The 240,925-nt window shown below is 38.7% G+C and overlaps 1 protein-coding gene and 2 pseudogenes across 2 annotated transcripts; 2 read left to right on the top strand and 1 right to left on the bottom strand.

The window, feature by feature from the left end:
• Nucleotides 1-36,641: 36,641 nt before the first annotated feature.
• LOC123583108 lies at nucleotides 36,642-37,424 on the bottom strand (annotated as a pseudogene).
• Nucleotides 37,425-50,369: 12,945 nt separating this feature from the next.
• On the top strand, nucleotides 50,370-230,264 carry SYNPO2 (synaptopodin 2). 2 transcript variants are annotated; one of them, XM_045468969.1, is made up of 5 exons: nucleotides 50,385-50,667; nucleotides 191,790-191,941; nucleotides 195,378-196,189; nucleotides 198,635-200,817; nucleotides 226,654-230,264. In XM_045468969.1, the coding sequence occupies exons 1-5, from the start codon at nucleotides 50,563-50,565 to the stop codon at nucleotides 227,188-227,190; spliced, it is 3,789 nt and encodes a 1,262-aa protein (XP_045324925.1). In that variant the 5' UTR covers nucleotides 50,385-50,562; the 3' UTR covers nucleotides 227,191-230,264. The 2 variants fall into 2 exon arrangements, with proteins under 2 accessions (XP_045324928.1, XP_045324925.1); XM_045468972.1 differs by lacking the exons at nucleotides 195,378-196,189; nucleotides 198,635-200,817 and having other exon boundaries at nucleotides 50,370-50,667; nucleotides 226,654-226,884.
• LOC123593313 lies at nucleotides 118,833-126,959 on the top strand (annotated as a pseudogene).
• Nucleotides 230,265-240,925: the final 10,661 nt, after the last annotated feature.

The following is a 240,925-nucleotide window of genomic DNA, read 5'->3' as shown; positions in this document are numbered from 1 at the left end:
AGTACTTGGTACAGTGTTTGGCACATAATACATGCTCAATAATGTTGTTATGGCACCATCAAAATAATTATCATTATTAACAGCATATCTGGGACAATGGAATTAAGGAGATAAAGTCTAAGGATGAAACCCTGGGGAATCCTGTAATGAATGCACATTCTAAGCTTACTAACCTTGGTGTACTCGTAAATTTGGGATATTACATTCTTCTCATTGTTATCATGAACATTTAATGATATGAAACAAAGTGTTATGGAACAAAGTAAAAGTAGAGCAGGGTGAGGGGGATTGGGAATGCCAAGTGGGTGATGGGTTGTTTTATGTGGGATAATTAATGATTGTAGTATTTCATAGAGTACTTAGGGTAGGGGTCTGTGGTGCCTGAAGGCATGCCACTCAGAGCTCCCTCCAAGATTACCTACTCCCAGGCATGTAAATGGATGACATCCTTCAGCTGTTATGCCTTTCACAACACCATTCATCCCAAAGCAAATATTCTTCTCAGCAGTTCAAGCCAATGACTGAGCATAGTAAGCCTACTGAAGTCAGACTACTTTTTCCCAGCATGGGACCCCCCTAGTAAGAAATCTTTCCTCCGGGGTGCCTGAGTGGCTCAGTCGATTAAGTGGTCGACTCTTGATATTGGCTCAGGTCATGATCTCATGATTCATGAGTTCGAGCCCCACCTCAGGCTCTGCACACTGACAGCGCAGACCCTGCTTTGGATTCTCTGTCTCCCTCTTTCTCTTCCTCTCCCCTGCTTACTCTCTGTCTCTGTCTCAAAATAAATAAATAAACTTTTAAAAAAAGGAATCTTTCCTGTGGGGTTTCCATTGTCCTGGCTGAGGTTTTCTCAGAACTGCACCGCAATACGAGGCTCATCCTACCCAGACCTCCTACCTCCTTCTCCTCTTTTCACAGGTGTTGGATCTGCATGGTACCAGAAGCCCTTTTCCCTTTTTCTCCTGCTCTTGTTCCCTCTCTTCTACTCTTCATAGGTGGTTTCCCCAGTCACCCTGTTGTGTGTCTAATTCCATGTTGGCATCTGCTTTTTGGGAGACCTGGATTGACACACCTGACAGAGGTGAGATTTGAACAATACCTTAACGGAGGTAATAGAGTTAGCCACGCAGATCACCTGGGGGCAGAGTATTTCAGGCAGAAGAGCCCCCAAAAGTCCCTAAGTCAGAAAGGAGGGTGCCTGGCATGTTCCAGGAACAGGAGTCCAGCAAAGCTGGGGTGGAGGAAATGAGGGGAAAGTTGTAGGAGAGGAGAGACAAAAGGTTAAAAAGGGAAGTGAATGGTGTAGGGTCCTTTAGTCCATTTTAAAGAGTTTTGAGGGTGCCCAGGTGACTCGGTTAGGCATCTGACTCTTGATTTTGGCTCAGGTCATGATCTCATGGTCTATGAGTTTGAACCCCGTATAGAACTTTGTGCTAACAGTGTGGAACCTACTTAGGATTCTCTTTCTCCTTCTCTCTGCCCTTCCCCCCCAGCTCGCTCGCTCTCTCTCTCTCTCTCTCTCTCCCTCCCTCTCTCAAAAATAAGTAAAAATAAACTTAAAAAAATAAAGTTTTGTTTTTTCTCTGATTTAAAAAGGAGTCATTTCAGTTTTTAAAGTGATGAATGAGGGAGCACCTGGGTGGCTCAGTCAGATAAGCCTCTGACTTCAACTCAGGTCATGATCTCATGGCTCATGAGTTCAAGCCCCATGTAGGGCTCCATGCTGACAGCTCAGAGCCTGGAGCCTGTTTTAGAGTCTGTGTCTCCCTCTCTCTCTCTCTCTCCCTCCCCCACTTGTGCTCTGTATCTCTCTCTCTCAAAAATAAATAAACACTAAAAAAAATTTAAAGTGAAGAATGACATGATCTGACTTACTTGCCTCTGTGTGTGTGTGCGTGCGCGCGCATGTGTGTATTTGCTAATATGGGAAGCAGCATCTCTTTATAAAGAATATGGTGTTCAGAAAACATTTATTTTACAAAGTCTCAGTGAGATTTTAGGCCTCAGAAATTTATCCTTTAATCATTTGGTTTCTCACAGGTTTTCTTGATGGTGGCTAAGATTTGAGGAGGAATAGTAAATGTAGTTTTATAACCTGCTTTAAAAGCTGGTGGAAAATTGAGTCGTGCCTGCTGCACAGCCATAGTTCTATATTCATAGCTCACCCCTTACTTGGACCACATTTCTGACTTCAAAGATTTTCCAATTGATGAAGTCAATGATATATGTCTCAGTATTTTCACTGCACTGATTTTCTTGATCAAAGAAGGAGAGCAGACACTTAAGACATGGATGAAACCCAACTTTTGTTTAACAGAATGCTTACAAGAAAGGTACTCTCACCTTTCTAATATTGAAAGCTTGGGGTGTAGCAGGTTTCTCACACAGAGAGTTATGACACCGAGGCTTTTCTTTCCAGGAAGCAACTTTATTTGTGCCGGTATGCGCTCAGTTGGTTTGTACCCAAAAAACTGAGCCCCGAACACCAGGTGACATAGTCTTTTATACATTTTCTACTTCTTTGTTTTCCAAATATGGATAATGTATAGGCATACACTCTGATGTTACAGGCTCATGAGGGAAGTCACACTAGCCAGGTTGCCTTCCCTTAACGTGAGGTCTATTTCTTTAGGGAGGGGACTCTACCACAGGGGCACCTGGCTGGCTCAGTTGGTAGAGAGTGCAACTCTTGATCTCAGGGTCCCGAGTTCAAGGCCACATTGGGAATGGGGCCTACTTGAAAGAAAGAGAGAGAGAGAGAGAGAGAGAGAGAGAGAAATAGGCACTCAAAGTGCCCTGTCTACCGATTTGAAAGCTTATTATGTGCTATTCTGTAACAAATATTTCCCTTTTTGCTATCAGGATTGAACTGAGAAATAAAAAGGACCAGATAACTCATTGAATAATGGTCAGAAGAAGTAGCAATGGTACTAGCTATTTGAAGTCACTGCTTCGATATATGCTTATTAACAAGAAATTATTTTCTTTTGATTCCTTCCACAAATCCTCTTACTTGATTATCTAGAAGTATAATGCAATTCTGTATTGTTATTCTGCAATTCTATATTGTCATTGTAAATAACAATATAGAGGGGCGCCTGGGTGGCGCAGTCGGTTAAGCGTCCGACTTCAGCCAGGTCACGATCTCGCGGTCCGTGGGTTCGAGCCCCGCGTCGGGCTCTGGGCTGATGGCTCAGAGCCTGGAGCCTGTTTCCGATTCTGTGTCTCCCTCTCTCTCTGCCCCTCCCCCGTTCATGCTCTGTCTCTCTCTGTCCCAAAAATAAATAAACGTTGAAAAAAAAAATAAAAAAAAAATATATATAAAATTGCATTATATAGTGTTAGAAATTTAAATTACCAGAAATTTAGATTTTGGAATATCACATTGTGGCAGAAACTGCTAATATTTCTGGAGTACCCATCCTTCTTCTGAGTTTTAGCTGATGTGGGGCTGCGCAGCCAGGAGACTGCGGCTCCAGCCTTCCTTACAGCTGGTTGTAGCTCTGGGACTCACTGACCAGAGTGGAAATTATATGCAACTTCTTTGTTTCATCCTTAAAATTTTCAGCCTGATGAATTTTCTCTCACTTTCCTGCAGGCTGTAATGTAGATGGTAGTGGTCAAGCCAAATGAACCCTTGGGATAAGGACAGTTCTCTGGGATTGGTGGAAAGAATGTGAAGGAAACTTTGGTGCCTAGGTAGCTTCATGAACCAGAGTCACCAACTCACCTTGAGCCCCATGTCTGCTTCTGAGCTGTTACATGAGAGAAAAATAACTGTATGAAGGTTGAGCCACTGGTTTTGTGTGGGGAGGGGGACCTCTTAAATAAATAATCATATTCTTACAATTATATTAAAAAAATTTTTTTGATGTTTATTTATTTTTGAGAGACAGAGAGTGGGTGGGGGAGGGGCAAAGAGAAAGAAGGAGACACAGAAGCCAAAGCAGGCTCCAGGCTCTGAGCTGTCAGCACAGGGCCCAATGCGGGACTCGAACTCACAAGCCGTGAGATCATGATCTGAGCCAAAGCCTGATGCTTAACCGACTGAGCCACTCAGGGGCCCAAAATTAGTGTATTTAAAAATTAAATAAGACACTTTAAAATTTTACTTATCAGAGTAAATCTACCATAAACCAACATACAGAACAGCATATAGACTAGAATCACAAAAGAACTGTCGATTAGAGTGAATTAACCACAGAGGAGCAAATGAGTGGACAGTTTGGCAATTCTATTGTTTTAATGGAGTCTCATGTTGAAAACATACCCTAATGGGTAAGGGTGGAGTTTTCTTTTGAAAGGAGCTGATGTTTCTATTTTTCACAGTTCACTAGCCAAGAACTAAAGGTGACTTTTTGGACTTTCTCCTTTCCCCTAGATCTAAGAGTTGATTCTAAATGCAAGAGACACAAAGAAGACTCCAAATATACTGATCAAACTGGGAGTAGGTCTGGAGAGCTCATCCTGACCTCAGAAAGGTTCTGTGTTGGCAGCAGTGAGAGTGGGAGTCTGTTTCCTCTGGTGAACCCTTCAGCCTCCCAGGAGCCCCATCTCCGTGACCACGAGCCAAGAGCAACTGTTTAGAAGTGAGAAGGCCAGGCAGGGTTCTCTTTACGATCTGAGGAGTGGAGAAGTCATAGGTGACTGAACATGGTGGCAAGACCCAGTCAGAATGGAAGAATCTGAGGACTGTATTCAGAAGTGTATGGAATTCAGCACCCAGAGGAGCCTTCAGAAACAGCTGCATCGCCCTGAATGGGGACGGAATTTAGTGAACGGGTGGCTTATCCCATAATAATTTGGGCTATTTTTAATTTTTTTATGTTTACTTATTTTTTTTTGAGAGAGAGACAGAGACAGAGAGACAGAGGGAGACACAGAATCTGACACAGGCTGCAGGCTCTGAGCTGTCAGCACAGAGCCCCATTCAGGGCTGGAACTCACAATCCTGGAGATCATGACCTGAGCCAAAGTTAGACACTAAACAGACTGGAGCCACCCAGACGCTGCATGGGTTATTTTTTAAAGTGTAACTTTATATTACAATCACAGGCATCTAAGATTTTTATAGATACATATACAATTGTGTTGGAGAAGGTCATCCAGAGGACATGACCGCCAGTTGACCCTAGAGCTGAATCCGGGCAATCAGAAGCTCCTCTTCCCAGCCCCTGTCCTTGCAAGTATGTTCTGCCCACAAGGGCAGATGGGACCAATTTTCAAGGATACAGCCTTTAGAAATGTTGTTGTTGAACTATCTGGACAGTGTATGTGATCAAATCCCATGAAGGCCTCTATATAAACTTTAAAGATTCTGTCAGCAGGTGCAGAAATCTACTCCTCTAGCGGCAGCTGAAGACAAGCCTCCTAAGTAAGTTCCCTTACTTTTTCTTTTTTTCTTTTAATGTTTACTTTTGAGAGAGAGTGTGAGCAGGGGAGGGGCAGAAAGAGAGGGAGACACAGAATCTGAAGTAGGCTCCAGGCTCTGGGCTGTCAGCACAGAGCCCAACTTACGCAGGACAGAACCCATGAACCGTAGGATCATGACCTGAGCTGAAGTGGGACCCTTAATCCTTAACTGACTGAGCCACCCAGGTGCCCCAGTTCCCTTGCTTATTAAAACCGCTACCTTGCTATCTGGAGCGGCCGCTCAGTCTCTCCTTGCCCTCTGTGTACTCCACCAGTTTGTGGACCAACAACTATGTGTTTACTTCACTAACAAGTGGTATTTTATTGCCTCCTAAGGAAACGCCTTCTTTTTAGAGCTAGGTTTTCAAGACTTGTTTAAAAGTTGAGAGTTTTCTCATCTGGTGCAACTGTAGGTTCAAACTTTGTTCTAACTATTAAAAGGAAAATGGAATGGGGGTTGTGAATTGCCTCAGAAATTGGGAAAAGTTGAATTGTTTTTAAATGGTTAAAGATGCTGAACAAATATCTTTGTTGAAGAACTAATAAAATGTGAATATAAATTCATGTTCATTGCCTTTAACAGACATATAGGAACATAATAATTAATTACTTATTATCTTTCTTTGGACCTTCTGTCTAACTGTTCAGGATTTATAGGCAACTGGTTTGAACAATAGTACACTTTACTGAGGCGGAGAAGACTATGTGAGGAGGGATGAAGGTGGGGAATAGGGTTCAGGTTAGGACATGTTATATTTGAGATTTATATGAGACATCAAATATTAATATTAGGTATGAATTGCAATATTTCAACCTGAGGTCAGAGAAGTCTGGTCTGGAAATACCAAATGTAAGAATAATCATCTTGGATAAGAAGTTCTGACTGTAATATTTAACAAACTTAGTTTAGGTTCATGGAATGTCTAGTTTTATTTCACATTTATTTATTTATTTTTGTATTCTTTTTTTTTAAATTTTTTTTAACATTTACTTATTTTTGAGACAGAGAGAGACAGAGTATGAACAGGGGAGGGGCAGAGAGAGAGAGAGAGAGAGAGAGACAGAATCAGAAGCAGGCTCCAGGCTCTGAGCCATCAGCCTAGAGCCCGACGCGGGGCTCGAACTCACAGACCTTGAGATCGTGACCTGAGCTGAAGTCGGGCGCTTAACCGACTGAGCCACCCAGGCGCCCCTTATTTCACATTTAAATGACTAACAGATTTGGAGTTCAGGAAAGAATTGAATAGAAGATAAAGAATGCAGCCCTATGTACATCACCAGAGCCCTATGTACATCAAAACAGAGCCAGCTGAGTGGATGCATAAAAGATGTTCTAAGACCATGTCATTTCAATAAAGCAAAAGCAAAAGTTGTTTTCTGAAGGCAACAAGTTAGATTTAGTTTGCATTCTTCCATTGCTTTTTTTGAATTCTTGGCTTTTAAAGTGCACTCATATTTAATTTTTATTGCTAATTAATATTAATATTTAGTTAATTGAAAATTTCATTATTTGAAGAGTGTTTCAAGGTGATATAAAATGCATACATCTTAATTTAACTTGAATAAAGGTTTAGGCTTCAATGCAGCGTAGAAAAAAGTAGGAAGGAAATGAAACAGTTCTAAGTTGAAATAATTCACTCAATAGTTTATTTTTTAACTGGTTATAATTTTAGACGTATTATGTAAATATCAGTGAAACGCAAATATACATTTTAAAATATTTTATGTCTTGTATTTCACATCAGAAAACCAATTTTTAAAAAAAATTTTCAACATTTATTTATTTTTGAGAGAGAGAGAGAGACAGAGACAGAGACAGAGATAGAGGCAGAGACAGATCACAAGCAGGGGAGGGGCAGAGAAAGAAGGAAACAGAGAATCTGAAGCAGGCTCCAGGCTCTAAGCTGTCAGCACAGAGCCCAACACAGGGCTTGACCCCACAAACCGTGAAATTATGACCTGAGCCAAAGTCGAACGCTTTACCAACTGAGCCCACCTAGTCGCCCCCAGAAAACGAATTTTAATGAATGCTTTCATATAAAAAAGCCATTGTTCAAAAAAAATAAAGTTTTAATTAAACTAATATATTCTCTGGAATTGAAACAAAACCTAAAGGATGATTTATGAAATAATAAATATTAAATTCATGTTGCTAGTATTGAACTTTAGTTATAGCTTCTATATTATTTTTTAACATCTTCATTGACATATAACTGACATACAACAAGCTGCACATACTTAAAGTGTTCGATTTGATGTTTTTGACATATGTACATGCCAGTGAAATCATAATTAAAGTAACAAATCCACCACCCCTAAAAGCTTCCTTGTACTCCTTTGTAATCACTTCTTCCTTATTCTCTCTACCCTTCAGCTCCCAAGAAACCATTGATCTGCTTTCTGTCAAAGATTTGTTTGTGTTTTCTAGAATTTTATACAGGTAGAATCATATTGTATATGCCTTGGGGGTGGGTGGGATGACTTTCTTTACTTAATTATGTTGAGATTTATCTATTTGTGTATGTGCACTGGTAGGTCATTCCTCTTTATTGTTAAGTAGGTTGCCATTGAATGGATGTATCACAGTTTGTTTATCTATATTGGCTGATGGACATTGGATTATCCACTTTGGGGCTTTTCCAAATGAAGCTGATATAACCATTTATGTACACATCCTTGTATGGACATATCCTTTCATTTCTTTCAGAGAAATGCCTAGGAGTAGAATAGTTGGGTCACAATAGTTGGGTTGATGTACGTTTAATTTTTTAAGATATTGCTAGACTCTTTTCCAAAGTGGTGTGGCATTCATGTTATCACCAACAGTAAGTGAGAATTATAGGTGCTCCATATCCTCTCCAGAACTTGGTATGGTCAGTGTTTTTGATTTTAGAAGTTCTCATAGTTGTTTAGTGGCATCTCACGGTAGTTTTAATTTGCATTTCTCCAATGCCTAAGGTTGTCAAGCATATTTTCATGTGTTTATTTGCCATCTATACATCATACTTGGTAAAGTGTTCAAATATTTTGCTCATTTTCATTTGGTTGTTTTATTTCTTACTATTGAATTTTTGGGATTTCTTCACAAGTCCTTTATTAGACATACTATTTGCAAATATTTTCACTCAGACTGTGGCTTGGTTTTTCATTCCTTTTTTTTTTTTAAGTTTGTTTATTTATTTATTTATTTATTTAGAGACCGAGAGAGCATGAGCAGGGGAGGGGTAGAGAGAATGGGAGAGAGAGAGAGAATCCCAAGCAGGTTTGGCACTCACAGAGCAGGGATTGACTCATAAAACTGTGAGATCATGACTTAAGCCAAAATCAAGAGTTGGACACTTAACCAACAGAGCAACTCAGGCACCCCAGTTTTTCATTCTTTAATAGTGTCTTTTGAAGAGAATTTCTTAATTTTGATGAAATTCAATTTACTAATTTTTCTTTTATATAAATCATGCTTTTGGCATTATATCTAAGAAATCTTTAACTCAATCACAAAGACATCTATGTTTTCTTCTAGACCTTTTATAATTTTAGGTTTTTCAGTTTTGTCTGTGATTTATTTAGAGTTAATTTATGAAGATAGATCATTCTAAGTCATGAAATAAATCTCAATAAATTTAAAAGGATTTAGGTCATACAAAATTTATTCTCTGACTGTAATTGAATTAAATTAGAAATCAGTTACAATGATCTGGAACAATCCCAGATATTTGGAAACTAAATATTATATTTCTGTGTACCCACTGGTCAGTAAGATCAAAAGGGAAATTAAAAATGATTTTGAGGTAAATGAAAGTATGGCATGTCAAACTTTGTGGGATGTAGCAGAAGCATTATTTAGGGGAAAAATCTAAAGCACTAAAATGCTTATTAGAAAAGAAGAAAGACCATTACATTAATGATGCCAGTTTATATCATAAGGCACTAGAAAAAGAAGAACAAATGAGACCTAAAGTAAACTGTAAAAAGGAAACAATAAAGATCAGAGTTGGGAAACCCGTCAAATAGAGAACAGAAAGATAATAGATAAAAGCAGTGAAAATCAAATGATGGCTCTTCAAGACAGTAAAATTGACAATCTTCTAGCCAGACAGATCAGGAAGGAGAGAGATGGAGTGGGAGAGAGACAGGACTAGAGAGACAACACAAATTACCATATCAAGAATGAGACATAACATCACTATAAATTATACCAATATTAAAAAATAATAAGAGAATATTATGAATAACTTTATGCCAATGAATTTTATAGTTTAATTAACAAAGTTCACTGAAAAAGAAACAGATAACCTGAATAGTCTTACATCTATTAAGCTGAAATTGTAATTTAAAACTTTCTGAGAGATATATTCTAGGCTCAGATGTCCTCATTACTAAATTCTACCAAACATTTAAGGAAGAAAAAAACCCAATTCTATAAAAATTATTCAAAAAATTGAGTAAGATATGATAACTCCCAAATAATTTTGTAATGCTCCATTACCTAATACCAATATCAGATAAAGTCATTAAAAGGGAAAAATATACAAATTAATATTGCTCATAAGTATAGGTACAAAGATGAACAAAATTTTAGCATGTCAAATGAAAAAAATATGTAAAAAGGATAAATATATTTTGACCAAGTGGAGTTTCTTCCAGGAATGCAAAACTAGTTTAGCATTCAAAAAAGCAATGTACTTTACCATATAAAGAGATTAAAAAGAAAAAAAAAACATATGATTATCTCAGCAAACACAGAAAAAGGCATGTGACAAAATCCAGCATCCATACTGATAAAAATTCTCAGTGAACTAGGAAAAAAAAATGAACTTCTTAAACCTTATAATAGGTATTTTCAAAAATTTTTCAATGATGAAAAATTGAATTACTTTCACCAAAGATGAAAAATGATACTAGAATGATTGCTCTTATCTCCTCTATTCAACACTGTACTAGAGGTTCTAGACAGTGCAATATGGCAAGGGGAAAAAGAGCCATCTTTTTTAGAAAAAAATAAAATAAAAACCCTTATTTGCACACAGTGTAATAGTTTATATAAAAATTCATTGGATTCTATAAAAAAAGCTGCTAGAACTGATACACAAATTTTGCCAGGTTGAAGAATATATGATCAATATTTGAAAATCAATGGTATTTCTATATATAGTAGCCACAATTAGAAATTAAAGTTTTAACAAATTTTAATGAAGCAATGCCATTTATATTAGAATCAAAATATGAAACATTAGGGTTAAGTCTGACAAAAGATGTGTAGGCCCTATACATAGAAAAGTTCAAAACATTGCTGAGAGAAATATAGAAGATCTGAAATTTTCTAATAATTTAAATAAATGAAATATACTGTATTGATGAATTGGAAGCTTAGTATTTTTAAGAAGTCAACTCTTTCCTAATTGATTTATAGATTCCATACAACTTCAGTCACAATGCCAGCAAGAGTTGTTTTGAAACAATCACTAGCTATTCAAAAATAAACATGGAAATACAAAGACCTACATGAGTTAAAACAACTTTGAAGAAGAACAAAGTTGAGGGTTTTATACTACCTGACTTTAAGACTTATTGCAAAGCTACAATAATCAGATCAGTATGTTATTATCATCAAAATAGACAAAAACATTAAGGAAACAGATTGGTAGATTTCAGAAATAAATCAACAAAAATATATAGTCAATTGATTTTCAACACAGGTATAAATAAAGGAGGACAAATACTCTTTTTGTCTTTTTTTTTTTTTTTTTTTTTTTTAATTTTTTTTTTTTTTTTCCAACGTTTATTTATTTTTGGGACAGAGAGAGACAGAGCATGAACGGGGGAGGGGCAGAGAGAGAGGGAGACACAGAATCGGAAACAGGCTCCAGGCTCTGAGCCATCAGCCCAGAGCCTGACGCGGGGCTCGAACTCACGGACCGCGAGATCGTGACCTGGCTGAAGTCGGACGCTTAACCGACTGCGCCACCCAGGCGCCCCTCTTTTTGTCTTTTTGACAAATGGCGCTGGAACAATTTGATATCCACATACAAAAAATGAACTTTAATTCCTACTTCCTACCTCACACCATATAAAAGAATTAATTCAACATAGAACATAAACTAAATGAAAAACTCAAAACTTAAAAGTCAAGATCACAAAGATTTTTCTGCTATTTTCTTCTGGAGACTTTTAAATTCTGAAAACAAAAACATGTCCATACAAATATTCATACACAAATGTTCCTAACAGCTTTATATGTAAAAGCTCAAAACTGAAATTAACCCAGATTTCTATGAACAGGCGAGTAGATTGACAAATTGTGGTATATCCATATAAGGATAACTCTCAAAACAATTATGTTGAGTGAAAGAAGCCAAACCAAAAGGAGAATATAAGATTTCATTTAAATAAATATTGGGAAAATGCAAACTAATTTATCATAACAGAAATTAGATCTGTAAGTGGCTGGAAATGGGGAAGGAGGAGAGAGAAGTGAGGGGGAGACATTACCAAGGTGCAAGAGTTATACTTCTAAGGGTGATAGATATGTTCATTATCCCAAGATAAGATACATCTTATAGATGTATGTGCATGTGTTGTATCTCAAATTTCATATTTAAATATGTACAGTTTACAGTCTTTCAATTATACCTCTATAAAGCTGTTAATATTCTTTCATTGAATTTATTATTTTTCCCAGAGGCTTGATATTTTTGTGATGTTAAGGTTTCCCAACCCAAAACATGCTCTGTTATTTGCTTTGTCTTTGGGCCCTTCAATAAGTTAGTATAGACTTATGGGGTTTTGTTTTTTTCAACATATAGGTTTTATATTTTTCTGTTTAACTTAATTCTTTATTGTTATCTGTTTTATGTGGTTTGCTTTTTTCCATTTCTATGTCTCTTGATTGCCAGTAAAGAAAAAACTATAGATTTTTTTTTAATTATATGAAATTTATTGTCAAATTGGTTTCCATACAACACCCCGTGCTCATCCCAAAAGGTGCCCTCCTCAATACCCATCACCCACCCTCTCCTCCCTCCCACCCCCCATCAACCCTCAGTTTGTTCTCAGTTTTTAACAGTCTCTTATGCTTTGGCTCTCTCCCACTCTAACCTCTTTTTTTTTTTTTTTTTCCTTTTTTTTTTTTTTTCTTTTTTCCTCCCCCTCCCCCATGGGTTCCTGTTAAGTTTCTCAGGATCCACATAAGAGTGAAAACATTTGGTATCTGTCTTTCTCTGTATGGCTTATTTCACTTAGCATCACACTCTCCAGTTCCATCCACGTTGCTACAAAAGGCCATATTTCATTTTTTCTCATTGCCACGTAGTATTCCATTGTGTATATAAACCACAATTTCTTTATCCATTCATCAATTGATGGACATTTAGGCTCTTTCCATAATTTGGCTATTGTTGAGAGTGCTGCTATGAACATTGGGGTACAAGTGCCCCTATGCATCAGTACTCCTGTATCCCTTGGATAAATTCCTAGCAGTGCTATTGCTGGGTCATAGGGTAGGTCTATTTTTAATTTTCTGAGGAACCTCCACACTGCTTTCCAGAGCGGCTGCACCAATTTGCATTCCCACCAACAGTGCAAGAGGGTTCCCGTTTCTCCACATCCTCTCCAGCATCTAGAGTCTCCTGATTTGTTCATTTTGGCCACTCTGACTGGCGTGAGGTGATACCTGAGTGTGGTTTTGATTTGTATTTCCCTGATAAGGAGCGACGCTGAACATCTTTTCATGTGCCTGTTGGCCATCCGGATGTCTTCTTTAGAGAAGTGTCTATTCATGTTTTCTGCCCATTTCTTCACTGGGTTATTTGTTTTTCAGGTGTGGAGTTTGGTGAGCTCTTTATAGATTTTGGATACTAGCCCTTTGTCCAATATGTCATTTGCAAATATCTTTTCCCATTCCGTTGGTTGCCTTTTAGTTTTGTTGGTTGTTTCCTTTGCTGTGCAGAAGCTTTTTATCTTCATAAGGTCCCAGTAATTCACTTTTGCTTTTAATTCCCTTGCCTTTGGGGATGTGTCGAGTAAGAGATTGCTACGGCTGAGGTCAGAGAGGTCTTTTCCTGCTTTCTCCTCTAAGGTTTTGATGGTTTCCTGTCTCACATTCAGGTCCTTTATCCATTTTGAGTTTATTTTTGTGAATGGTGTGAGAAAGTGGTCTAGTTTCAACCTTCTGCATGTTGCTGTCCAGTTCTCCCAGCACCATTTGTTAAAGAGACAGTCTTTTTTCCATTGGATGTTCTTTCCTGCTTTGTCAAAGATGAGTTGGCCATACGTTTGTGGGTCTAGTTCTGGGGTTTCTATTCTATTCCATTGGTCTATGTGTCTGTTTTTGTGCCAATACCATGCTGTCTTGATGATGACAGCTTTGTAGTAGAGGCTAAAGTCTGGGATTGTGATGCCTCCTGCTTTGGTCTTCTTCTTCAAAATTCCTTTGGCTATTCGGGGCCTTTTGTGGTTCCATATGAATTTTAGGATTGCTTGTTCTAGTTTCGAGAAGAATGCTGGTGCAATTTTGATTGGGATTGCATTGAATGTGTAGATAGCTTTGGGTAGTATTGACATTTTGACAATATTTATTTTTCCAATCCATGAGCAGGCAATGTCTTTCCATTTCTTTAAATCTTCTTCAATTACCTTCATAAGCTTTCTATAGTTTTCAGCATACAGATCCTTTACATCTTTGGTTAGATTTATTCCTAGGTATTTTATGCTTCTTGGTGCAATTGTGAATGGGATCAGTTTCTTTATTTGTCTTTCTGTTGCTTCATTGTTAGTGTATAAGAATGCAACTGATTTCTGTACATTGATTTTGTATCCTGCAACTTTGCTGAATTCATGTATCAATTCTAGCAGACTTTTGGTGGAGTCTATCGGATTTTCCATGTATAATATCATGTCATCTGCAAAAAGCGAAAGCTTGATTTCATCTTTGCCAATTTTGATGCCTTCGATTTCCTTTTGTTGTCTGATTGCTGATGCTAGAACTTCCAGCACTATGTTAAACAACAGCGGTGAGAGTGGGCATCCCTGTCGGGTTCCTGATCTCAGGGAAAAAGCTCTCAGTTTTTCCCCGTTGAGGATGTTAGCTGTGGGCTTTTCATAAATGGCTTTTATGATCTTTAAGTATGTTCCTTCTATCCCGACTTTCTCAAGGGTTTTTATTAAGAAAGGGTGCTGGATTTTGTCAAAGGCCTTTTCTGCATCGATTGACAGGATCATATGGTTCTTCTCTTTTTTTTCGTTAATGTGATGTATCACGTTGATTGATTTGCGAATGTTGAACCAGCCCTGCATCCCAGGAATGAATCCCACTTGATCATGGTGAATAATTCTTTTTATATGCCGTTGAATTCGATTTGCTAGTATCTTATTGAGAATTTTTGCATCCATATTCATCAGGGATATTGGCCGGTAGTTCTCTTTTTTTACTGGGTCTCTGTCTGGTTTAGGAATCAAAGTAATACTGGCTTCATAGAATGAGTCTGGAAGTTTTCCTTCCCTTTCTATTTCTTGGAATAGCTTGAGAAGGATAGGTATTATCTCTGCTTTAAACGTCTGGTAGAACTCCCCTGGGAAGCCATCTGGTCCTGGACTCTTATTTGTTGGGAGATTTTTGATAACCGATTCAATTTCTTCGCTGGTTATGGGTCTGTTCAAGCTTTCTATTTCCTCCTGATTGAGTTTTGGAAGAGTGTGGGTGTTCAGGAATTTGTCCATTTCTTCCAGGTTGTCCAATTTGTTGGCATATAATTTTTCATAGTATTCCCTGATAATTGTTTGTATCTCTGAGGGATTGGTTGTAATAATTCCATTTTCATTCATGATTTTATCTATTTGGGTCATCTCCCTTTTCTTTTTGAGAAGCCTGGCTAGAGGTTTGTCAATTTTGGTTATTTTTTCAAAAAACCAACTCTTGGTTTCGTTGATCTGCTCTACAGTTTTTTTAGACTCTATACTGTTTATTTCTGCTCTGATCTTTATTATTTCTCTTCTTCTGCTGGGTTTGGGGTGTCTTTGCTGTTCTGCTTCTATTTCCTTTAGGTGTGCTGTTAGATTTTGTATTTGGGATTTTTCTTGTTTCTTGAGATAGGCCTGGATTGCGATGTATTTTCCTCTCAGGACTGCCTTCGCTGCATCCCAAAGCGTTTGGATTGTTGTATTTTCATTTTCGTTTGTTTCCATATATTTTTTAATTTCTTCTCTAATTGCCTGGTTGACCCACTCATTCGTTAGTAGGGTGTTCTTTCACCTCCATGCTTTTGGAGGTTTTCCAGACTTTTTTCTGTGGTAGATTTCAAGCTTCATAGCATTGTGGTCTGAAAGTATGCATGGTATAATTTCAATTCTGGTAAACTTATGAAGGGCTGTTTTGTGACCCAGTATATGATCTATCTTGGAGAATGTTCCATGTGCACTCGAGAAGAAAGTATATTCTGTTGCTTTGGGATGCAGAGTTCTAAATATATCTGTCAAGTCCATCTGATCCAATGTCTCATTCAGGGCCCTTGTTTCTTTATTGACCGTGTGTCTAGATGATCTATCCATTTCTGTAAGTGGGGTGTTAAAGTCCCCTGCAATTACCACATTCTTATCAATAAGGTTGCTTATGTTTATGAGTAGTTGTTTTATATATTTGGGGGCTCCGGTATTCGGCGCATAGACATTTATAATTGTTAGCTCTTCCTGATGGATAGACCCTGTAACTATTATATAATGTCCTTCTTCATCTCTTGTTACAGCCTTTAATTTAAAGTCTAGTTTGTCTGATATAAGAATGGCTACTCCAGCTTTCTTTTGGCTTCCAGTAGCATGATAAATAGTTCTCCATCCCCTCACTCTCAATCTAAAGGTGTCTTCAGGTCTAAAATGAGTCTCTTGTAGACAGCAAATAGATGGGTCTTGTTTTTTTTTTTTTTATTTGTTTTATTTTATTTTATTTTTTTAATTTTTTTTTCAACGTTTATTTATTTTTGGGACAGAGAGAGACAGAGCATGAACGGGGGAGGGGCAGAGAGAGAGGGAGACATAGAATCGGAAACAGCCTCCAGGCTCTGAGCCATCAGCCCAGAGCCTGACGCGGGGCTCGAACTCACGGACCACGAGATCATGACCTAGCTGAAGTCGGATGCTTAACCGACTGCGCCACCCAGGCGCCCCAGGGTCTTGTTTTTTTATCCATTCTGATACCCTATGTCTTTTGGTTGGCGCATTTAATCCATTTACATTCAGTGTTATTATAGAAAGATACAGGTTTAGAGTCATTGTGATGTCTGTATGTTTTATGCTTGTAGTGTTGTCTCTGGTACTTTGTCTCACAGGGTCCCCCTTAGGATCTCTTGTAGGGCTGGTTTAGTGGTGACAAATTCCTTCAGTTTTTGTTTGTTTGGGAAGACCTTTATCTCTCCTTCTATTCTAAATGACAGACTTGCTGGATAAAGGATTCTCGGCTGCATATTTTTTCTGTCTAGCACACTGAAAATCTCGTGCCAATTCTTTCTGGCCTGCCAAGTTTCAAAAGAGAGATCAGTCACGAGTCTTATAGGTCTCCCTTTATATGTGAGGGCACGTTTACCCCTTGCTGCTTTCAGAATTTTCTCTTTATCCTTGTATTTTGCCAGTTTCACTATGATATGTCGTGCAGAGGATCGATTCAAGTTACGTCTGAAGGGAGTTCTCTGTGCCTCTTGGATTTCAATGCCTTTTTCCTTCCCCAGTTCAGGGAAGTTCTCAGCTATTATTTCTTCAAGTACCCCTTCAGCACCTTTCCCTCTCTCTTCCTCCTCTGGGATACCAATTATGCGTATATTATTTCTTTTTAGTGTATCACTTAGTTCTCTAATTTTCCCCTCATACTCCTGGATTTTTTTATCTCTCTTTTTCTCAGCTTCCTCTTTTTCCATAACTTTATCTTCTAGTTCACCTATTCTCTCCTCTGCCTCTTCAATCCGAGCCGTGGTGGTTTCCATTTTGTTTTGCATTTCATTTAAAGCGTTTTTCAGCTCCTCGTGACTGTTCCTTAGTCCCTTGATCTCTGTAGCAAGAGATTCTCTGCTGTCCTCTATACTGTTTTCAAGCCCAGCGATTAATTTTATGACTATTATTCTAAATTCACTTTCTGTTATATTATTTAAATCCTTTTTGATCAGCTCATTAGCTGTTGTTATTTCCTGGAGATTCTTCTGAGGGGAATTCTTCCGCTTGGTCATTTTGGATAGTCCCTGGCATGGTGAGGACCTGCAGGGCACTTCCCCTGTGCTGTGGTGTATAACTGGAGTTGGTGGGCGGAGTCGCAGTCAGACCTGATGTCTGCCCCCGGCCCACCGCTGGGGCCACAGTCAGACTGGTGTGTGCCTTCTCTTCCCCTCTCCTAGGGGCGGGATTCACTGTGGGGTGGCGTGGCCCGTCTGGGCTACTTGCACACTGCCAGGCTTGTGATGCTGGGGATCTGGCGTATTAGCTGGGGTGGGTAGGCAAGGTGTACAGGGGCAGGAGGGGCAGGCTTAGCTCGCTTCTCCTTAGGTGATCCACTTCAGGAGGGGCCCTGTGGCAGTGGGAGGGAGTCAGATCCGCTGCCGGAGGTTTGGCTCCTCCGCAGAAGCACAGAGTTGGGTGTTTGCACGGAGCGAGGAAGTTCCCTGGCAGGAACTGGTTCTCTTTGGGATTTTGGCTGGGGGATGGGCGGGGGAGATGGCGCTGGCGAGCGCCTTTGTTCCCCACCAAACTGAGCTCTGTCGCCCGGGGGCTCAGCAGCTCTCCCTCCCTTTGTCCTCCAGCCTTCCCGCTTTCCGAGCAGAGCTGTTAACTTATGACCTCCCAGACGCTAAGTCACGCTTGCTGTCGGAACACAGTCCGTCAGGCCCCTCCGCTTTTGCCCGCCAGACTCAGGGGCTCTGCTTGGCCGGCGAGCCGCCCCTCCGCCCGGGCTCCCTCCCGCCAGTCCGTGGAGCGCGCACTGCCTTGCCGCCCTTCCTACCCTCTTCCGTGGGCCTCTCGTCTGCGCTTGGCTCCGGCGACTCCGTTCTGCTAATCCTCTGGCGGTTTTCTGTGTTATTTAGGCAGGTGTAGGTGGAATCTAAGTGATCAGCAGGACGCACGATGAGCCCAGCGTCCTCCTACGCCGCCATCTTCCCTCCGGACCAAAAACTATAGATTTTAAAATATATATTTATATGAGTAACTGATCAAATTATCAAATTATTTGTTTTTATTTTATTACTTTAAAACTGTAATTTTGGGGGGTTTTAGATGCACCGCTGTATCAACAGCCTACATTTTTTTTGTATTCCAGTGGTGTTATAAATAATCATTTAAATTTTTTTATTGCATTTAGTGGAACTCCCAAAATAATATTGATTAATAAACATGATGGTGAATATTTCTGTCTGCTTGTGCTCTTAAAGGAAATGTCTTTAGCACCTGTGTTTAGAATGATGTTTTAGGTAAAGGTGATAAGCATGCCAAATACAGATGCACCAGTTCTGGTTTGTTTTCCTTTGCTCAAAAGTCAGAAAGCTAAAACTAAATTTTCCAGAATTCTGCGCATTAAGGCTTTTTCCCATACCTTGACATTTTCCTATATTTTCCAAGTTTTCCAGAATAAACACATAGTTAATGTGCCCATGTACACAGTGCCAGTAAGTGATAAGCTAAGTAAATAGACGTAAGCAGATCTGTCAAAATGCTGTTCTATTAAGTGTTTGCTTCTCACTAGATTACTATTTTATAATTGCATTATTTGATATGTAAATTTTATATGGATTATCTATTTTACTTGAAAGATTTAATAGGGGCAGCCTTGCATACCTGTTGGGATTTGTCTTTTGGTGACCTTAGGTATGTGTTCTTTGGCTTTACTATTTTTAGCCCTGTTCACTTGTAAAATATACTACAAGTGTCTATTAATTGATGCTTTTGTTCCTGTTACAAAGCAAGCCACTCATTTGAAGTGAAGGGGAAATTTCAATATTTCGGAAGTTGATTTTGTTCCTTCCTCCTCTTACACTTTAGGGATGCCTCTACCAGGTAATGATGTGCTACACGAAAGGTGCCTCTCTGCTTAACCAATTTCACAGAGCTGGAAGAAGCCCTAGAAATGATTCTAGTCCAATACTTTCATTCCCCAGATGAGAAACCTGAGGTTCAGGTAGTCAAGCCAACAGTCACATGGATTTTGAAAAGTTGGGACTAGAACCCAGATCTTTTGACCTGCACTCCAGTGTCTTTTCCATGACTGCAAACTCTCTCCACATTTTCCAAACTTTCATTATAAAGGCTATTTTAAGAGTTATGCAAACTGAAGTATAATTGCATGTCAAGAGGATACTTTGAAGCAAACTTTTTAAAAAAGGAATCAGCTCCTAAAATACATATACATTAAGATGTATGTATGCGTGCAGACACGTGCTCCTCATCCCCACCTCCACATACAAGTCAGAGAGAGGGGAGGGGCGCAGGAGGGAGGGATAGGAAAGTCTTCCATTTATGGCTCACTTTAACCCAACACCGTACACAGTCCTTGATTTCCTGGAATTTGGCTCTCAGCTTCTGTCTTTCTAGGCGCTATGCCTTCTTTCCGTGGCTTGCATAGACAGTTTCCAAGCCATGCAAAAGAAGGTGTAAATCCACTTTTGTAGCATGGTGCTTTAATTATAAAAGTCAATTCTTCTGCCTCCAAATTTCAACTTTAAGATGTCATCTTTACATAAAGCAGGCACAAAGCGTCTCTAAGGGAGTAGCAGAAGGTAGAAAACCAAAATCTTCTTGGGATGGTCCTGCAGCTACTCTCACAGAGAGATGGGACAGCCTCCTCCTTTTTATTTCTGAGGTTGAGAGCTTTCTGTCCTATTTAAAAGCACAGTGGTCCCCACCCCCCTTCAACGCCCACCACCCTTATCTACGTTTCACTTTCCGTGGTTTCAATTATCTGCAGTTACCCACAGCCAACCACAGTCCCGAAGCAGATTATCCTCCTTCTGACATATGGGCAGAAAGTCAGTAGCAGCCTAACACTACATCACACTGTCTGCATCATTCACCTCACTTTATCTCATCACGTAGGCATTTTATCATCTCATATCGTAAGAAGGGTGAGTACAGTATAGTAAGATATTTTGAGAGAGAACATTCACACAAATTTTATTACAGTATATTGTCGTAATTGCTCTATTTTATTATGAGTTATTATTGTTAATCTCTTCCTGTGCTTAATTTATAAACTAAACTTTATCACAGGCAGGTATGTATAGGAAAAAACAGTTATATAGGGTCCAGTGCTCTCTGCAGTTTCAGGAATCCCCTGGGGGTCTTGGAACGTGTCCTCCATGGATAAGGGGGGACTACTGGGTTACCATTACCATTTGTACCATCTTCCCTACCATCGTTTCAAAATGTGGTGCCCTAATAAAGTGACCAGGCAGCTTCAATGGAACAGAAACTTTTAAACAGAAGTTGGAGAAAAATCCAATTTGTCAGAGATCTCATCACTCTGTCATTAAACTTTTGCTTCATTAAATCTTGATTATTGTCATTCTCAACATTAAAGGCCCTAACTTCTAGAATCCTATGTTCTTTCCACAAATGCTGGATAATTTCTTAGTCAGTTTTCACATCTTTTATTCTTTCCTAATTCCTAACTGTCTTCACTCCATTACTTATTTCTTGCCTCCCTCCATAAACCCTTAAAAAAAAAAAACACTCCCCTGCTTTCATGCATAAGATACTTACAAGGCACTGAAAAGCATCACCAGCATTATAAACATATGAAAAATCTCATGTCAGCAAATCACCTGAATAACAAATAAGTGATGCTTCCCCTGCCCTTATGATGATTATTTCTACTCTTAAAATGAATGTGATGGCCCTGAAGTCTGTATCAGTGAATAAATGTGTGACCTGTCATTTCTATAACTGGGATAACGTCTTCTTGACATAATTGAGTATAAGAGCTGTGAACATTCAGCATCTCCTCAGTAATTTATATATATTTATATATTTCCATTCAAATTTGTTTTACTAAAGGCAAGACAATAGGCTCAAAATGGAGTTGCTCATGCTAAGCTCCATGACACCAAACAGATGTAATTTAGTTTTAGGTTTCCCTAAAATGGAATCTTAAACCAGTCAATCAGAAGTTGCCTGATCATCATTAGTTAGGTAGTCTGCCTGATGGACCCCCACCATCTCCTAAAGGAAAGGAACCTTGCAATAAGCCAATCCACTTTTGCCCTACTATAACTTCCTTCCTTCCTTCTTTCTTTCTTTCTTTCTTTCTTTCTTTTTTTTTTTTTTTTTTTTTTTTTTTTGCCTATAAAAGTCTTTCATTATGTTCAGCTCTTTGGAGCTGTTTGTATCTGCTAGATTGGATTCTGCCTGACTCACAAATCACTGAATAAAGCCAGGAAGATCTTTAACATTTATTCAGTTGAATTTTGTTTTTCTAAGTCTTCAACAAGTCATTTCTAGCTCTCTGTTTAGGCAATTTTTAAATTGATAGAGTCTCCAGGCATCTTATTAAGAACATTGTGCCAGCATTCTGCCTTTAAGACCAAGAAAACAAAAGACAACAAGGATATGAGACTAACATCCTTGCTGGTATCACTATTAGCAATCTTTTTTAAAACAGAATTCCTATTAGTTGTGTGTGTGTGCGTGTGTGTGTGTGTGGTAGAACTAGAAATGCCTTCAGGAAGTTCAAATTATTAGGAGTTCATATTCAATGTTAGATATAAGTGAACCATTTAACTGAAGATACTGTATGAAACTAAGCATGTTTCATTTTTTTCAAATTGACTTCATAAAACACAGTTTCAAGTTTTTATATTTTTCACAGAAAGCTACAAGGGCTCACTGCTTTTGGGGACTGGAGCCCAATGATGAAGTGAGTCTCTGGCAGGCTTATCTGTACCTCTGATATCACTTGAATTCAGGCGATGGGCAAATACAGCTATGATGTTGCTGCTTAAGAATTTTAATCCTTTTTAAAGTGAGCTGTGAATGAATAGCTATGTTAATATGAAAGACTAGAAATTTAGCTCCGCTTGAGAATAAAAATCTCTCAAAACAAAATATCTTCTGTGATATAAAAGAAGATCTTCTGTCAAATCTATTAAAAATTAAATTTGCATATTTAAGGAACTCCAGCAATACAAAATCATTTGTGAAATACGTTTTCAAGGGACACGATACATATTTAGATATTGCACATGTAGTCTATAAATCTTAGCTCTTTGTTTACCAGTTTATATGTTGGAATGTTAGAATAAAAAGCCTATTTGGCTTCTTTCCCCTAGATAATGAAATTTTCTTTGCTTCTTATTTAAAATGACATGAGGTTATGTAAAGTGCTTCATATGGTAGAATTTTGTGCTGTGGAGAGGGGGAAATCAATAAGAATCCTTTCAGAAACAGATTTTAAATTTTCATAATCACTTTAAAAATGTTATAATTAAAAGAGGATTAAATATATTCTTTTGCTCAGTGTAAAGAAAATGATTCTTAAAGGAAATCATGAGAATGATCATAAATTGGTAGTCTTTGTTAATGGAGCAGGGAAGGGCATTCCTGGAAGAGAAAGTACAGGAACGAGTACATGGCAAAGTAAAACAACCTGGAGACATTTGGAGGACGGCCTCAAGCTCTTTGATATGGCAGAAGCAAGGGATATGTTATGGGTTGAGGAGGGTCCTGGCCAAGCATAAAGAATGGAAAAGTAATCAATGCCAGATAAGGGTTGGCATTTTATGTTCCACTAAGATGCTAAGAATTCCTGGAGGGGGCCACAAAAGGGTTTCAAATTAGGGAAACAACAATATTATATTTTATGTGTTGCTCTCATACTATTGGCTTTGCCAGCAATATGGAGGATGGAATTAAAGATTGTAAGACTAGTGGCAGAAAGAACTAAGAAAATAGTCAAAAGTTACAAACTTCTTTTTTTAAATATTTATTTCTTTTGAGAGAGAGAGACAGACAGACAGAGAGCACGAACAGGAAGAAGGGCAGACAGAGAAGGAAAGAGAGAATCCCAAACAGGCTCTACGCTGTCAGGGCAGAGCCTGACGCAGCTCTCAAACTCAGGAACCATAAGATCATGATCGGAGCTGAAACCAAGAGCTGGACACTCAAACAACTGAGCAACCCAGGCACCCCAAAAAGTACAAACTTCTAGTTATAAAATAGATAAGTCACAGGAGTGTAATGTACAGCATGGTGACTGTAGTTAACAATACTGTATTGTATATTTGAAAGTTGCTAAGAGAGTAGATCTTAAAAGTTCTTATCACTAAAAAATATCTGTAATTATGTGTGGTATTGAATGTTAAGTAGATTTATTGAGGTGGTTATTTCATAATATATACAAATATCAAATCACTATGATCACCTGAATTAATATAATACTATGTCAATTATATCTTACTATAAACAATAGTATATTGTTTATACAATAGTCCAATAGTATTATAGTATTATAATACTAATAATAGTATTATAATAATAATAATAATTATATATATATATTATACATATATATATGAGAATAACGGCACAACAGTGGGATGGAATTGAATGAATATGGCGGAGGAAGGTGAGAGTGGAGACTAGGGGGATTCTGCTGTTTTGACCTGAGTGACTCCTGAATGGAACATGCCAAGAAAAGGGATGTAGGAGAGACAGTGTTTTCCAGGAAGACCTTTATTCCACATGAGTTTTGTTGTGTTTAAGAGGTTCAGAACATATAGTTCTGGAGCTCAGGAGGGAAGGTAAAATGAGTATCTAGGATTTGAAGCCAAGGAGTGAAGTTCCAGTTTTGAAGATGGATGTGATTGGTGAGGGACACTGTTAGAGTGAGAAGAGAGATCCAAGGACAAAGCCATTGGAAGCATCAATATTTATGGAGTGAGAAGGGAGAAAAGCCAAAAAAGAGACAAAAAGAATGGTTGGAAGGTAAGAAAAGAAGCAGGAAAGAATGGTGTCTTCCTTATATTTTAGCAAATGGAGCTCATCACTCATTATTACCTGAGAATATCATGTGCTTTTCTGTTTCTATGCCTTTACTTGTGACCTCTCATTCTTTTAAAAATAGTTCCTATTAAGATCCTAGCACTTCTCAGAGTCTAATTGGCAGACTAGGTCTTTTGTGAAAAACTTTCCTGATCATTACTGCTATAATCTTTCACCTGTTTTCTCAAAAGCCCCAGTGTTATGAAATTGGATTCAGTTGTATTATTTAAGGCAAACTTTATTTATTAATTCACTTAAAAACAGCAATAATAAAGCCATTACCTGTCAATATAAATAAAATTTTAATGAAAAAAAATATAAAATAGAACAATTTGTGAGAAAAATGGCATTGTCTTACATTTTTGCAAATCTCTTTAATGGCTGGTTTAAGAGAAGATAGCTGGATTATTGTAAACTTTTCTGTGTTCAGTCTGTCATGATTAGCTATTTTGGTTAAAGCACAGGAAGAAAATTCAGCCTTACACAGAAATGTCGTTGGAAAAAGAAAGCTATGTTGTAACAGTCTTTTCAGAAAACACTGAATATTCTTTATTTTTTTTTTTTTTTTGGATACTAAATCAAAACTTAGCAAGGTGCTGTGTATTAAAGTTTAGTCATAATGTGTAATGGGAAACTATATCAATAAAATATTCAAATTGTTATATTAAAATCCGTTGGTCTGTCTTGCGATTTGAATGGCCATGCATGATTTTGTAACATTACTTACAAATTTGTCATTTAGAAAACAATGATTCACTGAGTTATGCAAGTCTTTGGAGTATTGACATATTTTATGATCACATTTGTTACTATTACATCAGTCTCATCAGAAAAACCTTTAAATATCGGGAAACTGTCAAACTCACAGTAGTGAATATAACTTTTCCAAATTCCCATTTTTACTTGAAAGCTCAAGTTTTATCATTGAAAACAAATACCATCAGTTACTTTCTTCAATGTAGGAGGCTCACTTCCTTAATTTTCCAGAAAATGTCATGCCATTCTACTCTGAATGTGAACACTTGAATATATTTCCTTTCTAGAGGTAAGAGGAAGGAACTAGCTTAATTCCTAATTGTCTTTCTTTTCAGCTTGTAGCAAAGGTCATTGGGATTAGTAGGTCCTGAACAAAAACCTGGGAATTTGAATTAAATTTATTTCCGCCATGAATTTAGACTGCTGTATGGTTTCCATATGTCCCAGTTTACCTGAGGCAATCCCCATTTATGCCTATTCCTCAATGTACCATCCAGTTTAAATTATTTTTTCCTGATTTAGGCAAGTAGTATTCAGTATTATATTAAAATAAGTGAGGATCAATTTGATGGGCCTTTATTTTGTACTTGCAATTTCTACAATAGTTTCATCTAGAAGTGTGAGACTAGTATGCAGGAACAAGAATTCTCACCTTAGCACATACAAAAACAACCAGAGATAACTTATCTTTCTATTTCAGAACGTTTTAAAATGCAAAATAACAATTGCTGTTCAGGATAGTGTGCAGAGTCTTCACGATAAAATGATACGTGCTTGCACTTGAACTCAAGTGGCTAGGAACAGTTAAATCCTTCTAGTCTTGGGGGTGGAGGAAGAAGCATTCAGCACAGTTGCCCCTACAGTCTATTTGGTGTTCTAGCCAGTTATGCCATGACCCATGCTACAGGTTTCAAGCTGTAACAAACTTCCAGGCTGCTAATCAGAAGGATCTTAAGGAAATGTGGATAATTATAGAGTAGGTGTCCATGAAATACCTGCAGGAAATAGAAGCTGGTTACCATAATGTAAAAATACTGAAATGATTGAATGCTCTTGTTCCTGCCGTTTTCTCAGTATCCTATGGTATAAATCTTCAAAATTCTGTTTATTTTGTTATCAGTACTTTTTTTAAAAAAATTGCAATAAACTCTATGGGCAGTAATGAGTTAAAAGCCAAGACTATTTAATGATAAACTAAGTACTAACTTTCTGTTTCTCAAGAAAGCTTTTGCAAGTGTTAAAACTCCCTATCCAACTAGAGGGCCCTAATGACTGACCACCTGAAAACTGAAAGAATCCACTTCAAAACTTAATATTATTTTAAGATGATTATGAGTGTAGCTCATGATTTAATGTGCAGTTGCAGAAGGTGTATTTACAGTGTCACTCTGTGAAGCATGACTTTTCATTTGGATCAAATGATTTAATTTTAGATTCCAAATTTTCTTATGACCATACTTTTTTTTGTATTACTATTGTATTTTGTATTACTATTTGTAGCTATTACTTTATTGGTTCCTTTAACAGAATAACTTCATGGATAATTAAATGATGCAAGTCTTATAACAACACATCAGGTGTTACAAATAGGACACCAACCAGTTTAAAATGGTTCAGTTCCCCCCCGCCCATACAAATCATGGAATAAAAGTAAAACAATTTAAAGTTCATTTTGTTAAGACAAAACATCTGACAATATTGTTAAAGCCATTATAAATTTAATTTAAAAGTTCAACCTTGAGATAAAATTATTTGTTTTATATATTAATAAAATGAATTTAAATTGTGATGGAGAACCTTGTAAAAACATGGTAAAAATAATGTTCCACTAAATTAAGAAATATACATTGAATAAAAGTGATTTTGTATTGGTTGTGGTACCTACAAAATTCATAAATGCATCTTAAAAAGGCTATGATAATCTAATAACTGAAATAGAAGCTATAGTTATCGAATTTCATAAATATTTTGTACATACGTGCATTTAGAGTAACTGAACTTTACACACACACACACACATAAATAAAATAACATATGTTTATATATTATATATATATAATAACACATATATGTTATTTTATTTGAGAGAGAGAGAAAAAGAATAAGTGGGGGAGGGGCAGAGAGAGAGGGAGGCAGAGGATCCCAGTTGGGCTCTGTGCTGTCAGCACAGAGTCCAAGGTGGGGCTCAAACTAACAAATTGTGAGATCATGACCTGAAGCTGAAGTCAGACGTTTAACCAACTCAGCCACCCAAATGCCTCAATGTATATTTTTTACAAGCTTGATGTTGAAATAAAAAATAATTCAGATTCAGTGTAGAAGTAGGTGCTTTTTCTCTTTGCTACTCATTATTAATCAAAGTTTAGAAATGTTTGAACCTTTAAAGACGTTCTTTGTAAATCAGTATAAGTGTAGTACAATAATATTGAACTCACTTGTAAGTGTTTAAAATTACTTGGAAATGTGAAAATAAAGTACTCAATACATCAAATCCCCAGAAGTTCAACTTTTGAAATGGTTAGCAAGCAGCAGTTCCTAAAATCAACACAGTTGATACTTGAAAAATTGGGTTTAAACTGCATAGGTCCACTTATATGCAGGTGTTTTTCAATAAATCAGTTCAGCACTGTTAAATGTATTTTCTCTTCCTCATGATTTTCTTAATAACATTTTCCTTTCTCTAGCTTACTTTATTGTAAAAGTAAAGTGTCTAATACAGCATACAAAGTATGTGTTAATCAACTATTTATGTTATCACTAAGGATTCTGGTCAACAGTAGGATATTAGGAGTTAATTTTGCAGGAAGTCAAAAGATACAGATTTTTTACTGTGCAGGGGTGTTGGGACACTTTAACCCTACATTGTTCAATGGTCAACTGTACTTGCCTGTAGATGACTTTGCAATTTATTTTTACTAAAACAAAAGAAGAATTAAACATATTAAATAAAAGCTCAAATGGTGCAAAAGATTTGATTTTCAAATTAGATAATAGATCTTTGGGCTGTCTTGAATGTCTTTTGATTATGCTCTTACTTTTATTTGGAGAAAGTAATTCTCTCTGCCAAAATAGAGTGAAATTTGAAAGAATTTAAATTTGGCAAAACATTCAAAGGAATCACAGAGAGAGATAATTTGATGAATTTTGTTTGGGAAAACATTTATTGAAGCAAATATACTCTGAATGAAGGCAAAAGATATTGAGGTTGTTTCCAGTAACTGTGCTTATTAATCCTAACAATTAGTTCATACATTCATTTGGGTTTTTTACATACATAATCATGTTATCTGAAAATAATGACAACTTTACTTTTTCTTTTCTAAAAGAAGTATTTTTGTTTTTTCTTCCACCTTTTGTTTCCTTTATTTTTCTTGCCTTATAGCACTGATTCACTAATTCCTCTAGTACAATGTAGAACGGAAATGGTAAATAGTGATCACTCCTGTTTTAATTCCAACTCAAGAGGCAAATATTCAAAATTCACTACTAAGTAAAATGTAGTTGCTGATTTTTAGAAAAGATACTCTTGATGAAATTAAGGTAGTTCCTTTCTTACAGATGACCTTTTACTTACATGGGTATGAACTGCATGGGTCCACTTACACACAGATTTTTTTTTCTTTTATAAATGAAGTGCAGTACTATAAGTGTATTTTCTATTCCTTGTTACTTTCTTTTTTTTTTTAATTTTTAATGTTTTATTATTTATTTTTGAGAGAGAGAGACAGAGCGTGAGCAAGGGAAGGGCAGAGAGAGGGGAGGTACAGAATCTGAAGCAGGCTCCAGGCTCCAAGCTGTCAGCACAGAGCCTGATGTGGGGCTCCAACTCATTACTGTGAGTTCAACCAACTAAGCCACCCGGGCACCCTGCTTCCTTATTATTTTCTTAATAACGTTTTCTTTTCAGGGCATCTGGGTGTCTCAGTCAGTTGAGTGTCTGACTTAGGCTCACATCACGATCTCACAGTTGGTGAGTTCAAATAACCCCTCAATCTGGCTAGGTACTGTGAATTTGGGATTCTCTCTCTCTCCCTCTCTCTCTGTCCCTTCCCTGCTTAAGTGCATGCTCCCTTTCTCTCTCAAAATAAACAAATGTACTTAAAAACAAGGGTAAAAAAAATTCTTTGCTCTAAATTACTTTATTGAAAGAATACAGTATATAATGCATATAATATACAAAATATGTGTTAATCAACTATACGTTATTGGGAAGGCTTCTGGTCAATAGTAGGCTATTAGTAGTTAAGTTAATGGGGAGCCAAAAGTTATATGAAGAATTTTGAACGCACAAGAAGTTAGTTCCACTAACTGCTACATTGTACAGAGGTCAACTGTAGTTAGTTGATATATTTTTTTCTTGATCATACTTTCTCTGCATCTATTGATATAATGGTATATTCTTTTCCTTTATTCCATTAATGAAATGAGTTACAATGATTAAATTTTAAATGTTCAACCAGTCTTGCATTTCTGAAATAAACCCCACTTGGTCTTGATGTATTATCCTTTTTATATGTCCTGTATTAGATTTGCTCATATCTTATAGAGGACTTTTGCATCTATGCTCATGGGGATATTAATCTATAATTTTATTTTCTTATAATCGCACTTAAGTCATTTTTAAATGTTCAGATAATCAATATAAAAAGTTTTGAATTTCCTTTAATGTATAGATACATATTCGTTTTTTCCTGGAAAGACTTATATTTGAAAACAATTTTTGAATAAAGCACTTTTTGGTGAATACATAAATATTTAAAGTATTAAAAATATTAAAATAAATATTAATGTATTTTATTTTCATCAGTTTTACTTTTCTTTTAGTTCTCATAGGTGTCACGGATGAATGATAAATTTTTATGGTCCTTTACTAATACATAGAGAAACTGTTGAGTAAGGGGCAAAGCTGGTTCTTCCTTGCTTTTAGGCTCTTTGAAGAGCCTAAAAATAACTTTTTTCTGTTGAAGCATGACCCTCTGAACGTTTTGCTGGAACCTGAACATATATCCTTTCTGAGTCTTTGCTCTTGCTATTTCCTCCACTGGGAGTACCCTCTGAACTCTTACAGTCTTTGCATTTTGGCATTTTTCCTACACTTTACATTTCAAATTAAATGCTCTCTTTTTCCTCCATTCCAAAAGTATGAGATTTACTTCTCCTCTGAATAGACAATATTAATAATTGAATGTTTACATGACAATCACTATGTGTCATGTACTGTATATTCTAAGTGCTTTAAATATATTAACTCATTGGGGCACCTGGGTGGCTCACTTGGTTGAGCTTCCACCTGTTGATTTCAGTTCAGGTCATGATCTCAGCATTTGTGAGATCAAGCCCCACATTGGGATCTGTGCTGACAGCACGGAGCCTGCTTGGGATTCTCTCTCTCCTCTCTCTCTCTGCCCCTCCCCCTGCTTTCTCAAAGTAAACATTTAAAAAAATAAAAAATAAATATGTTAATTTGTTTAATCCCCTTAACAACCTTATGGGTAGATATTATTTTTATTACTCTTTTACAGAAACTGAGTTATAGAGAAGTTAAATAACTGGCAAAACTTTATGCCATTAACAACTGGAAATCAAAGAATCCAACCTAAGCTGCTTGTCCCAGAGCCTGCCATCACACTACATCACCCCTCAAAGCAATAGCTGGTAAGTATTTTCCATTTCTGTTGTCATTGATGTAGTTTGTTTGTTTGTTTGTTTAATTTTAGAGAGACAGTGTGCTCAAGCTCGGCAATTCTTAGACATTTAATTTGGGGGGCGGAGGGGGCTAAGGGAGAGAGAGAGAGAGAGAGAGAGAGAGGATCCTAAGTAGTCTCCATGCTTAGCATGGATCCCACACCTCTGGGATCATTCCCTGAGCCAAAATCAAGAGTTGGAAGCTCAACCAATTGAGCCACCCAGGCACCCCTCACTGATACAGTTTAAATCCTCTCCTCTGTCAGTAGCTACTTTTCAATATCCAATTCATTGCTATTAGTAGCAGAAGCAGTATAGAACATACTCTCCCTCCCATACTATTCCCAGAGTAACTTTCTAAAACATGCATCTAAACAGCAGCATCTGGGACACCGGGGTGGCTCAGTCAGTTAAGCAGCTGACTTTGGCTCAGGTCATGATCTCACGGTTTGTGAGCCTGAAGCCTGCTTAGGATTCTGTGTCTCCCTCTCTCTCTGCCCCAATCCCTGCTCGTGCTCTGTCTCTCAAAAAATGAATAAACATTAAAAAAAAATTAAACAGCAGCTTCCAAAACATAACAAAACAAAACATATAAAAACATTAAACACATAAAAAACATTAAAAAATCCCTCAATGTATTATTTATTTGTTTAAAAAAAATTTGTTAGCTCTTCATTGCTTTAAGATAAAGTCTAAAATCGAGGGGGCACTTTAATCTTATCCCAGTCAACTCTTCCAACTAGCCTCTAGCACTTGGGACACCCCTCACTGTCCAGCTTTTATTCTCTAGCTGCACCTGTCAGTTAGTCCTTAAATGTTCATGCCTACTTGTGTCCCCGTGTTCTTGTTAAGATCTCTCTGCCTGCAGTATCCTTCATTCTTCCTCTCTCTTTCCTTCTCTTGCTTTCTGCTTTCCCCCTTGCCTACCTCCTTACCTTTTACCTCCCTTCTACTCTCTCTTTCTCCCCCCTTCCTTTCCCATCTCTTTCTGTCTACAAAAGCCCAGCTCAAATATCAGATTTTCTTTTGGCAGTGTCCCATAACCACTCCTTTCATCACCAGCAAATTTTTTTATTCTCTTCTGAGATACCATAACATAGCAAACCTCTACTGTCGCACATATCCTATTGTATATTGTGATTTGCATTTCTTCCTAGACCCAAAGATTTCTTTCTCTATAAAGGCTTGCTTTCCCAGTTACATAGGCTTTTAGATGCAAAAACAGAAGGTATATGTCCAAATCAGTTTTAGGATACCTGGTTCAGGGCCTTCCAGTATTGACTCCCTTCTCAGTGGCTTCGCAAGTCAACATAGAGCATGTACCCCTTGTGATGTTACCACATCTACAACCTTTCTTTGAATAGTCATGATTCCTGCAGTCTTGAAATTATACAATAAATAAGCCCGAGTGAGGCATGTGTTTCAGATGTCCATAATTTAGCCCAAAGGTGCTTGTTCTATCAAGGTTTATAGTCACCAAAAAAAACCAAAAACCAAAAAACAAAAAACAAAAAACCACCCTCCGTCATTCAACCTTTCAAACTTCCAGTTTTAGGTCCACACGCTGCCTACACTATAACCACCCTCATCCAATAACAAGTAATGGAGGTCTTATCTGGAGGCTCTATGAAAGGGTGAACTTGGCTGTGAGTTAAGCCTCAAGAGGCCAAACCTTTTCCCATGATTAATATCAATTTCAATGAACATCAAAATTTTATATATCCCTCATGTCAGTTAGGGGAAAAATACATTCAAAATGTTTCAAGATAAATGCAGTTACATCACTCTCCGGTTGAATAAACAAGACGATCATGGCTATAATAATGCCAATTCTCTGTATTTACTGGATCTACTAAGTAACTGAAAAGACAAGTAAGAACACCTGGGCATTATGGAGTTAGCAAGTGCAAGAAGGCAACTCTGTCCCTGTCCACCAGATAGGTCTAGGGGAACAAAGGGAAGAAGGTGGAATTACTAAAACATGGAAGTTTGAAAGTGGGACTAAGTGGGGCTGGCCCAGACCTCTGAGGGGGGGTTGCCGTTTGCCTGGTGCTGGTGTTTCTGAAGGGAGTCATAAGACTGTTTCTGCAAGTGTTTGAATAGGTACAAACTGGAATTAATGGCTGCTACTGGAACTTACTGCTGTAGGAACAGGAAACAATCTGATAGGAGCAAGCTGCTTCTCTCTTATCTGGCTTTGCACTCTCCCTCTAGCGCCCCCTATTGGCAGACTTAATAAGGAGCTGCAGGCAAAGCCAAAATGCAGTTTGAGAGTCCTAACCCAAGCTCAAGATCCTACCCAAGAATGGGTGGATTTGAAGCCAAGAAGCACAGTATGATAATTGGTATACTGAACATAGAAACTTGAGGGGTGTATTTAGTGGGTGGGGTGGTGAAGGGGGAAAAAAGATTATGGAAGGAGAATCAGCTTAGTAAATGTAGAGAAGGACATAGGAGGCTTTTAGCAGCACTAAGTACTGTGGCTAAAGGGAGACCATTGGTTTCACAATTGAGATTTGGCTAAGAAGGCACTTGTAGAGTCACTGAAACTGACATTAGATTATAATAAAGTGGACAAAGTACATGTTGACTCTTTTTTCAATAACTGCAAAAGGAAGGAGATAGGAGAATAATCTAAAAAGAAGAAAGACTATTAAAGATGGAAAAAAATGAGTGAAGTTATAGAAAAAAACTATGTGGAAAGGAAAGAAGTAGAGCCATTTGTACGATGATTTTAACCTCATCATTAAGGTAAGTGATAAGGTGTTTTGCTGAGAACGAATGTATCTGTAATGGGATTGGGACCTAGAGGAATGAAGATGTGGAATTTAATAAGGGCAGGAATATTCCAGACCTGAGACTGTAAGAATATAACACAGTGATTTCTAGAAAATGTCTAACCCAATTCAGGATTAAGAATTGTATATACTTGGGGGGTATGTGTGTGTAAGATTCTAAGCCTCTAATTTGTTCCCATAGCCCAGGTTTTTCAAATTAGGTATTGTTGGCATTTGGGGCCACGTAATTTTTATTGGGAATGGGGGTTCTGTGCTTTTTAGGGTATTTAGCTGCATCCCTGGCTGTTACTCACTAGATGCCCAAAGCAAACCATCCCCTCCCCCACACCATGATAATCAAAAATGTCCCCAGACATTGTCAGATGTCCCCTGGAGGCAAAATTACCCCTGGCTGAGGATCACCGAGGTAGCTCCAGGAGGTCAACAAAGGTTCTGCTGATTTGCTGGTTCCCAGCTGTAGTGCCCCCTTGGCAAGTCCATATTCTCAGCTTCTCATCTTCTCTGGAACCTCCTTATCCTGATTGGTTCAGCACTTCTGATGTCTTTAAATGGATGTTTAAAAAATTTGGCTTGTCTGGTAGGCTCTGTGACCATTTTGTTCTGCTGAAAGAAAGATATTCTGCTAATATTTAGAAACACAATTCCAAGGAAATATCTTTTAATATTATTATTTTGCTAGTTAGTTATATTATTTTTCCTTTATTCTAACTACTGATCATCAAGCTTCAGCTCATAGGCCAAATACAGCTCTTGCCTGTTTTGGAAATAAAGTTTTATTACAACACAGGCACACTATCACTTACAGATTATCTGTGGCTGCTTTTGTACTAAGACTGCAGAGTAGTCACCACAGAGAGCTAAGGCCCTCACTTCACAGTTTGCCAATGCTTGCTTGAATACCTTGAAGGTAAGAACCAAGAGCTTGTGTCTCTAGTGTCTAATATATTGTAGCCAAATGACTGCAGTTTTGAATTTTCTTAAATTTATCCAAAAATATACATGAACTCAATAATTTTCTTCTAAATGTCTAAAGGCAATGAAAGATGTCACCATATTTGTCTACATTATTATGTGTTGAAATCAAATGACATGATTGGTTAAAGAATAATGCCAAAGTTTTATTTTAAGAGTAGAGACCCAATTCCTGGATGTGCCCATTGTTTTATTTTTTTGTTTTCAGTCATAGACCACCCTTTTCACTATCTATGTTACAAAAAATATATATATTATTTGTGGAGTGCCTGGGTGGCTCAGTCGGTTAAGCATTCAACTCAATTTCCCCTGAGGTCATGATCTCATGGTGTGTGAATTCAAGCCCTTGCTGATAATGCAGGACCTGCTCACGATTCTCTCTCTCCCTCTCTCTCTGCCCCTCCCCCACTTGTGCTTTCACTCTCTCTCAAAATAAATAAATAAACATTACAAACAAAGGAAAACAGTTTCATCAAAAATAAATATATTATTTGTTACAAGGAGAATAGGACAAAGTGAATAAATTCTTCAGTATGAATCAATCATTTCTACAGAATTTTTAAAAACTGTATTTATCAAAGGTGGTCATTTACTTCCTTCTTCAATTAACAGAACAGTTCCACATGCATCTTTTATATGATGCATGCACTTATCACACGTTTTCTCTGAAATTCTTCTGAACAATATAATAATTTATATTTGATATATTTGATAATGTATTACTTAATAAGAATGTCTTCTATGTAGTTTCCTTCAAGAGTAGATAGCCTTTGAAACAGCTACCTTTTTCTTTCCTTCTTTCACAGAAAAATGAAATAAAGGTAATTAGTATAATAGTAGCTCACAAATGGACTCACGAACCAAAGAAAGGAAATTATTTACTAAGATTTACAAGGTTGCTGAGATTAGTTGCCCTTGGACCAAAATATTAGTGTTGTTGTATATACATTTGTTACCTGTATGGTTCCACTTAAAAATCTTATAATTCTTATTAATGATTTCTTCTACTAATTTTTAGTGATGAATATTATTAGTTGGATGTTATCCTAAATTCATTTTGCATCTTGAATATTAACATTTGTGCATTTGTCATTCCATTAATTCTGTGAGAAAAAAGCACATTTGCCATACTATAAATCTTATCAGTCTTTGAGCAAAAGTTACTTAAAACTCTGAGACAGTGTTATTTATGATTTTGGGTTGTACCTGGGTAGTATCTATTATTTATTTACTCATCTCCTGAGTGCTATTGGTAACCCTTAATGATTTACATCCCAGAGTTTCCTTAGCTAAAGCAATTTTATAAAGAAACTAAAGAGTTTGTTTTTGAAATCGATGGTTATACTAACTAGAAAGCATGCCTCTGCTTTACAGGGCTTAAAACAAAGTGTCTTGCATCATTCCAACATCTGGATTTCATTTCTTGTTAAAGCAGTATAAGATGGATTTGGAAAGAATGAAGTGAAATCAGTTCTAATGATCATTATCTTAATTTTGGACTGAAAATTTCCCTGCAAGTCAGGCTCTGTCATGTTTAACTTTGAATGTGCACTTCATAGGAATAAAAGTTGCAGTGACCTAATCCACTCCAATGCTCCCTCTGACTTTAAAAAACTACTTAATGAAACATTTTGGAGTAAGAGACATAATCTTACTTGAAATTTCTGTGCAATGGCTCTGTTGGATTTCACATTTATATTTTTCATTGCCTGTACTTGCTAAAAATACTTTATTCCTCCAAAAGTACAGTACACTTGCTCTAGATTTTATAGCTTTTTAAATTGATTATCTAAATTTGGGTAATTCTTGGATTTTTAAAAAGCATTAATAAATGAGATACCTCAGAAAGAATGTGTTTGAGGTATCTCATGTGTGCATTAAATTTTCCTGTAATGATAACATAACATTTTTAAACCATCAATCTATGCAAATGTTCATGCATGTTTATGCATGCCTTTCAAAAATTTTTTCCTTTCTTAATTTTATTTTTGATGTCTGATCTTATTTATTTGTTACTCTTTAAAAAAAATCTCATTTTTTTTTATTGGACTCAGACTTAGAGGTGGAAGCTCTCAGAGAAGACAGCCTCTGTCTCTTGGCAATCTGTTCCTGGCATTTTTCTTCGGCCTCCTTCATTCTCCTGGCCAAAAGTTTGGCATATTCTGCAACCTCGTCCTTATTTTTCTTAGTACGCTGTTTCTTTAGAGGAATACACCAACATTTATGCTGGAGGACACGTGGAGTAACAAGATGTTGAATCTTGGGTGCTTTGGTTCTAGGTTTCCTGCCTTCTTTGTTTAGGGACTTTTCACAACATACTGGTGAATATCATCTTTAGAAAGACTGAAAAGGTTGTGGATTCTGCTAGCTCTTTTGGGCCCCATGAGACAAGGCATAGTAGTATCAGTAAACCCAGAAATATCCTTCTCCCCCTTTTTTTTCTTTTTACAACGACCAAGTTGAGCACAGTGAGATTGGCATCCACAATGCAACCCCAAAGAGATTCATGCTTTCTTTCCCAAATGCCCCCCATCCCCGCCCAGTCCTCCTTGGTCTGTAGCAGGAATGCCTCTTACTCAGCAGTAGTCAGACAGGGCCATGGGTCACAACTCCCTGCTTCATGGGGAAGCCTTGTTTATCATTGCCACCACAGATTCAGCCCACAAAACCCTTCCAGTCTTCACCTAGAGCATCAGCAGCCATGGCCGTTCACTTCTCATGAAAGATATGAAGTTTGTGTTCCTTGTCCACTTCAATGAGTTTTGGGCAGCCAGTAGCTGGGAAAGAGATATTCTGCTTCATCCTGAAGCAGCCTACTGCCTCTGAGGTGCCATGAAAAAGAGCTCAAAAAAACTTTCCTTACATTTTTTTGAAATTCTATAAATGCTTGACAGGTGACTTTCTCAAACATGACTTTAAAGTTTTTATTTTTGGGGTGCCTGGGTGGCTCAGTCTGTTACACTTCTGTTCAGGTCATGATCTCACAGCTCATGAGTTCAAACCTGGCATCGGGCTCTGTGATGACAGCTCAGAACGTGGAGCCTGCTTCAGATTCTGGGTTTCCATCTCTCTGCCCTCTCCTGCTCACACTCTGTCTCTCTGTCTCTCTCTCTAAAGAATAAATAAGCATTTAAACATTTTTAAGATTTTCTTTTCTTTTTTTCTTTTCTTTTTTTAAAGTAGGCTTCACACCTAACTTGGGGCTTAAACTCACGACCGTGAGATCAAGAGTTGGATGCTCTACTGAGGCACCCAGGTTCCCCAAAAAGTTATTTTAAAAACTACTTTTTAATTAAAAATGGAAAGAAAGACTTTTCAAAGGCATTTAAAATTGTTGCAGAGAAGGAATTTTTCATATATGATGGTCCTATTCCCAGTAATCCTAACCATTACTAGTATCAGCACTAAAAGGGAAGAAAAAGATAGGAAGAGTAGAACTAGAGATATGATAAGAGACCTGGAATTTTTATTTCAAATGACAAACTGCTCCTGGAAGTCAGAGCTCTTAGATGCTGGCATAATTACACAGATTGAAAAGAAGGAAAATGGAAGGAATTGCTATCCTTAGATATAGTTAAGGCCAGATCTGGCAAAGCGCTGGAAAACAAAATTCAGGAAAATACCCAGAATGTGTTGTCAGGGCAATGGCCTAAGTAACTTCCATATAATTTCTCTCTGTGTACCACTGATGTGAGAAGAGGGCTCTGGAGTTTGGTTTGCTCTCTCACTGATTTCAGTGTGACCTTAGGCAATTTATTTGATCTGACTGCCAGCTTTCCCTCTCTCCAGAGAGTTTAGAAAATGACACATACTTGGTGGGGCTTAATGTTTGTAACCACTTCAAGATTTCAAAGAGAATATTTTCATGATGGAAAAAGTATTGTTCTTTGTCACTCTATGTGTTGGTTTACGAAAGTTGAAACCTGGAATTAAAGTCCAAACCAGGTTTAATATGTTAGTTTAAGACTGCATTTACTGTGTTTCCATTGCATTCAATGTATTTCTATGCAATTTCATTGCATGTGTATTTACTGAGGAGCCACTGTTGCTTTCCAAAAACTCAAAATCTTGGGCCCATAGAAATTGGTTCATTGACCATGTTGGAAGTCCACAGGGTTCCCTTGCTTGCAGAGCAGAAAAAGAATCCCCCAAGTCCCTATCTGGTTTAGCAATTTCATTAAATCTGGATGTGATGCACAGTGGAAGATAGTATAGTCGCCCCATCAGCAAATATATACTATTTGAGATGCTAGAGAATTAGGAGAACCGAAATGAAATCCCAGTCATGGATGAAACCAGGTTCTCTCTCAGGAGCTCATTTCACAGTTCTGCTGAAGAGTATAATAATATTTCTACTACTTCATGTTCTTCTGAGAAACCTGAAAGATAATGAATTGGGAAAATGTCCTTAATCAAAAAATTAATGAATCCTACTAATTATAATAACAACCAAAATACCGAGTGCCTCCTGTATTCCAGTACAGTGCTAAGCATCAATTTGCCTCATCATTTCTTACAGTGCATGTAATTTTTTCTACACATGAGGAAACAGAGGCCGAGGAGCCACAGTAACCAGCTAGTGAGGGTGGGGTGTGGTGGGGGCAGAGCCAGGACACAAACCCAGGCCTATCTAAGTCCAAAGAGGTATGAAAAGTCATGAATTCCGGTCAACTGAACATATGGTCCTCAAACACAGTAGTGGCCATTTTACTTTCTCTTTCCTCAGTTATTGCTAGCTGCCTTGTAAGTAATTATCAATTTTCTAGGAAATTCCTCACTTTTGTGGGAAGCCTATTGCACTGACCTGCAATGGAAAGCTATTTCCTTCCAAAACCTGTCAGCTAAGGCATCTGTGTTCCCATCCAGAAAGATCCACCTTAGGTAGCCAAGGGAGATGTTAAAGGAAAGGTTTAGGAAGCAGTTACTATACGCCAGGCACTTGTTTAAAAAATAGATGTTTAAAAATATTTCACTCATTGCTAGAATGACTTTGAAAGAGAATACCAAGGTTCAGGAGAGAAAATGATGCATCCAAGGCTGGGCAGTAAATAGCAGCAAAGCTGGGGTTTAAAGTCACATCAAGCCCCTGACTCTTCATCGCCTCCTCATGACAAAAAGCTTTCTGCTGAATTAGCCAACCCCATGCCCACAACTTTATTGTTCTTCATAGCACTTGTCCCCATCTGACAGAATATAGGTTGTCTTTATTGTCTGCCCTACCTACTGCAATATGAGCTTCTAGAGGGCATGGGCCTTGTCTGACTTGTTAATTTCCATGTCCCTCCTGCCTAGAACAGTGACTTAAATAAATAATAAACATTTTTTATGTGAATAAATAAATTAAGGCAGGTTTTAGAAACCAGGGTAGATACCAAGCTTGTGACAGGTTGATAGCAGAGTATGGTTTAGTCTGGAAAGCCTTACTTTGATACAAGAAAATGCAGCAATTTCAATCTATTTTTGCTTAATAGGTTAAAAGTGATTCCTAACTTAAACTACGACCCATATTTAAAATTTGTCTTCAATATAAAGTTTCACTTAGGAACCCCCTTAGTATTATTTATTTATTAGGCATTATTAATACTACTATTGAAACTTCTAGGCGTTTTGACATTATAAATGTAAGCGTATCCATTTTTAATAATATTAATTTCCAGAAGCCTAAGGGAAAAGCAGATATTTTAATTCATTTTGTGAAGCTTTGAAGTAAAAGAGGAGATGGAAAAATTGATGAAAAATGAAAAGATCAGAAGAGGGACAACTAAGTTATGAAAATCAAAAAATGTTTTTTTTATCTATTTAAAAAAGCCCCACACAAATTAGCTAACTCCCACAAACATATCAAAATTCAGATAAATAATATATATATATTTAATATGAAATTTATTGTCAAATTGGTTTCCATACAACACCAGTGCTCATCCCAAAATGTGCCCTCCGCAATACCCATCACCCACCCTCCCTCCCTCTCACCCCCTCATCAGCCCTCAGTTTGTTCTTAGTTTTTTAAGAGTCTGTTATGCTTTGGCTCTCTCCCTCTCATAAATAATATTTTTATTAACTATGACACACCTCTTTTTCCCCTACTTTTCTTCCTTGAATGTTCTTTGATCTCCTCTCTGTATGACAAAAATTTCATGATACCATTTTTTTCTATTAACATGTAGCATAGTTAACTGATAGCAGTTTTTATTATTGGTAATTGGGTTGCACACAACATGGGACTTCTCATACAGAACTAAGCACTGTAATATGGCTACAAGTTTGTGCCCATAAACATAAGAGTTCTAATAAATTCTGTTTTTTATAATAGCCGTGGAGAATGTATGGTGCATTTATAATGTGTGTGCTGCATTATCTGGCATATTTCTGGAAGGGGCACCTTTGCATTTGAGTAGGCATCAATAAGAAATGAATTCTTCCCTGGCAATTCTTATATTTAGCTATGGGAAGAGTCTTCCACAGACTAGTTTGTGGCGCTGTACATTTCAACCTGTTTTCCTCTACTACACAAATACATAGTGTCAGCACCCTAGTATGGGCTGATGCTATGATAGGACCCCTGGCCCTGCCCTTTAATGTTGTCACACCAGGCGAATGGACACAGCACATGGTGGGACTATGCCTGGAAGCTATTCATTCCTATGCTGGGCAGCTGGCAATAAATTCACATGAATGTGGTTGTGAAGCACATGAACATATTTCATGAAACCCAAGCTCAACAAATCCCCACCTCGTCTTCCCTTTAGCTGGATTCCAGAAAGGCTCATGGCTCCTCCACCATTACTTGCAGGGGAAGTTGGAGCGAAAAAGACAACCATCTTAACCGAATTTGGTTGAAGTATTTTACCTTGGCAAATTTTACAGCCGCATATGAACATGTAAACACATTGCTGGTGTTCCTTCCAGAGACTTGGAAAGGATCCCAGAAGGGAGGGGTCATGAGCTTGAGGTTCACTAACTTCATATTACATTCTCCAGTAATGGGCACACACCTACTACAGTTCAGCTACACTAACCTTCATCTCTTTTTTGTACAAAAAGCATATTCTGCCCTTCCTGCCTCTCTTCCAATCAAATCCTTATTTGTGTCTCAGCTCTGGGAGGTTTTTCTGATCTCCTGTGTGTATTACTCCCCTTACTCTCTGCTGAATCATCCCGTTCTCTCTTTTTAGCCTCTATTTCCCTCTGAAGCTATTTTGTTTACGTACTTATTATCTGGCTTCTCTGGTAAAATGTGGGCTCCGTGAGAGCAGGAATGTTGTCTGGGATGCTCACAAAAAATCATTTGAATGAATGAACTATAAGCTTAAAAATGTGTATCTTTTAAATTAGCTCAAGACTATTATTTTATCATTTTAATGAATTTACTCCAACTCTGGTCCCCATCTCACTGAATTGGCCACGTCCTTCCCGGGGTTTGCAAAGTTGTTGGGATTCAGCAGAGCAACTGGTCATCAATCATTTTCCTTCACTGGTCACTGAACTGTCCATGGTCTTGGCCAGCAGTCAGGTACCTAACTGCAGTTTCTTGACATGTATGTGGCTGAAGAACGTTGGCAAAGGTTGGGAGCCCTCCTCTTGGTGTCTGGCCTCCCTCCAGAGACCCTATAGCTGTTGCCCTCTTGCCGTTAGTTCCCTGGCAGCAGCATGGTGATCAGCATTACTGGAGAGACACACAGACAGTTAGACAATCCTAGCTAGGACTAAAGCCCTGCCTTGCTTTTCTCAAGGGAACTTTCTTTGCTTTTCTCCCCTCTTGGGATCTCTTGGAAAGTCATTTCATGGAGGTTAGGCCTTACAAAACAGGGAATCACTAGTGTTACCTTCTATTCTCCCTCAGCAAAAGTCCCTGAGTTAAGGAAATTGTAAGGGTCTGACTACTTTCTTAGAAGAGGAAGAAGGGGGAAATCTGAAGAACAAAATTATCAAAATCTCAAAAATTATTCTGTCACATACCTTTTGTATATCGCAAAGGAAACTAACTGGTACTTAGTTACGTACTCTCTGTAGGCTCTGCCTCCCTGTTATGGGCTGAAATTTATCCCCCAAATTCATATGTTGAAGTTCTACTCTCCAATATCTCAGAATGTGACTGTATTTAGACAAAAGGTCTTTAAAGGTAATTAAGTTAAAATTAGGTCACTAGAGCAGGCCTTAATCCAATATAACTGATTCTATATAAAAAAGAGGGGGTTGGAATGTACAGGTACAGAGAAAAGATGATGTGAAGGCATTTGGAGAAGACAGCCATCTAAAAGCCAAGGAAACAGACTTCAAAAGACTCTGTGGACACCTTTATCTCAGACTTCTCATCTTCAGAATTGTGAGACAATGCATTTCTTTTCAAGCCACCTTGTCTGTAGTACTTTGTAAAGTACTTTGTAGTACTTAGCATCCGCCTAGCAAATGAATATACTACCTCATGCTGCGAGGTTGGGTAAGGCAGTGTCTCCGGGCTCCACGTAAAAGTAGGAGTTGCCGGTGTATCTCCTTAGCTCTGCAAGCCTCAGTGTTGGGACTTTGAGTCACCACCAGCAGCAGTGGTAGTTTCTCCTGAAACCACATTCAGTCTCCAAGCAAGAGAGGGCATGTAGATGAGCAGGGAAAATGCTGTTGGACTGTTGGAGGGTGTCTTCTTTCACACTGCCCCTTCTCTCTTGCACTGGAATGCGGCAAAGCAGCATCACCACCTGCTCAGATGGCATTTCATGCACGTGCATTCCAGGAAACAGCACAGATACTCGAGTCACAGCAGGCCCTAGTGGGGTCAGCAGATAATGGATTAGTGATTCTCCAATAGTCGGAAAGTTTCATAACTGCTTAATAGGAGTTCGCAAATATTTGTCATCATGTTGATTATCTGCGTATGTATTTTTTAACACTTAGGATAAAATTCTGTTATCTGTAATTAATTCCAACTATCATGTTTCATCCAAATGTTAAGAATGATCATTTGAAAAGATCTTGTTGTCTTTGTCTGGGATATGAATTTCTTCCCACATATGCAATTTCATGCCTAATTGCTCTCAGTCCCTTTTTGCAGAAGGAAAAATTAAAACAAAACAACAATAACAAAATACATTGTTTCAAAGCTCCAAATTTTAATCCTGATTTTGGAGGTTAAAATTTAGTGACAGTTCCAAATATTGATTATAACCCATGGAAAAAATGATTTTGTTTGTTTAAAAATATAGATGCTATCATTTAAATTTTATCTTTAATAGTTCATTGACTTTACATTTTACTTAAAAATTATCTTTACTCCTTCTTATGTTTCAGATAATACTATCCGAAATACAAAACATGCATTATTTACTAGCAAAGTAGAAAAACGGTATAGTCAGTAGACATCATGAGTCACATTTTCAGTTCATTTTTTGAACTGAATGCCCTCCAGTCTTTTGGAGAAAACAGATGTCTGAAACTATTTTTCTAATATATTTATTTAACCCCATCTTCATTGTCCTAAAATGTACACACACACGCACGCACACACATTGCACGTTTATAAAATATGCTTTTGAAACTAAAACTTTTAATGTGTATGTATCCCATAGGGACTTTAATCCGCGTGGTTTCATTTGGTGATTTATTCAGATTTAACTCACATAAATACATTAGCTAATGTTGTAAGATACCTGCTAGGTTTCTGTTTTGTTTTTTTAAAGCCCCTTTAAAAACAAATGTTTAATAAGTTCTTTGAGAGAGAGAGGGAGGAGGGTTGGGGGGGTAGGGCAGAGAAAGAGGGTGAGAGAGAATTCCAAGCAGGCTCCATGCTATCAGTGCAGAGACCAGAGCCCAATGTGGGGCTCAGTCTGTTAGTTCATTAGATCATGACCTGAGCCAAAATCAAGAGTTGGATGCTTAACCACCTGAGCCATCCAAGCACCCCAAACTCTTATAATTTTCTAAGTGATAAGAACACTAGGAGTGCCTCTTGTTTTTATATTGGTCTTTGACCTTTGTTCCTGATACAGAATTCCTGAAATCCTTGTAATTTCTGGGGTGGTGAGAGTGTCTTTTGTTCTTATGAGGTGATTCTGGGTGGACTTCTGGATGAGAGCTGGTCATTGGAAAGATCAAGCCATGATTAGAAACTTGAATTTTCAGCCCTGCCACCCATTTTCTTGAGAAGGGAAAAGAGCTGAAAATAGAGCTAATGATCCATCATGCCTACGTGATGAAGTCTGTATAAAATTCCATAAGTACCGGGCTTGGAGAGCTTCTGTATTGGTGAACACATGGAGGTGTTGGGAGAGTGGTGTGTCTGGAGAGGGCATGGGAATTCTTCATCCCTTCTCATATACCTTGCCCTACCTATCTCTTCCATCTGGATGGACATCTGTATCCTTTATTATATTGTTTAATAATCAATAATCATTAATTAATCAAATCCAAGGAGGGGATCTTTGGAACCTCTGATATATAGCTGGTTGATCAGAAGCAAAGGTGATAATCTGGACTTGTGACTGGTGTCTGAAGTGTGTGTGTTGGGGGAGCATGTCATGTGGGACTGAGCCCTTACCTATGGAATCTGATGCTATCTCCAGGTAGATAGTGTCGAATTGAGTTGAATTCTTAGATATTTTGCTGGTGTACTGAGAATTGCTTGCCGGTGGTGTGGGGTACACTACCCACTCCCACCTCCACATATTTTTGAGTAAAATATTGAATTAGAAAGAAAACAAAGAGGCATGAGCCAGCATAGGTAGCCAATGTGAAATTATTGTAGAATAAGTCATTCCTAATGCAAGATTTTTGTTTTATAATGTGGCTTCGCAATTCATGTTAGGCTCAATAATCTTACTGTGTTGTCAACATTGGGAAGGATAATATAGGTATTATTTGCTGAATGAAGAATTAGTGGATGGTAGTATAAAACAACAGATGATATATTGTTAAATTCTTTAAATGGCATTGAAGTAGAGTTAGTCTAAGAAGGTAATTTTTTAGTTGAAGTATAATTGACACATGTTACATTAGTTTCAGGTGTACAACAAAGTGATTTGAAAAATCTATGTTATGCTATGCTCACCATAAGTGTAGCTACCATCAAAGAAGATCGTTTTCAAAAGCACTTGTCACTTTTTTTTCCCTTAAGAAAAAGGGTTTTTACACTTGCCTTGATTCTTATATCCCAAATAAAATAAAGAGCAGGCTGTGTGCTGTTTGACCAGGGCTCTACTTCCATTTCTCCACTAACGTCTTGTTTACTTTGTTGGGTCTGGGACTTGATTTCACCCTCCTTGCAGATGACTAAGTTAGCTTGTTAGTGTTTCATGGATGCTGGAAGAAGAAATGAGATTCTTCAGTCAGAGACAAAGAGCTTTCTTACTCGATATAACAAGCAGCATGAACATCACCATATTTACAAGCTTATATTGCCTCAAATTCCATTTATAGGAAATGATCCAGATGCATGCTACACACACACAAAGGATTTCCATATCAGCTAAGGTACACTAAGCCTGTTGAATCCATTGCTTTTATTTTACTTTTTGTTTGCAATCAGCTTGCTCTTTGATCCACCTTGAGATATTACCACATCCTGCTACAAACATAACCCTGAGAAATAGCTCAGGAAGAGAAGCATTAGGACCTTGAATTCTGACACATCCAGAAAGACCTTCAGGAGCACTGAAGAACCAAGGAAGATTCTCTCTCCCAACATATCTTGTGGTAGTTTCACCTTCACATTGACTTCTCCCATTGGATGTTATCAATATCTATGGGGGGTAATGATATTGCCCCTGACAGCTTTCTGGAAGGCTCTTAAGCTTCCCTGTGGTTGGACCGTATACAAATTAATCACTAGAGCTGGGGGAATGTCCTTGACTCAAGCCTAGGTTTTGTACCCATTCCTGATCTAAGCTCTGTGTTACAGAGAAAAGATTACTCTGACTGTCTTAGATCAACCAGCTTATCTGTGCTGCTGGGGTGGAAGGATCAATCTTACTGAATCTGGTAGGGGGGACAGGCAAGATGTTAGGGAGACAGGCACGAAATATTCCATATGGTCTCTAAGTGGTAGAATTCAAGAATTTTGCTCTCTTCCAGATTTTTTTCCAAGTCAAATGAAGTAAGAAAAAAAGAAAAGAAATGAGAACTCTTTGACTCTCTCTTCTACACCTTTATTCTGGGAAATCATGTCTAGTCTTTCATTCTACTCATAATGAGCACCAGTTTGGCATCAAGAATTGTATTAGACCTGGGGATACAATTTCCAATAAATTGGGGACATCTGCTAATCTCACAGGGTTAATAACCTAGTGTTGGGTTCAGACAATTTAAGAGACCATTCGAATGAGAGGGAAAGTGCAGAGTGATGGCAGCACATGGAAGGAATACCTGTGGGGGAGGAGGGTTAGGAAAGGCTTCCTGGAGAATGTGACCTGTAATCTGAGGCCAGAAGGATGAGTAGGACTTATCAGGTGATCTATGTGTAGGGTGGACTAGATAGCTTAGAAGAATGACTTAGCAGATGGAACCAAAAAAGCAGGTTATAGAAAGGAAAAATAGTTCTGTGTGTCTGAGTCATAAAATTCAAGGTGAGAGATGAGGTGGGAGAAGAAGTGAGGAATGGGGGGCAGAATGTGTTCTCTATGCAAAGGAGTTTGGGCTATTCTGAAAGTCCTTGAAGACTTTATTATTATTTTTTTAAACTTTTTTTTCATGTTTATTTTTGAGAGAGAGAGAGAAGGAGAGGGAGAGAGAAAACAGGGGAGGGGCCAAAAGAGAGGGAGACACAGAATCCAGAGCAGGCTCCAGGCTCTGAGCTGTCAGCACAGAGCCTGATGTGGGGCTCGAACTCCCAAACCACGAGATCATGATCTGAGCCAAAGTCAGAAGCTTAAGGGACTGAGCCACCCAGGTGCCCCAGCCCTTGAAGACTTTAAACAGAGGGATAAAACAAGATAAACGTTGCATTTTAGAAATTTCACCCTTGCTGTAAAGTCAAAAATGAATTGAGGGTGAAACAAAGCTGGGACATATTAGTTAGGAGATTGCTGAAACCAGGGCCAGAGATGGAAATAACCACAGTAGTGGGAATGGAGGGAAGGGGCGGATTTACATTCTACTTATAAGTTGGATCCATAGGTCTTAATGAGCAGTTGGATATAGGAGATGTGCATTAGGGAATACACAAATCGTGGAGATAGGATGGCAATGATAAGAAGAGGCATTTTAAATTCAGGCAGGCAAAGGTTCAAATCTCTACCATGTAGAATCTAAGACTGAGTTAATTACCAGTAAAAGGGAGACACTGGTAACTACCTAGCATGGTTACTTTTTTTTTTTTTTTTAATTTTTTTTTTCAATGTTTATTTATTTTTGGGACAGAGAGAGACAGAGCATGAATGGGGGAGGGGCAGAGAGAGAGGGAGACACAGAATCGGAAACAGGCTCCAGGCTCTGAGCCATCAGCCCAGAGCCTGACGCGGGGCTCGAACTCCCGGACCGCGAGATCCTGACCTGGCTGAAGTCGGACGCTTAACCGACTGCGCCACCCAGGCGCCCCCCTAGCATGGTTACTTTGAAGATAAATAAAATACTCTATGTCAAGGTCCTGACCCAGATTAAATCTTCACATTAAAGCAATATTTGAGCCCCCGGTTGTCCGGAGGAACTGGTTGGTTGGATGGAGAAGCTATTCCTCCAGTTAGCAGATAGGAGTGTACCTGCTGCAAGTAGGGATGAACTGGACCTACAGCAGGTTAAACAAATAGGGTCATTTTTCTTGCACAGTAAGGAAACTGGAGGTGCACAACTATTGGCATTAATTTTATCAGCACTGGAGTCTTCACAGTTTTCTTCAGCTTTACCTCATGGTCACAATATGGCTACCCCCGTTCCAGCCTCCAGCATCACATTTACATTTAAGTCAGGGTTGAGGGGAACCAGACATAAGAGAAAGGTAAGTTTGCCGATTATCCTGAGATGGGAAACACAGGAGGAAAAGCAGAATTTGGAGGAAAAAAAAGAAACTTGATTTTGAGTATACAGAGTTTTAGGTTTCTGTGATAGGTTCACATAGAAACAGGTTTAATGAGCAGTTGCATATATTGGCCTGGAGTTGAGGAATTGTATCTGAGATTGAGGGGGAAGGTTAAATTCTATGGGGTGAATGAAAGAAGCCATAGAAAGGAAGTAAAGTGAGAAAAGTAGACCGGGACATAGGCCTGGAAGAGAACACACACATTTAATGAATTAGTAGAGGCTGAGGACTACCCAAGGCCAGAGAAGAGTGGCTAGAGATGCAAGAGGAAAGAGCGTGTTGTGTCCTCGAATCGAAGCCCAAGAGAGAAGACAATCTAAGGGGGACATGGTTAATAATCTCAAGCGCTCACAAAAGCAAGGAGGTAGTAAGTGACCTTGCCGAGAGTTTTCCCTCTTGTGGGGATAGAAGCTAGACTGAACTGGGTTGAGGAACAGGAGGGACACGAGAAGGTGGAAAAAGAACATGTAAAAAGTTCTTTTTCTTTTGTTCTCAGAAGTCATACTTTAGGATGTCACTTATAAAATTATATTTTTTCAAAGAAAGACTTTGGGGAAGCCAATTCACCTCTCTGAAGAGAATCAAACTTGAGATGCCTGTCTGGTCCTCATGCCCTCAAAGGGTCTCTTTGAGAGCCAACAGTCTCTGGTTATGTTGTCTTCCTTTACCCCAGTGAGAAAGCACAAACAAAATCACTTGACACGTTTGGCTTCTGGGGAACAAGGCTGTATGGATGTTCACTGCACAGTGCTTCCTAGTACTGAAACAGGCAGAGCGTCTGGAAGTCAATTTTGTTTGGTACCACATGTAACACAAATTACCGTTCCCTACAGGGATGAATGTCATGGAAAATAAAAACATTATGGGAAAATAAAAATGTTCCATTTGTACGATTTTTGGTAGATTGTATTCAGATTTTAAAACATTGAAATCAACTTTTATTTTGGACCACCCAGACTCAGAAGAAGTGATGAGGGATTATAAAAATAAGAAACTTGTAGGTGACATTGTATGTAGTTGGCTATTTTGGTTTAAGAAGTTTCCTTCCTGCTGAACAGGGAAGAAAATGAAACGCTTATTTAAATTTAAAGCAATCCAAACCATTCAAGAGCGCTGTTAAAAGAATATAATTTCCAGGGGGAAATCCTTCCCCTCACCTTTTCTTCTCCTCCTTCTCCCTCTCCTCCCCCACCCCCCAACCACATCCTCCGGCTCTAAAATGTATATACCTATCTGGTAGTTCAAAAAAAGCACTTTTCAGAGTAGGAGGTTTTGAGGGAAAAACTCAAATGTTTTGCTTTCTTTTATTTCCTCTTATGGGATTAGTTCTGCAGGCCGTAGACAGTAAAAACTTAGAAAAATAATAATTTCACCCACTTTCACTCCCTTTTGTCTGTTTCAAACGTCAATGTGGTTCTTCTTAAAACATTTATTTGAGAGAATGGAATTGTCTAGTAGTTGAGTTCTCAGAGCTCATATTGGGAGATGACACTCGTGGCCTGGAGATTAAAACCTTCACGTGTTCTTTACTACTTATATGATTATTTAATGAAAGTTTTTCAGTCATTCTTTAAGTGCTGGCATTAAATGTGAGTGCTAGGGAACTCTTGCTCCACCGCCCCAAACCCGCCCCAAAAGAGGACCTTCTGCGGTGAGCGAGTCTCCTTCCCTTGCTTGAAGTGGGCTGAACAAAGGAGCGTGACGCAAAAGTGGGCGGTGTCCTCGATGCCAGGGAGCGCTTCTGCCTCCTTGTGAATGATCCTATTAGCTGCGCTATTTCGCGGCAGCGGCGGCCGGGACGGCGGCTGCAGCAAGAGCTCTGCTTCTGCGCTCCTCAGCCCTGCCTCCTTGGAGGCGCCTGGGGCTAAGCACACATCTCAACCGCACAGAAGCCTCGTCTGTCTTTTCAGGCTCTTCATGCTACCCAACTAAAAGGAGAAAATGGGCACGGGGGATTTTATCTGCATTTCCATGACCGGAGGGGCGCCCTGGGGGTTCAGATTGCAAGGTGGCAAGGAGCAGAAGCAGCCCTTACAAGTTGCTAAGGTAGGACCTCCGAAGAGATGTTATCACCGCTCTGTCCTGGGAGGGAATGAAAGCAACCTGTTGATGGTTTTTTCAAGTGCTGATTCAGAAGGTTATGTATTGGTCTGATTTTGGCGCTGATGCTAACTTTTCCCAGGATGCGGGTTTGTTCGTGTTTCGAAAAAACTTTCGAGTAACATATAGCATATATACAATTAACCAGTAATTGAAAGAAAAAAAAAAAAAAAGCACAAGAGGGCCATATTTATCAGCTGAAGAAAAGTCTAGTTAATCAGCTTCTCTGACAACCGGCAAGACACTTGGGAAGTTTCTTCTAGGCAATATAGAATATGCAGTTGCGTTATTGTTTCATGTTACTTTACTTGGTTCTGGCAGAAGAGAAATGCTCAGCTCAGCATAACCAATTAGCTTGGCTTTGGGGGACTCTTACAAAGAAGCGTTGGTAGTGACATTTACAATACAGCATCTCTTAAAAGGCCGATTTGGGGCAATAATTTTAAATATATGATGAAATGTCATAAAATCTATTTGAAAGAATATTCTCTTAAGGGTTTTACAAATAAATCTACCATCATGTGTACTCACCTAGTTAAGTGCTCAAAATAAAATTCAAAGACATTAGAAATATATTGTAAGTAACTTATAGGAAACTTTGAAATGCATGTAAAAATGATTTTAAATGTTTTAGATGTTTTTGTTTCCATCATATTGATTGTTTCTTGCTACCAGTTTGCTGGAAGGGATCCGATATAGTTTACATTGGGATTCAGATAAAATAAACTAAAATGCATGAAATTAATGCAGACTTTTACCTGATTTGGATACCAAATTGTAGTATTGTATGAAAAACATGTTTGATTAATTCCCTCTTTATAATTATATTAAAAATGGATCTAGAACTTTATGAAATATGTGGACTACTGGCCTTTGTAGTTATTCTTTCTCTTGGCTTTGGCTTTTTTTTTTGCTTTTTTTTTTTTTTTATGTTCACTCTGAGGAAAGGAGTTTCTTTGAAATTTTCTGCTCCCAGGCTTCCATCGAAAAATCCTTTTGTAATGTGATGGTGGAATCCTGCCACCTAGTGAAAATTTCAAACATCAAGAATGAAGCATAAGACAGAGGGTGAAAAGCAGAATTTTTAGAACTGGAAAGTTTCTCAGAGACTTCCAGTTCAACCTGCGGAGTTTAGATAAGAGCCCAGAAAGTTTAAGTAACTTTCCTCTGCTTTAGACTAGCAGTGATCGAAGAATACGGAAAGGAGGTTTCATTGTGTTGCTTTAGGAGTATGGCAGGAAGCATCAGACAAAACAGTAATGACAAATTTGGAGTATGCAGAATTCATGACACTGAACTGGAGTTGTTCTGAGTCTAGAATAGCAGTTGGCTGGCTCCAGTTACTGAGATTTGGGTTCTAATTCCAGCTCTGATCTAACTTGTAGCGGGCCTGTGACAAATCTCTCACCCTTCCTGACTCATCTGTTGTGAGGTGTTGGGGGGTGGGGGGAGAAAGAGGCAAAAATTTTGAGTGCTGTACAAAAAGAGAGAAGTAAAGAGGAAATTGTACTCTACCATCAGTGAGGTTCTAATATTGCTCTAGTTTCACTGTCCTAATAGTATGCAACTTTAGAATCACTTGCCTCCCAGTTAAAATGTAGGGACAAAGGTGGCTAGATGCTGTTATTCCAGTAGTTCTTCTGTGGCCAGATCTTAAGAATGGGTTGGGTATTGGGCTTCTCCTGACTCCGAGATGTGCTTGTTTCAAAGTGGACCTATTGTCCCTCTCTCTCTGCCCCTCCCCTGCTCACACTCTGTCTCTCTTTCTCAAAAATAAATAAACATTAAAAAAAATTATTAAAAAGGGAGGTTACCTGAGTGGCTCAGGCGCTTAAGTGTCTGACTTCAGCTCATGTCACGATCTCATGGTTCCTCTGTTAGAGCCCCGCATCGGGCTCTGTGCTGACATCTCAGAGCCTAGAGCCTGCTTCGGATTCTGTGTCTCCCTCTCTCTTTCTGCCCCTCTACTGCTCACACTCTGTCTCATTCCCTCTCAAAAATAAATAAGCATTAAAAAAATTCAAAGTGGAACTATTGTGTGATTTTTTTTTTAAGAACTGATTTTGTTTTTGAAGAATTGCTAGTGAACAGTGATTTGGGAGCATTTCTCTGCCGGTGATGTCTCTATTGACAGGATTCAGAGAGGATATTACATGTCTGAGTGTAAAAAAATTCGATCCTTCTCTTCCCCCCAAGTCAACTTTCCTAAAATATCATGGCAATATATTTGTGGTTTTAAAAAGACCATTACTAAAGCATTTGAATGTTTGCTTTAGTTTTCTAGTTTGTGATAGAATAGTGAATTGTTGATTTAAAAGTATTATGAAGTCGTCTGGATGTTTGCCTTAATTCTTGTGTGTGTGTGTGTGTGTGTGTGTGTGTGTGTGTGTGTGTATGTGTGTGTGTGTGAGAGAGAGAGAGAGATACACTACAGACTACAGTGTACTTTTCCCCATATGTAAAAAGTGACTAGAAAGCCTTCAAAAGAAGAAAAATTTCTAAGTTACTATGGCAATACCTACTTTTGTTGGTCTATTTTTTCCACTTAACTCAAACTCACATTTAATTTCTTATGCTAGCATTATTTGTTCTAGAAAACTCTTGGAGCAAAGTGCTTGTCACTTTGTATGTTATCAAGCTTATGACCTCACTGGGATTACTGTTTTTCATTTAAAACATCGAGTCCACTTAGTTCCAGGAATGGTCCCTGGGCTCAAGGTGAAATGAACATGGCATGGACTTCCTCCTCTTCTGAGTTACCTACAAGAAGGAGGATGGAGAGGAATGGGGTAGAAAGGCTGGGTAGGGATGGTTGCTAACAAACACAATGCTCACAGTTTTGAAGAACATGCAAAGGATGAATTTGGAATTGAAGAAAATATACATTAACAAAGAAAAGGAAATTCCGGACAGTGCTTGAATCATGCTCCCTTAAAATGGGGACACTACAAAGCAGTTCTATAGATAACAAATTTTTGGCTTGTTTTAAAATATCTAGTGTTCAGATTTTTTATAATTCTGTATAAAATGAAAATCTAACAAGCTGAAATAATGAAAAAAAGCTAATCTAATGTTATTAACAATGAGTAGAAGTTAAGTAGATTATAATTCCCTATAAATTATAAATTTATAAATATGTATATATAAATATATAAATTATAAATATCCTTCTAGTGACACATTTAGTCACTTTTGAGAGATGTTCAAACATTTTTAGTACTTGACTGGCTGACTGAACTGTAGGCAAACTCCAACTTTTAAAGATCACTAACAGAAATATTAATAATCAAATTTTTATAACATTGAAGCTCAAAGCCATAAAATTTGGATTTGTTTCAAGAATAAATTGAACTTTGAGGTCTCCTGGGTGGCTCAGTCGGTTGAGTGTCTGACTCTTGATTTTGGCTCAGGTCATGATCTCCTGGTTTGTGAGATCAAGTCCCTTGTCAAGCTCTGCACTGATAGCACGGAGCCTGCTTGGGATTCTTTCTCTCCCATTCTCTCGGCTCCTTCCCCACTCATGCTCTCTCTCTCTTTCTCTCTCAAAATAAATAAATAAACATAAAAAAAGAATAAATTGAATTTGTACAAGGCCCAAATAATCAGTAACAGTTGTCTGGTTTTTAAATGTTTATATATCTTTTAACTTATGTTCTAAATAGATGTTATAGAAAACAAATATCTCTAATACAGAATCATAGGACAATATTCTGTAAGGTATACTTTGAGAATATCATTCATAGAAGTAAATTTATTGAGACCTATTTATAACATAAAACTCCATTGTATGTGTGCAAACATTCTTAGAAAAACTATGTTAGCACTTTTACTTGACAAAACTCTTTTTTGGAATATGTACTTACGTGGCTATGTCTCTGGGTATGCTCTTGACAATTTGGGAAATCTTCATATAAAGAAGTGGTGAGAAATTTTTGTTTTACAAACAAATCTTATGAGCAATTCAGAAATAACTCACATTTTAAATATAATAAAGAAAGAAATGTGCACACTGTATCCTTTATATGTTAGAATGTTTAGCACTTTAAGCTTTCTTTAAAACGTATAGACACTATGGTACTTATAATTCTCTTATTGAATTTCAATTCAAAGTTTCAAGTAGCTTTTATTAAAATTGAGATGACAGATTACAGTCATCTATTTTATGGGCAGAAGTGGATTTAATGATTCTGTATGTCCTCTCTGTAAAACTTTAAATAAAGATGTGGTATTTAGGTAAGGCACAATCAAGTAACATCATCTTACCCATTAGTACCATCAGTGAGGTCTCTAAAATGTTTCAAATAAAATAATTCCAGAAGCATAGCTACTTCTAAAGGGAAAAAGAAATATTTTAATGTGTTTGAATATGTGTATTTGAGGATAAATGCTCTTTACTACATATGGAAAGCTAGTAACATCTTTATCACTTCATTTTGTTAAGTTTTTGAGAGCTTTCTAGAAATTCTAATAGCAGGTATGTTTACAGAAGTCAATGCATGCTAGGTAAATCTATTAAGCATATGTTATTTAAATCTTTGTTTTGGAATTGTGGGTTTTAAGACAGAACATTGTTGAAAGACAATGAGCTAAAATAATGACTATGCATGAACTTTACCATTATCGGGACACGGCATATATGTAACCAACATTTATCAAGCTCTTTTCAGGGAAATGTTCTTTGTAATATTTTCTTTGCAGGTATTTTCAAATGACCCCCAAAACCCAAGAAATAGTATGAAAAATATCTTCATTTTAGAGATGAAGGAATTCAGGCACAGAAAGGCTATGTTACTTGCCAAAGGTGAAGCTGTAAAAAATGGTGGGATTTGATTGCAAATCTGACTTCTCCTGAACTGATAGAAACAGGTACCTGAGAGAATGAAAGTAGGCTAAGATGGTGCCCCAAAGGAAGTTTATAGAAAAACAAAAAACAGTGTGGTCTTCATCCAAATCCGATTTAATTGGCCAAGGGAGCCCCAGGTATCAAGATTTATAAACACGCTAAAGACAATTCTAATGTGTGGTCAAGATTCAGAACCGCTGCTGTAGAAAGTTGAGGCCAGATATGTCAGTCACCACAGGGCTTACTGAAGGGTGGCATGAGACATTCTTCTGGCACTTTCCCACTGCCTCTTTCCCAGCTGATACAAGAGAAGGACCAGAGAGACTCAAGAATTGTCTGGGTCTTTAGCATGGTGATTAAGTCATCATTAGTAGTGGGAAGATTTTCCCTTTCTGAAGCCAAGATCTATGAATTGCAGGGAGGCAAGGAAGTGCTGGGAAGCTTAAAAATGATCATTGTAAAGACTGGAGGTGCCTGCAAGAGGGGAACCTGGCAAGCTATTCCCTAGCAGGACGTCTTCTTTGTCAATAGAATTGCTGGCTTTCCTAGTGCCATGTGAACGGTGGAATAAGAAGTAGGGAGTGGTGGGTGGGGAGAATAAAACTGGATAAAGATGTAAGAAGAAGGAGAGAAAAAGAAAGACAGAGATAGAGACAGAGAGGGAGAATGAGAGAGAACAAGTAGGAGCTTAACTGTTTGGTAAGGCAAGGATTCTTGCATTTCCCAGGTGTGAAAGACTGTCACTGAAGTGATGGGATTTGAACTGCCATGCCAGTACCCTACCCAGATGGGCCAAGCTCTTAGCTAGGGATCGGCAGGTGCAAGCTGGCATCCTGAGGGACTGTTAGAGGGCTTGGAAGGGAGCCTAGCAGGAGCCCTATTTCCCAAGTTAGGGAACTGTGGCAAAGTTCTCCATGGCTCTTTGAAGAAACTACACAAGTGCCCTAGCATCTGGACGCTGGCCACAGAGTGGACAGAGATGGCCACTCAATAATTAACCAGAGAGAAGTGCAACAACCAGGGAGAAATGCCACCTCATTCAGTTATGAATAAATATATCTACCATCCCCCCTTTCTCCAATCTTCCTGCCTTCAACTTGGGAGGAGTTCTAGAGAGGCAGAAAAAGAACAGACAACACCCTCCTGCCCACACCAAGCCCTGGAGCCACAAACCGGCCATGGTGCTTAGGGACAGAGCCTAGAGACAGACATTAGGCTGAAGCTGTAATTCAGCTAGACTGTTTTAATAACCAATAGCCAACAGAAATGCGTGGGATTTCTGACCAAAGTATTATTAAGGGAGGGATTTGGTTTTATCATAGTTGAAAGCAGTTACTGGAAGACATGAAAATTTCCTGTTTATAACTGAATGAGTTGATACTCCTCAAAGACATCAGTTCCGTAGGTTCATATTATCAATTACATGCATTTCATGTATGTTAGCTTGAAAATTTACTATCTTCATCACCCATAGAAGGAAGGTGCCTACTTTCAGTTAGTCTAAAAAAGTGTTTCTCGAACATTACTGTCGGAGTCCAGAACTCTCAATTTAAAAGTAAGTACTCTTGGGGTGCCTGGGTAACTAGTGGGTTGAGTGTCCAACTCTTGATTTTGGCTCAGGTCGTGATCCCAGAGTCGTGGGATTGAGCCCTACGTTGGGCTCTGTGCTGAGCATGGAGCCTGCTTATTAAGATTCTCCCTCTCTCTCTCTCTCTCAACCCCCTACCCTGCCCCCCAAAATTGAAAGTAAATACTCTGAAATTTTATTGGATATTAATCAAGGTGATTGTTGTTCTTTTTAAATTTTTTTTTCAACGTTTATTTATTTTTTTTGGGACAGAGAGAGACAGAGCATGAACGGGGGAGGGGCAGAGAGAGAGGGAGACACAGAATCGGAAACAGGCTCCAGGCTCTGAGCCATCAGCCCAGAGCCTGACGCGGGGCTCGAACTCACGGACCGCGAGATCGTGACCTGGCTGAAGTCGGACGCTTAACCGACTGTGCCACGCAGGCGCCCCATGGTGATTGTTGTTCTTAATGAAAGTTTTTGCAAGTCCAAAAGTCAGTATGTAATGTCATTGTGACATACATATTATACCTATCTAAATAATATTTGTATGTTTCTCATGGCAATGGTTTTAAAATATGAGCTTCCAAAATAATTTAAACTTCTTCTATCAGTTAATAAGTGTTCAAGAGTAGAAGCTAATTTATACATTTAGCTAAAAATACTTCACATGTGTATATCTTACAATCGTCCAAGTGTGTTAACATGTGTTATCTCATTTGATGCCACGTGAATAGACAAAGTTTTATTATCCTCAGTTTTTGGATGAAAAAACTGATTCTGAAAAAATAAATTATTTGCAAAAAAATTATATAAAGCAGTTCAAAGTCAAATGTAATTCTTTCCCTATGGCAGGGGCATCATGCCTCTCTCTGTATCACTATGGATAAAGCGAATGGGCTATCATTTAGTAATGCTGAAAACTGCCATAACTTTGACTTGGAGTTTTTTTTTTAAATTTTTTTAATGTTTATTTATTATTGAGAGACAGAGAGAGACAGACCGTGAGCAGAGGAGGAGCAGAGAGAGAGGGAGACACAGAATCTGAAGCAGGCCCCAGGCTCCAAGCTGTCAACACAGAGCCCGACGTGGGGCTCGAACCCACGAACTGCGAGATCATGACCTGAGCTGAAATCGGATGCTTAAACGATTGAACCACTCAGGCGCCCCTGATTTGGAGTTTGTATGAAATAGTATGTCACCATCTAAGACTTAACTCTTAAAAACATTTATAACAATTTTTTCTTTTAATAGGCTCAGGGAGAAGGATTATGGGAAGTGTATCTCCAAGATCATGTGCATTGAGAGACAAGACTGGAAAGCAAACCAGTTTAATTATAAATAAACCTAAAAAATACATGGATTCCAAAAATTTTATTGTATCTATTCTAACAGATTAATGATGAATGCCATGAGATTTTTGTAAAAGGAAATGGGGGGATGCCTGGGTGGTTCTGTTAGTTGGTTAAGAGTTCGACTCTTGATTTTGGCTCAGGTCATGATCTCATGGTTTGTGAGTTCAAGCTCTGCACTGGCAGAGCTTGTTTGGGATTTTCTTTCTCTCCTTCTCTTTGCCCCTCCCCTGCTTGTGTTCTCTCTCTCTCTCTCTCTCTCTCTCTGTCTCTTAAAATGAATAAACTTAAAAAAAAAAAAAAGAAAGAAAAGGAAATGGAGAACTCCCACATTAGCCTCATTAAAGAATCCTTAAGAAGGGCTCCTGGGTGGTTCGGTCGGTTAAGCGTCTGATTTAGGCTCAGGGCATGATCTCGCGGCTCATGAGTTCGAGCCCCACATCAGGCTCTGTGCTGGCAGTGCAGAGCCTGGAGCCTGCCTCGGATTCTGTGTCTTCCTCTTTCTCTGCCTGTGCCCTACTCGCTCTCTGGCTCTCTCTCAAAAATAAATAAGGATTAAAAAAAAAAGAAAGAAAAGAGTCCTTAAGAATAAATAGCTTCATGAAGTTAAAAGCCTTGTATGAGAAACGAAATATATTTGATGTTTGTTGGATATTTCATTGTTTGACCACCTCAATGAGAACATATTTATAGTATTGAATTACCTTAGGCATTTTTTTTTTAATTATTTACCATTCTTTGTCATTATGAAAAAGTATAGTTGGCTAGGTTCTCAACAAATTGTCTTCAGTGTCTTGTGAAATCCATGGATATGTAGCAGATCTTTGGTGATAGTGGGTATAGTTTGGTGTTATGACAGTCTGGATGTAGTTTTCCTTAACTGGGTTTTATTTTTTTTTTTAATTTTTTAATTTAATTTTGAAAAAGAGAGCCAGAGTGCCAGACACAGAATATGAAGCAGGTTACAGGCTCTGAGCTGTCAGCACAGAGCCAGACGTGGGGCTCAAACTCACAAACTGTAAGATCGTGACCTGAGCGGAAGTTGGACACTTAACCAACTGAGCCACCCAGGCTCCCTGACCTTAACTGGCTTTTAAATCCAGTGTGTTTCAGACAAATATACTAAAAAATATCATAGGTTTGCCATTTGAAACATTGGTGAAAGCTCCTGTGAGTTAATTATGTAACAAATAGTTTTCCTAATCTTGGTCTTGGGTGTTTAGAATCTGCTCATCCATGACTAGCTTTTCCACTTTTATTTGAAAGTAGTGTGGGTACTGGATTGATAAAACAATGGGGTGGGTGAGTTTTCCTGAAAATAAATATAGGTTTATATTCTGTCTAATTCTGTCTAGGCAACATTTCTTCTTTTACTGCTCTTCTTTCATTCCTTTAAATTTTTTTTAAAAAAATTTATTTATTTTGATATAGAGAGCTTCAGTATGAGCAGGAGAGGCGGGGAGAGAGACAGGGAGACAGAATCCCAAGCAGTCTCCAAACTGCAGAGGCCGACATGGGGCTCAATCTACTGAACTGTGAGACCATGATCTGAGCTGAAATCAAGGGTCAGATGCTTAACCGACTGAGCCACCCAGGCATCCCTCTCATTCCCTTTATCAAAATTTACCTGGCTTGAATTTCACCATTTTAGGATACAGATTATTTTTTCCCTAAGAAATTTATAACAATAGTCAATGTGTATCATTTTCCCCAAACATCTTACTACCTTTAACAGTATTTTCTGGAGATAATTTTTATTTAAGAAACTCATTCATATATAATGTCTACTGGATGCCAGTCACTTCTTTAATCACGTTTTAAACATGATGAGATAATTCTATGAGGTTATCTCTGTTTGAGATCCCCATTACAGAAGCACGAGGTTAAGTGACTTCCCCAGATCACATATGTAGTTAGGGTAAACCTGGGATCCACACCTGGAGACTTTGACTCCAGGATTTGTATTCCACACACACAACTTTCGTGGGTCTAGTGTAGTTTACTTTAATCATTTTCACAAAGGGGTATAAACACAATGGATTTAGGCGGTACTGACTATGTCCTCCATGGCTCTTATTCTGTTTCCTGCTCTATGTGTCTATGCTTACTACTTCAGCCCAGGCCCTTATTCTTTGTCCTCTAGCTAACTATAAGCCTTTTAACTGTCTCCCTGCTCTAGGTTTCACATTCCTCAGATTTGTGCTACAGAGAGCTGCCAGAGAGATTTTTCTAAATCACCTGTTATATCACTGCTTGAATTACTTCAAAGTCTCCCCATCATAGTCATCAAAAGAACCATAACATTTAAAAAAAATCTTATTATGTACAGACAAGTAAGCACTTTATGACTTCTATCATTCACAATAGCTTTACTGTCTCCACTTCCCACCCCCCCCCCCCTCCACACACACACACAGATGAGGAAGCTGAGACTTAGAGAAGTTAACTAAGTAATTTAAGATCACATAGCTGGTAAATGGCAGATCCAGGACCGAGGCCAGTTGGATGCTCCCTGCTCTATGGCTTGTTCACTGGCTCATGGCTCCACTGGCTCATGGCTCCACTGTAGCACCCATAACCCTCCATGATCTGGTCCCTGCCATACTGTCCAGCCCCATCACCTGGAACTCCCCTAAATGTGCACTTAGCTATTTGAAAATATGACAGTTCTGTCGGAATGCTCTGCCTTTCTTGCTACCAAGATTCATCCCTGCTGTGTCCTTGGCTGGAGGGCTTGTCCACCCCTTCCTCTGGCAACCACCCTAATACCTTGGAGACATTTTACTCATTCTGGACGACTCTGTTCAGAGTCAGTTCTCTAAGAGATTTGACTCAGTTTTCTGGTTGTAAGTAAGCACTTGCTCTGCTGTGTTGCCTTTGTCACACATACCTTTCACCTCATGCTTCCATACCCTTCGCTGCCTGTGGCTGTAATTTTTGCTCACATGTCTGTTTCTTCCATTAGACCAGAGGTGTTCAAAATGTTTTGATTGTGCCTCTTTAAGTAAAAGAATTTTCAGCATATCCCATTTATATATCACGTACATATAAATGATGTGTATATATATATATATATATATGGAATGTATAAATGAGATGTTATTGACATACATATGTAATGCTGTGCTAATATTTTAGGTATAGTTTCCAATATATAAAAAAAATTTAAAGAACAAAATAAAGATGAAATCAGCAATATTTTAAAAACTGATTTTATTTTACTTTGACAACACAAAAAATCTTCTTACTCTTACAGAATGAGAAGCAGAATGTTGTTGTTGTTGTTGTTGTTGTTGTTTTGTTTGGTGAGAACAATGTGATTGACAGACTCTATGATTCTGAAAATTGTAGTGTGACCCCATGCGGTGTAATTCAGAGGTCTAGTAAAATTTTAGTTTATTTCAACACTTGAATCTAAAGACTGTCATGACTGAAAAAGATAACCTTTTAACATAGGTAGATCCATATTAAAGAAATTAAACACTAACTGAAAATTAGTTTTCATTCCCAACTGATAATGCAAATGTTTTTGTTGTAATATGATGAGTAGATCTCCATCTTCCCTACTAACCATGACTTGTTCTCACAAACTAATGAGAATAGGGTACATTTTAATATTTTAGTGTTACAATCTCACTGATATTTTTTATTTGAAAGATTGAAAGCCTGTTAGAAATTCTTTTTTTTTTTCCTAGTTAAGTGTGCAGATATGAAATTTTAAAGAGTAACAAACACACTTAAATAATTTTCAACTAGAAAAGTCACATAGTGATAGAAACATTATAACAGTTGTTCAAAATCTTCTCCTCTCTGTTTCTTCTATTTCTTTTTTTTTGGAAAGTTGCTTTCAAAGCAATTAATTGTAAGCCGGACATACTGTATTTATTATTCTAAAATACAGGCCAGGTAACCGACAACTAAGAGCCACTTATTATTCCAGAAAAGATCAACGAATTTGGAGTATTCATTTCTGTGATGAATAAAACTCTGGGACATCTTTAGCTTCTACAACTCTTACAAAAATTTGCAAGGTTACCACTTGAACCTCAGTGATACAAATTTCTATGACACAAAACTTTCCTGGTCACTCCCTGTATCACTGCAACATGTTTTAAGGATTCTAGTATATTTTACATGTGAGTTTTTATAAAATTAATCATATTGATGACATCTGTAGCACTTTTACACTCTGTCTTCAGTTTATTTTGCTGTACGAGCTTGCCTTCAAATTATGCACTGAATGAATTTTATGGGAGGCACCTCCATAACCTTACTCTAGAATCTTTTCTTTGTTAAAGACTGTTAAAACTGCTACTTTCTCAGTGGTTTTATGTACATTTTTTTCCATAAGACATTGATTCTTTAAAAATTAAATAATTCATTAATTTCTGAGAGCTTCTCTCCATTTTCTTCCTTGTTGGTTCTCCAAAAGAATAGTTCTTCATCTGTGAAAGTATTGAAATAGAATCTAGAAAATACCATAGGCTGGGAAACACCAGAAACATGCTCTTTTATTTAACTTAACAATAAACCTTCAACATGTAGTTTGTTCTAATATTATTTGTACCAATTTCTTGGGTTGTTTTTTTTTTTGCATCTTCAACAATATTTGCTAACAAAAAATACATCTCAGTTTGTTGCCAATTGTACTGTTTAGCCATTTTTAATTGCATCCATGAAGAACTTTCTAAATATTATCATTTGATTTAAATTCTGTAAAGCTTTAAGTTGAATATTGTCTGACTTCAACCATTGTTGAAAAAATAAGTCTAGAATGTTTTTATGTTATGGATGCTTAGTTATTAAATATCTTCTTAGTTGACTACTTGACACTAACACTGGCTGCCATAATTGAGGACAGTGAGGTAAAGCTCCTCTCCAACAACAGTGAATATAAATCCATATTCCAAATAGTCTTCTTGGTAATTTGGCATATTTTACCTACCTGTCATATGATTAGGCAGTGATGGTTTTTAATCTCACAATATGGCTGATGAAGAGTAGGATTATAAAGAAGGGTTAACTCTTCAATACTCTTGTTCTCTCACGCTTGAAATAGAAGTGTTATCTTTGTTAATAGCTTCCTTTCAAGACTATTTTAAAACTTTTCTCATTTTGTGAGTGTGGAAACTGGATAGTAACACGGGGATTCACTTCATCAAGCACTGTAAAACATGATATATTATACTATGCTAGAGAAAATGAGCATGTGAGGAAGCACATTTCCTTGCTGCTGTGTTGGGAGGTCCTCAGTTCAGTGAGGTCACCTCAGGTACTGTATGAAATTCATAACTGCTTGGACCAGACTAGACCAGGGTACCTATGTCAGCCTTTACAATAACGTAAATTAAACATTAGTTAGCACTCATTTCCTTCTCATTTCTTAGATGAAAATAAATGTCCATAGGCATTCCAGTTGGCTTGGCAGATATGTGGGGGAAGCCTTCCAGGTGCAGTACCCTACAAGTACAAAAGGACCCTGGGACAGAAACATGCTTGGCAAGATCAAGGAATCCCAAAATGCCAATGTAGCTGGCACATATTTCCATGAGAAATTGCTATAAGAAGTCCAGTGATAAAAATGAAAAACTCTCTCTCCCGGGAACCCTGACCATGTGGTTATTTTCCCATGGTGAAATGATTAACATAGTATCCTACTAGAACAACTTGGAACTGTCCTCTTCCTGTTTCCTCCTCATCCATTTCAGCTTTTCATAATGCAGCAGCCTACTGACCAGTGTCTGGAACACTTTATTTAAATGAATAATTGCCATTGCCTCTTATGTAGAAGTTTGGTTAAAAATTATATTAAAGTAATCTTTCTCTGCCTCTGAAATTGATTCTCCCAGTGTGAGGAGAAGAATTTAAGGAGTGTCAAGGAGAATTTGATACATAGATCCTGTTTATTTTGACCTTGATGTCAGGGTAAAGAAAAGTTTTATTATATTTTCTAATGTGTCTTAATTTCCTTTCTTCTTCAAAAAAGAGGTCATCTTATTTAGATATTGTTTGAGAACTGACCCATTGAAAGGACGAAAGCATTTGTTTTCATTTGTTTTTATTTTTTTAATTTTATTCTTTTTTTTTATTTTTTAATGTTTATTTCTGACAGAGAGAGAGAGAGAGAGAGAGAGAGAGAGAGACAGAGCATGAACGGGGGAGGGGCAGAGAGAGAGGGAGACACAGAATTGGAAGCAGGCTCCAGGCTCTTAGCTGTCAGCACAGAGCCGGACGTGGGGCTCAAACTCACAGACCGTGAGATCATGACCTGAGCTGAAGTCAGACGCTCAACCGACTGAGCCACCCAGGCACCCCTTAATTTTATTCTTAAAAATTTTTTCTTTTAATGTTTATTTTTGAAAGAGAGAGAGAGAGAGAGAGAGAGACAGAGAGAGAGAGAGAAAGGGGGGTAGGGGCAGAGAGAGACACACACACACACACACACACACACACACACACACACAGAATCCGAAGCAAGCTCCAGACTCAGAGCTGTCAACACGGAGCCCAAAGTGGGTCTAGAACCCAGGAACCATGAGGTCATGACTTGAGCCTAAGTCTGAAACTTAACTGACCGAGCCACCCAGGCGTCCCTATTTTTTAATTTTTTTTTTTAAGTATTTTTTTTTCAACGTTTTATTTTATATTTGGGACAGAGAGAGACAGAGCATGAACGGGGGAGGGGCAGAGAGAGAGGGAGACACAGAATCGGAAACAGGCTCAGCCCAGTGCCTGACGCGGGGCTCGAACTCACGGACCGCGAGATCGTGACCTGGCTGAAGTCGGACGCTTAACCGACTGCGCCACCCAGGCGCCCCTTATTTTTTTAATTTTTAAAAAATTTTTATTTTTATTTTTGAGATAGAACGTGAGCGGGGTTGGGGCGGAAAAAGAGGGAGACAGAGGATCCAGGGCAGGCTCTGCACGCTGACAGCAGTGAGCCTGATGTGACACTCGAACTCAGGAACTGCAAGATCATGACCTGAGCCGAAGTCCAAGGGACAGAAGCATTTTAATACTGGCTACCATTTCTATGTATCCTTAAGCACATTTTTTCTGAGACTTAGTTTCTTCATCTGTAAAATGGGGTGCTATGTAATGGAATTGCTGTTTTTGTAGATAAAAAGTGTCACCAATTTGACAGGATGAATCTGAGATCCAAAGAACTGATTAATAATATCTTTTTTTTTAATATTCATTTTTGAGAGAGAGAGAGAGAGAGGGTACATGAGTGCCTGCATGTGAACAGGGGAGGGAGGTAGAGGATCCAAAGCGGGCTCTGCACTGACAGGAGAGAGCTCAACACAGGGCTCAAACTCCCAAACCATGAGATCATGAGCTGAGCCAAAGTCAGACACCCAACGGACTGAGCCACCCAGGCACCCCAATAATGTATCTTACCATGCTTTGTAAGTATTGTGTATTCAGATATCACCTGGCACATAGTAATCATGCAGTAAAGGACTCTGTTATCATCATCATTATTCTAATTAGAGGAAGAAGTAACTGTCTTCTATACAAGTTTATTTTTTCTTCATAAATTAATAAAGCACTCAACCAATTCTTTGTACTCCCAGTATACAAATGGAAGAGCACAAAAGGCACATAGAATGATGTGTGATGTTTCTTTCACTGAGTGCCAATTTTCTTTTTTGATAAAATGCAACATTTCACAAAATGTTTGCGGTATCAATTACTAACCAAGATTTCTTTGTTCTGCAGTTTAACCAGTTTAAGGCAATGTGTCCTGAAGTTGTACATTTTATATAGGCCAAATAAAATTAAATGATTGTCTCACTTAAAAATAGTACAGATTTTTTAAAAGGAAAATACCCGACAATATAAAGAATTGCATGAAGTTATGCTGAGCTCTAGACTCTGGCTGGTTCAATCATACTAGACTCTGTGCCTTGGTTTCTTCCTTTGTAAAATGGGGATAGTGTTAGGACCTATGTCTAAGGATTATTTTCAGTGATAGAAAAGTAAATATAAATTATTTCACAGAGAGGGAACATTCAATGGTTTTAAAAAATTACAAGTATCACCTTTGTGGTTTTTAAATTTTTATTTAAACAACTTTTGTGAAGTTGAAGGAATAGCTGCTGTCTTCCATGCCATGCCTTTTGAGATCTGGATCTCAATGTCATTGGAAGGGCCCCTGCAGTCCTTGGGATCCCTCCCTGTGAGATGGCATTTAATGGTTTCAGAATGTGGCCTTATACTGACTGAGTAAGCCATGCCCCTTTCCTTGGAAACAGCATATGGAAATCATCACAAAGAAAAGGAATCATTTCAAGTGCTTTGAAAATATAAAAGAAAATAAATTGTCCCTGGTAAGTAAATATAGGACACTGATCTCTGAATAGTTAGGAAAATTCTGTGCCAAAGCCTTTGGCAAAGGCTAATGAGCATTTCATTCCCTCCCCCACTCACCCCCGCACTCTTGTCTTCTAAATTAGAAGAAGTTATTACTATATAAGGCTGTTTTTTCTAAGTAAATGATAATACATTAAGCTCTTGGTGTTTTTAGCTTTCCAAACAGTGGTGAGTTATTTTCATCAGTCAAGCTCAAGCTGAAATGAAAAACAAAATTTGTGAAAGGCTCAGGCCTTGGGAATCAGATACTACCTTAGAAGTCCCCTTTATTTGTATTTCTTTTGTGAAAAATATAACATTTCCCATCAGATGGTGCTTAGCATGACTGATATTAGATTGAATTGTGTAAATATTATATTACATTTATTGGCTGCTGCAGGGAGTCCAAAAGCAGTGATCCATTTTTGGGTCTCCAATCTTCTGGCTGCCTGCCTGCCAGATGGAAAAATGTGGATCAGAACGATTTCATCCTGAGGCAGAGCTGCTGCGATCTGGAAAGGAAGCATCTCACTGGATGCTTCCTCTGTGCCTAGATGACCCTGTGGCTTCATGTTGAGTGAGTTACCAAGGTTCCTTCAGGGCTGAGAGTAGGCACAAATTCAATTAAAGATCCCATTATGATGTTTATTCCTTCCTGTTCTTTACCACCTTCACGGCCCTGACTCTCTGCTCCTCTTTCTTATTTGAGAAGGAAAATTCCTTCTTCTCAGTCCTAACTGTGCCCATTATCTTAATTCCTATTTTTCAGTCTAGTTCTTTTTATGCTTCTCATTTCTCACATAGCTTCCTAAGCAAATTAAAACATCAAATCTGATGTTGCTTTATCTGCAGAATACACAGGATATACTGTGTGTGTGTGTGTGTGTGTGTGTGTGTGTGTGTGAGAGAGAGAGAGAGAGAGAGAGAGACAGAGAGAGAGATTGAGAATAAACAGGAAGTTATGCATAAGTCATGGAAAGGTAACAACATACTGGATTTTTTGATTCAGGCATAAGATGAAGTAGTATGGAGAATTATTTTGTCTTTGTAAGCATTTTCCAGGAGTGTGTTTTCAATAGTCATAGAAACTCTTTTTTAAGTTTTTAAGACCCGTTACCTCCTTTCACTGTTTCTGGTCTGAGCAGCTTTCTTCCTCCTGTGAGGCTGTTCTCATTTTCTCCCAACACAACATGCTTATTCTTTCCCCAGTCCTCTGTAACTTTGCCCATGATCTTTTCTGAAGTAGGATGTTCTATTTATTTCTCCCAGGGACATGGTAGGTATGCAATAAAGACTATTACTTTTTAATTGATCAGTTAATACTGACTCCTATTTTTAATTTACCAAGTGATAAAATTACATTCAGGCAAAAATAAATACATGTTATTTGAGGAAGTTTATAAACTTCATCAGAATCTTTAAGGATGAAAACAGGAGTTGAAGTTCACAGTCTGCATCAAAGGCAAGTGGGAGCCTGAAGACACTTATGCTTCAGGATTGAAGAAAAGGGTAGAGAGCAGGGAGAAGGGTACAGGGATGGCAGGGACAGGGGTCTGTAGCACAGCATGAAACAAGGACCTCCTTGCTTTAGGTTTTCACAATACTACTAAACTGGAACTCTTACTCAGGTCCCGGTGTCCTGGAGCCAAGGTGGCAGAGGGTGACGTCAGGGCATGATAAACCTTCCTATTTTGCACTCAAACAAGCAAATATTACTGTTCTGATGGGGACATTTTCATTAGTATTTCTAGTTAAAATATTTTCATTTTTCCACATTTATATTGGCACCTTACTCTTTGAAAGCAAGACCATAGTCATTGGCATCTTCTAAAATAGCGCTCTTCAAGGTAGATGATGTACATATATGTTACATAGATGTGTAACTAGGTACTTAGGTCAGGCTTATATAATCATTGAAAGGTTGTTGTGTAAATAAGTGAATGACTGGATGCACATTTGTTATTCTTTAGTGTGAGAATGGCAACCACTGAAGAGCCTGGTTTTGCTGAAGCTTTGTCTGATGCTTTTTAAATGAGCAATTTATTTAAAGGGTAATTAGAGTAATAATATATATGTTTTATATGTATGTGTTCATATTTTTATTTGATATTATGTAGTAACAAGATACCAGTCCAAAGGGTGCAGTGAAAAGACTGAACTGAACAGGAAATCAGGAGGCCTGAATTCTCGGCATGGGTCTAACTTGACTTTACTCTGTGACCTTTAAGTATGATGTCACTAAAACTATCTGGCTCTCAATTTCTCTATTTATAAAATGAAACATTTAGAATAGATGATTTTAAGGTTCATTTCAGCTAGAATCTATTTTAAATCAAGAAGATAATAGGTGAAAGAAACTGCCCATGAATGGTCATATTTTCTCCATTAATTTGAAAAATAAAGCAGTATTGTTTTTGGATAGGGCAGTTCTTTTTTTAATGTTTATTTATTTTTTTTTTTTTTTTGAGAGAGAGAGAGAGAGAGAAAGAGAGAGAGAGACAAAGCCGGGGAGGGGCAAAGAGAGAGGGAGAAAGAAGAAATCCCAAGCAGGCTCTGCGCTGTCAGTGCAGAGCCTGATGTGGGGCTCGAACTCATGAACTTGGAATTTATGACCTGAGCTGAAACCAAGAGTTGGATGCTCAACCAACTGAACCACGCAGGGACCCAGAAAGGGCAATTCTTTATACAGCATTTTATGGGAATTTGATTTGCCTTTCTCCAAATTACAATTTACCAGACATTTTGTAAAAAAAACCAAAAAAAACAAAAAAAACAAAAACAAGATAAAACAAACACTTTCAAAATTATATCAATTTAATGTGTTCTTTCACTAGATTTTTTTTATGCTTAAAATTGTATTTCAGTGAATTACCATTGAACTCTGCATTTCTTATGCTTCTTTATTTTGGGGAAATATTTGATTCTTTCTTTTTCTTTATATTTTTCTAAATAATGAGAGTTCCTTAGCATATGCTAATATAACCAATATATTTTTAAAATATCATTAAGAATTTGTTGATTTAAACACAATTGATGTTTTTAGAAATGTAACTTCTTTACTCAGACTGTGGATATGACATGATTTATAACTTTAAGTTTTGTTCTCTTTACCTTACTAGAAACCGCAAAGAGACAGTGGATGTGAACCATCTCAAGTAAAACCACTCATTCTGACCTAGCTCTTAACTTCTATGAAGTATTTTAATTAGATGGGGAAGAGGGAATGTATTTGATATTCCTCATCTATTCCTTAAACCTCTCTCATTTGGGGGGCGCCTGGGTGGCTCAGTCAGTTGAGCGTCCGACTTCAGCTCAGGTCATGATCTCGTGGTTCACGAGTTCGAGCCATGTGTCAGGCTCTGGGCTGACAGCTCAGAGCCTGGAGCCTGCTTCAGATTCTGTGTCTCCCTCTATCTGTGCCCCTCCCCCGCTCATGCTCTGTCTCTCTCTCTCTCTCTGTCAAAAATAAATAAAACATTAAAAAAAAATTTAAACCTCTCTCATTTGGGAAAAATGTGTCAGAAAGAAAAAGGAGAAAGTTTTTAGCATAGCTGGACTTCATTAGTTTAGTTCTCCACCTCAAAGTGCAGGATTTTGAATCAAATCATGTCTCCATCCTACAAGTGGATTACTCATGGTTTATGTTTTTTATATAAAAGGAAAATAGCTAGAATTCAAGCCGGCTTTTATTTTTGGATTATAAAAGATGACACATTGTTATTGTTAAAGAAAAAGGATTCATTTACAGAAAAGGATAAAAATAAAGTAAAAATATTACAACCCCCAAATGACACATTATTAACATTTCAGTGAACAATTTTTTAGACCCCTCTCCCAGTTCATGAACTACTACCTTAAATCACACTTACATTCAATTCTGTGTGAAATGAATGGTACAATGTACTTCCTTATTAAACAATACAAAATGAATACCATGCTGTGTCAATGAATATTGGTTTATATCGTAATTAAAAAAAATTTTTTTCAACATTTATTCCTTTTTGAGAGACAAAGAGAGACAGAGCACAAGCGGAGGAGGGGCAGAAAGAGAGGAGACATAGAATCCAAAGCAGGCTCCAGGCTCCGAGCTGTCAGCACAGAGCCCGATGTGGGGCTCAAACTCACAGACCGCAAGATCATGACCTCAGCCAAAGTGGGACACTTAACTGATTGAGCCACTCAGGCACCCCCTACATCATAATTTTTAATGGCTGCATTATATGGACTCACCATAGTGTTTATGTAATGCATTCCCTATTGAACATGGAGGTAATGTCTAACTTTTTGCCATTAAAATTAGTGCTTATATCTATAAAATATATTTGTGCACTCTTCTGATCATTCATATGAAATGGATCCCTAAACGTAGAATTCTAAGTCTGAAGGCATGCTATATTTTAGTTTTGGTGAAAATGAAGACTACCTGAATAAATTTGAGGGCAACTATTATACATAAAGAGAAATTTTCTTATTGTGCATATGCTACTCATTATTATACTGGGTATAATTATATACTGGGTATATACTTATATACTGGGTATAATTATTATGCTGAGTGTAATGTTTTTTAGCTGATAAAATAAGTAAACATAAAGGTCAAATAATCTATGTAACATATTTTCATTTTCATATCTAATCTTTTAAAAATACTGGTACTGATTTGAAACTTAAAACATGTCTTGAAAGAAAAATTTTTGATAGAAAAAATATCCCACTTGTTTCAGTTATATTAAATATCTGGATAGTTTCAGGATAAAGGATAAAAATTTTCAAAAAAGATGATGAGGGTCTTAAAAGTAATGGACAAAAGGTATTAATGCCTATATTTATGATATCTCAATAAGGCTATTTAAAAGACCAAAAAAAAAAAAAAAAAAGAGGGGGTGAGAAACAAGAGAATTTATTGGAATTATACCAGTAACCACCACCCTTATCCACCATTCTCATTGAAGGGCACTCAGTAATACAGTATTCTTCCAGGCAAAGCCCAAGGTATCTTTTCTCTAAAGACATTAAAAAAAAATGTGTGAGGGGGCACCTGGGTGGCTCAGTTGGTTGAGCATCCAACTTCTGCTCAGGTCATGATCTCATAGTCCGTGAGTTCAAGCCTGCGTCGAACTCTGAGCCGTCAGCTCAGAGCCTGGAGCCTGCTTCGGATTCTGTGTCTCCCTCTCTCTCTGCCCCTCCCCTGCTCATGCTCTGTCTCTCTCTCCCTCAAAAATGAATAAAAACATTAAAAAAAAAATGTGTGAGGAACATGAAGGCATTTCGTGTGGATAATAGTGCCCCAGAATGAAGACTTTCTCATTCAGGCGCAGGAAGAAATGGCTTGTGGTCTGAAGCCTGACACTGTGCTGTTCCTCAAACACACAAAGCTTCTAGTTAAAAATTGTACAAATGGGAGGCTACCCAAGGATTACCAAGCATGTGAAGAGAGTCAGCAAGATGGAAGGGAAAGACATAAATATGTAAATGGTAAACATGACCCTAGAGGAAACAGACAATTTTGGGAATAGAAACATTAAGAAAAAAAAAAGAAAGAAAGAAAATGCCTAGTGTAGTCAACAAGATTCAATAAGATTTATAACCATAAAAGAAAAAGGATGATTTACATTGATCAATTAAATACAAATAACATGAAAGAATAGAAATACGGAAAGCAAAGTTGAGATAATCTTCCAGAATGCAGATAAAAAGACAAAAAAGTATACAAAAACCATCCAGAAGATGCCATACCTAATAGAAGCCCCAAAAGAAGAGAACAGAATATGGATGGGAGGAAATGATCAAGAACTGGAAAAGACTTTCTTAGGCTTCCAGAAGGACAAAAATAAATTCATCTATGAAGAACGAGAATGAAAAAGAAATAATATTTCTCATGATTAACCTTGGATATTAGAAAACTAAAAGCAAAAAACAAAACAGTAAACCAGAATATATTTTGAAAGAATGTATGGAGATAAAGTAGTTATACTTAAAAAAAAAAAAAAAGTGTTAATGCCTAGGGTATCAGGGTTTGCAGCTTTCCATGGAGTTATCAAGAGAGGATAATCAGATAAATCAGATTTCAAAAATCCTATTCTAAAGGAGCACCTGGGTGGCTCAGTCCACTGAGCATCTGACTCTGGATGTCAGCTCAGGTCATGATCCCGGCAGGGGTTGTGGGTTCGAGCCTTGCATTGAGCTCTGTGCTGGACGTGGAGTCTGCTTGAGATTCCCCCTCTCTCCCTCTCCCCTGTTCGTGCTCTGTCTCTAATTAAACAACATATTGCAAAACCTCTATTTAATTTGTTTAATTTTTAATATAGTTTATGTATTTTTGTGTTAATATAGTTTAAAGGTCTTTTTTTGTTCTTAGAAAAGGAAACTTTATTTTGTAAAAGATCAGGCCTGTGTAATACAAAGCATGGAGGAATGACCCCCCTCTAGTCCACTGTTCAGTTCTCTGGCACAACAGAGAACTAGACACAACAGCAGCCTAGCCTGGAACCCGCGTCTCCAGGAATGACTTTGCACTGAGATATGAGTGCACGGCTTATATGTACTCTCAAAAGTACTAGCGATTGTAAATTCACTCTGAGGGAAACATAATATGAAAGACAAATCTCCTTTCATGGAAACATGGAAAGGATGGGAACTTATATACATGTGGACCATCTAGTCCATTTACATGGCCGTTAGTTAGTTAAGTTAGTTAGTTAGTTTGTTTGTTTATTTATTTATTTATTTATTTATTTATTTATTTATTTATTTATTTATTTATGTTGACGCTTGGTTTATTTCTGTGGCGGTAGCGGAGCTGGTCCTGAGGTAGCCCAAGCTAAAAACGTATCCGTGCGGGGCTTGACCTGCAGGCCTGTAGGAGTGGACATGTTTGGGTGTGTGGGAGAGGAGCAGAGCCTGTCGGAAACGGAGATGCCTGTTTCCTGGTCTTGCCCAGGGACAACATCTGGCAGTTGCAGGAAGAGATTAGGTGGCAGCAATAGGAACTATTTTCTGTGAAACTCGGGGCCTTAGCTCTACCGGAGTCCAGATGACAGTGTGTGACACAGCACTGTGGAGGGGGGTGTTCCCGCCATTCCTTCTCATGGGCAGTGAGGCTAGGGCAGAAGGAGGGGTGACAAGGGCGGAAGACACTGCAGTGTAACCCCTTGAGGGCTTTGCAGCTGTACAGCTTTGTACACGGGAGACACAACTCTTCTGACAGAGAGGCAGTTTTGTCTTGGGGGCCTCTGCAAAGAGTGGTGGATAGGGGCGTCCAGGGATGGATGGGGGGCTACGCCTATCCGCGGGAAGGTGGGAGCTCAAGAATGTGAATTAACTCTACCTGAGCATGGAGGAGGTTGCAAATTTCCAGTTATTGGCGTCCCCGGAGGCATTGTGATTATACTTATATCTGTGTGATTCCCAGAGTACCAACGGCCTGGGTCCATATCTCTGACTCCTCCCACAAGTTGGTATCCACATACCGAAAGCTATCTGTAAACTAAAATAACTCCAAATGAAATGAGACAGCAATTGCACGATGGCATTTACTGATCACTCACAGCGAGTTCTGGGTCTCACCCATGTGTTGAAAACAGATGAACTGAAGATGATGCCCCACCCCGGTTTTTTTTCCATTTTCAGAGTCTGTGTTCTGCAGTGACCCCCAAATCATTAATCTAGCTAAAGTATTGAAGGTTCACCAGTTCTGTGTTGCTGCCTTTAATCTTAGATTCTGTCTTTGCAGCAACACATGTTGCTGTTTCTCACTCTTGATTTAGCTGTAAAGGTTGCTCCAGGTGCAGAGAGAAACCCTGACATTGTAACTGCAAAGGCTTCCTTTGAACCCATTCCTCCTTTGGATAGGATGGCATTATGAAAAAGGATGTCAGTGTAGAATGCAGACGATATCACTCAACCTTTCCTTTTCTGTGTTGCCTTCTGTCCCTTAATTTGCTTTTGACCTTGCCTACACTCATATCTAAAAGAGGAGCCTTGCACTGGGGATTTCCAGTTTCACAGCATTCAAAATCAATCTTCATGAGCACAAATGCTTAGAAATGACTTTAATTTGGTGTATGTGCATGTGTTTATGGGAAATATGGTGTTTTTAAGACTTGCCAGTCTCAGTTAATTGATAAGAAGGGGAAACTTGTGCATGGGTGTCCAAAAAAAGAGAAGAGTGCTTTTAGGGATTAAGTGACTTTAGAGGACTTCAACTGACTACCTGTAAACATTTCATAAAAGGAGTTACATTGTTTAAAAGCTTAGTGTGTGGGTGAATGGGTTGTAGGGGTGGGGAGACCCCTATAGGATAGTTTAAGATAAATTAAAGAGCACAGCACAAGAACAAATCTTTCTTTCTTGTTCTATGCAGCCATTTCCCCCCTAATAATCTTTTAAAGTCATCCCAGTTGTTTTAGTGAATCCTTCCAAACAAAATCTGAGTACTTTATTTTCTAAAACTGTCAATACCTCATATTGTCAGTGGGTCTGCATTTGGTATTTGATCATATCCTGTTAATTTATTTGATTTTTCACAAGTGTGTAGTTTCTTCCCCCAAAATGCTAAGTCACTTAAAAGACAGGGAGTATATTTTACGTTTCTTTTTTCTCATGGTTTCTTACACGTAGAAGACCCTCAATAAACACCCAAGAAATCTATTCTGGATTTTTCTATTCATCATCTGTCTTTTAGTTCTTTCATTACTGGGTACCACCGTTACTGTCATATGGATAGAGATAAGAAAATATTTTCATTTAGGAAAGTCTGATGGAAACATAGGTGGAATTTTGAAGCAAATTTCTTTGAATTATTGAGATTGCTATCATTTTATGCTATCCTTGGTTCCAATATCATGGATAATTGGAAATCGCATGTGTTATACCTCCATGAACTTTCTTGGGTATCCATTAATATGGATCAGTCACATAGACTTCTCTGCTTCTCTCTTATAAACTCCAGATGTATGTCTGAGATTAATTCAATCTTTGTTTTTCCCCCTTCACCATTTGTTTTTCTATTGAATCTAGTCACCTTTCAAGCAGCTGGAGTGGAAATATCAATATGTTCTTTTGCCTAATCCTTTGTTCTTTCTTTCATTGTTTTATTTTCTTCGTGCATGCATAAAAGTTTCTTGGCATGCTCCTAAGATAACATTAAAAACTCTACACTCTGTCTCTATAGTTTGCAGGATATGTCTGTGTCAAGAGTCAAAGGAATACTTTTTGCGTGAGAGGGCATAATGAAGGTCTTGCCATTTCACCATTGTGGGAAGAGTTAAGAAATACTAACATTTAGAGGCTCTGTAGATCATTAATTCTAGGAGTTGAGATGAGACATGTACTGAAAATCATTTTATTTACAAGTCTCATTTTTAGCCAGAGATCTTTTTTCTCCCTTTATAATAGATGTGTATACAATGAGAACACAGGCTTATTTCATAAAGAGAAATTTCCCTTGAGGCACAGGCATGAATTAACAGGTTACACCAATTGCCAGGATTAAGTCTACATGTGAAATAAGATTGATTGCAGAATGCAACAACTGAAAAATAAGGAAAGTATTAATGGGATTATAAAAATTTAGAGTTGAAAGAGACCTCTCATTTGATGCAACTGGTCTGTAGATAGAGGACTTCTTTTTACAACATCCCTGGTAGATAAACAACCAGCCTTTTAAAAAATAGTTCTGGTAGGGGCGCCTCGGTGGCTCAGTTGGTTAAGCGTCCGACTTCAGCTCAGGTCATGATCTCACAGTCTGTGAGTTTGAGCCCCGCATCGGGCTCTGTGCTGACAGCCCAGAGCCTGGAGCCTGCTTCAGATTCTGTGTCTCCCTCTCTCTCTGCCCCTCCCCTGCTCATGCTCTGTCTCTCTCTGTCTCAAAACTAAATAAAAATCATTAAAAAAAAATAGTTCTGGTAATGGGACCCAATGAAATCTAAATAATTTATTGTTGGTCACCATTACTCAAAGAAAAATTTTCTTTATATTTAGATGAATTCTTTTTCCTTATAATTCTTGCTCATTGGTTCAAAGTCGCCATCAGTGAAATATAGAATAAATGTAATCCTTCCTATGACAGCTGTTCAGATAAAGACTTCTAGGAATGTCAATTGTTCTTTCCCTATAACTTATCCTTATAGTGGAACACATATACTTCAAAGCTTTAGCTGTACCGGGGATTTATTTAGTTGGCTAAGCTCACTAATTAACACTGAGATTCAGCAGTTATAAAATAGTCCCAGGCATCATTAATAAAGAAAGTGTTGAGCTAAGTGCATGGTTATCGTTTATAGTTTCAACTTCATACTAAGAATTTTTTTCATGTGATTTTCCAAATTGTGCCCACTATCATTAGGGTTGCTATTTCAGGGTAAAATCAACCTACTTCCCAGATTTATGGATTCCGTATAATTTTTAGCTTCTGCTTCTGCTATTCATTTTAATCCGACAAGCATATTCACCATTTGCTTTATGAAAAGTACTATTTCAATGTGTTTTTCCAATACCATGAAGCATTTATCCATATCTCAGCAGACACTGAGTATCCTACAAATTTGACTCAGTTTTGAACTGTCTACCTGGAATAGCATCAGACCCCACAGGCTGAGGGCTCTGTCCTATGAGACTGCCACCTCTTTAGGCAATCACAAGTCCAGATTGTTTTCTATGCTTCTGACCAAATGGCTACAAATTAGAGGCTCTCAAGCCCCCCTCCTTGGTTTGGGTTAATTTGCAGAGGGCTCACAGAACTCAGAAACATTTACTTACACTTATCAGTTTATTATAAAAGACATTATAAAGGGTACAGATGAACAGTCAGATGAAGAGGTACACAGCGTGAGGTCAGCAAGGGTCCTGAGTGCAGAAGCTTCTCTGTAGCCATGGAACTGGGGTATACCACCCTCCCGGCAAGTGGATGGATCACCAACCTGGAAGTTCATCAAATCTTATTGTGCATGAGTTTTTATAGAGCTTAATCTGCAGTGCTCCCCTTTTCCTTCCCAGGGGTCGGTGGGTGGGGTTGAAATTTCCAATCCTCAAATCACTTGGTCTTTTCTGGTGACCACCCCTGAGGCTATCTAGGTATCCCACCCTAAGTCACTTCATTAAATAAACTCAGGTGTGCTCACAAAGGCTCCTTGTGAGTAACTAAAAACATTCCTATCACTCAGGAAATTCCAAGTGTTTAGGAGCTTCATGCCAGGTGTCAAGGACAAAGGCTAACTATATTTCTGATTATACCACAACTATGCTAGATTTGAGGTGAATAAGACATTGTCCTTGGTTTTTAGAAACTTAAACATCCATGGAAGAGGCAGATTTATAATTATTATACAAGATACCCAGGCTTTAAGGATAAATATGTATAATATAAAATAAAAGTCATGAATAACCCAATTCTGTATGGTAGCATCATGGAGCACTACAGTGGAATCACTATTCAAACTAGACCCTGAATTGGACAAAGCCATTCCAGGCCTAGGGAGCCTGGAGTCCATTGAACAAGGACACAAGAGCTGGTAAGAATAAGGCATGTTTGGTGAATGATAAGCAGCTGCAGAAACCAGAACTGAGACATTGTTCATTTCTGGTGTTATGGTGATCTCTTTTATGAGTATTCGATAAATCTTTGTGAATTATATATAATACAGAATGCAATCAGATCGGATTCAGAATGTTCCTCTTTGATACCTGAGCCTTCTTTCCTTTATTGTTTTGTTTTCTTTGTACATGCATAAAGGCTTGTTGGCATGTTCCTGTGATAACATTCAAAAAAATCTACACTCATTTTCCATAGTGTGCATGAAGTCTAGTTGTCACAGTCAATAGGAAACTCTTCATGAGAAAGACTGTAATGAAAATCTTCCCAGCTCACCACCATGGAAAGAGTTAAAAGAGACTGAATTTAGAATCTCTTAAATTTATTGTCTGAGAAGTTGAGAAGAACAAGAGATTAAAAGTCACTGTCTTCTTCCTTTCAACTCATCATCTTATTTGCTACAAAGTCTTCCTCTCAAATTCATATTAAAGATTTTTAAACAGGGGCATCACAAGATCTCCTGTGTGCTCAGAAAGATGACCTAATGGCAGCATGGAGATGGCTTGAAGGGTGGAGCTTGGAGGATAGAGAACAGCTAAGCAGAGTTTATAATACTCCAGTGACAGATAATGAAACTAGACTAGACTATAGCACTGGGCTGGAAAAGAAGAAGCAGACAAATTAGAAAGATACAGGATGTGGATGGCAGGAATAGTGGGCAATAATTTGGAGGATGGATGTGGCATTTATTGAAATGTATAGTAGGAAAAGTTATGAGGAAACATTTATGAGGAGCAGTTATGAGGAAAATAAAATCAATTTAATTTGAATAAATTGAAGTTGAGTTATCTGTGGGACACCCAGAAGAAACTATATAACAAAGAGCTAAGAGAGTCAATTTGGGCTCAGGAGAGTGGCCAGTGCTAGAGGAAATGTAGGGTTACTAGTTGAAATGGATGAAGCAACAAGCAGAGAACAAAGGATGGAAATGTGAAAAGACCAATATATAAAGTATGGACAGAGAAAGAGGAGACAATGAAAGAAGTTAAAGGAGGTCACTGGAGAGCTAGAACACAAGCATTTCTGATAAGTTAAGAAAGGAGAATATTTCAAAGAATGGGTTATCAGTTACAAAGGAAGAAGACTGTAAGACCATACCATACATACCTGGGAGGTTGTTGGTGATTGTTTCTCTCTGTAATGATAGAGACTGAAGTCATGTTGAAGGTGGCTGGGAAGTGGATGGGAACCAGAGGAGAGCACATGGAGAGCATGTGCATAGACAGCTGTGTTTAAAATTAGCAGTGAAGGAAGGATAGCAAATAAGATATGACTGGTGAGAAGACAGGAGTAAAGATTACATCTATTTGAAGGAGAAGATGGTCCAGGACAGTGTTTTTTCTGGAAAGAGAAAGAAAAAGGTGTAAGTAAGAAAAAGCAGTTACTCTTACAGCAAAATCAGAGGAGTTGGGAAGGATTAAATCCATTGAACTTAGTGCTAAATGTGTTGGTATTTTATATATTTCATTTTGATAGTTGGAAGTGTTTTTTATATAATGAGAAATATTAAATGTTAAAAAGTCCTATAAAAGAAAAGAAAAACGAATAAGATCATTATCTGAAAGCTTGCTAAAGCATTTGAGTTGTGGACTGTGGAATTAATTAATTAATTAATTCATTCATTCATTCATTTAAATTAAACTTTTTTTATACTTCGGACAACATGAGCCCAGAATTGGAATAATTATACTCCTCAGTTCATAGCATATTTCTTAAGTTATTTTTAATAATATCATAAGCACAGACGACCCCAACTCTCGAAACAAAAACTAAAAAAATGGCCTACATCTAACATTATGCCCCCCTCCATAAATCACTCTACCTCTCCCCACCTGAGATGGTCATCATCTTGAAATATGTATTCATCATTACTTACCTTTGTTTTTATGGAATATTTATGCATACTTAAGAAGTAGATGTTTTAATTTTTGTTGTTTTTAACTTTAAAAAAAGGTATGTTTTATGTAGTCTTTGGAGACTTTTTTTTTTTCTCACTTAAGGTATTGTCAGTAGGATATATGTGTATGGCTGCAATTCTGGTTCATTGGTTTTGCAGAATTCCATTGTGTTAATAAGCCATAATTTACTCACCATTTTGTTTTGTCAATGGGCATGTGGGTTGCTTCAGGTTTTTGCTATTGTGAATAGTACTAATAGAACGTATCTCTGTTGCACATGGGCCAGGGTTTTTTTTTTTTTTTTTTTTTTAGTTGTATATCCAGGAGTGGAATTGCTGGGTCATATTTGTGAAAGATCAGGTTTAGAAAATGCCAAATTCTTTTTCAAACAATGCATGAGTTTACAATTTTATCAGTAATGTATAAGGCATCTTGTGGCTATACATTTTTTCCAACACTTGCTATGTTCAGAGTTTTTAATTTTGTCATTCTTCTGGTTGTAAAATGGTATCTTGTTATGGTGTTCATTTGTATTTCTTTGACCATCATGCAAGTTGAATATCTCTTCATACGTTTACTGGCTATATGTGTTTTCTCTTCTGTGAATTGCCTGTTAGTATCTTTAGGATATTTTTTATTAGGTTATTTGTGTTCTTCATATTGACTGGTATAAGTACTTTACATTTCCTTTATATGAAACCTTGTCAGTTGTATGCACAGTGAATGACCTCCAATTTTACAACCTGTCTTTTCATGTTATTTAAGGTTTCTGTTGATGAATAGAAATTTTAATATAATCAAACATAAACATAAATATTTTTCTCTTATACTTAATGTTTTTGGGTCTTGTTAAAGAAATCTTTTATGTATGCCATGCTCTAAGAAATATGCATTTATATTTTCTATAAGATCTTAGTTTTTAAACTATTATTTTAGAATTTTTTTCCCCAAGATGTTTTACCGGATATGTTTTTTAAATAAACTTTTTATTTCTCTTAGATAATGCTGTTCTTTAGATTACAGAGCATTTTGGTTGCTTAAAACTATTTTGTTTCAGTCATCTTGGAGGTTGAAAGTAATTTGGTTAAAAACAAACAAAAAAGGGGTGCCTGAGTGGCTCAGTTGGTTAAGCATTCACCATCAGCTCAGGTCATGATCTCACAGCTCATGACTTCAAGCCCCGTGTTGGGTTGTGTGCTGACAGCTCAGAGCCTGGAGCCTGCTTCAGATTCTGTGTCTCCCTCTCTCTCCTCCCCTACCCTGCTCATTCTCTCTCCCTCTCTCTCCCTCTCTCTCTCTCTCTCCCTCTCTCTCCCTCTCTCTCTCTCTCTCTCTCTCTCCTTCGGTCTCTCAAAAATAAATAAACATTTAAAAACATTAAAAAACAAACAAACAAAAAACCCCCTTAGATTCAGAGAATTCTATCATTGCAATTCCCTGACTGAATAATGGTATCAGGATGTTTTGACTTAGCAGATGGGAATCAAGTGTTTTAATTTTTGATTTCTTTTCAGGTATAGTTTTGTTGCTCAGCTGAGAGTAGAAAGAAAGAATTTAGTCAAAAACAAAACCTATTTTTAGCTACGTAGATATGTGTGCATATATGTATATGAGTGTCTCATATTATATATGACTTCTAGGCAGCAACACTAATAAAATATTTCAATCTGTAAGAATGATTTTGTGTTACTGAATAAACGTTAATTACTTGTGCTTTTAAAAGAAGAATTTCCTTATGTCAGGAGTCACTTTCTAGATCATTCTAAGACACTGACAAAAAAGATTAGTGTTGGAAACATTTTGATACAGTGTAAGGAGAAGAAAATGATTACAAAATTTTGGAAACATAGGTAAATATCCAGCCACCATGTACTAAAATTTTATATTCTCTCATTTCAAATTCAGAGAATGAGAAGAGTTACAGAAAAGTTCAAACTGAAGTGACAGTTTTCCCATCAAATTGTTGAGTCAAAGAAGAGGTTAGTTGAATGGTGCCTGCTACATGACCCTTCTTTTAATAATCTTTCCCATTTAGCTTTCTATACAAACTCTTTGCAAAACCAATTCCTTTATAAATTTCCTAGAAACTGCAGGTTCTCTTTTTTCACTTAAAAAAACAAACAAACAAACTTCTTTAACAAAGTAGCCAAAATAAATAATTCCAAACTGCAATCAGATGTTTTAATGTTTACAGAAACAAAGCCATCCTTTTATTTTACCATTTTACATTATAGCCAGGTGCATATATTTATGTAATGTGTTTATATAATAGAGTATGGTATAGGAAAAGCATTAAACAAACCTACAGATGTATTTGGCTGGGCGGCTCATCCGATAGGTCATGTATTTTGTAGTATTCTCGTTTTCAGTTGTTGAGACTATGTTCAAACAGAAACAGAAAGAGGTTTATCTCTAGAAACAGGTTTGATTTCCTTAAAAGGCAGTTGTTTCTTTTTTCCTTTGCTTCTCTGGAGAATTGGCTACAAACTGGGAATAGTTATCCTATGACTCATTTGTAGAGCTGCACTACAGCATATAGAGTTCAGATAAAATTATAATGAAATAGACCGTCGTAAGACTATGTGGAACAAGAGAGTAATTTTTAAAAGGAAATTTTTAAGATTGTATATTCTTAAATCTACTTTGTAGATAAAATAAGTTGTTCCTATTTTAAAAATGACTTAATCTAAACATTGGAATAACATTTTCTTTTGCCTTTTTAACTCAATACCTAGTTTTTGTATTTGACAAAAGGCATGACACACACAGTTATATTAGGTAACGATAACTTAATTCTTACTCAAGTATTTTAGAGGTAGTGCAATGACTATTTTAGATTTCCTAGTCCATCAAATTACATTTTATTAAAAAAAATTTTTTTTTCAACGTTTATTTATTTTTGGGGGGACAGAGAGAGACAGAGCATGAACGGGGGAGGAGCAGAGAGAGAGGGAGACACAGAATCAGAAACAGGCTCCAGGCTCTGAGCCATCAGCCCAGAGCCCGACGCAGGGCTCGAACTCATGGACCGCGAGATCGTGACCTGGCTGAAGTCGGACGCTTAACCGACTGCGCCACCCAGGTGCCCCATACATTTTAAAAAATAATTGTACCAATCAGACTTCATTGGCTAAAATTAAGGCTATTATAAAATTAAATATACACTTAATATAGCAGTATCAAACATTAGTATCAATTAGCCAGTTTTAGCACAGTGCTTCCAATGTGCTGTGTACTCTTAGAATGCAGACACTCCCTTACCCTTGTGCACAAAGTGAGATCTTTAAAAATATTTCCTGAATACTTATTCAAAAAGGCTTGCTTATTGGACACTTGCATTAAGTGAAGAAGAGCAAATATAAGGCACAACCATGACAGAAAGTACTAATCATTGTACTCATTCTTCAGTGCCTTGATTGGACACTCTGTGTTCCTCAAGCTTGTACTCTACCAGCCATTTGCAATTGATTAAGGTTGGACTTTGAGCCAAAAATCTCTTCGCAATCACCATACTTAGCCATTTCCCCCTCATAGTTTGTATATTTTTATATACCAAAGCGATTCAATTAGAAAAGAAAAATGCACTCATTTAAATATCAATTTTAAAGCTGTTTTGATGTGTTTTGATGTCAATAAACATCAATTACGGGGTCACCATGAACCAAACTAGGTCCCAGGAACACAAAGATGAGTATTATAAGGTTCATTTCTTGAAAAAGCTTGCACTACAGTAGTGGGAGTCACATATGGGATGCAATCAGTGTAATAAGATTTGCAAGTGTTATTGTAGAAGGGGGTATAGAGAACAGTGGAGGCAGGAAGGGAGATAGAGAGATGATCAGAACATTAGAAGATGGAATACACAAGCTTCAGCTTGAAATACAAGATGTCTATGAGGACGGAGAAGGATTACAGAAAGTATTCTAGAAACAGGCTTGAGGCATTAAGCCAGCATGGCCTGTAAAGAGCCTCTGACTGCAAGAGCTGGCTACAACCAGGGCTTTGGTGTGTAACTAAATCTGTGGCACCGGCTGAGGGTGAAGTTCAGCAGACAAAGCATATAGCTGGGGAATTAGGCAGAAGGCACATCATGGAGGGACTCGTGGCCCCTAAAGGCAATGGGAATCCCATTAGAAATATTTTATGCATTTAAAGAATAATATGATTGACCCATGGAGAGAGGACAGGTTGGGTGAGAGACTGAAGGCTGGGTGAGCAGTATAAGATTATTGTCCTAGTAATAGGGGACAGGAGATGAGGAGTAGAAAAGAGGAGATGGATATCACTGATCAAAATCATTAATTTTGTAAGATAATGTGGTTGAAGGGATGTAGAATGTAGTGAAGGAGAAAGGAATCTGAGATGACTTAGGTAATTGAGCAAATTTTAGCATCATTCTTGGAGACCGTAACTGTAGGAGAAGGAACAGGTATACAAGAAAGATAACGAGTTTACTTTCATGCATTTGAAATGTGAGGTTCCTGGAAGCCATCCACAGTGCCTTGTCAATATTTGTGCATAAGGATCCAGAGCTCAGGAGAAAGGGAAGGACTTGGAATTCATCTGTGTACAGCTGGTGGTTGAAGTCACTGGAGTGGGTGAGATCACCCACATCATGAAAAACAACTTTTATCTAAGTAATCCAGCTTCACACATATTAAAGTAGATACAGCAATACTTGGCACCTACAGTGGGCACACCACCAGGTATTTGTTCTGTCTTGGACCATGGACTCTAAGAATAAAATAATCCACCATGGAAAAAAGGAAAAGCAATCACTTCCTTAGGCATTCTCTCTCAAAACTGAGAAGTAATTTAAGTATCAAAAAACCTCTTTGTAGTATTAGTGTGATATAATAAGAAATATGTATTTCATATTCCGACTTTATTTAGATTGCATACTGAAACAATTTTGCTGCGGGTGCAATAAATCTTCAATCAAATGAACATTTTCACAGTACACATATGAAACCATTTCTTTTCTGGACACCAGTCTAATCATGAAATAACCAGGCAGAATGTGGGCAAAATGGCCTGATCAAGAATAAGCTCTTCTGGCCAGGGAAGATTGTTATTAACATCCACCTAGTTTCTTACCTAGCCTTTAAATGTTGGGTTTTTCTAGGGCTTCACAGTTAGCCCCCTGACTTCTCCCTCTGGGCACTCTCCCTTGCAGATTATGTCATTTCAGAGGTTCTACTATCATCGTTATGTTTATGATGCCCACATCTGTGTTTCTAGCACACATCTTACCTTCAAACCTGTCCTCTACAGGGTTGCCTGTGTGGCTCAGTTTGTTAAGTGTGTGACTCTTGATTTCAGCTCAGGTCATGATCTCATGGTCGTGAGATCAAGCCCCACATGAGGCTCTGTGCTGACAGTCTGGAGCCTGTTTGGGATTCTCTGTGTCTCTCCCTCTCTCTCTGCCCCTGTCCCCCCCAAATAAATAAATAAACTTAAAAAAAAATCTGCCCTCTACACAACTGCCAGGCTGATGTATCTAAAACACATATGGCCCATGTCACTTCCTTGATTAAAACCCTTCCCTTCCAGGCTAAAGCCATAGCTCTTCAATTTGGGAAGATAGATCTTTTGTTAATGATGTTCTAAATCTTCAGCCTTATCTTTTTTTTTTTTTTTAACTATTTGAGCTTTGAACTCCAGAAATACCAATTGCGTCTACTTATTTTTCATATGATTTTATTTATTTATTTATTTATTTATTTATTTATTTATTTATAATACACTTTTTTGCCATCTTGTCTTCATTCTTGCTTCTGGCTCAATATGCAGTTCTCTCCTCCACCTGGCTAACTTCTGTCACCTCCCTAATGTAGCCTGTATTGACTCTGAATTAATGACCTCATCCATGTGTCTTCATAATACTCTGTGTATCTTTGTCACTTAACACATTGTTTCACAGTTATCTGTTTCTTTGACTTTTTCCTTCAGTACCCTGGGAGCACCTTGAGGGTGGGGAGTATATCCTATTCATCTTGCATCCTTGGAGTCTACCATATACTTATAGAATGGTTAAATAAATGAGGAAGGAGTGAAGGTCAAAGGCAAACTCACATGGGAAGTGTGTCTTTGTACTTCAGTGTAATGTTTTAGCCACTGAGTAGTTCCAGTTAACCATGTGAAGATTTGTTTACTGTCAAAGGCACGAGTTCTAATAATTGGATCCTAATTAGAGATACTGCCTGAGGTAGACATACCTCTGTCTCATAGACAAAGCTGTTTCATTCCCTCAAGAAATCTTTCTGTTTTAGAGAAAAAAGATTGGCTTTCTTCTCCAAGACCTATAAATGATCCTTCTGGAAGTAAAAACATGCTGTATTTGTGGTGCTCCTTATTTTATCCTCTAAAGAATTCCCTATAGAAACTCCAAACTTGACTGACAGGATGGTCAGCAGGCTTTGCTCTTAATTCTTTTTGATGTACATATTCATGGAACGTACATATTTTTTAAACTATATATTCTGTGGGGACCTACATATTCATACAAAGAGACACATGCCATATTTATTTATGAAACCAGAGAAGGTTAACAGACTTTTTCTTGTACATTAACTCCTGGCATTTTAAAATTTCCTTCAGTTATGAATATAAGACTACTATTATAATGGGACAGAGAGACATACTGTTGTCTTACATTTTAAAATTCCAAGGAAAAATGTCCTGTAAGAATCACAGTATATTTAGGGATCTCGGACAACTAATAAGCTCAGCCTGTCAGGAAGAAATAAGGTGTGTGTGTGTGTGTGTGTGTGTGTGTGTGTGTGTGTGTGTTTAACTAGAAGTATCATCCACATAGTGTAGTTTAGCCATATTTGGATTGGCTGGCCTCATCTATGCATATATCTTTAATTATATACCTGTGCTAATAATAGCACAGAGTAAATCTTTTAAATAAAACAAGAAATTCCCTGGAGATATATATATATATATACACAATTATTATTATATATAATATTATATATAACAATATATATAATGTTATATATAACTATCTATAACTATATCTATAATTATATCTATATCTATATTATATATAACAATATATATAATATTATATATATAACAATATATATGTTATATCTATATCTACAACTATATCTATATCTATATCTATATCTATATCTATATCTATATCTATAAAATAAAGGAACTGTGATATCCAGGTTCCTTGTATATATTTTGGGGAAAAAAGTTTTCTCTGCCATACATATAGTATGGTGGCTGCTTCAGAGATGTGTTAGCTAAATTTCACATGTAGTGTAGTCTCAGAACCCAAATATTGACCTTGGAGGTTGCTTCCTAGCTCTAAGTACAAATACTGACTTATGTCATCCCTTCCAGGGTGCAGATGGTAACTGTTGAGTGCAGCTGAGGAAATTCCTGCAGATTTCAGCCTACTGGAGAGGATTCTGGCTGTTAATATCACTATAACCTTTGTGCTCTTCCATTATTCAGTTGCTTCTCCTTAGCTTCCTGAACCTCTCCCTGTGGACAAATCCTTGCATGAGGAAAGGACAGACATCTCAACATGGTGTACTAAAACAACAACAAAACTGAGTCCATGTGGCAACAAATTTTTCCAGAAAGTCTTAAGGGGATTGTTATACTAAGTTTCAATTAATGCTGATCTCAGCTGGAACAATTTGCACTTCTATGTTGTTTGTGTTTCAGTACACCTGTAGTTGACAGGAGCTGTCTAGATACTAGATAGATTTTACACATCTGTCAGTAAATCAAAGATACAAATGTGAGAGATAGTACCCAGTGGCTTTGTGTGGGTGTTTAGCATTCCCTGGTGCATTAAGGACCAACAGATCGTGCAAAATTACAGCCATATATCAAAGTCAATCCCTTCTGGTACAAGTACACCCTTACTCCAGGACTATCCAGGTCTGCAGGAAATCTTTGTCCATTCTTTCTGATTGAGAATTGGCAGAAGAGGGTCTTGTGGCATGACTAATGAGAAATATAAAATCTTTTAATTTAGCATTGCCTTTTTGGTGCTACCATTTGGGATGGAACAAAGCCATGAAAATTCTGAGTTGATCGTTAGTAGTAACATGGACTTTAAGAGAGTAGAAATAAGGGTGGGATGTGTGATTGTAATTCTCTGCCCAAGTAGCTTGATAGGGAACTGGTGCCCCGAAAGCTCATGTGACGATTTCCCAACTTTGATGTTATAGAATTCCAATATGTTTTTTAAATGTCTAAGAAGTGCTGGCGTGCCTGGGTGGCTCAATCAGTTGAGCATCCAATTCTTGATTTAGGCTCAGGTCATGATCCCAGGATGTGGGACTGAGCCCCACAGCAGGCTCTGTGCTGAGCTCTAGCCTGCCTAAGATTCTCTCTTTGTCTGCAAGCCCCACCCAAAATTAAATGTCTAAGAACTGCCAAGCTTTTTACTGGGTCCTGGGAAAAACAAAGATAAAATAGGCACAGGTCCTGCCTCCAAAACGTACACAGTCCAGTCCAGTAGGGAAGAAGCTAACAGATTTTTTACCAGGCAGATGAGGAAAAATGCAACCGGAGCAGATAGGACAGTATTTTCAGTGGCAAGGAGGCATAGCATGGCACGCTGTGTTTCCATCTGTGTGGATGGAAAACAGAGCTGGGGATTATGGAAGGTAGACTGGAGAGGTAGGCAGGGGCCAGATCAGGAAAGCCTTTGTAAGCTGTTATATGGATTTGGGTTCTGTCCTGTGAGTGTGTGATAGGGGCTATTAGCAAGAGTGAAATTTACTCACATAATTCTTGGGTTCTCATGGAGAAGAAAAAAATCTTTTGCTTTTCAATTCATGTCTGGAGTTGCTGGAAAGCTCTTGGCAAGCGTGGAGTATGGTGAAGACGTGAACTGTGGCTGCCGTGGTCGGCTGAGGAGAATGGGATGTTGTTAAGATATGTTTAAGTAATGCAGTGGAAAGGTTTTGATGATCAGTTGGAGGTAGCAGGAAAGAATAATAAGAGTGATTAAAGGAATATTTCTTTCTGCCTTGATTAAATGGTGCTGGCAAACCTGTACAACGATGTACGGCGACCCTGAGAGCCAGGCTGCAGCTCAGTCCCCAAAGTCTCTAGCAGTCAAAGCAAAAAGAAAATTACAGGCAGTTAGAGTCACAATAGTAAAAAGTGTAACAAAACAAAGACTGTTAAGTGCTGTAAGGTGTAAGGTGTAATAAATGTAAATTATTGCTATTATTGTCAAATATGCTTTTCACTGTAGAGGAGCTGGGGTTCTGTCTCTCAGCTCTCCTAAGTCTGGCAGAGCCCCATGGGTTCAGGGGCTCATGTTTCCAGAACGAGTGAGGATGCTCTCCACCAAATGGCATCCTGGGTAAGCAAGCAGATGCTGCAGTAGCATTGGCGCACCCTCTTTTGGCCCCCGCGTAGACGATCCCTGTCCCTAGATTGAGGTATACTTATGGACACACCAGCTGTCCTCCATCACGTTTGCTCCCTCTGGAGTCTTCTCCTTGTCCTTTCATTTCAGCAAAACAAAGACCTGTGGTCTCATATGTGGATCAATTCCTCTTGGTCCTATCTCACTAGTTTGCCTGATGTGCCCAGCAGGTGCTGGTCAGAGGAGCAAGATGAATCTCCTGCCATGGGCATTTGCAAAAAATATGAAATTTGACATTGTTTAGATATTTACTCCCATTTTCCTAACTTGTGGTGACTACGAGATTCTCTTTGTTTTATATTATTAACAAGACATAAAATGTTGGAACCAGAAAGGACCCTGAAGAGTACCTTGACCAGTGTTGTCCTTTTACATGTGAGGAAAATGAAGCCCACAAAAGTAAAGTGAATTGTGAATTGTACTTAGTTATACAACTGGGTAGTGTCTGAGCCAAGTGTAGACTCAAGCACCCTGATTCTCAACATTACCATGCTGCTTCCCAGAGCTTTTCTGAAATTGCACTGGGGGAGAGAGAGAGATACAGGGAGAGGGAGAATGAAAGAGAGGGAGAGACAGAGAGAAATGGAGAAGATAGGGAAAGGGAAAGCAAAGTGTGTCTCTTCAGTTTAAAAACATTGGCCATCTCTGCTGGGCCGGAAAAGTAGAATTTTCAAAAAATGTCATTTTAATTGTCTACCATAGTAGTGTGGCTTTAACGTGGTATTGTATTATGCCCCTTGTAGAAACTTGTACTTGCTTTATCATATGTCCTGGTGACCATGCTGTCTCGGGGTTGCTTTTAATGAGGCTATTCTAGAGTTTGTTTTCTTTCCTAAAAATGATTGAGTTACAGTTGTCACAGAACATTGGGAAATGATGGATGTTTAATGTTCTATAGATGACTGCAAGGTTTGTGAAGGCTATTGCTGCTTCTGGTTTCGAGTAGTTGTTATTGGTTTTATGTATATATTTTATGGGTGTAATTTGAATTTTTGGATACTTTAGCTGTGCTATCAATCTTGGGAAGAAAGCATTCTGCTTGTGTATGTTGTACTGGTATTGCATAGAAATTGGTCAGGAGACTATGTTGGTCTGGAACGATTAAGCTTCTCCGCCATTTTCACCTGTATAATGTTCTGTATTCAGTATGCCCATAGATTGATGACAGAAATGAATCAAGTGTTCCCTTTTTAAAAAAGCATTTGTGAATGCTTCTTGCACTACATCCTGGGAGGAGGAGGGTGTCTGCAGGGTGCTCCAGATCTGCAGAGGCCAGGCTGCCTTGCTCCCATGACAGGAGGTTTGCTAGGCAACCAGAGTGAGCTTTCAAACAAGCTTAGATATTCCTGCCTGGCATACCGCCATCCTCCAAGAAGGCAAGTAGGCGCAGTAAATTAGAACTGACCATAATGCTTGACGTGTTACCCTTTAAGAAGTGTTGATATTTTATGGCAAGAGGTTTGTTTGTGCAGAACTGATCAGCCCATGTAGGGGTTTATTAGCTAATTGCTCAGGATCAAAACTTATAAAAAGCATTTGGAAGACAGTCTTATGTGATTATACTGTAGGAAAAAAAAAAACCCTTATGATGAAGTCAGAAGTGTTGATCTTTGAGAAAGCTTGCCAACCTGCATATAAATTTGTGTGGGAAGAAATACATTTGAAATATGTCCTTCTATAGTAAACTTTAAAAAGCTTCTCCAAGCAAGAAAAAAAACAGATGGCATAGGTCTTATTAGGTCATAACTGATACTTTGAGACTTGGAAATCCAGGCTAGTTCCAACATCATCCAAATGTTTAAAGTGACATTTCTTTAGAAAGATTAGACATTATTCAAAAAGTCTCAGATCATTACAAAAAGTGCTTTAAGAAAAACCTCCTTTATTTGTTCCTAAATGTCTGGTGAAGGGGATTAGCCCATTTATTAGGGTAAACCAAAATGCTTAAACCTAGTTACCCTGGGATACTGTGAGGCAGGGTTTGACTATGTTGTATTTTTATATTCGTATACTTATATATTAATACATAGTAAGATGTAAAGCAACTTCAAAAACCCTGGGTAATGAATTGTTTCTTGTTCGTGAACAAAGCCACATTCCATAGCAACGTGTTCTTGTCCTATACTGTACTTGCCTGGTTATAGCACTTAATGTTGTAATGAATATACTTATTAATGAACAGTTTTCCAATGGAAGATTGTAAGTGCTGTGAGGGAGGAACCATATCTGTTTTATTCACTGTTTCTTTGCCAGAACTTAGGAAATCTCCTGGTTTGTGGCCATACTGAGAAAAAGAAGAGGTAAGAAAGAAAAAGGAAAGAGGGAAAGGAGGCAGAATGGAAAGAAAGAGAGAAAGAGGAGGAGGAAAGGATGGGGGAGACAGACAAAGGAGAAAAGGAAAGAAGAGGAAGGGAGAGCAGAAAAAAAATAAAGCTAGCTGAGTGGCTGTTTCTTATTTGCAATAAATATAAGGAACTGGCCAATTCTTTGGACTTTTAAAAACTTTAAATGAATGTTTTCAGGTTTGCATAAGCATCTGAGTTGTTTATATCTCTAAATTATATCAACATAAAGGATTCAGAATGTCCTTTAAGAGAATCAGATAGCCTCTCAAAGTTTTAAAAAATCAAGAGGTTTCAATCTTGTTTTAGCTAATTATGCAGAAAAATATATAAATTGTTAAACTTTCTCAAGCTATGAGCTCTTAATTTTTAATAAAATAATTTATACTTCATTTCTTCTTCAGTTGAATCCCACCCCTCACCTCAGCCAAATTATTTCTTCTAATCCTCATTTTTGTTGTTGTTTATACAAATAGAGTCCTTCTATGATCTCCCAAGACCCTACACAATTGAACCATCTTTCACTAGGTTAACTACAATGGAAAGCTCCAAAAGGTACACGTGCACTTTGTAAAATACATATAGATAGTGATTATTGTATCTTGTAGCTAGATTGATGTGGATTAAGTCAAATTCCATTAATTAGAACCCTCCATCAACTTATTTGTCATGATGAATATATTTTCTTTCTGACTTATTTATTTTCTACATTCTGCACTTAGAAGAAAAAGGCAAAGAACTGAGAAAATAAGGGGATAGTATTCATTTAGTAAACAAAAATTACATCTTTAATATTATATTGTTGGACTCAGTGTTTATGATGATGATCCTTTAGATTAGCATTCATAATCACCCTATAAGATTGTAACTAAGAATTTATAGAGAACATGTTAAGTGTATAACATTGTGTTGGGTACTCAGGCAGGGGCATATAAGCGCTGACAATGAACATTTATTAAGCATTTATTAAATGCAAGGCTAAAGCTTTATCTGTATTGCCTCATTTAATCCACACAAATGTCCTGCGAGGAAGATAATATTATTTTTTTCCAATTTTACACATCCAGAAAGTAATAAAACAAGTAACTTGGAAAAGATCATGTAGCTAGAATTTTAAAATAAATTCGGTCCTGGTCTTTTGCATCTGTTGTTCTGGTTACCTTACTTTAGAACTTACATTGCTTCCTTCCCATCCCTACTCTTAAACTATATTGTGCATACTTCTGTATGCACATTTATTATGTATTGTATGAGCATGGTTTGCAGCTTTAAAAACAAACAAACAAACAAACAAACAAACAACTCTTTTTCATTAGAACACAAGCTCCTTGAAGTCATGATATAGGACCTTTTCATATAGGTAGCAAAGGACCTAGAATAGCACCTGTCATCTAATAAGAATTTAATAAACATTTGCCACGAAATGAGTGGTTGTATTTGGGTTTATCATTTTCATTAGATTATGACTACCTCGAGGGCAGAAAAGTATCTGACTTGTAAATTTTTTACCCATGATGATGACTCAAATGAATATTTACTGAGTTAAATTAAGGGCTAAAATGAGTGCTATTTTGTTGTATTAACTAAGATATGAAAATACTATCACATCTTATGCAGATTTTCAAAAGGGTAGATCTAACACCTTACAGGGCCTTCCAATTTAGAAAGAACATTATTGTGTTCTCAGAATAAACTTGAGAAATTAGAAACTCTTAGATAAGGAAAATTGACCATCAAAGAGTTGGCTTGTCCGCATTCACAGAGCCATAAGTGGCAGAGCTGGGATGGGAATATAGATCTTCTGACTACTACTTGAGCTCTAACCATGATATTAAGCTATTTCATAGATGACATTTCAGTTTGTGAGCACATTTAATACCCCTGTATCCAGGGTCATTAAGCTTTTCTTATTTTTAATATTTATTGAACATTTACAAATTGGTAGGCTCCATTGTGAAAAATTCTATACATCTATGCTATACTCCCAAGAAGTTTGACTCCCCCTGGAAGGGAAAAAAAATTCTATATGAAACGAATCCGTATCACACCTTTTCTCTGTGACCTAATCTACAAGGATCTAGCTCTGCTGCATAGACCAGAAATAGCCTGTGATAAGTGAGGCATAGAAAGTTATGTAAGCAAGTCAGTGGGATCACAGATTCTCTGGAACCAACTCTGTACCCAGTTTATTACTATGCACCTTTATACAGTGAATCTCTTTCCATTCCTGTGGCTCACTGAATCTCTGGTTGGGATTGCCAATGCATGTCTTAGGCTTTTATGGAATGCCTGATTTGGGCCATTTTTACACATAATTTTAAAAATCAGCAAATATTTATTTTTGGGGGTGAAAACCCCTTACTATGTCAGTCATTAATTTGAATTTATTCAGTGACAGGGCTTTTTACCCACCTTTAATTAAACACTGCTAAAAATGTCTACATGTTTGAAAAATACGCCGTTTCTGTTACCCATTTTGGAGGGTGTGAATCTAGCATGGTGAAGCATAAGCAGTGTGCCAGGTGCTATAAATCATTTGATTTCGTGGTTATCCACAACCTTGTAATCTTTTCCCTCAGCGGGCTATCTTTTTTCTGACCAAAATGGTTTCCAGGCAGACTTGCTTCCAACTATTTATGAGTTTTCACTTCAAAGATCCCAGAATGTTCGAAAATAGATGAGAGTGTTTTCTTTGACATACCTGTATCCTGAGATTGGGGCAGCACTGACCACACAGGGGATAAGGCAGCATTTAGAGTGGGATTAAAAGAAGATTCCGGTTTAGGAAAAGTGCTCTGAAAAGCTTCCCATCCTTGCTGTCAAAAATGTAGAGGCAAGAGTTTTGAGCTTGTAAATATACTTGTTCATATGTGATGGGTTATTATTAAAAAAATAAAATATTTTATCCTGTGAAAGTGAGCATTTTCAAGTAATGTATCTCCTGCTAATTGTAAATTTTAAATTCCCTTGAATGATTCTTGCTTACTGTAGCTAACAATACCTAGATTGCATGCACTATACATAATTAATTATTTTATCCTGGTTAAATAAGAAACCTTCATGGGAACTGGGCGTTGAAACTATTTAAGGTTAGTATTCGCCACAAAATGATGTTTTCTCTGTGAACATTAAGTTAAAAGGTAAGAACTTCTTTTTTTTTTTGAACCAGAAATATTAAATAACTATTGTTAATAAAAATGAGAGTGACGTGCTTGACAGTTCATAGGCATTATCATACCGGAACAAGAACCCATCTTTCTAGAGTGTTTCTTACAAATTTTCCAAGAACCCCTTTGGGTGGTCTGCAACATTTCACATTTCTCTGTGTCTGGCTATAGGAATCTTGTCTGTGAACAGCAATAATATGAAAAAATGTACCATAACATGTTCCACCCTGAAAATCCACAACTTTATTTTTAAACCAGAACTTGCTAAAATCCATTTTTCTAAGAGGAAAACTGAGTAAAGGGACAGAAAAGTAATTTTTAAGGGAAAAAAACAAGTGAAAAAACTTTATCTCGGCACTGAAAAAGAAAATAAGGTTTGAATTTTCTTGAATTCTTTGAGTTCAACTAAAAGGAGAGTCTTACTTTCCTTTAGTAATGTTCTGGCAAGACAATGTTTATCATAGGTTACTGAAACTATAATCTATGAGAGTCAATAAAACAGAAACATGGTAGAGCCTTTAATAGTGTTACTTAGGGTAGCATATCCTAGAATTTTTGTTGCAGTGCCACACAGAGGAAATGAAAATATTCTTATTGCATTTTGGGTAAACAGACAAGCTGCTCCTGGCCGGAGGCTTCTGATCTGGGGTCTCTCTGAGGACTGAAAAAAAAAATATCAATGTCTCAACACAGTAATGGGACATAAGCCAGCAGGCAAGATTGATGCTAATATTTGGTTGCAGTATAAATCTATATTTTTCACTTTATTTTGAAATTTACATACAGACATAGATAAGTAAAGGTTGGTAAAATTTGAACCTAGTTGAGGATAATCTGCTGATGTGGCTCAAAAACCATCCTATAGAATCAAAATATGAAATACTGAGAAACAGCATTCAAAATAGTTTATGGTTATTATAATTTGCTGTTGAGAAGTGACCAAAACTTTAAGCAAATTAAGACATTATTTAAGCATTTAGTATAGTAAACTCACAAAGTCATTAACACTGTAGGATTTATAAATTAATTGTAACTGCTTTCTTTTTTTTAATTGACAGTAGCCATGTGTGGGGGAAGAAAATTTAAGTTTATACATGTGGAATGAAAAGTTTTATGTACAACTGCTTAGCAAATTTTTAGTTGAAATGTTGGTTGACATGGTTTATTCTGAAAGAGATACTAATGGTACTGAGACCAGTTTTTGACACAAATGGAGATTTTTATGATTCAGGGATCAGTATTAGAGAAATTTCTTGGTTGCTAAGTGGATCTCTGAATGCAAAATGTAGCTGGTTTCTTTTTCACTTTATTTCTGAGAATAAGTTACTTTACACATACTTAGATAACAATCAGAGTTAGGAAGCTTCTGTTTGCATGTGTAGAAAGCACACTTCCTGTTTAAACCAGGAAGAGACTTCACCGGCTCATGTGATTCAAAGTCCACTGGAAGAACTGGCTTTAGGCATGGCTTGAACTGCTGGTGTCCATGACATGACAGGTCCAGGTCTTTCTGTCTTCAGTTCTTTGCTTGGTTTCTTTGTTCACCTCATTCCTGTGTGGCCCTAAGCTGTCTACCAGTTATTACAGGCTTCCCTATCTCTATTTCCTGTGGTGGGAGTAAAGCATGTCTGTCCCAGTGTGCCTTTAAAAAAAAAAAAAAAATGCCTAAGTTCATTTTTTTAATTAATTGCATTCCTAAGAAATCTGACTGGATTAAGTCACATGGTCACCCCTAACCCAATCACCATGGCCAGAGAAATGGAATGCACTCATTACTTAGCCTAGTTTCAAACCCCTCCCCATACTTGCAATGTGATACCAGTGAACTACATAAGTCACCAAATGGGAATTTATGACTGTTAGAATTATCTTTAAGAAGAATGGATGCTGGAGACAACCATTACATGGTGAATCTTAGAAATAGGAGATTTTAGGGGTGCCTGGGTGGCTTGGTCGGTTAGGCGTCTGACTTCGGCTCAGGTCATGATCTCATGGCCCGTGAGTTTGAGCCCCACGTCAGGCTCTGTGCTGACAGCTCAGAGCCTGGAGCCTGTTTCAGATTCTGTGTCTCCCTCTCTCTCTGCCCCTCCCCTGTTCATGCTCTGTCTCCCTCTGTCTCAAAAATAAATAAACGTTAAAAAAAAAATTAAAAAAAAAAAAAAAGAAATAGGAGACTTTAGAATCTTTAGCCAAATGCCTTTCTGATTGATCAGACTTTACAAAACATTAATGTAAAATGGTCATATAGTCTCTAGGGGTCCCATTTATGACAGTGAGTCACCATAACCTGTTTGATTTTTGAACGGTTGTGTTGGGAAAGGCTTTCCTTACATTGAGCAAAAATTTGCTTCCCCTTGCCCTTCATCCATTGGACCCTATTTTGCCCCTAGTGGCCACAAAAAGTAAATTCAATTCTACAATGCAGGCTTTCTAATGTGTTAAGGTAGTTAAGGTAGTCATCCTTAGTCTTTCCTCTCCAAGCTCAAGGTGCCCCATTCTCTCATCTGTTATTGTTGTTGAAATGTTTAAAACACCCTCACTTTTTTGGCCTCTCTTCTTTGTATGAATTCTGGCTAATCAACTCCAAACTCAGACACGCAGTTCCATATACTGACATAAAGACTTCCAGTGTGGCCATTGGAAAGTGTTTTTTTGCTCATATGTGTGAGCAGAAAGATATTGAGGAAAATAAGGCTACACCTTGTGAAGAATAACTTTAACAGCAGTTTATAGAAGAAGCCAGTTCCAAAACTGATTACCTAAAATAAATGATCTGCAGCTAGAATGTGTTCAGAAAATATGTTTTGGAACATGATTTCTCAAAACTCTAACCATTAATATTGGGTTTAATTACTGATTTTTTGTGTTGGAGGCATGCTATTTAATTTGTAAAACATTATGAATTGTTTGTATTTTCATAAGTAAGTGCTTAATAATATCTATAATATATATACTATTTTGTTTTTAAAGATAATTCTTTTTATTTTGTCTTATAAAAGTGAGAGTATTACATCAAGATGCTTGGTCAGGTTCTATTTGTCATGAGAGAATTCTCAGTTCTCTTCTAAATGTACATGTTCTCCAGCAGAGTGACAACATCCCAGGATATACAACTTGAATCACTTGAGTATCATGAAATATTTACACTGATATTAACTCTGGAAAGGACTGTTGCCCATCAGACACAGAAGTGGGAAGGAGTTGAGCACTGATTTAAGGAAAGCCTCTGATGAGGTGTGTAATGCCTCCCTCTTCATCCAGTCCACCACCAGGCCCTTTAACCTACTTGCACGGTATGCCTCAGGCACATTGTCTCTCTTCCAACTTCACTACCACTGCTAGTCCACGCATCATCCCAGCCATTTGAGACTCCTGCAATGACCTCCAAACTGGTCTCTTCCCATCCTCCAGTCCATGGTCCAATAGCAGCCAGAGAAATTTAAAATGCAAATAGGATCGTGCCCCTCTTTACTCATAAAAACAGTCTTCAATTGCTTTTTATTGGACCTAGGATGATACAAAATCCCTCACAGGTCTGTGAGACTCTACTTGTCCCAGCCCATTTTTCTCCATTCTCTTTGGTTGTTCAGTATATTCCAGGAATACTCATTTTCTTTTAGTTCCACTACTGAAATAAACTCTTCTGCTTCAGGGCCTTTGCATATGCCCTCTTTGCTGCTAGGCATACTCTGCATTTCTTTGCCTGGCTACCTTCTACTGATCATTAGCTCTCACCCTGAGGGTCCTTAACTCTCCATTTTTCCCTGACAGCCCATTTTCAGATCCTATGTTTTCTTCTCTAATAGTATCCTCTACCTTTCTTTCAAAGCACCTATGTGTGTACTGTTAGACTGTTTGAAATCCACCTCAGTTGGTAGACCACAAATTGCAGGAGGAGTGGGTTGGCTCACTACTGGATCTCGAGGGTATTTTTGAGCTACATGAGTTTGAATCCCTGTGCTCTCACTTGGCAGCTATACCTTGAATGCTCAGCCTCAGTTTTTTTTTGCTTGAATGATAGAGAATATAATAATGTTTTTATAGGATTTTTGTAAGGATCAAATTTCTTTTTTTTTTTTTTTTTAAATTTTTTTTTTCAACGTTTATTTATTTTTGGGACAGAGAGAGAGCATGAACGGGGGAGGGGCAGAGAGAGAGGGAAACACAGAATCGGAAACAGGCTCCAGGCTCTGAGCCATCGCCCAGAGCCCGACGCGGGGCTCGAACTCACGGACCGCGAGATCGTGACCTGGCTGAAGTCGGACGCTTAACCGACTGCGCCACCCAGGCGCCCCTGTAAGGATCAAATTTCAAATTCCATGTAAAGTGCTATATGGAGTGCTTCTCATGTAATAAGTGTCAATCTATATTGGTTATTACTATATTATTGCTTTTAGGATATATTTAGTTATTGTAGGCAAAAGCCACTAGGAAATTATTTCAGTTCCTTGAATAATTCTAAAAAGTGTCTAGAAAAGCTGTTTTTATACAAGTTAGAATAGCACTAAAAAAAGTGTTTTCAACTGATAGCCTCACTGTTCTATTTTTTTATACTTGTCAAATATTTCAACTTAGCAATGCTAATACATAATTTAACCTCTGTTTCAGAGGTTGTCTTAAAATATGTTGAGCTTTTTTTAATGTGAAGATTATATATATATATATAAACTTATATATATAATATAAAATTAATATATATATATATTATTTTCAGATGCTTTGAAAAATAATCCATTGTTACTTTTTATTTTTATGCTGAGTTTTTTTAGTTTAGCAGATTTCAAACACAGGGCAAACTGGTTGAACCTCTTGACAAAGACATCTTGTTTTTATAAACTTCAACTGTTGAATAATGATAATTTTCCTTTGTTCTTTCTCTCTCTTCATAATGGGATTTTCATAGGGGAGCTTTTAATACCTCTGGTAAGATCTATACAGTAAAAATACTGCTCTGTGTAAAAGGGTTATGACAGTGTATAGATTTTCACTGTCAGACACCTTCCTTTGGGTAAATATTTATATGAAATGGGGCACAGAATTTAAAATAGCCCTAAAGAAGGTGCATGCTCTCCTTGACAACAACAACAACAAAAAAGTTTGTGTATTAACAGTTGGTTTAACAGTGTCTGGCATAGAGAAATAAAGACAAAAATATACTCTGGTCCTGTAATATTTATAGCATTGCCAGTTTAACCATTGTGCCCTATTTAGGAATATTTCTTGAGTGAATTTTATTTTCATGTCCAAGAACACAGTCCCGAGTTGGTGGCAGAGAAGCTAACTCTCTGCAAAAGGCAACAGAATACACGTCTGTGTTCTTCCATGAAGGACAGGGAGGGAACTCACATTGCCGAAATCTTAAATTCTTGAACCTCCTGACACAGAAGACGCCTATAACAATGGGGGCAGCCACTTGGAAATGTTGTGTTATGCTTAATACGCTTTTGTAATAAACACTGTCTTCATGAGTTTATAAATGAGAAAGGCAAGAGATTCCATTCTGTAATTCTGAGTAAGGCATGTCCACATATGGCAGCGACGTGTTTGTGTGGCATTCCTGTTGTTACAGAATGAGCTGTTCCACATAATGTGCATATTCTAGATAGCTGGAGGCCCAGCTACGAGGCATGATCACTTTATATTGTGAATCTTTCTCACATTTATATAGCCTTTGCTTTAAATGCTAAACACTAAAAATAATTGCCATTGTAGTATAAGTCTGTCAAAAATGCACACTCTCTTGACTTACTTAGAGTTTTACCTGTCATAATTTCGAGACTTGAAGACTCGATGTTCTCACAAGAACATCACTTTCTTTTTTTTTTTAAATTTTTTTCAACATTGATTTATTTTTGAGAGATAGAGACAGAGTGTGAGCAGGGGAGGGGCAGAGAGAGAGGGAGACACAGAATCCAAAGCAGGTTCCAGGCTCTGAGCTGTCAGCACAGACCCTGATGCGGGGCTTTAGGAGCCATGAGATCATGACCAGAGTCGAAGCTGGACGCCTAACCGACTGAGCCACCCAGGCACCCCACGAACATCACTTTCTGAACTGCAGTGTGTTAAAATTTGTGAACACATTGGCACTTACACTGGAGGACACTAGACTGCCACATACAAAGCTTTTAAGGTTGTTTTCTTTCACTTTTAAGCTGTCTTGTCACTTGTAAGTGCTCTGTCAGTGTGTGTGAGTACGTGTGCCTCTAGTTCCATCTCCCCTCTGTTTTTAATCACCTGTGGGTTAGAAAATTTCTTACAATTATTTCCAAAATAAGAGTGGGGCACTTGGGTGGCTCAGTGGTTAAAGGTCCCATTTCGGCTCAGGTCACTATCTTGCCACTCGTGGGTTTGTGCCTTGCGTCAGGTTCCATGCTGACGCTGTGGAGCCTGCTTGGGATTCTCACTCTCCCTCTCTCTCTGACCCTCCCCCCACTTGTGCTTTCTCTCTCTCTCAAAATAAATAAACTTAAAAAAAAGAGTAAATTGGCTTCAAGTGATTACATACGGACTATCCTAGGCATCAAGCATGAGAACTTACTTTTCTTCTTTTATTCAGCAAATATAAATTGAATGCCTACTATGTGCTCATTGTTGGACTGGGGGTACGATGGTGAGAATGGTCTCTGCCCTGGGCGGGGGGGCATGCATATGCCAAGACCCATACTGTAACTGAGAAGAGACCCCTTTGCCTACCTGGTGTTAAAGAAAGCACCACAAAAGAGGCAATGCTTGGACGTGAATTTTCAACAAAAAATCCTGACAGAATAGTTTTTCAGATGAATAAGGTAGTGATGATGGCGTCAGGCTGGAAGGAGATGGAAAAGTAAGAATTCCAAATAAAAGTTTGCCTCCTGCCTCCCCATCACTCCAATTCAGCCTCCCCAGAGAGCTCCTCTTTTCCTATTGATTAATGTGGATGTTTTCTTGGCTTCTGACTGAACACTTCTCGTGTCATTCAGCTTACTCTTCCAATGTCATTCCTGGCTGTCATTTCTATTTCTTGGAGATGACTTTTCAATCATTTAGACGTGATTTTTAAATGTTCTGTCTCTAGAGCATCATATCTCTTCTCGCTCCAGACCTTTATATCTAAATGAATGCTGGACATCTACTTTCATGTCTGACAGACATTTCAAGTTCAACCTCCCTCCAGATCTGATTCTCCTCCCGAGTTCTTTACCTCAGTAAGAGGCACCACTAGACACATCTAACTAGTTTCTTAAACCAGAAATCTTGGCTTTTTCCTTGCTCCTTCTTTCATCAGCTCTGTTCAGTTCTTCATCTTCATTTACTTCTGTTCATTCCCAGTCACCAGTTTTATTCAGGACACAGTATATTCCTATATTGCTTTAAAAACCTACTAACCAGTCTCTGTCTAGTTCTTTCCCACTAAGAGCTGTCTTCCACAATGCAGCCAAAAGGATCTTCCTAATAAAACAGATCAAATCCTGTTACTCACCTAATTTAAATATTTACTGATTTCCAGTTACCTTCAAGATGAACCTCTGGATGGCTCTTCCCTTCCATTCTCCTACCTCTACTTGTCACACCTGGCCATTTATGTATTCTTTTCTCCCTGTGTGAAATGTATCCCCATGTATTCACCTAAGTGTAATCCTTCCTCCTGGAAGCTTTTCTGGTCTCTTTTACTAGAGTAAAGTATTCTTGCTATGTGCCGTCTCAATGATTGTACCTGTGGGGTTTTAATTTTTAGAAGTGACTAAATGGCATCATAGAGAGGCTAATGCCATTGAAAGATTTTTATTCCTTACATTTCCAGAGAGGAAGCGGCATACCATGCCATGCACAGCCACATGGGGAAGCACCAGTGTCAGTCAGGAAGAAAAAAGAATGAGGAGAAGGCATAGGTCACAGCCTTTTTTGTGTTTTCCGTGGGAAAGGCAAAGCAGGCCGAATAGCTTAGAACTGGTTAGTTTGAATAATTCTTGTGGGCTTTGGGGCATAGGAGTTGTCCTAGTTGTCTGATACCTGGACTCATGTTGATTTAGGGCAGGAGAAATCTTGGTTTGGAGGGTGAGGGTTAGATAAAGGAGGTGGTTGAGGGTAAGGACTTAGGATTGGTCAGTATGTATATGAAAGGAGTGCTCTCAGGCCCGCTGTTTATCCTGTTAGGAATTAGCCACCACTAGGAGAAACAGTCTTTCTCCAGCCAGTAATCCTCACCCCCTCCAAGATGTCAAAACATTATGAAATATAGAAAATAAAAACATAGTTAATACACTACTCTATTGCCCGTTGCAGTACAGTTCATATTTCACTGTATTGTTTACATCTCCCAAACTCGCTCCTTGTAGGTTTCTTGAGAGCAGGGGTCCTGTCTGTCTTGTTCACCACTGTAAGCCCAGGGCCCAATGTGGTATTTCTCACATGATAGATGCTCAGTAAATTGTAGTGGAATGAAAAAATGAGTGGACATCTTTCTGCCTGGCACATGTGGTTAGTGTTTAACCAGGAAAACACTACTTTTTCTGAATATAGATTTGGTTATATCAGTTAATTGAGTAAATTTGAGTTAATTGAGTATATTTTCATTTGGTTTAAACGTGAGGGTCTTTTTCCTCCAAACTAAGTAAACTTTAGTCTAGCTCAGTGTAGTGTACATTACGTAAAATTCTCTAAAGACAGCAATACATCTTTATGTTTCCTGTGTTAGCTGGTGGTTACTAGGAGAGATTTTGCCCTGTGGGGATATTTGACAATGTCTGGAGATGTTTTTGGTTGTCACAACTGGCATCTAGTAGATAGATGCAAGGGATCCTGCTAAACATGCTACAATAAGCAGGACAGCCCCTCATGACAGATGCTTATCCAATCTAAAATGTCAGTAATACTGTTGTTGAAAAGCCTTCTTTTAGAGGATAATGTGTTTGACAAGTTTACCTGAAGAGACTTCACACAACCAACCTTGTCCCCTGACTCTCCCATGAAGCGATTACAAGTTAACTAGCTGATATCTTAGAGGTAAATATAGCAGCCCTGAAGGGAAGAGTAGTTTATAGAGAAGGAGACATCACAAACTACAAGCAAGGGGTTCAGTGTTGGGATAGATACCTTTCCAGTTTGAAAGGAAACCCAACTGGATTGAGATATAGCATGACAACATTGAGGGCTGGGCTTAAGATGAACACCAAAGCTATAGGCTTTTTAGCTGACAGTTAAAGAGTATGACTTGAAGTTAACATAAGTGATGTGGGGGGAAGGGAACAACCATAGAGAGCTTATAACTTCAGAATTGCTCTCTTTAAAATTGGGAGTTGTCTTCTCAGGCCACATGCTGCCACTGGTCAGAGCGATGCTGTCACACCTTCTTGGAACAGTCTTCCGAACTTGTGTCATGTTCTTTTGACAAACATCAGAGGTTGCAAACATTGCCCTCTAATGCAGGAGTTTAAATTTAGGGGAAAAATCAAGTTATATGGACCTGTATATGGCGAATAAGGAGAATAATCCATGTTCCTAATGCCATGCTCATAAAAACTGAGGATGAGCTATAAATTAAATAAATCTGACTCTAAAGGCAATTCTAAAAGAAGTTCTAGAAATGTCTTGAGCTAAGTCAACATCACTGGTGGAAGTTTGGGGAGAAATGTTCATATTGAGGCATGAGTGTTAGCAAAACATTACTTGATAGTCATGTTGCTTTCAGTGCTACAAATATCTGGAAGTATGAATATGTGTGAACAACCAAATTTCTGATAGTGAGAATATTTAGCACAGGTCTTATTACACTTTTTATATACTGAAATTTAATTTTTTTTAAACATTTTTAAGCAATGTCTGCACCTAACGTGGGGCTCAAATGTACAACCCTGAGATCAAGAGTCGCCTGCTCTACTGACTGAGCCAGCCAGGTGCCCCTTAAAGTTTAATTTTTTTTTTTTTTAATTTTTTTTTTCAACGTTTTTTTAATTTATTTTTGGGACAGAGAGAGACAGAGCATGAACGGGGGAGGGGCAGAGAGAGAGGGAGACACAGAATCGGAAACAGGCTCTAGGCTCTGAGCCATCAGCCCAGAGCCCGATGCGGGGCTCGAACTCACGGACCGCGAGATCGTGACCTGGCTGAAGTCGGACGCCCAACTGACTGCGCCACCCAGGCGCCCCACCTTAAAGTTTAATTTTGAAGCTGACACCACACTTCAAATTTAGAATTTCTACTATAGGCAAGGAAGTATTTGATTTTTTCCCTCAGACGTTAGCTTTACTTTGGCCGTGTAGGTCTGATCTGGGATAGCTTTTCAGTGTCAAATCAAGTGCATGTTTAGTGTATTGTAACAGACTAGGAGAGATAGGTATTGTAACAGAAGAATTAATGAAATTAGAAGTCCATTCCTCGTACCGATACATGGCAGTTTTCCTAAGACTGTCCCGATTTTAAAACTGAAAGTCCTGCTTCCTGGGAAACTCGTCAGTCCTGGACAGATCAAGACAGTTACCCACTCCCAGCTTCTTAGCTAACTCCTCCATTCTTTTTTGGACTATCTGCAGTGAAAACAAGACAATGACTCTTGGTAGTAAATAAAGGAACAAGGACACATACCAATTTCAGTCAAACAGCAACATTCCTTAGCTGAAAGTAAGTTGGGCTAATCACTAACTTTCATGCTGATGCAAACTGAAGTCAAGTTCTCTTTAATGGTGATGGTGATGGCTAAGGCCATGTTTTACCAACCAATGACAGAAACAGTTACAAGGATAATAATACAATTGGGCAAGTTTTACCCACCATGCTTATTATATTTGTTTTTGTTGTTTAGGAGATATTTTGACAACTTATGTCCTCGAGCAAGGAAATAATTGGCTTATTTAGTCCTTCAAAGGCTTTGTATGTAGTTCTAACAATTATCTATGATGCCTTAAAAATAAATTATGGGTGGAGTTTGAGTCAACACTAAAAGTATACATCATTGAGAGGGAATTTAGGGTTATATAGATAGGGGAGAGGATGGTGTGGTGGTTAAGCACGAAGTCAGGAGGAACTGTGTTTGTATCCTGCTTTACCGCTTAGGAGTGTATAACTTTGAATTAGTTGCTTGCCTTTCTAAACCTCAGTTTCTTCATAAAACAAACAACAGGCACAATTATGGTACCTGTCTCTTGGACTTGATGTTTATTTAATGATAATGAATATATAATGCTGTGCCCAGTACATAGTAAGGATTTAAGAAATGTGAGCCATTATTATTTTCATCTACCCAAGTTCCTATAGTAGTATATCTTGACTATATTAAAAAAATTTTTTTAAGTTTATTTATTTATTTTGAGAGGGAGAGAGAGCACACATGTGCGAGCAAGCAGGGGAGGTGGCAGAAAGAGAGGGAAAGAGAGAATCCCAAGCACATTCTGTGCTGTCAGCACAGAGCCCAACACGTGGGTTGAACTTATGAACCATGAGATCATGGGCTGAGCTAAAACCAAGAGTCAGATGCTTAACTGACTGAGCCACCCAGGTGCCCCTATTCTGACTATATTTTAGAGTCAGGTTGTCTCTTTAATTCCTTATTTCTTATCCATTGCTCTTTGCAGTAGGATTTTTTAAATTATTTTAAAATTATTCAAAGAGCATAGAGAATTCTGATAAAAGATGTTTTACTATATACCAGTCTAGGTTCCAAAGATCACTGTGGTGTTACTATAGGAGAATATTGATAGAAATAAATCGCCCATGACTAAAACTCTTTGTAATTGTCCCCAAAACAAGATGAGTTAAGGAAGAAAGAAAAGAAATTCTAAAAGCTAAGACTGCATACTTAAAAGAAAAAAAAAAAAGACTTGAATTAATAACATTGGAACCAGATTTGAACTACTCTCTAGTAGTTCAAGATACTGCAATGACTTTTTGAATATCTTTAGTTTATCTTGCAAGGCAGGATACATTGAAACATACGTTACTTGGGACAAGAAAGTAAGATGTGTTATTCTTATCTATTAAGCTAAAGATATTAGAAACTAAGACATGACATTGCAGGGTCGTTACTACACAGGTTTTAAAAAGCAAGATGAGAGGCACCTGGGTGGCTCAGTCGATTGAATGTCCGACGTCAGCTTAGGTCATGATCTCATGGTTTGTGAGTTTGAGCCCCACATCAGTCTTGCTGTTGTCAGCACAGAGTCTGCTTCATGTCCTCTGTCCCCCTCTTTCTGCCCCTCCCCCTCTTGCACATGCTCTCTCTCTCTCTCTCTCTCTCTCAAAAGTAAACATTAAAAAAAACAAAAAATAAAAAATAAAAAGCAAGCTGATAGGCCCAAAATTGTCCTATATAGCTATCTTCTAAAGTTCTATAATATACTGACTTCAAAATTAGGGTGCTATATATATGGAAGCAAAATAGTCAACAATTTATCCCTCGAAAGTTTCTCTTACAGCTGGTTTGAAAACAGCTATTTGACCAAATAACACTTTCTTGAAAAACATGAATAGGAAAATACCTGGAAAAAGCAAGATGTGTTCACTGTAGGGCATTCTAGATAAAGGTAGGTTGAGATCATGTCATCTACCAAGATAATCAGAGGTAGACTGAAAGAAAAGAAATGGGAAGGACAGGCACACAAAACAACTTCCATCCAGAAACTTCTCTACATAAAATGCTGTAAGTAGCTCCAGATGCCATAAACTTAAAAGCATGTGTTCTTCTGTGGTGTATATGGGTTTTATTTTCCGTGTAGGACCTGACATTGATGGTTTAGAAAGAAAGGTAAGACATCAGGCAGAAACAGCACTTTCTTGCCAAATGAGGGCTCAAGCAAGACGTGCTATTTGGTAAACTCCAGTGCTCTTTTGAAAACAGCTGACATGATCAGGAGAGGTCACTGACTTTCTCGTTCTTTCTGTGACCCAGTTTTAGAAAATTGCCACCAAAAAAAGAAGAGAAGAGGTATCAGAGGATGTTACAGTCTGGCCTTCAGATCCTGGGTTAGGCTCTGCCTTCCTGTATGCGTCCTGAATACCGTTGCTTGCTCTCCATTGCATTCTAATTATAAAATTAAAGTAGTAATTGGTTACTCCTTTCATGTTCTTCAAACTTCATTAGAATTGCTCTAATACATTTTATGTCTTCATTAATATTGTTGGAGATTGTAAAATCCTAGAAAGTTACACTAAAGTGTGTTTAGTCTCCTTATAATTTCACTCTAATGTTGTGAATCCATTATAAAATAATTTAGTATGTTGTCTTTTCTAAATCTTTTATATAAAGGGCAGAAAGAATTCTATGAGTATTTCAAGAATAAATTCAATAAAAGGCTTTTATTTTTCTATTAAAAGCATTATGATTAAAAGAAATACGTTTAGGCTAGGACTTTTGGGTCAAGTACTTTGAGCTGACCAATATTTTACTGAATTGATTGTCTTGCTTTTGTGTAGCTAGAAATTTGATCAAATACCCTTCTTAATCTCTGTGTTCTATAAAGATGAATTTTTTTTTACTGTTTAAAACCTGGTGTTTCAAATCTTTAAAAAAAATTACACTTTTAGGCTTCAAGTCCATTTAATTTATCTTTAAGCAGATTGACTTAATTCTATGAACTTCAGAGTTTCTAGTGATAAACTTCTCCATCATCTCTGTATTATCTCTTTTATAGCCAGATGGGGAAAATGGTTTACATCAGGCACAATGTATATTTGAACAATAAGGTCACAAGCAGAGTTATATTACCTTTTATGGGCAGTGAGACATGTAATGTGTTGCAGCTTTCTCTTTTAAGCTACATAGCAAATCTGATACAGCACTTTGTTTTAATGCCTGGATTCCCATATGATATTATTTCCTAAGCATATTCATGTCAACAACCTGAGCCTTATTAAAGCAACATTTCCTCTTGAAATGTAGAGAAGGAGGATGGCCTTCAGTTCCAGTCCTCCTAAGTTTGATTAAAGCCACCTGAAATGAGTTTATTGTCTCACACTCTGCTCTTCATCCTCTGTTGTCTTCAGCTCTCTCTGTCCCTGTAAAGTTGGAATCAGTATGATATTAATAATTCCCAGAGGTGCCTGGGTGGCTCATTTGGTTAAGTGTCTGGCTTCGGCTCAGGTCATGATTTCATGGTTGGTGAGTTCAGGCCCCCCTTCGGGCTCTTTGCTGTCAGTGCAAAGCCTGCTTAGATTCTCTCTCCTCCTCTCTGCCCTTCCCACCCCCCTGAAAAATAAACATTATAAAAAAATAAGTCACAGCCCTAAAGAAATAATCATCACACTTCTGCTTTAGGATCTATTCCTGTGTTAAAAGGCAATTTCAAACTCTATGGATAATTAAAACAACAATGAAAGCAACTTAAGGGAATGGAACAGTTTAATTCTAGCCTGCAGGATATGTTTTAAGTTTTAGTAGGAAGTGCTACCATAGCATTGTGTGTGTGTATGTATATATATATATATATACATATGTATACAATTTTAGGAGGACAGGGTAGGTTAGGAATTGGCATGATTTAAATAATACCAAGAGACAGGATGCCATTATCACCATAGTCTAAACTGCTTTTCATTTAATGTCACCCTAGCTTTGGGGGATCTGATTAATATTTGGTATTTCCAGCAAAAGATAAAGAATTTTACATGTCTATAATGGTCCAAAAGGAAACTTCTTTGGCTAGTTAACTCTATAAGCAAAAGAAAAAAAACCCTCATTCCCACTCTACCCTCACCTCCCACCCCCCACAGAAATTATATAAAGAGAGGTACAAAGTGGTTGGTTTAGGGCTTTGTCTGGTTTAATATAACCAACTGTGGTTTATTAAAGATGGAGCTTTTAAAGTTAATTGATTGCACTAGTATGATCCAGGTTGTTACGATCCTTATTCATAGGAATTAAGAACAAATTAATCAAGTACAGGATAAAAATTAGCAGTAGGAATGAAAGGTAAATTTTCTTAGGTAAGAAAGGAAGTGGTTGGGACATGAAGTGCCCAAAGGCAGGTTTTACCACAGTGATTCTCAGACTCCCAGAGTGCTTTGCAATCACATGGTAGGCTTGTTAATACCACAGATCACTGTCCCCACGCCCCAGGGGTGAGGTCCAATAACTGCAATTTCTAATAAATTCTAAGATCCACACTTAGAAAACACTGTTCTACCAAAACAGGCCCTCCTGGGGTCAGACGGCAAACTGAGTGCTCTCCTGCCAGTGCTCTTAGGCCCAGGTAACATCCCCGTGCTGACCCCAAAATGAAAAGGGGAGATTTTCTCCTTCAAATGCCATGTTCCTGGAATCATGATCACTGCCCACTTTCTCTTTTTATTCCAGAAGCATTTTCTCCACTACATCCATCTCCTGACTATACGTGGGAATCTGTACAAATATATAAGTTTTCATTACAGTGTGAAGGAATTGATATATGTAAATTTATAATCAAGGTAAATTATAAACAGGCCACATTATGTTATTTGCTTAGCTTGGCACAACTTAAAGCATTGGGTAAGCACTTAGAATAGTCCTCCCTGGTTAGTAGTTGAAGGATCTTTTATTTATCCACCAACCCCCGCACCCCCCCCCCCCGAGTTTTAAAACAACAAAGCCTGGGTCCCCTCTCAGACAAATTGCATAAAAATCGCTAAGTGGGGGCTTGGTAATTAAAAGCCTTCACGATAGTACTAATGTGCGGCCAGGGTTAAGAACGATTGGTAACTCACTGGTTATCAATGGGGTGATATCACTCACAGGGGTGAAAATTAGTTCTTGGGGGGCAAAAAATATCTTGGCTATTATCATGGTTTGTGGGCCTCCAAAGTGCTGCAGTACCTACACAAGGGTATAGTATATCTGTAGTATTAGCATTTCATGGGATGAGGCAAAATAGGAAAAAAAAATTCTTTAGGAAGTGATTATGAAAAAAGGTTAAGAAATATTGCCTTAACCCTGAAAGACTGCTGTAAGTTTTCCATAATGTTTCTTCCTTCTAAAATGCAACACAGAGACACGTGGGTAGCTCAGCCTATTGAGTGTCTGACTCTTGATTTTGCCTCAGGTCATGCTTCCAGGGTTTTCAGATCAAGCCCCCCATCAGGCTCTGCACTGAGCATGGAGCCTGCTGCCTGCATAAGATTCTCTCCCTCTGTGCCTCTCCCCCCGCCTTATGCCACACCCCTCTAAAAAAATGCAACACAAATCGAGTTGAGTGCTGTTACAGGCACATTGGTAGGAAAAACAATTATTAACAATTCTATTACATGTTGGTCATCTAGCTAGCTACTTTTATTTTATTTTTTACTGTGTATTTATTTCTGAGAGAGAGAGAAAGAGAGAGAGAGACAGAGAACATGAGTGGAGGAGGGGCAGAGAGAGAGAGAGAGAGAAAGAGAGAGAGAAAGAATCCTAAGCAGGCTCCACACAGTCAGTGCAAAGCCCAAGATGGGGCTTGAACCCACAAACCATGAGATCATGACCTGAGCCAAAATCAAGAGTCGGACACCTAATCGACTGAACCACCCAGGTACCCCTAGCTAGCTAGTTTTAAATGCATTATTGAGTTAATCCTCATTATCCTGTATTTTTCCTTTGGAATATACATCAAACTTATATTTAGTTTAGTTTGATTCTGGCTTCATTCCATTTTCAAAATATTTTATAATGAAAATAATTACTGTCTTCATGAGGCTTATTGAAAAATTCTGTTTGAAGCTGTGAGGCAACCAGGTGGCTTCAGATTTCTTTCACTCTAAACCACTCTCAAATAAATGCATTTAATCAATTTTGGAAAGCATAACATTCCATTAAAAGAAATCACAGAAGCAAACAACCACCATATCCTCATCTCAATAGTCTTATTTTTCTAAAGAAGTCTAGAAAATGATCATTTCATTGATTTGTAATACTATAGTTTTCAGAGTATAACTTGCCACAAGAAAGGCAAATATATTAAAATACCTGTGGTATATTGCTATTTGCAAGGGTACAAGATTGTTTTAAAAGGTACCCAAGGATTTTGTTATTCAGGTATGGTGAAGCCAACAAATCAGGAGACAATCACCTTTAAAAAGGTAGTTTGTTACTCACAGTTCCCAAGACGAGGAGACATGCCAAGCCATGAAGGACCACAGGGGAAGAACCAGGGTTGGTCAGGAGGCAGAAGGAGAAAGGGGAGAGCATGGGCAAAAGCCTTCAGTGTGGTTTTCCAGCTAAGGATGGGCAAGGCAGGGTGAGAGGTTTAAGTAAGGTTGGATAGTTGGAATCATCTGAGTGCTGTGGGCTGTGGCGGTACAGGAAGGGGGCTGGTCCCTATTGTCTAATACTTGGCCTTGAGATGATTAGAGCAAAGGAGTGCCAGATAGAGGTGCAAGGGGTTATGGACCCAGGATTGGTTGGCATATCAAAGGTGTGCTCAAAGGCAAGGCAAGTTTTTTACTATCTCTAGGAATTAGCTAACCTGGGAAAGGCAGTCTCTGCTAGTTGGTAAAACCTCAGATGTCTGAGCATCAAGAATACAGAAAATAAAAAAACATATAGTTAACGTAGTTAAATATAGGTAATACAAAGGTGTGTCCCAGAAAGTCAGAGCCATAAACTAGCCGGGCTGTGGAAACAGAGGAAGATACTTGAATGTTGTGAAAATAATGTAACCAGGGGACTATTAAGTCTTCTGGTCTACTTCTATCCAAGGAGAAAGTTTTTTTTTTTTTTTAATGTTTTTATTTATTTTTGAGACAGAGAGAGACAGAGCATGAGTGCGGGAGGGGCAGAGAGAGAGGGAGACACAGAATCGGAAACGGGCTCCAGGCTCTGAGCTGTCAGCACAGAGCCCGTCGCGGGGCTCGAACTCACGGACCGTGAGATCATGACCTGAGCTGAAGTCAGACGCTCAACCGACTGAGCCACCCAGGCACCCCCCAAGGAGAAAGTTTTAACCAAGTATGAAGATGTTCAAATCTTCCTTATATTGTATACATAACTCAAGAAAAAGCACTTGTCCTGAACAGTGAGACTAGTTGGGAGGAAGCAGATGGCAGGAGGAATTGATAGACATTACAGGCTGGATAATTCTGTCCTGTCTTATTCTGTGTGTGCTTGGCTCATGCAGACACAGTGTGTACTGATGGAAGTTCAGAGCAGACACTTTCTGTTACCTACAGCAGCAGTACATGAAGAAACAGCAAGTTTGTTGGGACCCAACAATGAAAATTTATAGCTTCACAATAGGACCAGGACTTTCATTATTGCTGTAGTAGTTATCTTTACTGTTTAACAGAAGGAAGGCAGCATTGTGTCCTGAAAAGAAACCTCATTGTGTTGTAAAGCAGGCCAAGGCTGAAATTCTAAGTCAGCTCTTTACTAGCTGCATAACCTTGGGCTACATATGCTACTTCTCTGGACTTGGGTTTTTTTAATCACAAAATGCAAATTACATCTATTCTTGAGATTGGAAACAACTGAGAAACAAAACATAGGAAACAGATGAAGATTTAAATATAAAATCAAAAAACTCCCCAAAAACTGAAGTTGGGGCCCCTGGGTGGTTCATTTGGTTAAATATTGGACTTTTGGTATTGGCTCAGGTCATGATCTCACGGTTTCAGGAGTTTGAGCCCCACATCAGGCTCCCCGCTGGCAGTGGGATTCTCTATCTTCCTCTTTCTCTGCTTCCACCCCACTCATGCTGTCTCTGTCTCTCTCAAAATAAATAAATAAACTTAAAATAAAAAACAGAAACACAAAAAACTAAGATGAATTTGGGGATGTTGCTAAATGTGTAGCCATAATGAGCTTCTTTAATATTTTACGCCAGAATTAAATTTCCTCACCCAATCTCAGGCAAAGCTGGAGAGAGCCCATTCTTTCAAACTTATCACAAGGACCAGTTGAGTAAGATTCTTGGGGGATGCAGAACCAGCAGGGGATGGCTTGATCTAAGCTTGCTCAGTACCTCCTCCCAGTCTCAACAACCAGGGAGGCGACTCATCCCCCTGCTTGAAGAGTGATTGAGGAAGGGTGAATGAGTCAGTAAGTCCCCACCTCCCTGCCATGGAAAAAGTACAAGTGGGGACTGGAAATCCCCCTTCACTAGTAAGTAAGCATCCTAAATGGAAAGAGATAAAATTCATTAAGACGTCATTTACCATATATGGATTATTCCTTCTCCTGATATTGAAATTCAGTGAAATGGCTGTCTTTTTTGTCTTTAGTTTTTTCCTTCTGAAATATCCAAAACTATTTTTTTAATGTTTATTTATTTGTTTTGAGAGGGAGGGTGAAGGTGGGGCAGAGAGAGAGAGAAAGAGAAAGAGAGAATCCCACACATTCTCCCTGCTGTCAGCGCAGAGCCTGATGCAGGGCTCCATCCCACGAACCGTGAGACCATAACCTGAACCAAAATCAAGAGTCGGATGCTTAACCAACAGAGCCATGTAGGTGCCCCAATGAAACAAAATTTTTTAATTTATGAGAAAAGGGTCTCTTTTTGTTTTGAGAAAAAAGGATGTTCTGTCTGAATCCAAGTTACTTGTAATTATGTATTCTGAATTAACACATTGATTTTATACATGATTCTTGAATTCCACTCCAATAAGACTGCAGATTGGTTAAAATGCCAGAAATAATGTAATAGCAAGCTAAATATGAATATTAAGTTTTACCATTCAGTTGTTCTTATTGGTATTTTAATTGATCACATTGGATGGTAGGTATTTAATTCATCTTTCCAGATAGAACAATTTAGCATATTCTTCATTAATATATGTACAGGTCATCAAACATTGAGAATTTGGTATTTTCCAGCAATGATACTAAAACATACTATTTATTAAGTACTTTGTCAGGCATTGTGCCAAATGCTTTATAAAGCTTTACTTCTAATTGTATACCAACCCTAGAAGGAATTATTTTTATCCCAATTCTGTAAAAGAGAAAACTGAAACTCATAGAGAGTTGAGTAATTTTCCCAACGCTACACGGTTTGAAAATAGTAAAGTCAGAATTCTCACTCAGACTCCTGCAATGCCCACATTCTTTCCTTTCCTTTAATAAGTCCTTAGCCTCCCCCTGAGAAGATTCTAATGTGAAAAAAAGAAAAAAAGGTCTTGGTTCCATTAACATAACTAACAGAAGTGACCTTGGAACTTCACTATAGTAGGATAGGAAGACGATGCTTTTTTAACCCTCACATATGAGTTTGAACATATTATTCATTTTCAGCTAAAATGTTTGGTTGATTATCCGAACTGTGTTGAGAATTTACAAAAACATGAAATAAGTTTTTTTGCACTGGTTCTATTTTGAAGTTTTTAATGGGCACACCATTGCTTTTAAGATTCTATAATACCTTGCACTTCTCTCTTCATAGGCTTCATCATTCTTGGGACAAGAGAGGTGCTCATTAAATATTCACCGACTATTTGAAGGTATTAATTGGTGATTAAAGGCATAGGGTTCTCAGAAATAAGTGGTAGAGGTATCAACTTCAGGCAGGAAAAGGAGACACTCCTTGGGACCCAGCCTTTCTCCAACTGTAGCCATTCCTTTCGAAAATTAAAAATTGCTTGAAAAAAAAAGGGAAAAAATTGCTTGAAATTGTACACATCATGAGGCTTTCAACACTTCGTACTATATAGATTTTGTTATTATACTTTCATAATTTGCAAAACCGCCATGCTTATTATAGATTCCTAGGAATTAATATCGACTGCCAAGGATCACTAACGTGAACATCATAAGCATGAGCTTGAGTACTGGTGAGCTCCGTTGAGAACCAGGGATACTTGGTCCTCTCTAGTAATTTTCCTCTAACAAAGCTCGACCCCTCTGGGCTAGGTGAGGAATGGATCAGAGTGTGAAGAGGTAGGGCAGAGCCCCTGTCACTGGCCTCCTATCCCCCTCATACCTTCCAGGTATGAGGCCAGGATTCCTGCCAGGGCCTTGTTCCTCCTGACACATAGCCCTTGTCTGTCTACACAGTGACTGCTGCTCTCTCCTCAGATCCTTCACCTCCCTTCTCTTCAGTGTTACCAATTACATATGTTCTTTTCATACAGGCTTTACTTGCTGTATTATAAAATCACACTTTTATTTCAGGTTTTAAAAATATTTAAATGTATTGATTTTCATGTAATCATATCTTGTAATCTGTACATATCTTTAAAACAAAAAAAAAAGATATTTTAAAAACTGGAATTTTGCCTACACATGTGCCTTAAATGTCTTCATTATCCAACAGTAGGGACTTTTCCCCAGTTGTTTTCTCTTATTTTTTTTTTTTAATTGAGGAAGATTATTCATGGGGAGAGTCCTAGATCCTTTTTCCAAACTGAACATATAATTTGAACACAAATTATAATACAAAAGCACCCTTTTATATAGACTCATGATTGCCGTCTAAGGAATATGTATGTCTCAATGCAAAAGTGTATTCAATGAAAATGGGCATTTCAATGCCAATGAAATTCTTATTTTTTTAATGTTTATTTTTATTTATTTTGAGAGAAACCATGAGTGGGGGAGGGGCGGAGAGGGAGAGACAGAATCCCAAGCACTTTTACACTCGGTGCTCATCATAGAGCCTGATACACAGCTTGATCTCACGACCCTGAGATCATGACTGTGAGATCATGACCTGAGTCAAAACCAAGAGTCAGATGTTTAACCCACTGAGCCACCCAGGCGTCCCTTTGCTAGTGCAAGTCTTGACTGAAAATAAATAAGTGTGCAGCCCATCTCTCTGTCCCAGAAGAACACTTGCATGCAGTCAGGAAGAGAAGAATGAGCAGCTACAGCAGTCCTAGACATAAAACTGAGCTGGAGGGAAGCATATATATATTCCTAAAATAGATGGAATTTCCACACTCCCCAGATTAACTGTTTAACTAATCAAGTGTCCTTCCATATATACATATATAGATATGAATATAGACATGTGTATATCGATATTCATATGTGCATATAAATGTGTCTATATGCATCTCTCTATATATCTATATCTATACACTGGGAAATATGTAAGGAAGAATAATAGGTAACATATACAAAGTACTTACTATACACCCAGCACTGTTTAAGCACCTTACATTCATTAACTCATTTAATCCTCACAAGAAGTCTATGAGGAAAGTATAATATTGTTCTCAGTTTTACAGATGAGGAAACTGTGGTGTGACTGGATCAGGTAGAGGCCAGCAGTGAGAGCAGTAAAAGAATTCACCCAAGGCAGAACAAGGGAGAAGTTTATTGAATACACTGCGAGGGAGTAGCAGGCAGGACAGCAGAGGGGAGACCATCTGCCAGGAGGCAGTGGTGGGGGGCTGTAGTTAAGGCGGGGAGGTGGGTGAGGAAGTATGGGAATGGACAGAATTTTCCTTTTTTGGAACCTGTGCCTGGGTGTGAGTAACCCATTGGTCAGCTAGGGCTAATGGATATTCTGAGGTGGGTCACCTGATGGGCCTGTTTGTATTCAGTCAGGTGGGCCCTTTTACCTACTCAGGTTTCTACGGCTCAGGTTGGTTGCCTAGAATGGCCTCTACAGAAACTGAGATGTAAGAAAATACATTGCCTAAGATCAGCCAGGTAGTAAGTGATGACTTGAACCCAAACAGTCTGGCTCTAGTCTTCATGTTCTTTTCCACCATCCCAAACTGCTTCTGTCCTCAGAGAAGGTGTAGCATAATGGGAAGTTTAAATATTTACATATGAAATGTTAAATACTTCAATTCCATAATACAAAACATCCCACATAGTGTGTGTGTGCTTAGATGGTGCATGGACCCTGAGGCAGTTATGGCTGGGATTGAGAGGGTGTGTTTCCCCATATTTTACCGTGGACTGAGATAACCAGGGGAGGCTTTTCAGGAAGGCAAGAATTGAATTGGGTCTTCAGTGGAAGATTTGGAAGAGAGAAACAGAGAACAGAAGGGATTTTAAGGGAGAGAAAGCCACTGTTGAGCCACTGTTTAGAGATCAAAATGCACAAAGCATTATTTACAGGGGAGCAGTAGAAAGACAGTCTGCCCAAAGCAACAGGTTCAAGTAGAGATAGGAGATGTGTTTAGAAAGGTTGCTTACATCCAGATGTTATAAGGACGTAACTATCAGGCAAAGAATTTTGACTTAATTTCATAGATAAAGCAGAGTTGGCTAAAGAGGTCAAGAGCAAGAATGGGAAAATTAAAAAAAAAGTATTTGGGGAATATTAGTCTGGCAACCATGTACAAGACGGATATAAGGGATAACAAAAGGGAAGCCTGGCCTTACTTGGAAATTTGTGTCTTTTTCAAAATGACGGCCTGGAATTCAATTAGATATGTTTTAAATAAAAAGGAAGGCATAAATCTAGAAATATTACTAAGAAAATATCAGTAGGAATGGTCTGAATGGTTAAGGAAATGTAAGGGAAAACATCAAAGATGATTTCAAAGGTCTTAAACATGGCTAACACAAATTAAGATGGAATCCAAATAAGAAGTAGATACAAACTGAAATGAGAAGAGTAATTGTTTTTGTTAAAAATTTTTTTCAATGTTTATTTTTTGAGAGAGAGAGACAGAGCACAAGCAGGGGAGGGGCAGAGAGAGGGGAGACACAGAATCTGAAGCAGGCTCCAGGCTCTGAGCTGTCAGCACTGAGCCCTACGTGGGACTCGAAACCACAAGCTGTGAGATAATGAACCTGAGCTGAAGTCAGACGCTTAACTGACTGAGCCACCCAGGCGCCCCAAAGAGTGATTGTTTTTATTTCATCATACTCAAACGTATTTCTTATTGGGTCAATCAGTTCTTACTCAGCCAGCCAATCAGTAATGCCCCCTGAGCTCTCATATTCAGAACACCACAGGAAGGAAGCTTGGTGGGAGAGGTGGAGGGAAGTGTAACTCAGAGTAAAATAAAATGTAGAGCTTGGGTGATCTTAGCTCTAATTCCGCCCCCCCCCCCCCGCTTTTTTTTTTTTTTTTTTTGGTACATGGAGAATAGATGTAGGAAGGTGACAGGTGATAAGAAGCTTATGGACTCACTCACGTATTAGATCCCAAGGGTGTCCTGGCAAATTTCACCCATGTAATGGATCTTTAAATTGTGGTCTTTATTTGGAAAAGCCAATCCCCATAAACACAGAGGGTCCTTCCCAAGGGAAGTTCACTGTGATCTTCCATGCAAGGACCTACTGGATGCTTCTCATTTGAAAGGCTCTTGAGAATTGGTGAAGAGAAGTAGGAAGTAGGCTAGGGTCCATCAACATACTCACCCATGAAGTCAGGGGCCAGGTTTCACATCTCTCTGGCTTTGGGTCTGTATGACCTAGTGTATAAGAGTATGTGCTTAGGAATCAGATTTGGAGTCAAAGCCCAATTTCTCTATTATCAGAATTGTGATTTGGAAAGCCATTTAATCCCTCTGGACTTTATTGCCCATCTATAAAGATGAAAGTAATAACCCTATATCAAAGATCAGTGTTAAATGCTTTGTTCATGTATGTGACACACTAAATACATGATAGCTACTCTATTATTCAAGGAGGTCTAATGGAAAGAATAGTGATTATCCTAGTTGCTTATAAAGCCTGGGTAGTGTCAGAAGGTCTCAATACAGATTCCATATACTACACAAATGGCACGCATCTTTAAGCCTTCTCAAACCCTTCCATATCCACTAATATGTTTTTCTCACAACAAACTTGTGAATGAGTCAGTGTGTTCATTATTACTCCTATTTTGCAGATGGACAGAAAGGACCTTCAGAAATGGGCAAAAACTAGTTTCAATCACAAAACAAGGTCACAGAGCCTGAATTGGAACCCAGGGCTGCTCACTCCTGTCAGAGCCTGATGGGAAAAAGCCTGCTGCCACTTTTCTTGCAAAAATACCCTTCCACTTATGTAGTGAACACAGTGCAGAAAAAGCTAATTCTCTAGTCACATCAAAGAGCTGCTTGTTGAACTCTTGACTTTTGGCAAGCCGTGCATCATTTCTTAGCCTCAGCAATTCCTTGACATTCTTTCTACTTTAACTTTCATTTTTTCAAGGCATTTTAAAATTTACTTTTAGCATTCTTAAATAGTAGGAATTATTTTAATTTTTTTTCTAAAAAAAGTATGTGGTTATGTTTCCATTAAATGCACATTATCCATCCAAGTACTTACTCAAATCAGATTATTGGTTTGGATATATGTTGTATGTTATATTGGGGGTGGGTATAGGGACATGTGTTAGTTAACATGGGGAAAGTACAAGTGAAATTTAATCTCAAAGATTTGAGATATATCATTGTACTTTAAATACTCTGATTTTAAATATAAAATATGTTTTTTTTTCAACTTTGTACACCAAGTTAATTGGTCCATTATTTAATAACTTTTGTACTTGCTTGGGAGTCTTAAGTAATTTTGTTTACCTCTTAGGACCTTGTGGCAGCTAGGAGAGAGGATGGAAAATGTAGGAGAGGGGGTCACAAGTTTAAGACTGCAATTTCCGAATCCATCTCCCATGAAGGAAATCAGGATCCCAAATAGCTCTACCTTGCAACTTGTCCACAGTTGCATGGCTAGAGGGAAACTATAGAAAATTCCTCACACCTCATCTGATAGTCTTCAACCATCTCAGACAGACTACTTCAGTCATCATTTCCCTTGTAGAAGCAAGATGACTTTGTTAGAAGAAAAGTTGAAATTTTCCCTCACATTGCTCCCCCTGGAATTTTTGAGGGTTAAGTCCTAGAGTGCTCTGCCAGCCACCAAGGGAGCCATACTTGGGGGTGAGGGGAAGGACCATTCTGAATTCTGAGGTCATACATTCAATTTTACTTTGATTTAAGATCCAATTTTGACATTATAAGATAGATGACATTTTGACCCTATGTATTTCTATTCAAAGGATTTTAGGGTATGTTTGTTCATCAGTAAGTAAAGCTAACATGTATTGACTATAGAGTTACTGGTAACACAGAATCTATTATTTTTATGACAAGGCAGGCAGTATATTTTCCCTAGGAGTGAGGAATTAATTACATCACTGAGATGTCTATCCCATCCCCACATCAAGGCATTAGAGGAAATCAGTTCCCTCAAATCATCACTATCCTTCCTTTTCACTTCACAGACCAATCATGGAGGTTTGGATCCTAAATTTAACTTTGGAAGTTTGCTGCAAGTTCCAAAAATTTCCTAAATAGGTTTCAAATGCTAGCACTTTGTGGGCTTAGGAATGAAGAATTAAAAGAAAAGTGATGATTACTGTTATAATAAAAACCTGGCACAAAATGAAAAAGGTTCTTTCTCTCTCTCTCTCTCTGTCTTCCCACTTGCAAAGGGGGAAGTCCGTGAGTTTTTCTGATAATCTCAAAGCAGTTTAATGGCATGGGCAATGGGCTTTTTCAGAATATCACTATAAGTAATTATTTCAATTCAAGGATCATCTTTTAAACTTATACTGGGACAAATCTGGTACAAAGAAACATGGGAGATACAGAAGAAACATGACCCACAGGCCCTCTCTAGTTGTCTGTGACTGCCATGCGGCCCAGCCATTTTTTCCTAGTTCCTCCTCCTTTACCAACTTCTGTATGTTGGAGTCTCTAAGGCTCTATCCACCTTGGAGGAACCTTTTGTCTTCTCTCTCTACACTCTCTCTCTGGGTGTAGTGGGCTGAATGGTAGTCCGTGAAGAGATGTGTCCACACCCTAATCCTCAGAACTTGTGAATGTTAGTGAATGTTACCTTACTTGGGAGAAGGGGTCTTTGCAGATGTAATTAAGTTAAGAAACTTCAGACGAAGAGATCATCCTAGATTATTCAGGTAGACCATAAATCTAATGGTAAGTGTCCTCATAGGAGACACACAGGGGAGAATTGAGACAGAAGAGGAGGAAGCAGTGTGACAAAAGAGGTAGAGCTTGGAGTGATATGGTCACACAAGGCCACAAGTCAAGGCTTGGTGACAGCCACCAGAAGCTAAAAAAGCAAAAAATTTTCTCACCTAGAGTCTCCAGAGAGAGTGCAGCTCCTATAGACACCTTAATTTTGGACTTCTGGCCTCCAGACTGTGAGAGAATAAATTTCTGTTTTATTAAGCCGCCAGTTGATAGTCATTTGTTACAGCATCCACAGGAAGCTAATACAGTAGGTGATCCCATCTAATCTCTCATCTTCTAATTCCATCTCTAGACTTAAATTTTCAAGCCTGACCTCTCCTCAGAGTGCCACACCCCATATACATCTAACTGCCTACTGGATGTCTCCACTTGGATACCTAAGAGATATCTCAAACTTAATATGGCAAAGGGAACTCTTGATTTCCAACCTTTACATTGGCAAATCTACTTCCAAGTCTTCCGCATCAATAAATGGCATTGCTATCTCAGGCTCAGGTTTAGGGCTTAGCTCCAACTACTTCATGGCTCTGGCAAAGAACCTAAGCATCTTGCTTGATTCTTTTCTTCTTCTCAATACCTGCCACCTAATTCCTAGATGAATCCTCTTGGCTACTACCTTAGTCCATCATCTCGGACTCAAATTTCTGTTGTGGCCTTCTAATTTCTGCCCTGCCTCTACTCTTGTCTCTGTCACTACAGCCAGCATGAACATCCTACAGTGTAACTCATTCTATTACTCTCTGCCTAGGATGTTTTGATAGCTTTCTATTACACTTAGAATATTTATCAAAATTTATTACTTTGGACTACAACAATGGTTCTCAACTGGAGGCTTTTTTGCTTACCATTTGGTAATTTCCAGGGACATTTTTTGGTTATCACTAGGGAGAGCCTACTGGCCCACAGTGTGTAGAGCCCAGGAATACTGCCAAATATCCTACACTGCACTGAACCCCCCATAGCAAAGAATTATCTGGCCCCAAATGTCAATGGTGCTAACATTGAGAAACCCTACAGAATCCACACAAGCTGATTGATATTTACCTTCTGTTGACTCATTTCCTTCTACTCTTCCTCAAATATGCCAAGCTTGTCCACATCTCAGAGCTCTCGAATATACTTTGTGTTGAGACTACATTCCTAGATCTTTGTATCTCTGTATCTTCAGTATTCAGGTATGAGCTCAAATATTACCTCCTCAGAGAGGCATTCCCCATCTAATGTGGCCTCCACCATCTTACCCCCAGTTTCTCTGTCACATTAGCCTACTTTTACCTTCTATATTGATCGTATTAGCACTTTAATTTAATTATGTCATTGTATGTGTGTTGTTGGCTTCTGTGCTCTAAGCTTATATGATCCTGTAAGGTCTTTCAAGATCCTTGCTATCTGCCTGCACCTGCAGCAGTACCAGGCACAGAGTAAGTGCTCAGTGAGTATTGGTCAAATAACTGGCATACAAATGGAAAGCAACAGAGGATAATTACATAACTTATAAAAGGCTTGGTGCTAAAAGTGATGTAGTGAATCACCAGGAAGGAGGGTTTATTTCTAGCCCTTGTTAATTTCTAGTATATGGCTCTTTGGATGTTATGATGACTTACCTCCACTGACAGAATGAGTAGTTGGGATGTTCAGCCTAACTTGTGTATAGAAAAGATGTAATTTTACTGTTGGCTCTATTGTTCTGAAGGTGAAACAGGCTTTCAGGTAGTAGATGGCTGGTAACCAGTTGTCAATATGGTTGTGGATTTTGAAGCATTCACATAGAAGTAACAGATGAATTCCCTGAGAGCAGAGAAATCCACTGAGGGATTGCTTTTGGAGAGAAAAACCAAGGATTTGCTCTAAAAGAACCTACTGTTAGGAACAGAGAAGAAAGAAGAGTTGTCAAAGGAAATAGAGAAAACTGGTGAGAAAAATAATAGGAAAACAAAACAAGACAAAGTCTCTGAAACCCCAGGTCATGGAGTGATAGAAGACAGACAATATATAAAGAAGCATTGATAACCCACCTAGAAGCATTTTCTCAGCTCCTTCTCGAACCTCTGCCAGGTTCAGCCTGCTTGCCTCCACTCCAGCCTCCACTCCAGCCTCCACTATGTCCATCAGGGTGACCCAGAAGTCCTACACGGTGTCCACCTCCAGCCCCTCAGCCTTGAGCAGCAACTCGTACATGAGCGCACCTGGTGCCTGCATCAGCTCCTCCACTTTCTTCCAGCAGCAGCTTCCTGGGTGGCCCAGGCACCAACATGAGTGTGGTCAGGGACTATGGCAGGGCCAGAGGTATATGGGGCATTACAGCTGTCTCAGTGAACCAGAGCTGGATGTGGACCCCAACATCCAGGCTGGGCACACCCAGGAGAGGGAGCAGATCAAAACTCTCAGCAACAAGTTTGCCTCCTTCCCTGACAAGTTGTGGCATGTGGAATAGCAGAACAAATTTCTGGAGACCAAGTAGAGCCTCCTATAGCAGCAGAAAACAACTTGGAGCAACATGGACACCATGCTTGAGAGCTACATCAACAACCTTCCGCAACAGCTGGACACACTGGGCCAAGGAAGCTGAAGTTGGAGGTGGAGCTTGGCAACATGTGGGGCTGGTGGAGGACTTTGAGAATAAATATGTGGAGGAGATCAAAGAGCATGCAGTCATGGAGAATGAATTTGTCCTTATCAAGAAGGATGCGGGTGAAACTTACATGAACATGGTAGGCCTGGAGTCCCACCTGGAAGGGCTGATGGAAGAGATTAGCTTCTTAAGGCATCTGTGTGAAAAGATCTGTGAGCTGCAGTTCCAGAACTCTGACACATCCATGGTCCTGTCCATGCAAAACAGCTGTGCCCTGGAACTGGACAGCATCATCGCTGAGGTCAAAGCCCAGTATGAAGACATCACCAGCTGCAAGCAGGCTGAGGCCGAGACCATGAGGCCGAGACCACATCAAGTACAAGGAGATGTAGACATTGGCTGGGAAGCCAGGCGATGACCTCTGTAGCATAAAGAGGGAGATTGCTGAGATGAACCAGAATATCAGCCAACTCCTGGCTGAGATCGAGGGCCACAGAGGCTAGCGGGCTTCCCTGGAGGCTACCATTGCTAGTGTTGAGAAGAGCAGGGAGGCTGTTAAGGATGCCAATGCCAAGCTGGCTGAGGTGGAGCAAACCAAGAAGAACATACACGGCAGTTACATGAGTGCCAGGAGCTCATTAATGTCAGGCTGTCCCTGGACATTGAAATCGCCACCTACTGCATGCTGTTGGAGGACAAGGAGAGCCAGCTAGAGTCTGGGATGCAGAACCTGAGTATCCATACTAAGATCACCAGCAGCTACTCGGGTAGCCTGGCTTGGCCTACAGGAGCCTCATGAGCCCTGGCCTCAACTATGGCCTGAGCTCCTTCCAGTCCAGCTTCAGCTCTGGCGGGGGCTCCAGTCCCTTCAGCCGTGTCAGCTCCTCTGAGGCTGTGGTTGTGAAGAAGGTTGAGACCCTTGATGGGAAGATCCAAGTGGTCTGATGTCCTGTCCAAGTGAACAACCACTGTGGTCCGTTCCAGCTCCTTTGGCTGCTATAGAGCCTTAGGGGAAGGAGCTGTGCAGTGGAGTGTCAGGAACAGGAGACCCACTTAAGGCTCAGCCCCAGTCCTCGGCCCACCCTTAGGGGGAGTCTACTGCCCTGGGTACCCCCTCTTGCCCATGCCCCCAACTAAAAGCTAATTCAAGTATCTTTTCCCAAATAAAGTCTCAGATGGCTCTGCCAATTCCCCCAAAAGATAAAAAAATAAAATAAAATAAAAAATAAAATAAAAGAAGCACTGCTGATGCATTTGTGGAACTTTGTGCTTTTGTGTTGTGGGTACATGTTCCTTCCATTAATCATGTAATGAAAGTAATGAAAATATTCAGTTCTTACTTTCTAAAAATGTAAACTCTGCTATGATATTCCCATGATTGTAAAGAGTTTGGGGATAATCTTCAGACCCCTAGTTTTTCTAATATCTATTTGACTTATTAGGAAAAAGTCTGATAATTTCTAATAGCTGCAAAGTGTTGGCAATAGAAGTTATTCTGTTCCCTTTTACCCTTTGTTGAGTGGTTGAGAAATCATCTAGGGAGATTGGCAAAATTAAGAACTGGCAAAAGCTTCCATATGCCCCAAACTGATTCAGTCCTGTTTCCATGTTTGGAAATGGTTTCTTGAGCTTATCCACACTTTGCTGGCAGGTCATATCTTTGCAGAATGACAGGCACTTTTCTTTCTACCACCCACTAGCCATGATCCTGGCTTTGGGGAATGCAAACCATTGTGATGTCCAGAATCTGAGGGCAAATAAACCATGGAGCAAGTGAAATTGTGGGTACAGCCATTGTGTAAGAACTAACTATATTGCAACCACACATCACTGAGCTTGCCTTATAGAGATGTGTTTTGTCCCATCATATGAAGAGAGAAGTGAAGGAGAGGACATTTTTGAAACATGGGTGTAGATGAGAGTTAAACATATCTAAGAATGAACTCAATTACTGCATTTGATTCTAAGAAAGGATAACTTCTATAACACTTTTAGTGAGAGAGTACATTGTTGTGTCCAAAGTCAGATACTTTGTACGAGGCGTCCTGGGCAGATACCTATCCTGTTAGATCATTACAGTGAGTATGCAGACAGTACTTTATGTCCTACTTAAGCATGTTTTCATCTAGGAAGAACTAAACTTTAATCCTATCTACGATTTCAGAGGTGGATTATTTCAGTTTAATGGTATATTCACACAGGCCACCAGAATCAGAAATCATTTTGCCTGACTTACTGATCTATGTTATCAGTAACTGCTATGTCAATATTTAATATAACTTCAACAATAAGAAAAACACAATGACTTTGGGATTTTCATGTATTTAGATCTGGTGCCAACAATTTTTTTTAAGTTTTGTACCTTTAACTTCTTTTTTTTTTTTTTAATTTTTTTTTTCAACGTTTATTTATTTTTGGGACAGAGAGAGACAGAGCATGAACGGGGGAGGGGCAGAGAGAGAGGGAGACACAGAATCGGAAACAGGCTCCAGGCTCTGAGCCATCAGCCCAGAGCCTGATGCGGGGCTCGAACTCACGGACCGCGAGATCGTGACCTGGCTGAAGTCGGACGCTTAACCGACTGCGCCACCCAGGCGCCCCTGTACCTTTAACTTCTTAAAAAATATTAGATTTTACTTATTCCTTCTGTCGATTAATCAAAAACACAGGGAAATGAGGATCAACTAGCTTGTTAAAATTAGTATTAAATGTTGTTAAGATTCATTCCGTTGTCTGTCAGACCTTCATCATAGGGTTGTCTTTCCTGATCTTCTGACCTAACAACTTGCATTAAGTTTTTTGCATACAGTTCTGAAAAACTTGTATTCATCATAAATACTAGCTGTAGGAAAACTCAGTAGTTTAGAGGCCAAAGCTGTCCTGGATACATACTGTCCTTGAAATGTGACTATTTCTAATCAAGTCCTGTCCAGGCAATCCATGGCTTTCACTGAGTTGGGATTGTAGACTAGTGGGATGTGGTTGGGCTGTGCATAAAAGGAGGATCACCTGTAAAGACCTTTCCCCAGTCTTTGGCTCCACTCAACCTAATTCTAGAACATGGAGCTGATGCCAAGGGAAGTTTTAGAGATTGAGAGATAAACCAGAGATAAGGGAGAAAACATTACCTGAGGAAACCTTCAGATTTTATATATTAGGGTACAATTCTTATTCTTTCTCCATCTTTCTCTTTCTCTGTCTCTCTCTTTTCCTTTCTCCTTCATTCCCATCAGATTTTTTCGTTAATTGTAGGTAGTTCAAAATGGAGAAGATCCATGATAGCCATTCATCTATTCATTCAATGAATAGTAACTACTCTCTGTTAGACACTGTGCTAGAGATACTGATGTTCTTACAAATAAGAAAATCCCTGCCTTCAAGGGACTCATAATCCAAAAGGCATCACAGATGAGAACAATAACCTTTATGGCAAAATGCATAATGTGTCCCAGGTATTAGCTGGGACCTCCTGGCCCTTTGAGATTAGCAGCACAAAACTCCCATTTCATGTCTCTCTGAAGTCCAAAGCATGTCCCCAGGATTCTTGTTACATTCTCCATCAGCTTTGCTCTGATTTCCTGCTGTCTGATATTCTCTGTCTCTTGCAGCTGTTCTTTTATTTCTGTTCTGACACAGACCCAAGGTTGGGACACAACTCTTTCTCTTCTGTTCCCTCCCACACCCTGGTCTGTCTCTCCTCCTCCCACACAAAGCAATCATGAAAACAAGGTTACTATACTGACTCTGTGTTTCAGAAGTTGAACTGAGAGTTTTGGGGTCATGGGAGAGCACAGCAGTAAACTTCAAATGACGCAGGGCACATTCCTGCTTTAGGTCTATCTGGTACCCATCACCAGGGCTTTCTCATTGTCTGCTTCCCCTCACAGAGCACTCCGATGTCTGCCAGTCTTCTCTTCTGCCTCCTGATTCTCTTCCTCATGTCATCTTTCCTGCTTCTCCCCCACACTCCAGTTCTGGGATATTCTTGCTCTCTGTTGTTCAGAGTATGCCTTTCCTTTTCATGCACACCCAAATTCAAGTGCAGGCCCATCTCGTTCATACCTAAATCCTTCCTGGTGTTCAGGCAAGGGGCCTTTCATGTTCTAGAATCCACTTTCTATTTGCCATATAGAAGGCAGTGTGGCTGCATAATATTTTCTCCCTTCCTTTATCTGTACTGAATAATTTATATACTCATTCAACAATATTTGCCAAATGTCCGCTATGTATCAGGTACCGCTGTGGGTGCTGAGATTAAAACTGTGTACAAGACAGGCATAGGTCCTGTCCTCATGGATTTACATTCCAGGAAGAATGTTCAAGATGCAAAGAAGAAATAGAAAGGCCCTACCTCATTCTTGGATGGGATTGCACATCATGGAAATTTAAGTCTGACAGGACAAGCAGGATTAATCTAGGTCAATCAGAGGATAGAATTTCAGACAGAGGGACTCAATGACAAAAGTTGGCTATGAAGTTCTTCACTGTTCATTCGGGCTGCTAGAATGAAAGGGGAGGCAGAAAATGTGGTTTATTTCCATCATCTTTCCCTCTAGTTCCCACACTTCAGTACTCAAGCAATACCTTTTGGGCAGAATGGAGGTATGAGCTCTCTAATGAGAAAGAAAAGGAAGAGTGTCCCATCCTTTTCAGTTTCTGGGTGGAGTCCCAAGGTTTGAGAGGCTTGTTTGAACTGGTTCCTCTTTCCCAGAGTCTGGACTCTGGAACATAGCTCCCTCCTTACCCAGGTAGATCCTAGGGAAGGAACTTCTCTACAGTCTCATCTGGAGAATGGAAGTCAGGGTATGGCTGGAGGGTTTGGTCATAATCATAAAGAGCTGTGGGATATGGGGGGCACCTGGGTGGCTTAGCTGGTTAAGCACCCGACTTTTGCTTTTGGCTCAGGTCATGATCCCAAGGTCCTGAGATGGAGTTCTACATTGGGCCCCACCCTGAGAGCATGAAGCCTGCTTTGGATTCTCTCTTTCCCTCTCTCTCTCTCTCTGCCCCTCCTCCACTTATGCTCTCTTTCTCTCTCCCTCTCTCTCAAAAATAAATAAATAAATAAATAAATAAATAAATAAATAAATAAAAGCTGTGGGATTTGGAATTGGGTCCCAGGGCTGCTGCTAGTTCATATGGAACATTTATGCAAAACTAAAACCAACAAACAAAATTCCCATTTCTTTTTCTGGGGTGATGCAACCCATAGCCAGGGTGCAGGCCTTGTGAAGTGAAAGGTCCCCTCCACCAGTTTCCCTTGTTCATGGTGCAGCCTGAACAAACGGTGATCCACTGTGTCCCAGGTTCTAAATTTTATACATGTAGGTTGAATAGATTGATGAGGTTCTTATGGCACCCGAATTCACTGATGTACTCAGATTGTTGGTTTCCTCACAAGGCTCTGAATGATTAGCTAACAAAATGGTAGTGTTTAAGGAATCATACATCACGATAGGCACATCTTTTCCTTCCTTCTTATTTAATTACTTAAAAACAACAGTAATAATGGTTAACCTTCACTGAGCATACTTGACATGTTCCAGGCACCGCACTAAGTAGTTTATAGAGATTACCTCAATGAATTCTTAATAGCAGTTCTGTAACTTACATATCATTAATATTTGAGAAGACAGAGACTTAGGTGATTGAACTCAGCTAGTAAGTGGGTTTTAACTTAGAGCCCATTTTAACTCCCACTTTATACTGCCTGTTTTGTTTTCTTTTCTTTCCCTACTTTCTTCCTTTTTCTTCCCTCCCTCCCTCTCTGTCTCCCTCCCTCCCTCTCTCTCTCTCTCTCTCTCTGTCTCTCCCCATGGGAACAAAACCTTACAGAGGAGCCGTGTAAATAAGGTATTCATTGAGCTTCCCGATAACTCTACAGTTGACCTCTTAGTTCTGACAGTCCTTGAGACTGGACTTTCCAAACAAATAGCTTCCCTTTGTTGTTTGGGGTATGCCTAAGAGGCGGGATTCTGAATATCCTGGCTTCAGGTTTCCAAACCAGCAGGTCATGCCCAGAGCCTAATCCTTGCTGGATGGCAACACATGTCAGCACACAAGAAAACAAAGCTCCACTTGGTTATTGGCGGGAGGCTCTGTGGCTTTTCTGGCCAGCCCAAGTGAAAGCACAATGGAGAAGCCCCCATCCATGGTCATTTTTAGAGAATTATTTGCCATCTGGGTAAAAGAGATATAGAATAGTACTTGATAGTTTCTCTACAAAGAGGCTCCCTGTTTTCCCTATGATTTTGGCACACACCTCGGGATAATTCCCTTAGGTATCAGGCATCTCCTCAAAAACTAATAGGATACACAGCATTTTAACTAAAGTCTGTAGTTAAAAACTGGGCCACTAGGTGGTATTCCTGTTGACTTGGCTTGAAAAACTTTTATACCCTAAAAAAAAAAATGTAGTGTCTACTTGAAACATAGATCTGTTCATGCACCTTTAACCTTTGTTAGAGAATGTGATGTAGTGAAGATACATAGCTAATCCATAAAATGTCTAATTTTGGTGAAAAATGTGCAACATCCAATATATTAACTTCCAAATAAGATAACCTAGTGCTCTTGGTTATTGGTTTCCAAAGACTCGTTGAACATTTCCTTGTTTGGCTTTGGAGGAATTTGCTCTGGGAATTCAGCCTGGCCCTTGACTCACTGAAAGACTACAGACTTAGAACAGAGCAAGCAGGCTGAGAAGCCAACTAGTGAAAATGAAAGCAAGAGGTCCTGGGCCCCAGGCTTAGTGTGTGTTCTTTAAAGAAGGAAGAACTCCTGCAGGGTCAGGAGAATGTCACTGGCAACCCTGGAGCTTGCTAATGCCAATCAGACATCATGTGTTCCAGACAGATCAACAAAGTACAGAGGCAAAATGTTTCATTGGATCTGGTGTAGCAGTGTTGTGGCTTCACGGAGATCTTCTCCCCTAAAGGTTATTATTATTTTACCATTAGCCATTTAACCATTTTACCTGATGTTGACATACCTAACTCAGTGAGGAAAGTGAGTGACAGATCTTTCAGACTGAAGCCCAGGCTTTAGAAGGTCACAGCTAAGAAAGCATTCATATCCACGTCCAGTCCCCTTTAGTAAGATTTCTAACCACGATATAGGGCTGGAGCATGCCAAGAATGGGACCAGATATGCATGCATTTGCTGAGGTAAAAGAACAGTGTCTTCTTCTTAGCTGGCGTTGGAGTCAGGGAGTGGCGGGGTCTTACTTTTGAAAACCATGGAATATATATTGATTAAAATGTGTAACATTACTGGGTTTATTTTGTCCTCACCTCTTGAGAACTTTTGCAGAAACAAGATTGGAGTGATTTTGAACACTACTGCATTTTTCACCTGAGGATTCCTAAGACCTCTGAACTCTGAGAAAAACATCAGAGGTCCTGAATCTAACTCTTAAGTATTATGAAATCCTGTACAGCATAAACTTTAAAGTGAGAGGCGCGAGAAGACCTCTGTTCTGATTATACCTTAGCCACTGTCCAGTTGAGAGACTCTAGTAACCTTTCCATGACGATCAGTTGACCTTAAGGGCCCCTTGAAGCTCTTAAACTCTATGCTAATATAAATAAGCACAGCACTCTGTCTGATAGGTTAGCACAGTTTTAGTATCTCCTGCACCACACAGGTAAATTTTAGACCAAGGTCAAAATGTAGTCTTATCCTCTAAAACATTTTTCTGTTATATTAAAGTGAACTGTAAGTCCCTGAAATGCTGGATAGATATCTCATTGCACTTTCTAAACGTTCTAGATGGCTTCAAAAATGCATCTGACTCTAAAGATGTATTGTTTTTCAAACTACTTACATGTGTGGTGTTTAAAATGGAAAATGCAGTTGTAAGTTGTAATACAATATTTCTCTCCAGATTGTAATAAAAGGTTTATATGATCAATTAACAGTGCTTTCACTGCCCTCTGCTGCCTGGATTTGGAAAGCTTAGCCTTACATCTGACTGGGAAAAGCCAACTTTTCATTTATGGTCATTGTTATTAATGCTCGCTGGCATATTCCAAGTGTAACGCTATCTGACTTGGAAAATTTCAACAATGAAGTAGCCAATGGCCTGAAACCAAATAAGCACTATGTTCTTGTGAGTCAGGATTTTCTAAAGTCTTCTGGGGTTTTATTAAGTCCTGAGTGTTCTTTCTATAAGATCATTAATATATACAGAAATAGCTGTTTATTTAGAAGTTGATTACAGAGTTTATTTTTTTAATACTTTATTTTTTTAAGATTTTTATTTTTAAGTAATCTCTGCACTCAGCATGGAGCTTGAATTCACAATCCCAGGATCAACCTGAGCATCACATTCTCCACCTACTGAACCAACCAGGTGCCCCCATACCTGTTATTCTTTAAAACATTAAAAATTAATACAATTGGCAACAGAACAGATGAGAACCTTGCTTTTTTTAGGATGTGGAGTGAAGTTTAATAGAATTGCTTTGTGGGAATATTTTATTATTCGCATTTAAAAATCAGGTGCTTAACATAAGGAAAAGATTGGGTGCTTTCATAGTTTCAATTATAGTTTCATCTACTTTTAATTAACAACATTAAGTGCCATGTATATCTGTTCCCTAGGGCTTCTGTTTAATAATAAACGCAAAAATGAATAACTTATATTCATCACCCTTCCTGCAGACGTGCTTGATATTTGTATCCATTACTCATCTAGCAAAAGCTTTACCTGAAATCTATTTTACCTCTGACTTATAAATTATCAACAGCTTTTATTCGCTTAACAACTTGTCAACTGCCTACCACATAACAGGCACAAACTTATAGATGGATATAAACTGCACTTCTGATTTAAGGTGCTCACAATTTAGTGGGAGAAAAATAGGAATAGACACACCTTATTGAGAAACTTTTGAATATTGGGCTTCCATTTGTGCCAATCAGGAGTCCCAGTAGTCCGATTATTTCTCTTCGGGACCTATGACACAGTTGCTAGTGACTAATTCTGTTTGTAGTGCTCCTCAGTACTCACTAACAAAAACAGGATTGGGTTTTGCAAATCTCTCTCTCTCTCTTTCTCTCTCTCTTTTTACTATATACCTTTAAAAATTTTGATGCCTCCCTTAGACAAGGTGTATGTATCTACCCTAACCACCCCCTTTCCTCCCCAATCACAAATGTGTTTGCAAACATTAGAAAGATAAATATACTTCCAAGTGCAGATAACTTTATTTTATTGTTGTCACTGGAGTGTTGGTAATAGAAAACTGGTTCTGCTATATCCAGTTATTGCCAAAGCAGAGAGCTACAGACCCAACACTCCAGAACCAAGGTGGGTATTTTTTTTTTTGGTGGATGATTCTGACATTTAACTGGCTAGGAGTCAATAATCCTTTTTAGCAGGTTAGCTTATTTGGTTACCAAGAATATGTTTTGAAAACACAGGAATACAGAAAGAGCTTTGCTTGAAGTCCTCAAATGCCACGTAAGGAACACGTAGGAAGTGATTGTTCAAAGTTAAATGCTTGGATAAAGTTTTTCATTTTGTTATGATTAAGGTAGGCATTTAGTTATATTTGCTTCAAGAGTTTTCTAGGGTTAAGTCATTGAAGTCATTCTGCATGGTGCGCAACTTGGAATGTAGCAGGATTCTCGCCCAGAAAGTCATGGCACTGAGGTTTTTCTTTCCAGGAAGCAACTTCATTCCTACCAGCACCACTCAGTTGGGTTCATACCCAAAGAACTGAGCCCCGAATGCCACATGGTGCATGGTGTAGTTTTCAATGTATTTTTTACTTCTTTGTCTCCCACATATGGTAACACACAAGTATGCAGTCTGATTAAGTGGTCTCATGTTACAAGGTCATGAGGGATGTTGTCATGTATGTGTATAGCTAGGTTGCCTTGAGGCTTCTTTTTCTTTCCTTAGGGAGGGGACCCTACCGCAGGCACTTTGATAATCTTTCCATATATATAAGTCCTGAATGGAAACCTTAAACTTCTTGAGAACCTTAGCCAAGCACAACCTGTCTTCAGTGGTCACCTCCATGTGGAAGCAGAGTGACCTTATATTTGGACAACTTCTTTTGGTCTCCTCCATGCTATGGCTAATATGGTTCTTCAGCTAGTTGCATCATAGGAATGAACATGGCAGGGAGTGTAACATCCAATTACTGTCCATCAATGCTTACCAAGAATGTGGTTGGTGGAAACCTGTCTACACTAGCAAATGTTTTAAGAAAAAGTTCCATAAATTGTTTTTTATTCAGTAAGCATGTTTTGAAATTTTGAGGGGCAATAAGTAATCATCCTCTTCTTCTTTTAATTTCTGAACAAATTAAGAAATAGACCAGAAGGGGGGGCGCCTGGGTGGCTCAGTCGGTTGAGCGTCCGACTTCGGCTCAGGTCACGATCTCGCGGTCCACGAGTTCGAGCCCCGCATCGGGCTCTGGGCTGATGGCTTGGAGCCTGGAGCCTGCTTCCGATTCTGTGTCTCCCTCTCTCTCTGCCCCTCCGCCGTTCATGCTGTGTCTCTCTCTGTCTCAAAAATAAATAAACGTTAAAAAAAAAAAATTAAAAAAAAAAAAGGAAATAGACCAGAAGGGAGCACCTGGGTGGTTCAGTCAGTTAAGCTGATTTCGACTTCAGCTCAGGTCATGATCTCATGGTTCGTGAGTTCAAGTTCCGTGTTGGGCTCTGTGACTACAGTTCAGAGCCTGGAGCCTGCTTCACTTTCTGTATCTCCCTCCTTTCTGCCCCTACCTTGTTTGTACTCTGTCTCTGTCTCTGTCTCTGTCTCTCTCTGTCAAAAATAAATAAACATTTAAAAAAGAAAAAAAGAAGTAGACCAGAGGGACGTCTGGGTGGCTCAGTTGGTTAAGTGTTGGACTTTGCTCAGGTCATCATCTCATGGTTCGTGGGTTCAGGCCCCACATCAGGCTCTGTGCTGACAGCTGTCAGCTGGACCTGCTTCAGATTCTGTATCTCCCCCTCTCTCTGCCCCTCCCCCACTCACACTCTGTCTCTCTCTCAAAAATAAATAAACATTAAAAAAGAAAAAAAAAAAAAAGAAATAGACCAGAGTTAGGTGGGTGGACCTAAAATAAATGAGCTTTAGTATTGGTAAAGCTGACTTGGAGAGTATGATTTGACCTATGACCACATCAATCTTCCTAGGGGTTCCCTTCCTTTTGAAGGCATGTGCATATGCAGAGAAAACTGTTTTACCTAAAAGAGTAGTTGCTTTATAATTCCTTGTCAATAAATGAGTGAATGAACCAATCAATCACAAAGGTTCCTTGTGCTTTTTTTCTCAGAGGAATGTCAGTATAAATTCCAGGGTACACTGAATCTTTTCATTTGTTTTGAGTCCCATGACCATTTACCTCTTTGGACCTGCCTGGCTGATAGCATAACACTCTGAGAGGTGGCAGAAAACCGTAGTGGGCCTTTGGACTGAGCACTTTCTGGTTCCAGTGAGACCCATCAGTACCTTTTCCTGTTTCTCCTCCCCCTTCATCTTAAAATACAACATTTTGTTCTCTGATGTGAAGATGACTATGTCTGATTTCAGAGATTTGTGCCTTAGGCCAGCGGTCTTGGCTCAAGTAGGATTAATTTAAACACCAGTTGCTGTTTAGCAACTTACTCTAATCAATCAACAGATACTTGTTATGTGCCTTTTGTGCAGGAAGCAAAGAAAAAAGCAGAACAAACCCATGACTCTTAAGAATAGGGAGCCAGATCCTGCTGATGGTTATGCTATGCCAAAGTTTTTAAGACAGCAGAGGAGTAAAATGCCTATCTCAAAGGTCCCAAATGTTCTAGGCTTAGAATAACACTCACACATCCCACCTTCCTTTTAGAGGTTTTAACTACAAATTACCAATTTTACTCACAGTAAAGGTGGGCTAGACAATTTGACTTGGACCTGAGGCTAAACTAGCACTTCCTTTTAGGGAATGAACATTTATTAAGGCTATTTGGCATTTGGTGATGGGCCAACCTGACTCACCCATTCACAGCCAAGAAGGCTGGCAAGGAGAACAGAAGCCCAGCTAGGCCTACCTGGGGAAAATTTAGTTGCTTCCTAGATCTTGAAGCATAAGTGACCCCACCACCCATGAGCACAGCCAGTACAAGACAGCAAGAGAAAGGATTGGCCATCACAAACTTTTCCATTCACTAACCATAGTATTTGGAAAAATCATGGTTCAATGGTGTTCAGGCTCTCCACCAATCAAATTAGCTAGCCTTCCCTTCCCATGAGAGAAGGGACAGGAGGCATCTAGAAGTATATTGTCCTATCTGTGAGAGGTATGGAATTTCCCCTTTTTTGAGAAAGTATGAGAAGGGAAATAATGGTGTCCCCAAAACTGAATTATTCTGAGGGGTAGAACTCACAATGCAGTCCTGGTGACCTTCGTAGCACTCTGAAAATTGTCCTGAACACCACGGCAGGTTTACTTGTAGAATTCTGTTTAATCTCTGCAGAAATTCTGATGTAGGAGTTATTCTAGCTTCTTCTGATGGAGACCTTCATGAGAACATAAAAGAACGAAAGAAGACAGAATACTATTTACCATATATACAAAAAGAAATCTGAGCCTGCAAGCAAAATCTGTACCCTTATGTTTCCCATTTGGGAAAATACAATATTTCATATATATTTTTCTTTCTACCTCCCCCTCCTTGCAAGATGCAAGAGCTTATTTGTCTGAAATAACTCACAAGGAGGCCTAGCAAATCTGACTCTTATGTGTTGACTCCAATTTATTTCTATAATTTCTAACATTCTTCTAGGATTGTTGTTGGATTTAAAGGAGTATCAAGGGTGAAAATGTTTTGCCTATTACCTGAAATTTTAAGTTACATATCTCTCGGTTCAAATTCTGGCTCTCCCAGGTCACAGGTCTTGTGTTCTCCCACTAGCCTTGTGTCTTTCGGCAAGCCACTACAATCTCTGTGAGGCTGAGTTTATTTTTCGTCACTGGGTGAGTGCTTGCTAATGTAGTGCCTTTCCTTTGAACGTTAGTAATGATGTAGATATAGAATCAGCAAGATATATTTTGTTCCCCACAGCCTCCTCTTTTGTGTCTCCACTTGCACCATTTTTCTTACTGTAGGTGGCAAACGTAGTGGAAAAAAGCTTGAACTTTCAAATGAAACAGCCACGGGTTTGAATTTCTGTTCTCTCATTTATTAGCTGTGTGACTAAAGAGTCTCGTTTTCTTACTGTGCTAAAAATGTCATCACAATGAGAAAAGAGACCTATCTTCAGACTCATATCTTAAAGCAGAGAATCACAGCACACACATCAAATATCAGATTTTTCCCCTGCATTTTAGAGAGTGGTTTCTATATTACAAAAGGTCTTCATTTATTCAATGATTGATTCACTTGTAAGTCATATCTGTGCACTAAGCTTATACACAAGCATGCACACACACACACACACACACAGAGCTCACACAGAAGTCAGATTCCTCTCAGGGTGGTGCTGATTTCTTAGAAAAAGCCACATCACAGTGCCAGTGATAACTGGCAATTTCTGTTATGGTGATGAGTGAAGATGCATTAATCATGTTTGGCCCACTACCCCCCTCCCCCAAATTTCCCTTCATCAGATGTAAATATGTGTCCTGCCAAGTACTTTCCATTTACTTTGTAAGCTCTGTATTTTTCATTGGAAATTTAATCCATGTGTGCTGAGTTATTTGCTGAACTCAGAAAACTGTTGGGCAAATGTCAGTTCATATCCAAAAAGTTTCCTCCCCACAAAAGAACCCCCCCATAAAGATCCTCATTTTTCTTTCTTTCTTCCTGTTATTTTTTTTTTTTTTTTTAATTTTAATTAGGATCAGAATTAAAAGAAGCCTAGTTTGGTCCTGAAGTTACATAAAAGTTATATGGGCTACCCCAGTCAGTAGTCTCTGAGCACACAATCTAAAAGTAGCACGCCAAAATGAGCAATCCGCAGTTCCTCAGAACATCTTGTTCAAAGTGTAAATTCTGTATTGACTTAAGATTCCTCTTTCTTCACCAAAAAGGAAATCAGTTCTTACTGTTCCCATTTTACAGGTGAAGACACTAATGAATCAACGGCTTGCTTATTGTGGTCACATGATATAAATTTGGAAAGGAGAATTAAGAATAAGAAATAAACACAGCTGAGGGTTAAATTCAGGTAATTGTTGCATTTGATCTAAGAAAAGAGGCATTTGGACACCTCTTGTGGGAGAATACATTTTAGCACCCAAAGGGAATGATCCCTTGAGTAGTATCTGCAGCTTTTCTCAGTGGGAAGAGATCAGAAACGCTCATCCAGGTGTAATATCATCAAACTTCTCACGCACTAGAAAGACCATGTGTAAGTAGAGAGGTGGATTTTTTTTTTTTATAGCCAAGTTATACAACAGATTTTCTTATTTATACTTATTCAGTCCATCTGTAACTCCCTTGCCTGTTCTTGGCCACCAGCCTAGAAGAGGCCCAGACCCAGAAGAATATTGTGTAAAACTGGGATTTTTGACAAATTAGGTTTTAATTCCCTTACAGTTTTCTCATCCATATTTATGGCTTCTACTCCCAAATTAATGTGTTTAGCCCTGATCTCTCACTTGCCTTCTAGCCTCATTTCGACAATTTAACTGATTTTAACACACCCTTCTGATTGAATACTTGCTAGCAATGCTCTCAAAAATAATCAGTATTATTAATGAAACATCTTGGAAAGAAAGCTTGGGTTTTATTTTTATTTTCCAATGTTTGATTCCCCCTCCTAGATTCCCCCACTTCTACCTATGACTCCACCATAATTATGAATTTGCAGTCATTCTTGATTTCTGCTTTCCTATAAATCTGGTCTGTTCTTGAGTCTGTAGTTTTTGCTTCAGATTGTGTCTCTTATCTCTTTCCTGTGGGTTATCACAGATGAACTCTAATCCAGGCTCTCATCACTTCCTGTTTGCGCAACTTTAATGGTTTCCTTGTTTCTCTGTCTTTAGTCCTCTCTAGTCCATCCTCCACACTGGCTAATCTCTCTAGGGGGCTTAGGATCCAATAATAATTACTCATCACTACTGGGTTATATCCAAGATCTCATCCTGTCATTTAAAACTTTTTAATTGCTACCCCACTAATCCATCTTTACTTTCAACACCTGTCATACACACCCTCCCACTCTTTTTAGGCCAGCTCTGCACCTCTCCAGAACACACTCTGCTTTTTCCCACTACTGTTCTGCCATGCTTACATTATGGGTCACACACAGCCCAGTTACACAGCTAAAGGAACTGGCAAAGGACCTATACATGGAATTGTAAATAATTTGGGAGACAGATCCCCAAATGTAGTTAGTACTAGAGGGAACAAGTCTAGCCAATAGAAAAGAATTTGGGACAAGTATGGGAACAGAAAATTTGGGGCAATCCAGGCAAGCAGTTCCCCTGAGAAAAAGCCAAACTTCAAGAGTGGGAATGGACTAGCTTATGGATGACAGACAAAGATGAAGGGACATCTTCATCTGAGAAATCTAGGGACACAGACAAACAGAACCTAGAATATCTACTGACAGGTGGTAGTAGGGTCCAAGAATTCTTGGTGAAATCCAAGAGTAGGATTTTCGTCCCTGGGAGGAGGAGGAAATATGACAATAGCAAGAAAAAGCTCCCATCCTAGAAGAGCTAGGTTATCATGCAATTTATCAAGGGCAGGATGAAATCATAAAGAGTAAGACAAGCAGAAATATAGTTATAGAATTTGTTCCCTATAATAAGAAAGAAGCTTGTGAAAACTAGGTCACCCAATCAGCACCAAATAGAATCAAGTGAACCAGTCCTGTGTTCCAAAAACCACAGGGCTAAGAATGTGTGTTTGGAGCCTGAGAGGGAATCTACCATAGTAAAAGCCTTTGAACTTGAATTTTATCCTCCTGCCACTAACTGTATGATCGTACGCAAGTTCCTTAATTTTTGTAAGCCTCAATTTCTTCACGTATAATAATGAGGAAAATAATAAATATTTTATAGATTTGGTATGATGATTGAATAAAATGCCTGCTATGGCACCTGCCATTTAATAATAGGCTCACTACTCTTTGCCAGAACTGCCCAAGAAAAGGTTTGACTCTCAGGTTGAGGTGGTGCTAAGCCTGGGGGTGGGAAGAGTTCAGAGGCAAGAAATCAGGCATGGTCTGACTCCTCACTGGGATGCCTTCCTTCCTCCTTCTTTCTCCCCTTTCCGTTCCTCCCTTCTCTTATCTCTACCAATCCTGAACACAACTCATTCCCAACACAACTGCACCTCTTCTGTGAAGCATAAACTCTGTTCTAGGGATTTCTACATTCTTTTCACCCTCCTTTGAACTGTCATTTTGCTAATCACTTGACAATGTATAGTATTAGAAATCCCAGTTTTGACTTCTTTCAAGTAATCCATGAGGTTCATGGCATTGCCATTTGTAATTTTGCAAGGGTATAACTTCCACAGAAGTTTGCAAAACTGGTTTGAGGTAGTGGGTCACTAGCCAAGAGGGTGAACCCAGCAAATTGGCCTCCATTATAGTCCAACATAGTTTTGATGATATCAAATTGTTGTGGCATGACCATTTTGTGGGGGAATTATATACCATTTTGGAATTTGAGGATTGGGAATTTTCTAAGTTCTCTGAATGAATTCCTTGATAATGTCAACGGCCTACAATGTTATAATTTATTGATTTTTAGTTTCCTCTTGTTTTTTAACCAGATTTGTTTAACCAGGTTCAAGCCTCTCTATGGTTGATCTGAGTCTCTTCTTTCTCATGGTTCCCCCCAAAATTTAGCCCAAAGTCACCTTCATAGTGAGCCCTCAACCTGCAGTCAGTGATTGATTCAAACACTACATCTTGTTACCATTTTGTTTAATTTTTGGAATTTTAGATCGTCATTTTCTTCAACTATCTAGTTACATCTAAAATAAGACATTTTCACTAGCATAATAAAAAGGCAAGTAAAACACAAAAGAGTTGGTTCTGTTACTCATTTCTCTTTTTTTTGTAAGAAAAGCATGACAAGCCGTTTGCATGTCACAAGGAATCAGGGTAATTTGTGTTACCCTGTTCTGTTTATGGACTGGATATCTGTACTCCAGTGGGTTTTTCCACTTGTTCTAGTAATTTGCTGAAATGGAAAAATACTCAACTTCATTTACATAGTAATGATTAACAGTACCCAATTACATCTCCCTGCTTCCAGATTATGATTATTACTGTTTTTGCTTTCAATTTTTTAAGTTTATTCATTTATCATTTCTGAGAGAGAGAAAGAGAGAGAGACAGAGAGAGAGCAGAAGCGGAGGATGGGCAGAGAGAAAGGGAGACACAGAATCCAAAAGAGGCTTCAGGCTCTGAGCTGTCAGCACAGAGCCTGACGTGGGGCTCGAACTCACTAACCACAAAATCATGATCTAAGCCGAAGTTGGACGCTTAACTGACTGAGCCACCCAGGCACCCCTTTTTTGTTTCAGCTTTAAAAAATGTTCTGGGGGCGCCTGGGTGGCGCAGTCGGTTAAGCGTCCGACTTCAGCCAGGTCACGATCTCGTGGTCTGTGAGTTCGAGCCCCGCGTCAGGCTCTGGGCTGATGGCTCAGAGCCTGGAGCCTGTTTCCGATTCTGTGTCTCCCTCTCTCTCTGCCCCTCCCCCATTCATGCTCTGTCTCTCTCTGTCCCAAAAATAAATAAACGTTGAAAAATAATAATAATAAAAAAAAAATGTTCTGTACTTTGGAAAAAGATGCCAGGGATTTCTGGCTACAAATATACCTGCATATGTCACATTAATTATTTTTGACATCACACACACATATATATGGCCCATCTGTTGAAAAGTGGCTAAAACGTTTTTATGTGTAGGACTCTAACCTTTTCCCTCTTGTCCAATTTGTTCTACTGTATGCAGTGGTCTTGAATTAAATTCCGTTTTTCTTTCTTTTTAAAAAAAATTTTTTTTTAACGTTTATTTATTTTTGAGACAGAGAGAGACAGAGCATGAGTGGGGGAGGGTCAGAGAGAGAGGGAGACACAGAATCTGAAATAGGCTCCAGGCTCTGAGCTGTCAGCACGGAGCCCGATGCGGGGCTTGAACTCACGGACCACGAGATCATGACCTGAGCGGAAGTCAGCCGCTTAACCGACTGAGCCACCCAGGCGCCCCTTTCTTTCTTTTCTTTAATGTTTATTTATTTATTTTGAGACAGAGGGAGAGAGAGAGAAAGAGAGAGAGCAGGGGTGGGGAAGAGAGAGAGAATCCCAGGCAGGCTCTATGCTGCCAGTGCAGAGCCTGATGTGGGGCTTGAACTCACAAATAGTGAGATTATGACCTGGACCAAAGTCAAGAGTCAGACGCCTAACAGATTGAACCACCCAGGCGCCCCCAGTTCCATTTTTCAATATCCACCCCCCACATACATACACTCACACACCATTTCCAATGCCAGCAGTCTAGCTCAAACCTTTATTATTTTACAGCTGGACTAACATGATAGTTTTCTAGAGGCATTCTTGGATTGTCACTTTCCCTTTTAAATCGTTGTGTATATTGTTTCCATGCTTGCAGCCTGGACAACACCTATTACCCACTCAGCACAAAATACAATTACCTCTGTAACATGATCCCAACTTTCTTGTCCAGACTTGCCTTCTACTCCTCCCCTGTCCCTCTTACTCCCTCTGCACCCCTCTGCCCACCTAGCTGTCCATTGAATGTTGGCCAGTCTTTCCTACTGTTACAGCTTTGCTCATGCCATTCTGGCACGTTCCCTCTTCCCATCTCTACCTACAAAATTTTATGTATTCTTCAAGACCCAGACCAAATGCAATTTCCTTCATAAGCCCTTTCCCAAGCAAATTACCTAAAATCCTACCCTCAGCTTTATAGAAGAAGCACATATTATTAGCCTGTGTTTCTAGTAGTCGCTATATACTAGTGACTATTTTTGTAATTACAAAATTATTATTTTGTAGTTGTTCACACACAGTGCTTTTTACTAGACTGTATGTGCTCTGTGGGCAAGGACTGTGCCTGGCCCATCTTTGTATTTTCCATATTGTTTACTTAAATGCCTTGCCATATTGAGCTAGGTGCTCAATAAATATATCCTCACCGGATGAATATTCTCTCACTATATCTGTACTACATTTTTAGCATAATAATGGGGTATCAATAGAGGCATCAATGGAGGGCATACAAATCAGGCCTCAGAAATTCGTATAACTATGAACTACAGTTTGGGCAATTACTTTCATAAATTATAATCCCTTAATAAATATATCAAGAGATATGAAACCACCAAGAGGAAAGACATTTTTTTTCTGCACTCAGCATACTTGAATGACAACGTGGATATTTCATGATTCTGAGTCCCTCAACCTGTTGCTTAATCTGTATCCCCTGTTATCAAGAGGGGAGACTAGAGCCCACCTATCACTCATCCACACTTATATCATCCTGACTTAAAAACTGTAGAGGAAAAAGCACTCTGTGTTTGAGAAATAAAGTTGTACACATTTTATATCATATCCTGTTTTTAAGCTAACTTAAGAGCAAAATTTTCTGGATGAAAATAAATCATATTAGTTTTATTAATGATGGCCGCTACTAATAATGCTACAAATCCCCAGATACAATGTAGTAGAAATTTTTCCTCTATTTTCTAGAAATCTTGATTTTCAACTCTTATAAAGAGTATTTTTCTTTATAATGTACAAGACCTTGTAATTATATATTTGAGGCACACAGTGATAAGAGATGTTCTGCCTCTTCTCCCTCCTATTTTTTTCCAGACCATTCCTCAGCCATGACCATTTTCTGGCTGGCTTTTCTGGCAGGGTATAACCACATACCCACACTCCTCAAACTATCTTGTATTTGCTTGGTAAGTTCTACCTAGTTCCTTCCTTGGCCTGTGTCGTCCAAGGGGCTGTGGGACCACAGTGGTTCATACTCCTTCCTTCTTCTCTCCTCTTCCAACACACACAAGTGAATCATCCCAGCGTCAGATTGGACTCATTTTATGGGAAAGTGTTTGGATTTAGAGCTATATGTGATTTCACTTAAGATAAAAAAAAAAAAAAAAAAAAAAAAAAGACAGGGCACCTGAGTGGCTCAGTTGGTTAAGTGTCCAACTTCCGCTCAGGTCATGATCTCACAGTTTGTGAGTTTTAGTTCTGTGTTGGGCTCTGTGCTAACAGCTCAGAGCCTGGAACATGCTTTAGATCTGTGTCTCCCTCTCTTTCTCCCCTCCCCGGCTCACACTCTGTCTCTCTCTCTCTCAAAAATAAATGAACATTAAAAAAAAATTTTTTTTAATATATTAACACAAAGACACAAGATTGGGGCACCTAGGTGGCTCAGTTGGTTAAGCGTCTGACACTTGATTTCAGTTCATGGTTCCTGAGATCGATACCTGCGTTGGGATCCATGCTGAGCTTAAGATTCTCTCTCTCTCCCTCTGCCCCTCTCTCCCACTCACATGCCCTCTCTCTAAAATAAAATAAAAAATAAAATAAAAAAGACATCAGAAATAACAAGTGTTGGTGAGGATGTAGAGAAAAAGGAACCCTTGTGAGCTGTTGGTGGGAATGCAAACTGGTGCAGCTACTGTGGAAAACAGTGTGGAAGTTCCTCAAAAAATTAAAAGTAGGATTACCATTTAATCCAGGAATTCCACTACTGGGTTACTGGGTATTTACCCAAAGAAAGCAAAAACACTAATTTGAAAAGATTTATGCACCCCTATGTTTATTGCAGAATTATTTACAGTGGCCAAGATATAGAAGCAACCCAAGTGTATATCTGTAGATAAATAAAGAAGATGTGGTATATATACACAATGGAATATTAATCAGCCATAAAAAAGAGTAAAATCTTGCCATTTGCAACAACATGGGTAGAACTAAAGGATATAATGTTAAGTGAAATAAGCCTGTTAGAAATGGACAAATGCCATATGATTTCACTCATATGCAGAATTTAAGAAACAAAACAAACAGAAAGACAAACAAAAAAATAGACTTTTAAATACAGAGAACAAGCAGGGAGGAGGCGAGGTGGGGGAGGAATGGGTGAAATAGATAAGAGGCATTATGAGTACACTTAATTGTGATGGGCACTGAGTAATGTATAGAATTGTTGAATCATTATATAGTACACTTGAAGCTAATGTAGCACTGTAAGTAAATTATACTTCAATAATTTTTAAAAGATTCAGTAAAAAATAAAAAGAACTTCATCAATAAGTGTTGCCATCACATTTCAAGTATCTTTCCCAATCACAGTATAATGTAGCTGGAAAGGAAAGATGTATTGACCATCGAATCCATTGGTTTTCTTTTTTTTTTTTTTTCTTTTTTTTTTCTTTTTGAGATGGAGACAGAGCATGAGCAGGGGAGGGACAGAGAGAGGGCGAGACACAGAAACTGAAGCAGGCTCCAGGCTCTGAGCTGTCAGAACAGAGCCGGAAGTGGGGCTTGAACTCACGAACCGTGAGATCATGACCTGAGCTGAAGTCGGATGCTCAACCGACTGAGCTACCCCGGTGCCCCCTAATCCATTGGTTTACAAAGTCTGATTTATAAAACGAATCCAAGTGGGCCTGGTTGCTTAAAGAGGGAGGGAAGAATGGACCCTGTGTCCTGGTGATAGCCTGTGAGGCACACCTTCTCTGCTCACCAGTCTGTAAACCACTAATTTGAACTCAATGTCGCAGTTTGCAGACGAAGAAACAGAGCCCAGAAAGATTAAGCGACTCGCTCACGGTCATGCAATGAGTTTGTGGCAGAGTTAATTCTAGACCCCAACTTACTAAGCACAGAGTCCTTCCCAGGGCTTTTCTCACAGATAACTGCTACGGAATGAATTCAGTTTACTCATTGGACTATCCCAATTTATCTCTGTGCCCAAAAGCAGTGTATGAGAACTGCTACAGTTCTCCTTGCTACAATCTCCTTGCAGATTTCCTTGCTACAAATCTTTTATTTTTGAAGGAGATTCACAAGGAACTGAAATCACCCAAAGTACCAGAAACAATGTGACAGACCACAAGGGACAACACAGTGTGCATTTTTAGCTGGCCCACCTGTTCCAGGATGGGCTTTCTAGCTGAGTAGCCTAACAGCCCTGCAATGGATCTTCTTCATAAAGCCCAGAACAACCCAGCAAACCCTGAGTCTGCTGGTCTCTTTGATGGGTGGTCTCCTCCTTTCTCCATCAACAACCTGGGAAGCTAACCATATGCATCAGAGGGCCTTGATGGTGGCCAATTAGAGCAAAGCCCCCTCAAAGCTACCATTATAGGTCATCCACATCAATACAATCCTCCACAGCCTTCCTTGTGATTAATGTAATCACAATAATTACTCGTCTCCCTTTTGAGGTCTTGGCCACAAGAGGAAGAGTTTTCCCTGAGTGCGTTGTTTCTAAACAACTGTAAGTCCTTTGTTGTGGAAGATGATGTCATGAGTTCTGATGAGGGGGTTGCCCTAGAGCAGCTGAGGATTGGCCCCAAAGGCCCAAAGGAACCAATTCAACTTAGATCCCACAGCTGCAATCCCAAAGCCACGTGCAAGAAGCCAATTACTCTACACTTAACAAAAACAAGCTTGTGACTATTGCAATTATTGTACTCCTATATCTTTTGGAGGAATATTGGGACATAAAACCTTCCTTTTCTTTCATGCCTTTCAGACTTGGCACATAATAATCAATCTCCCTTCCTCCCTTCCTCCCATCCTCCCTCACTTCCTTCATTCCTTTTGTCTAGAGTTAATGCTTATGTCAAATAAGTCAGACTGGAATTTCCCTCCAGAAAAAAAACTAGTTGATTATTCTCCTACTCTGCCACTTGAGGGCAGCATAGCCTTAGAAGCATATTTTTTGACCAACTAATAGGTCGCCTAAGGAGGAAATAAGCATTGTGACTTTCCTATACACATTGCTGTAATTCAGGGAATAAACTATAAACAATGAGAAAACAGTCTCTGGCAGTCATCTCAAATTTAAGGATGAAGGAATACATGTCTAATTTTAAATGTACTTACATTGTTTTCTTTTTTTTTTCTTTTTTTTCTTTTTTTTCTTTATGTTATTTATTTATTTATTTATTTATTTTTTTTTTTTTTTATTATATGAAATTTATTGTCAAATTGGTTTCCATTCAACACCCAGTGCTCATCCCAAAAGGTGCCCTCCTCAAAACCCATCACCCACCCTCTCCTCCCTCCCACCCCCATCAACCCTCAGTTTGTTCTCAGTTTTTAACAGTCTCTTATGCTTTGGCTCTCTCCCACTCTAACCTCTTTTTTTTTTTTTCTTTTTTTCCTCCCCCTCCCCCATGGGTTCCTGTTAAGTTTCTCAGGATCCACATAAGAGTGAAAACATATGGTATCTGTCTTTCTCTGTATGGCTTATTTCACTTAGCATCACACTCTCCAATTCCATCCATGTTGCTACAAAAGGCCATATCTCATTTTTTCTCATTGCCACGTAGTATTCCATTGTGTATATAAACCACAATTTCTTTATCCATTCATCAGTTGATGGACATTTAGGCTCTTTCCATAATTTGGCTATTGTTGAGAGTGCTGCTATGAACATTGGGGTACAAGTGCCCCTATGCATCAGTACTCCTGTATCCCTTGGATAAATTCCTAGCAGTGCTATTGCTGGGTCATAGGGTAGGTCTATTTTTAATTTTCTGAGGAACCTCCACACTGCTTTCCAGAGCGGCTGCACCAATTTGCATTCCCACCAACAGTGCAAGAGGGTTCCCGCTTCCCCACATCCTCTCCAGCATCTATAGTCTCCTGATTTGTTCATTTTGGCTGCTCTGACTGGCGTGAGGTGATACCTGAGTGTGGTTTTGATTTGCATTTCCCTGATAAGGAGCGACGCTGAACATCTTTTCATGTGCCTGTTGGCCATCCGGATGTCTTCTTTAGAGAAGTGTCTATTCATGTTTTCTGCCCATTTCTTCACTGGGTTATTTGTTTTTCGGGTGTGGAGTTTGGTGAGCTCTTTATAGATTTTGGATACTAACCCTTTGTCTGATATGTCATTTGCAAATATCTTTTCCCATTCCGTTGGTTGCCTTTTAGTTTTGTTGGTTGTTTCCTTTGCTGTGCAGAAGCTTTTTATCTTCATAAGGTCCCAGTAATTCACTTTTGCTTTTAATTCCCTTGCCTTTGGGGATGTGTCGAGTAAGAGATTGCTACGGCTGAGGTCAGAGAGGTCTTTTCCTGCTTTCTCCTCTAAGGTTTTGATGGTTTCCTGTCTCACATTCAGGTCCTTTATCCATTTAGAGTTTATTTTTGTGAATGGTGTGAGAAAGTGGTCTAGTTTCAACCTTCTGCATGTTGCTGTCCAGTTCTCCCAGCACCATTTGTTAAAGAGGCTGTCTTTTTTCCATTGGATGTTCTTTCCTGCTTTGTCAAAGATGAGTTGGCCATACGTTTGTGGGTCTAATTTGGGGTTTCTATTCTATTCCATTGGTCTATGTGTCTGTTTTTGTGCCAATACCATGCTGTCTTGATGATGACAGCTTTGTAGTAGAGACTAAAGTCTGGGATTGTGATGCCTCCTGCTTTGGTCTTCTTCTTCAAAATTCCTTTGGCTATTCGGGGCCTTTTGTGGTTCCATATGAATTTTAGGATTGCTTGTTCTAGTTTCGAGAAGAATGCTGGTGCAATTTTGATTGGGATTGCATTGAATGTGTAGATAGCTTTGGGTAGTATCGACATTTTGACAATATTTATTTTTCCAATCCATGAGCAGGGAATGTCTTTCCATTTCTTTAAATCTTCTTCAATTACCTTCATAAGCTTTCTATAGTTTTCAGCATACAGATCCTTTACATCTTTGGTTAGATTGATTCCTAGGTATTTTATGCTTCTTGGTGCAATTGTGAATGGGATCAGTTTCTTTATTTGTCTTTCTGTTGCTTCATTGTTAGTGTATAAGAATGCAACTGATTTCTGTACATTGATTTTGTATCCTGCAACTTTGCTGAATTCATGTATCAATTCTAGCAGACTTTTGGTTGAGTCTATCGGATTTTCCATGTATAATATCATGTCATCTGCAAAAAGCGAAAGCTTGATTTCATCTTTGCCAATTTTGATGCCTTCGATTTCCTTTTGTTGTCTGATTGCTGATGCTAGAACTTCCAGCACTATGTTAAACAACAGCGGTGAGAGTGGGCATCCTGTCGGGTTCCTGATCTCAGGGAAAAAGCTCTCAGTTTTTCCCCGTTGAGGATGTTAGCTGTGGGCTTTTCATAAATGGCTTTTATGATCTTTAAGTATGTTCCTTCTATCCCGACTTTCTCAAGGGTTTTTATTAAGAAAGGGTGCTGGATTTTGTCAAAGGCCTTTTCTGCATCGATTGACAGGATCATATGGTTCTTCTCTTTTTTTTTGTTAATGTGATGGATCACGTTGATTGATTTGCGAATGTTGAACCAGCCCTGCATCCCAGGAATGAATCCCACTTGATCATGGTGAATACTTCTTTTTATATGCCGTTGAATTCGATTTGCTAGTATCTTATTGAGAATTTTTGCATCCATATTCATCAGGGATATTGGCCGGTAGTTCTCTTTTTTTACTGGGTCTCTGTCTGGCTTAGGAATCAAAGTAATACTGGCTTCATAGAATGAGTCTGGAAGTTTTCCTTCCCTTTCTATTTCTTGGAATAGCTTGAGAAGGATAGGTATTATCTCTGCTTTAAACGTCTGGTAGAACTCCCCTGGGAAGCCATCTGGTCCTGGACTCTTATTTGTTGGGAGGTTTTTGATAACCGATTCAATTTCTTCGCTGGTTATGGGTCTGTTCAAGCTTTCTATTTCCTCCTGATTGAGTTTTGGAAGAGTGTGGGTGTTCAGGAATTTGTCCATTTCTTCCAGGTTGTCCAATTTGTTGGCATATAATTTTTCATAGTATTCCCTGATAATTGTTTGTATCTCTGAGGGATTGGTTGTAATAATTCCATTTTCATTCATGATTTTATCTATTTGGGTCATCTCCCTTTTCTTTTTGAGAAGCCTGGCTAGAGGTTTGTCAATTTCGGTTATTTTTTCAAAAAACCAACTCTTGGTTTCGTTGATCTGCTCTACAGTTTTTTTAGACTCTATATTGTTTATTTCTGCTCTGATCTTTATTATTTCCCTTCTTCTGCTGGGTTTGGGGTGTCTTTGCTGTTCTGCTTCTATTTCCTTTAGGTGTGCTGTTAGATTTTGTATTTGGGATTTTTCTTGTTTCTTGAGATAGGCCTGGATTGCGATGTATTTTCCTCTCAGGACTGCCTTTGCTGCGTCCCAAAGCGTTTGGATTGTTGTATTTTCATCTTCATTTGTTTCCATATATTTTTTAATTTCTTCTCTAATTGCCTGGTTGACCCACTCGTTCGTTAGTAGGGTGTTCTTTAACCTCCATGCTTTTGGAGGTTTTCCAGACTTTTTCCTGTGGTTGATTTCAAGCTTCATAGCATTGTGGTCTGAAAGTATGCATGGTATAATTTCAATTCTGGTAAACTTATGAAGGGCTGTTTTGTGACCCAGTATATGATCTATCTTGGAGAATGTTCCATGTGCACTCGAGAAGAAAGTATATTCTGTTGCTTTGGGATGCAGAGTTCTAAATATATCTGTCAAGTCCATCTGATCCAATGTCTCATTCAGGGCCCTTGTTTCTTTATTGACCGTGTGTCTAGATGATCTATCCATTTCTGTAAGTGGGGTGTTAAAGTCCCCTGCAATTACCACATTCTTATCAATAAGGTTGCTTATGTTTATGAGTAGTTGTTTTATATATTCGGGGGCTCCGGTATTCGGCGCATAGACATTTATAATTGTTAGCTCTTCCTGATGGATAGACCCTGTAACTATTATATAATGTCCTTCTTCATCTCTTGTTACAGCCTTTAATTTAAAGTCTAGTTTGTCTGATATAAGTATGGCTACTCCAGCTTTCTTTTGGCTTCCAGTAGCATGATAAATAGTTCTCCATCCCCTCACTCTCAATCTAAAGGTGTCCTCAGGTCTAAAATGAGTCTCTTGTAGACAGCAAATAGATGGGTCTTGTTTTTTTATCCATTCTGATACCCTGTGTCTTTTGGTTGGCACATTTAATCCATTTACATTCAGTGTTATTATAGAAAGATACGGGTTTAGAGTCATTGTGATGTCTGTATGTTTTATGCTTGTAGTGTTGTCTCTGGTACTTTGTCTCACAGGGTCCCCTTTAGGATCTCTTGTAGGGCTGGTTTAGTGGTGACAAATTCCTTCAGTTTTTGTTTGTTTGGGAAGACCTTTATCTCTCCTTCTATTCTAAATGACAGACTTGCTGGATAAAGGATTCTCGGCTGCATATTTTTTCTGTCTAGCACACTGAAAATCTCGTGCCAATCCTTTCTGGCCTGCCAAGTTTCAAAAGAGAGATCAGTCACGAGTCTTATAGGTCTCCCTTTATATGTGACGGCACGTTTACCCCTTGCTGCTTTCAGAATTTTCTCTTTATCCTTGTATTTTGCCAGTTTCACTATGATATGTCGTGCAGAGGATCGATTCAAGTTACGTCTGAAGGGAGTTCTCTGTGCCTCTTGGATTTCAATGCCTTTTTCCTTCCCCAGTTCAGGGAAGTTCTCAGCTATTATTTCTTCAAGTACCCCTTCAGCACCTTTCCCTCTCTCTTCCTCCTCTGGGACACCAATTATGCGTATATTATTTCCTTTTAGTGTATCACTTAGTTCTCTAATTTTCCCCTCATACTCCTGGATTTTTTTATCTCTCTTTCTCTCAGCTTCCTCTTTTTCCATAACTTTATCTTCTAGTTCACCTATTCTCTCCTCTGCCTCTTCAATCCGAGCCGTGGTGGTTTCCATTTTGTTTTGCATTTCATTTAAAGCGTTTTTCAGCTCCTCGTGACTGTTCCTTAGTCCCTTGATCTCTGTAGCAAGAGATTCTCTGCTGTCCTCTATACTGTTTTCAAGCCCAGCGATTAATTTTATGACTATTATTCTAAATTCACTTTCTGTTATATTATTTAAATCCTTTTTGATCAGCTCATTAGCTGTTGTTATTTCCTGGAGGTTCTTCTGAGGGGAATTCTTCCGCTTGGTCATTTTGGATAGTCCCTGGCGTGGTGAGGACCTGCAGGGCACTTCCCCTGTGCTGTGGTGTATAACTGGAGTTGGTGGGCGGGGCCACAGTCAGACCTGATGTCTGCCCCCGGCCCACCGCTGGGGCCACAGTCAGACTGGTGTGTGCCTTCTCTTCCCCTCTCCTAGGGGCGGGATTCACTGTGGGGTGGCGTGGCCCGTCTGGGCTACTTGCACACTGCCAGGCTTGTGATGCTGGGGATCTAGCGTATTAGCTGGGGTGGGTAGGCAAGGTGCACGGGGGGCAGGAGGGGCAGGCTTAACTCGCTTCTCCTTAGGTGATCCACTTCAGGAGGGGCCCTGTGGCAGCGGGAGGGAGTCAGATCCGCTGCCGGAGGTTTGGCTCCTCCGCAGAAGCACAGAGTTGGGTGTTTGCACGGAGCGAGGAATTTCCCTGGCAGGATCTGGTTCTCTTTGGGATTTTGCCTGGGGGATGGGCGGGGGAGATGGCGCTGGTGAGCGCCTTTGTTCCCCACCAAACTGAGCTCTGTCGTCCGGGGGCTCAGCAGCTCTCCCTCCCTTTGTCCTCCAGCCTTCCCGCTTTCCGAGCAGAGCTGTTACCTTATGACCTCCCAGACGCTAAGTCGCGCTTGCTGTCGGAACACAGTCCGTCAGGCCCCTCCGCTTTTGCCCGCCAGACTCGGGGGCTCTGCTTGGCCGGCGAGCCGCCCCTCCGCCCCGGCTCCCTCCCGCCAGTCCGTGGAGCGCGCACTGCCTTGCCGCCCTTCCTACCCTCTTCCGTGGGCCTCTCGTCTGCGCTTGGCTCCGGCGACTCCGTTCTGCTAATCCTCTGGCGGTTTTCTGGGTTATTTAGGCAGGTGTAGGTGGAATCTAAGTGATCAGCAGGACGCGCGGTGAGCCCAGCGTCCTCCTACGCTGCCATCTTATATACCACCCATTGTTTTCTTATATAACAATTGCTTGAGGCAGGCACAATTCATATGAAAAAGAGATTTAAAAATTGAGTGCTCTCCTGTTGGTAGGAATGCAAACTGGTGCAGCCACTGTGGAAAATAGTATGGAGGTTGCTCAAAAAGTTAAAAATAGAACTAACTTAAGATCCAGCAATTGCACTACTAGGTATTCACCCAAAGAATATAAGAACACTAATTCAAAGGGATACATTCACCCCTGTGTTTATAGCAGCCGTATTTACAATAGCCAAGATATGGAAGCAGCCCAAGTGTCCCCTGATTGATGAATGGATAAAGAAGAGGTGGTGTGTGTTTGTATGTGTGTGTGTGTCTGTGTAGTGAAATATTACTCAGCGATTAAAAAAAAATGAACTCTTGCCATTTGCAATGACGTGGATGGAGCTACAGAGTAGAATGCTAAGTGAAATAAGTCAGTCTGAGAAAGACAAATACCATATGGTTTCACTCATATGTGGCATATAAGAAATAAACAAGAAAAGGAAAAAAATAAGACAGAGAGAGAGGCAAATCAAAAAACACACTCTTAATTATAAAGAACAAACTGATAGTTACCGGAGTGGTGAGGGTGAGGGAATGGGTAAATAGGTGATGGGGACTAAGGAGGACACTTGTGATGAGCACAGGGTGATGTACAAAGTGTTGAATTACCATACTGTACACCTGAAACTAACAAAACACTATGTTAACTGACTGGAATTAAAATAAAAACTCTAAGAACATTTTTGTAAATGAAAAATAAAACAAATAAAACCTAGTACTCTCAAAAAAAAAAGGTCCCAGACAGTAAAAAAATAAAAAAGCTAAACTAAAATACACCCCATAATACACCCTATAATTGACCTGGGAACAAGATCCTGGATATATTTGCAGGTCCTTATGTTCTCCCTGGGGACACGCAGTTTTTCACAACTAACATATCCCTATTACTACCTCTTTTAACCTAAGCAGGAGAGCTGCCTCTCTGCCTTTATTCTGTATTTTGGAAGCCAATCCAGGATGGGTAAGAGAAGATAAAGGGAGGAGGTTAGGAGGAAAGAGAAGTAGAGAGGCACTGCACTCTGTGTCCTTGGAGAAACAATGGGAGTGACTGTATGGAAATGTCTACAATGACCCAAATCATAGGAATCATAACTCCACTCATCTCCAATAAATTGTTTGTAGTTACCTTTTAGTAGTTCTCACATGATGTCAGTTAACAAATTGAACTTGATCAGCCTGAGATATTTATGTTCTCTTTCCGGATATCACTGTATAAGCTAACTAAATTACAGAGACAGATAACGGACTCCCAGAAATCTCTGGAAGACATTCTACATTCCTTACTCTGCTTCCCTTTATGGGCCATAGAGGGAACATGATAGTTTTTGAATGTATTTCCCAGATTATCTGAAGAAGCCAAACTCTTAACTTGATGCACAGGGTGTTTTGAGATGGTGATTGTGGCAGGAAATTGGAGGAATGATCTAGAAGCTAATAGAAGTTACTCATATGAGAAACTTCTTTAACCCAACCTCAGCTGGATCTTCAGTGTCTCTTAAAAATCCCTTCTTTTATCTCAAATCCATATGCTATCAAATTCCTTTCTGGTTTTTTTTTTTTTTTTTTTTTTTGGCAAACCTCCAAAATCAAATCCATTCTCCCTGGATCATGGAGGTGACCTCAGCTACTTTGCTGAGATGGCCAAGGTCATCAGGCATGAAGTCTGTGGCTTTCCTCCCTTCACTTCAGGTTTTCTCCTTCACTTTCTTCCAGGATCTTGTTCCATCAAATATCTCCCTAAGTCCACTCTTTTCTCCCGCCCTTGAAGAAAAAGTTTTCTCTCCACCTGTTTACCTTCCCAGCTCCGATCCTTTTTCCCTCCATTTGTGGCAGATTTTAAAAATTTCTTTTATTAAGTTTATTTATTTATTTTGAGAGAGAGAGAGCACAAGCAGGGAGGGACAGAGAGAGGGAGAGACAGAATCCCAAGCAGGCTCTGCACCATCAGCACAGAGCCTGATGGGGGGCTCAAACTCACCAACTGTGAGATCATGACCTGGGCCGAGATCAAGAGTCAGATGGTTAACCAACTGCGCCACCCAGGCACCCCTGTGGCAGATTTCTTAAAAGAAAGATCTACGCAGGGCCTCCACATCCTTGCCTCCCTTTATACTCTCCCTTGCATTATTCCACCCTGCTCCCACTCTTCACAAACCACCCTTTAAAGCTCATTAGTAATCTGCTCATCACCAGGTGGTCCGGTGATTTCTTGTCAGCTCTTCTCTTTACTGCATCATATGCCTATCACCAATGTGGTGTCATTGACAAGAAATTCTCCCTCACTTCTCTCTTTAGAACTCTTTCTTCCCTTAGATTCAGGAACACACATACTCACCCTCTGACCATTTCTCCTCAGTCTCTGTTGGCCCTACTTCTTCTTCTTTCCCCTTACATGTAGAAATTTTTCAGTACTGATCCCCTTTATCTCCTTTCTATGTCCTCTTTTATACTGAACTCATCTACTCCTGCAGCTTTAACTGCCACTTCTTTCCCTTGACTCCCCATATGCATTTCTCTTCCAAGCTATGCACCTCACCTTCCAATGGAATATTTGTTGCGTCCACTTTGATGTCCTGTATTTCACTTTGCTGCACAGCTCCCCCGTCTCTCCCAAACGAATTCTCCTGCCTTACTATCCCTCAAGTCTCAAGACAAAATTGCAGTCATCATTGACTCCTTCTGTGCCATTTGTAAATTATGAATTATTTTTGCAGAACCTCCCTTTTATTCACACTGACAGTGCTCCACTTCTACCCTTCATCACCGGGACTTTTGAAACAACCAGCAAACTGGTGTCTCTGTCATTAATCTCTTTCTCTTCCTTGTTCCTGCTCAATCAATATTTGGCCATTAGCTAGTTTCCCAAACAGTCCTCCCAGTACAAAAGAAACCAGTGACATCAGCTGCTTCAAAATAAATGGCTGGGGGACAAGGGTGGAAGGGAGGAGAGATTTACACCGATATACCATCTTGTTTCTTTAAAAATCTGTGCTTCATGAATATATTAGCTGTTAAAAATAAGGTTTAAGTTAAACAAATATTGCCAATTAAATTTATAAAATTAAAATATTTTTTTCAGTTACTCTTCTCAAAGTCTTACATGGAAAGTCAAATTTCATCCCATCCTTGAAAGCTTCTTTAGGTCTGACCACACCCATCCTTCTAGTGTGCTCTTTCTGTCTGCTTCTCTGCTCCACAGGCCAGTCACATGCCATTACTCTGGATTCTGAGGCTTCCATGCCCTGTTTAAACCATCCCCCCTGTGTGAGGTGCCCTGCTTCATACCAGATGCCATCCTACCTTCCTTCCAGCTTCATCTCAGATGTCACCAGTTCAAAGTGCTTTCCCAGACCCTAGCATTTAAAACCACTCCTTCTTGGGGAGCCTGAGTGGCTCAGTTGGTTAAGAGTCTGACTTCGGCTCAGATCATAATCTCGCAGTCTGTGAATTCAAGCCCTGCATCTGGCTCTGTGCTGATAGCTCAGAGCCTGGAGCCTGCTTTGGATTCTGTGTCTCCATCTCTCCCTGCCCCTCCCCTGCTCACACTCTGTCTCTCTCTCTCCCTCAAAAATAAATGTTAAAAAAAATTATAAAACCACTCCTTCTCTTCTGTAGGTCTCCTAGCCTAAGCACTTGAATCTATGAGAGTCAGCCTATGCATGTGACTGTTCTTATCTTTGTATGTTTTGCACCCCTTAGTTCAATGCTTTTCACACGATGAGTTCTCAGTCAATGGTTTCTGAAAGTCATTGGCCCCAGACACTGAAAAATCCAGTATTAGAACTGTTTGGGTAGGGGGTCCTTTGTGTCATCACTGGTGTTTGTCATTGCCATCCTGAAGTACAAAGATGATGGATTCCCTCTTAGGTTAGTGCTTCCTCAGTTCTGGTCCTAGACACCTGCTGCAGGAGTACCTGGAATGCTCACTAATATGTAAATTCCTGGGCTCCAACCGAGCCCTGCTAGTTCAGAGTCTCTAGGAGTAGGGTTTGGCAATCCTATAATTGAAGCAAGCATCTCAGGTGATTCTCATGCACACTCAGTTTTGAGAGCCTTTGGATACAGCAGGGGTGAGGGGGAAGGTTTTCGAAAGTCCCTGAGGTTTCTTTACTACGATAGTGCTTATGTGCTCAATGTTCCTCGGCTTCTGCCAGTCCTTCAACCCTGCAGCCCAGCCTGCCCCATGTACCTGGCTGTGCCTCATGCTCCTGGAACGGGGCTTGCCCTCTGTCTCTCCTTTCAGGAGACTGACAGCTGAGCTGTCAAGCTCTGATTCCTTGCAGAAGCTAGTGCTGGCACCTCTTGATTGAGTGCCTCAGACTCCAACAATAATCTCGTCTTTTTTCACTCTTCTCTTTTCTCCTGTAACTGCTGTAGGCAAGTGATTATCTCTGTGTTGTAGACATGGGGATCCTGAGGCAGGAAGATGTTGAGACTTGCCTGAGCCTCTGACATATTAATAGAGTTAATGTCAAAAGCCCTGTCATCCAACTTGGCATTCCCAGTGACCATTTTGTCAATCAGTAAGTCAATCAGTTAATCAACGAGTATTTACTGAAGGCCGAATAGGCATCCAGAAATGTCTTGTTTAACATCTGCTGGCTGGGCTGAGCCCTGAGCAGAACACAGTTCAGTGACCTTACATTATCCCTGTGTGCCATGCTGTCCACACTTTGCTGCCTTTATGGTCATGCCAACTTGCTGAGCTATATTTCACATTAATACCTCCATTTACTACATAATGCTGTAGCCTTTATTGAAGTTAAAAGGAACAGGGGTAGGCCAGCTCCTCCAAGGTGACCAACTGTTCGGCAATCTTAGCTTGACATTGTGCCTCTGACAATGTTTGGTTTTCCTTAAACTTCTATTGAATTAAAAGTAGAAAAGTAGAAGTTCTGTGACTCCATTAAAGAAATCTTTTTCTTGTCCCCTGCCAATACATACACACTTAAAAACCTCCACCCTCTGCATAAATGACCTTCCTTTTCACAATTTGAAACCTCTATACCTCTTTCTAAAACCAATAGGCAGAAGAATATTTTTGTGCTACAGGCTACATTTACTGACACTTACAGGTATTTTCATTTATTTTCCAACAGTCACAGTGGAAACCATAACAGTATATATACCATTTTGCTCTCTTCTGCCAGCTTACTTTTTTATGAACCAAAGAGAGTAAAGTAAATTCGACTAAATGTTTAAAAATGTCAACTCAAACTAGAATATCTATTCCGAGTGTCCTATAGGTTTTCATACATTCTGCCAGATCATCTAGGGTACTGAAAATCAGAATTCAACTATCATAGATTACCCGTAGGAAATCAGTATCTGGACCAAACTCCCATGGATAAGAGCTGAAAATTTTTGGTCTTTTTTTTCTTTCTTAGATTCCACATGGTTTTAAAAGTAGCCCAAAAGCTTGACTCTGATTTCAATTAGTATTTGTGGTACCAAAGGTATCTATGGGGAACATCACTGGCCCAACTCAGGTTTGAGAAGTGATAATAGGCACATGGGGCCATTTCCACTATCTCTAGTCTGTCAGTGGGCTGGATTTAGAACTAATCCAAATCACCTTGGGTGGCAGGGAACATAGTCCTTTGCTGAGAGGGATTTGGGCCAGTAATTTTACCTCTACATTGTTCGACATTCTATTTCAGGCTTAATGTTGTAACATGCTCTTCCTTTTTCCATCTCATCTAGCCATTAAATAAATGCCCTGGCTAGATCAGAGGAACCAGGAAACAGAATGTTACTCAGCAAGCTATTGATATTGCCCCCTAAAGCTTCCAACAACTTCCCCTATCAACATCTCTGACTGGGCCAGAAAATCCCAGTGGATTGCTGTTGTCCATTCATATGTATTACAAATGTGTTGTATGTCTCAATAAAACTACTAGACTTTTGCTGAATTATATCAAGACAAAGTCTTCTTTAGATATCTCATTATCCTTATCATTGTTCTAGGTAATATTACAAATAAAAAACATCTGTAATGAGTTAATTATAGATATCCAAATGGACATGGGAAAAAGTTAATTCATGGATCAAGTTCATAGTACAAGTTAGTAAAGGCAGAACAGACCAAGAATTAAGGTCTAATAATTTTTGTCTAGGGCTAATAAAATATATTTTCTCTTGTAATATAGAATGTCTCACACAACATCGGAGCGATTGAATAATTTTCATTCTTTAGGATTTCACTTTGATTTAAAGATGATGCTGCTTTAGTTATTTTTAATTTTACTTTCTTACTCATTAAAATACCTAATATGCACGAGAACTGCTGCTTCATCAGTATTTTTTACTTAATACTTAATGCCCTTAAGAGTAGAAAAGAATTAGATTGTGGTTTAAGTATCCTAGCAGTACTATTACTATGTTCCATTTTTATTTTTAAAATACCCATTTTTATAGTCACTCACTTCATGTCTAGGTGTTTTATATGCTTTTTCTATATTCTTCACAATGATGTAAAAGTACATATTGTCATTGTAAGTCTAACTCAGTACCTAACATGTAATAATTTCTCAGTCAATATTAGTTAAAATAATCATTGTTTTTCCCAAGGTCACGCAGCTACTGCAGGGGAGAATGTGAGTTCAAAATATAACAGAATGCTTTCGCCATTATAGACACACTGCCTCGATTTTCACACTTGATTTTATGAGCAAAGTTATTTTAATCTTGTTTATTTGACCAACTAGAGCAAATGTTGCATAAACTATATTTATCTGTCAATATCTCTTAACATTAACTTATGTACATGTGTGCCTGTATGTCTTCTTATTTTATTTATGTTTTGCTTTGTTTTTAGGTTTTTATATTGTATGCTTTCATATGTTTAAGAAAATTTCTAGACTAAGAGTGAAGCTTTTTTTTCCCCCTGGGAATGGAAAGAAGGTGTTAATCAAGAGGCATATAAATGTGAAATGAAACAGTCCTGCTCCAAGGAAGGGCAGGGAACTTCCCTAATAGCAGAAGTTCCTAGCACAGCCTTATACAGCAGGTTGAGTGACACCTCATTCTAAAAATAGGACTTGCTTGGACATTACGAAGTGGGACATTTGGGTTCTGTTTTATTTCGAACTGACATTTTAGAAAGTACATCCAACATTTCCTTTAGAACTCCAGTGATAGTTATTCTATGGGTTATTCTGAAGAAATCCTGTAATAATTTGGACAACTATTTGTAAATTAATAAATGGCCACAGCTTTCATTTTGAGAGAAGAAAGGCATTTCATTTACATTATAATGAAGAGTTCCAGATCAGACCTTGAGCCTCTTTCCCTGTAAGCACAGATGTTAGAGCCACAGGAACTTCACATTTGGCTCTGTCCAAGTGCTGTTCACGCTCCTCTGCAAAGGTCAATGGCTAAGGAGTCTCAGTAGGCAACATGCACCCCTCCTCTCTTTCTGCCTCACTCTCCTTTCTCTTGTATTTTTTTTTTAAATCTCTTTTTCCCAAAGTTTAATCACTTGGGTGTTAAGTATGCAAACTTTGTCAGAAGGCTCAACTTTGATTAAAACTTCTTTACAAGAACACTCAAGTGGTGTTGATGACAAGCAGCATGCCTTGCAGTTAGTTTCCATCTTTGATTTAAAAAAAAAAAAGAATAAGATAGTCATACAAAAAAGGAGTCATTGAATTAGCCAGAACTAGGTTTGGGAAATGCATGTGAAACCTGGAACCAGTGCTCTTATCCTGTATAATTTCATGTTCACACACAAAGGAGTTGATTAGGAAAAGCATCTCAGCCTGGTCTGGGCTGAATCATGGGCTATGTTAGCCTGGTGCTCTCACTGGAAGCCTCTGAATATATACTTAAAAGTGTCAGAGCCTGGGTTATGATTATGCATGTGAGACCCTGTACCCACTGAGGAGATTATCAGCTTCTAAGGGAGTGAACAGAATGTGCAGAGATTTCTGGAGTGCAACTGAGAGTAGCTAAGACTTTGGTAAACTTAAGACTGAGAGCCAGGTCCTCAAACTATGACTCATATTGGCATATGACTAAACTTGTCTGTATCATTCTCTGATTGTTTCATGTGTGATCATATGTCCCTTGTAAACGTAAAAGCATCAGAAGACAGAGACAATGCTATTTTTTGATTTCCCAAAAGATTTTGTCAGAGTCATGGGCTCACCTTGTTGACTGACAGTCATTGGTAGCAGTGACTTCAGCTGCAAATAAAGAAAAATAGTTTATGTTCCAAGTGATAAAGGGATGTGTCATGTAGTCATGCTTCTGTGGTATTGAATTGATCACTAAGATGGAAATACCCTATGAGGCAGAAGTAGGTGAAACATACTCAGTATCTGGGAATCTTGTGGCAGAGACAGAAGAAACAGGTGGCTTGGTTAAGGGCCAGGGACTTGGAGGATACCTGATTTGTTTTCAGGCAGAGACCCTAGTAGAAGCTCTCCGGGGAGTCCATGGTCAATACCAACAGTCCTTGAGAGCAAGTCTTGAGGCCTTGAGGCTGCAAAGTCTACTGTCCATTGGTAGACAGACCCACATAGTTCATTCATGTGCTCTTTAATTCAGTTATAAAATATGGGCATGGTGGGCTCCATGCCCAGTGCTAGGAACACAAAGATGAATATGCACGGTGCCTGCATCCAGAGGTGAGACTAACCTGTAAACAGATACATTATGGCATCAAGCTTCATACCTTATAGTAGTGTGATTTAATGAAAAGGGGTTTTGCAAAAGAGGCAAATGGAGCTGGCTTTGTATACGGGCTTTAGCACCTATTGTTGGTTGTGTAACTTGGATATTTTGAGCCTGTTCCATCATCTGTAATCTGGAAAGTAATACCTATCTCTTAGGATTGTTGAAAGAATGCAATAAGAAACATATAAGTGATAGCTCCCATGGTGAATATGATAGACCCTCAGAAAATATCTGATTCCGTGCTCTGTAACAGCAGAATATGCAGTGTGATGGACGCTCAGAGACAAGAGCCACTAGCTGCTTGAGAAAGGAGAAGGCACTCCACCTAGGAAATAACATTTTCACTTGATCTTGAAGAAGTAAGTCCCTTGTTCAACCATTTATTCAGCACATATTTACAGAACATTATTATGTGCTAAATATTATGCCAGATGCTAGGGGCATTTCAGTGAACAAAACAGACATGATGCTGGACCTCATAAAGCTTATCTGCCAGAGGAGGAGACAGACCAAAATCAAACAATGGGCACATTAAGAATAAGCAGGGCAGTGGGGATGGGGAACTGTGACTCTCAAATGTATTCAGTGTTCTAGCAAGAGCACCAAGCTAACATTGCCCGCAACTCAGCCCAGACCAGGCTGAGATGCCTTACCTAATCAACTCCTTTGTATGTACATATGAAATCATGCAGGTAAGATTACTGGTTTTGGGGCTTCAAATTCCATATCCAACATCCAATTCTGGCTGATTCAATGACTCCTTTTTTTGTGTGAACACCTTATTCATGTTTTTTTTAAATCAAAGAAGGGAACTACATGACCTGCTGTTCATAATCAACACCACTTGAGTGTTCTTCTAGAGAAGTTTAAAAAATTTTTTTTAATGTTTATTTTTGAGAGAGAGAAAGAGAGACAGAGTTTGAGCAGGCAAGGGACAGAGAGAGAGGAAGAAAGACATAGAATCTGAAGCAGGCTTCAGGCTCTGAGCTGTCAGCACAGAGCCTGATGCGGGCCTCGAACCCATGAACTGCGAGATCATGACCTTGGCTGGTCAGATGCTTAACCGACTGAGCCACCCAGGTGCCTCTAGTTTCATCTTCTTAAGACCACTAAAAACAGAGAAGAGCTGAGAGTTAATGGGAAGCCTTTGTTAGTCCTTGAATAGGAAAGCAACATGAGAGAAATATTTCTTAACCCATTTGACATTGACTTGCAGAATTCATTGAAGAAGGAAGAGACTAAAGGCAGGAAGCCAAATGTATACTGTGTGTGTGTGTGTGTGTGTGTGTGTGTGTGTGTGTGCGTGTGCATGTGCGTGTGTGTGTGTTTAAAGGAAAAACTCTTTTACAATGTGAAAATGAAATAGCAAACCTGATAGAATGTGTGGGATTGGCCATCATAGAGAAACACAATTTTAGTGGACAGAAATGTTATTTGGAAACATTTTCCTTTAGACAAATTTACCTCATTTTATGAGACCTCCTTAATTTTTTGGTTTATAATTCAGAGGAAAAAAAAAACCCTATTCCATTGGATCAAATTGTCAGATACAGCTTGTTAACATGACTGCATGAATTTCTGAGGTCCTCTAACAACTCACCATTCAACTCTTGGATCCATCCTCTTGCTGAATACTCATCTATGAGCCAGCAAACTCCCTCCTCCATCTTGCTCTACAAGCACAATTCTCTTAGCACACAAATCTCTGAGCCTACAGACTCTTTTGACATAGGTTTCCCCTTGCATAACCTGCAACTTACTAAGATGTTTATAAACGTCTGTTTGAGAATGCTGCTCTGAGGGTCTTTTCTCCCTCTCCACACTTTTCCTCTCAATATATAGAATATATACTTTTTGCATTTGAAATATTACTCTGAATTTTCCAAATTGTAAAGGAGTCTCAAGCGTATGTTCATTTATATTCAGACAGGTTGAGAATTTATCCCATTAATAGGTTTACTCCCTGGGGGCGCCTGGGTGGCTCAGTCGGTTAAGCGTCTGACTTCTGCTCAGGTCATGATCTCACGGTTCATGAGTTTGAGCCCCGTGTTGGGCTCTGTGCTGACAGCTCAGAGCCAGGAGCCTGCTTTGGATTCTGTGTCTCCCTCTCTCTCTCTGTTCTTCCCTGCTTGTGTTCTGTCTCTGTCTCTCAAAAATAAGTAAAAGCTTGGGGCACCTGGGTGGCGCAGTCGGTTAAGCGTCCGACTTCAGCCAGGTCATGATCTCGCGGTCCGTGAGTTTGAGCCTCGCGTCAGGCTCTGGGCTGATGGCTCAGAGCCTGGAGCCTGTTTCCGATTCTGTGTCTCCCTCTCTCTGCCCCTCCCCCGTTCATGCTCTGTCTCTCTCTGTCCCAAAAATAAATAAACGTTGAAAAAAAAATTAAAAAAAAAATAAGTAAAAGCTTAAAAATTTTTTTACCAAGTTTAATCCCTGGAGTTACAGTGATGGAAGCATAGAATGATTTAATGCTTTTCCTAGTCTTACTCAGCACGTTGGGAGAGACTTGGGCTAAAGTCTGACTGGCTGATCTACAGTTGGGTGGATTGTCCCTGAGCTAATTCATGTTCCTTGTTATTCCTGTTGAACATTTGGTTCTTCTAGGAGGCCTCTGGCTCAGTCACTGCCGCTATATCAGGCAACATTCTAATAAGTAGTCTTATTCCTACAGAGAAGCTATCTTTCTCTGGAGTGAGGCCTTCTCAGACCACTGGGCCCTGCTGGTGATGTGTGAACTTCCCAGGGGATGAGGCAGGTAGCCAAAAATACACCAATTTTAGCAGAAAACACTGACATCAACGACAGCTGGAGCACCACGAACTCTATAAACACACTTGTTACTCATCTGCTATGCCTGTTGGGCAAGACAGGTATGTGGCCCTCTTGAACATCTTGCAAAGGAGAGGTTCCCTAGGCAGGCCTCCTGATGGAACCTGAGATGAGAAGCATCAACTAAGCTCCGCATTCATAGCATTGAGTGGGTGATTAGTTTAGCCCTGACTTGAAAGAGGAGATGTACCACCTACATGGAATTTACAGTGTTGAGGGAAGGGATGATAATTGGATTGGATGGATCAATGGAGCACTTGTTGATGCAACATATGGACTGGGAGATTGAAAGAGTTTGAGTATTAGCTAGCTGCTGAGGTCTTCTGGAAGACTCTTTAAAAGGTTCTGCATCCAGCATCTCCTTATCTAGAAAAAAGGCAGTGTTTTATAAAAGGCAAAGCTAATTACAGTGCAAACTTAGATCACATGACCATAAGCTTGGCAGGAAATGGAATGTAATTAACATTAACATGTTGGAAATCTACAGTTAAAAATGCCAGGGATTGCAGAGCAAGATGTCCTCTGTTTATGGTTTTTGGTTATTTATCTTATTTAATTTGTCTTTTGTTTTCATATCCAAATGACTGCCCATACAAGAATGAGATTATCTGACTGGGAGATGTGATAAACCTAGACCTTGTGATTAAATTTTCTTGAACTTTAACCAAGTAACGATAGATCTCTGTTTGATAAATATTTTTTATTTGCTATGTTTTTATCACTAATAAAAGTGCACACAAACAAATGTGTTCTCATGGTGTATTCAGTCTGTTCTTTTAGGCTCCTTTCTGAAGGGAAGAGCAAGATTTTACTTCCAGAGCAATTCTCCACAGTGTCTAAGTGCCATGAACACTCAGCTGTGCTGTCTCATGGTCTAAATGTCCATGATTGTTTTAGCTTTTGATGCAGGATGATCCCAGCCTATAACTCTCATCTAGGAAGTTCTTTAAATATATGTCTTTGTAATGAGCCAAAACCATTTCTTCAAAAGATAGAACTCAGACCAGTTAGTGTGTTAGGTATTGAGGAGAAGTGTATATGCCAATTTGGAGTTCTGTGTTGAGTTCCAGACCCAACATATGTAATAATAGCAGTAGCTACTATTTACAATTTGTTGTGTACCAATTGCTGTGATGAACATGTTGTATATATTATGTATGTCAGTCAGTCGTTTCTCTCAACAACCCTATGGAGTAGGCATATCATTCCTGTTTCATAGATGAGTAAACGAAAGTTCAGTCATTAAATAACTTGCTGAAAGCCACACAGTTAGTAAGTGAACCCAGGTTTGGGTGATTCCATAGGCCCGGCTTGTGAGTGGCAGTACAATGTGCTATTGTAGCCTTTGACCCTGAAGCCAGACTGGGTTTCAGTCTTTGCACTGCTGTTTGGTAACTGATGACTGAGAATCTGGGTCAAAGAAATTATTCTTTCTGTACCTCAGTTTTCTCACTTGTAATGTTGGTGGTAATACCAATCTCATAGTGTTGTTTTGAGGATTATGTGTGTTCGTACACAAAAAATACAGAACTTGAAACGTAGAAGCATTACATGGTGTAAACTGTTCACATCACAGTCATGATGGCCCCACCTCAAATTCAGCAAGTCCCAAACACATTCACCACCTTATTTTCCCTAAACTTGCTTCCCTGGCTTGGCTGAGGAACTGTCATCCCACAAGTTTTCCAAGCTAGAAGACTCTATATTCAACTAGTATTTCATTATTGATATATATCAGCTCCTAATCTGTCAAATTCATCTGGTAAGTACATTATAAACATTTTCCATCCTTCCCGTTCCTGCATGAATCGCTGCCTCGTCATTTGTTGTCTGAGCCTTTGCTGCCCAGTATGGTAGCCACCAGCTATATGTGGCTATTTAACACTTGCATCATAGCCAATTTGAATTGAGATACACTGTAAGTACACAATACACAAGAGATTTCAAAGACTTAGAATGGAAAAATAATATAAATTATCTCAATGACTTTTTATATTGCTTACATGTTGAAAGAAAGTATTTTTGATATATTGAAATACATATATATTTAAATTAATTTTTCTTGTTTCTTTTTATGTTTTTAACATGGCTACCAGAAAATTTAAAATTATGCACGTGGGCTTACATTTGTAGTTCCCTATTTCTACTAGCTAGTGCTGGTCTAGATGTTTCCAAATTTCTTCTTTCATTATCTATCTATCTATCTATCTATCATCTATCTATCTATCTATCTATCTCATCATTATCTATCTAATTCTACTTATTTCTGTCTTACCTCTCTCTATTCTCTTGTCCACAGTAGTATTAAAAACATCTCCCTAAACACAAATCTGGTCCAGTCTCTTTTGTAATTAAAAAGAGTGGCCTTGGTGGTCACCTACAAAGGAAAGTCCAAACCCCATCTGAGGCATACACACAACTGAGGCAACACACCCCATCTGAGGCATTCAGCCTCTCTCCACCTACCCAGACTTGTACCTTGCACAACTCTGTTTCATGCCCTTCACATTTTAGCAATACTGAGCTGTGTTTTGGTTCCCAGGTCATTTCACATTTTTTTGCCTTTGCACATGTTTTCCCTTTTGTTTTGAATACTCCTCTTTTCTTGTTTTGTTGAAGTTATATTTATTTTCCAAAATCTAACTCAGACATCACCTCCACTAGGGAGGCTTCCCAACATGGTCCATCTCTCCCTCTTTTGTGATACACCTGTTCTTTATGAATACTTTTATTATTGCCTTTACCACATGTATAACTTGTTTTTGTGACTGTCACCCCTACGAACCTGAGTATATAGAGGACATGTAGCATATAGAGTATATAGACTTTATTCATTTCTATATTGTCATTCAAAAATCAGTGAATGAATACACAAAATCAAACAACCTCCTCTCAACAAGAGAGGTACACTTTTGTAAGGTAAAAATAACACAAGGCATAAGCTATGCCCTCAGAGAGAGGTCAGTGAGGAAGAGAAGAAGTCAATTAATTTTGACTGAAATTTGAAAGAAGCTATGATGAGGTAGGGCAGGTTTGATTGGCTGAGGAAGGGTCTCTCAAGGGTGGCCTGTCTTTCACAAATTTAACATAGTCCAGGACCTGACCCTCGGTTATGCACATTCAATAGCAATCTTGTCATTGGTCAAGCAGTAACCCAGTCTGGGGATACTAAGTCATGCTACCTGAAGACACAGAAGACTGAGGGTGAGCTAGATCTGATTTCTTCCTTTAGAGAGAGGGGAAAAGCATAACATAATGACAAGAAGACTAAATACTTGCATCTTCTGGAGAGTGCCTATATTCCCTTAGAAACCACATTATTATGTAAATCTGGAATTTGTGAGTGTGGAATCAGAACACAGTGTGTAAGTTGGAAGATTCAGTGGTAGGTGCCTCCTGGGCCCCCCTCCACAATTGGAAAGCACCTGTTATTGTGCACATCAAGCCCTTGATCTGGATACCTTCTCATCTGGGCAGTATTTTTATGGGCACTGCTTTGTCTCCTATCCTTTTCTAATTTCTATTTCTGGACAACTCATTCAGAAAGACACATTCTTTCCTTTGATATAGTAATACCTCCCATTAGGCTGCTCTGGTCTATGTTCAGTCCATTTATCTAAAGTTACTTTGAAAATTCCTGTTCTCATCTGTTACTCGTGACCTTAGAGTAACTCTCACATACCCGCCCTTCCTTATTTCCAAGATCTTCATTGTCCCTGATTCCTGCCACAGTGCATTTGCTGGGGTTAGGGAGAGGAATTGAGGAAGAGAGAAGAAAGCTTCCTGGAGGACACTGTGTTAGGATTCTGGAGAAGGTTGGGGGTGGGGCATTGGCATGGAGCTAGGAAAACCCAGAGTTCTACACTGGGAGTCATCTAGGACTGGGTTAGTAACTGTCTATGCTTGCTAATCACATTTTTTCTGAAAGTATGTATCAGCTAATAGGGGAAAATTACAAGGCCCTGAACTTGGCCCTGAATATACATAGTCATCTCACCAGCTTGGTCATATTCTAAACTTTGCTGACTTTGTATTCAAAACTGTGAATCTGGCAGGTTGCTGACCAATGAGGCATTCACTATTTGTATTGTAATGACTACTAAGTAGCAAAGCACATTTTAAAGGCAAAGTATTCCCTTTTTTGGTGAACCAACAAAAGAGATTCATATTATTTAGATATTATCCTATATATTTGGGAAATGAGAAAACTATGCAAGAAGACTTTTAGAAATTGTAATTCTTGCTTCTTAGTGGCCAGAGGACTTTGTAAACAAAACTTTAAACAAAAAAACAAACAAGCTTATATGTCTATTAGTTGCTATCTTGTTTTAAATGTCTTGATGTTTCAGTGCCTGGTTCAAAATTTACAGAGAAAGGAACTTTGGGGTGAGAGTCAGGATCCTTGGGGTCTGCATGAGTCCCAGCTGTGTTACATGTTGTGCAACCTTGAACAGGAGTCTTAACCTCTCTGGTCTTAGTTGTTCTCTGTATAAAAAGCAGAGGAGGGGTTGTGTTAATTTCTTTAATCTCTCACATTCTACAGCTCTGGGAGTCTGTGAAGTATTATTCTAATAAGCGGAGAAAAGCCTGAGATTTTAAACTTTTTCTTTCATCTCTCCCTCCTTTCTTCTTTCCTTTCTTAAAATTTGTTCAATGTTTATTTATTTTTGAGAGAGAGAGAGAGAAAGAGAACGAGCAGGGGAAGGGCAGAGAGAGAGAGGGAGACACAGAATCCGAAGCAGGCTCCAGGCTCTGAGCTGTCAGCACAGAGCTTGACATGGGGCTTGAACCAACAAACGGTGAGATCATGACCTGAGTTGAAGTTGGATGCTTAACTGAGTGAGCCACACAGGTGCCCCAGTTCTTTCTTTCTATGTTTTAGCAGGGTGTGAAGAGAACAGATTCTGGTTGAAATGACAGGTTCTTGAAATACTGGCTACTTAACTGAGAGTGTAATCTTGGGCAAGCCACTTCATATCTCAGAGACTTTGTTTCTTCTTCTGCAAAATGATTTAATACTCCCTTCCTCCCTCAGGGTTGTTGTGAGGATTAGAGACAACGTGTGCAGAGTAAATGGTTTAGCAGTGGTTCTTGTTATTACTAATTGACCATGTCAAATGATAAGGAGATTAAGACAAGGTTCCTGTTTTCATGAAGATACAATTTAAGAGTGCAGATAACATGTTTTCTAATAATTAAAACATAAATTACAACATGCCAGAAGAGAAATTCAGAGTCATTTTTAACAAGTTCATAGACTGCAAGTATTTCTGTCTGGACGCTAAAGGGAAATCATTAGGGGAAGAGCTTCAGGGAGGAGCAGTCATGTGCTCTGGACTCTGAAGGGAAAATCAGATTTCAAGACAGGATGGACATTCTGGGAAGTAACACAGAGAAGAATTTTCTTCTAATCTACTTCCCTCTTCAAGGTTTGCACTGTTCCCTGACATTTATAAACGGTTTTGAAGTAGAGGTGTTAAACACTACCATGTTCTGGCCCAAGAAGTTATTTTCCCTCTGGAGGATCTGGCAAAGGAAAAGTTAAAGAGCTTTGGAGAATGGCTTGTTAAACAGAAAGGAATTTCAGGATGTGGGTCTACTTGGGAAAATAGACTCTTTTAATAAGCAAATGGAAATGCACTGACTGCAGTGTTACAAGAGAGTTGCCAGTTATCACTCCATCAATCTTTCCTTCCAGGTAGCAATGTTTGGTGACTTAATGAGGTGATAAGGAGCAAGACACTGACACATGCAGAGGTGGAGTCTAGAATAGAAGACGGGGATGTCAGAAAAGGTCATTCTCATTTGAACCTTTCTTTGCTTTTAAGGTCAAAAACCTTGCTAATCGGTGAGCAGAGTTAGGGTTAATACTGAGTCATCTGCATTCTGTCCTTTCCATGTTCAAGAAGAGGAAGACTTCTTGATGACTGCCATATAAAATAGGAAGACTGCAGACACACACACACACACACACACACACACACACACACACACACAGCTAATGCAACACCCAGGGATCACCACCCTGGATTAATAAAATAGCACGAGCTCATAGTTGTTCACATTACACAAGGTTCCCTTCTCGGCACTGTGGTGTGGTGCTGAAATGCTGTTTAAAAATTTGTGCTGCTGCCTTCATACCATGGCCATATTTTGGAGCCTATGACCTCATCACCATCTGAGTTGCCAGGGCTGGATTCCAGGAGAAAGGGGAAGGGAGGTAGACAGGAGGTAGAGGAAGCAGAGATAGGCAGGTTAAATGAATTAAAACATTTAATTCCACTTTTTAGTATTCAGTTATATCATTTGCACGGAGGGTCTGTGACTTCTTTCTCCTTCCTCCTTCCTCCCTCCCTTGCTCCTTCCCTTCCTTTTTTTCCCCCTTTCTTCCTTTTCTTTCTGTCTTCTGCTAATACGTAAGTCTAGAAAGTCTCTGAGCACCAAAACTCTTAAATCATTCACTGGGGACAAGTCTGTAAGGTCTAAGGTTTCATGAGTGAAGTGTAATTTTATTTGAGGTCTCCATTATGAATTTTTATTCCACACTGGTTTTCTTTCTGTCCTCACACTTTCCTCTCAGAAGATCAAAAATCACTCCCATTCCATATCTACCATTTGTTTTCTCCTTGATTTTATGCCCCACAAGGGGTGTCACTAACATGTATCCAGACGTGATGATCCACGTCTTAGCCCTATGGTATTTCAATATATAGTTAAAGGAAGAATGGATCAATTGACCAGAAAAAAAGGAAAACTGCTTTTCACCTCAAAATTTTATAGAGAACACAGTCTTTTATACATAATACACATACATTTATATACATTTATAGGTACACTCATGTTTTGATACTAACCTGTACATTAAGAACAGATACTAAAATAAAAACAGCACTTTAATATTTTCCTTAGCTAGATATTTGGTGTTCACTGAAGAATTAAACAAGAATTAGGCTAAATTTTCATGCCCATAAAGCCCAGATTATTCAATATTCTACAGTAGAATTTTGAGTAAATCAAAACAGCTTTTATTTATACAAAGATAGATTCCCAGGTTACTCAAATCAAGTATACCTGGGAACCAGACTATTAAAAGTACAAAACTTCTGGGAAAAAGTCATGATGCTTTTTAAATTTAGTTTTTATTCTTTATCAAAATTGTATGCACCTAAGATCTGAATAGTTCTAGAAGACTTGTGATGCTATTTTCCTTCTTATTTCCAAATTACACACTTATTTCTGTTTTTCCCTTCCTCCCTTTCTTTCTTTCCTTCTTTCTTTCTTTCTTTCTTTCTTTCTTTCTTTCTTTCTTTCTTTCTTTCCTTTTTTCTTTCTTTCTTCTTTTTCTTCCTTCCTTCCTTCCTTCCTTTTCTTTACCTTCCTTCTTTCCTCCCTTCCTTCTTCCTTCCTTTTCTTTCTTTCTTTCTTTCTTTCTTTCTTTCTTTCTTTCCTTCTTTTCTTTCTTTTTTTTCCTCTCGCTCTCTTCCTTCCTACCTACATCTTTTCTTTCTTTTTTGTTTTTTTGGGTTTTTTTTGTTTTGTTTTTTTTTCCAACGTTTTTATTTATTTTTGGGACAGAGAGAGACAGAGCATGAACGGGGGAGGGGCAGAGAGAGAGGGAGACACAGAATCGGAAACAGGCTCCAGGCTCTGAGCCATCAGCCCAGAGCCTGACACGGGGTTCGAACTCACGGACCGCGAGATCGTGACCTGGCTGAAGTCGGACGCTTAACTGACTGTGCCACCCAGGCGCCCCTCTTTCTTTCTTTCTTTCTTTCTTTCTTTCTTTCTTTCTTTCTTTCTTTCTTTCTTTCTTTCCTTTCTCTTCTCTTCTCTTTTCTTTTCTTTTCTTTCATCAACATTACCCATTGGCTTACCAAAATGGAAGACGAAGAGAAAGCTGTGCCACCCCTCCCTACTCGTGGCTTCAAGCCCACATAATTCCTCTCTGCCCCTATTCTACACTTCCAATACAATTATATCATATTTTGTTTGAATCAATATTCAATGCTTAGCTAGATGTTAAGCTAAGCTAACATTATGATGTTAAGCTTTATAATATGCTAGGAGTAGTTTTTCCTTTCTTGCACAAAAATTTTTTCTCCCTAGAATTAACAAACTGTCTTTCCTTTTTAGTGTTCTAAGTTTTTGTCATTAATTTATCCCCAAACTCTGTCCATGTGTCTAAATAATTCTCCTAATGTTTTAAATCACATCAGAAACTTTATCAATATCATTGTATTTGGATGATAGAGTCTTCTGACTTGCTCTAATTGGGACTGGTAACTCTCTTTGCAAGGTGCATGTCTGTTTCCTGGAATCTTTCTTTGTAGTCATCCTGCTGATTCCTTTTTCCTCTTGATCTGGTTCCTACTTCGTAGATCCCATGTTTCCATCTCTTTTTTTCCTGGTTTTCTTCCTCATTTATTTATTTAAAAAAATTTTTTTAACATTTATTCATTTTTGAGAGATCGAGAGAAAAGAGGGTGAGCTGAGGAGGGGCAGAGAGAAAGGGAGACAGAATCCAAAGCAGGCTCCAGGCTCTGAGCTATAAGCACAGAGCCCAACATGAGGCTCGAACTCACTGACCACAAGATCATGACCTGAGCCAAGGTGGACGCTTAACCGACTGAACCACCCAGGCTCCCCTCTTCCTCATTTTTATGGCACCCTTCCTCCAGTTGCTTCCTAAGAAAGGGTGACAAGAGCTAAATTTTCTGAGATCTAGAATATTTGGTAGCATCTTTATTCTGTACTCACACTTAATTGATAATTCCTCTAGGACTAGCATTCCAGGCTGGAAAGACCTCAGAATTCTGAAGGTTTTAGTCTGTGCTTGAGCTTCTAGTGTTGCTATTGAGAAGTCCAAAGCAATTCTGATTCTTGATCCCTTGTATATAACTTTTTCTCCTGGGAACTTATAAGATCACTTTGTGAAATTCATGATGATGTGCTTTGGTTCGTGTGTATTCTAATATAGTGTATAGGTTCTTTTAATTTAGAAGCCTTGTCTTTCAATTTTTGAAAGTTTTCTTGAATTATCTATTTGATGATTTATTTATTTTGTTTTCTTATCCTGAAATTTCTATTATTCAGATATTGGACCATTTGTATCCATACTCAATTTTTTTAATGTTTTATTTTGTTTTTGAGAGGGAGAGAGAGAGAGCGAGCATGAGCAGGGGAACAGCATAGAGAGGGAGACACAGAGTATCTGAAGAAGGCTCCAGGCTTTGAGCTTTCAGCACAGAGACTGATGCAGGGCTTGAACTCATGAACCATGAGATCATGACCTGAGCCAAAGTCAGACTCTTAACTGACTGAGCCACACAGGCACCCCCATTCTTAATTTTTCCTTCTATTCTCATGTTTGTTTTGATATTTAAACCTGTTTTGTTCTAGGAGATTCTAAAAAATTTCCTCAACATTATCTTCCGAATTCTCTGTTGAGCTATTCATTTCTCCTGACATATTTTTAATCACTGAGTGTCTTATTCGTTTATATATTGTCCTATTTCTGTTTTATAACTTTCATATCACTCTGAAGATATTAGTCATAATGGTTTTTTTTGGCATTTTCCTCTCCAGAATAGTGTTATTCTTAGTGTTATGTTTACTTTTTGGTTGTTTTTGGTCTGTATTTTACAATAGAAGCTTTCCTTTAGATTAGAAGATAGATTTCCTTCCTTACTGTAGGGTGGTCAAACTGGGGCATTTCTTGGTCAAACCCTAATATTGCTATTTTTACTGATTGGCTAATCAGAATCTTTCAATCTCCTTTCAAAGGGGTATAAGTTCAGCTGCCAGAGTTCTGGGAGCCCAGACAGAAGGGGGCTTAGGGTCAGGGTGCTATCTCGATATTCAGTAGTTAATCTTTCACTTAAGTCCTTATTTTCCATATGGGACATCCACCTTCAGCTGCACCTGGTAAGGTTAATAAAGGACATTTGCTTTGCTGAGGGGAATTAGGAAATGGTATTGGGGGGTTCTGATGTCTTCTTAATATTCCTGTTTTCATCCCTACCCTCATCTTTACTTCAAGGGGGAACTGTTCCCACAAATTCCTGAGTCTTTAGGGAATTCTACGGAGTGAATTGTGTTGCTTCTTGGCTTTCTCCTTTCCTTACAGAGAAGTCAGCATTCTCGGGCCTGCCTGTTTGTAGAAACTGTTAAAAATTACCTTTCTTTATAACTGAGGACAGTTTTAAAATGGCAAATAAATATATACCTTTGGAAAACAATATGGGCAAATAGCATCGCTGAGAACAACTAAACAATTGTTTTGAAATAGCATTAACACCAAGCTAGTCTAGGAACACATATCCAATTGGAGTATTCTACAAAGAGAATAAATGGCTTGATAGTAAAAAGAAAACATGTTGGCACTTGGAATGTCCACAGAGAGAAGCTAGGGTGTCCTCCGAGCTTTAGCCAGAGGCTTTGGGGCACCAGAAAGATGTCAGCTTCCTTAACAAGAAGAAGCCATGAGCTGAGGGTGAGGGGAAGCAACAAGCCATCCAGGCCACATTCACCCTGACACCATCAGCAATAAACAATAACAAAATTCTCAAAGAGAAACCTGAGCATGATGGTGTGAAAGTTGGTGTCCTAGCCATTGCCTTTCTTACACTTTACAATATATAAAGACAAAAGGAGATTTCTATGAAGTGGTTCAAGATGGAGTCAGAGTATTCATCAAAAAGGAAGCAAAACTAACACTCTTAGGAACAGAAGGTCTTTTACTAGACTATAAATTATCCAGTAAATTTGTGTTCAACAATTCAAATTTCGAAGAAACTTCTTAATGCAGGGGTGTCAATCTGTATTTCTTCCAGTCACACTCTTTCCTATTTTAATATGGATTTCATATTTTTTAACACTGATCTTGGGGAACAGACAGAACATCTTGTCGATACATTTATATGCTAACAACATCATCTCATACTTTTGCTTTGAATATTTCACATGTCAAATATAAATGTGTTAATAAAGGAATCTGTATGATATAGAACCAGGCACAAAAAACCATTGTTTACACCCTTGAAAATGACAAGCAAATTGAGTCCATCAACCATAATTGTAGCCTATGAAGAATTTGTAAGACACCACTATTAGAGTGAGAGATAATGGGAAGGGGATTGGGAGGGACAAACTAATGAAACTAAGCACATACTAGATGCTTAATGCCTATTTGTTTTGGACTACATCTGTTCTCATGAGGTAAGGTGCCTGTCTCACTATGGGTCCTGGTAATTATCTGTAGTTATCAGGGCATGTCATATAATCAGCTTTTTAAGATGGAGGTCCAATAACCAAGTTCTTTGTAGTCTCCAGAGCTAGCCTGGAAGGTAAGCCTAGAACAGTACCTGCCTCTGGAGATACTCAGTAGTTGGTAGATGAATGAATGCCTTCAGAAGTGAGGTGAAATGAGCTGTGGAAACTTGTAAACACATTGGTTTCATTTTCACAGGCTTTTTCTTTCTATGTAAAGCAAACTCTGAATGGAAGAAACCATGTCTTAGCAAATATAAATGAGATTAATCAGTGACGATTAGGTTGTGTTATTATAAATGATGAGTACCAAACCATTCATTTGAAAAACAATTAGAGATTTGATATTTTCTTTGAAATCCAAATTGTTTCATAGGAATAGGAGAAAACTCAGTATTTCATAAATCTTCTTTTACATTTATAAATTAGGAAAGTTTATGTCTCAAAAAATTTAGTATGGTTTATTTTTTCCTTTAAATCGTAATTCATATAGGCTGTTATATAGTTTGGCTTGAGTCATACCAAATGTTTCTATACTGAACTTTAATTCATTAAATTACTTTAATATATTTATCTGCTATTTGACTATTCCATTTCCTCCAAATATCAGAAGATGTATATTAGTTATGCGCAACTAATTTAATTAATGTGGAAACAATTTTTCCTATAAAACAAGCACTTGGTAATTCTATTTCTTTGCTTTAGGCTTATGTAATAATAGAAAGGAAATTGAAATTTCATCATATTTAGTTTCAAACGAAAATCAAGAACAAATGGAAATCCATTGTCTTTAGCATGTTAGATTTTGTGACCAGCTAGAGAATAAAAATTATAGTTAAGGTAAATCAGAATTTGAATGTTTCATTATATTTGCATTGTACATTTAGCACAAGTATTGTCAAATGGTAGTTGGAGCTTTTTGTATGGCTGGAGGCTACACAAGATATTTTTGAAGAACTAGTTATTTGCCTGCATGATCTCCTTAGGGATAAAATGTAGGTAATGGTGCTTCCACATAAGCAGTCTTTAGCAGCATTCTGGCTCACATTACGTTTACCACTTCTAAAGCAGACAGATGCTTTGGAACATCTTTGTTTTCAGAACAATAAAAATTGTATAGTTAAAATAGAATAATGTGCAACGAAATCTGAAAACAATCATCTTAAACTCATCTTCTAGTCTTTTTGAGAAGTATGATTACTTGAAGCCCAATAGAGTTAATGATAGGGCCCTCAAAAGAAAGTCATTCAGTCCAGATCTGCCTATTTGTCACATCCACACATACAGACACACACACACACAGAAATGGCTGGCCCCCTACATATTTCCCTGTAGCATTTTATAGACAATAATACCAACTTGAGGGGTTCCTGGGAAAGGGTTTCCATGGAGGATAGGGAATAAAAACTGGGTTTCTGCATTTTGAAAGTCCTGCCAGAGATCTAATGTTCTCCAAAGGTTATAAACCACTATCACTGGTTGATGAGCCTTTAGGACAACATTTCACAAACCCTAATATATATATGAAACATGGATGATCTTGTTAAATGCAGTTGACCCATTTGGGTTGGAGGCTGGGATTCTATGGTTCTAACAAGTTCTGGGATAATTCCAGTGCTATGGTCTGTGAACCTCACTTTGAATAGCAAAGATGGGATTTTTATAGCCATCTTGTAGGCAAGCTCATAGGCATTTGTTTTGAAGTACTCAACAAGATACTATAGTATTAACTGGAGTATTGTGTGGTGAAAGGATATTTCCTATAACAGCACCCACTGAGCACTCACTGTGTACTACACTGTATGCCTTTGCCTCTCAGATCTCCCTTGCCTCCTCCTTATGAGGCTAACGATTATTTGTCCTTTGGGAAACCTTGCCTCCTCCAAGAATCCTTGCCATATGGCCCTCCTGTGTGCTCCCACTGCATATCATGTTGACTTTAAGGATAGCAGTTATCATGTTGGGTTACACTTATCTACCAACTTATCTGTCTTAGAATATAAAGGTCTTGAGGGCAGAATTCATTATTGTACTTCAGAGCCCAGAACACTGTCAGTCACATAAAGACAATCAGTAACTATGTAGTATAATTACCTACTTAACTAACCAAATGAGGTAACAAAAACAAACCTCGAGCCTTGCTCCATTTTCTTACAGAAATTCAAGAAAGACCTCTGGCTGGGTGAGGAAAGAGAGTAGCTGAGGGCTCTCATCTGTCCCTGCAAGTCTCTCCTTGGCTGGCTCTGGCCCAAGATTTTTTGGCAAGATGACGACATTCATGTAGGCTTTCCTCAATCAGAAATAAATAGGAGAAGTATTAGTCAATCACAGCAGGGAACATGACTGGTTTGAAAATGCATCAACAGAACACTTACATGGACACAGAAGGCACTTGGCATGACCCTGATTTCCCTTCTTGAAGTACAGGATTTGGAAACCACTCCCACTGTCCCGCTCCACTCACGTGGACCTGCCCAGGCAGACAGAGCTTATAGGAACTGCAGGCACCTGCGGTATTGCGTCAGCTCTGGCGCCTGGTGCTTCTTCACCTCATGTGCTTACCTCCATAAATTGCAACCAAGCCCATACTTAGGAAAGTTTTATGTTTTACTGATTGCCTTGTGACTTTGCCCCTTATGGGGCCAGAGGGATGATGGCGAAATGGAGTGATTGGCAGGAGCAGCTGTAGAGTTGCTTCTTGAGTCATGGTGTGACCATTGCCTTTGCTGGGGAAAACTCAGTTATCCCTGATGTGCGGTGTTCAATAGACCAATTCATTTCCATGGATACACTGGGAATTCCCCATTAATTCCATGATACCTGTGTTGTAATCTCAAACCTAAAAGAGACTGTAAAGAGAGAATAAATTACAAAGTACACAGTAGGTTTGGGAGTGACTATTGGCCCTGGTACTGAGGGAAATGAGACAGACTTTACAGTAAAATTCAATTTTCTCATATTGTCATTTATTCAGCTTACTATGTGCAAGATATACTTTAGGTTGTAAACAATATATTGCAATCACAGCTGTCAATGAATTTCAACTAGTCAGTAATTTGGAACTGAATAGGGGTTATTTCCAATGCAAGTTTGACATTCCAACCCAGTGAAGATTTTCTTTTCTTTTTTCTTTCCTTTTCCTTCCTTTTCTTTTCTTTTCTTTTCTTTTCTTTTCTTTTCTTTTCTTTTCTTTCCTTTCCTTTTCCTTTCCTTTCCTTTCCTTTCCTTTCCTTTCCTTTCCTTTCCTTTCCTTTCCTTTCCTTTCCTTCCCTTCCCTTCCCTTCCCTTCCTTTTCTTTAAAATTTTCTCCTCTTCTGGGGTGCCTGGGTGGCTCAGTCAGTTAAGCCTCTGACTTCAGCTCAGGTCATGATCTCACCATTTGTGAGTTTGAGCCCCGTGTTGGGCTCTGTGCTGACAGCTCAGAGCCTGGAGCCTGCTTCAGATTTTGTATCTCCCTCTCCCTCCACCCCTCCCCAACTTGTGCTCTGTCTCTGTCTCTCAAAAATAAATAAACATAAAAAAAAAAAAAAAGATTTTCTCCTCTTCTTTGTCTCTCATCTCCAAAGACAGTAGACTTTGGATCTCCAGAACTGGGCTGAACAGTGAGCTTCTTCATTTCCCCCCAGGTCGCCAGAGTTGCCTTCAGTCTGAAATCGCAGTTGGTTTCAGGTGTGCAAGGTTTTCAAAAGGCCTCCATTCCTGATTTCTGTCAACCTTTTCCTCCCTGGGCTGTTTGCCCTTGTGTTGCCTTTGATGGAATTTTCTCCTCTCCAACTCAGATACACGGGATGCCAATGATGCTTATCACATATGTGTGTCTCTTTAGATCAGTGGATCTCAGAGTGTGGTCTGCAAACCTCTAAGGGTCTCTGAAATGCTTTCAGGGGATCCATGAGTTCACGAAACAATTTTCATAATAATACCAAGTTGTTGTCTTTTTCTCTGTAGACATTTGTGCCTATGATACAAAGGCAAAGGTGAATGAAGCCACTTGTACCTCAGCATTCAAGGCAGTGACCCCCACCTGTAGTAGGAGTCATTGTATTCCTTACTGTCACCATTCCACTAAGGAAACAAGTTTCTGGTTTCATATAGGATGTTCCTGATAAGGCAGTAAAAGTTTGCATTTTATTAAATCTCAAGCACACATCTTTTTAATATTCTGTGTGGCAAAATGAAAATATACATAAAGCACTTTGACTGAATCCCGAAGGACAGTGTTTGTCTTGAGGAAACACTATACAATCATTTCAATTGCAATCTCTATAAGCCATTTTTTTCCCATGGAACTCCATTTTTATTTTAAAGAATGACTGACAGACACACTGTGGTTAATCATACTGGATATTCAGCAGACAGTTTCTTAAAAATGAACAAAATGAACCTGTCACTTCAAGGAAAACACTGCCAATATGTGAAAATTAAGTTTCATCTGCCAGTGAGAATTTGATAGCTTCTCAATACTTAAAGACTTCTCTGGTGAGATCATCGACAATATTAAGGAGTGTGATTTTGTTTATTTGTATAATGAAATGTGTCAATATTTGGAAGATCTGCATAACTCAGTGAATCTGTTATTTACCAAATAACAATGCATGGTGTAACAGAATCATGAATGGGTAAAAGGTCCATTCAAAATGCAAAACAGACCAGTGGATTTTAATGTAACAAAGTATGAAAAGTTCATTGTTACGATTTTTTTTTAATGTTATTCATTTTTTGAGAGAGAGAAAGAGACAGAGTATGAGTGGGGAGGGACAGAGAGAGAGGGAGACACAGAATCCAAAGCAGGCTCCAGGCTCCGAGCTGTCAGTGCAGAGCCCCACATGGGGCTCAGACTCACAAACTGCGAGATCATGCCCTGAACGGAGCTGACTGAGCCACCCAGGTACCCCTCCTTGTTATGATTTTAAATTTCACATTGCAACTTTAGAAACTACCACTTGTTGAGTTTGATGTAGTATCAAAGAAGAATACCCAAAACTATCTGAAAAGCTGTTAAAATACTCCTCCCTTTTCCAACTAGATAAATGTGTGAGGCTAGATTTTCATATGCCTCAATCAACACAATGTAACACAATAGAATTAATGCAGAAGCACATATGAAAATCCAGCTGTCTTCTATTAAGCTCAAACATTAAAGAGATTTACAGAAATAGAAAACTATTCATACTAAATTATCTTAGTTTAAAAAGCATGGTTATTTTTCATAAAAACCTATTGTTCATGTTAACATACCAGTTATTGTATTTTACAGTTAATTAATGAACAAAAAATTTAAATGTCTCACTTTTTATATCTCACATGGTAAATATCAATAGATAGAACCCCCAAGAACAAAATATTTTTAAAGTACACCATCATTTTCAAGATCGTAAATGGGTCCTAAGACCAAGATGTTTGAGAATTGTTGCTCTAGGTCACACACACTTAAATACTGATGATGGTCTAGATGAAATTCCAGTTAACTAAAGCTTTGGAGGTGATCATTTAACCCCTCCCTTGAAAGGGCACAGTCCTTGATTAACTTCCCGTGGCCTCTGCCTCAGCTAGTTTGCTCCTTAGTGCAGCCAAATGGCTCAGCATGTCCTGTGGCTGGGGAGGTGGCAAGTATTCCAATTATGCAAAGACAGTGTTGGCATTGTCTTTTACCCCCGTTTCCTACTAAAATAAATGTTTAATGCAATTAACTTAACTTTCTTGGAATAAAACTATGCAAAATATTTATAAATCTGTACTGTTGACAGTTCTTTAATCAAAACCTCCTTGGGGCACCTGGGTGGCTCAGTCGGTTAATCGTCAGACTCTTAATTTTGGCTCAGATCATGATCTCATGTGAGATCCAGCCCTGGGTTGAGCTGTGTGCTGGCCCTCCTTCCTCCCAGCTCTGACCCACCCCCTCCCCCGCCCTTGCACTCTTGCTGTTTCTCAAAAAAAAAAAAAAAAAAAAAAATGCTTTAAAACCTCCTCAAAAACTTTATATGATTTCCAAAATGGAATCACCATGATGCATCTTACATGTATCTTATATATACACATACATATGCATATGTTATGCATATGTATGTGTATATATGCATATGTGTATATTACAGTTCAATAAGGCATAGCATTAACTATCTGGAGGGGATGCCTTTGTTCTCCTATAAGGAAAATGATTCCCTGAGACCCTAAATGCCTTGTCACATGGTTTATTTGCTTAATTAAGGTGCTATCTCCAGTTTGCTACTAGAGCAAAATGATAGAACTTAATACATGTTTTAAAAATCTGTACTCTTGTCATGTAGAGGACATTTTTTCAAGTTGTGTCTACCTTCTTTATCCGTAGTTTTATGTAAGAGCAACCTGGAAGAAAAAAACTGCTTTATCTAGTTTAGTTAAATATAGTAAAACTTCAGATGTCTATAGAGCTGTGAGAAAACAGGACAGATATATTTTCAGTGTCTAAAACTAAACCATTTTAGTAAAAACAGCAATACAAAAAAAGTATTTAGGACCTCAAATTATGAACTCTAATCCAGTACCTAATGTGTTGATGCCTCAGATCCAGTTATACAAAACTTTTGTTTAGCTATTTAGGATACTACTCTCTAAAAGATGTCACATGCTTTCTGCATCTAATCAATCTAGTAAAGATGATTTAAGCATTTTAAATGACTTGAGATCATAATTATTAATGTCCTTTCTTTTACTTAAATGCAATAGAGGCATCAAGTCCCATTGAGCATGTGAGAGTTTTTTTACACATTCATTAAATTATCCAGTATTCCAAGTCTTTTTTTTTTTTTTTTTTTTTTTTTTTTAAGATTTTCATGTGTTTTTAAATTTTGGCTTTTATCTTCTTGCTTTGGCATTGTATTAGCTATAACATCTTCCTTTATATAGGATGCATGCTTGTGTCTCCATTTCTAATTTTCTGTAAACCAAATAAAAAAGGTATTACAATTGTATAAAATTGAGCAAATAGAATGAGAAAGAGCCCCTGACACAGTGATGCATAGATGTCTTAGTGAGCTTTATTTAGCACTGTATTTTGACCTCAAAAGATGGTGAGCTTACTTATAGGTTCTTTAGATGACTAACTAAATTCTTATTAGGTGAAGTATTGTAGGATAATAATTATTTTGTTAGGGCCACCTGGCTGGCTCAGTCAATAGAGCATGTGACTCTTGATCTCAGGGTTGTGAGCTTGAACCCCATGCTAAGGTATGGAGCCTACTTAAAAAAATATTTAAAAAATTATTACTTTGTCAATGGTTATGTGTACAGTTAATAAAAATAAACAGATATTTGAAAAACAAAAATAGTGAATTCTAGTTCTGTTCTCTTTTCTAAGTAATTCTGATTCTACTAATTACTTATTTATCTAGTCTTTTAGATTTTACATGTGCTTTTTAATGAGTTCTTTAAAAAATATTTTAAAACTATTCTTTTTTAAAATTTTTATTTATTTATTTTGAGAGAGTGAGAGAGAGTGCGCACAAGCAGTGGAGGGGCAGAGAGAGAGAGGGGAGAGTGAGAATCTGAAGCAGGATCCACGCTCAGTGTGGAGCCGAACTCAGCTCGATTTCACGACCATGAGATCACAACCTGAGCCAATATCAAGAGTTGGACGCTCAACCAACTGAACCATCCAGGCACCCCTTTTAAAAAATATATATATTTTTTATACAATGTATATAGAAAGAGTGTGCCTATAGGTAAGAAGTCTTTATTAAATCGATCACATTTCATCCAACAAAAAAGCAGACAGGGACATGTCCACATAGGCTCTGGTCCATCAGTGTTTTTCTGAAAGACCTAGGATGTTTACATTCTTAGGAAGGAAAGAAGAGCAGAGAATACCATTCCATATTTGTACTTGTTGGTTTTTTAGCATAATGGTGGCTGCTTAATAACAGCTCAAGAGCAGTTCTATTGCAGCATCGTTTCTGCCTGTGAAATCACATTGGTATGCAGATTCTTAAGTATGCAGCCCCATGGATTAGGGCCCTCATTCCTGTCAAAGACAGTTATTTACTCCGGGAATCTTTCCAAGGTTGCTACCAGGAATGCTTTTTACTTTTATGGTGACTTGGTCCCTAAGGATAAAGACAATTATCCAAAAGGAAAACTTTTCGCTCAGTATCCGTACATATATTAGTGACCACAGCAGTAAAGTTCATAGTCTTCAAATGAAAACTCAACATGAGAACAGACTATTGAGCTTGAGTTGAGGTGCTGAGTATAGAATAACTGAAAAATCCTAGTGTCTCTTTGCATTTGCACCCATGACCTGATTTGAATATACAGTTTAAGATTTATTTTCACTATTTAGACAAACATTTTGTAAATTGAATCCCTTTTTCAATTCTTTATGCACTTATCAATGTTTTAATGGAGAAAAGCTTTATTTCCTTTTAGGAATCAACTATTATCCTTTTAGAACATTTGTCTAAAATAACTGTGCATGTTGATAACCATCTCACTTTTTTCCTTACAAATTCTTCACAGAGTTCTTATTTCCCTTGTATTGATTTCCTAGTATGTACTCTATAATGGCTTTTCTGAGCTTCGTTCATTGTCCTCAAGTTTGAATCTCCTCTGCCCTTCCTCCTTTATTCTTAGCAGATGGTGACCTCATACAATTTATCCAGTGTACATTTCTTCATTGTCTCTCCTGTCTTGAAATACAAGTCTCTGCATCCATAGTTTCTTCATCTTATCTGTATTTGAGTAGCTTCCCCTTCTTTCTTACTTTCTGTGTTTGCCCTTGATTCTATCATTCTGTATCAGTTCAGAGTTTATTTGCAAAAAGTAGAAACCTCTATTTATTTTAGTCAGAAATGAATTTAATAAGTACTTACAGACTTGTTGAAAGATCTGGAAAGTCAGGCTTTAGGCAGGGCCTCTAGGAATGACTTCAAACAACACTGCAGAACTGGCTACCCAAGGGATTGGCAACATTTGCCACAATATGGAAGCAAGAGAGTCAGGAGCCATTGGTCCTGGCACTGGGTCTAGGGTTACACGTCTTAGTGGTGATCTGGGATTATGATCTGATGGAAGCTGCCAGCAGAACTGCTGTATCCAGAGTAAAATCATCTCCCAGATCTGCACCAGCAAAATGGATACCTCACAATCTAATGTCTCTCCCTGTTTAACTCAATCCCTAATACAAGTTTCTTGCAGCTACACTTGCTGTGTTAGAACTATATCACACCCTGAGCACTCGCTGAAGGAGAGTCTGGGAAATGCTCTTATCTACTCAGCCTCTGTAACATACAAGGCACACTCAAACGAGGTTGGGACACAAGTTGAGCAATCCATCCTACTCTGCCACGGTCTTCTCCACTGACTTTTGATTTACCCAGTTATTAGTTATATTGCTTATTTACCATATGCTAGGTATTTTCTCAAGTCTTTTTCTCCACTTTACTATTTGAATTTTTTGCAGTAGGTTCCAGGATGTTGTTTGCTTCCCACAAGAAAGATTCTCCTTGGGTTATTATTGCTTTTATTCCTTGTATTCTGGTCCTTGTTTTCTTTTGCCTTGTCATCCTGAAACTATATTGCTATTTGCTATTGATTTCCAGAAATATTGTACCACTGTAAACATGAGTTCCCAACAACTTGTGAACTCATCTTTGGTACTAGGAAACGCGCCATCAAAGACTGAGTTTGGAGTTCAGAATCTTGAGAGCAAGCCCTGTAAAAGTAAGATTATTTCCTTACTTCTAAAACTTAATTAACCACCATCATTGCTCTTGCTGTGGCTCCCAATGACCATTCTGACCATTTCTCTGGTCAGTTGAAGAATACAGATCCACCTAGGGCTTCAGTGTGAGAGCCAGCTGGGGTGAGGGAATGCTTATTAAGTCTTATCTCAGAGATAAGGGAAAGTTTTGTTAAAGCCCTGGGAAACTGAGGAAAGGCTGGAGCTTCAGAAAAAGCTGTTAGATCATAGACTAGTTTCCAATTGCCATCAAAAAGTTTTAATTTCTAATACTTTCCTTATCTGAGATCATCTCTCTCATCCACTTCTGATTATCTCAAGGTCCCTAAGACTTCATGTTATGGGTTGAGAATAGCCCACATAGGAGAGTTTAGATTTATGCTAATTTCCTCTTTCCTTTTCATAAAATTTAATAGATGTAGTAGTGGAATCTAAGGAAGAGATTGTCTTGGTTCCTACCACGTACTCTGACATCTTCCAAGAGGACTTGTCAATGAGTTATACATGAAAATCAGCCCATGAGATAAGATTTAGTTTCACTGACAACAAGCTGACACGACTGACATGCCATGTACATAAGACAAAATGGTTTAACCACAAGATTCTTTGAGAATTCAAATCTGATACCTGTTTTCTAGTCAGTTCTGGAAGACTTGGAAATGAAGGTGAAGACAGAGAATAGAAAAAGAAGCTTTTTGCATTTTTCCAGGGAATTATTTCTTCCTAAAACCAAGTTAGCATACCTGAAACTCTTCTCAGATTTATTCTGTGAAGTGAAAATAACACTGTTGAATTTCCCAGAGAAGCTCTAACTTTCCATTTTCACTTGGTGGTAATAAAATAAGTCTTGCCTGGCATGGATCAAGAAGCAGTAAGCAAAGAATACAGTATTTGGTAAATATTTACATTACCAACATCTCTTAGTTCTGTGGTCTGATTAAATTGAGAGGCACTTATAGGGACTACAGTATTTTAAGGATAGAAACTCCTTATCAGTATGTGTATTAGATGTGGAAAGAGGTCTCTGAGGGAATGTTCTCAAGAAAAAGGCATTACATCACAGGCTCATATAGGTATGTTGTGTCAAATCACAGTTTGCAAATATAATTATACTCAAGTTTGAATTTCTAACATATTGGGTCAAAATATTGATTATTTTCCAGTCATTAAAGAATACCTATATATAAATGTTACAATATAAGAAGAAGAAGGAAAACCAAATGAAACAAAACCTGTCTTTCCCAGTAATGGGCTGACAGGGCAAATCTTTGCTACCTCTGCCTTATCTCTTCCATTTCCTCCATGACTTTCCTTAACTGCCTATACTAATTCTTGTTATACTTCTCCCTCCCTTTACTCTGATTCATGGTAGAGAATTCAGACTATTGACTACAGAGGCAACGTGCATAGTGGTTAAAAACACATGCTCTGAAGTCAGATTCCCTGGGTTCAATTTCTGATTCTCACTCTGTGATTTTAGGCAAAGTGCCTAATTTTCTGTTTTCTTATCTGTAAAATGAAAGTGAGGGAAGCCTGTTTGAACATACACAAATGGAATTATATTTATACTTCTCACTGAGGTTTTGTAGGGATAAGTGGTTGAGCGTGCATAGGGCTTAGCATAGTAAGTGCTCAATGAAAACAAGCCACTAGTATTTAAATAACTGTATTGTTGTTTTAAGCAATAAGCAGGCTTGTCTTCCTCCACCTTTCAGCTATGAAATGTGTACTTACTGAGGAAAAGACAGATACAACCTTTATCTTTAGATTAAGATGAGTTAATGCCAAATATATGCATAAAAACTGAAAATAAATCCAGATGTTTTCAAACATCTTGCAAACTACCAACATTCTACAGCTTTTCTTCGTACTTGGCACGTTCCTTTCAAGTGTGTGTATGTGCTGGAAGCCGAGTCATTTTTATCCATTAGCCCTTTCTTGGGCACCTCTAGGAGTTGTATATGCATCATGGAACTTAATACATATTATTTCTAATCCCTTTTAACCATCTAAAGAAGTAATATTTATTAGCTCTATTTTACAGTTTAGGAAACTAAAGCTCAAAGTGTAATATAACTTATCTAAGTTCAGTCAGATCGTCATTATTGGAGCTACATGATTGAAATCCGTCTTCCTTCAGAGTTGGTATTCTCTCCCACTTTGACATGTATTTTATGAATCTATGACTAATGGACTTAGAAGAAGACTGCTTGATAAATTCACTGAGATTCAGCATCATCAATACTAATGATCTGTATATCCAAATTTATCACTGACAGCATATTTCATTTTCACAAATAGGACTATTTTTAGGAGTTAGAATTTTTACTCACATACATAATAATACTCAAATATACACATTTTAACAGTATATAATTATACACAATGTAAGGTAAGGATCTTTTGTACACTAATAAGTGTTTATCCATCATATGAGCAGAACCTATGAACAGAACAGTTGCTGACTGCAAAGGATATGTCTGGGCATAATAGACACTGTCACACAATCTTTGTTTTGCTAGTCCATTTAAAAATGGAGAAAGAGTAGTCCTACAGAGACACCTTTGTGGCAAGGGAAGTATCATCATACTTAACATGGTCCTTGAGGAAAATATTTCTTGCTGTTCAGACAAATGTAAAAGGTCAGTGAAACACAATCACAGCAGTTGATTATGAATGTTGACCTCAGAATGCATGCTCTGAAGGAATGCTAACTACTCCTACCATAATGCTTTTGCTTATTTGGATACCATTAAAAGCTCCACTTGACAGGCATAATGATGAACTGTACTTTTCCTGTCAAGCAACACATGTTTGGATGATAGACAGCTCTCTTAACTTGGGGATTTATTTATCTTCCAAGGACAATTTTTCAACTTGCTCTGCAAACCCATGGAATTGCTTAAAACTCACACAACTTATTACTGCAAAGGGAAACCCCCTGTCCTCACACATAAGATTGGGCCTTGAGGGGTACAATGATACATCTGTTTTATAAATATAAAACCTCTTTGGTCCTCCATAAGCTGAATTTTCTGTGTTCTAGTACTTCTGACTCAATTGACTGAATGGGTTTATACTTCAAAAAATGCCTTGTTATCCACCTAATCTTATTTTATAAAAAAATAAATAAATAAATTTAGATGATTGAAATGTGAACTAATAACTCTAACCGTAACTTAAGTGTTCATTACTGGGTATTGTTTTTATCCCTGATTTATAAACAACTCTCTTGTGATTCTTTATTTTAATTATTTCATGCAAGACACAACAAAACAAATATATTTGGCAGTTAAATAGATACTTTTCAAAACTGGGTGCATATTCTTTTTCTCATTTCTTTTGTTGCTTCCTTATAGCCTTGGAAATATTGAATTCATTTAATTTTTTGCAATAAACTAGTGTGTTCTTCCAAAAAATAAGAATAAGATAGATTTATTAGAAAAGGGAAAGCCACTTTAGATTATAATTTATAATGATCAGTGGATAGATCATCCCAGAACAAAACTAACTGAATCACTTCAAACTTCAATAGTGTCATAGTTTTGGCACTTAAAGGTATTCTTTTACTTTCAAGAGTACCACTTAAAATTTAAATGGACCAGGAGAGGGGCACCTGGGTGGCTAAGTTAGTTAAGCATCTGATTTCGGCTCAGGTCATGATCTTGTAGCCCATGAGTTTGGTCCCCATGAGTATCATCTCACGGTCCATGATTTTGGTCTGTGCTGACAGCTCAGAGCCTGGAGTCTGCTTCAGATTCTGTGTCTCCTTCTCTCTCTCTCTCTGCCCCTCCCCCACTCTCATTTTTTCTCTCTCTCTCTTTCTCTCTCAAAAGTACTAAACATTAAACATTTTTTTTTTTTAAATAAATGGACCAGGAGATATAAACTTAAGCCTATGTTGGTCAACATATTGATTATCATTAAAACCTTAGCAAGAATCAGTGGGCAACTGTTGTAGGTAAGTTGATATATGTTTCATGCCTAAAATGAACCTGGCTATGAAAATATTCTTCAAGAAGCATTGCTTACCAGACTGAGCTGTCTGGACTTAGAATCTTGATTTTAATAAAAAGGGATCATCTTGGTAGAAAACATCTACAGTAGTATCTGAAAGTGTTCTTAAGTTTGAAATTGTATGACATGTTACATGGTTCATTGAAAACTATTAAACTCACATTATAAAACGAAACCTAAACACATTAGTATCACTTAGGGTCCCAGCAGGAAATAGCTGGCATGCTCAAAGGAGTAATTAAAAATAATATAATGCAGGGACTAAAGGCAGGTTTAAGTGAACCAACAGATGATACTGAAGCACTGGGAGATAAAAAGCAGAAGCCACTATTACCTTTAGGCCTGAAGATACAAGAAGATGGAATGTGTTATTGCAACATAAGAGTTAAGGCATCGTAGAGGAGCTATGACTCTCTAGATGGAGGAACAGAGCCATTGCCAAACTGTGACCCAGCAGGTTTAGCAGGGAGAACATCTACCTGACCTCTCATTCCTCTGCTCTTTGATGTCTTAACTGGGGCTTCCTGTTGGCCAAATCCAACCAGGGACACACAGACGAGCTCAGCCTGTGCTGTCTCTAGAGACCAGTGCCCGGAGGGTGGAGAGTGGAGAGGGTGGAGAATGAACCTGGAAAGGCAAAGGGAGAATAATCAGCATAACATTTTACCATTATCATAATTCTACAGGATATAAACCTCCAATTATTCCTCACTAAGGAGCTGGTGGGAGCTCTCAGTCATTATTCTTGTCCTCTGAATTTCTCCTTTCCAGGTTCTGAAAGTTCTCTTTTAGGTTTTTTTTCAATTTTTGTTCCATGTCATTCTGTGCAAGAACATGATGCAATCTTTATAGCAGGGATGTTTTTATTATTTGCAAAATAATCTTTTTTTTCTTTCCTCTTTGCTAAACTTTGCTTAGTATCAAGACTTGCATAGTTGATTTCAATAAAGGATTTTTCTCTTTGACATTATTCTTAATATCCTGGCTGCCTAAGTTCCCCATTATGCTGGGATGGCTTTCATTAGTTCATTTAGCTGTACAGTGCTCTCCTTAAACTGTCCTGCCCTGTATCTCCTTCTTAAAGTCAGTGCTCCATCCACGTCAGCAATGGGAAAGGTTTTAAAAAAATTTTTTAATGTGAGAAGTCACTTTCTGACTAGCGTCAGACTTCACAATGTGACATAATTATTTTTAATGTAAACTCAATTCTTTTAATACGTCTGCCCTCACTTTTCTCTGTTCTTTTTTTTATTCCAGTTCCTTTGTCATAGATTTACTTCCCTTTTCCATTTACTTACAATGCTATGAATTAAATGTTGACTTGATGGTACATAGTGCATTGTGTGTGTGAGAGGGGTAAGAAGTGTGTAAAGTGGTCTTATAGGTCGAAAGGTGGATTAAAAACCAGAGTTAATGTTATAGTTTGCAGATCTATTTACCTCGCCCGAATAAAAGTTTCTCAGAGAGGGTGGCAGTGTTTTTACACGTTATATGATTCTAACTATTGCTTTCTTTTTCAGATCCGAAGCCAGAGCAAAGCCTCTGGGTCTGGGCTCTGTGAGGGGGATGAAGTGGTTTCTATCAATGGCAACCCTTGTGCAGACCTTACCTACCCCCAGGTCATCAAGCTCATGGAGAGCATAACAGACTCTCTCCAAATGCTCATCAAAAGGTACAAAAGAGTTGTTGGAATATATGTTTTCTCTTGAAGTTAGATAGGACTGACTACAGCTTTTACTACCTATATAATTTGTCATTTATGGGGAAATTGGGGTTGCTCTGTAGAAAGTCAGTTTAGTTAAACAGAAGAACCACCATGTTTGAAAAATGGCAATTCTAATCAACTTAATTTTCTGGTTAATTGAGAATTAACTTGAAAATCTTTGTTTTATGAACTTTGTTGAAAATCTTAGGTATTTTAGACTAGCTGTTTAGAAAGCTCAGTATGTTGAAGTTATTTTAATACTTCTGGGTCAAGATTTTGTGGTGGGTCAGGATCACTAAATTATAATTCCAGATTCACAGATGAATTAAAAATGTTTATCTTAACTATAGAGAACAAACTGATGGACACCATCAGACGGGAGGGGGGTGGGAGGTTGAAGGAGAAAGGTGACAGGGATTAGGGAGTGTACTTGTCATGATGAACACTGGATAATGTATGGAAGTGTTGAATTACTATATTGTACACCTGAAACTGATAATAACACTGTATGTTCATTATACTGGAATTAAAATTTTAAAAATAGCAGCAATAAATTCCATTAAAAAGTGTTTAAGTGTTAAATCGTTATATTGTACAATAATTTTTTATAGAAAGAGAATGCCTAGGAGAAGGAAAAGAACAACAAAAACCCTAAAAGCAGCTAGATTTCTGCTTGTCAGGACCTCCAGTAAAAGCATTTGGGTATGGATAAAAGCAGATGGTTAGAATAAAGGTTTTGGGACTATTAATGGAAATCACCTGTTACTCTGGTCTCTCCAAATATCACCCTTCCCACCTAACGGCTTAAAAATGCACTAGTAAATTTTAAACACTAAAAAAAAAAAAAAAAAAAAAAAAAAAGAATTCAACAAGGGCAATCACAAAAAAAGAAAAAAAAAACTACAGCATGAGTGTTTTTGCAGTGTGCAAATCACAATACTGTGTGCAAATTCAGACTGACTTTGCAAGTGAGGCTCTGACCATTACATTGTAATGAATCCGGAAAGGAAAGTTCTGGCTTCTTGGAGAGAGCCTTCAGGAAGAAGATGTTAGAGGACATCTCACATAGAATTTAAAGCTCTCCAGGTTTTGTCTTAACTCTGCAGAAACACTACATGCAGCATTACCCCTCTGATAATCATTCACTATTGATTCCATTTCTATATACACATGAACTCAGCAAGGCCATAATCTTGTGAAAATAAAAGAAATATAGCATTATTCTTGGAATCTCCCATCTAAATATTTAGCCATCAAGCCCAATGTTCAAGCCCAATATTTAGGATCCTACTTAATTATAAAGCTACCATTTGCTTTTATAAGGAAACTAATGGGAAGCTTGCCAAGTGCGGACACAGTGTTAGCCATACTTATGCATAAATCTGTGAGGTATCAAAGACGTCCATCTTTGTAAAAGTTTAATCATATCCCAAATAGGGGGAAAACCTTTATCTAATTTATTCCCTTTTTAGTGTCCTTACTCTGTCAATGAGGCCAATTTCTTTGGAACATATTTGTGGTCTGGGACATTCCCTGCTAGTTCTTGTTTTGATTACAGTGGCTATCACTGGGAAAATCCTTGGTGATTTAGAGCCGAGCCTCTGGCACGTATTTGCTTTCAGAAATAAATGAACTAGTTCTCTGCTACTTTTAATAATTGGAAATATGATTATTATTTTCTCTTAAGAATTTTGACTTTTACAAAATCAATCATTGATGAGATTCGAATGGAATCTCAAATTAAAATCAGCCCAAAGGCAATCATCACCATCATTGTCACCACCACCACTGCAACCATTCTGGATAGCTGAACATTGTACCTATGTAGGCTGAATGGAAATGAAATCTCTAACCTCTGTTGCTTTTATGATCTTTACTTTTGTACATCCATTTTACTTCTGCTACCAGTAAATGTTAACATTTATCTAAACCATTGGCCTGTATTACAGTCTATAAGCCTGGAATAAATTCAAATGACTCTCTTCTCAGCTTCCTAATTGATTGCTAACATAATTCAAAGTGATTTAATCCACTTCCATCTGAGGCCTTCCTAAATTAAAACTCTCTGACCTTGTGGTACCATCAAATTTAGTTGCATGGAGTGTATTCATCATTTCCTATATAAGAAAGATCTAATTTGCTATCACCATGTTTTTAAAATGCTGTATTATAATTTTTTTTTTAATTACTGGGAAACTTGACAGATTACTTCCTTAGAGAAAACTTCATTTCACTTGATTGTTGGTTTTTCATTGTTTTGTTCAGTTTTGTTTTACTAAGTGCAGTCAAAAGCAAGGTTAGGAGCAATTGTTTTGAACATTAGAAATTCTATCAGATAGATTCTAAGATATATTCCTTTGGGTAGCCCCTTGAGTAGGGGTTCACTCCCTTCAAGTGATGACTTGGCATTAATCAGGGTGCATTTTGAGGGAAGACAAAAGGGGCAGAGATAGACACTGCTGTTTTTTGCTTTTTTTTTTTTGAACTTACAAATGTGAGACATGAAGGCATCACCTACAGCTATTCTGTAAATGATGCTTCTCTTCTAAAAGCCGTTAGAATGTTGAGTGTTAGCAAGAAGTCATTTGACTCTTAAACTGGCATTGCTTCTTGCAAACCTAGGTTTGCAAAACCAACTGAGAATGGTTAAGGTCAGAATCAAAGGATTGTGGTGAGCAGCTCTGGACTTCTTAGCTGAGAGATAAAGGACAGTTTGATTTCAGAGATCCTACAAGGAAATGCTCCAAGACACAGGTTCAAACAGGAGAAGGGGAGACATCTCCGATTATAAATACTCCATGACTCAATGATTCATTGCAGCATGGAAAGGATTTCTCTTTACACAAGAGTACTGGGCTGGGGTCCACTTATTACAAAACACATGCTCACTGGAGTTTGAAAAACAGCTTCTATTTCATTCCTTTCAGGAAAGCACAGCCTCTAAAAGGATTACTTGAATTATGTGTATATTAATATTGTTCTGAAGCTGCTGAATATGTTTATGTGACATAGTGTTCAGACCTAAACTTAGTCAGTAAGACATTGAAATGCTTTGTCATATTAGAACAAACATGGTTATTTGAAAACACACAAATAGTTACAGATAAAGGACATCCATGAAGCTATAACCTGTGCTTTTAAAAAATAAAAGCTGAATTTAGGATGGATTTAGGTACCATAATCTTTTGTAAGCATTTTGGCTTTGCTTTAAAGAAAAGTTTATTTGGAAGATTCTTAAGTAATAAGATAAACATGTTGCCAACTTCTGCTTTCAAATATGTTGCAGTTGACATTTAGGAGGAAATATTTTGACGGCATCATGTATCATAAAAGTGTTGGGAAGTTCTTTGGCAGGTGTAACACACTCCAGTTTAACCATCTGGACTGATTTTTCTGTGTGCAGACCATCCAGTGGAGTAAATGAGACTTCCATCTCTGAAACTGAAAACAAAAACCCTGAGCATCCCACCCATGAGCGGTGCGTGGAAAGTACCACTCTGCAGATTCGACCAGCCACAAAGAACCAGCACAGAGAGTTCTATGTTGCCTCGATCAAGAGTGGAGTTCCTCTAACTGAGGACCAAGGGAGTGGTCTTGGTTTTTCTGAGAGCATAAAAGAAGAAACAGGCCTGAGCTACCATGTGGCTCCCTATATGCCCGACTCCCAAAGAGGACGCTTAGCAGAGGAGGTTATCTTAAGGGAGAAGGCAGAAGCTGGGCAGCCAGGCCCTGTGGTTGAGTTACAACTGTCCCTTTCACAAGAGAGACACAAGGGCACAAATGTCCCCGTGGTGGCTCTCCTGGGAGCTGAAAAATCTAAGTCTCCTGACCCAGATCCTTATTTACAACACAACAGGATTGTCCACATAAATTCGGTCCCCACGAATGAGAAAGGGGAGCCTTCTCTGAGGTCCAGCAAGATAATCCAGATCTCCAGTGGCAAAGAGTTAAAAGTGATCCAGGGAAATGAAGCAGGAGACAAGGGGCTGCCCCGAGTGGAAGTGATACTCGACTGCTTGGACAGGCAGAAGACGGAAGGGTGCAGGCTTCAGGCAGGAAAGGGGTGTGTGGATTCTCCAGTGGAAGGAGGGCAGTCAGAAGCACCTCCTTCTCTGGTATCCTTTGCAGTCTCATCAGAAGGCACAGAGCAGGGAGAAGATCCACGCTTGGAAAGGGATCACAGCAGACCTCACAAGCACAGAGCGCGTCACGCACGTAAGTCCTTCTCTGGGGCCACTGCTGGGCTATCGGAAGGGGCTTGGGAGCTTAAGGCTTTTGCTGCTGCTTCCCTTGCATGGATTTTTTTTTTTTTTTAAGATTTTTCTCATGTCTCCTTGTGATTTGAAAAAATTATTAATGCACAGAATAACAAATGGGAAACTGTGGAGAATACCAATTTCTGAAATGGAGGCACTAAGTGTGAAGTTAGTAGTAGATTTAAATGCTATTTAATGCAGTTTCTTTTATCCCCAAAGGCACAGGAGCTGCTAAAGAAAATAATGTTGTTAAATGTGTCCCTTTGATTTGTCTCAGAAGGTTGTAATATTTCAGGTAAAATGTCACAGGGGAGTATTTGAAGTCATTGTGGACTCTGAGTTTAAATGTCAAAAACCGTGGAGTCTGCTTCTGAGAGATGTCTTTAAAATGCAGGCTCCACCACTGATATTAAAAGCAGATCCTCATTTTGAAAAAAATCATTGTGCAGCTTGATGATGCTTGCAGAAGTGAGTTTGATGGACAAGGACATGTGGAGTACTGAGCAGTTACATGAGCCTCTCCGTTTTGTAGGTCTTCATTCGACTGCACAGCATTTCATCTACCTTCTAGACACAGAAGTCATTCTCCAGGGCCATGTGGAGGCATTTAAATGCCCCCAAACACAGAATATATTTAAATTCAAGGCTGTTGATGGTGTTTTGTTTTACCCAGGGGAGTGATCACCAGAAGGAGAATGAGGATAAGAATGGCAGTTAGATTTTATGATTTTTATTATTTTCTTTTCTCTCCCTGTCTTTTTTAAACAAATTTTGGAATTCCATTTGAGGAGGTAAAGGCTGACCGGCAAAGGCACTTGAATGTATGAGTGACACACAATGGTAATGAACTCAGTTATTCAAAGTAGCGTACGAAATCTCCTAACCTATCGTTATTCCTTTCAAAGCGTATTTTTAGCATAACCATTTGTAGCTTTATTGGCAAGTGCTGTTAATCGTCCTTGTACTTGAAGCATCTGTATGCATCTTCACATTTGTAGCCTATCAGACAAGTGTATTAAGGCAGCATTCACATACTTTACATGTTGACAGTGAAGTTTTAGCAACAACCGTGCAACTGTGACTGTCAATTCAGTAGTAAGTTGTGTAACACTACTCAGAAAGAGGAATTACATTTAGGAATGATCACACTTTCTACTACTTTCTCCAAATAAAATTTGATTGCCAGGGAGTATCTGTAACTTTGTCATAAAACTGTTCACTCTGATTCTATTCTATTTTTAAAAAATGAATCATTGAGTCTTATTTTTTCCAGCGACAAAAAAAAAGCTAATTTTTAATCATAAAATATTCAACAGGTTTTCCTGAAATTTCCATGTAACTATTTTGAAGAATTCAGAACTTACTTGTGAATCATGCTCCTTATCATTATATACATGATGACAATTAACTGATGCTATAAGTTAATTTTCCACCAATTTATTTTTGTAACCATAATGATAAAATTAAAAATTTGTATATAAATGTTTGTTACTTTAAAACCATCAAACTCTCATTTTAAATGATTTAATTCCCACATGAGCTTTTCCCCGCAGTTAAGGGTCACCAGTCACATAGTTTTTAAATTTCCCCAAGATTTACACTTATTTTTCTTCCCACTAAAGTAGTGTTGGATTTCCAAAATAGCAATAATTTTTCAAACAAATTTATCTAGACAGCTTTTTAGCTTAAATTTCTTATATGTATTCACAATGATCCAGTGTTCTGAATTATTAGCAATTATTGATTCAATGCCTTCAATTATTATTCATTCTGTTTTTTGAACTTATATTAATCCAGCCTTCATGAATACAAAGACTCTGGGGGAGATGTCAAAGTTAAAAAAAAAAAAAAAGAAGAAGAAGAAGAAGAAAACTTAAATATTTAAATTCATTACATTAAAACACTTAGGTAAATAAAAGTTTCTTGCCTCCCCACCCCTGTTTTAAAAATGCTTGAAACCAGTTTTATATTGACATTTTATTTTTTAAATATGGAAGTACAAGGTATGTCTTAACTTGTTTTACAGAAAATATTATGTCCTTAAATTATTTCCTTTTTAGTTTGGATTACATCCTCTTAACTGACATTTAGTAGCCAGTGTTTATTGTCCAAGTATAAAGATCCATATGCTACATATATTCTAGTCAGTATACGTAAAGATGTATTTATATGAGCAAGTGAAACAGACCATTGTGTAGTTACATATATCATTGCATGTCATCATAAAAGTATACATTTTGAAATAAATAAGAGAGAGAAATTAGTTAGATTGTTTCAGAACTCAGTGGCTAATTGTAAGCATGTTTTTTTCATATTCACTTTTCCCCAGGAGAGTTGACTTCTGGGTTGCTCTGAGGTCTTCTTGGAATTCACCAACTCACTATAATTTTTGTACATTCCCTAGGGCTCAGGAGAAGTGAAAGCCTATCAGAAAAGCAGGTGAAAGAAGCAAAATCTAAATGCAAAAGCATTGCCCTCCTTCTAACCGACGCCCCCAACCCCAACTCCAAGGGGGTGTTGATGTTTAAGAAGCGTCGTAGGCGGGCCAAGAAATACACCCTAGTCAGCTACGGCACCGGTGAGCTTGAGCGAGAGGCAGACGAGGAGGAAGAAGGAGACAAAGAAGACAACTGTGAAGTAGCATTTCTGGGCACGAGTGAATCAGAGGTGGATGAAGAGTTCTTGTCTGACATTGACGACAGTGCACAAGTTGTGAACTTTGACTGGGATTCTGGACTAGTGGACATCGAGAAGAAACTGAACAGAGGGGACAAGATGGAGATGCTGCCAGACACCACGGGCAAGGGTGCCCTCATGTTTGCCAAGAGGAGGGAGCGAATGGATCAAATCACAGCCCAAAGAGAGGAGGAGAGGATGGGAGGAGTGCCAGGCAGAGAGCCAGATGCTGCCCAGACAGACAGCCTGAGAACCATGGCTTCTTACCAGAGGAAGGAAGAAGAGTCTGTGAAAGTGCAGAGCTCAGTGAGCAGAAGCTACATCGAGGTGAGCCATGGTCTTGGCCATGGGCCCCAACAGAATGGCTTCAGTGGGGTGTCCGAAACGGCAGAGGCCCAGAGGACGGTCCCTATGAACAGAACAGCCAAACCCTTCCCGGGGTCTGTGAGCCAGCCTGCAGCCCCCTTCTCCCCAACCCGGAATGTGACGAGTCCCATCGCGGACTTCCCTGCGCCTCCACCTTATTCTGCGGTCACACCTCCACCTGAGGGCTTCCCCAGAGCAGTGTCGAGTCCCACAGCTGGCCCAGCGCAGCCTCCTCCGTGGCCCCAGCCTGCCCCGTGGTCCCAGCCAGCCTTTTACGACTCATCTGAGCGGATAGCTTCCCGGGATGAAAGGATCGCTGTGCCTGCAAAAAGAACCGGAATATTGCAGGAGGCCAAAAGGAGGAGCACGACAAAACCCATGTTCACTTTTAAAGAACCCAAGGTGAACCCGAATCCTGAACTCTTGTCACTTCTTCAAAATTCAGAAGGCAAAAAGGGAGCTGGAGCTGGAGGCGATTCCGGACCCGAAGAAGACTACCTCAGTTTAGGAGCAGAGGCTTGTAATTTCATGCAGAGCTCCTCTGCCAAACAAAAGACTCCGCCTCCTGTCGCTCCGAAACCTGCAGTCAAGTCCTCGTCCTCCCAACCAGTAACTCCAGTTTCTCCGGTCTGGTCCCCAGGAATGGCTCCAAGCCAACCTCCTGCCTTCCCCACGTCCAACCCATCGCAGGGCACCGTTGTCTCCTCCATCAAAATAGCCCAGCCTTCCTACGCTCCTGCCCGGCCCGCGAGTGCTCTGACCCTGGCTGGTCCCTTCAAAGGACCACAGGCAGCAGTGGCCAGTCCGAACTACACACCGAAGCCAACGGCTCCCGCACCGACAGTAAACGCCGCTCACGCTGGTGCAGTGGGACCATCCAATGAGCTTCCGGGAATGAGCGGGAAAGGAGCCCAGCTCTTTGCTAAAAGGCAGTCGAGGATGGAGAAGTACGTGGTGGATTCAGACACCGTGCAGGCGCATGCGGCTCGCGCCCAGTCTCCCACTCCCTCTCTACCGGCCGGATGGAAGTACTCCTCCAACGTCCGAGCACCTCCTCCTGTGGCCTACAATCCTATCCACTCCCCCTCCTACCCTCTGGCCGCTGTCAAGTCTCAGTCATCAGCCCCACAGGCCTCCAAGACAAGCAAGAAAAAGGGCAAAAAACCCCTCAATGCTTTGGACGTCATGAAGCACCAACCATACCAGCTAAATGCATCCTTGTTTACTTTCCAACCTCCAGATGCAAAGGATGGCCTCCTCCAAAAGTCATCCATCAAGGTCAATTCAATGCCAGCCATGAAGCAAGCTCTTCCTCCCCGGCCAGTGAATGCTGGCTCGCCCACTAATGCGCAGGCCTCATCTGTGTACTCGGTCCCAGCATATAGCTCTCAGCATCCCTTCTTTGCAGAGGCCACCTCGCCTGTCAGTGCGTCGCCAGTGCCCGTGGGCATTCCCACCTCTCCAAAGCAAGAATCAGCCTCTACATCTTATTTTGTGGCACCAAGGCCGAAGTTCTCAGCCAAGAAAAGTGGTGTCACAGTTCAGGTGTGGAAACCATCTATTGCGGAAGAGTGATCTTGTAGCCGAAGCTGAGTGTCCACTTTGCTTGAAACAAATTGTTTGCAGTGTTACTTGAATCCCCGAGAATGCCTAGCAAGTCCTCAACTTACTTAATTTCAGATGTCACTTCCCAATCTGGGTCCAAGGAGCATAATATTTTTAATGAGTCAAAAATCTAACTCAGATTGACTTAAAACATATTTATCTTCTTTGCACACTTAAAAAATATGGGAGCACCCCAAAATAGACATGTGCCATTATATTAAGTAAGCAGGATACTTAGGATTTATGCTTTAGTCACGAGAAAGACAGTGATCAGTGTTATCAAACCTTGCACACAGCCTTTATGTAGTGTAACAGCTGTGCTCCTGTGGTGAAAAGGTTCAAGTGTAGTGAAAATATAACATGTATTGGCTGAGATTTCCTTTTTAAGTAGTGCTTTATCTCTATTACTAGTGTTAAGGGATAAGAAATTTACTGAGGACAGGGATCAGCTCTGGTCTGTCAACCTCAGCCACCTGTTTGATATTGCAGAGAAGGTACTTCTGGGGGTTGTTGAAATGTACATAGTTTAGTAAGAAGGGTAAGAAAGAGGGTGTCAGTAATTACTGAGCACTTATTTTGTATTAGGTTCTTTGCCAGATGTTTTACCTGTATTAACTCATTTCAGAAGACTTCTTTAAGGTAAATGAGATAGGGCAAGAGGGATAATTATCCTTAGAGACGGATTCCTATCTTCTCTTCCCAGTTTACTTAAGAAACTGAGTATGTATATATCTCCAATTGCCCATGAAAGTGTAAGTTTGTTTTCCTCAGCTGAGGCAAGTGGTAGGGTACAGTATAAAAGAATAATGTATAAAAGGGTGAACAGGCTGCAGATAAAGGTACACATGACTCTTATTTTTCCCTTGGGAAAGCACTTCACTGAGGCATGAAAGGTTACTGACTACAGGGGCTGATTGTGAAGCACGAGGAACCCCCTATGTGTGGAGGCCGTAGGGTGAGAACACACAATGATTAATTTCTGAGTGACCTCACAGATTGTTTTTCCTTGTGTTTGTTTTGCTTTCTGACTACTGCTTCTCCCACTGTTCCTTGCAATTCTATTCTCGCACCTTCACTTTGTTATTTATATTTGATGGACCAGGAGGATTCAGGCAAGGTTACCTTGTAAATTGGATTGGTCACAGACCATGCCGTCATCCAGCTGGCTATGAAGTTAATAATGTTACTGACAGTAAACCTGAAGACCTTTCTCATGTCTATTTTAAGTCCAAGTCTGACCAACCATGGAAAATATTCAACATGAATTAATGTAGAGAACCATAAAGCATTTTTGACAGCTTCAAGGAAAACCATCTACTCAATGCAGGAGATCTGTTTAGAGACCTCTTATAACAAACAACTTGCCTGGTTTGAGGGTACATGGTACCAATTTAATCCTCTGAAAATATCTGTATTCCTGTTCTTTTACTGCTGTCACTGTCAATCTGCTATATTTTTCACTATCCTATTAAAATACTACTTTCTTCTTTATCTGTTTAATGTACATGTTTTAAAAAATAATCTTCCCTGATGAGCTATTCTGACCTAAGTCACTTCTCTGCCATGTCTCTTCTATTGTTCCCAAAACATCCGAATTTCTTTTTGTGAGCATATTCATTTCTCTGTACGTTGTAAAACTGCAAGCTGCCCATTGTAAAACTCTAAGAACACACAAAAAAGAATTAAGTCAGCAACAGGGCAATGGGGCTGTTTCTTCTGCTTTTTTTTTTTTTTTCTGGGAAATCTTCCATTGCCTTTGGGGGCAGTTTACCTAGAGGTTTCAACCACAGGATGTAGCTTGGTCTCTCATTTGCCTTTTTGGGAAATCAATTAGGAAGATTAGTACAGGGTAAAGGAAAAAGCAATCTATCCATTATATAACACTATTGTTTAGTATTACTTGTTCCCTGCAAAGGAAGTCTGTTAAATGCTGTGCATTTTGCATTCTTTTCTAATAGAACAACAACAAAAAAGGCTTCTTGAGGTGAAGCAGGAAAGATCGTTTTTATAACTTTGCATTCTTGACATAGCATTTAAAGAATGGCATGAAATAGAGGAAAGATAATGCAACACAAGGTAGTTAATTTGAGATCACCAGTTCAAATATGGCCTAGGATGGTAATGACCCACAAGTATTCCCAGTTGTCCAGGGGTTTGTGGTATGTAGGAATGAGAAGTGTTTTCAGTCCATTTCCTGTAGGACAGGTGGCAATCTTAGCAGAGCCACTATTTGGAGTTGATGACTAAACACACCACTAGCATGACTGGGAGTGTCATAGGGCTCCCAAAAGGCTTCTCAGAAACATGCCAGGCATGCAGTCAAACATCCACAACTTTGACTGGGAATTGGAAACATAGGTCTCATCTTGAATCAGATGGTCCTACATTATGGAGGAGGGGTGGGAATCCTCCCAGACTGTATCTGCAGAGTGTGACCACACAATGAGATGGGGGCAGTGGGAGGGAAAGGGACCAAGCCAGCTCCCTGGAGTAAGAGGGATTCCCTTTGCCACTTGTCCTCAATCAGAGAGCCTCCTGGGAGCTTGCATGCCCAATAAGCTGTATGCGCCACCTTTCAGGTTGCAGTTATGGGAGTGATGTCAGTGTGGCAGGTGGGAGGCTTAGAACTCATGACCTCAGCTTCCCTCCCGTTGGGAACCCTTTGTATGATCTGGGTGTTGTTGGCTCTGTTGTGGTAGCAGATGTTTGACTGCTTGGTCGTGAGGTATGAGGAGGCAGGTTTTGTTTAGGTTTTAGCACCTTGCCTTTTCCTCTGTCCTTTGTTAGCTTAACTTCCAAGCAGAGTGCTTGTGAAGTCAAGTTTTCTTCGTCACCACGATAGCAATGATCATTTCCTGAGTGCCTGTGTTATGTTAGGTGCCTTATGTACCTTATCCCAAAGAACCCACTGCGAAGTTTACAGGCACCGGAATATAAAATAAAATGTAGTCACAGTCACTGACTTACTGCAGGACCTTATGCAATTTTTTAGCATGAGTTTCCCCTTAATAATGTCTCAAACCTCTCTTCCTGACTGTTGTGCGATGAGTCTGCATGGCACTAGGTACTCCAGGAAGAAAGGTGTATGTAAATCTAAATATGGCAGATTCCTGTCTTATAGGGGGTAGACTGAGTCACAGAACTGGTAAGATTGGGGATCTGAGCATTGCCACTTCAGTCTTAAAACATTTCCAATTTTATTTCTCGTATTTCAAGAATAAACACATTCTGTTGTGAGAGGAAGAATCACACTGTTTTCCACATTTTGACTATTCATTGATAGTAGAAAGCATAAGTTTTTAGGCAGATGTGTCATGAGTCACATTTGGATTGTCATTCTGGAGCATGTAAAACTTTGTATTTCAAAATATATCTAGCATGACTGTTGATGATAACATGTATCTCATTTAATCTTCATAAGAACCAATTCATTTAATTATAGGAAAACTGATCCGAGTCACAAATAGTTCTTTCAAGCAAGCTGGGGTTAAAATTCTTTTAGGTAGTGCTGACCCCTTTCAAGAAATGGGCTTCTTCATGGGCAGCTGAGTGTTATCACAAAGCCTAAATTCTAGCCTGGCAGCAAGAGTCACATCTGAGATGTCAAAAACAAATGATCCACATTTAAAGGGTGTGGCCTAGCAAATGTGGGACCATTGTCCTATTTACAGCCACTAGGTTAAAGAACTTTGAAGGTCGTTTGGTTGCTGACAGGCGTATCAAACACTAGGACTCCGTGGCACTTTCACAGGGAGGCCTCTTAAGAGCCCAGAAGACACATGGCTGTTACTGTCTGAGTGTGGATTTAATCTTTCAGACAAAAGCCCTTGCTGTGTATCATTTTATCCAGTCATAGAGTTGAGAAGCCGCAAGCACCCGTATTCTAAGGGTGAGTTCCTGAAACCCATTGCTGTTTATGAGTCACAGCCGGCCTGGCAGGAAGGGTATTTGAAGTCATGGTTATCAAGAAGAAGTGATTGTTTTCTGAAAAGCTAAATGCTTAAAATGCTTCCAAAGGGAGGCAGTGGGTTGTGTGCTCATTCCCTCCTAAAATCAGAGTTGTTGAGTTTGTTTTAAAAATTGCTAAAAGTTCATGAGAAAAATATGTAAATTCTAAGAACCAACATTATATTCTCTGACACACTGACCCTCACTGGTCTCATGTCCCCTTATCACTGGACTCTGGGGGACACAAAGACTCATGTAACACTTCAGTGCTGCTGAATTCGTCAGCAAGTATTCTGGGAAAAAGCAGAATTGAATTCTTCTCTAGACTTCCCACCAGGGTTGGCTAAAGGCCATAAAGCAAACTAGCAAATTCCCACAGGACCCAAACACCAGGCAAAATCACTAAAAGAGGCCAGCCTCCATTTCTTCCTCTATGGTTAAAAAAAAAAAAAAAAAGTACAAAAATTTTAGGCTATTCTATGGAGTAATAAGCCAATAAAAACCAGCCTTCAGGAGGAGCCCCCAAATCAAACCTATCCTTTCCTTGATGTCATCAGGTACAGCCAATTTCTTAACTTTTTAAAAATTAATATGTTTCTATGGTATATGTATATCTACACTAAATTACCATTTGGCACTTAGAAATCACAGAGCTACCTACTCAGAGGCAATTGAATGAAAAAAATTTAATTTGAAAATATCAAATCCTGTGAGACATTTCTCAGACTCTTGATTTTATATGAGATTTGCTGGTTAATGAAGTATATCTCAAGTATAAAGAAAGTTAGGCTTATACAGGGCCTATAGTTTAAATAATTTTTTGTTATTGATACATAGAATTTCTTTTACCCCTGTTACATCATCCTTGATATGTTTATCTAAATTATGTGTGCTTTGTGACTGGTGAAATATACATTCAGGGTCCCTAATAAAAATAGTCATAAGGACATACTTTCCAGCCTATCTTCATTCCTCGATAAGTGTAATAATAGTCAGAAGCATAATAACATTCATATGTGCCATGGAGGAATCTTGCTTTCACAGCCTCTATTTCTTGAGCTCCTCATTAACTATTAATGATTTGTTCATGGAAAAACAAAACAAAAAGCAAAGGATTGACACTAGCTCAAAGTTGAAAAGAAATGCATAATCTAGGAATATAAACGGAGACAATTTTTCTTCTTGGGAATAAATATCAAAAAGGAAAGTATTGGATTGGGTATAGACCCTGCCATCATCCAGCTGGCTATGACGTTTTATTTTATTTTATTTACTTATTTTTAAATGTTTATTTATTTTGAGAGAAAACGTGCGCATGGGGAACCGGGGGAAGGGGCAGAGAGAGAGAGGGAGAGAGAGAATCTCAGGCAGGCTGTGCACTGACAGCTCAGAGACTGATGTAGGGCTCAAACTCACAAACTGTGAGATCATGACCTGAGCTGAAATCAAGAGTCAGATGCTTAACCAACTGAGCCACCCAGGTGCCCCTTGAGAAGACATTGTAGAAGTCAGAGAATCTTTGATATCTTTATTTGGTGGACAAATCTGTTTTCAAAACCACCCAAAGGCCCTGGGTCAAGTATTATGATCTAAAGCAGGATTATATGGATGGGGATGGAAGCTGTGGCAGTCATTTAGACAACCTTGTGAGACCTGAGGAAAAGACAGGAGGTGGCTTCATGTATTAAGTTTCTACTGTGTGCCAAGAACTGTGTTAAATACTTTCTGTAAGTTATGACAATAGCTAACATTAACTAAGCACAAACTTTGGGCCCTGAATTGCGCCAAATAACTTTCATAGATTATCTCTTTTCTTTTATTGACATATAATTGACATACAGCATTATATTAGTTTCAGCTGTACAATATAATGACTTAATATTTGTATTTATTGTGAAATGATCACCACAATAAGTCTAGTTAACAGCCATCACCACACGGTTATAAATTTTTTTTCTTATGATGAGAATTTTTAAGATCTACTCTCTTAGCAACTTTCAAATATATAATATAGCATTATTAACTGTAGTCACCATGCTGTACATTATATTCTCAAGGCGTACTTATTTTAAACCTGAAAGTTTATACCTTTTGACCACCTCACCATTTCAACCATGTCCCTCTTTGCCCCCCACCAGCAATCACCAAAGATTATCTCTTAATCAGTAGTCCTTATGAAATTAATACTATCATTATTCCCAGTTTATAAATTAGAGTTGGGATTCAGAGGCATAAAGAAGCTAAAGAACTTGTCCAAGATCACACAGTGTTACATAGTGGACTCTGGAGTCAATGTGAACTTGCACTCCCAAACAATTACAGTGTGATTTCATTCACTCTTCAGAATGACCCTGAAAGGAAGGTATTACTCCCAATTTACAGATGAGGTGTAGGTGTCTGAAGCTCAGAGAGGCTAAAAAACTTGTCCAACAATCACGAAGCTTATAAGTAGCAGGATAGGGTTAGAACTAGACATTTGTCTGACATCCAAGCCTGGACCCTCCCTTCAGTACCACATGGTGTCCACCATCTCATTAGACCCCAGAATACCATTCCCTGAGACCTGTAAATTGTGTGCTCCCCAAACTAGCAAGAGCTATTCTGTAGAGGCTTTATAGGTGACTTTGACCATGTTGAATGACATTAGAAAGGACCCCCTTACCAAGATTGCTCATAAAATCAGATGCTATGATAGTATGTTGAAAGTGAAGAACAGTCTCTGAAAAAAGAAGCATCTGTTTAATAATTTAAAAAGATGGATTTTACGGTGATTTTGTACTAGTTACCCAAATTCTTTCATTTTCTTATTTCAGGATGAATAGGTGATATTTATGGGCTGAGACTGGAAGGAATGTCACTTAAAAAAATAAAGCACAAAGTCTTTACATAAAAGGAAGTGCTCTCCTAGGCTTCATGCCATTTTGACTAAGTGTAATTCAGGGAACGTCCTTATTAAATAGTGAATCAACACCCAGCTTGGCTTGCTATTAAAGCAATAATAACTGATACATATCAACAAGAATAATTCTAAACAGAATGATGAGAGGGTCACAAGCTTCCAGTGTTTCAAACTATAATCTAAAAAATAATCATCACTGGAAACTTAGAATTGCATGAAGTCTCTTCTGGCTTGTCTATCCTGGATATGCATGAGACAGCAAACCTTTCCTGCCACAGTGTCCTCAATGGAGGATTTCTCAACAGTATTTCTGTCAAAGACTTCTCAGCAAGGACATTGTTACACCTTATGTTTTTTCCAGTAGCTTTTTTTTCTTCACCTATATCTCATTGTTATTTTGAAAACATCTCCTGAGAAACTAGTGTAATGGATTCCAAACATGGGTTTGAACATTCCCATCACCAACCTCAAGGAGAGAAGATGTGAACTTCTGATTTTATTGTAAAACCCCCCTCATTATATTTGTAGAGCTTCACTGCCTTAATTTAAGATCATAGAGCCATTAACAGGATGATAATTACAAGGGCTTCTTATACGCTGGCTGCCATTCTAAACACTTAACAAATGGTGACTTTTTAGTCATCACAAAATGACTATAAAGTAGATACTGTGATCATTCCACTTTACAGATGAGAAACTGGGGTAAAGAAAACTTAAGGAACTTGTCTAAGGAGGTAGGGATAAGCCTGAAGACCAGACAATCAAGCACCAGAGCCATTCTCTAAACACAAGGCTACATTACCTCTCTTGATCCCAAGACAATGGTCACAGATAAAACGAATTGTCCATCAGATCAATAAGCTTTACCTGTCTCAGAACTAACCCAAAAATTACTTTAAATCTTCTAAATCAAAGTAAGAAATATTAAAAAGACTTCTTAAGAGTTTGGTAGCCCCAAATGATAGACACTTGTAAGCAGGTACGAGGGGAGGGGAAAAGCTATAGTTTTATTTCTGCTGGCCTATCTTATTTGCTTATAATGCAATAACTGGCAGGGGGAAGTCTAACATTTTTCTAGTTACCATTGAACAGATATGCACTAGACCAAACTCCTCAAACACCCACTTCCAGCCAAATAGTGTCATATTTTACTAGGGCTGTGTAAATTTATACCAGGTAAATAAAGGTAAAAAAGAATAGCGATGAAGAGAAATCTCTCAAATTTTAATAACAACAATGCAGAAAAACATTTCTCCCAGTTTTTTAATTAAAAAGGCATGGTTTGATTTAGGAGATGCAAAAGGTAACCAGTCCTTAAATGAAGTTCACCTATGATTACGTGGGACAGTGCATACAAACAGCAAGCATACAGAGGCACAGCTTGTAGTGGGTAAGTGTGGACCCAGGCCAAACTGCTGGGAGCTGCATCCCAGGCCCACCTCTTGCCACTTGGGAGACTCTAGGCAGATGATTCCACCTCTTTGAGCCTCAGTGCCCTTAGCTGTGAAATGAGGACAATAGTAGGTGCACCTCCCACCTTGTGAGGATCACACGAATCAATGTGTTGTGTGTATAGAACGGTGCCTGGCACATTGAAAGCATTCAACATATGTTAGCTATTAATATTATTGCAAAAGCCACTTAACAAAACAATAGATACTATTTCAAAAACTTCCAAGGAGGAAAACACACACACATACAACGATTAAACAAGTTCTTTTGTTTTCTTCTGTTAGTGTGAATTCCAGTTTAAGGGATCTAACACAACTAAAATAGAAAAAGCAGAAGCACTGTGTATAAATCTCCTATGGACACAAATAATCTATTCTCAAGAGTCTTTTGCTGAGAAATCGTTTCTTCTCTGTTTTCTTACTGAAGCTTTATATGTCTATATTCCTCTCTATTCAGTCTGTTGGACAATTGTTTTCTTCTTCATCTTCATCTGTTGTACTAGCATTGTTGTAAAAATATACAAAATGAGACCAAGATTCAAAAAGACTGGTTCAATATTTAAAAAACAACAACAACACACCCTTAACATCAGCTTTGAGACTCCACTGTAAAGGACTGTGTTCAATTCAAAGTATCAATGTTAAATAAAACAAGTGGGGGCACACTTAGCACTATAAAGAGAATTCTTATGGCGAAAGGCTTGTAAATTAAATATATTCTCAAAATTGGGTAGCTGGTATTCTGAGTAAGGTTCTGGTAGGATAGTTGAAGCTTAAATAGGTCTATCACACAGAAAGTGGAACAGCTGGCAGCCCGATCTCCGAGGCTACCCCAATTCAGCCCTGCAACAGTTGGGGCTCTGACAGAACCTGGCTGACCTCTGAAGGCGCTGCAGACAGCTGTTCTTATCCCTCCTCCCCAACACTGTCCCAGGACAAAGGGTCAGTAACCTGGCCTTTTTAGAGTAATTGATCCCCTTGCCTGAGAAGCGTGAGCAGTTTCCAAAAACAGAGTGAAACCTCTATCTGAAGAGAGCAAACTCCCAGCTCACAGAGCAAGTGATGAAAAACAATTCTCAGAAGCTGAGTGACTGACGTAGGGAGGAACCTAGAATTCCAGCTGCCTTTAAAACCCAGGGAATTTTGGTGGGTTTTCTGGTGTACTTCTAGACTCTTTATGAGTCAGAAGCAGAAGTCAGGACTTAATCTTGAAGAGAAAAAAAAAATCAAAACAAGGTGAGATGCTGAAAATTTTATCTGAAGCCAAAATTGCTTTTGTTTCAAATACATTTCCATGGATTTAGTTCTGTTTCCCTTCTGTGCCATTTAATTACATTTTTTTCTTAGAAAGTAAAAAACAATATCTCTTTCTTGAATTGCATAGCCCTCAGATTGGTAAAGAAATGTTCACAAAGCCTTCCTCTAGAGCTAAAAATCACCAAAGAATAGGCTGGCCTAATATAAGTAAAATGCTAAGCGTCATACCAGTTCTTCCATAATTAGGTCTTGTTTTATTCTTATATCACACTCAAGAGTTTATTGATGATCTTGCCTGCTGGACCACTTGTTAATGCTCATCTGATGGCACCAATTATAATTCTTCATATAAACCCAAAAAAGCTAACTAGATTTTGAATTCTACCTTATGAAACATCCAGCGAAATGTTACAACTCAGTGGGTGGTATTATTGAAATAAAAAGCAAAGCAAATGATATCACTTAGAAGTTTTTATTTTAATTGTACCTTTCAGTTTACCAACCAATAAGATTTCCTTTATATAGAGCACTTTGGTTTTAGCCAAGTATTGCCTTCACAGTGTTCGAACACACAGTTTTCCAACCCTTGTTCCCCGGAGGAAATTAAGACCTTTTCCCCACCCTGTTCCCACCTTGGAAATTCTGATTTAGTAGGTCTGGGTGGGGTCCAGGAATTTGTTCTTGTAACATACACCCCAGGTGATTCTGATGCTAATGATTGTGAACCACGCTCTGAAAAACACTTTTCTAACCCACAAAACACTTAGGTCAACCTTATTCTTTGAAACCCATAAATAATTTTCCAGTTTATCCAGTCAGACACAGCCAGACTTGTCAACTGCACCCGATTTCAAATGCTCTTGATGCCTTGTCTGAAGTGAGCAGGCATTGAAGTGCTGACCTTGCGGACTGGACTTGATACCAGAGGTCCAGGAGATGGCAGCAAACTCTCTTCCTGCTCAGAAAGTGCTTCCCAGGCAGCCATTCTAAAACTTGTGAATAATTTGCTCTAAACATTCATTTTTATTTATTTTCTTAAACAGAAGAATAAAGAGGGCCTTCAGATGTGATTTTATCTGACCCCCTGCTTCTCATCAAGGCTGAGAATAAAGATTTTTAGGAATAGAATGATACAATTTTATCATCTAGAGAAGGGACTGTACAAAGCTCCTTGGCTGTTTTTTCTTATCTCTGGGGAAAGGGATTGTGGGACTTCCCTTGGCTGTAGGGCAATAGAGTGTATTATCTCCAGTCAAAAATGTTCTTACTAATACCTAACTTAAATCTCTCCGGCAGTCATCAAAACATTTTTATTTGGGGATCTAGGCTGAAGGAGAACTTTAGAGCAATTAGCCTTTTAAAATGAAAACAAAGATGTTTTAAAACTTTCAAAACTAAAAAGAAATTTGTGTACTTGAAGGATCACAGGGACAAAGAGCCCAATGTTTTTGCTGTGCCTTTACTTTAAGATGGTCAAATGGTGTGGTAGATTGACAAAATGCAAAATCAGTCGGAAGCTGCTTAAATATTAGAAGAATGTACAGAACAAAGGGACAAGTAGACCCACTGAGTAGCAGCCTTGATTACCACAACAGTATTGTTTTTCAGGTCTTTGACGCACTGAAGTTTATTTCTAACACAAAAAGGATGGTGACCTCTGGAAGTTCCGTAATATGAGATAAATGTCTACTTACCAGTGGGAGGAGAAGAGACCAATGAGAGATAGGAGAGCTGGATATTTGAGGAACTCTGGTGTGGGGATGAGAGAGTAAACGTCACTGTTGATGAAAAAGAAATGTTAGGACTAATGAACAGAAGTTACAAGGTAGTAAGTTTCAGTTTAACTTAAAACTTCAAAATCTTGATGGGGAAGAGGTGGAGAAGGAATTAACATATATATTGGACGCATAAATGTTAAGAGCTTTAATACATGTACTTAATTTCATTCTCATGACAACCTTATTTGGAGGAAAGTTACCCTTATTTTTTTTTAATTGATAAACAAACTGGAGCTCAAAGAGGTTAAGAAAATTGCCCAAAGTCACACAAATAGTCCTAAAATGGCAGACCCACTGGCTGACTCCAAGTTTATCTTTCATAGCCTGTGCCTTTACCACTGCAATGCCTATCAGGTGTATTGTAAAAAGAACTCCTATGTCTCATGGAAGCTGGATTGCAGGATCTCCAATCCCTTCCATCTCTAGCTTTTTATAATTTGCTATATAAATATCTTCTTTAAAAAATACGGAGGCCGCCTGGGTGGCTCAGTCAGTTAAGCATCCAGCTTTGGCTCAGCTTTGTGAGTTCGAGCCCCGCATCAGGCTCTGTGCTGACCACTCAGAGCCTGGAGCTTGCTTTGGTTTCTGTGTCTCCCTCCCTCTCTGCCCCTCCCCTGCTCATGCTGTCTCTCTCTGTCTCTCAAAAATAAACATTTAAAAAAAATTTTTTTTAATCTGGGTTTTTAGGTTCTGAGAGTATTTTGATGTAGTTCAATACTTTTTAAAAGCCAAGTTCAGTTTAGAACCTGACAAAATAAAATTTCTCTGTTCCTTACCTCTTTAATTCCAGGATCTTTGCGACAGGAAACACATTTTAAAATTAAATACATCAGGGGTGCCTGGGTGGCTCAGTCGGTTGGGCGGCTGACTCCAGCTCAGGTCATGATCTCGCTGTCTGTGAGTTTGAGCCCCACCTTGGGCTCTGTCCTGAGTGCTCAGAGCCTGGAGCCTGCTTCAGATTCTGTGTCTCCCTCTCTCTCTCTGCCCCTTCCCTGCTTGCTCTCAGTCTCTCTCTCTCTCTCTTTCTCTCTCAAAAATAATAAACAATAAAAAAAATTTAAGTACATCATTTCTCTAATGAGAAAAAGCAGAGCTTAGAAGAGAATAATTTTTCTTTTCTTGAAGCCATGACTAGAATGATTTGCTTCGGTTCTAGCATCCGCGAAGTGTAATTATAATTACCCACGACTATTCTTGAAACACACACAGATAATGTCTGGAGGAGGGAGAGAATTGTGAAACCCAGAGCAGCCTCTAGGCCCCAGCAGCCACAAGGTACCCTGGGGTAAGGTGAGAAACAGCTGACATGCTGTAGAGCAGAACTTCAGTAGCCTCTGCTTATCATTTCACCTGCATCACTAGACCTCCATCCTTTGTCGGTAGAGTGCTCATGTTCCATTATATAAAATTATGTCAAATGTATCATACATTCATACAGAAAGCAGTCTTTTATAAAGAAGAACCATTTAGTATTGATTTTCTTTGCTGTCACTATTCAACCTCTGTTGTGTTGTCCTTTTATTGTTTAAATTTCTATGATATTCTACCTAGCGCGGTCAACCATGGTCAATGTCAAAATCCTGTCTTATGAATGCTGCATAAATGTTTAATTATCAGTGTATCGAAGTCACATGTAGGCTTCATTTTGTGCAAAAAAAAAAAAAAAAAAAAAAAGTACTGATCTAGACTGAACTGCATTTAGCAACTAGTTGCAACATTGAAGTTGCATTTCACCTGGAAATAACTGACCCACAGTAATAAATTGTAGAAGATTGTCCCTCCTGCCCCCGCCTCCTTTAGGCCCTTTAAGTGAAGAATCTGGAGATGACTTTCCTCCTAGCTAAAACACACACAAAAGCTCCATCTTAGGTCATACCCTTGTGTGACTCCTGATGGTCAACAATTGTTGGTCTACTAATCATATTTTAAAAGGAACTTACCTGCATTAAAATTACCATTTCCAAAATAGGCCAAGGTTAAGAACAAGGATAGAGCTGAAAAGTCTGAACACTACGATCAGAAAGGGTGTCATAATACTTAAGAACTAGATCAAAACAAATTTGAGCAGAAATTTTTGACAGGTGTAACTTAGGAATCTTTTTACAAATAGATAAGCTCTAGACACTTCCTTTTTACATCCTTTACCCAGTGTTTTTTTTTATTTTATTTTTTTGTTTTAATGGAGAGTTGTTTAAGAATTTCAGACATACATATTATGAAAGAGCCTCTTCTCTCAATCTCAAATGTGTACTTATAAGGACCTGTTTTCAACGTTTATTTATTTTTGGGACAGAGAGAGACAGAGCATGAACGGGGGAGGGGCAGAGAGAGAGGGAGACACAGAATCGGAAACAGGCTCCAGGCTCCCAGCCATCAGCCCAGAGCCCGACGCGGGGCTCGAACTCACGGACCGCAAGATCGTGACCTGGCTGAAGTCGGACGCTTAACCGACTGCGCCACCCAGGCGCCCCTAAGGACCTGTTTTGAAGAAATGTTCTTGGGAGACGTCTGGTAAAAGATATCTCCACATTCTTCATTTGTATTTGAAAAGTATACCATCCTGACCATCATTGTATACTCCACTTTAATCTCTTTTTCCCTCTTTGTGGCCTTTTATCTATTTCAGAAAAACAATCATTCATCTGAAAACCCCACTCACTTTATGACATTCCTGTCTCTTTAAAATAAACTGACATACATGAAATTACTGCGTAAATCCCTCAGACAAGAAAGATATCATGAAATAAAACTTACCACTTGGACCAGAGAGATGTGGTAAGGCAATTAAGCAAAATTTTTCCTATTCTGTGCTTAAGGAAATAAGTTGTTGGTGATTTCCTGGATGAAGAGTTGTATTTTTTTATGCCTAATTTTAAACATCACTCTGGGGCCATGTTTTTGATGAAGGAAACATAAATATGATTTGGCAGTAAATCTTAAATTTCCCAAGAACAGTAGTTTAAACATTTTCCCCAGGGACCAGGAAATGAATCAAAGGATCTATTGCATAAGCTTAGAAACGTAATGGACAGAAAAACAGAGACAAAGATCAAGTAAGTCATTTTTCTCATACTGTATTTTCCACATCCTTGGGAAATAATGTTGTCACATGTTGCATACTTGTTGATGTGTCTTTGTCATTACCATTAACCAGCTCTAGTTTGTCAGTTTTTTTAATGCAATTAGGAGTTGTGATTGAAGGATAGCTTAAACACATGCCAGAAAGAAATCTGGAGAATGTTGTCAGGCAAAGGGCTCAGTCAAGGTTGTTAATGGTATGCATACATTTCTTAAAAATTCTTATTCCTAAAATCTTTATTGGTAAAATTTTTCTTTGAGAAAGTCAAAACCATTCTACTTAGAAATGAGTTTGCTTAAGGAGTATTAGCTCTGCATTAAATAGCAAGCGGATAAGCTATAAAATATATTTAAAAATTGTCTCTCTTATCCACACTTCTTTCCTATAGGCAAATGCACATTCATGGTGACTTTTCTTTTTGTGAATGAGGGAGGGAGGCAACAGTGGCCTGGATTTGTTTTAAGAAAAATATCTAGGGTATTATGTGCAGCTAAAGCTATATTCAGACACTTAAACACATTTTAAATAAGCTTTCCAGTGTAAGTATTAATTTTATACTAAAATAATGACTCTCCTTTATTAAGTGCTTACTTTATTCCAGACACTGACAGTTTTCTTCACAAAAACCTTCCACAATGTCAACAATTCATCTATTTTGTACAGGATCAACATCCTTTGTTTATTGTGGAAAAAAAAACCTTTTTTTTCTCTATAGAAACTGATGAAACATGAACTTTTAATATGTTATTCAGACTTTTACTGTTCAAATCTTCTGTGAAGAGAAAGCCTCTGTTCAGAAAATATTTTGAAATGTGTTTAAAAGATTTTATTTTTACGTTCAAGCCAATTAAAGTAGACTTTTATGAAAAACATATTTAAGGCTTTTCCCCAAGAAATACAAAAAATCAAAATGTCAATTCCAGCTCTGTAAATAGAATACAGTCTATATTAGTAGGATTATTTTCATAGGCTATAATTTCTAGAATGGCATGCTTCTTTTCTGAGGATAAAGGAGAGCAAGGGGGTAAAACATTGTGGTGTAGTTCATTTCTTTTCACTAATAGATTTAATGCCTTAAAATTATTTTGATAAAATTTTATTACCTATTACTTTAATTTTTAAATTTCCCTATACAGACACATAATAGCTATGTGACCTAGGGTAACTAATTTTTATGCCTCAGTTTCCTCATTTGCAAGATGGAAATTATAGGGTTGTTGAGAGGGTTAAATGAGTTAATAGAAAAAATTGCCTAGCAGTGTGATTAGTACATAGTAGAAACTCTATGCGTTTCAGTTATTGCGATCATGGCTTCTAAGATGGAAGGGACCACAGAAGTGTATGTACAAATTCCTCCTTAACATCGGTCTTCATGACCTTAAGTTGCATGTGGTTATTTTTATTTTTTTATGACAGAGGGTTAAGAACGATCAAGAAGTCTGTATTTTGGCCCACCCAGAGCTAGCAGAGGGGTGAGGTCAGTGCGTGTTTCTGGTCAGCTCTGCTGCCTGCGTTCCGGCTTCTGGCGGGAGGGAAGCAGTGGCTGGCACAGCAGTATCTGAGGCGTGTAGTGTTAATGCCACTTCAAAGGCAAGGCTCCCTCCTATTTTTATCCTGGGTCGGCAGTCTGCCTATGCAGTTGCCTCTTGAACAAAAGGTTCTGCCAGGTCTCTGACACCTTTTAAGACCTCACAGTCTCTTCTCACAATAACAAGAATAATCACCATTTGTTGTGCCAGGTGGCATTTGATTTCTAAACGAAATCTCTCCCCTACCCATAATCTTGAGACCGTAGCCAGAATTATTACCATTTTACAACCAAGGAAAGTACTACGGCTGGAGAGGTTGAAGCCTACGTAGGTCACAAGAGGCAAAGGCCGGACTCCCAGGTCACTGTGACATCCAAATTCACATTCTTTCCAATATATCATGCTTGCTTCCATTGTCATTTATAGCCCTTACCCATTCTCACAAAGGAATTTCCTTCAAACACAAAATAAACTTTTAAAAAGTGTATTGTTTTAGAACCCAGATTTAATCTAAAAGTTAATCTGAAATTAATCAAGATAAATAGTGGCAGAGCCAAGATGAGAAGCACTAGAGACAAGACGGTATCTCTTTTTTTTGATGTCTATTTTATTTATGGAACTATCTAAGCAATGTATTTCTATTCAATAATATGACTTATTAGTCCTGATTCTTTGCACTATTCTTTTTTTTTTTTAATGTTTGTTTATTTATTTTGAGAGAGAAAGCCTATACCAGCGGGGTGAGGGGCAGAGAAAGAGAGGCAGGGAGAGAATCCCAAGCACGCTCCATGCTGTTACTGCAGAGCCCAACGTGGGGCTCAAACTCAAGAACTGTGAGATCATGACCTGAGCCGAAATCAAGAGTCAGCTGCTTAACCAACTGAGCCACTCAGGTGCCCCTGCACTATTCTGTTTTTTTTTTTTTTTTTAATGTTTTATTTATTTTTTGAGAGAGAGAGAAAGCAAGCAGGGGAGGGGCAGAGAGAGAGAGGGACAGAGGATCCAAAGTGGACTCTGAGCTAACGGCAGCAAGCCCAATGCAGGGCTCGAACTCATGAACCATGACCTGAGCCGAAGTCAGAAGCTAAATAGTGCCCCAACCCCTGCAATATTCTTGATGAGAAACATAATGCTGCCTATTTTTGTCTAAAGATACAGGCACTCTCCTCCATTTTTTAGATAAGAGAGTGCTACAACAGAATTTCCAAAAACTCCACTGGTGAAGAAAATTTAAGATCCTCTTTAGAAAAGCAGGTTTCAGGGAATATGAGTTAGAGACTATTTAATTAAGAGAGTAGAAGAAAAATGACCTTAATATTCTCCTTATCCCTTGACGTCGAGCTTGACTATATGTAAATCATCTCAAAGGAGCATTTATCCTACATTTAAAGATCTCTAGATATAGGAATTCTACATCTTTATGGAAAAATATCTCTCCTGTTAACCTGCTTCCCTATCAGGAAAGTTAATCCAAGGCTACTGAAAGCTAGACGTGCCCCTGAGAGATTAGTTAGTAGAAAGTGCCGTTTTCTACACCTGCTTGCAGTCTCATGATAAATGGTAAATCAACTTTCAGCTTTCTCTTCTACAATTCTAACTAATCCCAATGTCCATTATCTTTTTCTTCTTAGGTCTTACCTTTTAAATCCTGTAAATGTATTTTACACTCTCTTTGGGATTCATGAATAAAATTCTATGACTTTCCTCATCTGGGGAGTCAGAACAGCTTAAAACCCCTCACATTTGCACTGACCTAAATGCAAATCATTTTACTTGCATGTTAAAATCTTCTACCTGTTTAGAAAAATCAATGTTTGTAAATATTGATCAATCCTATTTGTTTTGACAAACATGGCTTGGTGTGCATATTGGTGTGTGTGTAGTGAGGGTGGTGGGGATGAGTCTATTTGTGTGAATCCATCACCACATGTAACTGATGTCAAAGGGCTACATCTTGGGCATGACCTAGAATTTTTGTGAAACTAACCAAGTTTCTTGGATTTAGCAGTCTGATACAGAAACTTGATTCGTTCAACAAATACTTACTAAACATCTACTTGCCAGGCAGTTTTAGGTCTAGGGATGTCTGAATGAATAAAACAGAATAAAACAATAACTCTTACATGGAGCTAAATTCTAGTGGGAGGAAGCACATACAGAAAATGATTAAATAAAATATTTATTATGTTAAATAAGCATAATAAAAAGGTAGAAATAAAACAGGGAAGAGGATAGGAAATTTTGAGAGAGAGAGAGAGAGACAGACAGGCAGGCAGACAATAGCCAAATAGTGATCCTATGATATTTGAGTAAGGCCTGAAGGAAATGAAACAGAAGTCATACTGATGTCTGAAGTACTATGTTCCAGGCTGTGTACCAAGCAAATGTAAAGGTCCTGAGCCAGGAGTGTGTTTGGTGTGTTAAAAAAAAAAATAGCAGAGGCCCATGTGGCTAGATCCAAGTGAGAGGGAGAGAGCAGGAGGAGATGAAATCAGAGACGTGAGGAGGGGTGGGGCCAGCAGACTTTACAGGGTCTTGTGGGTCAAGGAGAGGACTTTGATTTTCCTTTTTGAAATGAGAAGCCATGAGAGGATTTTAAACAGAGGACTAAGTGACATAATCTGGTTTAGGTTTTAACAGGATAATTTTGGCTGGAACCAGGGAAACCAATTAGGAGACCATAGCAACAATCCAGGCAAGATTATGATGCTTCAGCTTAGGATGGTGCCAATGGAGGCATGAGAAATGGTTGCAGACTGGATGTATTTTAAAGTCAGCACTGACAGATCAGGCGTGGAGTGTAAGAGAAGAGGGAAGCGTCAATAATGACTTCCAAGATTTTGACGTGCACGAATGGGAAGCTGGAGAATTCCTGGTGCTTTCTTCCATTCATGTGCCTCTTCATAGTCCTCAGCTTTTTAGAAATTCTTATGAATGATTGTAATTAAAAAAAATTTTTTTAATGTTTTCTTATTTTAGAGAGAGAGAGAGAGAGAGAGAGAGAGAGAGAATGATCGGGGGGGAGAGGGAGAGAGAGAGGGAGACACAGAATCCAAAGCAGGCTCCAGGCTCTGAGCTGTCAGCACAGAGCCTGATGCAGGGCTCAAACTCACAAGCTGTGAGATCATGACCTGAGCTTTAGCTGGTCGCTTAACCAAGCAGGGAGGGGCAGTGAGAAAGGGGAGACACAGAATCTGAAGTAGAGAAATTCTTACGAATGATTTAAAAGGCAAATGAACTGTCATTTATTTCTGTTTGCCTGTGTTGGCATTTGCTTATGATAAAGGATATGTTTGTGATGAATATTTACTGATCATGTGTTTAAGAAAGTTGTTGAAGGAGTTGAAATAACATTTGTCAGTTGGAGACACTTTCGCTATGAATATTTAAGCAGGAATTCAGTTAAGAGAATTTTTTGGCTTTCAGGGTTTATAGTATGAAATAATTTGAACTTCAAAATATATCATATTAAACTTCTTTGGCTTCTAGGGCAAAATAATTCAGTTGCATTGGTTTGGAATTCACTTCATTGTCCTAAGTAAACCTCAGACTACACTTCTTTTTTATTTATTTAAAAAAAAATTTCATGTTTATTTATTTTTGAGAGAGAGAGACAGAGTGGGAGCAGAGAGGGGAAGGGGCAGAGAGAGAGAGACACACAGAATCCAAAGCAGGCTCCAGCACAGAGCCTGATGTAGGGCTTGAACCCATGAACTGTGAGATCATGACCTGAGCTGAAGTTGGACACTTAACCAACTGAGCCACCCAGACACCCCTATATTTATCTTTTAAATGTTAAATGTTTCCTGCCAGTTAAATTGATCACTAGACAGTTTGATAAGGAAGCTAACTAAACTGCTTCATTAACTGCTTTATGTGGATAAATCAACATTTAATTGACATGAGAAGTTGGTTGGTTATGTTACACTAAGAACGGCCCTCAGCGGGGCGCCTGGGTGGCGCAGTCGGTTAAGCGTCCGACTTCAGCCAGGTCACGATCTGCGGTCCGTGAGTTCGAGCCCCGCGTCAGGCTCTGGGCTGATGGCTCAGAGCCTGGAGCCTGTTTCCGATTCTGTGTCTCCCTCTCTCTCTGCCCCTCCCCCGTTCATGCTCTGTCTCTCTCTGTCCCAAAAATAAATAAACGTTGAAAAAAAAAAGAACGGCCCTCAGCAACTCTGAGCTTTGTAGGTGACTTGAGTGTAGAGCCCCTTGTGTGTCTCACTTTCACATAAAGGGAATGTGTCTAAGTGTGATGTATTCCCTGTACCCTGGCACTTGCTTGTTCTTGTGACAAATGGAAGATGGCAGCATTAATTCATCCAAACCCAATCACAATTTAAATAATTCTTTCCAAAATGTGTAAGATTTCATTTCATTTAGCTTGCTTGGATTTGAATTTTTATAAAAAAAAGAAGTTTCTCAAAACAATTTCATTGCAAGTATAGTCTAACATTTGATTAAGATCTCTGGAATGAAACTATGTGTGTCCAACTTCCCCACTCCAACATGTACTAGCTTTCTACCCTTGGGGAAGTTACTTACCTTCTTTAAGTCTCACTGTCCTTGTCCTTGTCCCTGAAACTAGGGATAATAATAGCTCCTACTTCATGGGGTTGTTTTGAGGATTATATGAAATACTCTGTGTAAGTCAGTTAGTAGCCACCTATTGACACAGCGTGTGAGCTGTTAATATTAGCTACTATTAAAGGCAGAGGTAAGAGAATGCCTCCTTTGTGTTTAGCCTTTGGTGGGCATATATAACACCAGGTGATTCTTGAATTCAGTGGGTATCTGCAGTTTTTGCTGCATGCATTATATTGGACTAGCTAAAGATTAGCATGTTCTTTCATGTGTTGAACACTTAAAGGACATACTACTCTAAATAAACACAGTTTGAATGTTCTACATGCAATGTCCACAGTGCCATCTGCCAGATGACAAGGCCCCTCAGTCAGTTTGAATGATGTCTTCATTGGTTTGCCTTTGGTGTTTGTGTTTATGTATCTAAATCTACTTAAGAAGATAAAGATATTATATCTGAATTCACCTTACCTAACGGGAGGAAGAAGGATGCAAAACACTTGAGAGAATGACCACCATAGATGTTATTTCTCCTTAGTTTGAAAATGAGGGATGGCTACAGGATAGTGAAGGGGTCCAAAGAGGGTGGAAGCAACTGGAAATATGTGAAGAAAAGACTGTATAGGAGTAGAAGCAGATGTATTTTACACTTTTAAGATCACTGGGGTAAAGTTATGGGAGGCAAAATTTGGTTCACTATAAGGAGGAAGTTCTTAACAGTTAAAGCCTAAGGATTGACCAAGATGCCATGAAAACAAGTGAGTCCCCTGCTCCAGAGCAAGGTCTGAGTGAGGTATAAGGTTTCAACTCATAAGACTATTTGAATTTCTTGGAATTAATTAGAAAAATTTTTTCATTCTATTTTTAGCCTAAATTTCATTTTTAAAAGAAAATGAGAGAAGGACTTTTGTGGTCTATTGAAAATGATAATGTGGGGCGCCTGGGTGGCGCAGTCGGTTAAGCGTCCGACTTCAGCCAGGTCATGATCTCGCGGTCCGGGAGTTCGAGCCCCGCGTCAGGCTCTGGGCTGATGGCTCAGAGCCTGGAGCCTGTTTCCGATTCTGTGTCTCCCTCTCTCTCTGCCCCTCCCCCGTTCATGCTCTGTCTCTCTCTGTCCCAAAAATAAATAAAAAACGTTGAAAAAAAAAATTAAAAAAAAAGAAAATGATAATGTGATATAATAGGATATTAAAGCAAAAGTTCCCCCAAGGCCCTCATATACAGAGATGCTGCACTCTAAAGTCTGATTTGAGACTAAACTATAAACTCTACAAAGAACACGACAGGAAGCCACACCCACAGTTCTGGAACCACCCAGTCAGGTCTAGGTTATTATAAGGGATCAGAGTATGGCAAGGAGAGAAGATTTCATGAGGAAGAATTCTGGCTGCCATAAACCACACGGTGTATGTTTGGAGTAGGTGGAAGTGAAGGGGTCTCCACCCCTTTGAGAGAAGAATTTCATAGTGGCTTCTTACAGAGGTTGAGATGAGATACCTGCATGAGGACAGACAGGAGGACAGAGTGGATTGGGGTCTGACACCCTCCCAAGAAATCTGGAAGGTGAGGGATGAACTGAAAATTTGTTTTGGCAAAGAACCAGGAAATCTGCTATACCTCCAAAGGCAAATGATGTGTGCTCCCCCATGGACCACAGCAGGCCAGGAGTGAAGGAAAGCTGGATAGGGTTGTCTTGGGTCCTCTTCAAATGGACCCTTGTAGCGTCAGCTTCCTAGGGGATGCAGAATGAGTCACAAGTTATCAGCCAACATAGGGATGAGTTGGCATGAATTGAGGACTACAAGCAAAATGTCCCCACTGATAGGAATCTTCAAAGATCCCATGAAAGTTTCCTCATCTGGACCTACCTGGCTCTGAGAGTGGAAAGCCAGGTCATGATGTTATCAAATCAAGTAAAATTTCTCTTCTGCTCTTTTTCTCTTCTCCATCCTTGTACTCTAAGCCCAGGGAGCAAGAAGTCTCAGTTAGTAAGCTGGGGGAGGGGAGGGAAAAAAGCATGGAGAAGCCAACCACAAAGCCTTCCCTGAAGGAAGGAGGTCTTCCTGAAACAGGAAGAGATTTAACTCGAAATTGAGATTGGAGTTTGTTATTGCAAGGGATGGAATATTCTATTTTGAACTAAACTAGTTTGGGTAACCTAATGCGACCACAGGACTATTCCTAAAAGAAAGCAAAATGCCACAGTGCCTGCTAAATTTTCACCTAGTGACAGTGGAAAAACGTCTTTAATTAAAAAAAAAAGGGGGGGGTAGCAGGAGACAAAAACAAAGAAGCCGTTTGGTGATACAGCAGACATAATGCTCATGGAACATATTAGGTACTGTTAAGTGCTTGCATATCAAAAATTTTAAGTTCTTCAGATAATAATACAACCCATGGTGGAAACAACAACCAAGGATCTAACCCATGTTATGCTAGGATTCTACCATCAGACATTCAAACTCCAGAATAGAAGAAACACCTCTGTTATTTTCAGGTCCCTTTGGTCATTTCTGGCTCAGGGTATATCATATGGCTTCCTTTAGCCAGGCAAGCAGAGAACAACATGAGCCTTGGGACAGAGAGCAGGAGGAAATTGTACCAAGGAACAAGATGTGAAAATTGCTTTGGGGAAATATGTTAAAATTAGGGGTTTGCAGGCAGGCAGGGACTAGAGGACTGCAATATTTTAGGCACAAAGAGAAACAACAATGTACCTAAAGAACTATTTATGCCACCTCTGTGTCTCCGTGACAATTTGTGAGTTATGTGCTATTGTTGGCTTAAAGGACTATGAAGGCATGTTTGTCAGTCTGAGGAATATGTAGAAAAGCAATAGTCATTTTTCTCATTGAGGTAATTGTACTCTTCCTTCAGGACCTTCACTATATTTGGCATATGTGTCTTCTACAGGAGATTTTTTTTTTTTTTCAATTTCAATGCTACTTAAAATTTTTCCTCAGAAAGCCTTGACTTAACTCTTTCAGTATCATACCTCAGAGTTCTACTTTTTGCTCACATGTTCAACTGATGAACATTTATGCCTTAGCTGAAAAACAAAATCTCTGATCTCTTTGTTATTGGAATATCATTCAACAATGTTTTTGAACTGATTTCTGTTAAGTTTCCATTCTTCTGAAGATCTTCAAGGTAAGAAGGTGAGAGAAAAAATGGACAATAAAATTTTCACTTTCATCCAGTGTTTTGGATGTCCTATCACTGAAATGTTTGTGTCCATTTGTACATAATTATTCCACATATATTGATAATTATTTCCTTTTGTACTCATTAGCCAGTGATGTTAGTCACCTATATGTATATTCAGGATCACCTCCTACATTTCTATAGAGTCTTAGATCCTTTTATTAACATCCTTTCAAGTCTCTATTGTTTTAAAGACCTGACTAAAACAGGTCCATGAGGTGTTATATCTGATCAAAGATCACAAAAAGCAGGTATCACTGGAATTTGAAAACTTCACAGACTCTATAGACCAATGTGTTCTCTTTCTTCCATTAGTAAGGACAAAAGGGAGACATAGACATATACCATGAGAGACCAGAGCTAAATATTTCTTTATCATATTGAATAGTAATATTTCTCACAGTTTAGAAAATTCCCTATTGATCCTGTCAAGATAGGTAAAGAGTCTCTTCTCTAAAGTGACCTTCCATGATTGACTACCTTGCCACGGCAAAGCTAAAAACAGTACTTTGTTGTATGTTTCCTGAGGGCAAGGACTCCATTTAAATCATCTTGGTGTTTCCAGACTCATAGATGAATGTGCCTGGAAAATATTAGGTGTTCAACAAAATTTTTGTTAAATGAATGAAACCAATGCATAAATAATGTGAAATGAAAATCAAATCCAAGATGGTGACTAAAAAATGGCTTTGTTCCCCCTCCCTGATTATATACTCCAGAGAACTATTATTAGATCTAGATTAGGATAAAGAGATTAATGAAAACAAGTTTTTGTTAGGATTCAACCATTATTACTGAAATTTTAATGGTAAAAAAGAGAGAGGCCAGATTCATTATATTAACCTCCTTATTCTTGATATGCAAGCCAAGAATGAGCCATCTACCTTCTTTGTGTGTCTAATGGGAAAAAAAAAGCAAACCATTTGAATCTAAGACAGTTTGTCAAATCCAGATGTTGGTGTTCACTTAAAATTTAAGAACTGGTTAAGAAAGAAAAGCTGTTGAAACCATTTATGAAATCTGGATGCATTTTTAAGCGTGGCAGTGCTTTTTGTTCCAGAAACACACAATGTTATACAATACTTTCAACGTTGACTCATTTCCCCTAGGTGTACATTTGCCACTTTTTGCCAGAAGTTTGTCTAAGAGGTTTCATGCAGAAGGAAATGTGTGAAGAAGTCAAGTAGATAACTAGTCTTCAGGGTTCCTAGAAATACAGAAGAGACAAAAGAAGAGAGAATACAAGAGTTTCCTATAAATTATATTTCTTCATACTGACAAACCAAATATTTAACATACACAAGGGGATGTTGCAGGGACACAAACTCTCAAAGAAATAAGGAATATAATATGCATAAAAGGAAGCAAAATGCAAATGAAACAAGTGGCAAGAATGTTTCTTTGAGATATGGGCAATCTCCCATGCATAGGTAATAAAGATACACATAATCTTCAGCACTGTATAAATAGATTTTGAAAAGAAAAAGACCATCCACTCCATTAGATCAGCAATATTAAATACAGCTAAGTAGCTTTTGGGATTTTGTTTTTGTTTTTGTTTTTCCTGTATTTGGTGGACCAAAGTAAGATAACAGATTGAAAGTCACTTGGGAAAAGGAAAATGCCCAGTAGTTCATGGCCTGTTTCTGGGGTAGTCAATATGTTTTGTTTATTTTGTACCAGGAAAACAGGACCTGAATAAGGGTGGGCTGTGTGTGTTGATATGAATATGTGGAGGGCAGATAAGTAAGGGTGGCTCCCAGTAATAACAGAGTCCATGTGGTGGTGGTTGTGCCTAAGAGAGATGGTAGTGATTGTAGCTATGAGTTTAGAGATGGAGAGCAACAATGAAGTCCTAAGTGAAGACCAAGTCCCAGACCAGAGATAATAATACACCAGGCAGAAGCAGCCTGTCTTGGCTTTAGGACTAAGCATTTTGGAGATTTGATTTTTACAGTGCTCAATGATGTTGCCAAGATTACTTTGGAATAATAGTCAATCAGTACAAACAAAAATGAATGAGATATACTAACATTTTCATTGTTTCTAGGAGATTGGACACTCCCTTTCTCTTCCTGGAAGACCAGTCCCACCCACCATCTCCACAACATCTCCTTGGATATACCAGCCTGCTTATAGCTACTCTAGCAAACCAACTGATGGGCTAGAGAAAGCAAACAAGAGACTAACTCCTTGGGAAGCAGCAGCAAAGTCTCCTCTTGGTCTAGTGGATGATGCCTTTAAGCCCAGAAACATCCAAGAATCCATTGTGGCAAATGTGGTCTCAGCAGCTCGGAGGAAGGTGCTCCCAGGGCCCTCAGATGATTGGAATAAGAGACTGTCCTGTGTTCCTCAAGCCCAGAAGGCCAGTATGGGCTCATTCGCAAGGCAAGAGTATAATGTTGCATCCTTACCTGATAATAATATGCCCACCAACTCCCAATATGGTTCACAGGTCTCATATGCATATTATAGGCAGCCTTCCAGAAATGATTCTGAAATAATGTCCATGGAAACTAGGTCAGATTACTGTCTTTCAATAGCTGATTACAACTACAACCCACACCCAAGGGGATGGAGACGCTAAACATGAAGTTTAGAAGAACTATCATGTGTCATCTGTAATAGTAGTTTTTAAATGTTCCTTTGTAGGACTTTTCACTTTTCCAGTAGATTTAGATGCACTTTTGGTCTTGGCTTGTTCTCAGAAGTCATTTTTTTGAGTTTATGTGTGTGTGTGTGTGTGTGTGTGTGTGTGTGTATGCACATGTGAGTGATCTCTTCCTTGCACATGTGAGTCTGCTCATGATAGAGAATTTCTTAGAGGAAAAAGTTAATTTTCTGCCTTGATGTGCTGGCATGTATATCTAATTCATAATCTTTATTCCATTTATTCCATTAATATGGGGTAGTCTAAGCAACTAAACACTGCTCAATGAAAGTGAAATTGTGTATATTCCCCTATGTGTCTTAGACCAGGAAGGGATTAATGAAATATGATGTACTAATTGTCATTAGCAGTAATAGCAAGGAATATAATGTTGGAGAAGTTTTCAATGAGAGCATGCCATTGAATGATAATTATTTTTAAAAAGGATTTCCTTGATGTTATTTTCAGAAGTTCTCTGAAACATTTTCAAAAATCCAATGAAACTGGATTTTTTTAGATTTGAAATATGGGTGTTCTCAGAAAGAAAGAAATCTTTAAGAGTAAGATAACTATACAACTCAGAAGAACTTTTGAGGCAAATTGTGTAATGTATGGGGAATAGAAAGACTTGAGTAGAGAATTTATTTTTAATCTATTTAAAGCCAGCAGCCCAAGACCAGAATAGACTCTGGGTTCAGGTATCCTCATTTGTCAGATGGAAGATCAGATTATTTAATCTCTTATATCTTTCACAGACCTGATATTCTGGGATTCTCTCATTGGTAGAATGGCCTTTGGTGCATTATTCAGTTTTGATGTTCATTATATAAATATAAGATTACTTTAGGAGTGGGTTAGCTCATCAGTGTCACTACATGTATAATTAAAGGTCCAAAAGGAATTGTTGGGAGACTGGTTTTGTGCTACGTGTTACATGGAGTGAGGGTTGATGTGAAGAAAAAAACTATTAATGGATTTAAGGAAGTGGTAGATGGATGTGTCTGTTATTATGCAACTGTAGGTCATGACCATTTATTTAGTTAAAGAAAACATGCCGCAGGAGCCTATGCAACAAGTAGTGTTTCTTTAGAAGGCCATCATTAGGATGTTCAAAGGAAGCTGAACAGCTGCTTGGTCAATTTCATGACCCATGCCTTGTTAGCACGACCATGAGACAATCAAACACCTGCTCCTTACTGCCAGACCCACAAAGTATTTGTTACAAGGAAATTCAAAGCATTTGACATCATAAACAAGAATTGAGAGGATTTTAAAATAAAAAAAAAAAAAACATTTTGAGTATTCAAAACTTTGTTAGATTTTTAAATGTGATTATTTTGCTTTGTTTGACCTTTTAGCTCTTGAACTTATCATCATAATGGTGTCTTTCACAGAATAAAACTGAAAAAAGAAAAAAATTTCCTGTCTATTAAGTGATTCCTTATCTTGGAAATAGAAGATTAAAAGTTTGAAGAAATTATAAGTTCTTTTATTGATGGATCCAACCAGGTACTAATTTGTTTAGTTAAAAAGAAAAGATAAATACTTTCTAACATTGTAGTGCTAAATTTTCTTAAATTTATATGCTGTTAATTCTCTCAAACTATAAAATATAATTATAGACTCCTAAGACTTTCTATGGCATCCTACAAAATAATGCCTGGTATATTAGTCAGCAAATTCTCAGGAATCCCCCACGTTAAAGTCTTATTTGCTTCAAACTTAATTATTTTGGCTGAATCATTCTAGATGTCACTGTCTTAATCTAAGGGTCATTTAGCAGAAAACACTGCCTGACAGGATCAGATCCTATATTGTTGCTTTCTTTTATAAATGCTAGAAGTGATTTCCATTACTCCTAAGATTTAATATACTCCAACTCCAGAAACTAATATACATTATATTATTCACTAAAACTTCCACTGGACTCAAAATAAAAAACAGATATTTTAAACTTAAATATTATTATAATAAAACAGCCATTTTCTTTTTTCATGTGCTAGATCAAAATTATCATTTGTTTGAAGCTATCTGAGTTTATTGTAGACATCAAGAGAAAAGCAATACATGGCAGGAAAGTTGTACAGTCTTCGCTCACAAAGAAATGAACATCTCCTATTTTTATTAGAAATTGATGTTTCAAGAAGTCACACTTTGCAGATAGAATTCTGCAAAGCAAAAGTGCCAATGTCAAATCATCACAAAACGTATTGTGGGTATTTATCTCCAGGTTACTTAAAAAGAAGTAGTTAGATTGCTTACATTCAAGCTGATGTGTGAGACGGAGACCTGCCACGCTGAGATCTGATTCCTATGAGTAAGAAAACCTTGAATCTATATGATAAAAACAGCATTTTTAGAAGAGCTCTTGCTTATAAATATATACCACATTTGTTAAGATAGTTTTCTACTACTAGCAATCACATAGGTAGACAGAGTTCCTGTTTTACCATGGATTAAAAATCATGCCCTAAAATATTACAGTATGTCTGTCATAGGGACACTAATTTGTCACCTTTTCTCCATCTTGAGTTTAAATACCACATCACTGCATGTGTGTGAAGTGTCTGCTCTTAAAATGATTTAGATTTTGTCTAGTATCTTGAATTTTAAAAACGCATGGATTCTAGTCCACTTATTTCTGAATATATCTCTTTTATGTTCTGGCACCATCACTCACATTGGAAGAGGCCACCCTGTTAGGGCTCAAGCATATATATGTACTAATGAATTGAAACTTTGGGTAAAATATTGTATCAAATAGGCTTAGCTATTATAATTAGAGAGGAACTGTAGAAATATTCATTTTTTAAGAGAAAGTAGATTTTCACATTTGATTTCTATTCAAAGTAGAAGTATCTACACTGTCCACACTTTTCTATTAAAAATGACTAGGTTCTTCTACTAATTAGATTGATATTTCCAACTGTGTTTATCCCAAAAGACTGTATTTGAAAGCTACATACTGAAATTCATTTTGTATTAGTAATAAAAAATAACTTGAAAATCAACTTAAAGAGTGTTTTCATTTTTCCTTATAAAATATTATTTGAATTAGTTTTCACCCCAAAGAAATTGGATTTGATATACTCTAAATCCAAACATTGACATATATTATTATATACATTATATTGTTAATTACATTATTATAATTATATTACGTACATTACATTACTAATCTTATCTACTACCTATTTTTAAATTTTAGTTTCCATAATATAAGGTTCCAGACACATCAAAAGAATTTCATGCCAATTGGCAACATTTTAACTGTTACTTAAAAACTTTAGAAAAAAGCTTCCCTAAAGATATGATCAACTTGACATGTAAACTAAGAAGTTTGGGATCCAAACATAAATTAATATTATTCTTTACTAATTCTTTCCGCATATTATATTAAAAATTAGTCATAAGCACAAGCACAGCCAATGTAATATGACCTGATAACATGTTGGTTGTATTTGTAAAGTTGCTCTGGACTCACTCAGAGAATCTATCATGTTTGTCATTCCAAAAATGGCTCTTCCTATATAATATTAAAACTAATCAGCTGGAATGTGAGCTCTCTGGTCAATTGGTATCATACAGCACAGCTTTTTCATACTTTATGTCTTTTATTTCTTTTTTTTTTTCTGGTAAATTCTGAATAGAATGGCTGTTTTTGACATTCTGATTATATATATATATGTGTGTGTGTGTGTGTGTGTATATATATATATATATATATATATATATATATATATATTTAAAGGGCCAGCACAGGTAACATACTTCAAAAATGAGGACTGTTTTAAAGATTAAAATGACCTAAGAGTAGTAACACTATATTGTCTTAAGATACTAATGCCATAGAAAACTCCCTTTTTTTCTGAGGAATTCCTAGTGCTTTGTAGACTATACATTTCACTATACATTTCAAAACATGCTTAGAAGTAGGTAATGTTATTTCCACATAGAGCCAATAGACAGCCTGAGGCAAGGAGAAAGAGAAGAACACAAGAGAGCGGCTTCAAAACTAGTCAGTTTCCCCACTCTCTTAGTACCAAAACTAGTACAAACCACTCCCCTTTCCTCAGTGGTTCTGGAAAACAAGATTTGTGACTTCTGAAATTTAATCGGGCAGTATTTTCCACAAAGGGGCATTTCATTATTTACAGCCTTATAAAATGTGACAGTTTATATTTCTGGAAAGGATCTGGCAGTCTCTCTATAAAAATCAAGTAATTACATAAAAGGCACTTAAAGAGGAAATGCCTCCAAAGAATCTCGCTGTGGTATTTTTCTTATTTCTAAAGTTATAGTGAAGATTTGCTATATGGTGACTTATTTTTCTTTGGCTTTTCTGTCACCAGTCTTCATGAACTTTCCTCCACTCCCATCTCCCCCCAAGAGGAAAAAGCTTCATTTACCTCTTCAAGGATTTCAGTTTATGTTTCTTACTTGAGAGTTTGAAGAAGCTTTATAAAGCATGACAGCATTACCATGATGATTTGAATATGTGTGAGGTTTGCCCTAAATTACCATATAAATTATAATGGGGTATGTTGTAAGGACCAAGGGCAGGCCATCCCCATGATGGGTCACTTTGGCATGAAGATTATTTTGAGTTAAAAGCCATAAAACCCCAGCAGATTCAAGAAAAGCTCTTTACCTCCCCTTCAACTGCCTAAAAAGAATTTAGACAGAGTACCAGCTCCAGGAAGAGATTGATCACCACAGATAACTACATTATAATATGAACTAGAGGTGGTAAACAAGAAGGAATTTAATAAAATCTGTTAAAACTCTTCTCTATGTCCTAAGTATGTGTTAATACTTATTGACTAAATATTTACTCTTTTTCATCTTCCTGTGAATTTCATTCCTTCCTTTCAAAGTCCCAACCCCCGAACCCCTTCTCTTAAGGTCAGAATAACAGAATACTTCATTTTACCTGTCTTTGGAATTTCATGCCTATGTGGCATGAATCATTTTGATTCTTAGTGCAACTAGAAGGACTTGGAAAGGCAGAGAAAATGTCTTCCTCTCCAACAATGTAGACAGAGGCAAAATCTTATTTAAGCCCAAATCGCCCTTGAAGAACCCTGTCTACATTACTATGAACTTTCAGAGGTAGAGATAGGATTCTCTCTAGCCTTTTCTTCAGCACCATCTTTTCTAGAAAAAAATATTTATTTAGACAAGTGAGCTATAGGTGAATTCTGCAGGGGTATTAATTCACCACAGCATGTATTGGAAGGTAAAAATCCATCCTAAACTAGGGAAGGTACACTGCAGTGCCCCTACTCCCTCTTCTATGGAGCAACCGTTTTCAAAGCAGTATAGAAAACCAAAACGGAAGTTAGCAGAAGCTTTGCAGCTCCTGAGGCTAATCTTTGACCTATCAGGACTAACTTCATTTCAAGAGATTGACGTGGTAGTTTTTCCTGTTGATCTACATGTTATTCATATCCCAGATTTCTGTCAGACTAGTACATAACACGGAGAAGAATAATATTTTTAAAATAAATAGAGGGGAGAGGATTGCATATTCTCCTAAAACTTGGTATTATTTGGGCCTTTATACCACTTAAATGTCTCTTTGTCCTTGATTTCGGATGATCTCTCTCCGATTTCCATCTACAGTGACTACAGCTCTATTATTAACAATACAAAATGCCTGTAATTTCTTGAAGTTGATAACTACTAGAGGGCTGATAAGAGGAAAAAGAACCCTGGTTTTGTGATAGAACAGCCAAACTTCAATGCTCAGCTAAGCCAAGCCCCATGTCCAGCATGAACTTGAAAATAACCAAATAAGACGGCAGAGATTTCATGTCCTGTACTGTTCTCCAGTGGTGGTGTCTGAAAATCATTTCTAATGGAGACTCAACTGGTTCTTCCACAATATGTTTGCATAAGCAAAGTATCTGGGTTTCTCATCTTGCATAAAAAGGAAGACATTAAGAAAGAAATAAAAATTTACTGTCTAAGGTCTAAAATGTTATCATGTAAAAAATGTCCAGAGGTATGAATAAATTCTATATATATTTTGCCTGAGGAAGTTTCAAAAGAATTTGTAACGTTTTTATTTCACTGTTACCCTGCTATAAAAGTATTCTTAAAACAAAGCACATTAAAATTGGTCCATTCCAAGATTTAAAAAAAAAAAAAAAAAAAAAGAAGGGATATATATGTGGGGTGGGAATTTTAGCCCTAAGTATGAAACAAATATTTTTACTACCATGAAGACATTGATATTTATGGCACAAATATTTCCATAAAACATGTGCATTGCATCCACCTTCAGAAATCTCCCTTTAGGCATTAAATTCCCCTTTTCCCTCAGTTATTGTTATTTGAAGTAATCAGTGATAAAATTGGAGCTTTCATGAAGACATCAGAATTAAAATCAACAGGCAATGCTTGTTCTGATTTTTAATTTCTCTGACAAAGGGAAACATTAAATTTTATCAGTGTAAGCAGCCAGTAAGTTTAATAACATTGAATGGCATTTGTGTCCTGTCTTGGCACAATGAATATACCTAGAATTGGATTTAAAGTGACAGCAATCTCAAAACCTCTCCCCAAGTGGAAAGCTAATATAAATAGGCTCACCGCAGTCTAAGGCTTTTAGACTCTTTGCAGTTTAAGAATAAAGGCCTAGAAAGGAGACTGGTATATCCCAATAGGTGGACACTTAGTAATTTTTTGAGAAAGTACTACTTTTCAACGTTTATTTATTTTTTGGGGGACAGAGAGAGACAGAGCATGAACGGGGGAGGGGCAGAGAGAGAGGGAGACACAGAATCAGAAGCAGGCTCCAAGCTCTGAGCCATCAGCCCAGAGCCCGACGCGGGGCTCGAACTCATGGACCGCGAGATCGTGACCTGGCTGAAGTCGGACGCTTAACCGACTGCGCCACCCAGGCGCCCCAAGAAAGTACTACTTTTGACAGAGGCACATAAAGCCCTTCTATTGGCAGCTCCAGAAACTGCTGTCAAGGGGACATGGATTCATTCATCAATCAATCCGCAATCCTTTATCATTTATCTTTATTTTTTATCATTGTTCCCTACCCAATGTTTGATGTGGGATATATTAGTGAATAAAATGTTTCCAGGGAACTGATAGTTCTAAAGGAGGGTCCAGTGTAAGGAGACCAGAACACTGATAGGATTATACAGAGTATCATGAGAATAGCAAAAATAATCCAACCTTACGTGTGGGAGGATCCTCACAGAAAGCTTTCTGGAAGAATTTATGGCACAGTTATATCTTAAGGCTGAGTAGAAGTAACTGCTAGAGGTGAGTACAGCCAAGAGCAAGATTGTACTCCAGACAGACGGGGTATACTCCAGGCAGTTCTGTGTTATCCCCAGATGCTAAGGTGAGAATCAGAAAGCAGTGGGTTTTATCCTACAAGGAAGGTTCAATTTTTTTTTTTTTTTTTTAGAGGCCAGTTAGTAGCTACTTTAGGTTAGAGAACCATATGTTTTCAACTCAACTCTGCAAAAGCAGCCTGGTCAATATGAAATAAGTGAGCATGCCTTAATAAAATGTTAATTATGAACATTGGAATTGGAATTTCATATAATTTTCACAAGTCATGAAATATTCTTAAAAATTTTTTCAAGTAGTTAAAAATGGAAAAACTATTTGTAATTCACTGTCTGTACTAAAATAGGTGTTAGGCCAAATTTAGCCCTTTGGCCGCGGTTTGCTGATTCCTGCTCTAGGGCAACAATGGGGCACTACTAAAGGACTTTAAACAAGGAGTTGGCATGACCTAGTCTTCTTGGTAGGAAGTTTATTCTGGCAGCACTGAAGAAGATAGATTTGAGAGGGCAAGACAAGAGGACAGTAGGACACAGAGCTGTCTGGTCTTCCCATGTGAAAAGGCAGGCATGGTCTGCCTGCTAGAACACTGTATAATAAATCGTCAACCCTAGTTTACCCCAAAGTGTCCCTTCCCTCCCCCATTACCACCTGCCCCTCTCTCTGTCACCATGCCTTCTCCTCCCACCCCCATCCCAAGCACATACCGTGGCTACCAGCTGGCCTCCTTCAAATTCTGCTAACAGAGCAGAGAATGGGGAACTTTGTCAAAAGAGTGACTCCCAGAAGCCCACTTCCCTAATTTCTGGGAAGGTGGTGATGGCTGAGTGAGTACTAAGAAGACCCAACCTTCCTGCAAGCGATCAATATGTGCCACAGATGCAGTCGCAATCTTTGCCAACAGTTATTTTCTTGTTGACAGGAATAATAGTCTTTTTTATTTAATTTGCATTTGACAGATGAAGTGATGCCATCTCAGAAAACTGAAATGATTAGCTTCTTTTCCTGTAGCATAATTGAAAACTTTGTGCTTTGCTAAATAATCTATACTTCAAAGTATTTAAAATTAAACATGTGACAAAAATGTTTTGGAACGAAAAATTCTTTTCAAGAGGTTAAGAACTAAAATCAGAATATCTTAGGGAGGTTTTCAAAATTCACTGTTCAGTGAAAAGGACCTCCAAAACAACCTCCAAAGCTGAAAGAGCCATAGGACTGAAGAAAAAGGCCAACAAATCCAGCTTGACAAGAAATGGTTTACGAAGGAGACTTATGGACAGAGGTCTGTCTTATGTGGCTGCAAGACTAGTAGATGTCCTTAATCCCAGTAGATCTCAACAACATCACCTCCCATAGGACCTGCTTTTATACCCCTAAAGGCTGGGGAGTATGTGCTTGTAGACCCCCTGGAAGAAGATGTTCGAGAATAGTTGCTTGTCATGGTCACATCTCCAGAGCACACCAAGGACATTATGCTCCAAGGATGTACTTAAGGGTATGATTAAACAAAAAGAATGTGTGTGTGTTGGGTGGAGGGAGAGAGGAAAGGACTGTGCTCAAGAAGGCTTCATGTCATCAAGTACTCATCATGGCAGATTTGTCCGATATGGCATCAGTCTGGTTCACACACTCACAGATTATTAAAATTGGAAGGGGACCTAGTGACTGTGTAATGAAATACAGGAAGTATTTTAAAAGCCAAAATAGTGTCCATTTTTTTTTTCCTTCAAAGATGTGTTCTTTCTTCAAAGAACAGATTACAGAGCTTTTAAACTAGATTTATGATGGCAGTATTATCCTACGATTGGTACAATGCCATTTCCAAACATTAATGTTGCTGTATTATCAATTTCACTTTAAGATCTGAAGACACTTGATGTTTATGGACCAATGTTATGTTGTTCCAGACATCACCCATGTCAACATCCGCTTTTCCTTCCTGTCTTACAGACAGAGGTGATGTCATTGGCAATTGACGGGATAGTTTTATGTGGCACTATATCATTATCTCCATTCTGAAATCCTTCCAAAAGGAAGAAACATAAAGCAAAGAAGAACATAGTAATGGAAGATGTATAATAACATGTACTTCTAAAAGAGCTAAGCAGAAAAAGCCAGAGTTGACTACAATAGCAACTCATTCTAACTAAAGCAGCTATGTAATCTGGAAATTGCCAGCCTATTATATCCACACAAATAGTTCAAGCTCAAGAATGATGTAAAACCTTCCAACAGGATGATATGTGAAAAATTACGACAAACAGAAATTTGTAAGAATTTAATTATTGTTGATTTTCAAAAACAGAAAAAATATCAGAAAGAGTATCACAAAAACCAGACCATTCTGCCACGTAATCTCATCTATTCTGACTTCATCATATATGTCACTCCAAATGAAACTTCCTGAATATAGCAAGGTGGAGATTTGCATGGGAGACTTAGTTTTGCTAATCCACTGTATAGAAATTATTACAAATCTTAGTTAAATAATTAAGGAAAAACTTAAGTAGAGATTTATTTCATATAATTTACCTGAACTGTTATTCTCATTTACTTCATTTATCCAATCACTCATCAGGAATGTACTATGTACTTCTTAGGTGTTAAGCATTCTATAGTAGTAAGAATGATGATGATGATGATGATGACAAGGGTGATGGTAATGACAGCGGTGATGGCCACTCTTTATAGGCACTCGCAATGTACCAAACCCTATACTAAATACTTCAACTCTATTGTTTCACTTAATCTTCCTAACTTTTTGCAGTTGGTGCTGTTATTATCTATTTTACATTACCTATTTTACAGATGAAGAAACTGAGACATAGACACATCAATAACTGTCAGAGTCCCACCACTAGAAATTGGTGGATCTGGAATTTGAATTGAATTGTTCTACAGTCCATTCTATATATACTCATCTATATGCACATGATAAAAAAGATGTAGGCGGCATGATGTCTCCATGTTTGGGCAACTGGATAGATAAATTTATAACAAAAGAAACATTCTAAGGCATATAAGGGATCATCATGCTGAAAGAGACCATAGAGATTATCTAGTCCAAACGCTCATTTTATAGAAAGGAACTTTTGTCCTAGCTAGGACAAAATGGCCAATGTCACCCAATGGAGTGTGGAAGTACTTTATTTCTTGTGTTACTCCCCAAGTCTAGGTCCTCATCACCTGTCACCTGAATGATTAAAATAGCATCAGTCCATGTCTCTCTCTGCCTCCAGTTCCATCTTTCTACTATCCTGATTATATTCTTAAAATTCATGTCTCTAATGTTGAAATAAAGTCTTCAAAGTGCTATTCTCTTCCTTCTTCTTGACGTCCCAGCTTTGCCTTATCAGGCATCAGTCTACCCTCCCAGCTCCACCTCCCACCACTATTCCAGTTGCTCAACAATCCATTTCCACAATCCTGCCGTTCTTGTTCCTTTCCTTATTTGTTCGAGCATACCCTTACCTTTGTCTAAATACCCTTCTTTCCTATCCTATAAACCTGTTCATCCCTCAAGAAGCAGCTCAGATATTACTCAAATAAGCATTTCATTCTCCAAATTACCAGTCACTCCATCCTCTGCATTTCCATAATACTTCACTTACAGTCAATGTTAGAGACAATGACTTGCTCACCTTTTAGTCTAATACCTAGTACATTTAAAAATGAGGGACATTGAGGAAAGGCAAGGATAAAAGCAGGAAGACCAACTAGCAAGCTCTCACAGAAGTCCAGGTAAACAGCAGTTAAAGTGGAGTCACTAGAGATGGAAGAAACACAGATAGATTTTAATTCTATTTGGGAGATAGGCTTACCAGGTGGAAATGTCTTGAATGTGGACAGTAAAGAAAGGGAGGCATTACAGTTTATGTTTTAAATTTTATGGTTTGAACCATTGCACGATAGCATTATGTTTTACTGAGATGAAGAAAACTAAAGTGAAGATTTTAGGAGGGAAAATTAAAAGTTCCATATTTAGACATATTGAATTGATAGTAAGTATGGACATTTGAAGCTTTACTGTGGAAATCTGTTCTTAAAGTAAAAGAACCACCAGATGACAATAATAATAGCCAAGAGTGGGATTGCTTAATATGTGCCAGACTTTGTTTACATGTTAAGTTATATAATCTCCACAATCACTCTTTAAGGAAGTTACTGCTGTGACTGCCGTTTTATAGATAAGGAAAGTAAGGTACAGAATGGTCAAGTTACCTCCCCAAGATCTCGCATTTGTAAGTGGCAGATTAGGATTCAAATCCAGGCAGTCTGACTCCAGAGTCTGGCCTTTTATTCTCTGCATCAAAAAAGCCCTAATGACCCAGTGCCAGGAAATCCTACTTATTTCTCAATAAAACCAACAGGAAGCAAACACAGCTCTCCACACATTACATGACAGGATTGATTGACAGGATTGATTGACAGGATTGGTTTATTTATTTATTTATTTATTTATACATTTTGGTATTTTGTAGCATTTTTTAAAATTTATTTACTTTTCAGTTACATCCAAGTTAGTTAGCATATAGTGCGATAATGTTTTCAGGAGTAGATTCCAGTGATTCATCCCCTATGTATAACACTCAGTGCTCATCCCAACAAGTGTCCTCCTTAATGCTCCTTACCCATTTATCCCATCTCCCCACCACAGCCACTCCAGCAACCCTCAGTTTGTTCTCTGTATTTAAGTCTCTTATGTTTCATCCCCCTCCCTGTTTTTATATTCTTTTTGCTTCCCTTCCCTTATGTTCATCTATTTTGTATCTTAAATTCCTCATTTGAGTGAAGTCGTATGATATTTGTCTTTCTCTGACTGATTTCACTTAGTATAATACCCTCTAGTTCCATCCACATAGTGGCAAATGACAAGACTTCATTCTTTTTGATTGCCAAGTAATACTCCATTGTATATATATATACCACATTTTCTTTATCCATTCATCCACTGATGGACATTTGGGCCCTTTCTTTACTTTGGCTATTGTCAATAATATTGCTGTATACATTGGGGTGCATGTGCCTCTCACTTGTCTCCCTTGGATATATACCTAGTAGTGCAATTGTTGGTACATGACAGGATTTATTAAACCCTGATTTTAAGAAATGACGGTTCTGTTGCTGAAGCACAAATAACTTTTCTTATCATGGATGGCATTATTGCTATCACATTATGTAGTAGGACTAAGTAGCTAACGGCACTGACTTCTCCCAGGGGAATTAAGTGGCTCTCCGTCTAGCTCTCTTGCCTGGAGGCAATCACCTGCAGCACCCACTTCCATCCACAGTTATCACTTCAGAAACTATTTACTGGCCATCTGTAGTGAGTCAGACACTGGAGTTAGCATGGGACTACCTCTCTCCGACTAGAGAGGGAGACAAAAATCAACCGATCAGTTAATGCACCAATTAAAATAAACTAGGATATGGGCTGGAGCACCCATTATATGAGTATAGACTTGAAAAGGGAAGCTTTTAACCAGGAAGCAGCTCAATATTTCTTAGCCAGAGAAGAGAAGAAGCTGGTAGAATACTTTGGAAAAGGCACAGGAGCATTTGTGCCATTTGACACAGGTAGCAGTTTTCCAAAACTTCCAAGGGAGCAAATACAGAAATGGCCTTTGCCTGTTGTGAATGTCAGTGCTCCATCCCGGGCTGCCTGCTTTTGTCTCTCTGAAGGTTCTCTCCCAGTAATCCAATTGGCAACCACCTAAATCATTACCACTTATATGGTGGTGACAGCTAATCCATATCCAAACCTGACTTTAATGATCTCTTTGGCCCCATCCCTGAGTCTATTTACTCATTGGATTTCACCATTTGAGTGATTCCAGAACACGGTGATTTAACACTTGCAGAAGAGACTTCACTCCCTCCCCACTCAGAGTCTGCTCCCTCTCCTCACTCCCTGTTGCCACCACCCTCCCACCCATCCAACTGCTTAAAGCAGGACTGAAAGCATTGCCCTAGTTTTCTTCCTCACCCTAATCCTCATTCAACACATCTATCATCAAATTCTATGAATTTCCTCTTCATAGCCTCTCTTGTTCCCTGCCTGATCCTGTGGCATCGCCACAGCATCTGATCAGGCCCTCATGACCTTTTACTTAGATGATTGCAGTAGGGTCCTAAGGTCTTGCTGCCTGCAGCCTCAATCGGTTCTTCATACAAGTGCCGGAATAATAGTACAAAAATGCACATTGTCGTCTTGCCTTTGAAGCCATCTGTGGCTCCTCTGGTTCACAGGCTCAAGTCCAGGTGCCTGTGAACCCCCTCTAGTATTTCCTATTTCCCTGCCTTTCAGCCTTACCTCTTGCTAACAGTCCCTCTTCTTGCACTTCATACTCCATCC

Source organism: Leopardus geoffroyi, chromosome B1, assembly GCF_018350155.1.
Source record: "Leopardus geoffroyi isolate Oge1 chromosome B1, O.geoffroyi_Oge1_pat1.0, whole genome shotgun sequence".
Lineage (NCBI taxonomy): Eukaryota > Metazoa > Chordata > Mammalia > Carnivora > Felidae > Leopardus > Leopardus geoffroyi.
Note: the sequence above shows the minus strand (reverse complement) of the source record. Positions and strands in the feature narration are given on the sequence as shown.

Excerpts from the sequence above, each read along its gene's own strand:
- SYNPO2 (XM_045468969.1), top strand. The coding sequence starts at position 50,563 with ATGGGCACGGGGGATTTTATCTGCATTTCCATGACCGGAGGGGCGCCC. Across the intron at positions 50,668-191,789 it reads AGCCCTTACAAGTTGCTAAG|ATCCGAAGCCAGAGCAAAGC; the intron begins GTAGGACCTCCG and ends TTTCTTTTTCAG. Across the intron at positions 200,818-226,653 it reads AAAGTGGTGTCACAGTTCAG|GAGATTGGACACTCCCTTTC; the intron begins GTGTGGAAACCA and ends CATTGTTTCTAG.